Raw genomic sequence first — 288,358 nt, forward strand, 5'->3', positions numbered from 1 at the left:
GAATAAGGTAACTTCGTATACAATTTATTCTTTAAATTTAGATTATCCACTCCCGTAAACTCCTGTGCCCCCGGAGATGGAATGCAAAACCCCCACTGGAATCCCTCCCCTAATAACTGTGCCTTCATTCTTCATTGGGGTAGACTCTTAACCAAGGTTCCATCTTCTTCTGGTGTCCTCAATTTTTCCATAAGAGACCTCGTTGCTGTGTCCCCTGAACTAACCCCCAGGTTTCTTAAAGCAGCGAAAGGTCTCCTAAGTCCTGAGCATTCATGGGGAGCCCTGCAGGCATTCTGCCACTTGCAGAAGGTTTAATTTCAGTAAATACCTAATGGATCAGATGCAGCTGCTGGAAATACAGCCTTTCTTTTCCTTCAGGCATGGTGGATGTTGAAGGCCTTCTATCCCCTGCTCTCCCCTTTGCCCGTCTGTTGCTCTGCAGCAATTGAAGGTAAAGCAGCAGGGACCCCAACTGAAGGAGAACACATCTCTTGATCCACATCACTGGATGGGGTAGCAGCTAAGCACCCTATGCCGCATGGCCTGCAAAAGGTCTTCTATTTCAAGAATTGTAATTTCAGTAATGTGAGAGAGACTGCCCACTTCTTCATTTTTATTCCAGTTGACTGACCCCGTTCCACTTCTCGGTCCTTTAAATAACTATCCACATCCCTGTCACAGCACACAACAACTCGCACTCAACTTGAGCCACTATCTCCCAGCTCAGGAGGGGCCCAATCACTGCCAGCCCCCTATCCTCTACCCAGCAAACAACTCACAGGGCTGTAACAGGGCAATTAGTACATAAAGTAAATAATATATAATATATAAATATATATTGTCAAGCTTCATATACATACATGGAGGAAAACTGAGACCTAGAGATATACCCTCAGAATGGATATACATAAAAAATTGAACCGTGTGTGATATATGTGACATAACTTTACTATGATGTGTTATAACACATAAGGAGGGAAATATGTTCACACAAAGGCGGGATTTGTTCACAACTATACATTCATATTTGAAACAAGGCAAGTCTTGCTTAACTCTTTCTAAGATTTACAGGTAGCATGTTTATTTTCTTGCTCCAAAATGTTATTTTTAAGACCTATGACTTGTTCCTCCAGTTGTTTTAATTGATCAGCCTTGTCTTGGTTTATTTCATTTAGGTCGTCAATCTTCATTTCCAAATCTACAAACAGATAAATATTTTAGTGTGTTTACGTACAATTGTCCGCACATGAAAATAAATGTACACTATGCAACTACAGCACATCTGTAATGTGTACACCACGTAACTACTCCTATGAGAAAGCATAGTGCTTGGGTAAGGTGAATCAACAATGGAGTCATCAATCATCAAGTAATGTGTGCTGCACAGGTTTCATTGCAAACCATAATATAATACAATTATGCCACCCAATGTCAAGAAGAGAAAAATGAATGAGCTTTTGTGGCTTAGCGCTAGTCAGTTTATCAAGTGTTAAGCAAAAACCTATCCGTTTATTTTGTGATGTATTACAGTGCGTTGTGTCAGTTCTGTGGCTTTGAAATTTACAAAATAAGCGCAGAACGATGCATCACCTGGAATTCCTGTTGTTTACACTCTGGAAGAAGACACATTGTATCTCAGAACTTACATTTTCAAAAAGTAGTTTTCTTTTAGTATTTTTGGTTTTATCTCGACAATTTTTAAGACAAAAAATACAGGTGTGCAAAAAAAAGTGAATTTATAGTATTTACTGTAGTTCACAAATGTGAAGTGTTCTTGTGTGTAATGTACAAATTTAGTTACACCACAAAATAATTTGTTTCTTGAGTCAATTTATCATGACTCGTGACATCTTCTTATACGGATTTATTTTGCTTTTTCCCCCCATTTTTTTTGGTTGCAATTTTTCAACATTATAGTCAGGAGTCATCAAAACGCAATCCGCACTATCACGGCTTAATCGGTCATACCTGCCATTAAAGTCAATGGCAGATCTCACGGATTCGTGCTGGATAGTGCAGATCGCGTTTTGATGACACCCGGCCTATACATTAAAATAATATTTTCAACACTATTTTCGAAACATTTGGTTTTCCAGGAATGCCACCATGAAATAACAGTACAGTTTAGACCAGGTATTCACAACTCCAGTCCTCACCCCCCCCCCCCCCCAAACAGGCTAGGTATTAAGGATATCCCTGCTTCAGCACAGGTGGCTCAGTCACTTTGACAGTGCTGAAGCAGGGATATCCTTAAAACCTGACCTGTTGGAGGTACTGGAAGACTGGACAACCACTGGCTTAGACTACAGCTGATTTTTTGTGTGTTTATATATATATATATATATATATATATATATAATATATATATATATATATTTTAATTATTATTATTATTAAGCCACAACATAAATCATACTTGTATTTAATCACAAGCCTGCCATTCATCACAGAGTAGATGTTATATTTTTTCCATGCAAATTATTTTGTATTTTCATTAACCTCTTTGGAGGCCTTTTGCAGGAAGAGAGACCAGAAATGCATTGTTTCTGCAATACAAGTAATGTGATGACACACAGCCAACCTGCATGTTGTTCTTTTATTAAGCAGAGTACCATTAAAAAGAGCAGATGGTGAACTGATACCCATTACACAAGAGCTGGGCTGACCCAGGCAGCCATATTGTGCCCACCAGACATGTATTATTGTCCAGGACTCACAAGAACTGGGGAAATCTTAGGAACCAGGTACCACCCAGTTCATGTAATGTACTGTAAAAAAAAAAATATCGGTCAAAAATATTGAGCAACATGTATTGCTGCTTTAACTCTATTGGACACTCCATTAACACATAAAATATCTATATTTTCTATTTATTTATTTTATTAAAGGCATGCTTTTTTATGGCTTAATAAGCACACCTAGGACAAAGCACCGAGAAGCGGATTTATCAGACAAGGAGGGAATGAATGTGTAAGTAGTCTGAATTCCTTCCTTACATACAGTATGTCTGACTTTTCATCTCAACACATTCTTCAGCTTGTCAGATGAAAAGATGAGGAAAAAAAGCCAAATCATGGAAAGCATAACATAAGGGAGATTTATCAAACGTACACAGCAGATTAAAAAAATTGTAAAACCTCATGTGAAAAAATATATTTTGTTGGCTTGTGTTTAATTCTTCACCAGGTTTACACATTTTTGTCATAGGTAAAAAAAAATAATCATGATTGATCTGGGGTTGCCGGATGAAGTTGCAACTTCTCATTAGTGATCTGGCAGTGTTGCTACTGTAGATTCTATATTCTTCGGAATTGTAACTGTAAGTAAATCCAGATCAGCTGTATGAAACCATGAGGTTCAATTATCTATAATAATCTATAACTTATTCTTTCACGAAGAATGCAATTTTATTACTTGTATCAGATCATGGCAGTCACAAAAGTAGATTTGTTTGAACTGCACTAAGGTTGTGGATGTAAATGCCTAGTAGGCGTAACCCTAACTTTGAAAAAAGGGATACAGGGACACTTATAATTACTTATTGTGTTACCACAAAACAGCGTCTGGTCATTGCTGCATTCACCATTTTTAACCTTCATTTTTTACTATAGAACATGAGAACTTATAAAAGAAAAACGAATAATTTATATTAATATATTACATGAATTCCATGTACATAGAAACTTTATAGAACACACACACACACACACACACACACACACACACACACACACACACACACACACACACACACACACACACACACACACACACACACACACACACACACACACACACACACACACACACTCATAGAAAAAAAGCAATCCACCCCAGCAGGAGCGGACACAGGACAGCACTCAAAGGTAAGTAAGAAAACTTGTATTGCAAGTAAAACACAGCACAAACAAGACCAACGTTTCGGTCCTCGTGGGACCTTCCTCAGGGTGGTGCTTGAGACTACTGGCCAGTGGATCCCTTATATACCCCCACACCCACACCCAGTATTCTTCGATGGACCACGGCGTCGCGGTCTCCTAGCTGCACGGCACCATGGAAATGGAGAACGCTCTCTTCCCACGCAGTGGTGCTCTGGTGGTACTGCATGCATATCCTTGATTATTCTGAACTGAGCAGCTGTATTGATGACAGCCATAGTGCGACTTCAGCAACAATTGGGACTGATCATGGGACTGGGTGCACGACCAATCAGCTATCCTGGTTGAGTCATCTGGGTGTGGGGGTATATAAAGGATCCACTGGCCAGTAGTGCTGTGTTACTTGCACTACAAGTTTTCTTACTTACCTGTGAGTGCTGTCCTGTGTCCGCTCCTGTTGGGGTGGATTGCTTTTTTTCTGTCTATTGTTATAGGATATTCACCGCAATTTTTTTGGGTATTTGGAGTGCCAGCTGCCCTGTCTATTATATATATATATATATATATATATATATATATAAAAATATATATATATATACACACAAACACACATAGATATGCCTTATTACTTGATACAATTTACTCTACTTCCACTGTATAATACTATCAGTCATGACTATTTATTAGTGATGAGTTATTATTAAAATTAATCTGAAAATAACAAGGAAAATTGTCACAAATTCTTTATGGTGGAGCACTTAAATTGTTTGTTTCTGTAGTAGTCAGATATCCCACTATCTCTGCTTATGGACCGTGAAAACTCTGTCTCTAATCAATAACTCATTTAAAGCATACTTATTCAGTTAGATAAATAGGTGTCTTGCCAGTAGACTTACTTACTAGAGTTTCCCAGCTGCAAAATATGACCAAAAGTAGTTGCCTCAGTGTTGCACCTAAAAGATCTTAGTAAATAGATTCTAGTGACTTTTGATACCTTATAATGACTCAGATCACTCCAGACAGTGACTGTGGATAGGTCCATCCATCAACCACATCAAATTCCTTAGAGTGATGAATCAATTTTTAACAGAGCATGTGATTTTATAGATATGCTGTCTCTGCGTTGTTGAGTGGAAAGGCTTTCCTTGTAGATTGCAAGCTCACCAATTGTATAAGTATATGTTAACATTGTAATATTTATGGTATTATCTACCACTATTTTACACCTCAATTGTACTGCTCCATATAAATAATAATATTTAATGGAGAGCTAATGTGATCTGAATTCCCAACGCTAACACTACAAAATATCAAAAATGCTATGATTTTCACAAAATATAACCTATAATGAGAGATTGTTCTATTGGACCCTGCCAATTTTTTTTATTTGAAAAACAGTTGTTTATTTCCCTGAAGTGTGCCAGCTCACTGGATGATAAAATTACCTGATATGCGTTTAAATTTGCTATCGATTTCATTGGATAAATCTTTGGCGTCTTCCTTCAGCTTTTCCAATCTTTCCAATATTTCTGGGGGGATATCTTTTTTCTTAAGCTTTTCTTTGAGAAGGTCATATTTCTTCATAAGATTGTTGAGGCTCTGTTGGATGTGAAGAAGAAAAAAGCCCCAAAAGATTGAACAGGTTGTATTTATGTGTAGACTTAGGCCTCGGGCATGGTCAGCGCACGGGCTGAGTAGAATGAGCACAGTATATAACTCACGAATGCCTAATTGTCTCCCATCAAAAGTACATATCATTCTCAGCACAGCTGACAACTTAACGATATCATTTTCTGCAGAGGTCTCGGATAACGGGATACAGGATAACGGGGTTAGTAATTATTGATTGATCAGTGGTTGGACAAAAAGCACATAACTAGAAAGACAGATTAATCAGTGGCTAGCCACCAACGACCTAATGGATCAACGCGTACATACAATATGAGTCTGGAGCAATCGTGGAATTTCAGATTTCAATGTAATCTTACTCTTTTATAATAATATAAACAAGGCACTGTAAAAGATGTCGCTGAAGAATGGGACATTACGTGGCAATTGTTGCCCTGGCTGAAACAGTAAAAGTTCTGAGGTGTAAATGGCTTTCTGATTGTACTACATTTTTAGTCTGTGAATGCAATGTAGTCAAAGTCCTGGTATGTACGTTATGGCCACACAGATGGGGGGACAGTCAGCCTGCTCTGGTGGTCCCTCTGGCTTTTCCCTCTTTTTCCTGACTTCACCACACCCCCCCCCTCCTCATCCTTCCCTATTCAATAAACTCTGCCTGTTTCCCCCTGTACCCCCACCTGATGAAGGAGGACACCCCCTGAAATGTAATGCTTCTGTCTTTGTGTGATCTCCAAATAAAATGTAGCTTTTTGTTTTGATAACACACAGTGTGTGCAGTTAACCTTTGTCTGTCTTTTTGCCCTTTCTCAACCTACTTTCATTTGATATTTCATACTGTATATATGATCAAATGTAAAATAGATACAAATCTATACTTTTCAGACGCTACAAAGTTAAAATATTCTACCAGTTTGTATTTAGAATGTAGCCACTGTACATACAGTAAGTAACAAACATGTCATATAAAAAAAAATGCAGAAAAATGTCATACATTTTCACTTTCTGTAGCTTCCTTTAATGCAGATTCTGCCCCCTTCTGGGCATCAGTAGCCTGCTCCCTGTTCTGCAACATCTTATCTTGCAGTTCAGCAATCTTTGTCTCTAGTTGTGAATGAAGATCTTTAATGGCCTTCAGTTTATCATCAGTCATATCTGCCTTGGTTTTTGCCTGCACAAAAAGATATAAAAGCAGAACACGGTTTCAGCGAGGCATGCATTTTACAGACAAGATAGGTAGCAGAAGAACATGTTTGTGTTGCAGTGGCTTGAAACTCATGACTCTGCAATGAACTGCAGGCCCAGTCAAGAATGTACAGGCTCATTTACTGACATGGCTATTAATGAAGCTAAATCTCAGGATCCGGTTGTTAAATGCTATTTACTTGAGTAGTTAATGTTGGATCAGTGTGCCAAACCCTGTGTCGTGCTTAGTGAGTCCCGGCATTAATGTCAAAAACACAGCTTCTTACATTTCCCCCTAATTCTGGTCCAATTTCCCCTTTCTCCATCACAGTAAATGGAACCACCATCAATACAGTCAGCAAAACATGTTGCCTAGACGTGACATTTGACTTCTCCTTCTCCATTTACATTCATGCTCTGCCTAAAACTTGTCGCTCTGTCCTCCGTAATATTGCTAAGATGCTCCTTTTTTCTATCGCTCTTCTACTAAAACTCGTATTACATCCCCGTATTCCTATCATCCTAATGATTGCAATCTACTACCAACATACGGAACCAATCAGTTTGTCAATAGGCATGAAATGTCATTCTTAAACCTGGAACTATTTCACTGATATTATTTTTTAGCCCTCTTCTACGCCAAGGGATTTTTCCTTTTGGAAATCCCCTAAAACATGACACGTTGCATTCAACTGGATATTTACAATGAAAAAACTCGTGTCCGCGTCTTTACAATTACCTGGGAAAGCTTTTTCCTGATTTCCTGGATATCGTTATTTAATCGTTTGAGGGCGGCAGTGGTTCTTTTCTGAGTGTTTTCGGCATTGTTCAAATTATTTCGGATCTCATCCCCATTTGGTAGGTTTTCAGCATCTTTTCTGAAATAAAATGTAGAACATAGATACCATTTATTAAATCCTTAAAGTATTTTATTATTTCTTTTTAAATCGGAAACCGAAATTAAACCACACTTTTTTTTTTTTTCATTCTGGGCCTGGCTCCTGAGATATTAACCCTTTTATGTGCAGCGTGTCTAGTTCAAATCAGTACGGCTGCCATCCAAGCCTCATTCCCATGGGCCAGTAAGGAACCGCAATGTCATTGGAGTATTGAATTGTAGCAACTCCAGCAGCCATCTTTGATTTTAATTTCACTTTACTGTAAAATAAAAAGGTAAATATCTTTGGTGCACTGAAGAGCCCCCCAGTTCCAATTATGAAAAAGATATTCCAAAAATGGGGGATTGCTGATTTAAATCGCTTTTTTTTTTACAAATACCAATTTTTATACATAATTCCTGCATATGGTGATTATGAGAGGTGTTTTCTCATTTTAATTCACATCTAGAATGTAAGATTAATTAAGAAAATACTTACTTGGCTTCTTTAGCCTCCAAGGTAAGTTTTTTTACTTGATCCAGTTGTTCTCGTAAGCTGTTCTTATTATTTTTGTAGTCATCACAATATTTCTTGACTTTGTTTAGCATGTTAATTAGATCATAAGGAGCAGCCGGTAACTTAATGGCAAGAATTTGATTTGCTACATTCTCTATATCTTCAGGAGATACAAAGGCATCTAAAAATAAAATGAGATTGTATCAGCGCTTTCTATAAAGTCCAGTGGGTTTTATGCTCATACTCCACTTGTGCATCCTATGGATTAATACAACTAGTAGGACCACTTCTTTTCAAACTACTGTATATAAAATGAATATATTATTCAATGTATACATGGTCAGATTTTTCAGAAGGTTGTATTCTGAAAATAGCTGCTTCTTGTCTACATATACGATATTATAAGCTACATTTTTGGATTGTCTGATCCTAACATGTTATGTGTGTGGGAAAATGTACAGTAGCTCCCGTTACCACCAAATGTTCTACCAATTCGTTGTACAAAAATCAGTGTGTGATATAGGGCTTCGGGGTCCTAATTTCATATAGCACCTTTGCTGCCATAGAGTCTGAAAATAAGCCTTACCTACTTCCTGTGGCGTCTTAGGGATGCTTCCTCCCTGTAGACTCCTTCTTGGGCAAAGGTACACAGGGTTGCTGTCTACAGGCAAATAGTCAATGTAACACCAAACAATACTTACAGTTTAATGCACAGTATATTGTCTAATATAACTAAACAATGTTATTCTACAGACTGTACCCACTTGGGATCATTGCATTTGAATGAAAATGTTTTTACACAACCTTTACTCTTTTATCCTCCATTGTCATTTATGATTTATGCTACTGTAGGTTGAAAGGGACTTATGAAAATATTGTTGTCTGTGTTCACAATAAATGTATTTATTAGTTGTCAATAGTATAAATGCATTCCACTATTATCTGCCAGCTGCGCAATCTATTTATGCTATGGTGTGCAACACTATTGTGGAATACCCTGACAGAAGAATTACAAAATAGACTTCTTAGGCTTTGTTCTTGTGGTGTTCTCTTTAGTGCACAGAATTCTTCTTCTACCACTGCAGTCATACGAACCATAGCGGGGCAATTGAAAGAATTCTCACACAGGAGGTGGTTCCTTTGGGTGGACAACCACGTAGCTAGGGGAGGAGGCTGAAATACCACGAATGCCAAGGCACGACCACGTTCCTCCACCTCACCTTCTCTAAGATGCTCCTCGCTAAGTTCATCACCACCACCAATGTCACCCTCACCCTCTCCAACCTTAACTGATACACTCCCTGATCCAGACGGGCTTACACCAGTCACAGCCTCCTCACTGTTGGAAGTGCTCCCTATTGCTACCATACGCACTTCTCCTGCCTGCGGTTACTCCTCCTGAACGCCCACCTGCTGGTTCTTCCTGTGCCCCAGCTAAAGTAGAGCAGCAGTAGAGACACCAGGCATAGCAGACTCACATGGTGCAGCTAACACCAGATACAGGGACACCGATTCAAAACTAGTCGTGGTTGACCACAGACGGCTAGAACTGGGCCCTGCTCCAGCAACCCTGACACCGTGCTGACCTGCATGCACACACTCTGTGCTTCTGCATTTCCTGCTCACACACCTGTTCAAACAGATGGGCGCAGGAAGCATCAACAGTCTCTGTCACTACACAGAATCACCTGGGGTCAATGACACAGAGGAAATAGATGCTGACAAAGGTGGCCCTGAAAGAAACTCACTCTTCAACAAACAGGCAATAGCCTCCAAATCCTTGAGGTGGAATATTACATCCCCCAAGCTCAACTCATACAGGACGTATATTATAATACATATGTGTATGTGTTTAAGTCTGACTTTTTTCATCATTTTTATTGTTTTACTGATAGATAATTTTGATTCATGTGTCCTATTAGGGTTTGACATTATTTTATTGTTGGGGTGTTTAGGTGGTTGTGTATTTCTTTTATAATTGTGTATTTTTGGCTTTAATGATTTTTATTAGGTTGACCATTGACTGCTAGAGTGGCTTATCATGCCCATATTATATGGGTATGATATACCACTGTGCCAATCAATGGGTAGAGGGTGGGATGAGGTCTAGGCCTCCCGGGTGGGTAGCGGGGGATGGGGCTTAACCACTTAATTACTATAGCGGTTATTAATCGCTAAGGTGATTAAGGGTTTAGGGGCCATTAGATTGTATTTTTTTATTGTACTCTTGCTGGCTACAGAGGACACGGACCTGCAGGATGCCGATGAGGACGCCCTCCATGATGGCATGGGTAAGTAGAAAGTTTTATTTATTTTATTTATGCTGTCTACTCAATCTGATGCAGGAAAAAAGCATTTTTTGTTTCTAAGTCCTCTCTCGCCGCCTTCTCTGCAGGTTTTCCCTAGCCTCATGCCAACTTTTCCTGGCATGAGGATTTTGGGAGAAACATGCTATTCTAGAGCCACAATTAACCTTGATAAACTAATCGAGGCTACTAGAATTGCACGAGTTTCAGAACCTGCCGATAAGTGTCTTATCGCCGCCCACCTAGCGATGTGTTTTGGATGGCTGCAAAAACGGGCGATTTATGCCTTTATCGCCCATTTATCGAGGCTTACAGAATAGCAGTAGGCATTTTGGCCGAAAAAGCCTCAATAACTGGGTTATGAAGGCTTATAGAATAGGCCCCATTGTCTTTTTGAAAATGTGATTTACTAAGACCCCACACTCTTGGCTGAGGCCCCATTTCAAGGTTATTCCAAGTCAGTAAAAGGATTACACATTACTTAATAACCAGACAAATTATAACAGCAGCAAGTGTGCAGCCAGACCTTGCTTGAAGATATTTGACTACTGTATATCACCATTGCGCTCATCTGCATCTTTCTGCAAATGGAAGTGAATCTTCACTGGTCAGAGTGTATAACTTAGAGGAGGCTGGGGTACTCTTTCATCTTATTATTTTAGTTCATTGGACTGCAGTACCGAATAAAGAAGCTGGTGCATGATGAGGGAAACGCCTACTGATAAACATTAAAGATGTGAAAATCGTGAGAAATGAGACTGACACTTTAATTGTGATGGCGTTTATAAATCATGGGTTTGGGTTTAAGTAGTTTCATTCCTATTTTCTCCTTTTAGGCACCTTTACAAATATTACAATTTGTTGCAAAAAAAATCTGGATTACATCAGTGTGTGTGCAAATTTAATTACACATAAACCATCTTTCAAAAGTCTGCATCTCAGTGGAGCCAAATTAACAAGTTTCCTGCTGTTTTGGCTGTGAAAGGCCCACACTTTCTATTCTTTGATGGATCACTAGTTAGCTGCTGACTCTGGATGAAAGAAACTGCTATGAACTTGACCTGTCAATGCTAAATTACACAGCTCCATATTAGAATGAGTTCAGTTCTCTCATTTAGAGGAATATATGGCACCAAAAGTTGAAATAAAAAAACTCCTGAGGTCTAAACCCATAGGTTGTTTCAGGTTTGCTGGCAACATTGCTCTTAGGAGTGGAAAATGTCTTCTGCCAACTGTATTTTCCAAGAAATCATAATTTTCCGAGACTGCCATCTTCAAACACCAAGTTTTTTTTTTACATTTCCAAGTATATGCGTTCTGGACACTTGCAAAGTGCTTGTGCACTACAGTATATATTCCATACATTGCCACTTAGCTGATAAGCTCTTTGGGGGCTTATGTTGTCATTAGCTCCTTCTGTCTAATGTTGCACTTATTCCCACTCTTTGGAATGTAGTTATCTTGTAAAGCACTGCATACATTGTTGGCGCTATATAAATGAAATTATACATACATAGCATTCTAACAACATTGCAGATCCTACCATTTACACCATCAATTATCATCAGTTTACTTACTGGAGATATATATATATATGTTTTATAGAGGGAATGCAATTAAACATTTTGGATAAGGAGAAAAAATAGTCATATCGGTCCCTTAGTATAAATAGTATTAATAGTTATCAATAGTTTATAATATTATAGGTATCAATAGTTTAGTCTACAGGCTTCCCAAGAACTTCCTCAGATTGGAAAACGTGTACACTGTAAACTATTCTTGGCTCTATAAATGGAATCATACTACCTACATTTTTCCTTTGTCAATTACAGTTAAATAGTGTTACTGTAGAAGATTCACTTTGCGGTTTTCTTACTCCGTCAGTGCTAAAACCGCCAAAAGCACAGAAGTTTGCATGTTCAAAAAGTCCCTCTTCAATCTGCTGCGAAGTAACCTGCCACATGCTTAGGAAGGTTTCTGATCCATACAGACAGGGAAGTCGGCTCCACAGCATAATGAGTAGTAGACAAACAATGCGACTCTGGTCACAGATTTCAACTGCAAACTGTGGCCAAGAGTGTTCTAAAGTTGTTTTGTGTCTATTCCCAATTTTGCAGCCATAGCTACAAACGTGCAGCAATCCTAAAACAAGGTCTAATATTATTGCACAATATATAGAATGTAAATACAAATCTAAATGATCGAGTAATACTTACCCAACAGAAAGTCTTTAACATTTTTTATTAGTTCTTTTGTGCGGTTTTTATCTGCTTTCATTCGGTTCATGGCTGTGGTTAGCGTTTTATTCAATTTGGACGCTTTCAACATTGTGTCTTCTGCCACTTTTCTGATGTTGTCAATCTAAAATACAATTTTCTGTTTTGCTTAAAATTATCAACATTTTGACAAAATGTATGACAAGTTACTTGTTTATGGGGTCTGAAAACCTCTAAATAATAAGTGATAGAGATAAAGGCATTAAAGCAGCAAAACGTGAAATCTTATGTTTTAAAAAATAAATAAATACATTCTGCAGTATTAGATAATAGTGACTATTTTTTCTTTTTTTTATTCAACTCTTTGGACATGTTTAATCGGTGTTAACGCATCCTTTGATTTCTATAGCAGGTTTTAGCCCACTTCCCATGCAGTGCAAAACCTTTGCAACACTTTCCTGTTTGTGATCATTTGTTACCAAAGTTCCCTGCAGTTTGAGCTGTAACAATAGATAACGTTACCTTAGTAACATCAGGATACATTGTAGCTGCTGAGTTACACTGACTGAAGGATTTATTACAACTGAAAAGAATGTAAAATTATACGTTATCACATCCTTTGCATATAACTTAAAAAAAAGGGGAGAATGTAGTATTGCTGCTTTATGATCACACTTTCTTATATAATTTATAAGCCTTTTGCTACTTTGGCAGTGAAATTGTTTTTGCCCACATTTCCTAAGCAGCGCTACTCTACAAGACACATTCCAGTGCCATAAGATACCTTACTGGCCAGGTTTTCTAAGCAGTAGTGGAAGGTTTCTTATGGGAAAGGAATGTTAAGTAAATACAATATGTCCTACATTTCTTTTTTATTATTGGAAGCTCATTTTTACTTCCAATTTTGGCAAAGGAGCTTGTAAAAGCATTGAAGTCAATAATTTGCAGATTTGCACAATACAATAATAATGATTACAATAATTCATACATACATACAAAACAGCAATTCATTTTTGATAAGTGGTTGAGCAAGTAGCACCTAGAAACATTGAAACAGAGAATATGACGGCAGGTTATACCCCCTTGGCCACCTACTCTGTCCATTTTCCGATAGCCTTATGTCTATCCCAAGCATGTTTGAATTCCCTTACTCTATTAGCCCCTATCACCCCTTTGTTGGGAGGTTATTCCACAAACCACCACCCTTTCCATGAAGAAGTACTTCCTCACATTTTCCTTGAGCCGGCCACCCTCCAGCTTCAGAGAATGACCTCTTGTTCAAGCACTTCTCTTTCTCTGAAATATGCTTCATTCCTGTACTTTGTTGAAACCCCTTATGTATTGGAAAGTTTTGATCATATCCCCCTCTCCCTTCTATCCTCTAGGCCAGGGGTGCGCAAACTGGGGAGTCAAGATTTTCCAGGTGGGGGGGGGGGGGGGGCAGGAGGGGGGGCGGTTACAAAGGCTCTGTGCTCTTCCCCAAGGCATTTCAATGAAATGCCGGGGGATCGCGCGTTGGCCTCTGCAAGTTCTCTCAGCTTGTCTTCGGCGACACGTCGCCATGGCAACGTGACCCCGCTGCGTCGTTTGACGCCGGAGACAAGGTAAGGAGGGGGCTGCGAGAGGGGGTGGGGGGAGAGAGCAGGCAGGGAGGTGCAGACTGACAAGTTTGCGCACCCCTGCTCTAAGCCACGGGTTCCCAACCTTTTTTGAGCAGGGGGACCGATGGAGGATTTTTAAAATCTCTAGGCACCACTGCTCAACAGACCTCACTCAGCCCTTCTCTCCAACACGCACCGCACTCACACTCCTTACACGCACAAACCCTTTCTTAAACACTCCGCATGAATCCCCCTTCTTACACCTCATACTCACCATTTTTCTCTACACACTCTGAATTCAACCGCCCCCTCTTCTCACATGTCACACGCTCCACATTCACTCAACACCTCTCATACTCAATACACTCACACCCCACTCACTCAGACTCACACACAACACACTCACGACCTTGTCAAACACACACCCCTTATTTTGCATACCACGCTCAGCCCCTCCCCTCATGGACCCCACACCTCTTACCTCCCCTTCAGTTTTATTTTTTTGCAATCGGGCTTGTGGAGAATTTGTTGTTGTAGCTGGTCTTGTGATTTGTTAATTGTTTTTTTGGCCTTCAGTCCTTTGGATTTTTTTAATAGTTGGGCATCTGCTTTTTTAGTTGGATTGGTAGTGGGGGGGGGGGGGCGGGGCTCACGGCCCTGAAGATGGGGCCGTCAAGTAGGATGGGGTAGGTAAAATATTTATTTCAGATATCCATTGATGAGTGCATTTGTGTGTTCCTAGGCCCTCATTGAGCGACCCTAGTGTAACCCCTCTATGGGATTACCATGGCCTTTTAGGAGTTAATGGTATGGACCCACATAGAGATTGATACTTTTTCTATTAAATAGGATTCGGGTTGAACCAACAGGTGCTAAGCCCCTGCCCTGTGATACCTGGAGACAAGGACGTCAGAGGATGTATATATAGGAAGTAAAAGTTTCTAGAGGGAGGTCCTGGAGGCGTGAGAGTGGAGAAGCCTCAATGTATATAGTTACGAAGTATGTTCCTGAGTATATAGGACAAACCAGTCCCCGTTTAATATGTTCTAGGTAGGGACAGTGCCTCTTCAGATAGGGTCGCGAAACATGGCCAAGGAGAACCCCACATTTCACAGAAGAGGAAATATGCACGCTACAGGCTACAGAGGTCCCCATAAGGGGGATCCCCTGGGTGCCATAGGATCAGCTCTATAGGCAGTTCCACACATGCCTCAGTTGCAGTATGTCTAGAAGTGACAGTTCAGAGACAGGAGTGGGTTGTAGATACCCTATCGATATTGAGTCGGGCCAAGGCCCGAGAAGGGGTCCATATTAACAGGCCGTAACGGACATATTCAGAACAGGGACAGGTTAATTAAGTAGAAACCAGTCAAGTGTTTGCACCTCCTCAAGGTGTGAAGTGAGGGTGCCTGGAGATGAAACCGTCAAGAGTACAGACAAGCCATATGAAACTGATGACACCTACAGTATACTTATGTGTACTGTGAATGGATGAGAGGAGCATTAGTAAAAGGGGGCACAAAAAAAGAGGGTTGTTTGTACTACAAAGGTTCCTAGTGCCCATCATTTCTATCTTTGCTACCTCATCGCCCAGCCATACGAAGCACGCACCCTGATGAAGCCTTCTGAGTAGCCATTAATAGATACACTGGTGTAAACTCCCTAGGAGCTGGGCAGTGACACACATGTAATTGAATTGGTTATTTGTTATTTTCTTCTTGAACATTGTGTGTATGTTAGCCATTAGTTAACCACCTTTGGCTAGTAAGCTAATGGCCAGTACTGTAGTGGGAGGGGGGGGGGGGGGGGGTTAGGTTTGTTAAAGGGGTGGGGGTAGAGGTGGTGGTTTATGGGGGTAAGTGGCCCAGGGAGGGAGGTTATGCCACCATGGGGTCAAGTGGAGTGGTTAACCCTACATACAATGGGTAGTAAGGGTATTTTCTAATAACCACCTTGGTTACCTTAGTGACCATGAAGGTATACCTTCATGGTCACTATGGCTTCCATGGGGTTAATAGACGAGGCTTGACTACATTTTTTGGCCTAGTCCAGGCTATACATTTTGGCTTCCTGTATTGCTAAAGCAATACAGGAAGCAAAAATGGCCCACTTTAGAAACCTGGACAAGGCCAAAACATTTTCAGCTACCCGGCGTTAGATGCTAGAAGTACATTAATGACTGGGATAACCGTGACCTAAACTTTAACGGACTGCTGTGGTGGTACACACCTCTTTTGCATAATATTAGCACTATCGTCAGTTAAAGTTAACTACAGGCCATCGTAGCATAAAGACAGCACTTAACACCTCATTAGGGAGCTTTGAAGATCTCCGTTAGCACTTAAGTCACTAATAGAGCTTTGTGGTATAGTAGTCTTCTGCAGGGGTGCGCAAACTTTTGCTCCTGCGCCCCCCCTTTTGTTCAGTGCGGCGTCAAATGACACGGGGGGTTATGTGACGTCACGTGACCGGCGCCGTCATTTGACGTCGCGTTGCTATGGCAAGGCGCATGTGATGTCACATTGCATGACCCTGCAGCGTCATTTGCCATTTGCGTTGCCATGGCGACGCTTCCAGACGCCGGCTGAACCAAGGTAAGGTGAGGTTCCAGAGGCCTCACGCGATCCCCCGGCATTTAATTTTAATGCCTTGGGGAAGAGCGCGGGGCCTCTGCAACCGCCCGCGACCCCCCAGAAAAACTTTTCAGTCTGCACCCCCTGCCTGCTCGTCCCCTTGCTCGCGCCCCCTCCTTATTAGTCTCCGGCTTCAAATGGCGCTTCGGGGTCGCGTAACGTCACGTTGCAATGTGACGTCACGTGACCCCGCCGCAGGATTTTATGCAGCATTGCCCAAGACAAGGTAAGCTACAAAGGCCTCGCGCAATCCCCCGGCATTTAATTTAAATGCCTTGGGGAAGAGCACGGGGCTCTGTTACCACCATGCCCCCCTTGGAAAATCTTGCGCCCCCTGATCTACTTGACACTTCCTCTGTACACTGAGAGTAACTATAGCAATCTGCACACCTAAAGTATCCAGAGCAGTGTGTGCACCAGGAGCATCAAAAGCATTGTGCATACCGGGAATATCCAGAGCATTCTGTACACCTGGAGTATCCAGAGCAATCTGCGACCTGGAGTATTCAGAGCAATCTGTGCACCTGGAGTATCCAAAGCAATCTGTGCACCTGGAGTATCCAGAGCAATCTGTGCACCTGGAGTATCCAGAGCAATCTGTGCACCTGGAGTATCCAGAGCAATCTGTGCACCTGGAGTATCCAGAGCATTCTGTGCACATGGAGTATCCAGAGCAATCTGTGCACCTGTATATTGGTTACCCCAGGCTCCCAGTAGCGGAGGCTCAGATTCCTGTGAGCTGCCAGGTAACGCCAGCACTAGTAGACCCTTCACACTAGAGGGAAAGAGGCCTACACTAGTAATACAGTATAGCCTCAGTTGAATTAGCTATTAAGATTTATAGTTGTTCTTACATAGTGCTACATGAAATACCTGTAAATTTCATAACTTATGATTTGTGTGTTTAAAAGTGCAGTGTCACTTAGCCAGTGCTCGAACTGTGATGGCACTGGCGAGTGTGGTGGTGCTGGGGGTAGGGGTGGTGTTTGAGAGAGATTTATGGAGTACCACTACTTTTTTATAAGTCCACAGTACCACTACTTTTTTTAAAACCACCTTGGACCACAGCACTTAGCTGATCCTTATAACTGTACAAATTGTCTTTACCATTTCCCTTTTTTCTGAAATTCCCTACTAGCTTTCTATTGTACAGAAATACTGATTAAAATACATAGAATTAAGAAGAAAAGTATAACATTCCAGCAGTAGTACATGCATGGAAAGGCTGTTTATCATGTAGCAGGTAAAACACATAGTGTAAACATTTAAGAAAAAAATATATAAACATTTCCCAACATGTTAAACTGCAATCATTAGAGGAGAACAATGCATTATTGAAAAATAGTAAAGATCAATCATCATTCTTTTGTGTTATTATTCACTCAACATAATTTCTCACCATGTTCTGCCCCCCTCCCTCACCGTGCTCTCTCACCCCATGCTCTCACCCCCCCTCCCTCACCATTCTCTCACCCCATGCTCACACCCCCTCCCTCACCATGCTCACATCCCCTCCCTCACCATACACCATCAAATCCCGCATCTCACACTCCATTCTTCTCCTCACTTTTAAAGCTTTACACTCTTCTGCCCCTCCTTACATCTCAGCCCTAATTTCTCGTTATGCACCATCCAGAATCTTGTGTTCTTCTCAAGGATGTCTTCTTTCTACCCCCTTTGTATCTAAAGCCCTCTCCCGCCTTAAACCCCTTTCACTGACTGCCCCACACCTTTGGAATGCCCTTCCCCTCAGTACCCGACTAGCACCCTCTCTATCCATCTTTAAGACCCACCTTAAGACACACTTGCTTAAAGAAGCATATGAATAGCACTGTGGATATTCTGAACACATGATACATAAAGCTTGGCCCCCTGCAGACGCACTTACAATATCTCCCTCCTACTGTCTCTGTACGTTCTCCCTACCTACCAATTAGACTGTAAGCTCCTCGGGGCAGGGACTCCTCATCCTTAATGTTACTTTTATGTCTAAAGCGCTTATTCCCATGATCTGTTATTTATATTATCTGTTATTTATTTGATTACCACATGTATTACTACTGCGAAGCGCTATGTACATTAATGGCACTATATAAATAAAGACTTACAATACAATACACACCCCCTCTCTCACCATGCTCTCGCGCCCCCTCCCTCACCATGCTCTCACCCCTCCTCCCTCACCATTCTCTCACTCCCTCGCTCACACCATGCTCTCACCCCCTCCCTCACAATGCTCATACCCCCCTCTCTCACCATGCTCATACCCCCCACACTCACCATGCTCTCACTCCCTCCTCCCTCACAATGCTCTCACTCCCTCCCTCACATGCTCTCTCACCCCCTCACTCACATGCTCTCACCCCCTCCCTCACCATGCTCACCCCCCTCCCTCACCATGCTCACACCCCCTCCCTCACCATACACTCACACCCTCCCTCACCATGCTCTCACCCCCCTCCCTCACCATTCTCTCACCCCCTCGCTCAAACCATGCTTTCACCCCCTCCCTCCCCATGCTCTCACCCCATGCTCACACCCCCCTCCCTCACCATGCTTACACCCCCTCCCTCACCATACTCTCACCCCCTCGCTCACACCATGCTCTCACCCCCTCCCTCACCATACTCTCACACCCCCTCCCTCACCATTCTCTCTCACCCCCTCGCTCACACCATGCTCTCACCCCCTCCCTCACCATTCTCTCACCCCCTCGCTCACACCATGCTCTCACCCCCTCCCTCACCATTCTCTCACCCCCTCGCTCACACCATGCTCTCACCCCCTCCCTCACCATGCTCACCCCACCCTCCCTCACCATGCTCTCACCCCATGCTCACACCCCTCCCGCACCATGCTCTCACACCCCCTCCCTCACAATGCTCATACCCCCCTCCCTCACCATGCTCATACCCCCCTCCCTCACCATGCTCTCACTCCCTCCTCCCTCACAATGCTCTCACTCCCTCCCTCACATGCTCACCCCCTCGCTCACATGCTCTCACCCCCCTCCCTCACCGTGTTCTCACCCCATGCTCACACCCCCCTCCCTCACCATGCTCACACCCCCTCCCTCACCATACACTCACACCCCCTCCCTCACCTTGCTCTCGCTCCCCCTCCCTCACCATGCTCTCACACCCCCTCCATCACCATGCTCTCACACCCCCTCCCTCACAATGCTCATACCCCCTCCCTCACCTTGCTCTCATCCCCCCTCCCTCACCTTGCTCTCACCCCCCCTCCCTCACCTTGCTCTCACATCCCCTCCCTCACCTTGCTCTCACATCCCCTCCCTCACCATGCTCTCGCTCCCCGTCCCTCACCTTGCTCTCACACTCCCTCCCTCACCATGCTCACACCCCTCCACCCTCATAGGGTTGTCAGGTGGCTTGTCCAAAAATACTGGACACAATGGTGAAAGGTGCAACACAAGCGAGAATCGTTGGTTCTAAATTTCACTCCAAGTATTCACCAATTTGCACCAATTTATATTCTATTTTGTAAAAAATCTGGGGAGGAGTCTTGGGAGGGAGCGTCCTTCCGAGGATTGTTTTAGGAAATAAAATATGAAATAGTGCAAATTGGTGCATGCTTGGAGTGAAATTTAGAACAAATGACTGCAGGTCAGATCATTTATAAATAACTGACCTGCAGTCATACTGTACATGGCGAGCAATACTGATCTCAATGCTCCTCACACAAATTCCAAGATTGTTGCACCCCTCCTTATCCTCTCTCTCTCCCCCCTTGTCATCTCACCCTCCCATCCCCCTTTGTCCTCTCACCCCCCCTTGTCCTCTCACCACCTCCCTTCATCCTCTCTCATCCCCCCTCCCTTCATCCTCTCTCATCCCCCCATCCCCCCTCCCTTCATCCTCTCTCATCCCCCCATCCCCCCTTCCTTCATCCTCTCTCACCCCCTCCCTTCATCCTCTGTTACCCCCATCCCTTCATCCTGTCACCCCCCCCCCCTCCCTGTCATTATCAGTACAGTAGCTTTCAAATTTAGACTTCAAAATCCAGCTTTAAATTGCATATTGAATCATGCCATTGAATAAGTAACCTGCTCTGCCTTCTTGGGGGTGATCTGTAAGTAAGGGTGCTGCAGAGATTGCAATGCTGTTGTGATGAGAGCTGAGTTATGGAGCCTTTCTGAGAATTTACAATGGTGGTTATTTTTAATAGATCTTGAAAATGGGAAGACTGTTAGTATAGTAAAAGAAAAGAAAGGGTGATTGAGCAATTAAACAAAGTTGCCAGTACTGTATGTACTGTCTGACACACACACACACACACACACACACACACACACACACACACACACACACACACACAAAGACATACACACACAGAGATAGACACACATACATACACACACACACACACACACACACACACACACACACACACACACACACACACACGCACATATAGACACACACATACACTCACACACAGATAGATACACAGACAGACAGACACAGACATACACAGACAGGACACAGATAGACAGATACACACTGAGACACACAGACACAGCCTCACCGTCGACTCTGCTGCATGCTTTTCCTCTGCTCTTTGGCCCCACCCCCCAGGCTCCTGCCACCCCCTGATTGGCTGAATTACACAGCAGCAACCAATCAGAAGCTGCCCAGCCCCCTAGCAGCAGCAGCCCTGCTCTATCCCATATCCGGTATTATCGCTCATATTTTACGGGACAGGGTAACCAAATACCGGCCAACCCTACTCCCTCACCATGCTCACACCCCCACACTCACCATGCTCACACTCCCTCCCTCACCATGCTCTCACATACCACCCTCCCTCACCATGCCCTCAATCCCTCACCATGCTGTCATCCTCCCTCACTGTGTTCTCACACAACCCTCCCTCACCATAACCTCAATCCCCCATCCCTCACCATGCTGTCACCCTCCCTCACCATGTTCTCACACCCCCCCTCCCTCACCATACCCTCAATCCCCCATCCCTCACCATGCTGTCACCATCCCTCACCATGTTCTCACACCTCCACATGCACACACACTTGTACCTGTTTCCCAGCTTGCAGGAGTTGAATTGTTACATTGTTGAACATGACACCTGTTTCCTTTGCTTTTTTCAGTGCATCTTTGGCGAAGGGCAGGGCTCCATTACAGTTCGGACCACCACATTTTCTCTTTCCAAACTTATCTCGGCATAATGCACCTCCACAAGGAGCAACGTCACAGGCAAAGTTCCAAACCGTTCCACAAACCTGCCAAAAGCAAAGGTATAGAAACATTTGTTTGTTGTCATTGTTACTTTCTCAAACATTATGCATTGAACCAGTGGTGAATTTCACATTAGGCCCGATAGGCCGGGCCTAAGGCGGCCAAATTTTGGGGTGGCATGTGTGATTGCTGTTTGCCAGCCGCTCGTGTGCATGTGCGGCTTACGCTTATTGCCCCGTCACACGGCATCGAGTTGCCATGGCAATGGCGAGTTGCCATGGCAATGGAGCGCGTAGCGTGAAATGATGCTGGGGGAAGAGGGCGGCACCAGGTAAGTGCCTTAGGGCGTAATTTTTTAAAATCCGCTACTGCATTGAACATACATATGAAATCTCGGGTTCCGTCTCACCGTCCTGGTGGCTCCCGCACGAACCCCGTGCCCCCCCCCGACTTAAAGCGCGTGCGCGCGCTTCACCCGGCTTTTTAAAAGCAGTTGCGGGTGAATGCGCATTGTGGGGAGGCTCAAATTCCCCCGTGGGCAGCCAGCGGCCTGTCAACGGAGCGCCCCTGGAGAGCGGGTTGGAACCGGAGACTTCATCTGTATACAGTATGTTCATGCAGTGACAGAACTACCATATGTGCAGCCAGTTCAGCCTCCCGGCTGTTCTGCAGTATCAGCGGCACTTTGCCGCTCTGCCACTCGACACCTCTCTCAACGACTCCATGCTCTGATTCCCTGATGGGGGAGCCACCCTGTCCGTCCTACAAAGCAAGCTATCGGAAGTCGGGCCCAACTTCTGCTTCTCCATGCGGCCGCATGGGTGGGCACTCTCAGGCCTCGTTCAGGGTGCAGGCTTCGGAGGGAGGGCGAGCTGCCGTGGGACACAAAGTATTCAAATTGAATACTGGTTGTCAGGGTAGCAGCTGCCCTGTCTCCGAAGCCCGGAGTTGACGCTGGCTACAGTTTCAATAAACAAAAAATTCGTTTTTTGAAGCTGCAGCAGCGTCACTGGGACCTCGGCAGCCAATGAAATCATTCTTGAGAATGATTTCAAGACTGCAGCCTCGATCCCTAACCTGCCGTCTGTAGCCCCGCCCCCTCCTCAACTCCTGAAAACGTCTGCTGGGCATGAACACACATCGCCCAGCAGACTGCCGCCCTCCCTCCTGAACGCCCTCCCTCCAACTCCTGCCTCTGGCACCCTGAACGAGGCCTCAGTCACAGGCTGACTGACTGACTCAATAGATGCTAAGCCCCGCCCTCAATTGCCTGGAAACAATGATGTCAGACGGTGTGTATATATACGAAGGAAAAGTTTCTTGAGGGAGGTTCCTGGAGAGTGGAGGAGCCTCAATGTATATAGTTCTGAAGTATGTTCCTGAGTATATAGGACAAACCAGTTCCTGTTTATTATGTTATAGGTAGTGACAGTGCCCGTTCAGATAGGGTCCTGAGAGATGGCCAAGGAGAACCCTGCAGTTCACAGAAGAGGAGATATGCACGCTACAGAGTGAGAGCATGTGAGGGAGAGGGTGAGAGCATAGTGGTGAGCATAGAGCATAGAGGGTGAGCGAAAGGTGAAGGGGAGAGCATTGTGAGAGCATGGTGAAGGATAGAGTGTGCGAGTATGGTGAGGGATGAGGGGCAGGGCAGCCGACATGGGGACAGCCGTGACATGGCCAGGTTGTTGCGGGAGGGCTGGGACATGGCCAGGTGGTTGCAGGAGGGCCGCCCGGTACAGCCACCGGTCCTCTGCTTTCCCCAGCTGCAGGCCTCTCCCTCACTGTCCCACGACGAGCTTTCGAGACTGGCGCGTGACGGGCCTCCCGGACTTTAGCGCGCCGGCAGGCATCTTGGCCCAGCCACGTCAGAAGCTCGGCGTGGTACATAGTGAGGGGGAGGCCCGCAGCTGGGGGAGGGCCGGGGCCTGAGACCGCCCCCAAGCAATGTACGTCTGTTTTTCTTAATAGGAATTGGGTGGGAGGTGTATTTTTATTATGTATTGAGGGGTGGGTGTATTTTTTATATGTATTTGGGGGATGGGTGTATTTTTATATGTATTTGGGGGGTGGGTGTATTTTTTATATGTATTTGGGGGGTGGGTGTATTTTTTTATTATGTATTTGGTAGGGCAGGTGTATCTTTTATTATGTATTGAGGGGTGGTGTATTTTTTATATGTATTTGGGGGGGTGTATTTTTTATTATGTATTTGGTAGTGTGGATGTATCTTTTATTATGTATTGAGGGGTGGTGTATTTTTTATATGTATTTGGGGGGGTGTATTTTTTATTATGTATTTGGTAGTGTGGATGTATCTTTTATTATGTATTGGGGGGTGGTGTATTTTTTATTATGTATTGGGGGGGTGTATTTTTTATTATGTGTTGGGGGGTGGGTATGTTTTTTATTATGTGTTGGGGGGTGGGTATGTTTTTTATTATGTATTGCGGAGGGGGGGTGTATTTTTCATTATGTATTGTGGAGGTGGGGTGTATTTTTTATTATGTATTGCAGAGGGGGGGGGGTGTATTTTTTATTATGTATTGCGGGGTGGGGTGTATTTTTTATTATGTATTGCGGAGGTGGGGTGTATTTTTTATTATGTATAGCGGGGGTGGGGTGTATTTTTTATTATGTATTGCAGAGGGGGGGGTGCATTTTTTATTATGTATTGCGAAGGGGGGTGCATTTTTTATTATGTATTGCAGAGGGGGGGGGGGGTGTATTTTTTATTATGTATTGCGGAGGGGGGTGTATTTTTCATTATGTATTGCAGAGGGGGGGTGTATTTTTTATTATGTATTGCGGAGGGGGGGGTGTATTTTTTATTATGTATTGCAGAGGGGGGGGGGGGTGTATTTTTTATTATGTATTGCGGAGGTGGGGTGTATTTTTTATTATGTATTGCGGTGGTGGGGTGTATTTTTTATTATGTATTGCAGAGGGGGGGGGGGGGTGTATTTTTCATTATGTATTGCGGAGGTGGGGTGTATTTTTTATTATGTATTGCGGAGGTGGGGTGTATTTTTTATTATGTATTGCGGAGGGGGGGTGTATTTTTCATTATGTATTGCGGAGGTGGGGTGTATTTTTTATTATGTATTGGGGGTGTGAGACGCAGGGGAAAGAAATACATGCGCGGCGGGGGTGGATATATATTTTTTATATGTATTGGGTTGGGGGCGTTGTATGTATTTGGGATTGAGTGAGTGTAGTAATTGACGGAAGGTGGGGGCGAATGAGATGAGGAAGGGAGGGAGTGAGTGAGAAAAAGAGGGAGTTAGAGTGAGACGCAGGGGAGAGAAATACATGCGAAACGGGGGAGGGGATTGAGTGAAAGTTGGGTAATTGACGGAGGGGGAGAGAGTGAGAGGGGGTGAGTGAGGAAGAGGGTGTGAGATTGAGGGGGAGAAATAAATCGGAAAAGGTAGGGAAATAGAGGGGGCTCGTGAGGTGTGAAATAGGGAGGGGCGTCTCGCAAGACTGCCAACATGTGGGGAGGGGAAGGGATGCAGCACGGAGGGGGGCCCCGTATGCAACACTAGTTCTGGGCCTGGGAAATCTGTCTGCTGCCCTGATGGGTGCGAACATTCGGGGGATGGGTTCAAGCATTGGAAGAGAGGGGGTTGCGAACATGGTGAGGAAGGGGGTGAGAGCATGGTGAGGGAGGGTGCCCAGAACATGGTGAGGGAGGGGGCATGAGAACATGGTGGGAGCATGGTGAAGGAAGGGGTGAGAGCATGGTGAGTGAGGGGGTGTGAGAGCATGGTGAGTGAGGGGGTGAGAGCATGGTGAGGGAGGGGGGCATGAGCATGGTGAGGGAGGGGGGTGTGAGAGCATGGTGAGGGAGGGGGTGAGAGCATGGTGAGGGAGGGGGGTGTGAGAGCATGGTGAGGGAGGGGGTGAGAGCATGGTGAGGGAGGGGGGTATGAGCATAGTGAGGGAGGGGGGTGTGAGCATGGTGAGGGAGGGGGGTGTGAGAGCATGGTGAGGGAGGGGGGTATGAGCATGGTGAGAGAGGGGGTAACAGCAGGGTGAGGGAGGGGTGAGAGCATGGTGAGGGAGTGGGTAAGAGAGCATGGTGAGGGAGTGGGTAAGAGAGCATGGTGACGGAGTGGGTAAGAGAGCATGTGAGGGAGTGGGTAAGAGAGCATGGTGAGGGAGGGATAAAAGAGCATGGTGAGGGAGTGGGTAAGACAGCATGGTGAGGGAGTGGGTAAGAGAGCATGGTGAGGGAGTGGGTAAGAGAGCATGGTGAGGGAGTGGGTAAGAGAGCATGGTGAGGGAGTGGGTAAGACAGCATGGTGAGGGAGTGGGTAAGAGAGCATGGTGAGGGAGTGGGTAAGAGAGCATGGTGAGGGAGGGATAAAAGAGCATGATGAGGGAGTGGGTAAGACAGCATGGTGAGGGAGTGGGTAAGACAGCATGGTGAGGGAGTGGGTAAGAGAGCATGGTGAGGGAGTGGGTAAGAGAGCATGGTGAGGGAGTGGGTAAGAGAGCATGTGAGGGAGTGGGTAAGAGAGCATGGTGACGGAGTGGGTAAGAGAGCATGTGAGGGAGTGGGTAAGAGAGCATGGTGAGGGAGGGATAAAAGAGCATGGTGAGGGAGTGGGTAAGACAGCATGGTGAGGGAGTGGGTAAGAGAGCATGGTGAGGGAGTGGGTAAGAGAGCATGGTGAGGGAGTGGGTAAGACAGCATGGTGAGGGAGTGGGTAAGACAGCATGGTGAGGGAGTGGGTAAGACAGCATGGTGAGGGAGAGGGGAAGACAGCATGGTGAGGGAGTGGGTAAGAGAGCATGGTGAGGGAGTGGGTAAGACAGCATGGTGACCGAGTGGGTAAGAGAGCATGTTGAGGGAGTGGGTAAGAGAGCATGAGAGCGAGTGGGTAAGAGCATGGTGAGGGAGGGGGTAAGAGAGCATGGTGAGGGAGGGGGTTAGAGAGCATGGTGAGGGAGGGGGTTAGAGAGCATGGTGAGGTAGAGGGTACGAGAGCATGGTGATGGGGGTAAGAGCATGGTGAGGGAGTGGGTAAGAGAGCATGGTGAGGGAGTGGGAAAGAGAGCATGGTGAGGGAGCGGGTAAGAGAGCATGGTGAGGGAGGGGGTAAGAGAGCATGGTGAGGGAGTGGGTAAGACAGCATGGTGAGGGAGGGGGTAAGAGAGCATGGTGAGGGAGTGGGTAAGAGCATGGTGAGGGAGGGGGTAAGAGAGCATGGTGAGGGAGGGGGTAAGAGAGCATGGTGAGGGAGGTGGTAAGAGCATGGTGAGGGAGGGGGTAATAACACGGTGAGGGAGGGGTTAAAAGAGCATGGTGAGGGAGGGGGTGAGAGCATAGGGAGGGGGTGTGACAGTATAGTGAGGGAGGGGCAAGAGAGCATGGTTAGGGAGTGGGTAAGAGAGCATGGTGAGGGAGTGGGTAAGAGAGCATGGTGAGGGAGGGATAAAAGAGCATGGTGAGGGAGTGGGTAAGAGACCATGGTGAGGGAGTGGGAAAGAGAGCATGGTGAGGGAGGGGGTAAGAGAGCATGGTGAGGGAGGGGATAAGAGAGCATGGTGAGGGAGTGGGTAAGACAGCATGGTGAGGGAGGGGGTAAGAGAGCATGGTGAGGGAGTGGGTAAGAGCATGGTGAGGGAGGGGGTAAGAGAGCATGGTGAGGGAGGGGGTAAGCGAGCATGGTGAGGGAGGTGGTAAGAGCATGGTGAGGGAGGGGGTAAGAACACGGTGAGGGAGGGGTTAAGAGAGCATGGTGAGGGAGGGAGTGAGAGCATAGGGAGGGGGTGTGACAGCATAGTGAGGGAGGGGCAAGAGAGCATGGTTAGGGAGTGTGTAAGACAGCATGGTGAGGGAGTGGGTAAGACAGCATGTGAGGGAGAGGGGAAGACAGCATGGTGAGGGAGTGGGTAAGAGAGCATGGTGAGGGAGTGGGTAAGACAGCATGGTGAGGGAGTGGGTAAGAGAGCATGTTGAGGGAGTGGGTAAGAGAGCATGAGAGCGAGTGGGTAAGAGCATGGTGAGGGAGGGGGTAAGAGAGCATGGTGAGGGAGGGGGTTAGAGAGCATGGTGAGGGAGGGGGTTAGAGAGCATGGTGAGGTAGAGGGTACGAGAGCATGGTGATGGGGGTAAGAGCATGGTGAGGGAGTGGGTAAGAGAGCATGGTGAGGGAGTGGGAAAAAGAGCATGGTGAGGGAGTGGGTAAGAGAGCATGGTGAGGGAGTGGGAAAGAGAGCATGGTGAGGGAGTGGGTAAGACAGCATGGTGAGGGAGGGGGTAAGAGAGCATGGTGAGGGAGTGGGTAAGAGCATGGTGAGGGAGGGGGTAAGAGAGCATGGTGAGGGAGGGGGTAAGAGAGCATGGTGAGGGAGGTGGTAAGAGCATGGTGAGGGAGGGGGTAAGAACACGGTGAGGGAGGGGTTAAGAGAGCATGGTGAGGGAGGGGGTGAGAGCATAGGGAGGGGGTGTGACAGCATAGTGAGGGAGGGGCAAGAGAGCATGGTTAGGGAGTGGGTAAGAGAGCATGGTGAGGGAGTGGGTAAGAGAGCATGGTGAGGGAGTGGTAAGAGAGCATGGTGAGGGAGTGGGTAAGAGAGCATGGTGAGGGAGTGTGTAAGAGAGCATGGTGAGGGAGTGTGTAAGAGAGCATGGTGAGGGAGTGTGTAAGAGAGCATGGTGAGGGAGTGGGTAAGACAGCATGGCGAGGGAGTGGTAAGAGAGCATGGTGAGGGAGTGGGTAAGAGAGCATGTGAGGGAGTGGGTAAGAGAGCATGGTGAGGGAGTGGTTAAGAGAGCATGGTGAGGGAGTGGGTAAGAGAGCATGTGAGGGAGTGGGTAAGAGAGCATGTGAGGGAGTGGTTAAGAGAGCATGGTGAGGGAGTGGGTAAGAGAGCATGTGAGGGAGTGGGTAAGAGCATGGTGAGGGAGGGATAAAAGAGCATGGTGAGGGAGTGGGTAAGAGAGCATGGTGAGGGAGGGATAAAAGAGCATGGTGAGGGAGTGGGTAAGAGAGCATGGTGAGGGAGTGGGTAAGAGAGCATGGTGAGGGAGTGGGTAAGAGAGCATGGTGAGGGAGGGATAAAAGAGCATGGTAAGGGAGTGGGTAAGAGAGCATGGCGAGGGAGTGTGTAAGAGAGCATGGTGAGGGAGTGGGTAAGACAGCATGGTGAGGGAGTGGTAAGAGAGCATGGTGAGGGAGTGGGTAAGAGAGCATGGTGAGGGAGTGGTTAAGAGAGCATGGTGAGGGAGTGGGTAAGAGAGCATGTGAGGGAGTGGGTAAGAGAGCATGGTGAGGGAGGGATAAAAGAGCATGGTGAGGGAGTGGGTAAGAGAGCATGGTGAGGGAGTGGTTAAGAGAGCATGGTGAGGGAGTGGGTAAGAGAGCATGGCGAGGGAGTGGGTAAGAGAGCATGGTGAGGGAGTGGGTAAGAGAGCATGTGAGGGAGTGGGTAAGAAAGCAAGGTGAGGGAGGGGTAAGAGAGCAGGGTGAGGGAGTGGGAAATAGAGCATGGTGAGTTGTTATGCTCTAAACAAGGGGTACACAAACTTTTCCCCGTGCGCACCCCTGCCTGCTCTCCTTGGCGCACCCCCGCCTGCTCGGCCCCGGTGCCAAATGACGTGAGGAGTCATGTGACATCACGTTGCCATGGTCGTCATTAATGCCTGGGGGAGAGCACGGGACCTCTATAATTGGTGCGCCCCCCCCCCCCAGAAAATCCCGCGCACCCCAGTTTGCACAGCCCTGTTCTAAACAATGTACTAGTTATGCATATGTATTTAAAATAGTCTTATAAGTGTCGCTTGTAGATTTTCCAATACTGGGTTTCCAGAAATAAAAAAAATCAGTAGTACTGTAAGAAAAATATGATATACCTTCTTGCACCTTATTTCATTTTTTTTATGCAATCTGTTCCCCACCCCACCCCCCCTAACCCTGGAAGAGCCACAGGGGCTATGTATTGAAAGTTTTACAAACAGTGAATAGATTAAATACATTTTTTTTTTAATAGAAAAAACTAAACACATTTGCACTTTTTAGAATATGGAAATCAGAATAATGTATAGAAGCGATCTTACCATTTCATTCAATTTGTTTACATCCAGCAATTTCATTTTATCTAGTTTGTCGGAATTTAGTTTGTCTTTTACAGCTAGGTTGCTTAGCATAGTCAGGATGTTCTTCCCCTTTTTGGTTGCTGCCTGGATGACGGGAGTAGCATTGCGTGCTTTCTGTGCAGCAGATAAAGATGTTTTATAGTGCATGCTGATCTTGTCATAAGACGCTATAAAGACTGAAGGAATAGAAACATAAAGAAACATAAACATTGCACCATTGCTTTCACTGTACACTCAAATCACACATACAAACCTCCCACCCTAAACCAAGGACAGAATACTACAAGCCTCTTTTTCTACATGGGGGATTTTTTTTTACAGGAACCTCATATTTTTGTTCCATTGCTTGGGCCTTCATTAAGCGGTGGAACACTAATGGATTCCTAAAGTATAAACACCGTACCATTGATGTATCAGTATAACAGTACTAATATTCCTGTTTCTTATATAGTACTGTTGTTGTGCAGTATCTAGTGTTGTACATATGATTTTACAGGCATTAGGAAATACCTTTAGAACAAAAAAGCACAGGCGCACTGCCAGGGAGTCAGGTGGTGTAAAGGTTAAAATCCGTTTAATTCAGAACATATCTGATGACAAACATAGCCCCAGGGGGGGCCACAAACCAACGGACTGTCTTCACACACAGACACACACTGATACAGATACACACAGATACACACACACACAGACACTGATACACACACACACTCGCTCTCCCCTATACGCACACAGACACAAACAGTGAATTACAGGCAACGACGGATGTGAGTGATTGGAGGGGGGGCCAGGGACACTTGGGTGGGTGGGAGGGAGGGGGCCAGGGACACTTGGGTGGGCGGATGGGTGGGTGGTAGGGAGGGAGGGGGCCAGGGACACTTGGGTGGGTGGGTGGGAGGTCGGGGGCCAGGGACACTTAGGGGGCCAGGGACACTTGGGTGGGTGGGTGGGAGGGGGCCAGGGACACTTGGGTGGGTGGGAGGGAGGGGGCCAGGGACACTTGGGTGGGTGGGAGGGAGGGGGCCAGGGAGACTTCTGGGAGGGGGCCAGGGACACTTGGGTGGGTGGGAGGGGGCCAGGGACACTTTTGGGAGGGGGCCAGGGACACTTGGGTGGGAGGGAGGGGGCCAGGGACATTTGGGTGGGAGGGAGGGGGCCAGGGACACTTGGGTGGGTAGGTGGGTGGGTGGGTTTGGGAGGGGGCCAGGGACACGTGGGTGGGAGGGAGGGGACCAGGGACACTTGGGTGGGTGGGTGAGAGGGAGGGAGCCAGGGACACTTGGGTGGGTGGGTGGTAGGGAGGGGGCCAGGGACACTTAGGGAGGGGGCCAGGGACATTTGGGTGGGTGGGTGGGAGGGGGCCAGGGACATTAGGGGGCCAGGGACACTTGGGTGGGTGGGTGGGAGGGGGCCAGGGACACTTGGGTGGGTGGGAGGGAGGGGGCCAGGGACACTTGAGTGGGTGGGAGGGAGGGGGCCAGGGACACTTGGGTGGGTGAGAGGGAGGGGGCCAGGGACACTTGGGTGGGAGGGAGGGGGCCAGGGACACACTTAGGTTCGGGGGCCAGGGACACTTGGGTGGGAGGCAGTGTCTGGGTGGGGTGACTTACCTTGCCGCCGGACGCTTTCCCTTGCTGCCCCCGATAGCCCCTGCTGCCCGGGACGGGAGGTGGGCTTTGCGGCACGGGAGGTGGGCTCGGGAGGGGGTGCCACGGGAGGTGAGCTCGTGAATCTGGGCACGGGGGGAAGCGGGCCGCAGTAGGAGCTTGGACTTCCACCCTCCCCCATGTAACGTGCGGGCCGCAGAGGAGCTGGTACTTCCTCCTCCGTCCCACGTTGGGAGCGGGGGAGAGGAAGGGAGCGGGCCCTGCTTGCCCTGCGCAAGCGCGCGGGACCGCGGGGGGAATCGCCGCCATTTTTTTTTAACTTGAGCGGGGGGGGGGGGGGACAGGAGACACCGCGCGGCCAGCCTCGCTGCGACCCGGCAATTTTGGTGCCGTGGCCCGGTGCCGGGTCGCGACCCACCATTTGGGAAACGCTGCTTTAGGCTGTTATGAGTGACTCACAGGCCATTTTATGTTATACCCACACTGCTTTATTGGAGTCCATGAAGATTGTGAACTTTTTGATATAGTTGTCATAAGATTGGAGCACCCCATGACCCCCCCTTTATTAGGAAATACCTTCCCTGTTGAGATTACAATTTTAGGTGGGATTTGAGTCTCAAAGACATCAGATTGCTGCTTCTCATGAAAGGTTGCAACAATATGACCGCTATGGAATCAAACCATACCATAGTATCACCAATTGAGTCACCAGTTTAGCTGAAATGTGAGGCTCTACGTTTCTCTATTCCGTTAAAATATTTAACATGTTGTCATAGGGCTAGTAGTAGAGCATATCTTACAAATGCTTATCATGATTTTGTGCTAACTAGTACAATCAAATATAAATATTACAGTACTCTGTTAACGAATATTCAATCTCTACTAGCTCTTACCTTTACTGTTCAACTTATTATCTTCTACCTTTTTCTTTCTTATTTTATCCAACTCTTTGAATAAATCATTAATCTCTTTCTCCATATTCCATATGGTTTTATTCATTTTAGGAATCTCGCTGAATTGCCCCAAATTTGGAAAAGTAAACCGACTAACTTTGCGCCTACAAAAAAAAAAAAAAAGGTACATACATGAGGTTTATTTTTATTTTGATATATGAATCCATACAGTAATTGCAAATTGAAAATCCGATAAATAAAATCAGTGGGATTGCAGACTAGGTGGACTCATACAGATGAATAATTTCAGACATTTTATTATAATCTGTGTGCAATGAAATTACTTCCTAACTCCTTCAATTGATACTACCCCACCAAAAAAAACAATTTTTTTCTGCTTTGTTCAAGTGTGGGATATCAAGATTATGAATGTGAGTAATGCAAAGTTTAGCTATGACCTAATTAACATTGCCCCCGCATTACCCTTAACAGACATTTGTGGGTATGCGATGTTGAGATAATAAGCCATTTGCATATAGTTTGCATCTCATTATGAGTAATCCTGTTAGTGATAGCGCAATGATCTTTAAGGGAGAAAACACGATTTAACGTTACGTCATTGTCCCTTGAAGATATACCGTTAGTCTTAAGGTAATTTTATGTTGGTTACTGTAACTGCACATTAAGTAACTTCATGGAGCTTTGTAGATCTGGGCTTTGGAGTAGTTGCAGGAGGTCATTGACCCCGAAGACCTTGGAGGATGTAATCTCTTCTTGGGAGGGCCTAGGTAGACTCACTAGCACTCGAAGCGTTAATGCACACTTGATGTATATTGAAATGTGTGCCATAATAATTTGTGTTATGTTTTATTCATGTTTGCATAACGGCCTACAGACTGGTTAGCAATCCTGGGGGAAAGTAGCTGGTAGGCTCACCACTTAAGGGGTTAGTAAGGCATTCCCTGGCCTTAGCTCCTAAGCATGAGCAGAGTAGACTTTAACAGAGCTTAGTAAATCTAGACCTATGTATTAATACAAACGTTTTTTTTAAACACACTGAACCATTTTCTGCTCCGACCTGTGTGATGTGTAACACACTTGTTAATCAAATTTACGACAGCTTGTTTAGATTAATAGCTAAAAAAGGTGTATGCCACCTCACACCTGGCCAATTTTTTAGTTCAAAAATAAGGGATGAAAAATATTGATACAATGAATTAATTGTAATAGGTCAATCATGTACCACCTCCTCATTTTCTCCTATTGACACTGCACAAATTGAAATCTGACGCTCATTGCACGATATTGAAGCAAACTACCTTGATACAATGAGACAAGATGAAATCGCTACAAAAACTAGAATTATTCTGAAACAGAAATAGAATTACCGTAGATTGTCGTAATAACTCTTAATTTTCAGGAATTCTGCAGGTGAAAGAATAGGACTCTGAACGATTTTCTCTATGACAGAAAGTTTATCTTCAAGGATTTTCATTTGTACATCACAGCCCAGCTGTGTATCCCTGTTGGGGCCTATATTAGCTGTAAGCTTAACCAGCCCATCGACAGCTTCAGAGAGGGATAACATTTCATTGTCCCAAGGGTCAAAGCATAGGTGACACCGAGGGCATGCTGGAAACTCCTGCTTGAATCCAGGGGCACAGATTTCACAGTATCTTCCAGTGACTCCGACTCTGCAGTTGCAGGAACCTGTGTGGTTATCACAGACAGGACTCTGGGTACCCTCCAAGTTACACTTACAGGCTGCAGTAGAAGAAAATATTGATATCAAAAGAAAATCTTAAGACGTTATACTAACAAACGTAACAAATAGCCAAGAACATTTTGAGCTGTGTGAAGCAATGTCCTTCACTTAGGGTTTGATGATACGTAATTAGGAAAATCAAGCTGCCATACAAAATGTTTACATTTCTTTATTAGTTGTAATTCTGCTCTGGCTTTGCAACTATGATTGGTTTTCACCTCACTCTTATGTTGTAGTTATTCATTGCTTTTATTTAAACAATAGTTGCAACACTTTTTTGATCCCATTATTCAACCAATTGCATGTAGCTGTTGCAATTGCATTCATATTTATAAACCACAGTTTGTCATGGCAAAGAAATATACTGGCAACCTTAAGATAGTTTTCGCCACAGTGTAAGTTGAAGGGTACTGTGCCCTGCTGAAAGTGAGTGGCCCTGGAGCTTTGTGTTCTAGTATTAAATTAGCAAACTTGCATACAGTAGGTTACAAAATGTTTGTTTGTGTTCCAACAAATATTATGTGATAGTCTACTACAAATTATTTTCATATGACATTTCTACTAACTGAGTTCAGTTTTTTTTATTTGTACTCACATATGCATTGAACCTTTGGATCTCCATAGTAATTGTCATCACATTGGTCACACTTTCTTCCTTTGTATTTTGATTTGCAGAAGCACTGTCCGGTAAACTGCAAAGGCAATAGGAGGTATGCATTTTTTATGAAATAATTGTAAACACCATATAATATACATATTTTCCGCAAGAGACAGTACCACTAACTATTTATATGTGCACCCCTCCTTACCAGGCTCTAAAGAAAGTCACACCAGATTAACTACAGGTATAAACATTGGCAGTGCTCACGCTCTCAGGCACTTGCAGGGTGCTGGGTAGGTGCAGGCAGGAAGAGGAATTTGATCAAAGACAATCAAACAAAGTATCCCCATATACTTGCACTCAACCAAAATGATGAAAATGAGTTAATCAACAGATTGATAATTTAAATTGCTCACAATCAACATAAGGGCAAATGATAATATGTATATCCTATGAGAGACTGGTAAGAAACCTCCTCGAAAGATTAAAAAATAACATTTTATTTAATCAAACGTGTGTGTTTATATACAGTGAACAATCAAGAAAACAAGTGACGGCTACCTAGAGACACCCATCTCATTTGATTAAAAATATCCCGACAGGACAGTTCTTACGGTTAAGACGCAATTGTTCAACGACTGAGGAGTACATTGCACAATCAAAAGAGATGAGACAACACTTTCTTGAGAGAGGGCATAGCAAGGGCTTTATAGAAAAAGCATTCAAAAGAGCACTATAGACAACACGAACCAGCATAGTAGTTAATAACAGAAGAAGAATGGACCATGGACAGGAAGTAATATCATTTGTAGGCACCTTTAACAATCAATCAATATACGTAGAATCCTACAAAAACACTGGCACCTACTGACTGAAGATCTTGACCTTTCACAAGTTTTCAAATCGGTACCAAGTATCACTAGTAGAAGGCCCAAAAATATTAAGGACATGATTGTACACAGCCATTATCAAGGACCCCAAAAAAGAACCTGGTTAGGAGAAAAACCGTCAGGGTTTTACCCATGTGGCAGGTGTAGTGCTTATACCTATGTGGCCCCAACAAAGTCGTTTAGAAACTCAAAACATACGAGAACATTTCAAATAAAGGATTTTGTTAACTGTTTAATAATCTATATTGTAAGCTGCAAGTGTGGAAAGCTCTATGTGGGAAAGACGCATAGGGCTTTCAAGGTCAGAATACTTGAACACATTGAGTAAGTTTGAAATTCCTTGGACACACAAATAGCGAGACACACTATAGAAGCGCATAAAGGTGATTCAAAGGTCCTGCACTTTACTGGGATAGAGCATGTCTCTTTTGGACCCTGTAAAGGTGACTGGGACAAACACCTCCTACAACGAGAGTGCAGGCGAATTTTTGAATTACAAACACAATCCCCTTTTGGTCTTAACAAAGCGTTTATCTATTCATCATATCTATAGACTAGCCCTTTAACATCGTAGATACCTTACCTGTTTTGCTACAACTAAGTATTAACCTAACAAGGGGTACTTCTGGCCTTGGGGAACCTGGTATATAGTTTAAACTATGCCTGGGACCTTATTGACTTTAGAGGCGGTCCAAATAGAGTCGGTTCACTCTTACACATTAACATAATTGTCTGGATAGGTAACATACAGGTATGCTGTTTCTGTTACTTGTGTTGTGTCAGGCTGAAGCTTTTACCACGCTGCTGCACAATGTCCTAAAGCTGTGACTCAGCGGTGTGAAAACCTAATATACCAGCTTTAATTAACAGGCAGGTGTTATAACTATATCGGAATCATATGCTTCTATATGAGAACAGTGAATTGATAAGATCTATAGAATTAGAGATGTTACACAGTCCAGATGTTACACGTCTAAATGCAGCCTCTCTGCCTCCTGTCACTTAAGTCCTTAGTAGCTACAGGCTGTGGCAGGCTATCCTAGGGGCTTTGACCCTCCCCCCCTCATGCTGACTATCTTGCAGGAGTTGTAGTGACACAGGGTCTGTGTATAGCCAATTATGGTGCAGACCTTGTGCCCTCCCCTTCTGGTGTTTCAGAGAGGAAGTGCTAAATTATAGTGAGTTCAGCTCCCACCCTCCTGGGGTGAGGAAGCAAGGAGTGTGATCCTGCCCTTCTGGGATAAGGAGTAGAGGCAAGATAAAAGCTCAGCAATAGGCCTCAATATTACTCCAAGGCCAAGCATCATCCAGAGGTCTGGGACCCAGATCAATTCACTCTGCATCTGCTGTAATACCAACCACAGTGGATGTCTCAATAAAGCATCCCTTTTTATATACCCCTGTCTGAGTCTACGGTCTATTGTGTAGGAGTATGGAAGTAGTCTGCCTGTCAGGGACTGTCTCTGGAAATCCTGGAGCCTGCTAGAGCTGGAGGCGCTGACACCCTGAGACACAAGTAGAAGATCACCAAAAGCCTGTCCTGTTCCCCACACCATCGAGGACCAATCAGCTCTGTTGGACCCTCACAGGTATGCACGCACCCCAGACATCATTAGCCAGTAGTACATCTTCCAGAGAGGGGGGGAAGCAGGGCTACAATTATACAATATTAATGTACAGTATATGATACAGTTTAGTCATTCTGTCACATCATACAATAGTTAATGGTGACAGTTTCTTGCCTGATTGCATTGGTTTCCAAGGGAATTGTTTAAATTGCAGTCGCAAGGCTGACATCCTTTTCCACTGGCCATGTCCCAGTATCCAGGTGCACACGTGTCACAGCTTGTACCAATCACATTAGGTAAGCAAGGACACTGTCCAGTTGTTCTGTCGCATACACACTCGCCAACTTCATCATAAATTGAGCAGTTCTCTACATGCGTGCCCAACGGGTTACAGGCACATCCTTGAAGAAAAATGATAAATTGTTACAGTCTTTGATCTGATGTATGGTTTCTTGATTTCTTATTTTATATACGGTAAGTAAATGTTAAACCTATAAATCAGAACAATAGAGACACACTGGGGGTTACTCAAAGTCTGAAGTGGTAATTTCAACTATTATCGCCGCAAAATCCCATAGACTTCCCTAACCACTGAATTATTTGCCTGCACGTTTTCCAGGAATATATTCCAGAGGTGCAGTGCCGGTACTCGGGTGCAGAGGAACGTGTGGGGCTTCTTACCTTCTCCTGCTCCTCATGCTACGTCGCATTGTTGTGACGTTGCGGCATCATGTGATGTTGTGTCGTCATGGCAGCGTGGCACTGTGTGACACTGCGGCATCACATTGTCATGGCAACATGACACCGTGTGATGTCGCTGCGTCACGTCATTGCAACGCATCGCCATGTGACATGTGGCGTCATTTGACACTTTGAATTCATGGCGACGCGTCGTCAAGAGTAGCAGATGCCGGAGATGAGGATCAGGAGGACAAGGTAAGAAAAAAAAGGTGCTGTACACTGTACCTGTGCGTACCGTCACAAAAAAAAGCTATACAGTATATATAAAACCATCTTAGCCTGAACTCCTTTGGAGATTACATCGGTGTGTTATGTATGTGGTTACTCCGCATGGGTTGCCTTGACTGAGGGTGCTGGAAATCAGGCGGCTGGGCGATGAAGTAGCATGGTTGTATAATAATGGGTGCCAGGAAGCTTTATAATACGACTGTTATTTATTCGTGTCCCCAAGCATAGGGACCACTCATTCATATATTGGCAACTGTTGTACAGTAGTTTATACATAAACATACACGAATATCTTTCTTCCATCAGTGCCCACTCTTAACACTTGAACGGAGGTACATTTACTTAGTGGCTCTAAGTAGACGGACCCGGCCCCCCATTCTCTTTGGTTTGGGACATCTCTCCTATTTCTTAGTAATACTAGGCACATTTGGGGATCCTAGTGGGTCCTGTGTACATAACCCAATACCTTTGGACTTTATGGTAACTTCCACTTCAGCCTGAGAGGAGTGTGCATGCAGATCCACGGTTAGAGCCAATTCGCAGGCATCTGGGAATCCTCGTTACTGAGGCCCTCTGTCGCATGCCGTTTCATACTTAGTAACTCATACTGGGCTCCCTCAGTCTTCTCTAGGGATTCTAACTAATAAGGTTACTATCCATGTCAATAACATAATAAATTAGGGGGGCCTAGTCTATACTGATACTGTAAAAACATGGGTGTCTACTCTCCCCAAGGCTCCTCTCCCCTTGTCCTCCTGGAACCTAACCGTCTAGTACAGTCCCTATTCCTTAAATACCCCTGAGTGACGTCTGGATTCCAATAGCAGTGAAGAGAAGAGGGGAGTGTAAGAGAAAACAAGGATGGGTTCTCGCAAGGTCGCAGAGGCCCCGGTGGAAACTTTAGTCCTGGACCCCGAGAAAGCTATCTGCGCCCCTGCCTCAAGACTCCCCAACAGATCAGGTTTTCAGGATACCCCTGCTTTAGCACATGCAGCTCAACTAAAGACTGGGCCACTGATTGAGCCACCTGTGCTGAAGCACGGATATCCTGAAAATACTACATTTATTTTTATTGAGGACGAGTTGAGCACCGCACAATACTGTATGTATTTTATGCTTTGAGGTTGGTCTGAAGGAGTCACAAAACCAACTTTAGCAACTTCAATAATTAATTGCTGACTTCATTCCCTGGCTCATGGTTCCTGGCAGTTTACAGTTGTTAAATAAACTGTTTGGTACAAATTGCACATATTTAATTTTGACATTCGTGTGCTATTTTGGAGAAATACTGTTGCAAAATATTTTATTCAGGGATTCTTTCAAACGATCTCTATTGGGAATTTTGTAACAACTGCTTTATCAGTTTGCCCTGATTGCTGCGAGTTGAGAATGGCTGTAACATTCTTTGCTTGTGTAGCCGAGTCCCCTACCCTGCCTCCGGTGCGGGAATCTGCCCGGCTATCGCCGGAGCTCAGCGCGATCGGGAGTGTGGGGGCGGCCATGATGTTAGGCGCGCATGCGCAGTGTCAGAAGTGCGGTGGCCATCTTAGAATGGCTCCGCATATGCAGCAGCGGGACTACATATCCCAGAATCCTCAGGTGGAAGGGAAATACCACAGGGGACTGTCCCAGTCACTATGACTCTGGCAGGAGGAGGAACAGGATATCCTCCATGTCTAGGGTGCCAGCAGCCTCTGGACTAGGCCAGACTCCACCCCTAGGCCCTAGTCAGGCTCTGAGTCACCCGAAGAGCAGTATTGCAGGGAAGGCCCCAGATAGGGACCATTCCCCTTATTAGTATTGTTGCGCTGGTGGCGGACGACCAACCAGCAATCTGCGACCTGGGACCAAGCCGCAGTATCCCAGAACACTTGGGTTATACACTCCGGCTGGAGCTCACCCAAGAAGGAGGATCGGGACTCTTAGGAGAAAGGGGAATTGTGTCGAAGGCCCCGCTGTGTTGGAACCAATCCAACACACCGCGCCAAGCAGCACCTGGGTACTGAATTTCCCAGGCAGGAACCCAACGTGCACCAAAATTTACAGGGGGTAGCGCTACCTCACATTTGGGTGGGATTGCTGGGACGGACACCAGGGGTTATTGGTGCCATGGCACCGTCAGTACTTTGGGGGAACCACTCAGTGTTTGGGGTCACTGCATTATACTGTTGATACCTGATATTGTGTGATATCCTTGTGTAGTGTACAGTAAAGATTAGTTATATACATTGTGTGGTGTATTGCTTACTACTGTTTTATTGGTTCCTGTGAGGGGATATCCTGCCAATGCTGGGATCCCTCATAGGTGGAGGTGCTGTACGCAAGGAGATAGAGATCATCACAGGCTCCCAGAAGCAGAGGCTTAAGCCCCATGTGAGCATACAGGTACAGCAGCACGCTTAGTTGCCCACATAGTTCCCTTAGGGATAGGGCAAGGGGGCTACACTTGGTTATGCAAGATCCCCTATCTAGCCTTTAACAAAACTGTTATATATTATATATTTCTTTGATATTTCATGTGGCAGTTTTGTAGTTACAGAAGCTTGTCAAATTGAAACCTGAAATAGTTTTAAACATATAAATCAAAAAACATTTATGCGGTTCATTTACTTTCCTGCATCCCCCATGTCTGTTACTAAGTGATACGGCTTATGGCCACTAAAGACAGCTACTGTAAGAGTTTATTGAGCAATGATTCACAAAAACAAATTACTGTGCCTTTACAGCATGCCATTGATTTGAAGCTAGAAGCAGAATCCAGACCAGGAAAAGACAGCATGTCAACTTCTAGGCTGTAAACTGTGTTACATTGAACTGTCTGTGGTACTTCGTTTTTAATAACGTGCTAACTATAAATAACAGCCTCATTTAACCTGGCCCTCTGCCAGCAAAAGGGATTACGTACAAATCTTCACCCCACTTGATGGCATGCAGGAATTGGAATATTATTAATGTGTGCACATAGGCAGACAGTGAAGCAAGATTGTGTAATTTGTCCCTTCTTTCCCACTCTAGTAAATGCCGGGCTGTCTACATGCCGGCCTGTACCAAGGAGAGGAGGCGCCAGGCCAGATGGGGGGTGCTGGAAATTAAAATAGTCGCCCTATATACGTTCCACTAAATAGTAAATTGAATAGGCAGGTTTAGCTAACACTACTGTTGTGAAAAAAAATGCGTATTTGTAGTAATTCCCAGGTGGTTCTCCTGAGACACATTAGAGACTGATGAAAGGGTCAGTTCTGCTTTGATCATTATTTTTCTTTCCCATCAACATTCAAACCTTCTTTCTCCCCAAATGACATGGGATCTAAATTTATACATCTAAACACGCGGTATAGTAACTATTATGGTTTGGATTGATAATGATAGTCTAGACCAGGGGTGGCCATCTCCAGTCTTCAAGGGCCACCAACAGGTCAGGTTTTCAGGATATCAGTTCTTCAGCACAGATGGCTCAGTCATTATGACTGAGCCACCTGTGCTGAAGCAAGGAAATCCTGAAAACCTGACTTGTTGGTGGCCCTTGAAGACTGGCGTTAGCCACCCCATGTCTTGATATTAATATGCTTCTGAGCTGAGATAATGGGTCAAAGGCCTCAGGCATGGTGCCTCGGGCCGCACTCCTGCTCTGCTTCGCCTGCTCAAACTGGAGCTTTTTTGTGTCCTGGCAGGCGAGGCAGTGAGCGTGCCTTGGGGGCGGGGCGAAGGCGAGGCGGAACGGAGGTGTGGCGGGAGGCGGGGCTAGTCCCTCGCTCCCATTGGATGTGAGCGGACACGTGACCGCTCCTCCGCTCCCCTGAGCAGCAAATTTTACATTTGCCCGTCTCTCCAAAATATCTGAGCCTCCGCACACTGATGACAGATGCAGGGGGTAAGTGCATCTGCTCAACATGGCTCAGCGAGGTTCACTGTACTATGTCCCAGGCTTAAGAGTGAAATTCTGATTGAGCATTTATAAAGCATGGGTAAAAAATGAACTGCATATTTATGTAGAAATTTGGTGGGCAAGTCCAGCAAAAAAGGGAGGTGGGATTCCAATAGAAATTCTTTTGAAAAGAGAACTTATATTCCTTATGATGGTATGTATGCTTCATTAGGTAACGGCGGGAATTGATTTGTTTTGAGATGTGATTCAGTTTTAAAGAACAGGAAAAAAATGATGAACCTTGCTAAGAAAAATTAAAATCCATTATACAGCCGCGGCCCCTTTTATTCTCCAACATCTCCGAATTTTTTCGGGGATTTTTTCCGAATGCCACGCACTTCACCACATTCATGTTGCATTCATGCCGGCGTCACTCGCGGTTGATGTTTTTATTGATGTGTTTATTGATAATGGTTCGGATTTAATTGGTTGCAATTCTTCGTGTATCCGCCAGGTGGCAGATATTCATGAATTGTAATGCGCATGCGCTTCAGTAATATGTTGACTTGCAGGTGTTTAAAAAAATACCACAGTGGTACATTGTATATTGACCTTGGTACTGAAGAAGTTACAATAATGTATCAATTTAGGCTTTTCATATTAAAAACTAAATGCGTAGTGTCTGGTGTTCTATTGTCCTGAGAGTTCCGAGATGAGTGAACCGCTGCAGTCCGTGTACCAAAAACCCGATATAACGTACGCTTATTTAATATGGGCCGCGATTAATGCAACAAATGATAAGATGGCAACAGTTGGTCAAATTTATCAGTATTTTATTGAAAACTGACTTTTACAAATTTTCACCAGATGCTCATGTGTGGAAGCGTGCAATAAGGAAAAAGTTATGTATCGATCCGTGTTTTTTTCATATTGATCCCGGTGTTATTGGAGGGTATTGGTGTGTAGCACCAGATTTTTCCCGTACCTTTGATCATGTAGACTTCAAAAGGCGAAAGGTCATGTTAAAACCAACTAAGAAACGTCAGTCGCTGGCAAGCAATGCGCCAGCGATAGCGCCAGCTATCAATAACGGTCCGACCGTGAGTGAAAACCTGGTGACCGGCAACCCTTGCTGTCTGTCCCCGCCCGAATACCTGCAGCCTGAGCCGGATTTCGCGTACAGATTCCAGCAAGCTTGCATGTACCAAAGCGATTTCCAGCGTCATCAGCTGTCAACTACAGGTGTAGTAGTCCCGCTGTCACCTGTCAACTACGTGTATAATCGAGAATACGGGACTGGCAGTGGCTCGGCGCCAGTTGATTGGCAAAGTCTATGGTGAGTAATGTTGCCGTATTTTATTCTGTTTTTGAAATATCAATATCAATGCACAGTCAAGCGATTCTCCTGTAAGCAATATCATTGTCTGAGCAGCTTCTACAGTAGATACTGAACAATTGGTGGAAAGCTAGGCACATGCGCATTGGAACCTTCTTGAAACGCATATGCATGTCATCACATCGACAGTAGGCGCATGCGCATGTGAACAGGAGACGCCCCCCGAGAAAATTAGTGGGACTGACTGTGGGAACTTCTTTAGGGGACTGTCTGACCATTACAGTAAAACTTTTAATTTTGTTTTTCCTCAGAAAAGAAAACTTTGTCATCTCATGCGGAAAATGGCACATGGAGGGATTTCGATGGATAATATCGTTTTGTGTAACAATGCCTGCACATTGCTGAATCGGATTAAAAAAAACACGTACCGGAGTCAACAGTTTAGTTGCCGTTGCTATTGATTAGGATAGAATACTGTAACTGAGAGCTTCATAGAAAACCTGAAACAGAATGCTGTTGTTTTCAGACCGTATACAATACTTTTTTTTATATATATACTGTATAATAAACCCGAAAAAAAAAATGTATGCATTTATTCTACATGTATTCCAGTACATATGTGTATTCTACTACCCGTACAGCATGTATTGTTTTAATACTCTTGTGATGTACAGTACTGAGCATGCCTACAGTATACAGTACAGTATGCCTGGACAGTACTGTACATTCTAGAAACACTGTATTTTGTTACAGTATAAAAGAAGACAATGGAACAATTTAAAACAAATCAACATTTTCTTTTATTGGTGGAGTAAGTACAAAAAGTGTACAGCAATTCAAAACATTTACAGGTGTATGGTGTACTGCTAGTAAAAACATTTATGTACAGAAAGTCAAAACATTTACAGCACAACAGTATGGTGTTAGTAAAAAACATTTCTTTATTAATACAAGTTAAAACACGCAACATTTCCTTTATTAAAGTACAGAAAGTCAAAACATTTACAGTATGATGGTGTACAGTAAGTCAGGCCTGCACAACTCCAGTCCTCAAGGGCCGCAAACATTCCCGGTTTTCAGGATAAAACCGGGCCTGTTTGCGGCCCTCGAGGACTGGAGTTGTGCAGGTCTTGTGTAAGTAAAAACATTTCTTTATTAATAAAATTTAAAACACGCAACATCTCCTTTATTAAAGTACAGAAAGTCAAAACATTTACAGCACAACAGTATGGTGTTAGTAAAAAAACATTTCTTTATTAATACAAGTCAAAACAAGCAACAAGTCAAAAAATAAACATTTGAACAGTCACGCAAATTCGATCCCCACCAGATTGTCCTTGCAGGGCCGATGCCTTGTATGATGCAAAATGCCATTAATGGAGTCTCTCACAATTTTTATTACAGGATCTGTAATTGAAAAATAGCGCCGCAATTCCTCCACAATAGTCCTTCTTAAATTTTCAGGAAGCGCCCTTTTTTCGCGATTTCCTTCGTAGTTTACATTATTGGCCCACCCGCAGTACACCAAGTAGGACACGTGGTGCTTGAAAATTAACATGGTATACTTCTGGGGTAAACCAGCACTCATCACCCTATACTTCTCCCTGATTGGATTAGGCAGCTCGCGCAGGATGATGTCGGGCACCGTATCGATGCAAGCGTATGTGGGTTGGATTCTTGGAGCGGGTGTTCTTCTGGGAGCGAGAATGCTTGTGGCGGTGGGCGAGGGTAGGTTATCTGGGAGGATGCTTTACTCCTGTCTTTGTCGCCATGTTGACTCCTGGTGTGGTCTTGATGGGGTTGTCATGTCATCCTCGTCAATGGCATACATGTACACATATTTTTCTGGTGGAGGGGGTGCGCTTGGTGATGGAAGGTTGAAGGTCCCATTCATCCCATCCATGCCACCCTCCTGCTCCGGCGTCGGAGATACAGGGGCATGAACTCCGAGCAAATTATGTATCCCCGCTATGTCAGTCTCTATCTTCTCCATCCATTGATCCATCTTCTCCATCCGTTGATCCATCTTCTCCATCCGTTGATCCATCTTTTCAATCCGTTGATCTATCTTCTCCATCCGTTGATCCATATTTAGCATGGTCTCTAAAAGAAGATCTATCTTTACCAGCATAGTAAAGTTCCCGGGGATATCGACACTTAACCCATTCAGCATGCGGTCTAACGAGCTGGATCTTGTGTATGGGGTGCTGTGGACATCTGGGTGGATGGGTGCTACGGAGGATGAGATGGGGGTTCCTTGGAGAGAAGCGGCAGCGTCGTCGAAGAGGGATGGAGAAAGTGACCTGTGGATTTCCGGGAGAGCAGCGGCAGCGTCGTGGACAAGATGGGCTGTGGATTTCCGGGAGAGCAGCGGCAGAGTCGTCAACGCGTAATCGAGGAAGTGGCCTGCGGGTTCGATGGGTTAGCTGCCATTTGTTTTGCCGTGTGTACATCACCGAATTTCTTCTTGACATAATAAGGCATACATGTATTAAAATCCTTAGCCTTTGGGGTCAGCAGAAGGTTTTCTTTATTAGCCTTAGCCTTTCGCTTTGGCCTTGGCTTGGAAATGGCTCCTACCTTTTGCTTTTTCTGCGTGACAGGCACGGCAGAGGCGAGTGGGTTCCTGTGTCCGTAGAATCGGGGTTGATCCATGGAAGCAGATGGCACAATGCAGGATCTGGACAAGGTAAAGTTCAGATACAGATCATCGAGTGGTGGGCTCTGCAAATTGTGTAACCTTTTATGCATGGCGACGAGGTACAGGTGTTAAAAGTGGGCGTACTCTAATGTGAGTCATTAACGTATAAATACACCATCCATTTTGTGGATTCACTGCACATCGAATACACATCGACTAAACATCGAATATACATTCTTGTGCTTGTATTTCTTTCCACTCGCAGCAATGCCTGTTAAAAAGATTTCAAAGGATCTCAGCATGAGAATTAAGGAGATGTACACGAGTGGACAACGAATTGCAGATATCCAACACTGGTTAGCTGCTTCTGGCCTCGTTGTGCCATCAACCACCGTGTGCTATCATGCACACGGAAAGACCAAGCAACGCACGAGGACACCAACGGTAACTAACGCGTAAGTATATTTATATAACTATATAATACAGTATATCTATCTATTATTGTTTATATTGCTGCATATAAATATAACAATATAGTATAGATCTATCTAACATTATGGTTATTTCTGTTTATTTATATTACTATATAATATAGTATATCTTTCTATTACTGTTTATATTGCTGCATATAAATATAACTATATAGTATAGATCTATCTAACATTATGGTTATTTCTGTTTATATTACTATATAATATAGTATATCTATCTTATTGTTTATATTGCTGCATATAAACATAACTACAGGCATACCTCGTTTTACGTACACCCGCTTTACGTACACTCACAAGTACGTACATTTATTTTTAGTTGCACCATACCCCGTGTACATACGCATGCTTCGCGAGTACGGACACCAGGGGGCGGCGTGCGCACTTCAACACTCCTGCAACCTCCTTCATGCTTGTCTTCATTATGGTGCGATCGATCTCCCTGTTCCCTCTGCCCTCCCATCTGTCTCCGTTCCCCCTCCAATCTGTCTCCGTTCCCCCTCCCATCTCTCTCCGTTCCCCCTCCCATCTGTCTCTGTTCCCCCTGCACTCACGCTCCATAAAGCAGCAGCTAAACCAGTGATTCCGCCCGTGACTCTGCTTCCTCCGCTCTCCTCCTTCTCCCCCCTCCTCCCTCCCTCCCTCCCTCCTCCCTCCTCAGAGCTCTGCGAAGCTTTGCATGTGATGTGAATTACGGAGCAACAGTGAGGGGAAGGAGAAGATCTTCTGCTGCAATCTTTGCTTGTGTGTGTGACTGAGTGACTGTGTGTGTGTGTGTGTGTGTGTGTGTGTGTGACTGTGTGTGTGACTGAGTGACTGTGTGTGTGTGTGTGTGTGTGACTGAGTGACAATGTGTGTGTGTGTGTGTGTGTGTGTGTGTGTGTGTGTGTGTGTTTGTGTGTGTGTGTGTGTGACACTGAGTGAGTGACAGTGTGTGACTGAGTGACAGTGTGTGACTGAGTGACAGTGTGTGACTGAGTGACAGTGTGTGACTGAGTGACAGTGTGTGACTGAGTGACAGTGTGTGATTGAGTGACAGTGTGTGATTGAGTGACAGTGTGTGACTGTGACAGTGTGTGACTGAGTGACAGTGTGTGTGACTGAGTGCATGTGTGTGTGTGACTGAGTGTGTGTGTGTGTGTGTGTGACTGAGTGCGTGTGTGTGTGTGACTGACTTAGTGAGAGAGAGAGAGACTGACTGAGTGAGAGAGAGAGACTGAGTGAGATAGAGAGACTGAGTGAGAGAGAGAGACTGAGTGAGTGAGAGAGAGAGACTGAGTGAGAGAGAGAGACAGAGAGACTGACTGAGTGAGAGAGAGAGACTGCGAGAAGGAGAGAGCTGCTATACAGTACTGTCCTGCGTGCGCGCCTCTCACCTCCTTGCTTGCTCCCATTCATTTTATTTGAATAAAGCCTACTGTATTTATTTGTTACAAATGCATTATTTACATCAGTTATGCACATATATGATGTTTGCAGTACAGTACATGCATTGTAAAGTGGAAAAAAGGCAGTGCTTCACTTTAAGTACATTTTCACTTTACATTCATGCTCCGGTCCCATTGCGTATGTTAAAGCGGGGTATGCCTGTATATAGTATAGATCTATCTAACATTATGGTTATTTCTGTTTATTTATATTACTATATAATATAGTATATCTATTATTGTTTATATTGTTGCATCTATTATTGTTTACTGTAAATGATGTGCTGTACTTGTGGCCTACTGCACTGTAACTTACTGGATTGTTGTTTTTCTGTACACTGTAGGGAGACAACTCTTCTGGTCGACAAAATAAGTGAAGAGAATGATGAGAAGAGTGCCTTAAGGGTCAAATACACTCTGCTGCAAAATCACAATCTCACTGTATCCGAGACCAGCATAAAGAAGATGAGACGCAGAATTGGATGGAAATATGGACGTGTGAGGTTAGTACTGGACAGTACAGGAGGTTAAAGTGTTGTTTAAGAAACTGTACTGTACCTATAAAATTATTGCTTGTCATTAGAGCGTACCCTATGATAAGGGACGTTAACAAGATCAAGAGAGTGGTCCAGGCCCAGGCATGGATCGACAGTGGAGAAACTTTCCAAGATTGCATCTTCACTGACGAGTCTACTGTATCGCTGGAGAGATTTGCCACCTTTGCATTTCACAAAAAAGGTCGCATATCTATGAAGCCGCGTCCAAAACACCCAGTGAAGATGCATGTGTGGGGTGCCATCTCTAGGCATGGACCAGGATGCATTGTCATCTTTGATGGTAAAATAAGTCACACGCTTTTGCCTTATGCACTATACTGTACTAGTGTGCAGTTTTTTGAGCACTTTTCTTTTCTTGTTATAGGAATCATGAATAAAGCTTTTTTTCCAAGAGCAAATTGTGCCTGAGATTGGAATACATCACACGTGAGTTCCCAGATGGTCACCGTTTCTACCAGGACAACGATCCGAAGCACACCGCGTCAACAGCACATATTCTTGAGCGCGGTATCAACTGGGTGAAGACGCCAGCGGAGTAAGTGCGGTAACCGTGTCTCATTTTTTCCCACTGTTTTTACTGTGCATCTCTAACTAATTGTCCTTTTTTTCCCCCTCCAATGACAGATCGCCAGACTTCAATCCTATCGAAATGGTCTGGCATCAGCTGAAGGATCATATCCAAAAAGTCGTGAAACCCTCCAAAAAGGATGAGTTGGCGCAAGGCATAATGAGTTTTTGGAACGATGTACTCACCATGGAACGATGCAATAAATATATTGACCATATTGCGACTGTGTTGCTCATTGTGATCGAGCGTAATGGGCAAGCATCAGGAAGGTAGTATGGTATAGTACTGTACTGTAGAATGGTAAGTACAGGCACACAAAGTACAGTACTGTATGATATAGGTAAGTATGGCACAGATTTTTTCTTTCCTGAGGGAGCAGCACTAGCCATCTGGTTACAAAGTATTTAACAGTAGTTACAGTATACAGTAGTTACAGTATAGACTAGTTTGACAGTACTAACTGCATACTGTAGTCCAATATGGAGTAGCTATACAGTACACAATGCCATAATATGCACCTAACTGTACTAATTTTTTCTTTTCTTGTCTTTTCAGAGAAAAAAAGGATGGAAAGGGGGAGGGGTGGTATCATGTGTACATTGTGTGAACTGTGTGTACAGTAAAGTGTATCTAAAGTGCAGTCATGATTTACACAAAACCTCCCCTCTCTCAATGAACTACACAGAATGAGGAAGAAGATAAAGACGGAAAATGTTATATTATTATATATATTATTATATATATATATTATATATTATTAATTAATATTATTATCAATGTGCATTATTCATGATTATCCACTGGCCCTCAATTTTCAACTGACAGAAGAACTGAATAAATACTGCATTTTGTATTATTCATGATTATTTGTATATTTGTATTTTTTGTTCCTGATAAAATAAAATAAATATTTCTTTACATTCATGATAATCATAATCAGTGGTTGACAAATCACCAGAAAATCTACTCGCCACACAAAAAAATCTACTCGCCACCTAGTACCAAACGTGTGCTGCTTGGGCCAATATTTACTCGCCCGGGGGTTAAATCCACTCGCCCGGGGCGAGCAAATGTATAGGTTTGTCGAACACTGATCATAATCATTGACACCCCCCCTACACCAAAGAAAAAGAAAGAATTTCAAAAATTGGTAATTTACTGCATCAAAAACATGGATCAGATTATGGTTTTTTTAACTCAATTTCACAGTGCTGTGCAAATCAGATTTACATATCAAATTCGAGAAGGGATTATCACAAGCGTTACCGTATACAAAGCCTCAAAGGGTTGGGGGGGTGGATGGGTGAATCATGCGCAGTAATCATCAGCTAGCTCCCTTCCCAAAGAGGATTACAGAGAGGTGACTACAGCTCCCTTCCCAAAGAGGATTACACACATGCGCAGAGAGGTGACTCAAAGCCAACAATAGGAAAATGATTGAATGGTTTTGTAGAGGTGTCGATAAGAGGTTCAAATCCTTGAGCGAGCCTTGTGTGCGTGGGGGAGGGGGGTAAAGCTGCATGAAGGATTAGCTGTACTGTAGTTCAAAGACATGACATTTTCAACAGGCAGGTTATCATAATAATTTGATAGCCACACCCCCAAATACATAAAAATCACACAAATCAATCATGTGCAGTCAAACGCACAGTGTCGCAGTCAAAAGCTACAGCACAGATTGAATATAGTAATGTCAAGATGGTTGAGGCAGGAACATGTTCATTCATGTTGAGAAAATAATAATAAAAAATGACGAGAAAAAAAATATTTTTTTTTTGGGTAACTCTTGAACTTCGCAAGCAATTCACGCATGCGCAGTAATAATCAACTACAGCTCCCTTCCCAAAGAGGATTACATGCAGGCGCAGAGAGGTGATTCAAAGCCAACAATAGGAAAATTAAAATATTTTTATTATTTTTGGTCACTCTTGAACTTTTTTCCCCCCCAATGAGCATTAATAATCAACACAGAAGAATACAGTAAATCAAAACTGAACGTTATGCACGCAGGAATGTGATGACAGGAATGTGATTGAAACCAGAAAGCCATCCGTTCAAAGGAATGGCGTGGGAGAGGTGTACTGTAGATAAGAAGTTGAAATACTGCAGTGCAGTACATTATCCTGTGTGTGTGTGCGGGGGCGAGCGAGGGAAGAGCGCTATATACGCCAAAATGTGCTATTGTTACAGTACACGCCTATGCGTTTCAACAATGTTCAAATGAGACATACATGCATGTATAAATATGCAAATTTACAATTACTGCGCGCGCACACGCAGACTGTGTACTGACGTAGGTTGAACTGCTACAGTATTAGACTTTGAAGACAACAGCTCGCGAACGCCCACATGAGTTTTTAGACGGTATTGCAGTATTGCAGACAGCGCTAAGAATATGCTAATATTACGAGCGCTAAAATACCGGAACATATTCCAAAAAAATAAATATATACTGCATCTGCCCGCGGTTATCAGAGTTGCGCAGCTACGGCCGCATTACGATAAAGGTGGCCGCAGCTGTACATAGTGTGCTAGTTAAGAGAAACAGTAGTTAGGATTGTTTTACACAATCTCTTTAAGATTAAATAATTTTGCAATGTTACTGTATTTTAGATCACTTTATTTCCCTTTATACAATAATTTTTTTCTTTACAGGTAATTGTATTAACTCACTTAGATTTTAAAGTAATGTCACTCTATACATTAATCTAAACACTGCACTAACTGCATCATCTACAGATATTAATTGTGCCACCAGTACAACAACTATGTTTAGTAATTTATAATATTATTTATTTGCAAATTGATCTGAGTATTTAGAACCTAGTAGGGGACTCTAGGGAATCCTACTAATATATAAGATAAACAGTGAGTAATATAATATATACATGTGCGCCGATGAGTATTCTAAAACTTGCCCTGGGGCTATTACCAACAAGACCCAGGTACATGCTGTGTACATGCTGCAACATTTCAGTGACATTTCTGCAGAAAGACCAATGGCCCATCGAATTAACACAGCAGGGGTTCTTGGCAGTCCCATTCAAACTGAATGGGACAGCCAGGGACCCCTGCTGTGTTAATCCGATGGGCCATTAGTCTGTCTGTAGAAATGTCACTGAAATGTTGCAGCATGTACACAGCATGTACCTGGGTCTTGTTGGTGATAGCCCCAGATTTTCCAAGGCAAGCTTTAGAATACTCGTCGGCGCACATGTGTGTATATATGTATGTATGTATGTATGTATGTATGTATGTCTTACACAATGACCTAAAAGTGTCCAAACAACATAACAAGAACTTCAGAGAAACCTGTAGTATATTGGGATATATAAGGAAGGAGGGTTTGATGGCACTTTATAATTTCCTGGTAAGAGCTCACTTGCAATATTCTATCCTCTGCTGGATGGCGCATGTTGGACACAGACAAAAAACTGAGGAAATTAAAAGGCAATACAAATTCACCAGAAATCATACAAGAAAAGACTTAAACATGTCACCATAACACTCTGCAAGAGAGAGAGAGAGCAGCAGATGTGATTGAAACGTTTAAATATTCTGAGGGTATAAACGGGGATTGACGCAAACTAGGTGAGTCAAGTGAGTCAAGTGGCCGCTACCTTGAATGTTTAAGTGATGAAGTCCTAATGACAAGGTCATACGTGAAAACAAAAACAGTAGTTCAGTTATTATATTTATGCTTCAAGACAAACATCTTTCATAAATATATTTTGCAGATGTTAATACTTAACATAAACAGTATTGGTGTGAATTCATAAGAGGGGGTAATTCGTTAGAGGTTTCTACTATCTTACGTAAGAATGTTACAACTGTTTTAAAACGGGTTTGCATATTCTTGGTGCTTGTTTTGAATGAAAACGAAACAATTCCCCCTGGCTGAATGCTGTTTGTTTGCTGCAATTTCCTGAACCAAATGAAAAAAATAACTACTTATTTTTTATTTCCTATTATGAAAGTGCAATATGCGAAGACACTATCCCCACTATCATAACTAACTCAAAATGTATACCCCTGCGTGTGCATGTGTTGTCATTTTCCTGGCCCTGAGGTCATTCACATCTTGGTGCAATTCATCTTCGTAACTATTAGTTAATCAAGTTAGTGGTCTTTTAAAATCAAATAGGATTTTGCTCTTATTTATAGATAACATCTTTTCTTCTGTCCTTTCACGTTGTTCCCTCTCATGTACTGTGTTTGTCATTTGTAATTACTAATGGACAGCAGCATTTGTTGGTACTTACGTCTACAGCTCTGAAGAAGGGCAGACCCAAAGTAACCAGGTAAGCAGGAGTCACACTTTGTCCCATATGTGTTATACAAGCATTTTAAGCACGCTCCTGTGACCTTATCACAAGATTCAGCATCTGTTACATCAATGTTGTTATTGCATAGACAAGGTAGACAGCGGTCTTCACCTTCTTCTATATTTCCATAAAATCCAATAGGACACTCATTACAGTTGCTTCCTGATGAAGAAAAAAAGGATGTCATGAACCACACTCCAAATCCCAACTTTGGTCACACAATGAATAATATGAAAGAGTTTTATGGATTATACTCAGTTTTCAGAGTACAAATACATGGGAAAATGTATGATACTATAACATTTACATTGATAATAATTATTATGTTAATGCAGAAAGTAATGGTTGATGAAGTTCATATTTTTGAAGTTGTAAAGATAAATCGAGACAATTTAAAGACACATGTCAAGATGTTAAACCATAAAGTAGCATCCCTTCAATTAAACAGGCGACAACGTACCTTACACTTTAGTATAATTTAGTAAATATGATCCCCAATCTTTGGTCTGCATTTCTTCCTACCCTTTTTCATGAAAGTATGATTGTAGAGGCCATTTACAATGATTGGAAGGGTAAGACCTCAAATTGTTTTCGATGGGAACAAGAACATTTAGAAGGTGTAAACAATGTATTTTTTCAATGGTTGAAGATGCAGATCACACTGCTATATGATGTTAGTTTTAATATTTTTAACCTGTGCCTCCAACGGAATTGGTAATGCACTAGATTCTCTTGTTGGGAAGGGGCCTATACTGGAGAAGTTCCTTTGGAACTGCTATGGAGAACAGAAAAACCACAGGTAAAATTGTGGAGTGTGTAAGAGGTATCAGGCCAGTGTTTATATCTATGATACTCTTGGTGTGCACACTTGTAAGAAAAACAATATGTAGTGTTGAGTGTATATACTGTCAATCTTATTTGTTTATACCAAGTAAAATTATTTTTTAATAAGCATAATGCCCATTGTAACAGAAAACACGTGATACTACTTGGCATGGCCTTGGCAAGAGGTAATTGAAGAATCTGATAGTTATATTTTACTGCCAAGCACTTATTCAAACCCAGTTAAAATATCTGCTGCTAATGTATACCCAAGTAATAAGAGTGAGGAAGGCATATGTTTCATACCTGTGTAACCTTCAAGACAGCTGCAGACTAATTCCAAACTATCAGGATCTTGGTGACAGGAACGTGCAAAATATTGGTTGCTTGTAGGAGACTCTGGACACATGCAGGGGCGGCAGGGTTGACGCAAAATTGGGTTTCCAAAGTAATTATCAAGACACCTGTATGATTGCGATTTAAACAATAAACATTCAACTTTTAGAAACAAGTCTAAGGAGGTTAGTTACGAAAGTCTCACAGCTGCATAACGGGGAAAACCAGTGCAAAAGAATTGAACCAGATGCAGGGTTTCAGACCTGTCTTGAGAGGTGAATGTTCTTACAGGGGTATTTTCATTTGCTGTATACCAGATTTATCGAAGAAAAATTACAATGGACTCTATAAAAAAGACTCCCTGTGAAAATTCCATGTTTCAATTCCCCTTACTGCTGTAAGAAAGTCTTAATCTGGATGTAATATTTGCAAACACATTGGGTCTACATGTGACGTGATATTTGGGACCACTTTATTGTATATGGGTAACAGCTTGCATTGGCTAGCTGCATCAATTACTTCTTGCTACTGAGTAAAATGTAAGCAACGTTTTACCACCCAGCTGAAGAAAGTTAAAAACATTGGACAGATGTAGAATTTAATACATAATAATAATAATAGCATGTTCTTGTATAGCGCTTCTAGTTTTACGTAGCACTTTACAGAGACATTTTGCAGGCACAGGTCCCTGCCCTGTGGAGCTTACAATCTATTTTTTGGCGCCTGAGGAACAGGGAGATAAGTGACTTGCCCAAGGTCACAAGGAGCCGACACTGGGAATTGAACCAGGTTCCCCTGCTTCAAACTCAGTGCCAGTCAGTGTCTTTAACATCCAATAATTTTTATTATAAAGACTACAAGCCTATGATTCCGTACCGTTCACAGTTGGTTCCAGTTGTAAATCCCTTGCAATCCAGACAAGTTCCAGTGACTGGGTCACACGGCTCTGAATTGCTATTACATTGGCAAGGACGACAGTTGGGAAATCCGTAATACCCAGGTAGGCAGCTGTCACAGCGGCGACCATGTATTTCACTGCGGCAAGCACACTGACCGGTCACCTGATCACAGAACGTGCTCATGGAACCTTTACTGTGACAGTCACACTCTAGGCAAAAAAATAAATAAAAGCATAGAAACCTTTCAGGAAACATATTTCTTTCAATGTTTTTTTGTGCATGCTGATATCTTCTGTTTGTTATTAACCGTATTCTTCCAATATATTAATTTCACCGGCATAATAGCTCGTCATTTAGTTAAAAAGACCACCAATTAATGTATAAATTCTAGTATGCAACACAGCCAAGACTGTGTTCAGACAAAAAACACTATGCAAAACAAAAGAGAATATACTCGTCACCTAGTAATAAAACACAGTATTATTGGAACAAATGTACATGCCGGTAGAAAGGCAAACTGTTTTTGTAGCACTAAAAATAATTAATTGCTGCAGAAAAATATACTCTAAGCCACTCTAGTTCTCACTGGTTTATACCACATTCTGCTCCCTCACTGTCACACTCGTCTGGTTTCGTAGATCCTTCTGTGTCACTTTAATATGATGTCCGAATTGTCTCACCCTAGGTACCGTGTTTTACCCAGTTTATCAAGTTTAAAAGCTGTAATTAGTAAACGTTGTAGACCTGCATGATAGGAAACCCTTCTTTCTATGAACTCCTTCCCTGTGGATACTGGCTTTACCTTATGACTACTTCCTAGAGCTAGACCTAGACTTACAACATGATGTCAGGATAAGAAAGAAAAGAACTGTTGATAAGCCCAAAACAAAGCTGCACTGCCTAGTTGATGTTAGTGAAACATGCATTATAATTAGGTTAATGATTCCCAAACCACATAAGTCAAGTTTCTCATCTTGACAAATGACATTAGAGTACAGCTGTAAATAAAATAAATTGCAAGTGTATCTTACCTTGGCAACCATTAGGACCAAAACTGTAGCTGCCTACAGCACATCTGTCACAGCAACGTCCAACAACATTTAGTTTGCACTCACATCGACCCCCGAACTTACTGCAGCTGGTGCTTAGAGACCCATCTACATTGCATGTGCATTCTGAAACAGAAATGTTAATGTGATTTATGTAAGAAATTGGATAGCACATCATCATATTTCATCTGATCTTTTCTATGTATACATTGAACATTTTTTTTACACCACCACAAAAACAAATAGCACATTTAATGAACGTTGGATGTACAGTAAGTTAACTCATCCAGCAGAAATTGCTTTCTTTGTTCTCCAATTCCTGGTGCATCGGCTTTATTCTTACCACCAGTTTAACCACCTTTTTGACAGACCTGTAAGTCACTGCACTACCAGTGAGGGGGCTACCTTTCTGCAGGTCTCTTATTGTGGAAGAAATTGGATAAACTACCCTGAAGAAAATGTACCACTCACCTGGATAACCTCACTCGGACCCTTGTTCATCCAGATCCACATTTAAGTCTATTGAAACTTGCAAGATAGTCCTGGAAGTTTAGTGTAATGATTATGAGGGAGATGTTGAAGTACGCTAAAACCCCTAATAGCTGTAATGTGTTGCTTTCTAGAGCAATAAAAAAATAATTAAGATTCGGCATATGTACCCTTACTAGATGTAAAATGAAGTAAAAGTAATATTCTTTGGGTTCGCTTCATTTTAATTCATGCATTGATGGGGGTTTTGTCATGTCAAAAACCTTCTACAGAGACACTAAAATAATCAATATAACCATATACTAACATTCTGATGAAGTCTCTTTGAGACGAAACGCGTAGAGAGTGTTGTGTGGAGGTTTTACTGCCCAGTTTTATTATATTTCCACTCACTGGCTTGCTACAGCAATTTATTGCGTTTTTTGGAAGTATTGCTCTCAGCTGTCCACTCGTTGCATACATGGGAACTTTTTCCAGTTGAATCCACTGACGTCACTGAGTTTTCGCTGCTGCAGTGTACCTACACCGGACACTATACCAAAGTCATCTGCTACCGGGTTCCTGCGTCTGGCTGGCTGAGTTTTACTCAAAAATGCTTTTTATTAAGCTACGTTTGTGAGTGTGCATTTTTAAATCCTTGACTCCATAAATATATTGTTATACCTTTTACGCTATGAGTGCGCCTGTTTTTTCTGTGTTATATATATATATATAACACAGAAAAAACAGGCGCACTCATAGCGTAAAAGGTATAACAATATATTTATGGAGTCAAGGATTTAAAAATGCACACTCACAAACGTAGCTTAATAAAAAGCATTTTTGAGTAAAACTCAGCATATACATATATATACAGTTAGGTCCGGAAATAATTGGACACTGATACAAGTTTTGTTATTTTGTCTGTGTACGAAAAGAAATTCAAGTTACAGTTAAATAGTGAATATGGGCTTAAAGTGCAGTCTATCCGCTTTAATTTGAGGATATTCACATCCAAATTGGAGGAAGGGTTTAGGAATTACATCTCTTTAATATGTAGTCCCCCCTTTACAAGGGACCAAAAGTAATTGGACAATTGACTCAAAAGCTGTTTCATGGACATGTGTGGGCTATTCCTTCGTTATTTCATCACCAATTAAGCAGGTGAAAGGTCTGGAGTTGATTCCAGGTGTGGCATTTGCATTTGGAAGCTATTGCTGTGAACCCACAACATGCGGTCAAAGGAGCTCTCAATGCAAGTGAAACAGGGCATCCTTAGGCTGCAAAAAAAAAGAAAATCCATTAGCGAGATAGCAGGAACATTAGGAGTTGCCAAATCAACAGTTTGGTACATTCTGAGAAAAAGAACGCACTGGTGAGCTCTGCAACACAAATAGGCCTGGGCGTCCACAGAAGACAACAGTGGTGGATGATCGTAGGATCCTTTCCATGGTAAAGAAAAACCCCTTCACAACATCCAGCCAAGTGAAGAAGACACTCCAGGAGGTAGGCATATCATTATCCAAGTCTACCATAAATAGAAGACTTCACGAGAGCAAATACAGAGGGTTCACCACAAGGTGTAAACCATTCATAAGACTCAAGAATTGAAAGGCCAGATTAGACTTTGCCAAACAATATCTAAAAAAGCCAGACCAGTTCTGGAAGAGCATTCTTTGGACAGATGAAACTAAGATCAACCTGTACCAGAATGATGGGAAGAAAAAAGTATGGAGAAGGCTTGGAACGGCTCATGATCCGAAGCATACCACATCATCTGTAAAACATGGTGGAGGCAGTGTGATGGCATGGGCATGCATGGCTTACAATGGCACTGGGTCACTAGTGTTTATTGATGATGTGACAGAAGACAGAAGCAGCCGGATGAATTCTGAAGTGTATAGGGATATATTGTCTGCTCAGATTCAGCCAAATTCAGTGAAGTTGATTGGACGGCGCTTCACTTTACAGATGGACAATGACCCAAAACATACTGCAAAAGCAACCCAGGAGTTTTTTTTAAGTCAAAGAAGTGGAATATTCTGCAATGGCCGAGTCAGTCACCTGATCTCAACCCGATCGAGCATGCATTTCACTTGCTGAAGACAAAACTTAAGGCAGAAAGACCCACGAACAAACAACAACTGAAGACAGCTGCAGTAAAGGCCTGGCAAAGCATCACAAAGGAGGAAACCTAGAGTTTGGTGATGTCCATGCGTTTGCAGACTTAAAGCAGTCATTGCCTGCAAAGGATTCTCGACAAAGTATTAAAAATGAACATTTATGATTGTGTTAATTTGTCCAATTACATTTGAGCCCCTGAAATAAGGGGACTGTGTATGAAAATGGTTGCAATTCCTAAACTTTCATACGATATTTTTGTTCAACCCCTTGAATTAAAGCTGAAAGTCTGCACTTCTATTGCATTTTGGTTGTTTAATTTCAAATCCATTGTGGTGCGTACAGAGCCAAAATTATGAAAATTGTGTCAGTGTCCAATTATTTCCGGACCTGATTCAGGTCAAAGAGCCTTGTATGGTTACTTACCAATGGGTGCACAGTTAAGGGTGTTTTGTTGGTTTCCCACCACTAAATCAATTATTATATTCAAACACAATATAGAGCGCTGTATCAGTACAGGATTTAATCAAAGAATACACAACACATGCTTTTCCAATCAAGGTTATCCTTTGAATAATGCATTGCTTATAACATTTGGGCAGAGGGCGGTCCCAAAAAAGTCACAACACCCCAATGCATTTCATGCATGACTGCATGATGTCACAAACATCATTGGGTGGTAAGAGGGGAATAGATGTTTTGGCCTTTTTAAGACCGCCCTAAGTCTTGTAAATTACTCTCCTGGTACTTACAGGAGAATTGATTTATGATTTTGTTTTACCTTGACTTTATTCTGTTTATGTTGCTAAGAGGGATTGCATCTGTAAGTGGATATGTCTGATTTTCAGATCACATCAGTCAGTTGTCAGATGCATATATTTAGTTGCTCTGACTTTTACAACTGCAAGGGAAAATATTATTTAGGTGGGGTTGTTTGTTATGAAATCGGATACTTACTAACGGCCCCATTATGCATGCGTGCAGACATGCTTATAATAAGCCTCTCACACACATCAGGAAGTATTTCTGTCCCAACTTCAGAAGCAATTGCAATGCAGTTATAATACTGGTATTCTTCTAATTCTTGTTTACTGCATAGATTATTAACGGATCCAATCTTGGGAATCAGTCCGAGCTTTGGAGAGGATAAAGGGAAGTTACACACTTAATTATTAAAAAGAAGACATTCAGGAAAAAAAATGGAAAAGTCATAGGAAGGAAAATTATACTTCGATTTTTGCTTCCTACAATAAACATGATGGGAGCAATATGTTAAAAATAATCATCATGTATTAAAGCAGTCTCTCTCTTTCTTTTTTTGTTTCACACTTTTTTATTGAGATTTTACAGGGAAAAGCATACATAATAATATATCACAGATCTAGGTAGAGGGTGGAAGACCGCCACGGCACATGGCTATGTGCCGAGTGGAGGAGGCATAGCTCAAGTGATTTCAGATGAAGCGTTCTCTTCCCCAGATCTAACGGCCATGCCCCCTTGCCGCGCACCCCCCCAGTCGGGCGGGTGCGCACCCAAGGAGCCAGGTCTATGTTTCCCCTTTGGTACGAGAAAGAGGGGGATAGAACGTTGGACTAAAGGGGGGAAGAAACGGAAAAAGGAGGACAAGAAGAGAAGGGAAGGGGTCTGAAAAGAAGCCGCTGAGATTTGTAGTCATCAGCTACTGAAGTACAAAATGTGCACTCATCCTCAGACAATATACTGACCAGATATAGGACTGGGTAATGGGAGATCTCTGTGGTCCTCAGAGTTCTTACAAACCCAAAATGATAGTAATGTGCATGGTGATCTCCTTGCAGGATTGAGAGTGTTCAAACGGCTAAGCCAATTCTAAAGAACAGTACAAAATCCCTGCATGCCTTGTGTTTTATTTATGTATGTATATCTTTTTATTTATATACTGCCCAAAATGTACTCGTTGCTTTAAAAAAGACACAGTACAGTACAGGGAATTAGTGCATCAAACAAAGCCAGACAATGGGAAAGGAAATCCCTGCCCCAGAGAGCTTTCAATCTAAGTGGTATGTTGGGAGACTTACAGAGGCAGCAGATGAGGGAGTAAGTGCAGTAGGTGGCAGTGCTTGGTCGCAATGGTTGGTAGGAGTGAATGTGAGTGTGGGACAGTAGCCATGAGTCTAAGGCCGTGGCGATGGCGGCAGCGCTAAAGCAAGTACCTGAAGTCTGTTACGGGTGCCCACAGTGGGTGCGACCGCCACGGCGCTGCGGAGTGACGTGGAGACCAAAAGCACAGACGACAAAAGATTTTGTGATACACAGCGACAGCTGCATCATGTGACTGGCGACAAGCCAATCACATATCCATCTTGCCTTTTGTGCCTTCCCCCTTGCTGACGTCACCGCCCCTTGCCGCCATTGAAATCGCACGGCGGCATGTGACGTCACACGGTCTCTAGCAAGCAATGCAGTGCTCATTATATCGCAGCCTTAGCTGTTGAAATGCTCCTTTTAGCAGGTGAGTTTTAAGGTTTGACTTAAAGCTGGGGAGAGGAAGGGCTTGGCGTATACTGAGTCTGAGGGAGTTCCACAGGTATTGTGTATAGTGGACAGAAATGTTACTTACTGTAAAAGCTGGGTATCTCACTGCACTACCTGGTTGTATATAATGCCACATTTTGTATTCTAGAAGCATGACAAAGCACTCCTGCAATGTCAGACAGCATTGATCCAGGAAGCTGCTTCGCTTGCTTAGTTTTTTGATGACATTCCTGATGTACAGTACAATAAGTAAATGGAATGTTTGCAAACAAGACAGAGCCTGTACTGTGTAACATGCCCACATTACTGTACTGTGTAACATGCACACATTACTGTACTGTGTAACATGCACACATTACTGTACTGTGTAACATGCCCACATTACTGTACTGTGTAACATGCACACATTACTGTACTGTGTAACATGCCCACATTACTGGCTTCACTTTGAAACAATGACATACAGGTAAAGTAATTGTTGTCATCATTAGTTCTTTCTAACAACGCTTATTTTAGGCACCAGATGTTGTACTATCTTAATGGCATTAACACGTTATCTAGGACTTTGCTTAAAAATACATTTAGTATAAACGTGTCATCAAAAATAAGTCAATGTTAAAAAAAATAGAGGGTAGTTTGAAATATACCCCAAAAAGGCAAATTTTCAGAAAATATTTATAATATTTTGGTATTTTTTTTTAAATATGAGGAGACTTACTTTACAGCCCACAAAATGACTATTGAAAGTTTTGGAGTTCTATAAGTATAAAACAGGGAGTCTTTACAGGATCCATTTTAAATCATGTAATACTATACTGCAATGAATAATTGACATATTTTGGTTTGTTACTTACCGAATCAATTAATATGTAAAAATTGTTACTTGAGTCAACATTCGATAGTTGAGTAAAATAAACATCTATTAAATACTCAGTTTCTGGGTCCAAGCAGATGGAAGTATTCAACAGTGCCAACCTGTTAGAAAGAGATGCTGATGATATAGTGAGATCATATGAACAATATGCCTATATAGATTCCATTCTGTATTCAGAGCTGCAAGTAGCAATAGACATTCTTAATTTTAAAAGCTTCTTGTAACTTTGCATTGAATTCTTTGTTGTGATGTAATTTTAAATTACTGTAGTCTTTAGTGACATTATACCAAAAAGACAGGCAGAATTAGTAAATAAATATATGATTGAATGAAGAATGTAATGAAATGTATGTATAGAATGACGGTAGAGATGTATATATATATATATATATATATATACTGTACATATATGTGTATATATATATATATATGTTGTATACATACACACTTTATGTATATATTTATCACTTTTCAATGTTTACTCACCAATCTTGATGTTAAATAGGGAGCATTACTAACAAGCCCCCCATCTATATGAATGATTTACAGCTATGTAAGTCACAGCTGGGCTACAGGCCATTGAATGGTGGAAGGAGAAGGGGCCTATATGACTTATGAAGCATAAAAATTACTTTTTATTCAAAGTTACTGATGATTCAGATTAATTACACCTTCATCAGGACAATTATCGAAAAGTCGATAAATTTGAATAAGAAGTTATTTTTATGCTTCATAAGTCTGATGTGCCCTCCTTCCACTATATATATATATATACATACATACATACATACATACATACCAGCGGCTGCAGCCCCTGCTTGGACACAGCACCCTGCGACAAGAACCATGTCCATGTGTGCATCTCCATTTCTCTACTTAATATAGGCCATTGAGACAACAGAAACATAACATAATAAAATGACCAAAATATACATTGCAATATACATCAAGTAGTCGTTAATCCCCGGAGTGCCAGTGAGGCTACCTAGGCTCCCTCAATGAGTTAATAAATGTTAAAGGGTCCTACAAAGTGTCCAGGGTCAAAGATCAACCTGGAACAACTCAAATTATATAATCCAAATACTACATTATTGTTTTTTTCATAACCTAGTTCCTAGTATATTATTGCAGATTTAACAAAGTGTAGGGAGGATCGACCAAAAGGCCTGCAGACTAAATGTATACGCTGTAAAGGCGAATTATTTTCCTTACTATTTTGATTGTATCAACCAGAAGTAATGAGCAAAACAAAAAGCGTCAACGATGTTAAGCTGACTTCTTCCGCCTTCATACACTTTTGTTTCTTACCTGTATGTAGAATCCAGGTGTATTGAATTGGTGTTATTCAGAGGCAACTTATTTTTGCAGTGTTCACTTCTTGAGCCTTTAGGGGAGTTTACCACAATACTCGCTGTCCAGTCTTCCAACGTCTGTATATTTAGATGTGAGAAATGGAATAGGTTAAAAAAAATAGCATTTCTAAATATTTTTGGAGGAAATCCTTATTTTATTTTTTTTAATTAAGAGATATGGACCCATATTTACTAAGGGGTACACTATACGCCATGACACCTTCCAATTCTGGAAGATCCCTTATGGTCCAACCAGGTTAATGTGCCACAAGGAGACAAGGAGTCTTCAGGCACGCATCTTGTGGCATAGCACTGGTTAATGAATATGGGTCTTGCTGTTTAAACACCTTTTGGATAATAACTATTAGTGGATGTGATGGTCGTGAGGATTTGGCCTGGGATTAAAGGGGTTACACCCCAATTGGCCACCCTCTACTCTCACCTGGGAAGCAAGGGGTTAACTGGGCTGAGGTCCAGTAATGTGTTTTTACCTCACGTCAATATCCAAATGCTTATTCCCCTGTAAAAAATGTATTGTTTCTAGGCCAGTGTCTGCACCACACACACTGGGGCTTAAGGGGTTAATAAGCTACAGTTTAAGAAAATACAACTGTAGTGTGTCTTTTCATTAAATCTGGACTTCAAAAGACTTGATTGAAGTTGGGTGTGAAAAAGTACACATGGGGGTTTTGGTGCACAGTATGTTAATACCGAATTTGCAGGCCAAGGGAATATTGCTAGGAAACAGCCCTGATCAAAGGCGTCCTGTTTGCAGGAAGCTGGAGTGGGTTGTGAGCGTTAAAACTCACACTTACAAACCAAGGTATCCTGCAAGAATAAACATAACACAGGGGACAAATGTCCCCCACCCAGGGGTCCCTGCTTCAAAGGGTTTATTGATGGGGGCCAGGGGGCGGCTACCCAAGGAGATCTCAGAATGAGTGACCTTATTAAATATAAGAATATTATGAGATGTCCTCGGCTGAACATGCTAAGTGTTACATATGTGTAACCGGGGGACCGAGCCGCAAATAATGATTCTAAACACTTGATATCTAACAGATACTAAGAGCCAGATATTAATACCTCTCTTAATTTTAGTACTAAACAGTACTAATATGTAGTCTCTTTGGGAGCGTCAGGTGTGACGGAATGTATTAATATATCTTGCGTGCCAGTAAGTATTACTGAACTGAAGTTATTAAGTTATTTAGATAGGGAAAAGCAGTTTTTAAACGTCGTGGGGTGGGAGGAGTTTTACTCTGAGGGAAACTGTCAACTTCACCACTGATTTATGAGAGGGGCTGGGTTTAGGTTGTGTTCAAAGGGAAATAATTGTATAAGAACCAGGCTCAGCCTATGGCTATTGTCTTCATGCAAAGTCTTCATGAGCTGCTAGTCTTGCTGTGATGTCAGCTGAAATATGGAAGATTGCTGTATGAACTGCCAGTCCAGATGTGACTGTTTCATCATTTCCGTCTTTAAGCAAGTGTCTATATTTTGCCTGTTATTTGTATAATCTGTTGTGTTCACCTTTATCAAGGAATAAATTATATTTTATCATATCTAAGTCTCGTCCCAGTTTAAACCCAGGTATATATATATATATATATTTATATATATTTTTGGTGTAAATTACAGCCTGTCATAAGCTATCGTCACAGTGGACAAAAAATACAGAAAAAACTCCCTCTACCTCTAGGGTGCTACCTAAGGATATTCGCTTCCTGGGAAGCTTGCTGTATATATAGAGAGAAGGAGAAGAAAAGAGAGATATCCTTTTGAATGGTGCACTCCTAAGAAATCCCAAATATGAGCCGGTGTATATATTAAATTTTCACGTTGCTAGTGTTCGTACCGGCTGAGGTATCCCTTACCAAAATATCTTGTTCATCATATTTAGGGATGAATATTGCCTGACAGGTGGGTGCTATATTAAATGTGTAAGCACAAATACCTAAGCACCAATTAAAAGGATATCTCTCTTTTCTTTCCCTCTCTCTATAATAACTATTAGCCCATAATATATATTTTCTTTAACTGTGCATGCAATGTCTTGTATATAATGTATACCCTGTTCATTTATGAAACTGTATTTGTAACCATGTATTATTTGTCTTAACTCTGTGCCCAGGACATACTTGAAAACGAGAGGTAACTCTCAATGTATGACTTCCTGGTAAAATATTTTATAAATAAATAAATTAGCAGTAATAGTTTTGAGATCCGCGATTTACTAATACGTGTAGTTCCCTTTTATGGCCACAAGGTGGCAATATAGTAAAATTAAAACAGGTAGACAGAGGGTTGAGATGTGCAAAGCTTTTGCCCGCATTGGCAAATCATGCAAAATTGACCCTTTTTTTATTTGTGAAAAAATTTGCGGCTCAGTCAGAGTTTCAGAGGGATTCACCATACATTAGGTCAGGGGTGCGCAAAATATTCGTGCTGCTTCCCCCCTGCCTGATCCCCTGGTGCTCGCGCCCCCCTACCATGCTTCCCGGTGTGCGGAGGTCATGTGACGTCATGCCATGACCCCACGGCGTAATTTGACGGCACATTGCCATGGTGACAGGTCAGGTCACGCCGCCTTGCCATGGTGACGCAACACACTGCCGGCTGAATCAAGGTAAGTGGAGTGTTGCAGAGGCCTCACGCGATCCCCCGGCATTAAATGAAATGCCTTGGGGAAGAGCGCGGGACCTCTGCAACCGACCGCGCCCCCCCCCCCAGACAAATCTCCTGCCCCCCAATTTGCGCACTGCTGCATTAGGTCAATGTGAATTTCTCTCTCTTCCTTGCTCTCTAGCAAAAGCTCTATTTCAGTCTCTGGACGCCTGTTAACATAATTAAACAACCTGGACATGCTTGGTGAGTCATTTGCGAATTGTGACTTGGCTGCGATTCATTGGGGAAACAGCAAAAATGTAATGGTAATGTGACATTTCTGAGAAAATTTTACTCCTTAAAAGTTAAGCAAACTGGTTTGCCATAAATCAGTTTTGGTTAAAAAAAAACCAACAAAGTTTACGCAGTGGACACATTTACATATCTTTAGTAGCAGGAACACTAATAAATATAATAATAAAAAAAGATGATTTGAAAAACAAATGTCCAAATACAGACACATAGATACGTCTATGTCATGATCGGGGTATGAGGGGTTAATGGGATCTGTGTATATGTTGATCTGCATCCCCCTGCTTCAGCAGAATTGCCCCAGGTCTGAGATGTATTCCCCCAGCAGTCTGTGTTATGTTCCTGTATGTGTAGAAATCATGTCGGGAGGGAAAGGGTTAACCATATTGTGGAAACAAAAGAAACATTCTTTTGTTTCCATTTCTTAGAGTGTGGGGGGTGCTGAGCCACCCCCTGTGTTTATAGCAGCAGACGCCTCTACAAATACACGGTTATGTGATATAATTTCTTCATATATACACCCTCACTGTGGTTATTGTGATTTATTTCTTGTTCACTTATTTATGTGGTTTAGTCACTGCACTTTATTTATATCCCATATTCTGGGTTAGATAGTAGCGCACAGTATTTTCTCTGTTTTTTAACCATATTGTGTATATGTGGATCTGCATTTCCACGCTTCAGCAGAATTAATTGTTATGTTATGTATTAACATGGAGGAAGGGGGAGAATTGTATTGTATTGTAATCCTGACAATGGATAAAGTGGAAAATTATATATTCCATTGTATACATGCTATAACGGTGATATTTGGACACAAGTTAAATCCCACCTATAGCAGGCGGCCCATGGATTGTTAACCCCTTCTTACCAATAGAAAGTATGATTTCCCCATGTAATAGTTTATGCCATATTTTAATTCAGAAAGGCAGTGTGAGTTACATGAGTCCTCTGATGTGTTAATGAGGCCATATGCTGATCAAAGGGGTAAAGAGTCACCCCCTTGAAGGTGCAGACCAGGTCTCACAATTAGGTGATAACCATTTCACCTGTCAAAAGTGACACCCTACATGAAAGACCCCTTTGCCCAATAAGCATTCTTGCTAGACAGGATGGCAACGAAGGCATCAGGTCATAGTTTTTTATAAATGGGCTGGTAAAAGTAGCTACAGGGGAGGGTTGTATTAATGAGGGGCTGGGTAAACCCAGCTTTTTGCGTTACCTGGCAACCTTTGATTGGGAGAAGGTAATTGTTCACCAATAACTGAACTGCCATGGTAGGAATGGGGGTCTGCATCTATATAGTTGCTTGCACACTTTATTCCTGGGTTGGTTGCTGTTGCTGTCGTTTTGTCGTGCTTGTTGTGACCTATAACAACTAAGGAGCTGCTACTCCGCTGAATATCTCCTTGTCCAACCTCAGTAAGTGTACATATTTCTGTAATGTTATTTGCTTGATGTATTGTCTGTTCTGCTCATAGGAAATAAACTCATTTAGTTTACTATATCCTAGTCTTGTTCAATCTGGCCCGGTTATTGTATATATGTGCTGTTCTCTCGTGACAGTCTAACAAGTGATTGCATAGAAACGACACCTTTTATCTTAGTGCATTACCTCAGGTTCATAGCGAATTGCGATGATAAAGTCCATAGCGTATGGGATGTTTTTTGCAGTGAATCTCAGCCCAGCCCCATTCAGGACACGTGCAAACCCAGGTCCTGTCCACGTCACAGGATTACCGAGGGTGGGCTGCCGTAACACCAGCTCCACAGCGCCATTTGTACCAAAGGGAACTATCTCCTACATGGGAATATATGCAGGTATTAAACGTTGCCATATAAGTCAGTATTCAAGTCAGTATGAGGGTTTAGTGACTCTCCCTGATACATCACTGAGTAGTACAGGGTACATCTCACATACGTAGACCACTCAAGGCCTGAGCATTTTTAAGCATCACTCATATTTAATAATGATCTTTCTACCTTTAAATAATTAAGTCAACTTCCTGTCCTGTACATTATCTTTGGTAATATCCAATTTTGAGTTTCCATTGAAAGAAAAATCAGTTTGACATAATTATGACCAGAGACTGTTCTTGCATGTCACAACTCTAAGGGTGTATGGGTTCCAGACATAAATTAAAAAAATATATACATTTGCAGCCACTGAGGTTCACAGGAATGGGGGGAAATGGCACCACCATTAAGTCAGTCATTAATGTGGGTATTAGTGGTGCCCTGTGGTGGAAGACGTATGCATTCAAGCACCAGTGCATTCCAGTGGCGTATCCATTTTTTTTTACCTGCGCCTGCCTTTTTCTCCTTAAACTTCGTTTTTTCATTTTCTTAAGTATTATTCTGCCGTTCTCAAACCTGAAATCGATTCCTTGCTGGAGGAAATAATCTTTACATTTTGGCAGAGGTGATGGATTGACCTGAAAATGATAAAAGCAATTGTTTTTTTTAGCAGAACTTCTGAGAAAATCAATCTTCCCATTGTAGTTGAATATGTGTAGTATTTCACTAGCTGCTGGTGTGATGTGTTTTATGCCAGGAATGAAATCTCATGATCTGTGCAGGAGCTGTCATTCATTGGCATTGGGACATTATTACAGTGACTGGGTGGTCAATGCTTCCATAGAAATCATACAGAAAGCTGTGGGAGGAATATGAACAACATAGGAATTCTTCAATGGACTGGGAAGGGTTATAGGGACGCGGGATCCCTCTAACGGCTACAAATATGAAGATATATCAGTTGTACTTTCAAATACGTTTTTATATTTACTAAGGAATCTTTGTGAGCCCTCACACTTTGTGCATGTCTTTTCACCCGTTAAGTACCAGAAATATCAAGTGACCAATGGGGTTTTCCTATTTCCAGAGAGATGTGGCCTATATTACAGCAGTCACAAGACTAGAATGCCCTTTCAACCCAAATGGAAGAGGAAGTGATCTTTTATTCAAGGTTGCAATATGACCCATACAACCTTTGTGGTACTGTACATCAATTGACTAGCGTTGGGCCACTTTGGTTGCCATAATTTGAGTTCACCCCCAAAATGGCATTTCGGTAGAGTTAAAAAAAAAAGAAAATGCCCCTAGATTTAAAAAAATAATATAAAATTGAATACTCAAATGTGAAAATTTACTAAAATGTACACGTTCGCATATTATATTTAAAGTCAATTGGTACTGACCACTGAGAGTTAGCTTGAGGGACCATCTTATGGCCTGTAAATCAGATATCAGTCCCCCCCACCCCCCTCAATGAGAAGGACTGTTGATAATTGATAATTGTATGCTTTATATGCTTGAAATTACTTTTAGAAAGGCATGCAGCTTTTCAGGTTGTGTACTATTTTCTTTGACAGGACAAATGGGACCATATTTACTGACTTATTCTATATAAACTGAAGGTGCCGGTCATGCCGTTTTGGGCCTAAAATCCCAATTAAAGTCTGTGAGGATTTGGGGCCAAAATCGTCCCAAACAGCTACAGCGGCGCGTATAGAATGACCCCCTTAGAGTCATAATAAGACACAGCGTGCAACACACAATAGATGCAGATCTGGCCAGTGGCTGGGCATGTTCTGCTTCGTAGATGTAATAATCCAGAGGTATAAAGAAGTATCCAGGTGCTGGTTCATTACACTGAAGACCCATGATGTTTGGAAGGCATTCACAATGACCATTACTCGAGGAGCACCTGTAGCAAGAAATAAACAAACCACATTAATTAATATAATGAGGTGCGGTTGAGTGGTAAAGGAGGGAGGGGACGCATAAAGAGTCAAGGAGAACAAATTAGTAGAAAAGGGAGGAGTCCTAACAAGCAGATATCTCAAATGTGTCAAGTGCCTCAACAATCACATCTACTGAACAGTATATGGAGTTTGGATTAATACAGTGGGGATGATTGAGAAGCTATTGTACATGTCAGGTTTGTTGTAAGCGATTTGGTGCTAGCTATGCTATTCTGTATGATATACAAATGTTGTATGCAAATGGAAAACTCACAAAATGACATACATATGGACTATTTATTTAGCTGCCAGTTTGCAGATCACCCAGCCATGGCTTGAAATCTCATCTACCTCAGGCGGGCAAAACAGGAATTATTTTTCTGCAGGGGAGAGATACAGAGAGAAAGAGAGAGAGAAAGACACATGGGGGCCCGCCACACCTGAGATACCTGGGAAATAATCACTTCCCAGGTACCTTTCCTCTAGGTATATTGTGTCACCCCACGTGGAGTATATAGGTTACTTCCTTTGGAGGTATATACGTAAATGGGCCATCTCCTACATATTTCTCTCTATCCCTCACTCTGAAATGTATCAAATATGTACCTTTTAGTGTGTCAGTTTGTTAATGTCTGCATGGTATGTTGATGTGTCCTTTTTTTTAGCCAGAGAATTGCTCAAGCAAGTAGGAAAATGCTTATCTTGTAGCAGAAGCAAGAACATATATTCATCTGTAATGTCATGCAGCTGCGAAATTCCCACGTAAAAAATCCACAGGGCTATTCATTACATTGAAAAACAATGCACACAAGTGCACCACGGATTAGTATAAAAATAAATCAGTATTTAATATTTGGTCATACAGACCACAAAAGACAAAAAATTACTAAAGCAGCACAGTGCTACACATATAACACAATTACAAACCATAAAAAATACACATAAAATATATAAAATATGTATGGTTTCTCACAATACAAGGCTACTAACCCAATAATAGCTTCAATGAAGCACAATAACCAAAAATAAATACTGTATATATAAAATTATAAAAAAATAAAACTTTAAATCAAACAACCCACCAAATATACACTAGTGAAGGGTCAAATAGTAGGAAACTGATCAGAAACCACAGTGAGGGGAGCAAGTACTAACCACAAGCGGCAGTGGGTGCCATGTGTGAATGCGAAAATGTCCGGACTGCACAAAGGCACGGCAAATGGTTATCTTGCTCCAGCCAATGGGTGAATGCGCAGAGCTCCCCTTCATGACCTCTATGCGTTTCGCAACCACGTGCTTCATCAGGAGGTCACAGACGGGTTAACTCATGCGCATTAAGTACCAAATCAAATAGCCAATGAGATCACTCGCTAAAGATATGCTAAACGGAAACGTCATAAAGTGCAATGTGATACACTACTCAAGAAAAAACATGGGAGCTCTGTGCATTCACCCATTGGCTGGAGCAAGACAACCAGGAAGCGCCAGCGCAGTCTGTATGACAAAATATTAGATACTGATTTATTTTTATACTAATCCGTGGTGCGCTTGTGTGCATTGTTTTTCTTTGTTGTTTGGGGGGCTCTCTAGGTAACTCTCCTTATTAGGAGTAAGTGAGGAGTGGCTCCTAGCGCTGATAGCTACAAACGGATTACAAGTCATTTTAGAGGACAGCACGAGCGCAGAAACCTTATTTTTAACCCCCATTCATTACATTATTTAATTATTATACGTGCAAAAAATATTACTACAAACAACATTTTCACTTGCATGCTGTGCTTGTGTCAAACGTATTCTGTTTGGTGTGATATATGTCTTTGGACTGAGAGGAAGGTTGGATATAAGGTAGAAAGAGTGATAGGGCCTCCATATTAAATGAAGGGTTCCCTCTTTGAAATCATACAGTATCTTGAATACAACGTGAATACCTTATTTGTCAAGATTTACTCATTGATACACAAAATTCACACAGTTCACACAATAACGGTTTAATGATTCTGATTATAGGGAGATGTGTTCCATGCAATATTGTTTATTTATTTTTACCACAGAAACACCATTCTTGCAGTTTAATGAATGGGCAACTATATCTTTTCAACATCAATTACCAAGTCCTAACAAAACAAGGTTCTTAAAGAAGCAATCCAAGCAGCTTAAAAAAAACTTTTTTTCATTTTAATATATGCAGCCTTTGATTATCTTTATTGAAAACTAAGTACCTAAGCTGCCAATCGATTGCTTCTCCCGTGATCGATAAGCAAAATCCTGTTTCCCACTAAATGGCTGCATTTTAGTTTCAAATCAATCCTTCAGTCTGTGTAACTCAGCAGCTACAATGTATCCGTGTATTACTAAGGTAATATTATCTATTGTTACAGTTTACAACTCAAACTGCTGGAAATATTGGCAACAGATTATAACAAACAGGAAAGTGTTACAAAGATCTTGCACTGCTGGGGAGGTGGGTTTGCTATAAAAATCAAAGGATGCTGATTATATTAAAATTGTATTACGAGTTGTATTTTAAAATATAATTAAAAAATGTTAGTAGATATTATCTAATACCTCAGAACTGACTTATTTATAAAAAAAAAAAAACAACACATGTCGGATATTGCTCCTTTAATGTGAACAATCAAAAACAGCTTAAATTCTAGTGTACTGTACAGAGCTTTTGAGACATGGCAGGTCCCAGTGTGAGAACATAATTGGCAATTGACAGCACACAAAGAAAAGATTTGTGAGGTTTCAAAGGCTCTGTAAACCACTATATAGCTTAATCTATTAAGAACTCCCATGTTGATCCCCAATCTGCAGTGAATCTAGATCAGGGGCACACAAATTGGGGGGCGCAAGATTTTTCAGGGGATGTGCGGCGGTTACAGACGCCCCGCACTCTTCCCCAAGGCATTTAAACTAAATGCTGGAGGACCATGCGAGGCCTCTGCAACTACTCTTACATTGTCTGCGGCAATGTGTCACCATGGCAGTGTTGAGTCAAATGACACCGTGGGGGTCACATTATGTCACGTGACCCGCAGCGTCATTTGACATTGGAGACAAGGTAAGGAGGGTGGCGCAAGCGGGGGGATAGCAGACGGGGGCGCAGATCGAAAAGTTTGTGCACCCCTGATCTAGAGCATTACAACTACATCACAAGTAGCTTAATAGTTGAACATTTCAAGTTAAAATGCTATACTTACAAATGACTGCGTGCTCCTCCAATGTCACAATTACAGGGTGAACAGGAATACAGACTATTTCCAAGGCCCCAGTAACCAGACTGTAATGCAGAAAATTGACATTGATTTTAAGTTTGCATTAAATTGGCATTATGTAGTGACAAAAGCTACAGTACTCAAGAAGCAAAACAACCCTCATAATACATAAACGTACAATAAAATCAATGAAGCAGTAGAAAGAGATACACCAAGTTGACTAGGTAGAGTTTGTTTGGGATATCCTAATAATATTATTTTTTTCAGTATCAAGCTATTACATTTGTCATGACTTTACTTTAGTTTGTAAAGTATTTTTCTTCAAGTCACATAAATACTGAGTGAATCATAAATACTGTAGAAAGATTGTCTCTAATCTGTTTGTGGATATATTCTATAATGCTGCGTTGACATCTCTATTCTTACAAGGTTCTCTGGCCATAAATGTGTCTACAAGCTACTGTATAGGGCCATATTTACTAAGAAGTGGGCGCAAATGGAAGAATTGTGACTCGTAAAAATGAGGACTAAATTGAGATGCAAATAGCGTCTGCGCAGGGTCTGTAAAATTACAACCCGACAGGTGGGGTACAGGTATGTCCATTTCTAATTTAGTCAAATGTGTTCTACGTGAGCGTACACCCATTAAATAGCACCCATCTTGAATTTGCGCCCAATTTAGTAATTACCGTATAATGTCTGTTCTGTCTTAAGAAGGGTTCTTAATTGTGTGCCTCTGGGGACCAGATACGAATTTCACCATAGATTTTGATGAACCGTGGCTGCTTTTCCTGGTTACAAATGATTAGTACAGTAAATGTTCTACTTACAATGCATTCTTCACAATAACGACCTGTAGCAAACTGCTGGCACTGACATGCTCCAGTAACTGGGTCACAGATTGAGAAGGGCAAACTTCCGAATGGGTTACAGTTGCAGTCTGTAACAATTCAATAAGCAATTAGTGTAACATTGATGGGGGTTTTAGGCATACACTACGTATAGTGCATAAAGCAAATGCTTATAAACCCAAGCACTTAGGTGTTGTTATGATTATTCCATTCCAACCATGATTATCGGTTTTCCATTTCCTTATGCTATACCTGTACATTCATATCCCTAATTGTAAGTGACAGCTATACTCACACTGGCAGCCAATGGGATCAGTGGCACTTAGTCCAAAGAAGCCAGATTTGCATTGATCACAGCGGATTCCTTCTACATTTTCCTTGCATAAGCATGTGCCAGCAGTGGTCCCCAATGTATGATCTGTATGGCATTGACATATGCCGTTTTCCTGTGTTCCTTGTTGGTCACAATCACAGGCTATGAGGCAGAAACACAGGAACAAAGGTAACACAATCACAATGAGAACCACAATAATATGTTGCACACAAGCAAAATCCATTACATACATACAGTATGGGATCAAAAGGTATGTACTGTATACCCTGTATAGCCTGGCCTTCGGCAGCTATAGCTAATTCTGGGCCTTTCCTCTGTCAGTCCTGTTAGAACAGGCAGTGGAAAGGTTAATTCCTCCAGTTGGTCTGTTTTGCATTTCAGCTCTGAGTATGTAGCAATATTCAGGGGCAGACCTAAGCAACATTTGAATGTGTTAATCCAAAGGGTGGATATGGGTTGGAACACCCCCTGATGTGTGTGTGAGCCAATCGGTATCCAGCTTTGAGTTGTAATGATTCAAAGCTAGAAACACTCCCTGAGGATATTCAAATTGAGACATATTCCCAAATTTAGTTAGTGATCAGGAGTCTTCAGAGAGAGAGAGCAAGCCAAGAAGAGTTCTCTCCCTCCTGCCCCACCTGGGTGAGGAGGGAGGGGAAGTTAAGCTGCCATGAGCAGAAATGCAGAGAGCCAGATCAGGCCTATGATGTTCTGCTGTATGCTGTGTATGCTGCTCTGAATAAAGAACCACAGAAAGAAGCTGCTGTGTGTGTGTATCACTGTTCCTGGTGTGAGGAGAATGGAGTGTCAGTGGGGGTCTCTCCTCTGGAGACCCCAGGGGATCCCTACTGGCTGGAGGCACTGCACCACCCAGAGAGAGCAAGGTACCCTGTCCCACACCACCTCCTGTCCCTGTCCTGGTTCTCCCCACAACACCGCGGAGCCCTCAGCCCTCCTGTTTACCAGCAGGTCACAGCACCCAGACCACTCAGAGTGACCAGAAGGAGTGTACCCCCCAATCTCATGTCGGGTGGGGTACCATAGAAGGGTTACACCTGTATATAGGTATAGCCTGTTTCGTCTTCGCTCAAGGATCGATGCAGCAGTTGCATTCATCTTTCTCCTCTCATTAATAATTTATTAATAACTTTTTATATATTGATGTTATGTATACTTACAGTATGCACTGACTGAGTATGGTATGAAATCAATGGTATTTCTGCTAACTGGTAGCTATGCTCTTTACTACCATCTTGTGGCATTTTGCCTAAATACAGTAAGTGTATTTTTCCAAATATATCTATCTTTATACAATTCTGATAAACAATAATTTTTTTAATAGATTTTTCAATAGATTTTAATTTTATGTATAAATAAATGGTTATTGTTCATTCTGTTTTATATTTTAACTGTTACATACATTAATTGCATTGATTTCTGAATGTTGGGGACATGCTGGGACCAGGAGGGACCACAGCGTGAGACCCTTCCTAGGTTTTTAAGCCTTGAGGCAGTTTTAAAACTTTTGTTTGTGAGTTCGCATTTTATCGCCAATACATTTTGCATTGTTAGACTATAAGGTTCTGCTGATCAAGAGCCCATTTTTTCACCTGATGTAAGCCATTCATATCTTTCACATATATCACCTTTTATATTACACACTGACCTTTATACTAATTTTTGTTTGTGTTTGCATAATATATAATACTAGTTGCAGGATGTAATGGACTATCATTTATATGATTGTTCAAGCCTTGAAGGACTCAAAAGTCTCTTCATCAGGTAGACTAACGTACATAGGCTTCAGTTGTACAAATGGTGGTCCATTATAAAGAGTATACTTGTAACTTATGGAGGAATATTGCTTATATATTGTGAACTACAATATAAAATCGCAAATTAAAGAATGCTGCATTGTCTAATAATTGTAGTATTGTTATTAGTTCGGGATAAATGTAGATGTGTCAGCCTTTGTGATACGGGCTCCACCAAGAGAGTTCTACATAAATGTTCTAATGTGCTCAAGTCTTTAACACGTCTTTTTCTTATTTCTACTGTAGCAACAAAGTTTCGTACCTGCAGAAGGGAGTTTTTTGTGCCCTGAAATGTTGTGCACCACCATGTCCTGTTTATATATAAAATGCCCCTTTGGGACCCTTGGCACTAGATGTGTGCGTTTGGCTTCACTGGTGTATGTGATGTAAGAACAAAGACGGAAGGAAACATAGCAGATAAATGTTGCAGAGTCTTCAAGTTTAATGGTCTAAAGCAGGGGTGTGCAAACTGGGGGGCGTGACAGTTTGTTAGGGGGGAGCCACACTTACAAAGGCCCTCCGCTCTTCCCCACAACATTTCAATTGATTGTCGGGGAGAGTGTGCGGGACCTCTGCAGTTGTCTTTTACCCTTTTACCTCCTCTGGATTCTCGTGATGCGTCACCATGACAATGCCGTGTCAAATGATGCCGCAACGGCAAATGGCAACACGTTGCCATGACAATGTGGCATCACCAAGAGAAGGGGGAGAGTATTTGGAGGGGGGGGGTGAGACGGCAGTGTGAACGACTCAAAGCAGGAGCTTACTAAACAATGTGTGTTCATAGGAATAAATAAGTGTAGTGTGAAGATGTGTTGGACTAACAGATATATCTGAACTCACAGTTACCGGGAACACTTTCTATACATCACTCTAACTGAAGTCTCACTACAGAGCTTTTTCCTTCCCTTAAAAATCTTATTGCATGTATATTCTACCTTCTCACTGTGGTCCGTATTTATTAAGCAGTGCTATCCCACAAGACACCTTACAACACTTGGAGACACCTTTTTGGCCATGGGGTGTCTTCTGGAGTCATAAGGTGTCTTATTTATTGATAATATAAATAAAGGAGTGTGAGGTTTCAAAGCTCTCTACACGAGATTACATGAATAAATTATGGGCAAGATCCAAGCTCCATTAAGTGACTTAACATGATGTTCATCTAAGGCCGGGGTGTTCAAACTGGGGGGGGTGGGATTATTTTGGGGGGATGCGGCGGCTGCAGAGGCCACGTGCTCTTCACCAAAGCATTTAAGTTAAATGTCAGGGGACCCCACGAGGCCTCTGCAATCTCAACTTACAGGGATTCAGTAGGCTTCTGGACGCGTCACCATGGCAACATGACGTCACATGGGTCATGTTACATGCGCGTCGACATGGTAACGCACGTCAAATGACGCTGCAGGATCGCGTGACGTCACATGACCTGCGGAGTCATTTGACGCCGGGTGAAAGAAAAGGGGGGGGTGCGCGAGCGCTGGGCCTGGCACATGGGGAGCGCAGTTCAGAAACTTTGCGCAATCCCTGATCTAAGGTACTCTTACCGCATATCTTCAAAGGCTAATAATGGAATGTTAAGTCATGTTTTCTCCTTACTGTAACAACTATTAGTAATTATTAGATGCAAAAAAAGCGTTCACCTTTCAAACACATATCCACTAAAGGCCATGAAGGTTAACACATGGACTTAACGTTACACTAGTTAGGAAATAGGGCTCTTGTCCACATGGGTGTAATGCCACCGTTTGATTTAACTAACTAACTAACTAACTAACATAGCATATCATGGATTTAACCAATAGCATAGTGTTATTTCCAACATTATTTCCCTCTCCCATCCTCTATTGTTTAATTTTAGTTAAACATCTCTTTCAGTGTTTGTATGGGAGGTTGGCTAAGACACACGCAACATCACGTTATTGGAAGCGAACTCAATGTTACGCTACAACCACATGGCGTTAAGCTTATGCTAATGAGATAAACAATGGGCATTGGTTTTGCATGTAGTTTGCTTTGTGGGTGCCCGTTAACCTCAGGGAAAATAACACGTGTTCCTAATTTAGGTAACATCACAGTTTGAGCCCTGATTTAACAGAGCTTTGGGGTATCTTAACCTATTACAAATTAAATTATTATGAGATGCATAGTACCATCCACTTTCCAAAATAGACTTTCTTATATGTCGCATCTTTTTTATACAAATTTATATCTTGTTTCTTTTAGTTGTAGATAGGTACAAGCGGGGAAAAAAAGAGGAAAACCCACGTGTTCAAATGATTGGTGGGAAAACGAATCTACTAACACCAAAAGCAGGCATGTTGGAGAGGTGTCATAAACTATGGTCATCACATGCAGATGGTTCAACACACCATCAAAAATAGAAGCCTAATGAATTTGTTTTACATGGAGTAAGCATAAAAAAATGATACCCCAAGATACAGTAACTGCTATATTATAATCTAAGAAAATGTCGTCCTCCTGAACTCCTCCAGATTCTTTATATACCAAGGACATACTTGAAAAAAAGATTTATATCTCACTGTATGTATAAATTTTTATGAGCAAGCACATAAAGTACAAATTAATCGATATAACCAGTAAATTGTTCACGAATTCAAGTGAGATTCTGGTTCAAATGTCTCATCTTAATTACATTATTTAGCTTTTTAAGTGAGTTATAATGGTCCTGGGTCTTTCAAATAACTCCTCTAACTTACGTTATGTTAAGTTATATTGTTTTCTTTAGTTGGACTGATTATTTAAATTGGGTAGCAGTAAGGTATAGTATAGGATTTGTAGGGTGTAGTGTGGTTCAAAGATTGTGCTGCATCCTTTTAATGAGAAACAGTGATAATTTTCCATGTTTTTCATGATCTATACTCATTTACAGAGTCCAAAGTAGTTTTAGGTTAAGGGATTTCTCTTTTTCTTATTATCTTCATTTGTGTTGGGACTGTTGGGCATTACCTATTTTACATATAGGTTTTGAGCCTGTCAAAGTATCTACTGATTGTAACAGAAAGCGTAGGTACATGAAGTAACATCTCCACCATGTTTAATCAATGCAGAACCACAACTAGGTGGAAAAGGTACAGTAGTTTAAAACATACTGGTGATTATATACCCCCTGTGATACCATCACTGTTCTCTAGGTGCTGGAATAGGGCATCTATGGGACTTTCCAACGCACATAGTTAATCTCCCTAGTAAAGCTAGCAGCAGCTGCTGGCTAATTGAGCAGACTGAAATCCTGATTGCTCATAGAGTTTTAAAAGTCAGGAAGTGACTATACACAGAGAGCCTGACTGCTGTCTTAGAGAAGGGGACAGAGAAGAGTTTTCCCCAGCTGCAGAAGCTGGCACAGCCCCTAGGCCTGCTGGATAGTGGTCGCGGAGCCTGCTTGGTCTGCCTGGGTTGATTTTCCCAGGAAGAAGGAAGGACTAGAGACCGTGCTGAAGGGGGGGATGTCCTGTCCTTAACATTGGACTTACAGAGGAGAGATTCTCTGAGCTCTTGTGGTGCTGAGCTCCCCTAGGAAGGAAGGATGCTAGACTGCGCTGAGACAGGTACGTCTGCTCCAAACTCTGGAGTAACAGATAAGCGAAACCCTTTATTGCTGTGTTCCGAGACTTTATGTGTTCAGCTATAATAGTACCTGTTTGGGGTGATAACAAGCTTAGCTGCCCATCCAGTTAGTAAGGGTTGAAGTTGAATGTGTAGTTAGTCTCCTAAGAGGAGTAGGAGTTTGTTTTATGATTTAGTTTTGACTTAAAGGGACGGTTGGCCTGTTGGTATATTATTTATCCCTGTAAATAAACCCCATATAGAGAAATACTATGTTACCTGCCTTAATCTGGGACTAAAAGATGGTACAACGTGGTGTGGGCATCACACCTCATAAGACTTTGTAACTTATAGCATAGACCAAGAAGTAACAAAGATACAGCAGACCTTATTGCATCCATTGTTTCAATGGAGCAGCGGTAAATCCCACAATAAAAATCATGGCTGCAGTTACGCTTATTATCCGATAATGTGTGCAATAGCCTCTGCTATAACTGTAATTTAAAAATCAAGTGATTTATGAATTAACTAAAGTTTATTGTTTAGTTTTTTGTTTTTTGTTTTTTTTTTACTAGACACACTATAATTAAATGTCAAATTCCAGCTCAAATGTATTGAGGTAATATTCTACTATTATTGACTGAGAATTCATGTTCTGTAAAACCGGGTGTGAGAAGATGAGAAATGAATGCCATTTCTACATGAGTGTCTGTGTCATTTTGTCATGTCATTATTGCTACGGTTTGTTCGCAGGTGCCAATGCAGAATAACTAAAAAGGCAAATGGGGAGGCAAGGGTATAGGAAAGCAAGGTTTAACAGGAAAGGGAAAGGTGGTAAAGATGTGTTAGCACAGTGTAGTATGGTGGGGAAAGAAGCGACCATAGTTTATGGAGGACATACTGAACCATGCAGAGGAACGCGGGGGAATTCGGAGAGAAATAAGACATACTGTAGTTAAGGAATAAAAAAAGAAACTAATTGAGAAATTGTGGTATAGATAGAGACAAATATAAAGTGCAGCAGTGCACCAAATATAGAGGGTAGTAGCATACAAAGAAACAAGAGCGAATGGGATTGAGAGATGTAAAAAATGGGGGAAAGTGGCATAGCAAAAAGACATACGTGAACTTGAAATAACAATTTACAAACGGGTATAGGATATATTGTCAGGTGCAGGAAGGGACATGTGCGGCCGGTGGTGCAGAAATGAGACAATAAGCATGTATTGTTTAGTTCAACATGAGATGTTCTCCTCTGTGTTTCTATTACAATCAAATATTCTTCGTATACTGTACAAAATAGAAGTTTATTCATTATATTGTGGAGTGGAAGGGGTGAAAGAATTTTGATTCCCGCGGGCGGCACAGACTTGTGAATGGTTGATTCAAATGATCTACCATACATTTTGTTCAAGACAACAGGACTACTACTATACAAATGATGACTTGAAGCACTGGAACTTGATGCATTGTTGTGAGCAATATGGGCAAAATCATTGGAAAGAAAAAAAAAGTTGACTTACGAATGCAAGTGAAGGGGTCAGAAATATCTCTCAGAGGGTCATGATAAAAATAGGGTTTACATAGTTCGCACTGATTTCCCATCGTTTTGTGTTGGCAATTTTCACATACTCCTCCGCTGGTGCCATTATTGTCCATGAACACAACTGTGTCAAAATGGCAAGTTTCAGAATGCCGATTGCAATTGCACCCTAAAATAAAATAAAAAATGTTTACTTATTAAAAAATAACTGATATGTATAAAAAGATAACTTATGATAAACCGCTCACCAATTGGTTTATAATGAAAACAGCCGGTGCAAAGGAATGGTACTGGCAGAACAAGCAGACAAGAAGACACAAAAGGTCTCCCACAGATCCCTTTTAACACTGCACAACAAGGCTGTTAATTGTATTAGGGGTATAATACTCCCTGATGTATAATCTAATAAGCTGTATGGGGTACAGAAAGTAACCACTCCCAACACTGTGGGCGGACAGTTACCAATAAAAGCCTGATATAGGCAAAACAATAACATTTTATTAATTACACAAGACAACGACGCATACTCAAATAGCATAAAAACAGTTAAAACACAAGGTATTGGGTGGCACCAGAAGGGAATGGAATAAACAATCCAATAATGGATACATCAAATTAGCCCTCCTGGTGGTGACTGAAATTAGGACAGGGGGTAGGGTAGGAGGTACATGCAGATAGCAGGGGGGACAATTAATAGTATGTACTCTAAATGTCTCTATATAGGCTATAACACAACATATATGCCAGAGAAATATATACCATGGAGATTTAAGTCCCCCTAGATAGCCTCCTCCCTAAATAAATGACAGGGTGTGTATGTGGTATATAGTGGTAAACCACAACAAACTCAGCGCACTGCAAATGGTATTCCAGCAGCATAACACCAGTTAGATATCTCAAATGCAAGCGTAGCAGCTTGGGTTTACTCACAGTACTCAATACATAGTCTGGTAACCACTACATACACTGGCGACACACTTTATTCGAGCTCGGCTAGTCCCACGAATTCGGGTATACCCGGGTGTATTGAGGTTTGTGACTGTTTTCTACCCGGGTGCATTGAGGTATTTTCCAGGCAGGGATTGAAGCATTTTATTCCCGCTGGCTGCAATACTGCACAGTATATATATATATATATATATACTGCATTACAATTCATGAATTTATGCCATCTTGTAGACACGCGAAGCATTGCAGCCTATTAAATCCTAATCATTATCATTTAACAGATCAGCCGCCCGTCAGCCAGGCATGAACCCAGGCTGGGAAGGCAAACGCAACGGGGCTTGTCAGAGGTGAGGAGCGGCGCATTCCAGGTATCTGCCAGGTACATACTGGGTATTTGCTCGAATAAAGTGTGTCGGTGCAGTAGTCTGCTATTGCAGCAAACATGCACCCTTTCTCCCCCCGGTATACCGGAACAGTCTCACCCGTGACCGCCGACGTCAACGCGATGACGTCATCCCGACGTACGTTTCGCGCTCGGGGGCTGGCACTTTCTCAAGGTAGGAGGTGACATACTGAGTAGCGTTGTCACTCTATATACCCACAGAGCGGGGCGGTGCTCAAAGCTTCCCCCAATCAAACACTACATAGGGGAATGGCAGCTGAAAGAACTTAGATACGTATAATATATTCAAGGGGGTGGGAAGGTTGTGACGTAACCCTAAATGTGCCATGGTTACATTGTGTTATATCCTGTATATAGATATAATGTGAGTGTAAATGAAGTCTAAGGAACCACATATATAAATTATTTAGTAAATAAATAAATAAATGAGCAGATAAATGAGTGAATAGAGGTCAGGTATCACGGGCCTGAATGAGAGCCATCTACAGTCTAAATAATGCACATGGAGTGTAGGAATGAACTAACCTACAGTGTCCGCCCCGTAGGTCAAAATGGACTCTAGTAATTAGCTGTATACCTGGAAACTTACACTTACACGTGCGTTTCTCCTGACGAAGCACGTAGTGCGAAACGCATAGAGGTCACGACAGATCACTCTGCGCGTGTGCTGTTAGGCTGAGACGGCGCTTGCAGGAAATTCGTGCCGTGGTTACATCTCTGCGGTGGCGTGGTCCGGACCCTTGTACGCTTACCAGCGGGACCCGCTCGGCACTTCAGTTTAAGTTCCCGTCTCCCCCTTTCAGACTCAGGCAGTTGTTCAGCTCTATTATTAGCATATATCTGGGTCCATGTATCCTTAATTTTGAACATTCATGTCTATTTATTTATTTTTGTAATACTGTGTTTAGATCTAGTCTAAGTAGATACATCCTATTCGGTGTGTGCGTATTTCTGTTATATTTACCCGGATCTAGTGTGTAGGTGTACTTAGGTGGGGGTTGGATCCCCTCAGTTATCTTTGGTTTTAATAAATATTTTCTACCTATTTTAATCCCTGGTGCGCATTGTGTGCATTCTTTTCTTGTCATTACAAGGTGTCCCCCGTTCCGGAGGTCACCTTGCTCTAGGAGTCAGTTGGGGAGACGCTCCACATACATGCTGCAAGGGGATTAGTGCTTCCAGCAAACTTTACATCTGCAGCACGAGCGCTGAATTTCTTATTTCAACTGCTTTAAAGTAATGGTATGTTAACTGAACCAATGAAAGTCGATAGCAGAGTAATAACTGAAAGGGAATTGGGAATGTTTTATTATAATTTCGTTCATCCAATGGCTTGAAGGCATGCATTTATGTGCTGGTGAACAAGACATGTACGGCTGCAAAAAGATCCAAACAGCTGTGTTTTTGTCAGCTTTATGTTACTAGGTGTTAGGAAAGTCTTAATGAAGATAGTGTTGCAAGTTAATTGGCAACAGAAGAAAAAGAGGGCCAACGCAAGCCCCCGGGAACAACAGTTTGTACAGAATGTAATACTTACTCCTGCAGGTCTGATCGTCTAAGCCAACCGCCGGTCTCCATGGAGCATCGTAATAAAATTCCTGACATTTTTCACAGTTTAGACCATCCGTGTTATGCTGACAGACACATCTACCATGAACCTACAGGAAATTAAAGTAATACTTCATCATACGAGAACAGAATGTTCGATTTATACAAGGAATGCTAACTAACGTTCAGGGTCATTATGAGTTTTTCCCTTTTTATTTTAGTTTATAAACATGCAATATTTCCCCAAATAATTTGGGGGGAAGGTTAAATGAAACCAACGTATTCTTTAGCTTTACAATAAAGAAGGCTGAAAGTCAATGTACAAAGCATAAAGTGCTTACTAAGCATTGGTAAGACATTAAAGACAAAGACCCTTAGAGCTCGATTATTCACTTAATGAGGCGTTAACGTAAGTTAATGCATCGTTGAGTGCTAATGGGCATCTTTGAAGCTCACTAACACAGCGTTAATTGCTGTTTTTGGCGTAGAGTATAAAGGATGTCAGTGCTAATGATATGCAATAGAAGTGTTCCCTCTAACAACGCCTATTCACAGAGCCTTGTTATAGCTAACGCAGAGATGTAACAATACGTTACTTAGGTACAGTATGACCTTAAGGTGGCGGTAGATCCCTTTAGAACCTGTAATATGTATCATGCTCCTCTCTAGCAAAATCCATATTTCAGGGTCTTTAGTGAGCTACGCTAGCACCACCTTTGGGTAAAATGGATTTAACCCCTCTTCCCTTATCTCTATTGGCTCTGTGATAAGGACAAGGTGGAATAGGAGTAGAAAAAACACGTCCTAACAAACATTCCCCTAATCAGATGCCCCAAAGGAAAATTAATTGTGTTGCCTTTACAAAGAAATAAAACCAGACAAATGTTTGCTTTTAGCATGGTTAAATTGGTTTAACGAGGGCCAATTAGATACATTTTTTACAAAATGTGTTTTGGTCAGCTGTTGAGGGTTGGCTCTTTAAATGAGACACAGTTGTTGAAATGGTAAAAAAGTTATCACATTGTTAAATTCTTTCTGTTTATTATACAGCAAACCAAGATGGACTTCAGAAAAAAAAAAATATTTTTTTATATCAATGCAGCCTTTGATTGGGTTCACTAAATTGCCACTTTTCAGTTTCAATCAATCCTTCAGTAGTGCAACTCAGCAGCTACAATGTATTCTTATATTAGTAAGGTAACGTTATCTATTGTTACAGTTTGCAGCTCAAACTGCTGGGAACAAATTATCACAAAAAGGAAAATGTTGCAAAGATCTTGCACTGCTGGGGAAGTGTGTTTAAACCACCTATAGAAATCAAAGGATGCTCATTATATTACAACTCATTAAAAATGGCATTAAGAGCTGAATTAAAAAAAAGAAAAAAGGTAGTAAGTATTATCTAATACTACAGAACAGATGTATTTTAAAAAGACACAAGTAGAAGATGATATATTGATGCTCTATGGTCATCAAAGGTGTTAAGGTTTTAAAGTTTAACACATTTTCATTCATTCCAGAAAGCTGCTCTTGTGATACTGAAAGCGTTATCTCTTACCATTCCAGGCTGGTTGAAAGCATCGTTTCTCATGTTCTGCACAGGGACACACTGGCTGGCATGTCCATTGCAGAAGCAGTTTCCTCTCACAACCATTTCATAAACTGCATAGTAATATTTTTCAAGGGGCTCACTTTGCCATCTGTTACTCAACGTATCCCCGAGGGTGTGAAGTTTTGTAAAGTTTATTCTCAGGTTGGTTATAGTAATTAGGTCTAAAACATAAAAAGGGAGATAGCATTTAGTTCAGGTGAGGGAAAGACGTATAATCATGCCGTTAATTACAGTGGCAATGTAAAGACATACACAGGCACATCTACAATTCAGATTTACTAGTGGCATATTAAATTTTACTTCAATGCCAGAGGGTATACAGCACATTAAGTCCTCTGCAATGCATCACAGGTCCCTCTAGTAGCAAACCAATGAAACCTTTGGTGCCACAGCGCCTCTGGCACTCGCAATCATGTGACAGCTTCTCCGAAGCTGATCATTCCGTCACTGACAGAACAGAAGGGTCCTCTTCCTTGTGTTCCGCTTCCTCTTAGGAGGAGTGGAATGCGATCGCCCCTAAGAAAATGAGCAGGAACATTATAAAGTACAAGTTTGGACTGGTAGCTCTGGACACAGGTTTTAGAAATGTTTAAAATATATTTTATTTTTATATAAGTTTTTATCCCTGAACTATCACAGCTAAACTTCAAAGTTAATGTACTGTACTTGGAAACAGGGAACTTAGAATATATCATCCAAATGTGGACATTCGTGAAGTTAAACAATTCTTCACATAGTAATAGGGACGTAGGGAAGGGTTGCTAGAACTATGAGAAGACTAGAAAGAGCTCAAACATATTCTTCAGATGCCCTGCAGTAGTAACAGAAACTAAAAAAAAATAGAATGAACTAGCACTCACCCTGTCTCATATAATTCAAGTGGAGGTGCTATGATCCTGCATCTATAACACAAGATGCATACTACTATTCCAAAATCAAACTGGGCCAGCACTCAAAAAGTAAATCAAGGGAAATGAACAACTTATGTTTTCCTTTTGGTTTCACCAAGTTTCTTCTTTAATGTATCCACAAAAAAAAGCAGCAATACAGAAAAAATCAGCACACATAGAGAAAGGAAAAGTTAGCACACACACTGTTATACTGTATGGGCACAATAGAGCATTCGTCTGGCTGAAAGTTTTGTAAAACTCGTTTCTTTCTTCCTTATCCCTAAACTATCACAGCTAAACTTTAGCGTTAACGTATTTTGGTAGCAAGGAACTTAGACTACACTATATCATCCAATTATGGACCTTTCGTGAAGTTAAACAATTCTTCACACTATAATAGGGACATATGGACAATGAGAAGATTAGAAAAAGGTCAATCATATTCTTCAGATGCCCTGCAGTAGAAAGAGAAACTGTCATGGTTGCAATCTGATGTCGTAGCAAAGAATCAGATTACAGCATACTAATATCTTTAATGCACTAGACCCAATATGACTTGTAGAATTCAAGCATTTTCTTTTAATAAGGTAACTTTAAGATTGTGGTCCATATTTTCTAGGTGTGTTACTCCATAAGAAAACTTTAGACCCCGGAAGATGCCTGATGGCCTTTTCACTGGTGCATTTTCCCCACCATTTTTTTTCAGTTGTTTGTAGATGCCAGTTTATGAGGTTTATGACAAGCCATTAAAACTGTGCATGTAACCTTTTCAGTGCCCTTATGATGTACCTGGTATGTCCTGTACAATTCCAAAAGTACAAGGACACAGCCTCAGGTGAGGAGAAACCTGCTTGTGTGGCCAACACAACACAGACAAACAATTTCTTCAAAGTGCAGTTCTCCTCAAAGATAGAGATAGATATGACCTGTTCACTTTTGATATGCTGCTATGTATTCTTATGGTATACATGCTGGTGTTCTACACTTAATTGCATCCTCTGTTGTGGGAGGTTTTTGGTGCCAAAATATACTATTTAAATGTGCTTTGTGTGTTACTATGTACCCGATGAAAGGTCCATATGGAACCTGAAACGTGGTCTTTTCACTGTTCCTGGCTGTCACATTAATGGAGAATTGCATTATGAACTTGTGAGTAGAGCTCTACTTTGTATCTCTGTCTTTGAGAAGACCTGCACTTTGAGTACATTTTTGCCTGGTATGTCCTGGACACTTCCTGCATTTGAACTACGCTGGAAATTAGGTTATCATCCCACACTGCACATCTCAACACATTACTATTGCTGTGATGCCACCTTTACTTTTTATATTTACTGTAACCTCACTTATTTTCAAATTATGCACTTCCTTCCACCAGCCTCATCATGTCTCTAACTCTATTCATATTTCGCCATCTCTCCTTACTTCACCACTTCTCAGTTCACATGAACTCCTCTCTTACCTGCGCCCTCTGTCACCACATAGTTATGCCGCCTGCACTAAAACACACCCCTACAAATCATCCTCACACATTCTCTTTCTGTCAATGCTTCTCCTCCTTGCTTCTGGGGATATCTCTCCCAATCCTGGTCCCTGCCTTATTTCTACTTGCTCTCGTCCTCGCCTTCCACATGCAACTTCTACTCCTTCTGGTGTCAACCCCTCTAACCTCATACCCATCCCCTGCCACCCTCCCTCCTCTCTCCCTTTCTCCTGTGCCCGTTGGAATGCTCGCTCCCTCTCTAACAAGTTCCTCTCTGTGCATGACTTCTTTCTCTCTCACTCCCTGCTTCTCTTTGCTATAACTGAGACCTGGCTCACTCAGTCTGACTCTGCTCTGGAAGCTGCCCTCTCCTATGGTGGCCTTTCCTTCTCCCACACTCCACGCCCTGGTGGCAGGGGTGGAGGCGTGGGGCTCCTGCTCTCCTCTCTCTGCCGTTACAGAACAGTTTCTATTCTCCCCTCTCTTGCTTTTCCCTCCTTCAAGGCTCACACAGTCCAGATCTTCTCTCCTCTCCCGGTCCATGTGGCGGTCATCTATCGCCCACCTTCCTCTACTCATCCCCCTTCTGCCTTTCTCTCTCACTTTGAATCCTGGCTCTCTTTCTTTCTCTCCTCAGACTCCCCTGTTCTCTCCTTGGGGACTTCAACTGCCACATTGATGACCACTCTCTCCCTTGGGCTTCCCGCTTTCTTTCTCTAACCTCTTCTTTTGGCCTTCAACAGTGGACTGCAGCCAGCACCCACAAGGATGGCCACTACTTAGACCTGGTTTTCACTAAAAACTTCTCTCTCTCCGACTTCTCCATTTCCCCCTTTCCTCTCTCCGACCATCACCTCATCTCATTTTCTCTCTCTCGCTTCTCTCCATCTCCATCTCCATCTCGCCCTCATTTTTGCAGAAACCTGCGCTCTATTAACCTACCAGCTCTTGATTCCACTTTACGCTCCTCCCTCTCCTCTCTCAGTTCTGCTTCAGACCCTGACAACCTGGTCAGGAACTACAATTCTGCCTTATCTTCCTCTCTTGATCTTCATGCCCCACTTTCTCTCTGCCGTCCTCGCCCTTCTAACCCCAGACCCTGGCTAAACTCCCACACACGCATGCTGCGTTCCTCCACTCGTTCCTCTGAACGCCTCTGGAGGAAATTTCATACGCTCGCAGACTTCATTCACTACAAATTTATGCTATCCTGTTTCAACTCTGCCCTCTTTCAGGCTAAACAAACCTACTTTTCATCACTAATCAACACACACAAGTCTAACCCACGCCGTCTCTTTTCTGTCTTTGACTCTCTACTCAGACCACCCTCAGCTGCCTCCTCTTCTTCCTCCATCTCACCTCAGGACTTTGCTGACTTTTTCAAGAAAAAGGTGGAGTCCATACGGCAGAACATCCCATCTGTTGCCTCCTCCCATCCCACAATGCTTCCCAACTCTCACACTCAATTCTACTGCTCACTTTTAAAGCTTTACATTCTTCTGCCCCTCATTACATCTCAGCCCAAATTTCTCGCTATGCACCATCACGACTCTTGCGTTCTTCTCAAGGATGTCTTCTTTCTACCCCCTTTGTATCTAAAGCTCTCTCCCGCCTTAAACCTTTCTCACTTTCTGCCCCACACCTCTGGAATGCCCTTCCCCTCAATACCCGACTAGCCCCCTCGCTATCCACCTTTAAGACCCACCTTAAGACACATCTGCTTAAAGAAGCATATGAGTAGCACTGGATAATCATGGACACATGACACAAAGTTTGGCCCCCTGCAGACGCACTTACTAGTATTCCCTCCTACTGTCTCTGTACGTTCTCCCTACCTATCAATTAGATTGTAAGCTCCTCGGAGCAGGGACTCCTCTTCCTTAATGTTACTTTTACAGTATGTCTGAAGCACTTATTCCCATGATCTGTTATTTATATTTGTTATTTATATGACATGTATTACTACTGTGAAGCGCTATGTACATTTTATGGCGCTATACAAATAAAGACATACATACATACATACATACTTGCTCAGTTTTTTAGGGGGTGATCGGACTGACCACTCCTAAGGAGCGACTAGCCTGATCAAAATAGAAGAGAAGCTCCCTCCACTTTTGTTTCCGCCACCCGGCCCCACCAGCCCCATGATGGTATTTCCAGGAGCAAGCACATGATGCGGAAATGCCGGGGGTCCGGTTGTACTCTGGTACAGCTAAAAAGCAAGTAAAAACAAGACGGGATGTGTGACGAGCACGCGTGTTGTACAGTGCCGACACAGTTTATTCGAATGCGGCTAGAGCCGCAAGCCGCGAGGTTTCTCGGCTTTGATGCCGAATCCCCTCGGCGTGCCGCGCGTAACCGATGAGCAGTCACGCTTCATCGGGAGCGTGCGCGCATTGCGTGCGTGCCCAGGGCTCCCCGAAGGGAGCCCTGGTGTCCCGAGATGTGGGGGATGGCGGTGGGGGGCTCCGGGGGACCCGGTGGACCCGGAGAGGAGAGGGAGATGCCTCGATCGGTGGACCGATCCTCCGAGGCTCCTGGGCGCGCACGGGACACCACGGCGCGCGCCCGATATCTGTCGCGGCCGAGACCGGGTAAATGTTAGAATAAACTCGGCCGCGACAGTAAGTGAAACTCCTCTGCGTATGAGCGAACGGCGCTGGCCACTTCTGCGGAGGCGGAGCTGACCATTTTTGCATGGGCAGAGCAGCGCCAGCCGCTTCTGCGCATGCACGAGTGGCGTTGCCTGCTTCGGCACATGCGCAGGCGGCGCTGGCCACATTGGCACATGCGCAGGCGGTGCTGGCCGCTTTGGTGCAGGCGGCGCTGGCCACTTCGGTGCATGTGCAAGCATCAGGTAAGGGGCTAGCGCGCTCTCGTGAACGCGCCTCATCACTTTTTCTGTTCCAGCAACAATTTTTAGTGCTGTGAGATTAGCCAGCGGGGACACGTGCAGACTTCCGATACACATTTGCATCTCCATGAAGGAGTCTTGTCCTATGAAAATTGAATATTTGCCAGCAAAGAAGTTTCACTTCAAAAATTGTAACAATGATTTGTTGTGGATATTTCTAAACTCTCATGGCTGCAAAACTGGGCACACATGGTGTAAAAACGGAACCGGGGTTATCAAACGAATCAATTGCACTGAATTTGAAGAAGCTACAAATAGTTACTTATATCTTCATTTAAACATTGGCAGATGATCTGTACTACTAGAGATGTGTGAATTTACCTAAATTTGCTTTGCCTGTATTTTGCTGAAACGTTAAAAAATGTTTGCCAAAAAGTTTGCTAGGACAGGGTAACCCACAAAGTTTTGGCGTCAACACAGCTACGATACCTCGGAAATATGGTCATTTAAATCACGTCAATGTTCTTTACATATTCAAATTATGTTATTTCCCAGATATGTCAGGAGTGTTCTCAAGCATCTCCCCACGTGTTGCATAGATGAATGCTGTGGGAGGTATTCATAATATGTCCCTCTTATTACTGGATACATTTTTATATATTAGGGAAGTATGTAAATAAAATCCACATTTTTAATAAGAAATGGTCCATTTATGTACAGTACATTAGGAAGAAGTAAGGAATGTTAAAATAGAATAAAATCAGAAACCACCACGAAAAATCTTGCATCAATCGCTTGCTTTAACACCTCTACTTCTAGGGCACTTCATTGGTTTGCAATGTGTTACTGGCCCCCAGACAGTGGAGGGTTAAGGACATCTCCTTGAGATCACTTTTAAATTAGGTCACACTTTGTACAGTACAACGTAGGTCACATTGTTGGGCTCTGCACTTTTCCTTCAGTGCTGGAGGGACCTGCAATACATTGGAAAGCAATGTGCAACATGCCGCAGGACCTTCTAGCACTGAAGGGGTTTGTAAACACTTTATAAGGGACTCATCTTCTGAAGGTACCAGACTGAAAAAGAATATGTAACCTTTCCACTTCCTGTGGGAGAAGCAGAAACAGACAGCAACATATGTTGATAAGACAGGAGTCTTGCAGAAGAAGTGGCGAGGTCACAATACAGTACATCTTATGGCAGCGTATATTCATTTCCATGACTTACCAACGCCTCGAATTCGAGGGTGGGGGTTCTGGTCCCACACAAGCAACATGTAAATAACACACGTACAATGACTTGGAAGACATTGGTCGCAGCTTTATTTATAAATACTAAATCTATAAAAAAAACTATGGGTATCCATCTAAGGCCATGCCTATAGTGCCGTCGATGGCGACGGCGACACGGTGGGTGACGTCACCCGTCGCCATCGCCACCGGCGGAAGTTATATTTCGCCGGGCAGCGGGGTCCCGGCAATTTGATTTGTTCAAGGGCCGTCACGTGACGCGACAGCCCTTGAAAAATCAAATTTTGCCGGCTTCCAGTTTCCGCTTTGTCGCCGTCGCGCATACTATAAGCGCACGCGGCAATGTATTTGTTTTTGGTCACGTCGCCAGCACTATAAGCGCGGCCTAAGTTGCCTCACCCATCAAAACATAAAGCCGGAGATACCCACATTGTGTTCCTGTATATGCTAACAGCCACCCAGGCCACATGGTCCAAACACACACAACAACTGGAAGGTCATCTCCATACCTGCTTCTAAAGCCAAGTATGACACCTCCTACCCCAAACCCAACTATTTGGAGGTACTGTACCTTACACCTCCCCACAAAGAGCTAACATTAACACGGTCCCCAAACCATCTAACACGTTACTGCAATGCTGCAACAAATGAAACCTTGAATCAAGCATCCCACAATACCCCAATACCGTCAAAACCTAAAAAACGGGTGGAGGTGGGGCATAACACTGGTAAGAACAAACTCAGACCCCCACCTATATAAGCTTCTGGCCCCTTTTAACTCCTTGCACACCCCCACATCCACATGCCAACCATCCTATTGCCCCCAAACCCACTAGGCGGCAGTCATGCCGTCCCTTCCACCAAAGCTTCAGGCCCTCTCAACACATTGTTTGGTTAGTAAATACAGCCAATGTGGCACCTGCTTTAACACACCAGCAGACCACCCTTAGCAAGTGACCCCTCATTCGTATTTAAAAACTAGTTTAATATTACAGTCATTCTAAATCTAGCTCCCCCTGATTCGTTATGTGGCGCAGAACCTCTTCTCCTTGAGGATCTGGATTTGTAACATGAAACACATTAGCACTAGCTATCTTATTTAGGATTGCAGATCTATTAAACTAGTTAGAGTTGCTTACTTTATTCATATCAAGAATATATAGATTTAGAGACATTGGTTCTGCAGTGCTAAGCAGTGAGGCACCTTACAACCCATTAATGGAAACTGGCTGTAATGTGTCGTGAGGTTTAGCACCGTTTATTAAACATAGGCCTTAAAATGTTAACAAGTTTGCAAGACCAGTCTATTCCCTGTTCTTAAAGCAGCAATTCCGCCTCCTTGTTGTTATTATTACAGCGTTGGAATTGGGGGCCCTCCACAATTAAACTGTCTTATTCTTAGCCCCTGGGGGCCACGTGGTTTCCAAGATACTTGCTGGTGTAGTTATCAGTGTTTCAGCTCACTGAATTGAGCTCAATATGGCCGCCAAAAACATGCGTGTCCCGTGGTGCTTTCTATTGGCCATTTAAATGTCTAGCTGGAACACTGATAACTACACAGGAAAGAATCTGATCAACCAGTTCCAATGCTATGAAAAAAAACTGTACCATTCTTGGAGGATTGCTTCCTGAGAACATAAAGCACAAGCGCTAGACAAGAGTTAAAGGGGCCTTGTCTTCATGAGCCAATCATTCATAGCAATGTTCCCTTCACGCCATTTTCAGTTTGATTTTGCAGGGACACAGGAATATGAAACGTTGAGCGTTTTTTATCATAGTTTCCCGGCTGCAAAACAGGGGCAAAAATACAGTACAACATTTATAAAAGAGAAAAATGTAATCTTTTGCTTTTATTAGGAATATCATATTGCTGCTTTCAACACGCGGGGGGCTGATGTATGAAGACACATTTGGAGCACAAGTGACGCAAACTACATCTTCATTTTCGCGTCTCTCTGCGTTAATGTATCAGAGTCTTTGCTCCAAGTATTGCACCATGTGTATCCCCTTGAGATTTTGGGAGTGTCTGTAATTTAGGGAACAGTGACAGGAAGTACAGATTATAATGAGATGTTTCAATCTCTGCTTCTCCATGTGTCACTTTTTTATCTTGTATTTGTGTCAAAATAATCCGCCAGGCCTGAGGTGGCGTTAACTTTTCTGCTGAACAATTGGCGTCACATGTAAAAAAACAGCTTCATTAAAAGCAGAAAAATAAGCAATGTGTCAAAACAAACTTCTGCGTGCACTTTATGTGATACATCTCCCTCACTGAGGACTATTGGCTCTATAGGAAGAAATTTACCTGCGCCACGCAGCTTCTATGTTATTAATCTTAATTTACATCATTTTCGGGGACGTCTCTGTCTGTCTGTGACGAGAGGAAGGCTTTATGGAGAAAGTGGGAGGAGTAAGGCCTCGGCCAGGGTGGCGCTGAGCGGGCGGGCGCACTCACGCTGGCCGCTATGAAACACATTGAGGCAACGTGTGTGGCCTGCGTGAGCGAGCGCCTGCGCATGCCCGGCGCTTAGCTGTTTGCAGAGAAAGCAAATTTGATTATGCCGCACGCACGCGCGTTACGTGAGCGGTTCGCCCAATGAGGGCGAACCAGTTCCGTGACGTTGTGGCCGCGCCCCCAGATGAGCGCCCACCTAGTCGGCCACGAATCACTCGGCCGAGCAGGGCGCAGCGCGCCAGCGCACCCGCTCCCTGCCTGGCCGCAGCCTTAGAGTTTGGTTACATGTGCATATTGGTGCAAGTCTATGTACTGAGAAATGTGAGGCATGTGTTATTTTTCTTGCCGGTTTTCTGCGTTGGTCTTCTCTGTCACCTTAAGGTGTTGTAAGTCTTAGTTTTAGCACAGAATACTATAATCGCATGTGCCAAATTCTTTTTTGGCGTAAATGAGTCTGTGCTGACCACTTTCTTGGTACATAGATCCTTATGTTTCATGCAATAGTGGTGGAATTCTGGGGCAAACATAATTGCTCTACATGTATCAAAGAAAAAGTCAAGATTTGTGCCTTTGGTACATCTGATTTTCCCAGAAGTGCACTGTTTTTGTCTTGATACAAATGCCCGAATGTTCTGTGACCTGGTGAGCTTGGTATTTCACAGATTTAAAATAATACATTTTGCTCAAAATTAGATACTGGATAATATTATTTCTTGTCAATGCTTAATCTTAACTGTTGTGACAGGGCTGGGAAAATCTTCTGTTGTCTTTACAGATGTGTACTGCTGCCCTAAAGTAGTACCCACGTGGAAATAACAAAATATACACGTTGAGCAGTTTGAATTACCTCTTTAATTTACACCGATGCAAAGTGACGTACAGAATGGTTAAAGTGATGCAATTTGAGTAAATTTTGAGCCAACTTTGGCTTCACAATTACTTCTATTGTGCCTGTAAAATTGTAAGTACAGGGCTGTGTCAAAGCTACAGTGTATAGAACAAAATATTATTATAATCTTCCCAAACGTTTCCTTTGCTTAATTTAATTAACTTGATATATGACAAGATGTTTTTCTGGATGTATTAGATTACATATCTAAAAACTATTCATACCTTGGATGTATGGATCGTAAGGATTTTCAATGTCAAAGCTGGGATCCAACGCCTTTAAAACCACCTACAAAATAAAACAAGTATACTGGTAATGTATCCAAGTATCTGTGTTTCTATGCTAGTGACGAGCAAAACAAGCACCACATTTAGCAAGCACAGCAGGGCTTTCAGTGAGAGTGTTTTTATTTTTGTTACAAATGTGATTGTGATTTAATAGCAGATTTGTAGCATGAAGACATTAGACCCACTTTAATGTTATTACAACACGTGACACGAATATCACATTACCTGTTGTTAACGTGTGTTATTTATACATTCTCTTCTAATATCTCAAATATATTAATATATTCAAATTAACATTAATATAAAAGTATAACAACATATAAAAAAGAATTGTACCTCTCCTTCTGTGGACGGCTCTATGTCAGAGTATTTTGAATCGCACACAATGTCCCCTACTTCTTCTGCGTGATTGTGAGTTACGTCAGGGAAAGAGGAAGCACAGTTTTGGGCAAAATATCTAAAAACTTTCCATGTTTTCCCAAAGTCTCTTGATCGCTCAACCAACATGGCAGCAGGCCGAAATGTCTGCAAAGACAACACATTGCACATACTGTATGTCATGCTGTACAGTAAAAGAGCTTTTTATAGTCCTTCCTGAAAATGCAAGGGGTGTAAGTTTCAAACGTTGCCAATTTGTTAAACTTATGATACACTGTATATATAAATATATGTATGCATATAATGTGTGGCCCTTTTGAGGGCATGCACATGCGGCCCTCGAAGTATATCATGTGGACTAGCTCTGGGTTAAAGGAACTATTGAGGGGCTGCTTGCTGCAGTATTATAAAGAGGGTGGCATCTCTATTAACTGTTCTATCCTTTTCTTTTCAATGATTAAAGGCAGTTCCTTGTAGGACCAAAATGAGCAATTTGGCAGTGATCTGTTAGGTAATCATACGTATAAGTACAGTATTTTCAGTTTGATTTCCTCTAGCTTCTCCTTTTTGTGTGATATCACTTTTTGCTGAACGGGAGTTTGCACAGACAGAGCCCCCTCTTTATGAACTTCATGTTCTAGACTCTATCAGGGACAGTGTGGGCTTGAGGTTGCGTAAACACTAGATGAAAAAGCACTCCCCCATTCTAAGACACCAATGAAAAAAAAATGTAAGCAGCCAATATAAGGAACGATTAGACACGATTGCAATTGTTAAGGAAGACCATTATAACTGTTCCCAATAAAAAAAACAGATTGCACCTTTAAATTCTCTAGATTAACATTGGTCTCAGAGATCTGCTTCAAAGGTCAGAGCTTATCTTAACTTTTTACATTTTACATTGGTGAAATTGGCACAAGAGAAAATGATTGCACCATGTCATGGTGGCAGTATCTGGATACCTAGTTCACTGTGACTAAAACAAAATTCAAATATCATAGTTATACTATTGTCATTTTCTTTAGTTTTTTATTTTTACTTTGTTGCTGGGGAAGACCCCAACACCTTATTGTAGAAAAATAGGTGATGCTCAAGTGCCTGGTTCGGTCTCCATAATTATATGATCAGCAATCAGCTGTGTTTAAATAGAATGTTTGTTTCACTGTGTGGAACTTCTTGATAAAGTGCCCAACCTGCACGAAACACGTAGAATTGTTGCACTCTCTGCTTTTTATGCTTTTTCAATAAAGTAGTCATTTTTACTAGACCTGTCTCTCTGTTTTGCTGTGCGCTGCACACACATTTATTTTTGCACAACACCTTATTGGCCATGCTTTCAATTCTTTTCCCAGGGCTAAAAAGAATGATTTAAATTGTATAGAAAAATGCACTGTGCAAATTTCTACGCACAACATGCTATATGCAATAATTTTTTAAGACTGATTATTTTAAAAACATTTTTTAAGTATCCAAACGCAAATGAGATGCACTGATTGAAAGTAAAATGTTTAGCCCACCATAACCTAGAAAAGGCAAAACACAACTTCACATTTAAAAATCATCCATTAATCGATGATAAAACAGGTGAGAATCTCACCCCATCACATTCCTTCTTCATGGTAACATGCGCATGGAGAGCTATGCATAGGATAATATTATTCATTAGCTTTGATTTTAAAATTCCATCTACCAAGCACGATTTCACAGTAATGTATGTACAGTATGTATATGTTTATTTATATAGCTAAAAATAACAAAGTATTGGGGCACTCAAAAACAATTCACAACTTTCATATATATAAAAAGCAGTCGCTACTTAACTTATCTTCATGGGGAGTCGACAGCCGGACCAGGAAAATCACATCAGTAAAAAAATAGTACACTAAAAATAAACATCCACCACACTCTTGAGGTATAAACTAAAACCAGTTTATTGAATCCGTCAAGACACAGAACCAGTGGGGTTTGAAACATTGCACTATTTTTTATTTATATACTGTAGCTGCCACAGCTGTAATCAGCACTTTACAAAAGAGACAATACAGTACAGGAAATTAAAGTACTTAAAGTGCAACAAGCAAAATCAGATAATAAGAAAGGAAATCCCTGCCCCAGAGAGCTTACAATGTAAGTGGTATGTTGAGAGACTTAGGCTGCGTCCATAGAACGTGGAGCAGCGCTGAGCCGTGCGGACGCTGATGCTCACTTGATCAAGCATGAGCTATTTCATGCACCAGCATCCGCGATCGGGAGGAGGGGGGAGGTGGTGGGAGGCGGGGCAGTGATGTCGCTGGGCCAATCGCCCGCAACGCACCGACGGCCGACGTTACGGCGCTGTGACGTTGATGCTGCTTCGCACTGATTGGATATTTTCAGCCGAAAGCGTGCTGAAAAACAGCTTTGGCTGTCGGCTGAAAAATCCAACTCCTGAGCACACCTGCGGACGCTCGGGTGAGCCCCCTCTAAAAACATCCTCATTGAGGATGCCGGGGCTCAGCGCGGAGTGTCCGCGAGGCTCAGCGCTGCTTGACCTTCTATGGACGCAGCCTTAGAGACAGCAGGTGAGGAAGTAAGTGCAGTAGGTGGCAGTGCTTGCCACAATGGTTTGTAAGAGCGACTGTGGGTGTGAGAAAGAAGCCATGAATCTAGGCTAATGAAATGCTTCATTTATGCGGTGAGTTTTAAGGTTTTACCTAAACGTGGGGAGAGACGGTGCTTAGCGTATACTGAATGTGAGCTAGTTCCACAGGTAAAGGGAAGTACGGGAAATGGTTTAAGGCAAGAGAGAGCAGTAGAAGGGAAAGGGGTGGAAAGGAGACAGTTATGGGTAGAGTGCAGGAGACGAGCAGGGGCATTGTGAGAGATCATATTGCCATACAATACCTTAAAAGTCAATATGAGGTGGCTAAACTGAAATAATGTTTCTAGGTCCAATCTGATGCAGACATGGTCCATACCTGGAGAAACAGGAGTTAAAAATAACATCATTCACAACAAAAATGAAAGTTATTCTTATGAGATAAAGGTCTTAGTAATACACTGAAACGTGCTGTTAGACTTATCTGGTTAAATACATATTTTGACTGCACAGATTGCCTTTCTTTTTTTGTGTCATCCTAATCACAGTCTTCAGTGTTAAATCCCGCAGTAATCTTCTGTTTTGGACAAATAATGAAATTTCTTTTTGCAGGGACTAAAACATGGATGGCAATAATGATTTTTGAAAAATTGCTTCACAACTTAGCTCAGTTCTTTGCAATTTTGGAAATTGTTCTTCACTTTTTGGCCAGGATTCCCTAATCTCTGAGTAGGGTATTGCACTGTGATCCCATGTTTACTGCCTTTGACATGCTTGGAAGTTAAAGTGTGGTTGCAGTGCAATATCCGGTATCAAAGCTTACATAATCTCCACCTTTACTAATGTATTAGTTCCTATCTGTACCTAATAAAAACAATACGCATTTTAGTGTTAGAGTCTGTGTCCAAAATGTTAAACTGTAGTATAATTTTTTTTATATAAACCAGTATTACAAATAGTAGAGAATAATGTACAAGGCTGAGGGCTTTCATCATTTTATACGTTGTTCGGTTTAAATGGAAATGTTTATACATTAATTGGTTACCAAGAGTAATACGTTTCTTCTATACTACTTCCAGAATTATTTCATTATGTATTTTCCAAATATCTTTACATACGGTAAGTGACAATCATAAGACATAGGGGCGGGCCTATGCTATAAGCGCCGATAAGCCACTTATTGAGACCTTTTTCGCCAAAAACGCCTACAGCTATTCAGTAATCCCCCATAAATCGCTGATAAAACTACTTTTCTGCATTTTTTTGGAGAGAAAAAAAAATCGCCAAACGAGTGGCGAGTAGCCACTTATGGGCAGTTTTTCACATTTGTGCAATTCTGTTACCTCAAGTAGGTTATCGGGGCTAATCGAGGCTCTAGAATGGCGATTTCCTCTCAAAATCCTCCCGCTAGAAAAAGTTGCCGTGAGGGTGGTGAGAAGCTGCCGATAAGTGCTGAGAGAAGACTTAGAAAAAAAATGCATTTCTCCTGCCTCAGATTGATGCCCGGAGTCTCCGGAGCTAATACACATTAATATCAGCACCAGAGGTCCCCGGCATGAATCAGAAGCATGAAAAATGCATTTACAGGCAACTTCATTACCTTAGCGGCTAACTGCGAAGGCAATGAAGGGGTTAAGGAACAACAGCAGGTTTATTGGGGGCAGAGGGGGTGAGTGAAGGGGGTACTTGGCCCTTCACTCACTCACTCTACCCCCAATAAACATTACAATATGTACTAGCCATCAATACACAACCCACCCACCCACTGTGCCCCAACATAAAAGCAATTTTTATGCACAGGATTGATCCCAGAGGCTGGCGGGGGTCCTCAGGTGGTACCCAGTGGGTGCCTGGGGGTGTCCGTGGGTCTGCAGTACCAATCATATATATCATGTACCAATCATGTTCCCAAAAAATTAAAAGTGCAATACATAGATCTAAATACACCCATCCTCAATGCATACAGTACAGTAATGGGCAAAATTACTATTATCCACATATAGTAATTAAGTGGTTAACCCACCCTTCCCCGCAACCCACCCGAGAGACCTAACCACCCACCCGGGCCCACTATACCCACCCTGTAGCCATTGATAGCCAGCATTTAAATAATCTGCTTTAAAAACAAATATACAATATATTCATCTATCTATTAATATTATGCAATCTCATATTATTTATCAATTACAACAAGTATATGGTTCACTATTAGGCGCTGTCCTACATTTCTTCTTTTTTGTTATATATATTTATTAATATATATTATAATATATATATATATATTATATATATAATTAGGACATTAACACCTGTTACTCTCCCTCTGCACCCCACTGCCATTAAAATTCCCTCCCCAGTGTTTCCTGGGTACGTGAGATGCTGCTCTGTCTAAGGCAGACAGGGAGACATGTGCAGTCTTATTGGCTGTCTCTTAATTAGTGACAGACCGCTTAGCCTATCACAGAGAGGGAGGGATGTGTGCTTTTTTCATTTCCACAATGAATCTCTTGGACATAACACCCGAGTCGCCGCTAAGGCATACGCCTTTGTCTACAGCCAAAGGGTCTCGCTGTTTTCTGCCATTCGCTGCTGTTTGGTAATGTTGCCTCTGAAACTCACCAACCCTCTCATCCCCTGTACCCAATGTCAACTTACCCTGCCTATAGATTGTAAGCTCCTTGAAACAGCACATTAAGGCATCACACAGCCTCTTCTAGCACATTGAAGGTATATCCTACCTTTTCTAACACAATTTGAATCCTATCTGTAAATGTTACTTATGCCCATAATCATATTTCTTACTGTCCAAGGAATATCTGTAAACTGAATGTGTATAAACTTTGTTCATTTAATGCAACCATTTATTATTATAACTCTGATTCTTCTTGTCTGTCTCATATGTAAGAAAAATAACTGTATTTAATTGTAGTTCTCAAACTGACCTAGCCTGTATTTACGTAAAATTAATGATGATGATGATGATGATGATGATGACTATGACTGTGGTGAGCAGAGATAAGTGTAAGCGATATAGAAATGTTTGAGAACCTCTGGCATGTAATGTTAGAATAAACAATTGCCAGATGACGTTTAGACAACATTATTTTTTCTTTCCAATTAACCGTAGTATCATACTTTGCTAAAAGATTCGACTAATTCAAAATTAGACATTGTGACTGCAAGAGAAGTTACATTCTAGTTTTAAGTTCTGGGACTTTCTGATTCTTTAAAAAGTAGAAATAAATCACTCTGCAAGTCAACAGAAAAACATTCTTACCATTTTCTGATTGCCACCACTTCTTTTTCCAGTCTGGTTCAAACGTTGTTATAATATTTTCAACCAGATGGCTATTGGGTTGGGTATAAGGATTATAAGGGTTTCTGGAATCACAGTTAAAGCATTTTTGTTCATCCTAAATGAAAAGGACAATTAAGAAAGTATTAACATTTTTATTAGCCAGAAAAATCATACAGTACATGCAACACAGCATTGATTAGGAATACATTCCGAAAGGAGAAAGCGGATCACTGCTGCAATTCAAAACTGGGGCTCAACACAGGATAATTCAAATAAAAACACCTTTATTGCATGGTGTACAACGTGGAGTGCAGGTAGAAAAACTCTAAGACCTGCGAATTGGTCATGGCTTGAAGTGGCTCGCAGGCTTAGGCCGAGTCCATAGAAGGACAGGCCGCGCTGAGCCGTGCAGACGCTCAGTGCTGAGCCCCTACATCCTCAATGAGGATGCCTTGAGAGGGGGCTCACGCGAGCGTGCGGAGGCTTTGGAATTTTCAGCCGAGCGCCAAGCTGTTTTTCAGCGCGCTGTCGGCTGAAAACATCCAATCAGCCTGAAGCAGCGTCAACGTCACGGCGCCTTGACGTTGACATCAGTGCGTCGCGGGCGATTGGCTCAGCGACGTCACTGCCCCGCCTCCAACTACCTCCCCCCGGCTTCCTTCGCGCCCGCTGGCTCGCCTGCAAGTCCGTGGAATCGCGCTGACTTAAGCAGGCGAGCCTCAGAGTTAGCGCGCCTCCGCTCTCCTGAAGCCTCTATGGCCCCGGCCTTATACGCTTTGGCCAAAGAGTTAACTAAATGACCCTTTTTCAAGAGATATTAAGGTTTTTCACTGTGTATTTTTGTCACATTGAATGTTGCTCTGGACTTCTTTGTTTCTTGTTGTATACATTTAGCCACGCCCAGTAGCACTCCTTTTGACACATATACGTATATATATATTGTGGTAATTGTGCGGGGTTTCTGAGAGCTTGTTGGATATCTGTGTGTTTGTTAACTATGTCCAGCTAGTCTCAGCTTTTTTGGAGGCCAGTGGCTCCTCCTTCCCAGGGTTTAAGCTCGCCCCTCCCCACTTTCCAAGTAAGCAGGTTTTCTTTTCATGCATCTGGTTGTGACAGGTTCAGTGCTAGGACCATTCCTCCTCTAATTATAGAGGTAAATAAGAATTTTAATCAGTTAGTGTTAGGACCTGTGAATTGGTCATGCCTTGAAGTGGCTCGCTGGCTTATACACTTTGGCCAAAGGATTAACTAAATTACCTTTTTTTCAATAGATATATAGTATTTCACTGTGTATTTTTGTCACATTGGATGTTGCTCTGGACTTCTTTGTTTCTTGTTGCATACATTTAGTCACACCAGTAGCACTGCTTTTGACACTTATATACATATATATATATTTTGGGTTAATTTTTTTGGAGGGGTTCTTAGAGATTGCTGGGTATCTGTGTGTTTGTTAACTATGTCCAGCTGGTCTCAGCTGTTTTGGAAGCCAGTGGCTCCTCCTTCCCAGTGTTTAAGCTCGCCCCTCCCCACTTTCCAAGTAAGCAGGTTTTCTTTTCATGAAGCTGGTTGTGACAGGTTCAATGCTAGAACCATTCTTCCTCTAATTATAGAGGTAAATACGAATTTTAATCAGTTAGTGTTAGGACCTGCAAATTTGTCATGCCTTGAAATGGCTCGCAGGTTTATACGCTTTATGATACGTTAACTAAATGACCCTTTTTGAAGAGATATATAAGAGATGGGTATTTCACTGTGTATTTTTGTCACATTGGATGTTGCTCTGGACTTCTTTGTTTCTTGTTGTATACATTTAGCCATGCCCATTAGCACTCCTTTTGACACTTATATACATATATATATATATATATATATATTTTATTTATTTTTGTGGTAATTTTGGGGGGTTTCTGAGAGCTTGCTGGGTATCTGTGTGTTTGTTAATTTAATCTTAACTTCATGGGGATTAGCATAAATTATACTATGTCATCTAAGTGGTTTTATTTCTAAAAAGATGCTAATATTCTCTGTCCAACCCAGATTCTTATTAAAATTCAATGTACTGCCTGGTTTATTTATGGTAGGATGGTTATGGATTTGCTGATTCCTTAGCCCACGTTGCCTTCTTTTTAGTACATAATACTTGTTTCTCACACATTCATCTAGCTTCTTACTTTCTTCAAAAAATCTCCTGGATGCCTGTGTGTCAATGCACAGAAAAGTTTGTTTTGATGCATGTAATAATATATTGTTTGGGTGTCATAAATTGTAAGATTGTGACACTTCTTCATTAAGAGATTTGCTGTGTGAAACAATTGATTAGGTCATATTGTTTCCAAACCACCCCAAAGTAAGGCTGGCGCGGCAATAGATTTGTAAGTTAGGAAGATTTTTAGGGGAGAAGGTTCCTTGCTTATATTATATTAAACACAATCTCAAAGCCAAAGCAGCTCCAGCATTGACCATTTGGGCGCCCTCTAGATGCAGCTACTACATCAATCATGGAGTCTGGCACTCCATGTGCCCCATGATGTAGTATTTACTTTGTAATGTTCCTGTTTGTGTTTGTACGGGAGATTTATGTGCAAGTGGAACAGAAGGAGTACTCCTCCCCTTCCATCATCAGTGACGGAGCAATCAAAGAAATAAACAAGACTTTTTGGCCACTTTGGCTGTGTGTTTTATTTTGTCTGTTTTTTCATTCGTGTGTTCCCTCTCCGCAGGCCATCTAGGTGTTAGTGATAATTATTTACATTACAATTGTTTTTTGATGGGTTTTCCATGGTATCCACAATGTCAGTAAAACTGTTTAAAAATATAAAAAGAGACACTCCACTGGTCTTCCAAATATGATCAAATGTATTGCACAACATGATTAGATGCTTGTGCAATAAATGTTATAATCTTTGCAAGACCAGTGGCGTGCCTCTTTTTCTATTGTTGATCTACCTGTGTCTCCACATCCAGCGGGATCATTGTTGCTGTGCACACTTGGCGATTTGTTTCCTGGTATTGTGAGTGCACCTATTTTGGACTATAGTATAACTGTTTATACATAACGGCCTTTTTGAGAATAATGAGTTTTGTGTGTTGTTTTTCAACTTTTGCACAGTTTGTTGCAAATGAGATTGCTATTGTTACATGGAAGTGTTTTGCAGTTTGTGATATTATATTAAACGTATTTATTTTCAACTCTCAATAATGTGAGACTTAAAGTGGTATTCAGTATTTACATTTTTGTTTGTCTTCAAGACAATACTTGATCGTCATGACAGACAATAGCCACATTTCTGGATAACTTTGTTGCCGGTGCCTTAACTGTAAGTGGAAACTATGCTTATTTATAGGCTCGTATAAGACTACACAATAGTGTGAGAATTAAATTGGCCAGATATTACCGTTTTTTAATTGAAGTTTGACAATACTAGGACAATTTGATCAATAAATCTACAAATTGATGGTATTTGAACATTTGTTTTGCCCGTGTTTCATTCTGTGTTATGAATCTCTGTCCTGTTAGGTTTACTCGCTCATCCCAGAATGCGGTATAAAATATTGTATTTTCCTAGTATACTTTTATCATGTATGTCTATCTGTGGGTTTCTTCGCCACACCTTCAGTAGAATCTAAAGAAATATTTATAAAATATTATTATTTCTTAGATATTGGTGAGCCAATTAATAAAGAAAGAAGAAAATGATCCATCCTCGGCTGCACTCAAAACCAATGTGTGAATAGAATATATTGGTAAAATATAAAACTTAACCTTTACGCTATTATATATTAAAAAAATTGGGAAGTAAACCTAATAAAATCAACACGAACAAAAAACACTAAAACTCTAAAATACACACAGTAGCCTTTGAGTTGGCATCCAGTCTTGATTACTGCAAGCCTAATCTTTACAGAACAATATGCTGATGGCAACAAAATTAATTTATAGGCTGTGTTGTCCTTAGTAGATAGCAGAATAGTTCACTACATGCAACAAATTTCTGTTAATTAGCTGCATTAGGGAAAGAGCTTTATGCAAATTAAAAAGTCTGTATATGGAGTATTAATCCAAATACTTACTGATAAAAGGATATTAAATCAGAGTCTGTTGCATATTGAGGCTTAACAGAGAACCTGCTGGGAAGGGGCACACATCAGGTGTTCCATGCACCTTTTAACTTCCAATAAATTGTGCCTTGCTCCCAGGAGATATGAATCAAAGGACTGGTGACATTAGGCAGGGAACGATATGTACACATGGGGATAGAACAAGATCGAGGCTAGTACTATATTCACACCATTAAGTAGCCACAAAATGCCCCACGAACTGAGTATTGAGTATCCCACCTCCCTTAGAGAGAGAAACGCACTAGAAAATCCAAGCGCGTCTCTACAACATCTGTAATGTAACTGACGGCCAACACGGACCGACATACGTTTCACATTTTGGCCATAGTGTTCTTGTGTTATTCGCTTACCGACAACAATAAACCTATGTTACTGAATATCAACTCATTATATTAGATACATAGGTCATATGGTGAGACCAAGATATACTTTTTTTATATTATGCTATTTGTGTGTATTTTAGTTTATTAGTGTTTTTGGTTGTGTTGATTGGATTAGGTTTACTTCCCAATAATTTCTTAATATATAATAGAGTAAAGGTTACATTTTATATTCTACCAATATATCCTATTCACATATTGGTTTTGAGAACAGCCAAGGAAGGATCCTTTCCTTCTTTCCGTATTAATATTACCATTCATCCCTTCATTGAAACGCCAAAATTATTATTAGGCAGATGCAAGAGTTCTTTTCCTACCACTTCCTACCTCCCATCCCAAATTCAAGCTACACTCGTACAAACAAGAGTGCTATATTTATTGATAATTTGGGATGTCTATTAAAAGTTTTATTGTCAACTCATAATACAAATTGTGTATTTGGGAGTCTAGAACAGACCGCATGTCTAAGGCACAGTCATACCCTTTCCCTACGTCACATAGCTCTACTACAATTAATATAGGTGGTACCCATACTGTAACAGCAGTAGAACACAGCAGTTGTCCACTAGGCCACCTGTAGTTGTCAGCAAACCAGGACCCTGTAGCCAAAAGCCGGTGAAAGCAACATAATGAGAGTGATCGTGACATGGATAATAAAGAAGATGACTATGATGAACTAAAAGGAGTAGGCCCTCCATGTTGCTATCTGGCACCAGGGGAGTTTCAAATGTTAGGTCTTTCTAGGCATATGTTTTTTTAAATTATTATTTAATGATGGAATAATCATTAATTATGCTTTTCAGTTTTATTATTCTAGTTTCCTAATTATTTTTATGATTTTATAATTTATACATTTGGAGGATAAAAAAAGCAATTCTGCACCTATGGTATGGAAAGTGGAATACATTTAGAGGGTAAATCTATACAGTCTGGATGACTTCAATGGAGATTTTTGGTAGAAAATGTCCCGACTGACTGCTTTGGACAATATCAAATAAGTAGAAGAACATCCTCTCAATGAAGAGAGTAATCAGCGGGCACTGCTTAGAAAAACGGCTGAAGGCTGGACTGTGCAAAAAAATATCCTTTATTGAATCATGGCAAATACAGATTAAAAAGGGGAGAAAGGGTCCCCCCTCAGCGCTGTAAGGCTGTAAGACTGGTGCAGATTGTGAGTACGATTAACGTTAACCTGTTGACTATCGTAGATTACATTATTTTACCCCTGCCTATGCACAGTTTATCAGTGAGACCCCTACTCTTCCACCCTGTGTCCATTTCTTCTCCACTTGGACATATTTAATGAATTCTGGAGTATTTTAGAGATTATTAGTGTTTTTTTGTTGTTGATTGAATTAGGTTTACCTTCCCAATATTTAAAAAATATATATAATAGTGTAAGGGTTACGTTTTATAATCTACCAATATGTCCTATTCACACATTGGTTTTGAGAGCACATTGGTTTAGACTACAGCCTAAATCCTAGTACAAGTTTTCTGCACTGGCAGGAACTGGCAGTATACATAGCTTGTTGTTCTTATAGAATAATTTTAGACTACTGATTATCATCTACCATTTCATACAGTGAGGCACATAACTCATTTTTCTTACAAAGCAGAAGTATTAATTTTACTGAAGTTATTGTGCAATAACTGTTTCAAAAAGAGTCTTGCTGCTGGTTTCTACTAAGTATAAGCACATTTATACCTTGCAGCGTAACAGGCAGCAGTAAATATGGTGACAAGCAGCATCAAGATCTACTGTAAATCTCTCCAACATCAAAAGCTAACTTTCCAAGTTAGTAAAAAGCTTTTTTGTTTTCTTACACAACACCACATTACACACTCTTTCACTCTCCAATCTCAATCTTTATTGGACCACCATCCACTCTGTCACTCCTCAATAGGGAACCTTATCAGATCACCCCATGTGTTGTACATGCACAACCACCCATGCACTCTTGCATGTCACTATTATCTTTGTATACGAGCATATAGCTAGATGTTTAGCTGTGGTATTTACTGAACACCCAGACTCACACACAAAAAGAACCAAAACACACCCTTTTGAACTTTTGGAAAATACTAGATGAGCTGTATTTTTTGGGCTAGTAGAATCCTTTTGATATATCCTACAGTGCCTGCTACAAGGGTTCCACAATACACATTCAATCTTCCAAAAGTGGGTAGCAGCCGTACTAAAACAATTTTTGAAGTAAGGAAGGAATAACACCTGATCTTGTTTTCAAATGCTGGTCTCAATGTAAATCCCAAATATTCCATCTTACACAAAAATATGTTCCGGGTATCAACATTACACTACAGAGAAAACTGTCTGATAATCATAAGTGGATATTATACAAGATTGCATGTCTTGTCCAATTTTAAAAAGACTTGATATCATACTTTGTTGACAAGACCAGACTTCTTTATATTTTACAAAAAGTGTTACAAGAAGATGACTTCCAGCTAGAATGATGAGAGACAAACAGAAGCTTCACTTGCACTAAAAAGACTGTAATAGGAGCAAAAGCTCTGCTTCCACCAGTCCCCAATAAAAGGTAGATCCTCAGAAGTTTGTTAAATACTTAATGATATATTAACTTCAGTTAACATATCGTTAAGTGCTAACAAGTATCTTCGAAGCTCATTAAAACGAAGAGTTAAGTGCCGTGTTAAAGTTTCGACGGCCTTCAGTTAAACCTTAATGGATGTTTGTGCTAATGATATGCAAAGGAGGTGGGGACCACCTCAACACATATCCTCAGCAGTCTGTTAAAGTTACCATGGGAATTAATGCTTTTTTAATGCTTTTTGTTAGATTGTGGCTATACAGTACCTGCCATTAAGTGCTGGAAGCCAGGTATCTTAAAAGGATTTGGCCTTGTCCAGGGTGCTGGAGTGAGCCACTTTGTCTTCCTATATTGCCTTAGCGATACCCTGAACTACCAAATACTTTAGCTATGACCTGTGTATTGACCCCTTGGAAGCCATATTGGCAATGAAGGCATGCATTATGCATCTCTACATGGCCACTAAAGTAGCCAAGGGGTTAATACAAACACCCTAACTACCCTACTACTCTTTGTATGTCCTAGAAGTATAGCCACAGTTTGAGCGCATTTTGAGAAGGGGTGTGCTCTATTGAGAGGAGACTTCCTGGTCCTACTCTAAACAAATTATAATTAAAGTGATCTCAATTGGAACACCGAACTCAGGAAAAATCCAGGAACCAAAACCAGGAGATGGTAAATATTCTTCAAGCAGCTTCCGGAAGGAATAAAGGTAGCCACATTGACTAAAGAAATCCACAAGGCATTCCATGTCTAGGGTGCAAAGTTACAGCTCTTAAGGATGGATTTGACAGATTGAATCAGAAAGGCACCAGACAGGGGAGAGATACCGGTACACAGGTTTTCCCCCAGTACGTAATCTAATATTGATTGAATCCAAAGGCTAATGAATGTAAGGTTCAACTAATATCGTCAAAAGGTGCAGGGTGTGTGAATATATGGCGTTCCTTATGGAAACAGGTTATGTGTGTATTTAAGGAAATTGATGGGAAGAAGTTTAGTACACATACAGATAAAACAAAGTTTGAGGTTGTGAACAAGCTGGTCTTGATCTATGAGCAAGAAATGGTATGATCTAAATGTGAAGCTAGCTGTCTAAACCATCTAAAACAGACTCGGAGTGTGAACAATGTGCTTTATTATGATTACAAAACCAATATTTTAAGGATTAGGCACACATTTTCTCGAAAATCCCTAGAGCTATAGAAAAAATACCATGCAAATATTATGCTTTGTGGAAGTAGAAGCATCAGAATGGATTAGCAATGATATGAAAGAATTGCGTGGAAAATGAGGGTTGGAATACATTTTGAGTTTATGCTGAACTAGAAGCAATTCACAGCTCTTTCACATGTAAAGCCCACAACTGCAGCACCTAACCCTCTTTCCTCTTAGAATGGTATGCACGCAGCTGTACACTTCATAGCCATGAATTGCAAATTAACCAATAATCCAGAAAAAAATAGCTGAAATTAAATAAAGTAGTGTTAAATCAATTGTTATGATATTTAATGCATCATAAAAGTAATAAGAGTGGTTCCAATTATATGAATTAAAAAAAGGAACTGTTATGCAGTTATTGTTTGTTTGTTTTTGCAGGAATGTGAATCATAAACTGTCTTGTTTTTTCACCGAGTGTAAATAAACACTACTGTAGTGTAGATGTTGGTATCAATTACAAAGAAGGTATTTTGTTGGCACCAAGAAAGGTATGGACCTCAAGAAATATATACACACACATGTTCAGTTTTTCAATGGATAGATAAAGGATTGTGTTGTATGTTAAATGAAACTATCATGATGAAAGGAAGTTATGGGATTATGTGGCCCCAATAATACAGAAAAAAACATAGACAACAAACAATTTTGAATACTATAAACTGCAAAGAAATTATCAAAAAGGGTGATAAAGAATTAGGAGAGGCAAGGGCAGTTCTAGAACACAACACTAAAGTATTGTTACACATCGGAAAGTTATATGATGGAAAAAATATATCTTGGTTGTCTTCGTTGTTTGAATACGGAAAGGAGTAGGAGCTGGATTTTTACATTTTAAATTCCACTCATTTGTGTTATTATTAATATTTATGTTATTAATCTTTTTTTTGTATTACTCTATTTGTATTGTAAGTAGAAGTCTGATTGCAGAGGCACATACATCTTCTGCTAAAGCTTTGCTAATAGTACCAAAAGGCAATGAGGGGGAGAGAGGTGGAGGGGGGTTGTAGATAAGATTATATGTGAGTCAGGCTTCATCTTGTTTTATTTATTTCAATTTTGTATAAAACTTAGTACTTCTAAGATTTGCTGATTTGAATAGGGTTTGAAATGTAAGAGAGTTAAAAAAAAAGTTAATTAGCAACAAAATTTGTATAGCATAATAAAGATCAATTTTAGAGATTATGAACACCATTTATCCTATAGATTAGAAGGTAGTTCATTAGTAACAGAGTTTTGCAATTCAGATCAAAGATTGATACAAATGCGAAAAAACATTGTTCTAACATTAATGATTGACTTAAGGAAGGTAAAGGAATTATATTTTGCGAGCAGTCAGAAAAATGCTATAGTAGCATCTTGAATGTGTATATTTCAGAACCAACCAAGCCACTATGATGTATGCTGTAAATTCTTTGATCCATAACCACATTCTATATGCCTGTACTGTATGAAGCTTTTGCCTCAGAAGAATTAACTTTGAAACTGCTAATATAAGAAAGACATTTGCCTCCAGGATACTTCATTTGAACCAGAAAGGATCTCATAATTGATATGCGTTTTTTTTATCTGAGACGTTGTGGATTCGTGTCTCAGCTGGACATACAGATGAACATCTGATGGGAATCCCCTGGCATCCAGCCATAACTTGCGTTTGCTTTTAGTATCATTTCTTATTTTGATACTTTCTAATATCACTTGCACTTTTCATTCATTGAATTGTACACATTTGCATTCTTTTGCGCTCCCCTCATTTTCACTGAGATTTTTGACCCTGAAGTAATGATGATAGTGGAGACTGTAAACAGGACAGTGTTCTTTGGACATAGACACAATGCTGGGTTTTGCAAAACTGATCATGGGTGGTCACATACCAGCATCGTTAGAGGGTCTAAAAAGCCTGTAGCTCTCAGTGCTCTGGGGTCCTGTCTGAATCAGAGAAAGACATGCTGAAGCTCTGGAGGGAGAAAAGCCTGCAACAAGGACTGTTTATATTGGAACTCGTACTATTGTGTATCATGGACTTGACTTACCCTTGCTGGGAAAAGGGTTAAGCCCTTATCAAGGACTTATGTTTTGTTAACCGTTGATGATAAGCTCTGTTTTTTTTCACCTTTTTTGGGGCTAAATAAAAAAAATCTATAGTCAGACAAACGCACGAGTCATTGCGATGTCCCTGCAACATATGGTGCTAGAAGTGGGATACTGAGCGTCCCCTGTATTCGAAGTGCCAAAAAAAAAGGAACATTTTTTAAAATCATTTCTGTGCGAACAGGCCAGGAAAAACAAACTGCTACTACAGCAGCAAGCCCAGCTCGTATCCCAGCAGCAGGGATTGCAGGATGAAAAACAGGCCAGGCAAAACAGCGAACAGGTCAGGCAAAATGGACTGCTGCCGCAGCAAGCCCAGCACCTATCCCAACAGCATGCAGTGCAGGATGATAGGCTGGCCAAGCACAATTAAGTACTACTGCAGCAGCACGCAGCACAGGATGAAGGGCTGGCCAAAATACTGGCTCGTTCCCCTTTGTCTGCTGGACCAGAACTTCCTAACAGCCCCTTGGTTCTTGCTCTTGTGTACCATGGCGAAACAGGACACAGAGCACAAATAGATCCAAGGATATATGCAAAGAACAAAGTGAAAATATGGTGTGATATTTCATGGACAACTAGTAAAGAAGAAATGGATGGTAGGTATCTCACTCACGTATTACGTGAGGGATTCAAGCGATGTGGTTATCAGGAGTGACCAACTCATATGACCATCTTGGCACCCTCGTAAGTTATCCAACGGAGTATGAAGATGATGGAGGGATTCCACATAAAACAAAAAGGCAATAATAGTGCACATTGCTTCATAGTGTTATAGCCTTTTTGCTTTATGTGGGAATCCCCACCTCCACCCCCATCATCTTCATGCCCCGTTGGGTGACTGACAAAGGTGCCAAGATGGATTTCTTTTTATATATCATTGGATCTATTTGCTCTCTGAATCCTTGGATGGAGTGTAATTAAGGAGCAGCACTGTTTCCAGGTACTGTATATTCATTTTGATTTCCCATCACTTTTAACATTGGTTTTGAATTACTCAAAATATAAGTGATATTTGCGCTTGTTTTTCTCTGTCTGTGTTGTGTACCATGGACTTGACTTACCCTGGCTAGGAAAAGGGCAAAGCCCTTATAAAGGACGTATGTTTTTGTTAACCATTTATATGCTGAAGATAAGCTCTGTTTTGTTCCACCTTTTTTTAGGCTTAAAAAAAAAGCCTATATTCAGACAAACTCACGTGTCATTGCGTTGCCCCTGCAACACTAATCCTAATATTTCTACTTTGAAGATCCAGCAGCATATATCCTGACAAAAGGATACAAAATAAAAACTCTGAGCAGAACATACAGGAACGAATAACACAGGACTAAGCAGCTTGAATCCAGGAACAATAAACTGTAAATTCAAATATAGGATAAGTATCTGTTGTCTAAACATAGGTTAACTCAATATTTTATATTAACTCAAAAACTGCCACGGAACAGTTGCTAGTGGTTGCTTTTTCTCTCCAAACCTGCCCAGCCCGTGCGCCATAAACGTCCATATTTTCGTCTGACTAGTATATTTAACCCAATTTGGTAGGAGTGCAGGATCTGTTCTTTTGTTTTCCATACATGTAAGGCCATCCTTTTACAAGCAAAACACTATATATGTGCTGTACAGTCTTCTTATTTAAGATAGCAGTTCTTTGTACTAATGGTAATCTATATGTAAAATACTGTATTTAAGTAATAATCCCCGAAGAACAGGGCATTACTGGCCAATAATGATCTGGCTGGAAGAGTTGAAGGCCTGAGGCGAAGCCGAGGGACTTTAACCTAGTCAGGACATTATTGGCCAGTAATTCCCTGTTCTGAGGGGATTATTACTATTATAGGCTAAATGTAGGCTTATTTCATTAATAAGACACTTTTGTATAGTTAAATAGATTTTTTTATTCAAATAAAATGGTAAATACATGAAACCACCTCTATATACAGTACGCTTACATTGCAGCTATCTATATCCACACACTGCCGCCCCCTCTGTGTACACACACACACAGCAGCTCACACACAAACTGCTGCTACACACACACACACAAAACAGCACACCACACACAACACAGTGCCTCTACACACACACACACACACACACACACACACACACACACACACACACACACACACACACACACACACACTGGAGCTCTAGACACACAACACAGCACCTCCGCTACACTCACTACACAGCACCTCTACACACACAGCAGCAGCTCTACACATACAAACTCTGCTGCTACACACACATGCTACACCCATAAACACTGCTACTGAGACTGACACACACACACACTGGAGCTCTATACACCCACACACACACATACACACACACACACACACACACACACATCAGCTCTACATTCACACAAACTGCTGCTACACATACAACAGCACAACACACATATACACACACACACTGCAGCCACAATAAAAAATGCAGCCACTTACTAAACTTTGCACTCTCCCCCCCAGCTCTACACATAACACAGCACAACACAGCACCTCTACCCTCCCCCCCACACACACACACAACACTGCACCTCTATACACAACACACTTACTTCTTTGCAGTCCCCCCCCCCCCCCAATTCAACTGAATCTGCTCAGAAAACCAATCCCCTGCCCTGTCTCAGCTGTTCTGGAAGCTGATTGGCTGGAAATAAACAGATTGAAAACTGCATTTTGCAAGCTGCTGAAATTCAGGGCATTACTGTGGATAATGCCCGGAATTTTAACCAATCAGAGAGCAGGGTTTTCAATAATGCCATGAATTTTACTGCTTTAGCCTATAATAATTGATAACTATTTCAGAAAGCCCTAGGTGTTGTTATTAAACTTTTTCCCTGCCACGGTAAATATATTACTGATATTTATATTGCTTTGACATTGATTATAGGGAGGACTGACCAGTATAAAGTGGTGTTTTTTTTCCATGTGTGGCTTTCTGGTTGATAATCACTTTTGATGAATTATTGACAACTTTGTGAATTCCAGAGTGAGCTTACAATTTACACCAAAATCTACATTTCTTTAGGACAAATGCATCTAGTGTAACTGTGCAAATTTGTCACCCCAGTGTGCCCAGTGATCACGAACGTAGAACGCCAATACAGATTTCGACCCCACTGCTTTCTCTTTGAGGTGAGGTGCAGGCCCAGCAGACTACTGAGCACTGGAAGGAGAAAAAGGACACTGTAATTTGGAAGAACCTATAATTGTGAGAAAAGGCTATTGTGCCTTAGTATATCTACTCCAAAGTATAATGGTAATAGAAAGAAAAGAATACTTGTCACAGAAGACCAGTACTTTTAACACCAAAAATCTTCCAGGATCACTATCACTAACCACATGACAAAGTAATTGAATAAACAGGGTTTATTCTGGCAGAACCAGCAAATACAAAAAAAACACAGTTATGACATACACACCAACTGGAGACCTGGGGGAAGACGCTAGCTTCACTAGGTGCAGGGTGCCTGCTTCAGTAGGCTTACCCTGTCCGCTTTTTCTCCAGGTATCCAACTTTGAATTTGCTGCCAATTGTAGCAATGTCAAGTCCATAGATTCTCTCTCAGAATCTCACTGAACTCAAAGGCTGATTCACACGATCACACGGAGCTCCTCGCAAAGTCTGCAATGCTATCTCCGTAAGGCCTGTAGAACTCTCATCTAGATCTGTACTGTCGAAATTGTCCTCAGCCTGGCCGGGCTTCTCTGGCACCTCAATGCCGAGTGCTTTGCTATTCCAAGCAAAACACTTTTCAAAAGCCCACCACAGCCTCACCGGACCAAGTCCCAAGTTGCTCTCAACTAGACTCTCAATGCTGTCGCCGCTGGGCTGAGGTTTGGATTTAAGCGCCAACGGAATCTCCGTAAGACTCCACAAGTCTCTCTGATCTGCCTGCGCTGTGACAAGCTGGCTAATTACATAGCTGCAGTGAGCTATCTTTTACATTAAGAGGAGCCTACAGCCAATCACAGTGCGAACTGGCTAGCAACAGCAAATCCCAAGTGAGGGCTTGACGGAGGCTCGCCCAGCTGTGCGAATCAAAGGAGGGGGCTGGCTTTGAGGACGAGACTGCTTGGGGAGCAGGGAATTTGAAACTGGCTCACAGAAACATTGCCTGCGGGGCTCAGACACCGCAACTGATTCTATTAGCCTGTCCTCTACCCCCCACTGGGTAGGCACTTCAAAGTCTGGAATACAATGGGCTCTACTCTGCTGAGAGCCCTATTCCCAGATCTCATCGGCTGCCTTTCACCGCTCACCCTGAATCCCGGCACCTAGCTGCCCCCAACCTTTGTCCTAATCCTATCATTTCTATGGAACATCTCAGCTAAGTGAGTTACTGAGACTGCTTCCATAGAAAGGATAACACAGAAGTACTTTACAGTTCCAAAGCACCATTTGCTTTTACAGGGCTGACACACAGCACATTACAGTGATAACACACAGATCACAAATCACTTCACATTATATTGTTAGTACACTAAACTGGGGGAATTGCTATCACAGGGAATAAAGTGCTTTTACTAATATTTACAAAAATAGGAAATTTTATGTCATACATTGGTTATATTCCCTATTTCTGTCCCAGACATAAAGTACATTTGGCTGAAATCAACCTTACATAGGCGGCCAAGTTTCCTGGTTTTAGGGATAGCTAGCTGGGCTTCAACTTTATTTTGTGATACCAGCTACCCCTACTGTCACAATACTAATGCTTGTTCTAATATCCAAAGATACAGTTTGGGGTTTTGGAAATATAATATAAATATATTTTTATTATATCATTGGAACAATGTAATCTCCAACAATATGGCCGGGCCTTAACCTCTGTCTAAATGGGGCTCCCAATAGAAAGCCTGTATCTGGCTGATGAATCCAGCAGAGAGCTGGTTAATTGCAGCTACAGACAATTAGCCAGTCTCCACCTGGCTCTCAGACAGACAGACAGACAGACATATATCTCCCAGGGAACAGCAGACCCAAGAACCTGTCAGAGGAATCACCCTGGAACACCAACTCAGACCCTGGACTGCAGGCTAGAGCATCCTGATACAGGTATCTCTTTGGACTTTGGGGTCAGAAGCTTGTAAGAGGCCTGTCCTCGAGCTCTGCAGATAGAGAATAGGAAGTATGAGTCAGCCATAGACCTGTTTTGTTTATTTGTATGCTGCCTTAAAGCAGTGTTGTGTTTGAAGCTATGGGCTAAATAGAAGACAATGTTTACTTCCCCCAAATCTATGTCTCCCTGGTTATACCTCTGCACTCGTCTCCTACAGTGACCATTGCAGTAAAATATGTGAAGATAAGGATGTTTAAAGCATTCCCATAAAAATAAAAACAGCTCAGCTTGATGAGCTAATTGGTCACTAAAGTGATTGAAGTGCATTGGTATTTAGAACACAGTTTTTCCACTTCTGCATTTCAGTAAAAAATTGTTAATTATTGGCTTACTGGTGATCATTCACTCTGACAGGTAAAATCTCCTCAACCATATTTAAAAAAAGCAGACAGAATTAGTACTTCAAACGTAGAAGCATTTTCTGCTAATACACCTTCAAACAAGCTTTTTCACACTTTATGTAGTCAATGTCTGTGTTTTGGAGTGTTTGGGGCCGGGTTAATAAAAAATGGCTATTGAAAAGTTTTTGTTGTCCAATAGCTACATTTGTATTGAACACATTATTAAATCATGGATGAAAAAACATTTATGAGCTATAAAGTGATGCCAAAGAGAAGCCCAAGAAGTGCTGAATGATCTAATGAAGAGACAGCTATGTGCAGAGTGCATTCAGATCCAGCATCCGAGGATAACATCAAGAATCAACATTCTCACAAATCAGTTCTGGATGTCAATAAGAGGAATGTGTATCTAGTGAGCAGCTGCAAACGGTGGCCACAATCAGTCAAGAGGTGGAGCCTGTAAGAAACAGCAAAAAGTTCAAAAACAGCAGATCGTTGTAATCTATTTGAAATGTTCCATTTAGTTCGTGTTTTTTTTCTGAGTTAGAGAATGTATGATCATTTGGTGCATATGTACTAAGAATATATTTTAAATGTATTTGTTTCAAAATGTAATTACAATCACAACTGCACTTAAAGCCCCACGAGAACACCTGCTCCAATACAAGAAGAAGAAAAAAACAACCACACACACACTAGTAGCCCTACCCTACTGGGAATACAAAAAACATTCAGATCTGCAACTTATGCTGACAGAGGATGAAACATTAAAAGACATCTTCCCCAAACCTCCCATCCTTGCAAGCCTCAGACAGAAGTTAGTCAATAGAAAACTTCATAACGAACTCAAGCAAGACCATGCAACACATGCTGCAGAATTTGCAAACATAGATGCCAAGATGCCAGTCACAAATGTAGAACATTCAATGTTAAAGGAACATTCTGCTACACATCCAGGAATGTGACATATATGATTCCATGCAGCAAATGTGACCTAGGACGCTACATTGCTGAATCCAGTCAATAACTTCTCAAATCAGTGTAGCCACCTTTCCCCCGTGACTAAGGGAAACTACCCGTGCTGCCGTTACCTGCGTGGCTAACAGGAGGCCTAATCCTCTGCTGCTGGGAGCCTGAGGTGATCATGTTCTTTGGTACACAACGCCTCCACCTGAGAGAGATCCTAACGTAGTAGGATGACACCTCACAGGACCCAATTGTCGATAAACACACACCGAGTATATAACAACATATTTACTGACATATAAACAGCCAACACTATAATAACAAGGCCATGCAAGGCCGTACCCACACAGTACTTCCACAGTGTAAGCCCACCACCTTCTGCACACCCAAGTGAGGTTTCCCCAGTGTTGTGAGGGTGCCATGGGCACCTAACCACCCGGTGTCCACAAGACAGGCCCATCCCAAAGTGTGTGAGGAGTAGCGCTACCTCTGTGTATGGACGTTGATGCACATACAGTAGATGAGATACCTTCCTGGTCTTAGGCCAGACCAGACCAAACTGTAGCGTGGATCCATCGGACTGCAGAGTGATCCCATGATGCGATCTAACCACTCCTTCCATGAAGGCGTCCTCCTCTGAGGGAGCTCCCATTGGAGTGTGTCCTTTTTAATTGTCTCTTAGCAATGCCTGTGGCCTGGTCCCAGACTGCAGGCCATCGATCGCTGCGTAGCTCTATCACTGCTGTAGCAGCTCTAACAGCACACTAAAGGAGGTGTCCTTAACTGAAAGGGCCTTCCCTATACATGCACTGGCACCTACTGTGAGTCGGGGATTAGCTGGTGCCTACAGGGGAAAGCTGGCCTAGTCCCAGGGCTACTGGCACCTGGGACACTACCTCTCTCCTCTGCGTCCTGCTCCCGAATGAAGCATGGTCCCAACCGCGCCAAATGTATCTCCTTACCGGCTCTCCAGCATGCGCCCCTAAGGCTCATGGAACTTGTAGTACCCTTGCGGAGCCATGGACACGATGGCCACCACAACTATTGGGCTCCTGCGCATGCGCACTGCAGTACCATGAAATTGGAGGATGATGTTGATTCTCTTTGTCCTTTTTATTGGTGCAAGGAAACTTTTATTACTACATTCTATTAATACCTGTATGCTAAGTGCAGTCCATTTCGATGCACCCAAAAAAACGGAACTATTTAAAAAAATAAAAAATAATGGCGCAGATTGAGAAATTTCAGGTTACTCACCGAGTAGCCAAACTGTAGGTGGCAGAACTGGAAGGGGTTCTTGGACCCACACAAGTCTTGGAGACCTATCCCAGGGCTCTTTGGAACTTAGAGACATACAGTATAATCTCTTTCAAAGTCCTGTTGCCCTAGTTTACTTTCAGCAATGTCTAGACTGAGATAAAGGCAGATAAGTAGGAAGAAGATGCAAGACTAAAGACCACAGGGACACTGGGGACTTGAGCAGCTGCGGAAGCTAGGGTGTTACTGGAGCAGGGGAAGGTTTGAGAAGAACCAATATAGTAACATTGTAACATAGTAGATGAGGTTGAAAAAAGACACGTGTCCATCAAGTTCAACCTATGCTAAGTTTAGACAACAGATACTTTGTCCTATATCTATACTTACAGTATATTGATCCAGAGGAAGACAAACAAAAAATAAACCCAGTGACATATCATCCAATGATATCTCATAAAGGGGAAAATATAAATTCTTTCCCGACTACAAGAATTGGCAATCAGATTACTCCCTGGGTCATTATCCTTCTCATGTTAACTTATTTGGGATATCCTTGTATACCTTTCCTTTCTAAAAAGATTTCCAACCTTTTTTAGATTGGTCCTCAGTTTATTAAAATCTGCCATTCTAAAGTTTAAGGTTTTTGTTGAACCCAAGAAATCTGTTTTTTTTTTGATAATTTATTTCAAAAGTTACCATGTTATGATCACTGTTACCCAAATGTTCCAGGACTTGAATATTTGCTATTACTTCTACATTGTTTGATATTACCAAATCCAGTATTGTCCCTCTCCTTGTTGATTCCGCAATAATTTGGGTCTTTTAAACACCCCCAAAAAACTGTTTCCTTTTGTTGTAATGCTAATCTCATTTCCCCAGTCTGTGTCTGGATAATTAAAATCACCCATTATGCAAACATGGCCTAGTTTTGATGCCTTCTCCATTTGCAAAAGTATTTTATCTTCCTCAATCTCACAGATATTTGGTGGTTTATAGCATATTCCCACTAACATTTTCTTTATACTTTTACCTCCACTGCTAATTTCTATCCACAAGGTCTCTACATTTTCATCATTCCCTCTCATCAACATCTTAAAATATATAACGTATACTTGTAAATTAAGTCAGGCAAGCACAGGAGCAAGCTTACTGCTGAACTGCATGGCTGCTAGGGCTGCTGCTAAGCTTTTAAACAGGAGACCACACTCCCTGACCAATCATAATCTCGATATACAGTAGCAGCAAATAGGTGCTAAGCATAGGGTTCTGTTCAACTGTCAGTGCTGCATTCTGACTGCTGTCCAGGGTGCTGCAAGAATTTATTAGTGCAGATTATTTACAGCGTTTCCTAGATTTCAATTAAGTTTAACTGATAAATCAACAATTTACCATTAAAATGCAAGTTTCTAGTTCACAACCCCTAATCATTTTACATTGACTTCTCTGAATACATGATCCATTATTGAACAGCAAATGACTTGTCATAACCAGTATCCCACAGTTGCCAGCACTAGATCATTTTTGCGAAAATTATTATTATTATTAATATTATCATTTCTTTGTAAAGCATCAACTTATTCCACAGCACGGTACAATGGGGGTACAGAGTTATGTATAAAACAAACAGAAGGACATACCAAATAAGGCCAAACAAGCGCAACCAGATACAGAAAGATAATGTGCTGCTCGCGAGAGTTTACAATCTAGAGGGAATAAGGGCAATGTTGGACCAAAAGGTGAAGTGGCTGCTCATTGTGGGACAGTATGCCTCAGGCTAGAGCATGGTCCAGTCACACAGCTGATCTCATTTAGGTTTGGGGAGTTAATCTTAGGGTGTGTTAGTGTGGAGTTTGGAAAAGCCACACAGCAGGTCCCCAATAGGGTTGGAGGGGTGTGGGTTAATGTTAGGGGTATGTCAGATAGGCACCCTTCAAACAGTGAGTTTTTCAGGGAGTTTTTAAATATCTGATATCTGAGGTAGAGTTTGATGGTGCGCTGTATGGATTTCTATAGGGAGGGTGCAGCATGGGAGAAGACTTGTAGGTGAACGTGAGGTGATAAGGCAAGAGGAAAGGCGAATGTCATTGGCAGAATGTAAGTGGCATTTATGGATATATTGGGGGATGGTGGCCTGAATATAGAAATAGGACCTTTATTAGACAATATGCCACTGCTTACCACTTCTTGTTTAGGAGGCATACTTATATTAGCAATGTACTGTATGGACTTGTCCTCCATAAATATATTTCCATTAATATTTCTTATCCTCTTTTAATTCCTATTGCAAAAAAAGCATTTCCTGCTTCTATTTTATGTATATTTTTCCATTCCTGAACAAAGGGGTCCCCTGGAGCTGACCTACCATTTCTATCTACTGGAAAGAGAACATTTGTTTGGTAAACACAATATGTACGTCGGACTAGCCTTGCCCAATCAACAACCAGATTGTCATGGAAAGATGATGTTACAGCTTTCTCTTTGAGACCCCAATAGCAACATTGTTTCTTTTTTTAATTTTGCTCCAGAACATTAACCCACTGATATCTCTGAAGGAACTTGTGGTTACTGGAACTTAGAATAGCATGGACCATTTGAGGTAAATGATACAAAAATAATGATGCTGATTTTTTAGGGATTGCTGCTTGATACTCATTGATACATTGCTACTCTCTGCAGCTACAACATTCAGTAGTAATGAGTTCCTTGGGTCTAAGTGACAATTGGTTCTCTATTATTCTTTCAGATATTCATTAATGTTTTACATATTGCATTTTATCATGGCGATTAATCATTGGCGGATCCTTTTCCCTTGCTCTATGCCATTTCTAATTTCATATAACTCAATATTTTGCCATGTTTCTCTTTTGTGGGGAAGAAAAAGCCCATCCCCTTTCAGTCTTTCCGCATAGGCTAAACATTTAATAACATTTGTGGTGCTTGTTAAAACTCTGTGACCAATTTCATGCCTGGAGTTCTTCATGTTAATGAAATGGGTGTATATTTGTATGTATTTATTATAAATAAAAAGATGTATTATGCATTCATAATTCATCTTTTCATGTGATCGGTATAAGAATTGGTTTAATATGGCATTCCAGAGGCAAAAAGGAGCAGATCATTCTATCAGATCTCTATACAGTACTGTATATGCATTGCCTATCTAAGGCTGCAGTCCCAGTGCGTTCTACAGCACATGTCTCGGCGTGTGCTGTGCGCACAAGCACCGCCCCCCAATATATCCGGGCCCAGTACAAGTGTCGGCGCACATTTAGCAGCCGCGCTGTACTGCAAGTTTTCACACATACAATTTTTTTGTATGTGGAACTTGCGACGGAGGCGTGGCCACGCCCCCTCTGGCGGTTAAGCCACGCCCTGCAATCCCCCCCACCACGCCCCGTCCCGTCGCAAACTCTCCCTCTCTCCCAGGACCGCGATCCGCGGTGAAGTGCTGTGCACGTGCAGCTCCCCAGCCGGGCGCGTATGCTACAGAATGCACTGGGACCGCAGCCTAAAGAAGAAATGCAGATAATGGTAGCACTATAGAAGGTGCAATCTCGTAGGAAAGACGAAAAATTAAGCAATTATGGTATGCCAATCCCATAAGTAATGTATCCAGACTCAAAATAAACATGACAACATTCAGTACTTTAGTCAAGTTCACAGCCTATTGCAAGACAGATAGGCACTGTGCATTTTAAGTAAAAAAAAGCGCAGGGAGAGGCACTCATGTATAAAATAGAATACAAACATATTTTGTCATTCTTTATCACTCAGAAATATGGAATTTGATGTCAGAAAAGAACCGCTTGGCATACCTGGACTGCTCATTTTAGCTTCAGTGCGTGAGCTCTTGTACTAACACTTCACTTAAATATGCTTCCTACGTGCACATTTTTAAATCCTTCCTATACAGATGTCAATGTCTTTGGTGTCCCGCAGCTGCTCGCGGCACTGAAGAACTAACACTGTGAGGCAGCCCATTCAGAATCATGGACCCCTCCAGAACTCCCCTCCCCCCTACCCCCCCCCCCCCCCCCCCCCCACAGCACAATCGCAACAGACCAAGACTTTGGCTTGTTCGATCATGGCACTGGGGAACTTGAAAGATTCATCCTATTTCCCCTCTCTCCAAGATGTACATATTATGCTTTCTCTCATCTATAAGTAGTATGATGCAGGTCATAAATCATTTTAGTATCTTATCTTTATATAATTTCTAATGAATTCATGGTTCTCTACTTTATTTATATCCTTCTGGAACTCTGGTCTCCAGAACTGAATACAGTACTCTATATGAGGTCTTACCAATGATCTATAAAGTGGTATCACTACCCCTGTCTAATACCTCTCTTTATACAATTTAGCATCCTGCTGGTTTTACTCATTGCTTTGTTAGATTATAATCTGATGGTGGACCATGGGTTGGAAAACTCGTTTACACTTTCTATAAATATCAGTTGTGCATGAAAATATCAAAGCATTAAAGTTGGACATATTGTTAGCAGACTAGTTAACTATACAATTCAGTAACCCTGCAATAAAATACTCTTGAGACCTTTCTAGAACTAAGATAAAGTAATAATATTTATAATAATAACAAGTAACCATAATAATAAATGCAGTATTTAAGATAAAGTATTACACTAACCTCAAGGTAGCCAATAATGCAGTACTTCTGAGGCCCATCCTGCCCACAAGTTGAAGAAGATATGAGTTGCTCACTGCGTCCCACTAAGAGATCTCCAATTGTCGGATGACATGAGCCACTTTCACAGTCTTTCTGAACTTCCACAAGACTTATCAGCACTCAACAAAGGAAAAACACACAAATAAAACTCAGGTTATTTTAAAAGTATTTTAATATACAGTATGCAGCCTTTGATTACCTTTTATTCAAAATGAATTACCTAAGCTGCCGATTGGTCATGGGAGAATGAATCGATCAGCAAAGATCCTGATTCCCAGGGTTCACTAAATGGCTGCCTTTCAGTTTCAATCAATCAATCAACCAATCCTTCGGTCAGTACGTATATTACTAGGATAACATTATCTATTGTTACAGTTTGCAGCTCAAACTGCTGGGATATTGGCAACAAATGATCACAAACAGGAAAGTTGGGCAAGATTTTGCATTGCTGGGGAGGTGTGCTAAAACCTGCTATACAAATCAAAAGATGCTCAGTATATTAAAAAATTAAAAAGTTATTAAGTATTATCTAATGCTACCGAACTGATTTGTTTAAAAAAAAAAAACAAACAAAAAAAAAACACATGTAGGATATTGCATGGATTGCTCCTTTAAAACATTAATAGAACGCACTGTATAAAAAACTGCATGGTTTTAAAATTAGGTAAAAATGTAAAATCAGGTTTACGTAATGCTTTTTTCAGTGAACGGTTTGGTAAATGGATAAGTAGATTAATTTAAGCAACGAATTCCATTATAATCAGATATTTTTGGAAGGTTTGGTGAAAAATAAAACGAATGTAAAAAATCAGCCTGAACATGCTCTTTGCTGGACAGAAACAACATTGAATTTTTGTAACAATACCTAATTTCTGTCAAGAATGGGTGCAGCACATTGCTAATAAAGGGTGATGGGGTTAAAAGGTTAATGTTAGCCCAGAGCTTTAAACTGCCACAGTATTACTTTGATAAAAAAATAATGTAGTTTGATTTTGCTAAATATGGGAAAATAATCAGCAACAATTTTATAGGGAAAAAAGTTGCTGAAACCCTTAACTAAAAAATAATAATAATTTATATCTAAACTACAATTAACAGTTCAGTTTAAAATAAAGATATATTTCAGACGAACCATGCAGCACCTCCTAATAAATATTCTATCATATTCTTAATGATTTTCTAATCACTACTTTGAGTTTTTGTGGTCTATATAAAGAAGTGCTGAAACTCAATTGAGATCACCCACCAAAAATAGTCCTGGTTTAAATAAAGCAGTATTACAAGCTTTACAATATAATGAGAAAAAAAAACATTCTAAGTAAAATAACTTTAATAAAAATATTAAATTAGATGCCTTAAGTGTTTTTTGTTTGTTTGTCATATTGTACATTTATATTAAAATGTATGTTCTTCATTCAAATGTAATAATGTTTTAAAAGACAATCTTTTCATGTAACGGCCGTCTGTAAAGTACAATATCCTCATTATATTTTACAAGGTAAAGTATTTGATTCAATATTTTAGAAAAACGAGGCCCACTTTACACCTGGAGTCACATACTTTTAGGTTCACCATGACTAACCCTGCAGGCTACAGCTTTTTTGAACAGGTTCTGTCTTGAAAGTTGAACATAAATTGAAGCCTTCTAGGCTTCACATGCTATTTGAGTCTGTGCTTGACGGAACTTGTTTTATTCAATTGCATGCTATAAAAGAGGCTACCAGAAAATGGTGAAAACATCAGTCATTTCATTGTCATACACTTGCAGGGAGACTTTCACTGTTCATACAGTATGTCTTAACTAAATTAATTAGTGTAAGGATTTCAGGAACATGTTGATCCCCACCGAGTAATTTTCAGAGCTACTGTACATGACTCATTAGACAAGCAAAGGACTTGAGCATGTCTCACTGTCGTGCCTTTGTCTGTGTGGGCTGTCTTTCATAAAGGTATTATTAGGAATAGAGATGCTGTGAAACCTTTGCCCACAGTCCCGAACCAGGCAACGTTTGCCCCTCTTCGGCCATAATAAAAGATTTACCAAGCATTAAGTCAATGTGCATTGCAACTTTGTTTAATATGCACATTTTCAAAAATTCTCCAAAATTCCTAGATTCTGAAGTTCTTTACAATCGCTAGATTAGCTTAATGCTGAGACAATGTACAGTATATAGGGCAAAATTATCATATTTCTCTCACTGGCAATAGTTTGCTGCAACTCAATAATTTGGCAACATTATTAGCCATTTAGGAATGGGTGAACCATTTTGCAAGGAATTGAATTTGAGGAGAAAAATTGCCAACAATTCAGTGACTACATTTGGGATAGTTTTGCACATCTCTATTTACGAGCCACATATAGACGGACCTTCACCCGGGAAGGAAGGGTGATTAGCAAAACAACTGAGAGCTGAACCATTTAGGAATACCCCCATTCACGAGCAAGAGTCCTTGCATTCTGGCTCTTCACTCTCATTGATGCAGAGAAATAAGGACATAAGGAGATCCAGAAATATCCTCAATAACGATATGGTATGAATGGAAAACAAGTCATTTCAAAACCTTTGAGATATACGAGGAAAGAGTTGAGGGGAGTTAGACGGAGGGAGATACTGATATGATTGATGAAGAAAAAGAGATTCAATCCTTACAGTATAGGCTACAGGGATAGAAAAAGGAAGAGATGGAAAGTATTTTTGGCCCCCATTCAATATGTGGTGAAGCTGCTTCCATTTGGCAGAGCAGCTTTTAGTACCATTTGTTGTAATGGAGATTAACTCTTATCCATCATGGGGAGGCAGCTTCACAGCATATTGAAGAAAGGCCTAAGGCAGAAGATGTGGTAGAAAAACATAAGAGAAAGTGTATGTGAAAGAATTTGATTTGAACTGGTCAGACGATAAGGATGTTTGAAAGAAATGGGATTGAGATGTGAGAGAAAAGATTTTGAACATGATTAGTAGAATTAATGATAGAAACAAATGAGGTTCATAGCTTAAAATAACTATGATTTATTGTGAGAGTTGTAAGTCCTTTTAACTTCTGACTTTCCGAATAACTGTTATAGAGGCTGCCCCGTGGGATGGTAAGCCATGGGATAAGGGGGTCAGCTGTGGCCAAGTTAATATTCACCTTTCCCTTTACTTCATTGATACAGGTGGGAATTGTGTTGTATTCATATAGGAGATGCAGGCTTCTCCTACTGTAAATATGCTACATATAAAGGTGTGATGATTTGAGATCTACTGTAGGTTAGAGATTAGTTATTGTTACACCTATTGGAAGTGAATCCTTGGCTTTTTTATATTATGTGCCCTCTGCCTATGAATTTAAGTAACTTTGGAAGTAGATTGAGACATTTTGGAACATTTTTCAAACCTAGTTTTAAAACAAATTAAGTATATTTAGGAGTGTTTTGCCTTTTTAATATTTGCAAAAGAACTACTGTAGAGTCTTAGTACCAACAGAAAAACAAGAATTTCATGTAAAGAAGGCAAAAGTCATACAGGGGATTTCAGTGTATACATGATCTGTACTTACCTGATAAAAAAACTATTATTTGTAGGAGAATCATTGTTTTTACCTAGAAAATATATCAATTAAATAAATAAGTTGCTTTATAAAATATCAGAAGTACCAAACAAATAATAGTTACTGTTTCAAAACCATTTCAAAGGAGCTTTGATAGGAAACCCTTTTGTAAAGATTTTGAAAGGTCTGTTTTGGGGTGGGCTGTGAAAGGTAAATAGGTTCATACTTGCTGTCATTTGGACCTGGATTAAACTGGATATATTTTTTATCTGTTTTACCTAAACAAGAACAGCCACCAAAATAAACTTTGTCATGCATTAACCCGGGACACAGCATTTAAAAAGAATTCAGGTTGAAAATATTGCTGGAGGGCACAAACATTTTTCTTCTTTAGGTTTTGAAAAGTGATATTATCTCTGAAATATGCTTCCTTTTTAGACATAAGAAAATATATAGACACTCGTGGGCTTGTTTAGGAAGGTGCATTCACACAGAGGAAAAAATATATTTTCAAGCAAAGATACAGTACTACATTCTTGTCCCTGCACTGTAGAACTAAAGAGAGTCTCCATACTGGACTTTCCAATACGACCCATTGTGGCCAAGCACTGCCAAATTTAGCACTTATTCCCTCACCTGCTATCTCTGTAAGTTTCCCCTCAAACCTCTTAGATTGTAAGCTCTTCGGGGCAGGGATTTCCTTTCCTATTGTCTGATTTTGCTGCCCTTATTGGATTATTATAATTCCCTTTACTGTATTCTTTGTGAAGCGCTGAGTACACTTTTGGCGCTATATAAATAAAGACATACAATACAATACATGATTGTTAATGTAGTGCATAAAAGTACCGTAAGCCAGTTAAGACCATTTCTAGCATGTTAACCTTTGTTTATTAATGCAAGATATGTTCATTTTCTCTGAGCAACACAATGACAAAAAAACTCACAAAATATATAAAACAATACCTGCTGTCTTATTTTGTTATGGTTATTGTTTTATAAAAAGTTGAGGTAAGAATCCTGTTGAGGTCACAGCATTGCTGCTTGCACTGAGGATATTTGGATACAATGTCCTACAAATGTAAGAAAAGACAAAAAAGAGCAAATGCAAAGGGAACTTTGTATCAAAATCTCCTGGCTGAAAAAACTGGAGCACTAAACTACACCTAAAGAGCTACGCCCTGCTGTCTGCGCTGCACGCTCGCCTGCCAGGCTGGCGGTGCTTACAGCCGAGTTCCCCGGTCTGCAGTGAGCTGCAGGGCGAAAGACAGGAGGGGGTCATGATGGGGGAGTGATGGGGGCACGGCCATGATGTCACCCGGCAGGTTCACCCTCATTGGCTGAATCGCAGGGGGGGCGTGGCCTAGTGCTCCCTCGCTAGTATTGATCGCAATTTTGCCCCTTGCAGAGGCAGCCCCATGGAGGGCTCTTGTCCCTGCAGCGCCTGCCACAGCGGGCGCTGCAGCAGGAAGCGGGGACCTGGCCATATATATCAAAGCAAAGGCTCCCATTGATTTCTTTTGATAAATCTGGTTCAATGCTTTTTCCCTGTTCCCATCCACCCCCTAGTTTTTCTGTATATTTAAAAGACAATAACATACATCTACGCCATGTTTTATACCGTAAAGAGCAGAGCATTATCTATTATGGATAATAACATGCAAATGATATGTAAATGAGGCCTTATCACATCACAGGTTCTCTACAGTCTGTGATTAATGTGGGACTTCATGTTACATTAGTTAGGTTATACCTAAACTTGGCAGTACTCCATTCCAGACCCTCGACGGGTGGAACACCCCAGTTAGGTATGATTTAATTAACATAGCATTTTTTCCATGCATTATTTCCTCTCTTTTCCAACTTGAGCTGAAGACCCTTTTTAAGTGTGTGAATCGGAGTACCGCTAAGGCATACTTACTGTTACATTACTGAAATATACTGTAACACAATGTTATGTTATAATAACATGTTATGCTAATGAGATGTAGTTTGGGTGTTTTTTTCTCCATGTAATTAGCTTTGAGCATACCATGTTAACTCAGGGAACATAAGATGTGTTCCTGTTTTGGGTAACGTCACATTATGAGCCCCGTTTAGTTGGTGGAGCTGAGCCAAAGAGTCTCACATAAGTTCAGACATCATACACTGTATGATGATCCTAATGCATTTCCTAACTCATCTCAGCAGCCCATGCCAAAGGCATTTAAAAAAAAGGCTATAAACCAGTTTGAATCTTGAGCACTCCTCTTTTCTGAATTTAAATGTAATACATTAGATGTATTTTTTTTATATGTTATATATGATGGTACAATAATAGACTAAGAAAGCTGAAAATGCCATGTCAGATGTGAATTTAAATAATATCTATATGAAAACGCTGGGTGTAATTATGTAAATGAGTATGTCAGATGTGTCCCTTTAGAGGTATAAAGCCACCAATTCATAAAGCGATTACTGTTTTATTATTTTGCCGTCTCAGCCAGGACTACATCATGTTTAAGAGACTGGTACAGTCTTGCTTAGCCCATGTGAGTGGTATGGATGCACTCATGTTAATTAACACTGACCACTTAAAATGTTTACAGGTGAGTGTTGTGATGCAATAGTTTGACAACTTTTATGGAGGTTATTGTGGGTTTGTAATGACTATAGCATGCATTGAAATCAATGGGCAATTTCGGTTGAAAACGACCTGTCAGACGCTTCCGCACATAGAGAATCAGCCTCAAAGTCCATCACAGACAATCATTCCGTTTACCTTTTTGTATAATATTTGTCTGTGATCTAAAGCAAGGGTGGCGCAACATTTTCCTGCCTACAATCATTCAAAATACAATTACTTAAAGTACTGTATGTATAAAATATACAATGTACTCCTAAAAATATATGGCATGGCAACATTTTACATTTTTATGCTTTCTTCAACATTTGTATTTATTTATTTATATTGAATACATTATTTGTGCTAATATCATTACTTTTAACCAAAAACAAACATTAACTACAGTAATAATATAACTTTACAGTTTGTTGCATTAGAATGGTATCAAATGTTTACTGATACACTTGGCCACATAACAAAAAACAAAAGAATATAATTGGAACATATTTATCGAAGCATTCAAGTAACATGTATTATGCATTTCCATTGCAATTCTAACTAAAACAAATTAGCCATTTGTTCCATGCTCTTTTCAGACATTGTTCCATATTGAATTTATGGATTTAAGTAGGTTGCAGACTTATTTGTTATGCTTTCTTCTAATAGGCATTTCAAGTAAATGTGTATATGGTTGTGGGTATTGTCCTTTCATGAACACGTTCTTGATTATACCATAATGCATAATGATAGACTTAGTTAACTTTAGAATTTACTTAATACAACTAAATGAGAAATAAGAAAAATATATATAGATAGTTTTCTACAACTAGAAAAGCAATTTTGTTTAAAATTGTTTAAAAACAAACATCTTACCTAGATTTTGAAGGACAAGTTATTTCTGGAGGTTAGCTGAACGAAATCAACACAGCAAGTAAAGACATACCTGAGAAAGCTCCCATTAAAAAGGAAAGGGTTCCCCCTCAGGCACTTGGTAATAGAAACAGACAGTAAGGTTTCTGAAAGATGCAAAAAAAAAAGTTAGTTATGAAATCTACAACATCAACAGTGTACTATGGGTTTAAAAAAGGCATTAAAGATGATTTTATTTACGGTACTAAATATTTTTTTGTTTACACACAACAAATATTTTTTCAAACATCCTAGTGATAACTTGTGCATATGCAGTACAGTAGAGCAGTACCAATATACACAGCACTCTACACTGGATAATCTACAGCAACTATAAATTCCATACCCATATGATTACAATGTAATATGTGGTTCAGGGAGATAAATAAACTTGATGAGATCACAAGCATAGATATGGGAATTTGTTGTGCGTTGGAGAAACTTTGCAAAGTTCAACCATTTCGATTCGGTGAAATAGTTTGCAACAAGTTTTGTTAAAAACTAATGGGTATGGCATATTCGCTACATTTTCATTACTTTTGTTTTCAAAATTAGATTCAACTTTAAAAATGTTAAAGACATGGGGCTGCTATTTCAACACACAAAAAAAGTGAAATAGCTTATTTTGGATCATTTCGCTTGTACTTTTGGCACCAAAATGTGGTCTAAATTTTTTCTGTTTTTTTTCCAAACTTTATGGAATGGTCGAACAAAACAGTGTCAGCAAATATTGGCGGGTTCACCGATGTCTAATCACAAGGAGCTTATAGTTCTATTCTAGCGGACTCCCACGGTTATACATTGTAAAAAAAAGATCCCCCTTTAATTTGCTCTTATTTGTTTATAACAAAATGTATATAGCAGCGCTGTACATTAGTTAGTAAAACAAAGCTGGGGTTACATATGGAACATTTCATGTGATGGTCATAGCGTAATTAAGATGTCATTGTGGTGGGTAGGGGTGGGAACATTATTGTCAGGCTATGGGTTAGGTGCATTGAGAGCTTGCATGGTTGGTGTGCAGGGGTTGGGGTCAGGTCTCTGTATTTAGTCTTGTTGGTAGCATGGTGATACTGTACTGTAGGTCTGACCGTGGAGGTTATTGGATTGGGTGACTTTGGAGGGTTTTGGACAACTCTTAAAACAATATTCACACTGTAATGCAGCCTTATTGCTTTACTGTAACCTAATTTTCAAGAAGGTAGGAAAATAAAGAAGTTAATACTGATATTTTCTTTTTGATTTGACTGGATTCATTTTCTTAGCAATCCAAGTCTTAAGAGAATACAAGAGAGAAACCTGTGAGGATTCTTAATTTATACCTAAAGAAGCTTAGTGGTTGGCCCTGCTACCAGTTTCAAGTGAAATAGTTACATAAAATCAAATCAAGTGAACATTAAATCTTAGTTATTCGTTCATCAAAATGGGGTTCAGAATCTATTCCAAATTCTGGATTTAAATTGTGCGCATTCCTACTTGTCAAAATGTTTCATAAAGATATGAAATGTGTATGTAACCCTGGTTCCCCCACAACTAAAGGGCTACCGGTACTGCAGTTACCTGTAGGCTCACAGAAGGCCTGAACCTCGCCACTGGGAGCCTGGGGTGATTGTGTGTCTGTCTCGGTGCAGCGCCTACACCTGAAAGGGATCCTAGCGTAGCAGGTTAAGCCCCTCCCAGTAACATTCCCAGTAATACACACACTCAGGTATATCAACCTTTATTATACACAATAATATCGGTACCAGGCACCGATACCCTGACGTCCCTTTTTCCCAATGTCAAGGCCCATCCAAAGTGTTGGAGATAGTGCTATCCCTTGTAGTGCTGGTGCATTTAGTTGAGGTACCTACCGGATATTTCAGTACCCAAGTGCGGCCGACTTAGCAGCAGGGATCCGCTTGATCCAGTGACGTCATCATCCACGAAGGCGTCCGCCTCTGCGTGGGGTGAATTCCGACATGGATAATATCACCTTTGAGAGTCTCGGTAGTAGTGGTGATCTGGTCCCAGACCATAGGCCGCAACCACTGTGCGGTGTCTTCACTGTGTCTCTGACACTAGACAGTAAAATGGGGAAGCGTCCCTAGCTAAGAGGGTGTTCTCTGAAGCAACCACAAGCTACTGTGAGTCGGGGCCTAGCTGGGACCTAAGGGGGGAGATCTGGCCTAGTCCAGAGAAGCACTGCTCCCTGGACACTACCTGCTCCTCTGAGGTCCCTCTTCTAACTGGTGTGGACCCATGAGCGTGCCAAATGTAACAGTCTGTGGCAGGGAGATCCCTGGAGCCCTATTGGCTGTGCTTTTCCATGCGTGGTGCAGCCCCTGGGGCTGCTGGGAAGTGTGGTGCCCCGATGGAGCTTTTGGGTGTAATGGCCGCCATTCCTAATATACTGCGCATGCGTGGGGGTGTACCAGGATGGCCACCGCAACTATTGGGGCCATTGTGCATGCGCAAACTGTACTGCGCATGCGCGGGTATTAACAAACATGGCGGCGCCCTCTGCAGAGCACCGGTGACTCGCTCACCCACTCCCAGTCCACACTGGAACCTCCCTGTAGCCGCCCCCCTCCCGCAGCCCAGAGGTAAGAGGGGGACCTGGCTACATGTATATATAAACAGGTGCAGACAAACTCCTTTGTTCAAACCTTCAAAGCAAGGAACTGTCTCCAAAGTTCATTCAGGTATATGTTTTCTCTTCAGGGCCAAGGGGAGCATAGAAGGCACCAAAGAGGAAGAGAAGAAAAATAAACACAAAAATAGTGCAATAGCATTTTACAAATTTGTGTAAATGATGAGATCTTGGCTCATTTGAAATGTCTACACACAGTGTTTCCAAATAAAGAATCATATATTCAAATGTTGGCTACTTTCTTTCCTTCTATGTGTAGTTTGTTCAGTGCAGCTAATTTCAAACGATAAATATACAAAAAGTGTAGATTGTGCCACAAAGAACATTTATAAAACTTAAAAACTGTAGAATGTGCACTCACAATTTGTACATTCTTTTCAGCCGTTAAAACATATTAGAACAGTAACTCCTGTACCGCAGGCAAGCTGAAGTCTCACCACCTCTGTAGGTGATGGTGCCTCCATCAGTGCTGGTGTCTCGCGTGCTGATCAGGTCTACTTTTCCGGTTTTGTCTTTCTGGGGGATGAAACACATCCTACTTCGGCAGTCTGGAATTTACGCATTTCGCTACACGTCAGCTTAGTCAGGATTCAATCTCTGAACAAACTACACATGCAAGGAAAGAAAGTAGCCACAGTTTTGATAGGATGTGATTACTGTAGCTTCCTCATCACAGTGGAGGACTCTTCACTCAAGCTCCTCTTTCCACTTTACCAAGTCTTCTTTTAACCGCTTGGCTATGAGTTTTTCCATGCGTCTGGTGACCTTTTCTTTCTTGAGACTAGGGTGACCACCTGCATCGGGTTCAGTATCAATGATTGTGGGTGGTTCAAACTGGGCAGATTTTTTATCCACTTTAATTGACCCCCCTGCCATCTCTGTTTGGTAGTCAGTGGATTTATCATCTTGGGCCTCTCTTTCTTGTCATATTACTTTTTCGATGCTGACCAATTCTTCAATGTGTGGGCAAATCCCAAGTGATGTCTGGCAGGGTATCTCTGCTATAGTAGCCCCGTTTTTGGAGCTTCTTCAGTACCAGAGAACCCCGGTCTACAGCTTTCTTATCCATCACTAGTTTATCCGCAACAAACACGAGCTCCTTATCAGTAGAGAGGTGATTTGCGTGTGGTTTAGGATACTTAAATTCCAGTACATCAATTTGGTTGTAGTTCTCCTCACACCTAATTCTTACCCATGGCCTCTCTTTTTGTAATTGGAAAACATGTAGTCATGTGCCTTTTTCTCTTGCAAAGAAGAGTAGATAACTAGTGTTGCATCATTAAGGGCATGATCACAGATACAGTTCTATCTCGGTGTAATCTGGAGTCCAAGATTCTTTCCACTATGAATTCCTCTTTGTTATCCACCAGAACAGGGTCAAGAGGAGGAAGGCTCCATCCAGGAAATGGATTCTCCTGGAATGGTTTCAACAGGGAAATGTGAAAACATGGTGTATTTTCATGGCCTCTGGAAGTTCTAATCTAAAGGACACTGGATTTATCAGTGCTGAAATGCTAAATGGCCATGTAGGAGGACATGTGCAGAGGTACACAATGGAGACTGTTGTAAGGTGAAATTATAACAAGGCTTTATTGTGCCTGTCGCTTTAAACAGCAAAAAAATCAACATAAGTGAAATAGTGAGCCAACCAAAAACCCCTATCTCTGCTTTGGAGACTATCTATACATGTAGCTCAGCCCTCTCTGACTGGGTTGGTTAGCTAAGCTATTTACAAGCCCCAAATCATGGAGACATTTATCAATACACAGACATAGATAATAGTCTTATACGAAAAAGTCTTATCTGTTAGCTGGGCTGCTGTAGGGGAAGCTTCTCTGCTTTCCTGGAACCGCACCCTTGTGTGCACAGAAAATGTCAGGCTCCAAGTTTAGAATCTTGTCCCCTTTGTCTTGTGGTCAGCTTGTCGCTCAAGACATCTGCCCTTCCTTGGTTCAGCCCCATTGTGGACTAAGGAATCTCTGCTCTGTCTCCAAAGTTCAGCTCAGGTGTGAGCTAAGGAGTCTCACTTCCTGTCTCAAAAGACAGGCAATCAGGCAGGTGGTGTTTGTTAATTGACTACCAGCAGTTAACCACCACACTGCTGGATTAGAGGCACATTACCTGAACAGGGATAACTCCCCTGTTACATACCTCCCCTGTTTGTGGGAAGCTCAGGCTTGCCACGCCAAAGCCCATCCTTCCACTCTCATGCTAGATATCTCTGTGACTTGAATGAGAGTGGATGGAGGAAGAGGACCCTCTGTCCCACTGGGATTGGAGCCCTTTCTCCAGTTTATTTTTGTCTCCTCCCGAAGGGGCTTGAGATCAGCAATCCTCAATCGCTCGAGGAGGACTTTTTCCAAGTAAAGTCTTTTCACCGAGTGCGCGGTCATGAGATTTCCATTGCGTCGGGCACTCCTCTTTTTGTAGACAAACTGTATGGCAACAGTTGTAGAGCAGTTAGGACTAGCCCTTAGAGTTTTCCGCTCTTGAAGCGGTCTTTCTGCACCTCTTCCACAAAATGGCGTCGCCAGATCAGCTTCTTTGGGACTGAGTTGCACCTCTACCTCCCTTTCCAGAGAACGTCCTATATTTTGAGCTTCCTCAGCTAAGGATTCTTCTGGCTTTGATTCTGCACTCCTACCTCTGTTTGTTGCCTGTTGGGCAGCTGTAGGTTTGGCTAGTGCTTTCTTAGGTGGCTCAAACGTCGTAATCTTGTTTTGAAGGTGCGTGGAGTCCCCAACTCTCACTGTACCCTTGTCCTCATGGGCATTAGTTACTGTGGGATACCGGTGCTTGGGCAGAGCCAATACATTTTTCCGTATTGGAGGAATCTGTAAGTTACTGGTCTGCAGAGTCTCAATCTGTTTGAGTGCGTCTTGCAAGTCTCTTCTCAGGGAATTTATCTGCGCACTTTGCTTTCTCTGAGTCTGTATCAGAGTCTCCTTCATATTCTGGAGCTCTGTAATTTTTGTCGTCAAGGTTGCCGCTGTGTCTGTTTACTCCTTGGTGTACTGACTCAAGGGAATGGAACAGTCTCTCTGTCTCTCCAGCTCTTGCTCCAGTTTCTGAGCCTTCTCACGCTCCCTCTCATACAGAGTCACCTGGTATCGAAGCTCCGCCTCCAATGATGCTCTGAAGACATGCAGCGTGGCCTTTAGCTCCTCATACTGCTCTGTGGGGACGTACTGGGTATTCAGACGTTCCTGCATCGCTTGTACCTCTTTAGCAGCCTGCAGCTTTTCTTCCTGTAGTGTTTGCTGCTTCTCCTCAGCATACTGGAGGTGCGTACGCAGACCTTGCAGTTGGTTCTGCAGTCGGTGCTCTGCTTCAAACATTTCCTTGACGTGTTCTGTCAACTCAGAATTTTCTTTTTTTAATCTTACATTTTCTCTTTTTCCAGTCTCTGTACTATTCAGGGCCTCCTTGCAGTCCACCTTCCATTTTTGCACATCTGCTTGGAGGCGGGCTGTCTCCTGGCGTGAGACTTCCATCTCCAGGTTTAGGTTCTGAAGCTCCTTCTGAGAGACTTTGAGATCTAAGTTAAGATGTAGGATAGTTTTCTTTGAAATGTCCAGCTCCTCAGTGAGACTGTGAAGTTCCTTTCTGGAGACTTCCAGTTCTGTGCGGCCGCTGTTTATCTCATGATGTGAGGCATCCAGTGCTCTGCGGAGTGTATGAACCTCCTTCTGAGATACGTCTACCTCTGTCCGGACAGTGTTGACCTCCTGTTGTGAGGCATTCAGCTCTAGGCGAAGAGTGTGCATCTCTTGCTGGAAGACTGTCATCTTCTTCAGTGCCTCCTCATACTTCCGCTTCAGCTTAGCCATCATTTTATCAGATTGGCTCTGCTTTTCATCCATGGCGGTAATAGTAGAGTTTGCAGTGTCTAGCTCAGTCTTGAGATCGTCCAATTCTGTCCTGGCCAAAGAGTACATTGTGAGCACATTTTTCTGTAGCTTCACGTTATTTTCCCGTAGCCGATCACAGTCACGCCTGGCAACCTTCAGGGCATCCCCAGGGTTGGTCAAGGGATCGTCACTCACCGGTTCTGGCTCCGCTTCCCTGGGATGGTTGGTTGAAGTTTTTTTACTTTTAGCACTGGACAAACACTTCTTTGGGGTACACGACTTCTGCCTTGGGCCCTCTGGATATTCGGTCATCCGCGGGACGACCTCTCCATTTTCTCTAGGCTGAAGGGCATTTCGGACCCCCCTTTCCTCCGCAAGATCTGCAGATGTGTCTGTTCCTTCCACGGTAAGTGAAGAACCGCTTTTCTTTTTCTTTTTTCACCTTTTTGTTTTGGATGACACCGTCCCCTCAGGGATACTGGGGTCTCCATCTTCATTTGAAATTTTAACAGCATCACTGGATTCACCTGGCTTTTCTTGCAACTGTAATAGCTGACGGAAATTTTCGGTGATCCACTGCTCCCGCTCTTTCTCCCGCCGATCATATTTGTCATCATAGGGAGCGGTCTTTATGGTTCGTACCGAGTTCAGGCACCCCCACCATTCTTGGGGTGTTTTGTGGGTGTGACTCCGTTTGGGTTCCCCATAAGAGATGTCTTCCTCCTCATTGGACTGGAAGGGCCACTCTTCCGTGGGGTAGGGTTCATTACAGGAACGCTGTATTTTGTCCTCCATTTTGGGGCCATCAGGTATATTTTTCTTCCTGACCTCAGGAGGCGCTATTGCAGCTGTTGTCACTGTATTTGCTAGAACCCCAAATAGTTGTAGTCCTACAGGTGGGCATATTTTGCTTGTAGAGGTGGTAGCTCTCGCAGGCCTCTCTGTAGACTTTTCCTTCCCTTTGGTAAGTTTTACAACATTGTGATAACGTGATTGGTGAAAAAAACTGGCGCTAATTAAGTGCTAGTGATCACTTAAATTACAGTGAATATATATAACTCATAAATAGTGATATCAAAGAAAATCGTGACTCAAATAGTGCAAAGGTGAAAGTATAATATAAGTTGCAACCCCCTGCTCAGACCCTCTGGAAGGGACTGTCTTGACTGGTCCCAGAAGATCAAACGATATTTTCTCAACCCAGGGGGAGCATGTGGGAGAAAACACAACAAAAAAACACACTAAGTGCAGACTGGAATGTACAGGTGTGAGATGATTGTGATGCTTGGCCTCTAAGTGCTGCCTACTCACAGGATGTAGGTAGGATGTGTATAGTGGCGTGATCAGTAGAATCTGGTGGGTCCCTCTGAGTAAACACAGGAGGTGGCTGGAACTGGGGTATCATTAGCAGGTGTACATGGAAAGATAAAAACAGACCTCCATGGTGCAGATCAATGGTATACAAAAAACTTTATGAAAGGATATAAAATGTGCACTCACAATATTTAAAAGCAAAATAAGCGTTTTTCACTATATAAGTGATGGGAGGGTAGGGATGGTTGCCTCAGCTCACCGCACCGCCGATATCCTGGATAGTTCTCCTCCGCAGGCTCCCTGCTACACCCAGGCAGTGTGGGGATCTCCAGCTGCGGTCTCTCCGGTGCGTCGCGTCACTTCCGGTCTGCACGATCAGCTCCGTCGCGTCACTTCCGGTTCGGCGGTTGATTGGCAGTTCGCGGGCACCAATCCTCTCACCTCCTGGGCGGGTCCACTCTACGCGTTTCGCCAATGGAATGGCTGGCTTCGTCAGGAGTATCCTTTATATCCTTTCATAAAGTTTTTTGTATACCATTGATCTGCACCATGGAGGTCTGTTTTTATCTTTCCATGTACACCTGCTAATGATACCCCAGTTCCAGCCACCTCCTGTGTTTACTCAGAGGGACCCACCAGATTCTACTGATCACGCCACTATACACATCCTACCTACATCCTGTGAGTAGGCAGCACTTAGAGGCCAAGCATCACAATCATCTCACACCTGTACATTCAAGTTTTACAACATTAGCATTACTGTGCATGCATTCATTCTCAACGTCTGAATAAGGCCTGAAGGGACACTGCTCCGTGTGGTGGGGTTCTTTACAGCAGGAACAAATTTTCTTCCCTATTTTTACAGAGTCTGTATTTGACTTCAGCTGGGTGGCCATTTTAAATTCCCAGGGTTATATTTCTTTAAATACAATGCTTGCTAGCTGCCCATTTTCTGGCTTCAGCAAAGGCATGTGCTTTACACTATTTACTTGCTATGTCCAATCCCTCCGCTTCAGCAACAGAATTTGGTTTTCTGCTTGAGTTCAGTAATTTTCAGTCTCATCTTTGGGTATTAATGGCATTCACTCTCCCAAGATACACAGGCAGACTTTTTTTTTTTTTTTGTTTACTTGCAGAAAAAAAAAACCACATTCTTTGCAGTGGAATATTTCTTTCACTCCCGGCAGGGTAACTCAACACTCAGCAATTGGCTTTGAATACCTTTTACACAGTTCAGCAATCCCCTTTTCCCCTGTAGGGCAATTTTACACTCAGCATTTGTTTGCTGAAAATTCCCCTGCTTCAGCACAGTCTTACATCAATTTTCACACTTTTCTGCATATACTCCATTCACAGCTGGTAGTCCTATGCGGTGTGGCAGTCTTTACTTCCAGAATCAGTACCGCTCGTGGGTCACTGTCTGTATTCACTGCTTCAGCGCAAATTTTTTTTTTTTAACGAAAACATTGAAGCCTAGCTCCTCTGGAGCGCTAACTCACTTCTTGAACCCTGACTACTGCTGGAAGGCAAAGCCCCTTTAATTCTGATCTCTGCTGCAGGTGAATCTTTGTTTTTGTTGCTCAGGTTTGTTTGCAAGACTGTATGCAGGCAAAAGCACAAAAAAAAATTCCACAGGCAATCTCCGGCCCTTTAAACTTCAAAGGCCACCTCTCATCCCAAATTTCTGACACCATATGTAGGAGGACATGTGCAGAGTACACAATGGAGACTGTTGTAAGGTGAAATTATAACAAGGCTTTATTGCGCCTGTCGCTTTAAACAGCAAAAAAAAAAAATCAACATAAGTGAAATAGTGAGCCAACCAAAAACCCCTATCTCTGCTTTGGAGACTATCTATACATGTAGCTCAGCCCTCTCTGACTGGGTTGGTTAGCTAAGCCAGCGGTGCGCAAACTGGGGGGCACGCCCCCGTGGGGGGGCGCAAGATTGTTTAGGGGGGGCGCAGGAAGCAGCGGCGATTTTGCCAGGAGCAGAGGGAAAAAAGACGTCTGCAGCTGCAATTTTTCTTTTGGCCATTAGGTGGCGCTGTGCTGCGCTGTGCTACAGTACACAGCAGCATCTCGTTGCTTCCTGCATCAGCGTGTGTGACATGGGGAGAGGGGGTGAGTGAGACTGGCACATGGGGGAGTGAGACTGGCACATGGGGGAGTGAGACTGGCACATGGGGGAGTGAGACTGGGACATGGGGGAGTGAGACTGGGACATGGGGGAGTGAGACTGGGACATGGGGGGGAGTGAGACTGGGACATGGGGGGGAGTGAGACTGGCACATGGGGGAGTGAGACTGGCACATGGGGGAGTGAGACTGGCACATGGGGGAGTGAGACTGGCACATGGGGGAGTGAGACTGGGACATGGGGGGGAGTGAGACTGGGACATGGGGGGGAGTGAGACTGGGACATGGGGGGGAGTGAGACTGGCACATGGGGGAGTGAGACTGGCACATGGGGGAGTGAGATTGGGACATGGGGGAGTGAGACTGGGACATGGGAGGGAGTGAGACTGGGACATGGGGGGTGAGACTGGGACATGGGGGAGTGAGACTGGGACATGGGGGAGTGAGACTGGGACATGGGGGAGTGAGACTGGGACATGGGGGAGTGAGACTGGGACATGGGGGAGTGAGACTGGGACATGGTGGGGAGTGAGACTGGGACATGGGGGGGAGTGAGACTGGGACATGGGGGGTGAGACTGGGACATGGGGGGGTGAGACTGGGACATGGGGGGGTGAGACGGACATGGGGGAGTGAGACTGGGACATGGGGGAGTGAGACTGGGACATGGGGGGGTGAGACTGGGACATTGGGGGGGGTGAGACTGGGACATGGGGGAGTGAGACTGGGACATGGGGGAGTGAGACTGGGACATGGGGGAGTGAGACTGGGACATGGGGGGGTGAGACTGGGACATGGGGGGGTGAGACTGGGACATGGGGGAGTGAGACTGGGACATGGGGGAGTGAGACTGGGACATCGGGGAGTGAGACTGGGACATGGGGGAGTGAGACTGGGACATGGGGGAGTGAGACTGGGACATGGGGGGGTGAGACTGGGACATGGGGGAGTGAGACTGGGACATGGGGGAGTGAGACTGGGACATGGGGGGTGAGACTGGGACATGGGGGGGTGAGACTGGGACATGGGGGAGTGAGACTGGGACATGGGGGAGTGAGACTGGGACATGGGGGAGTGAGACTGGGACATGGGGGAGTGAGACTGGGACATGGGGGAGTGAGACTGGGACATCGGGGAGTGAGACTGGGACATGGGGGAGTGAGACTGGCACATGGGGGAGTGAGACTGGGACATGGGGGGGGAGTGAGACTGGGACATGGGGGAGTGAGAGTGGGACATGGGGGAGTGAGACTGGGACATGGGGGGAAGTGAGACTGGGACATGGGGGGAGTGAGACTGGGACATGGGGGAGTGGGACTTGGACATGGGGGAGTGAGACTGGGACATGAGGGGGTGAGACTGGGACATGGGGGGGGTGAGACTGGGACATGGGGGGGAGTGAGACTGGGACATGGGGGTGGTGAGACTGGGACATGGGGGGGAGTGAGACTGGGACATGGGGGGGAGTGAGACTGGGACATGGGGGAGTGAGACTGGCACATGGGGGGGTGAGACTGGGACATGGGGGGGAGTGAGACTGGGACATGGGGGGGAGTGAGACTGGGACATGGGGGGGAGTGAGACTGGGACATGGGGGAGTGAGACTGGCACATGGGGAGTGAGACTGGCACATGGGGGGGAGTGAGACTGGGACATGGGGGGGGGAGTGAGACTGGGACATGGGGGGGGGAGTGAGACTGGCACATGGGGGGGAGTGAGACTGGGACATGGGGGGGAGTGAGACTGGGACATGGGGGGGGAGTGAGACTGGGACATGGGGGGAGTGAGACTGGGACATGGGGGGGGAGTGAGACTGGGACATGGTGGGGAGTGAGACTGGGACATGGGGGGGGAGTGAGACTGGGACATGGGGGGGAGTGAGACTAGGACATGGGGCGGGAGTGAGACTGGGACATGGGGCGGGAGTGAGACTGGGACATGGGGGGGAACTGGGACATGTGGGGGGAGTGAGACTGGGACATGGGGGGGGAGTGAGACTGGGACATGGGGGGGGAGTGAGACTGGGACATGGGGGGGAGTGAGACTGGGACATGGGGGGGGGAGTGAGACTGGGACATGGGGGGGTGGGAGAGTGAGACTGGGACATGGGGGAGTGAGTGTGAGACTGGGACATGGGGGAGTGAGTGTGAGACTGAGGCATGGGGAGGGTGTGAGTGACATGAGGGGGGTGAGAGTGTGAGATGGGGAGGGGGGTGAGAGTGAGTGTGACATGGGGAGGGGGGGGTGAAAGAGCTACATGGGGATGGGGATGAGAGAGACATTGGTGGGAGGGAGGGAGACACTGGCAGGAGGGAGAGAGACACACAATGGCTGGAGGGAGAGTGTGAGAGAGACACCGGGTGGAGGGAGAAACAATAGCTGGTTGGAGAGTGCAAGAGAGACACTGGGGGGAGGGAGAGGCAATGGCTGGAAGGAGAGTGAGAGACAATGGAGGGAGGGAGACACTAGGGGGAGGGAGAAAGAGAGAGAGACACACAGGGGGAGGGAAAGAGAGTGGGGGGAGACACTGAGGGGAGGGATAGAGAGGGACTGGAGGGGGAGTGAGAAATACAGGGAGTTGGAGAGACTAGAAGAGGAGTGTGAGACTGGAAGAGGGGAGAGAGTGAGAGACAATGGGGGGAGGGAGAAAGAGACACACACTGGGGGGAGGGAAAAAGAGGGGGGGGGAGGGGGAGACACTGAGGGGAGGAATAGAGAGGGACTGGAGGGGGAGTGAGAAATACAGGGAGAGACTGGAAGAGGTTAGAGAGGTCCTGAGGTGTTCTAATGTGGCGGGAAGAGAGAGATTAATAATACAGCAGAAATGGGAACGCTATTAGACAAATATTATAATATTTATTTTTAAGTTATGTAATTTGTGCTATAAATACTTTTTTTGTAGACGTGTGGCGGGGGCGTTACAAAGCTGGTTCGCCCTCAATGGCTGAACCAGCTCACGTGCGCTGACGTCATGTGATTTTGATTACATCAGGCAGGGGGGGCCCGAGAAATTTCATGGATGAAAAGGGGGGTTCGGCATAAAAAGTTTGCTCACCCCTGAGCTAAGCTATTTACCAGCCCCAAATCATGGAGACATTTATCACTACACAGACATAGATAATTGTCTTATACGAAAAAGTCTTATCTGTTAGCTGGGCTGCTGTAGGCGAAGCTTCTCTGCTTTCCTGGAACCGCACCCTTGTGTGCACAGAAAATGTCAGGCTCCAAGTTTAGAATCTTGTCCCCTTTGTCTTGTGGTCAGCTTGTCGCTCAAGACATCTGCCCTTCCTTGGTTCAGCCCCATTGTGGACTAAGGAATCTCTGCTGTGTCTCCAAATTTCTGCTTAGGTGTGAGCTAAGGAGTCTCACTTCCTGACTCAAAAGACAGGCTTTTCTAAGCAATCAGGCAGGTGGTGTTTGTTAATTGACTACCAGCAGTTAACCACCACACTGCTGGATTAGAGGCACATTACCTGAACAGGGATAACTCCCCTGTTACAGGCCCAATGTATTTTTGTCCCAATTTAATGGTTGGAACCTTTAATCGTAGATTTCTGATTGACAGCCAGACTTTATCCCCATTGTGAAATTTTGGGGAGGGTCTGCTGCTTTTTTGTATCGTACTTGAGTCTCACAAAGTGTCTCTTTGATGGTCTCCTGGACGGCTCGCAGCATCTCACGTTTGTCTGTAACTGCCGGAATGGGACCCAAAGATGGAAGACGTGAAATAAATGTTGGATGAAATCCAAAATTTGAGAAGAAAAATGTGAGTTATTGTACGAAAACTCAGCTAGAGGTAGAAAATCAATCCAGTCATCCTGCAAACAGAATCGGTATTGTTCCATGGTGTGATTGGTCCTTTCGGTCTGGCCATTGGATTGTGGATGATAACAAGATGATAAATGTAAACGAATTCCTAGAGAGGAACAAAAGGTCCTCCAAAATCTTGAAGTGAATTGCACCCCTTTAGCAGATATGATTTCATCTGGAGCCCTGTGATGACTGAATACCTCTTTCAAGATCAACTTGGCTGACTGGTCTGCTGAAAGGAGATTCTGTGCAGCAATGAAGTGAGCCATTTTTGTAAGACGATCCACTACTACAAGGATGGTATCATGTCCACTTGATCTGGCTAGGTCAACAATAAAATCCATTGATATGGACCCCCATGGATGAGTAGGAATCGGAAGAGGCTGCAGCAAACTCACAGGGGATGGGAGTTATGGTCCTAGCACAGGTCTCACAGGAGAGGACATAGTAGTCTTTAACATTTTGTGATAATTTGGGCCAACAAAAAGAGTGTGACAACAGTTCCTGTGTCTTGAGGACACCTGGGTGACCAGCGGGTCGGGAGTCACGCATTAATTGCAGCACTTCTAATCTTATCTCCTTAGGGATGAACAGATGGTCCTTACAGTTACACAGACCATCACATAGAAATAGTTCAGCTTCCGGTGGAGGTTTATTAAGAAAAGAGTCGTTTGAGTAGGCTCCTTTAATTCGTGTGAGGAGATCGGCGGGAAACTAAATACCCCCAAAAAAATTATTTGGTAGAATAGTTTTTTCCTGCTCTTTTTCTGAAAAAGGATTAGGCAATAACAGTGACAAGGTGTCAGCCTTCCCATTCTTGGAGCCGGGGCGGTATGAGATGTCGAACTGAGATCTTGCGAAGAATAGAGCCCACCTGGCTTGTCGCACAGACAGTCTCTTTGCGGATCGAATGAATTCTAAGTTCCTGTGATCCATAAAGACGGTAACCGGTGATTGGCCCCATCAAGTAAATGTCTCCACTCTGATAATGCAGCATTTATTGCAAAAAGTTCCTTGTTTCCGATATCATCATTTCTTTCAGCTGTTGACATTTGGTACAAATAGAAAGCTCATGGATGAAGGAGCATCTTTGGTCCAATTCTTTGTGAAAGAATGGCACCAACAGCGGAGTCGGATGCGTCCACTCCCATGACAAATGGTAGTTCTGGATTTGGATGAATGAGGATAGGGACAGATGTGTAAAGTGACTTCAACTATTGAAATGCCGCATCCGCCTCAGGAGACCATTTGAAGAGGAATTCTTTCCATGTGAGTCGGGTGATTGGGGCAATAATGCCAGAGACATTTTCAATAAAACGTCTATAGAAGTTAGCAAAGCCCACAAATATCTGAATGTCCTTCTCATTTTGAGGAATTGGCCATTCCACCACGGCTTGAATTTTGCCTGGGTCCATACTCAAACCTTCAGGGGAGATGACATAACTGAGAATTTGCATGCTGGCCTTTTCAAAATCACACTTTTCTATTTTGATGTACATTGTGTGCTTTCGGAGATGCTCTTGGACAATCCAGACATGTTTCTGGTGATCCATGATGTTATATGAGAACACTAGGATATCATCCAGGTATGCCACTAATCATTGGTCCAGTATCTCTCGGAGAACATAATCGATTAAATGCTGGAAAGTAGCAGGAGTATTACAGAGTCCAAAATCCATCACCAGGTATTCATAGTGCCCATAACGGGTTCGGAAAGCTGTCTTCCACTCACCACCTTTTCGGATGCAGACCAAATTATACGCCCCTAGGTGATCTAATTTGGTGAAGATCTTGGCTGGCCGAATTATTTCCAAAAGTTTGGGAATCAGAGGTAACAGATACCTGTTCTTCACTGTGATCTTATTTAGTTCCCAATTGCCAATACAGGGACGTAGAGAACTGTCTTTCTATCCCACGAAGAAGAGAGCAGCACCTGACGATGAAGTAGATGGTCGGATGAACCCCTTCAACAGGTTCTCCTGCAGGTAGTCATTGAGATTCTTCAATTCTGGTTCTGAGAGGGAATAGATTCTCCGGAAAGGAATGGCAGCACCCGGTTGGAGTCTTAGGTAGGCAGGCTAGCTGGCAATACTCTGAGGGAAAAGTAAGTATCTTGGTATTCCAGTCAATTGGTGGGTTGTGGATCATGAGCCATGGAATTCCTAGAATGACGGAAACGTAGGTGAAGGAATAAGGCTAACTGAAATCTCCTGATGATTGGGATCCACGATTACTGTTAAATTACTTGTTTCATGGGTAACAGGTCCAGATGTCAAAGGAGAACTGTCAACGACTTCCATCCTTTCTGACAATTCCTTGGCAATAAAGGGTACCGAAAGTCTCTTGGCAAATTCAATGTCCATGAAATGCTCTGCCGCCCTTGAGTCGACCATAACTGTGGTTGAAAAATGATGTGTTCCCTCCTTGATTATAATAGGGACCAGGAGGTGTGGATGAAGAGAAGGGGGGTTACTTTTACTTTGAGTGGCAGAGAGAACAATCTTGGAAATTGCATGCAGCTGATTTCTCCTAGGGCTCTGAAAAGAGTACCAACTGGACTTATTTGGGCAAACAGCGAGATAGTGTCCCTCATTCCCGCAATACAAACAGAGGTCTTCTGAATTACGTCTGTTCCTTTCTCCAGGAGAGATACTATAGGCCCTCACAATGTGTTTACTTGCACCGGTTCGACCTCAGTTTCCCTGGGACATCTTGGGGTGCTAGCATCTCTAACCCCGCAGTTATTTGGCATGATCCCCTGCCTCTCCAATCTCATCTCAGTAAGTCTTTGATCAATTTGAATGCACAAATGGACAAATTCCTCAAACTCCTCTGGCTGCGGCACCTGGGCCAGTTCGTCTTTAATTTGCTCAGAGAGACCCTGACGAAAGTGATATCTCTGAGCAGCCTCATCCCACTCGGTATCAGTAACCTATCTGTGGAGCTCAGCGGTGTACTCAGCGGTCGCTCCACAGTTTGGGTCATCAAAAATCAGGCTCATGTCTTCGATGAATCCTTCCAGATTCCTTAGTAGTGGGCTATCCTTTTCTAACATAGGGGAGACCCAAGCAAGAGCCTCAGCTTTGAGCAGGGTGATGATCAGTCCAACATTGGCTTCGTTGCTAGATGGTAGGCTGTAGCTTAAACAGAAGTCTGCATTGATTGCGGAAACCCAGTAATGATTATTTTTTCACGTGAATCTGGGTGCGGTTTGTAAAGGCACAGTGTTTGGAACAGGCACAGCAATTATAGCTGCACGTAGTTCACATACTTCAGCTTCTGCGGAGGCAGCACATTCTTCCAAATGGACAGCACGTTCTTCCACGTGACCAAGATGGTTTTAAACATGTGCTTGTTGTACTTGGAAGCCAACCATGGCACGTTAAAAGTCAATAATCAGCTGAGCATGGATCAGGTCTGTTCCGGTGGAATCCATGGTAGGGCCTGTTTATTCTGTCAAGGGTTGATCTTTGGCTAGAGTGGATCCCAGTGGCATGAACAGCAGGGAGTGTGGTCGGGGTCACAAGCAGTGGTCGGAGACAGGCGGCCGATAGCATGGTCAGGTGTACAAGCAAAGGTCGGCAACGAGAAGACAGGAACAGGGCTGGGACTCAGAAACAGGGCTGGGACTTGGGGACAGGGCAACAGCAATAGCAACAGCAGCAAAGGCAGCAGCAGCAAATACAGGAACCTAGCAGGTGCTGGAGGAACCAGTATTAACAGGCAAGGGAGGAACAGGAAAGGGAGGTTTATATAGGTCTGGCTGCAGGCAAGGGACAGGGGGAAAGGTGTCAGGTATCAGAGTCTAGAAGGTTCTTTGAGAGAGCTAGCAAGAGCAGCAGAAGTCCCGGTGGATGTGCATGGGTACTGCAGACTAGCATCTGACACGGTGATAGTGTACTGTATTTAGATTAAAGATCCACTTGACTTCCTGTTGAAGCAGCATTTTATCCCAGTTGCCCCTTCTTATACTGGGCATGAGATGATCAATGCCTTGGAATGACAATACCTTAGTATTTCCTGACTGTTGTTCCCATACATGTTTGGATATTGGTGTATCTAGTGCATTTTTAATTGATCCCACATGCTCCAGGACTCATCGTCTCAGTTGTTTTTGGGTCTTGCCTACATATTTGAAGCTTATGAATTGATCTTGGAAAAAGCTTTTTGAATTGTTCCAGTTCCTAAATTTCTTGCTTGTTGACATGTATTCACAGGCTTTACATGATCTGCATCTAAATGATCCTTTTTAATTGTTTATGAGCCAATTATTTGTGTTCTGTTGTATTTTGCAAAAATGGCTATGTACCACATGATTTTTTTATTACTAGCTCGTTTCCACACCATAGACGGATGTGCTTTATGGATGTCTGTTAGATCCTGATCATTGAGCAGGATGTAGGATACAAATAACAGGAGTGGCGCTCTCAAACAGTCATACTGTAGTACTTAATAGTACAGTGATGTGCACTTAGATCAAACAATCATCAGTGTAAATGATGTATTGTATGTCTTTATTTATATAGCGCCATTAATGTACATAGCGCTTCACAGTAGTAATACACGTGACAATCATAAAGATAACAAATAATACTAATAACAGATCATGGGAATATGTGCTTCAGACATAAAAGTAAAATTTTGGAAGAGGAGTCCCTTCTCCGAAGAGCTTACAATCTAATTGGTAGGTAGGAAAAACATACAGAGACAGTAGGAGGGCATTCTGGTAAGTGCATCTGCAGGGGGTCAAGCTTTATGTATCATGTGTATAGTGTTAGCCACGGTGCTACTCATATGCTTCTTTAAGCAAGTGTGTCTTAAGGTGGGTTTTAAAGGTGGATAGAGAGGGTGCTAGTCGGGTATTGAGGGGAAAGACATTCCAGAGGTGTGGGGCAGTCAGTGAGAAAGGTTTAAGGCGGGAGAGGGCTTTAGATACAAACTGGGTAGAGAGAAGGCATCCTTGAGCAGAATGCAAGAGTCGGGATGGTGCATGGCGATTAGTTAGGGCTGAGATGAAAGGAGGGGCAGAAGAGTGTTAAGCTTTAAAAGTGAGGAGGAGAATTGAGTGCGAGATGCGGGATTTGATAGGAAGCCAGGAGAGTGATTTAAGCAGGGGAGACGCTGAGACAGATTTAGGAAAAAATAGATTCTGGCAGCAGCGTTTAGGATAGATTGTAGGGGAGACAGGTTAGAGGCAGGAAGGCTGGACAGCAGGAGGTTACAGTAATCGAGATGGGAGAGAACGAGGGCTTGAGTCAGAGTTTCAGCAGTCGAGCAACAGAGGAAAGGGCGTATCTTTGTAATATTGCGGAGGAAAAAGCGACAGGGATTAGAAACGTTTTGAATGTGAGAGAGGAGTCGAGTGTGACCCATAGGCAGCGGACTTGGGCTACTGGGTGAATGATAGTATTTCCAACAGTAATGTGGAAAGAGGTAGTAGGGCCAGGTTTGGGAAGGAGTATGAGGAGCTCTGTTTTTGCATGTTAAGTTTAAGTCTGAGGAGGGCCATCCAGCATGATATCGCAGAGAGACATTCAGAAACTTTGGTCTGTACAGCAGGAGTAAGGTCAGGGGTTAAAAAGTAAATTTGAGGGTCGTGAGCATAGAGGTGATATTTAAACCCAAAAGATGTGATTAGGTCACCTAGAGATAGTGTGTACAGAGAAAAATGAAGAGGTCCAAAGACAGAGCCCTGGGTTACACCCACAGAGAGATCGATAGAGGAGTTGTTAGCAGAAGAGACACTGAAAGTACGATGGGAGAGGTAAGTGGAGATCCAGGATTGAGCTTTGTTACGAATTCCAAGAGTATGGAGAATGTGAAGTAGAAGAGGGTGGTCCACGGTGTCAAATGCTGCAGAGAGGTCAAGAAGTATGAGCAGAGTGTAATGACCTTTGTCTTTGGCAGCATGGAGGTCATTAGTTATTTTAGTAACGGCTGATTCAGTCGAGTGAGCAGTGCGGAAGCCAGATTGTGGAGGGTCTAAGAGAGAATAGGTGTTGAGAAAGTGGAACAAGCGAAAGAATACAAGACATTCAAGGAGTTTAGAAGCAAAATACAGGAGGGAGACAGGTTGATAGTTAGAAAGACAGGTAGGGTCATGCTTGCTGTTTTTGAGTAATGGTATAACTCAGTGGTTCCCAAACTTTTTCAGTTCAAGGCTCCCTAAGGCGATCATGATTTTTTCAAGGCTCCCCAAGGCGATCAGGATTTTTCCACGGTGCCCAAAGTGAAAACAAAGTTGTATATACATACCTAACAGTTGCAGTGCGCAGTTGTTGTCTCTCTCAGACACACACACTCTCTCAGACAAACACTATCAGACACCCTCTCTCACTCTCTCAGACACTTACTCTCAGACACCCACACTCTCAGACACCCTCTCTCACTCTCAGACATCCACTCTCACTCTCTCAGACACCCACTCTCACTCTCTCAGACACCCACTCTCACTCTCTCAGACACACACTCTCACACTCTCAGACACCCACTCTCACTCTCTCAGACACACACTCACTCTCTCAGACACCCACTCTCACTCTCTCAGACACCTACTCTCACTCTCTCAGACATCCACTCTCACTCTCTCAGACACACACTCTCACTCTTTCAAACACACATTCTCACTCTCTCAGACACACACTCTCACTCTCTCAGACACACACCCTCACTCTCTCAGACACACACCCTCACTTTCTCAGACACACACCCTCACTTTCTCAGACACACACCCTCACTCTCTCAGACACACACCCTCACTCTCTCAGACACACCCTCACTCTCTCAGACACACACCCACTCTCTCAGACACACACCCTCACTCTCTCAGACACACACCCTCACTCTCTCAGACACACACTCTCACTCTCTCAGACACATACTCTCACTCTCTCAGACACACACTCTCACTCTGTCAGACACACAGACACACACCACACAGACACACACACACACACACAGACACACACACACACACTCAGACACACACACACACACACACACATACACTCAGACACACACACACACACACACACACACACTCAGATGCACAAACACTCAGAGACACACACACACTCTCAGACACACACACTCAGACACACACACACACACTCAGACACACACATACACACTCTAACATACAGCAAGGGGGGTGAATCTGAGCCAGGGGTGGAAATCGGAACGAAGGGGGGGGGGAAATCAGAACGGGCAGAGGGGGGGGGGGGGGAAATCGGAGATGGGGGTGGGGAAATCGGAGCAGGGGGGAGGAAATCAGAGCAGGGGGGAAGTCGGAGCAGGGGGGGAATTGGAGCAGGGGGCAAGGGGGAAGCAAGAAAGGCATGGAGCAGTACTCACCACGTGCTCAATGCTGGAAGAGGCGGGCCTCGCTTTGCAAGTTCGTATAGAGCTTGCTGCGGGCCAAAAAAAAATCCTGGCAGTGTGCCAACACGCGCCAGCCAATCAGGAGAGGGGGGAGGTTTTTTTTTCTTTTGCAGAGACACACGCGCTGCATGGCGCATCGCATGTGCGCTAAATCCTGTCACCCTGTGGTGACCGGGTGACGGGATTTATTGAGGGGCACGGCCGGACCCCCTAACTCACAGGGCCCGGGACGCCAGTACCATCTGGCAGGGCCGCCAACAGAAATCGTGGGGCCCGGGACAAACATTTTAAGCAGGGCCGCCCCCCCCTTGTCAGCGGTATTGCCCGCCACCCCCCCCCCCCCATTTCACACCTCACAAGCCCCCATCTCTTTCCTCCCCCCTTCCCATGTATTTCTCTCCTTTCTGTCTCACCCTCCTGCCTTGCATGTATTTCTCTCCCCTGCTTCTCACTAACCCCCTCTCTCCTCTCCCTCAGTCAATTACCCCACGCTCACTCATTCCGTCCTCCCCTCACACAATTCCCCCCACAAGATATATACCAAAAAACTTCCCACCCCCGAATACATACAAAAAATCCCCACCCCCCAAATACTGCTGCGGCACAGTTTATTCGAGCATTTGCCCGTTCTGTGCCGCAGCAGTAGCCTGGCGCGCGCCCGAGTGTGACGGGCGCACGCCGAAGCAGCGGAAGAGCGCCCTCCGATCGGGGCGCTCTCCCTACCGCTGCCGGGTCCGCCGGGTCCCCCGGAACCCCCTGCCGCTGTCCCGCGATCGCGGGACACCAGGGCTCCCTCGGGGAGCCCCTGGACACGCGTGCAGCGGGTGCACGCTCCCGATGACGCGTGACCGCGCGTCTATGACGCGCGGCACGCCGAGGGGCGGCCACTAGCAAGCCGGGAGATTTCCCGGCTTGCGGTACCGACCACACTTCAATAAAGTGTGTCGGTAGTGTATATACAACCCCCCCCAAATGCATACAAAAAAACCCACCTACTATATATATATATATACAGCTCAACCCCGTTATAACGCGATGCAAGTGTGGCTCCCAATTTTCGGATTTATGAATACTTTACAACACGATTATTGGTATCTTAATTACTTTATTGTACAATGCATACAATTGTACATTATTTGTAACGCGATCCGCTTATAGCGCAATGTGATTCTTTGGACCCCAAGCACAGCGTTATAAGGGGGTTGAGCTGTATATACTGTGACAGAAACCAGGGGTTGGTAATAAACTCCATATACAGGGCTCCCAGGATACTGAACAGTTTCTGTCCTGTCTAAGCTGAACAGGGCAGCCTCGTGGTACAGGCACTCCATTCCACAGTTTGTCTGCTGCCTGTTTTCTGTCACCTGTCATGCTGATTAGAGTTCAGGTATATAAGACCTGTTTCCTGTTTCCTCTGAGCCCCGCCCAAGAGCCTGGAAGGCTGCTGAACTGCAGAGGGGTGAGAAAGCCTCTTTCCCAAATCGCTTCATTCATTCTGTTAGTTTGTCTAAAGACTGCAAAGGTACTTATTTTGTTGGTGGAAGTGGACAAGCCACTTCCAACTCTGAGTCAGGGACATCTAAGTTTAAGTTATCGCTCAGACGAGCAGCTTTTTTGTTTGGCTTTGTTTTCTGTTTAAACTGTGGCAGTCTCAGTGCCTGGGACTGAATAAACCAGGCATAGCCTGTTTAAAGGAACAGTACGTGACGTCTCATCATTTAACCTACCCTAAAAGACCGTGTTCTAACAGTCCCGGACAGACGGCGGAGCCCCGGAGTAAGCCGTTTGTCACATATGGTGGAGAATGCGGGCAGAACACTGAAAGGTCTGGGGGTTAAAGAACTTTAAAAAAAAAAAAAAAAAGAAGGTTTTTTTTTTCTCTCTCTCCAAACAAGATGGAAGATGTGGTGAGTGCGCTGGTACGCAATGTCGCTGTCCAGAAAGACGCGAATGAAGCCCAGCAACAGGCGAGTGAAACCCAGCGACAGCTGTTAATAGCCCAGCAAGAGACTAATGCAAACCAGCAAGAGACAAACCGCCTGCTGAGAGAGGAGCAAAAGCGGTTCGCTCAGGGCTTACAGCAGGAACTCGAGATCCTGAGGGGGACTATCAGTAACCTTCCACTGGCAGAGGCAGCCCCAGTTCCGAAAATGACCAGGGCAAGCCACTACCTTCAGAAGATGGGACCCTCGGATGATGTGGAAGCCTATCTTCTCACGTTTGAACGCACGGCACAGAGAGAGGGATGGCCAGAAGCTGAGTGGGCTGGTCTAATCGCACCCTTCCTAAGCGGCGAACCCCAGAAGGCTTACTTTGATCTAGAGCCCGCCGAAGCTAACGTCTATGCAAAATTGAAGTTCGAGATCCTCGCCCGCCTCGGCGTAACCACGGCTGTTCGTGCCCAAAGGTTTCACGCATGGTCCTTCACGATGGATAAAGCCACCCGAAGCCAGATGTATGACCTCATCCACCTCGCCCGGAAGTGGCTACAACCCGAGATCAACTCAGCAAGCCACATCGTGGAACGGTTGGTCATGGACCAGTTCTTGAGGAAACTTCCCTCTGCCTTACGCCGTTGGGTCAGTCGGAGTGACCCCCACAATGCGGATGAGCTTGTGGCCCTTGTAGAAAGGTACAGTGCAGCAGAAGAGCACCCGCAACCCACAGTCGTGGAGCAACCCCACTATCCAAGGTTCCAGGACTCTTCCAGAGACGGTAAAAGGGTACCGGGGTTAAGGGGCGCTGAAGAGCGGCGACCACCTTCACGCCGCTCCAGCAACAGTGGTTCGCACACTAAGGGCAATAGCCAACATGGGGAGCCGGGAAAAGGCTCTAAGTGGGACACAGACTATGTACCTAAATGTGTAAATTGTCATGAGAGGGGCCACACAGCAAAAATCTGCCCACTAAATGATGAGCCCATGCAATGCAACAGCGTGGAACCTTATTCGCTGTTGTCCCAATGTATGGGCCCTAGCCCAGAGGACCCCTTGAATAACCATCTGTGGGCATTTGTAAAGGTTAATGGTAAGAGGGTTCGGGCACTTCTTGACTCTGGGAGTATGGTCACACTAGTGTCCGAATACCTATTGCCCATTAAGAAGAAACAGGTAAACAGTTCACAAAGAGTGGCAATTTGTTGTATACATGGGGATAATCATGAATATTCCACTGTTGATGTTTTTTTTGAAACAGAATTTGGTTCTTTAGATTTCAAGGTGGGTGTTGTACCCAAACTGGCACATGATGTGTTAATAGGGACCGACTTTCCCCATTTTCTAAAAATGTGGTCCCCAGCTCAGAATAGCGCCCAGAGTTCAATAGCAGACCATAACGAAGTGTTAGAAGAAACAAATCCTTTCCCTTTTTCAGAAATGGAGGTTGACGAGGGCCCAAATAAGAAGGGGGAAAAGGAGGAGTGCTGTGAAATTCCCTTCCCCATCACTACTTTGGTAGGGAATACCCCAAATCAAGATGTTGATCAGGCACTTACCACCCCAGTACAGGATAAGACCCTCGCTGACCTAGAGGTCAGTCCTGGGAGTTTTAAGAAGGCCCAGTGGGAGGACCCCACATTAGCGGTAGCAAGGGGAAATATACGGGACCAGAATAGTACTCATGGCCAACCAGATAGGTCACTTGCTTACCCCTACTTCGAGGTAGAGAACGACCTAGTATATCGGGTTGATAAAAGAAAATCAGTTACAACTAAACAATTGTTGGTACCACGGACATTCCGTAACGTAGTATTACACCTCGCACATAGTCATCCATTGGGGGGACACCTAGGGGTGGAAAAGACAAAAGAAAAGGTTCTCCGAAGCTTTTATTGGCCTGGGGTTCTGGCAGAAATTACAAACTATTGTTCCTCATGCCCAGAATGTCAGATCACCGCCCCGTTCAAAGCATACCGCAGCCCATTGGTACCCCTTCCCATAATAGAGGTACCATTTGACCGGATTGCTATGGATCTAGTAGGACCCCTAATAAAGTCTGCTAGGGGACATCAGCATATATTGGTAATATTAGATTATGCTACCCGATATCCGGAGGCAGTTCCCCTACGTAGCACCTCTGCTAAAAACATAGCAAAAGAGTTAGTACTTCTGTTTTCCCGGGTCGGAATTCCTAAAGAGATCTTATCTGACCAGGGAACACCATTTATGTCCCAAGTAACAAAAGAGCTATGTAAACTCCTAAAAATCAAGCATCTCAGAACCTCAGTCTATCATCCACAAACAGATGGTTTAGTGGAAAGGTTCAATAAAACCTTAAAGAGCATGTTACGCCGGGCGGTCGATAAGGATGGGAAAAACTGGGACTGTTTGTTACCATACCTGTTATTTGCCATTAGGGAAGTTCCCCAGTCATCCACAGGCTTCTCCCCGTTTGAACTATTGTATGGCCGACATCCAAGGGGCTTACTGGATATAGCCAAAGAAACTTGGGAACACGAGGTTACCCCTTACAGAAGTGTAATAGAGCATGTTGCCCAAATGCAGGACCGCATTGCTGCAGTCCTACCCATAGTGAGGGAACACATGGAGAAAGCTCAAGAAGCACAAAGGAATACGTATAATAAGGGTGCTAGGGTCAGAATTTTTTTTCCAGGTGATAGGGTACTAGTTCTGGTTCCCACCGTGGAGAGTAAATTCCTTGCTAAATGGCATGGGCCATATGAGGTCTTGGAAAGAGTGGGAGAAGTAAATTATAGGGTAAGGCAGCCAGGTAGGAGGAAACCTGAGCAAATTTACCATATAAACCTACTCAAGCCCTGGAAAGATAGAGAGGTCTTGTTAACCCTAGTACCCCCAGGTCCGTCAGAGAATCAAGAAACTGACCCAGAGGTTAGCATAGCTGAAACACTGTCCGTGCATCAGAAACGAGAGGTCCAGAGTTTAGTGAGAAGGAACAAAGAAATCTTCTCTACACAGCCAGGTAAAACTAACGTAATTAAACATGACATAGTCTCTGAACCGGGGGTCCGAGTTAACCTTAAACCGTACCGAATCCCAGAGGCCAAGAGAGAGGCTATAAGTTTAGAGGTTAAAAAAAGGCTAAAACTAGGCGTAATTGAGGAATCCCAAAGTGGGTGGAACAGCCCTATAGTTTTAGTCCCAAAGCCAGACGGTACAACAAGGTTTTGTAATGACTACCGGAAACTAAACGCGGTGTCAAAATTTGATACTTATCCTATGCCCAGGGTGGATGAACTTGTAGAGAGACTGGGCAAAGCCCGATATCTCACAACCCTAGACCTAACAAAAGGGTACTGGCAGGTTCCCCTCACAGAAAGGGCAAAAGAAAAAACAGCCTTCTCAACCCCAGACGGCCTCTTTCAATATAAGGTGCTGCCTTTTGGCTTACATGGAGCTCCCGCCACATTCCAAAGAATGATGGATAAAATTTTAAAACCACATGTTCGGTACGCTGCCGCCTACCTGGATGATGTGGTAATCCATAGTGAAGATTGGCAGTCCCACCTTCCAAACCTCCAAGCTGTGCTCGACGCAGTTCGGTCTGCTGGACTAACTGCTAACCCCGCTAAATGCACTATTGGTCTGGAGGAGGCCAAGTATCTGGGGTATTCTATTGGTAGAGGGTTACTCAAACCACAAACACTCAAAGTAGAGGCGATACAAAATTGGCCAAGGCCAGTCACAAAAAAACAAGTAAGGACCTTTTTGGGGTTAATTGGCTACTATAGGAGGTTTATTCCCAATTTTGCAACTAAGGCAACCCCACTAACCGACCTCACAAAAGCAAGAGGACCGCTAATGGTAAAGTGGTCCCCCGAAGCCGAACAGGCCTTTAGAAGCCTGAAAGAAGCTCTCTGTGCCCAACCAGTGTTGGTCACACCTGACTTCTCCAAAGAGTTCGTAGTCCAAACCGACGCATCTGAGGTAGGGCTGGGGGCGGTACTCTCCCAGGAGTCTCAAGGGGAGGAGCACCCCATCCTTTATTTAAGTAGGAAACTAAATCCCCAGGAGAAAAATTACTCCATAGTCGAGAAAGAGTGTCTCGCAATAAAGTGGGCTGTAGAGACACTCAAGTATTATCTGTTGGGGAGAAAGTTCCGATTGGTCACAGATCATGCACCCCTTACCTGGATGTGTCAAAATAGGGAGAAGAACGCTAGGGTGACCAGGTGGTTCCTAAGCCTACAGCCCTTTAAATTTTCTGTGGAACACAGGTCGGGGCACAAACATGGCAATGCCGACGGGTTGTCAAGGATGCACTCCCTAATATCCATGGTCGCTCACCCCTCGAGGTCTGAGCTGGGGGGGAGGATATGTGACAGAAACCAGGGGTTGGTAATAAACTCCATATACAGGGCTCCCAGGATACTGAACAGTTTCTGTCCTGTCTAAGCTGAACAGGGCAGCCTCGTGGTACAGGCACTCCATTCCACAGTTTGTCTGCTGCCTGTTTTCTGTCACCTGTCATGCTGATTAGAGTTCAGGTATATAAGACCTGTTTCCTGTTTCCTCTGAGCCCCGCCCAAGAGCCTGGAAGGCTGCTGAACTGCAGAGGGGTGAGAAAGCCTCTTTCCCAAATCGCTTCATTCATTCTGTTAGTTTGTCTAAAGACTGCAAAGGTACTTATTTTGTTGGTGGAAGTGGACAAGCCACTTCCAACTCTGAGTCAGGGACATCTAAGTTTAAGTTATCGCTCAGACGAGCAGCTTTTTTGTTTGGCTTTGTTTTCTGTTTAAACTGTGGCAGTCTCAGTGCCTGGGACTGAATAAACCAGGCATAGCCTGTTTAAAGGAACAGTACGTGACGTCTCATCATTTAACCTACCCTAAAAGACCGTGTTCTAACAGTCCCGGACAGACGGCGGAGCCCCGGAGTAAGCCGTTTGTCACAATACACATACACATATATACACACACACACATTTAAAAATTACCCCAACACCCCCAATACATTTAAAAATTACCCCCACACCCCCAATACATATAACAATTACCCCAATGCCCCCAATACATTTAAAAATTACCCCAACACCCCCAATACATTTAAAAATTACCCCAACACCCCCAATACATTTAAAAATTGCCCAACACCCCCAATACATATAAAAATTACCCCAACACCCCCAATACATTTAAAAATTGCCCAACAGCCCCAATACATATAAAAATTACCCCAACACCCCCAATACATATAAAAATTACCCCAACATCCCCAATATATATATATATGTACCTTGGGGATGATGGTCAGGCCGGTGGCTTGCGGGGGGAGGAGGGCGGCGTGCCGGTGATGCGGGGGGGCGATGCTGGGGGGGGGGTGTGGCGGGACGGCCCAGTGCTGCATGGGACGGCGGCTGCGTGGGGTGGCTGAATGGCTTGGTTCCTGTCTGGGGGGCGGAGGGCTGCGGGGGACTGTGCCACATGGGGGGGAGGGCCGGTGTGCTGTGGGGGGGGGGGGGGAAGGCCGGTGTGCTGCGGGGGGAGGGGGGAGAGGGCCGATGCTGCGGGTGCGGTGGTGCTAGCCTGATGTAAGGGAAGGGTGGGGGTGGCGGGATGGCCGGTTGGCTGCGGGGAAAAGGGGGGTGATGGTGCACCGATGCTGCCGGGGTGTGGCGGTTTTGGCCCGGGGGAGGGGGGGTGTCAGTGCTGCTGGGAGACATCTGTCTCCCGGTGCTGCTCCAGCGCGTGCTGGGCCTCCCTCTCACGCCGGGAAGCTAACCCAACCTATTTCCGGCGCTGCCAACAGGGAGACCTGGTGCCGGGTGCAGCTTTTTTTTTTTTTAACTGGCCCTTGTTCCCCGCTGCCGGCGGCCCTGATCGCGGTGCCCCTGTAGCCAAGCCACGGCACACCAGGGCGCTGCGGCGCACAGTTTGGGAACCACTGGTATAACTGTTGCATGTTTGAAGGAGGATGGAAAGGTTCCAGAGTAGAGGGAGGAGTTACAAATGTGTGTGAGTGTAAGGATTATAGTAGGAGCAAGGGGTTTTAGGAGATGGGAGGGACTATTCCCTCAAGAATCAAGTCAAGAAGGTCAAGAGGGCAAGTAGTAGAGGGAGAAGAGGCGATCAGCAGTGACACATCCTCCTCTGAGACAGCAGAAAAAGAGTCAAGGACGGCAGGAGGATAGTTAGGAAGAGGTGTAGGATTGGAGGAGAAAACAGAGGGGATGTTCTGACATATGGATTCCACCTTTTCCTTAAAATAGTCAGCAAAGTCCTGAGGTAGGATGGAGGAAGAAGAAGAGGCAGCTGAGGGTGGTTTGAGTAGAGAGTCAAAGACAGAGGAGAATCAGCGTGGGTTAGACTTGTGCATGTTGATTAATGAAGAAAAGTAGGTTTGTTTAGCCTGAGAGAGGGCAGAGTTGAAACAGGATTGCATAAATTTGTAGTAAAGGAAGTCTGCGAGTGTGTGAGATTTCCTCCAGAGGCATTCAGAGGAATGAGTGCAGGAATGCAGCATGCACGTGTGGGAATTAAGAAAGGGTCTGGGGTTAGAAGGGCGAGGACAGCAGAGAGAAAGCGGGGCATGTAGATCAAGAGAGGAGGATAAGGCAGAGTTGTAGTTCCTGACCAGGCAGAGGAGTTCCAAAACGTCCGTGTAGGTAAGGAACCAGGAAAGCACAGCCAAATTACAAAAGCGGGGACCAGGCAAAGCTAAAGCTATAGAATTGAGTTTTATTCATACAAAAATGGCAGCAACATGCACAGGAGCACATATATGCTCCTGTGTATGTTGCTGCCATTTTTGTATGAATAAAACCTCAATTCTATATCTTTAGCTTTGCTGGTCCCCGCTTTTGTATCTTGGCTGTGCTTTCCTGGTTCCTTACCTACATGGACGTTTTGGAACTCCTCTGCCTATGCTGACACGTGGAGATGCACGATACATGGAAGACCTGATTTGCCACAGACAGTGAGTTCTTCAATCAATTCCAGGTTTGATGCTTGCTTATGTAACGGGTATTCCCTCTGAATACAGACGCTACTACCTGCTGTGTAACCTGTGTGGCTCTCAGGAGCCTAAGCCTCCGCTTAGGGAGGCTTGGGTACATACATATAATATGATCTCGTGGTGCAACGCCTCCACCTGGGAGGGATCCCAACGGAGTGGGAGGGTGCCCTCACAGGAAACAATCACGTTAAGCAAACAGTTGTAAAACAGAACAGGCTTTACTGCATATATATAAGCATAACATTCCCTAAACACATTAACGGTTAGCACTGCATAAGGATATTGCATAATCCCCATACCCAGCACTGTGTACCCCCACACCGTGTCCACAGAATAACCCCCCTTGTCCCGTGGTCAGCGCTGTGAGAGTACTCTTGTGTGTGCACGTGCGTAACATTACCTGCCCAGTGCGACGGCACCTGGGCGTTAAAGACTCTTCACAAAGGATCAGACGAGCTTTATAGTGATGTCCGGTTCCTCCGGTGAGAAGATCTGTGAGGGCGGTCCACCCTTGGTGCGGTTCCGCTCTCTCTGCTGAGCAGGCTTGATCCCAAGCCTCTGGATGGAAGCGCAGAGTCCGCTGTGTCCCTAACTGGCTCTGGATAGTAAGGGGCAGGGTCCCTAACCTGGGGCCTGTCCCTACAACACTTAATACTACTTGGGCTCAGGGCTATCTGGGGCCTAGGGGGCTGCTGGCCTAGTGCAGGGAGTCACTGACTCCTGCACCCTACCTCCTTCCCCTAGCTGCTCCCGACGCCGACTGCCTAGCTGCAAAACCCCGCGAAATGTATCTATCTGTGAGCAGGGAGATACTGTAGCCCTATTGGCTCCCTGGTGTCACGTGGGGTCCCCTAAGGCTCATGGGATCTGTAGTCCCTGCTGTGAGCCCTCCCGTGATTTGCTGCATCTCGCGCGCTTGTTCTGCGCATGTGCGAGCTGAGTCTGTGCCTCCCATCGCCTCGGTCTTACTGTGCATGCGCGAGGCAATGAGCAATGGCGGCGCCCTGCATCGGGAGCCGCCGGGAGCCTCGCAACGCGACCGCTTCCCCGGCAACCATCCGCACGCATCCCCGGCAACCGGCCGCATCTGAGGAGAGTGCGCTGAGCGCGCACATGCCCCCACACCTCCCCGCGAACGGCTGCAGTGAGTACTCGGAGGGGGGGTCCGCAACTGAAGGGGGGAGCTGGCTACTCTTATATTGAACTTTATTCTGTTGTTCATTTGCTTGATTATTGGGACACAGTGCCATCTGTGTTTACCTTCAAGACTTTTTGAACCTTTCAATTGCTGAGTCTGCTTGTTGTGGCTATTGGTGCCCTCAGGAAATATTCTATCTATTGATTCCTTTATATGGGCTGATATAGAGGTTAGAGCCATGGGATGGACTTTTTTAGTCTCTTTTCATATGGATAGTTCCTGACCAGGTTTTCAGGGTCTGGAGCAGAACTGAGAGAGGAGAGGGAGGGGCGTAAAGTGGAATCAAAAGCTGGTAGGTTAATAGAGCGCAGGTTTCTGCAGAAACGAGGGGGAGATGGAGAAGGGGAAAAGTGAGAGACAGAAAATGAGATGAGGTGATGGTCAGAGAGAGGAAAGGGGGAAATGGGGAAATCAGAGACAGAAAAGTGTATAAAACAAAACCGTACCTAACAGTGTGGTCAATGACTGACATTTCAAGTTCAGTTTTTTCCGAGGCCTTTTCTAACTTGTCATGGTGTGCGTCAACGTCAGCTTCATATTTCTCATGGGCCTTTCGTGTAAGAGTAACTGTCTGCTTAGGCCTGGTGCCTTCTTGCATCTGTTGCAATAGTATAGCGGCCTCAACATCTTTCTCTCCTCTCTCTTCCCCCAGCATGTCTCTCCCCTCTCCCCCCAGCATGTCTCTCTCAACTCCCTCCAGCATGTCTCTCTCTTCTCCCCCCCAGCATTTCTCTCTCCTCTTCAGCATGTCTCTCTCCCCTTTCCCCAGCATCTCTCCTCTCCTCCAGCATGTCTATCTCCTACCCCCCCCCCAGCATGTCTCTCTCCTTTCCCCTCGAGCATGCCTTTCTCTCTCCTCCCTCCATAGAATCTCTCTCTCCTCCCCCACATCATGCTTCTCTCTCTCCACTCCCCCAAGCATGTCTCAATCCACCCCTGCATTACTTTCTATCCCCCACTATGTTTTTCTCTTCTACACCGCTCATCTAATTATTTCTCTGTTCTCCCCTCATGTAACATTTTGCAGAGCCCCATTAATATGAATTCTGACTGCAATTTTTTCTCCCTCCCCCATCCTCTCCCTTATCCTCTCTCTCATCATCCCTCCACATCCTCATCATCTCTCCCCTCCTCCTCTTCCTCATCATCTCTCCCCCTCCTCCTCCTAATATCTTCCCCTCCTCCTCCTCATCATCATCTCTCCCCTCATCATCATCTCTCCCCCTCCTCCTCATTATCTCTACCCCTCCTCATCATCATCATCTCTCTCCTTCCTCATCCCTCCGCCTCCTTATCATCATCTCTCCCCTTCCTAATCATCTGTACCCTTCCTCCTCATCATCATCTCTCCCCTCATCATCATCTGTACCCTTCCTCCTCATCATCATCTCTCCCCTCATCATCTCACCCCTCATCATCATCTCTCCCCCTGCTCCTCATCATCTCTACCCCTCCTCATCATCATCTCTCCCCCTCCTCATCTCTCCACCTCCTCATCATCTCTCCCCTTCCTAATCATCTGTACCCTTTCTCCTCATCATCATCTCTCCCCCTCCTCCTCATTATCTCTACCCCTCCTCATCATCATCATCTCTCCCCTTCCTCATCCCTCCGCCTCCTCATCATCATCTCTCCCCTTCCTAATCATCTGTACCCTTCCTCCTCATCATCATCTCTCCCCTCATCATCATCTCTCCCCCTCCTCCTCATCATCTCTACCCCTCCTCATCATCATCTCTCCCCCTCCTCATCTCTCCACCTCCTCATCATCTCTCCCCTTCCTAATCATCTGTACCCTTTCTCCTCATCATCATCTCTCACCTCATCATCATCTCTCCCCCTCCTCCTCATTATCTCTACCCCTCCTCATCATCATCATCTCTCCCCATCCCCCTTCTCTCTGCCTCCTCATCATCATCTGTTCCCTTCCTCCTCCTCATCATCTCTCCCCTCATCATCATCTCTCCCCCTCCTCCTCATCATCTCTCCCCTTCCTCATCATCTGTTCCCTTCCTACACATCATCTCTCCTCCTCATCATCCCTGCCCCTTCTCCCCCACATCTTTCTCTCCTCACCCTTCCCCCAGCATGTCTCTCTCCTCTCCCCAGCATGCCTTTCTCTCTCCTCCACACACAGAATGTCTCTTTCCTCCCCCCAAGCATGTCTCTCTCCACCCCCAGGATTACTTTATCTCCCCCCGCCATGTCTTTCTCTTCACACACTGCTCATCTCATTCTTTCTCTGTTCTCCCCTCTTGTATTTATCTTATTTCCCCCCTCGTGTCTTTTATCCTCCCTCTTCTCTTTTCTCACACATGCCATTCTCTTTATTTAATCCCCCACATATTTTCCCCTTCATGTCATCCTCTCTAACAACCTGAGGTTTCTTTTCCCAGTATATTTTTCTCTTTTCCTTCCCCTTTCCCCCTCGTGTCCCTCTCTCTTTTTTCTCTTCTTCATGTCTCTTTTCTCCCACTCATGTCTGTATCTCTTTACTCCACATGATATCTGTTTCTGTTTTCTACCCCTCATGTCTATCTCTGTCTTCTCTCCCCCTCATGTCTCTCTCTCTTTTCTCCCCATCATGTCTCTCTCTTTACTTCTCACATGCTTGTCTCTCTTTTCTACCCACATCTCTCTCTCTCTTTTCTCCCACTCATGTCTCTCTCTCTCTCTCTTTTCCCCTCATGTCTGTCTCTCTTTTCTCCCCCTCATATCTTTCTCTCTTTTCTCATCTCTCCCCTTCCTAATCATCTGTACCCTTTCTCCTCATCATCATCTCTCCCCTCATCATCTCTCCCCCTCCTCCTCATTATCTCTACCCCTCCTCATCATCATCATCTCTCCCCTTCCTCATCCCTCCGCCTCCTCCTCATCATCTCTCCCCTTCCTAAACATCTGTACCCTTCCTCCTAATCATCATCTCTCCCCTCATCATCATCTGTACCCTTCCTCCTCATCATCATCTCTCCCCTCATCATCATCTCTCCCCCTCCTCCTCATCATCTCTACCCCTCCTCATCATCATCTCTCCCCCTCCTCATCTCTCCACCTCCTCATCATCTCTCCCCTTCCAAATCATCTGTACCCTTTCTCCTCATCATCTCTCCCCTCATCATCATCTCTCCCCCTCCTCCTCATTATCTCTACCCCTCCTCATCATCATCATCTCTCCCCATCCCCCTTCTCTCTGCCTCATCATCATCATCTCTCCCCCTCCTCATCATCTGTTCCCTTCCTCATCATCATCTCTCCCCTCATCATCATCTCTCTCCCTCCTCCTCATCATCTCTCCCACTCCTCCTCATCATCTCTCCCCTTCCTCATCTTCTGTCCCCCTCCTCCTCATCATCTCTCCCCTCCTCCTCATCATCTCTCCCCTTCCTCATCATCTGTTCCCTTCCTCCTCATCATCATCTCTCCCATCATCATCATCTCTCTCCCTCCTCCTCATCATCTCTCCCACTCCTCCTCATCATCTCTCCTCTTCCTCATCTTCTGTCCCCCTCCTCCTCATCATCTCTCCTCCTCATCATCTCTGCCCCTTCTCCCCCACATCTTTCTCTCCTCTCCCTTCCCCCAGCATGTCTCTCTCCTCTCCCCAGCATGCCTTTCTCTCTCCTCCACACACAGAATGTCTCTTTCCTCCCCCCAAGCATGTCTCTCTCCACCCCCAGCATTACTTTATCTCCCCCCGCCATGTCTTTCTCTTCACACACTGCTCATCTCATTCTTTCTCTGTTCTCCCCTCATGTATTTATCTTATTTCCCCCCTCATGTCTTTTATCCTCCCTCTTCTCTTTTCTCACACATGCCATTCTCTTTATTTAATCCCCCACATATTTTCCCCTTCATGTCATCCTCTCTAACAACCTGAGGTTTCTTTTCCCAGTATATTTTTCTCTTTTCCTTCCCCTTTCCCCCTCGTGTCCCTCTCTCTTTTTTCTCTTCTTCATGTCTCTTTTCTCCCACTCATGTCTGTATCTCTTTACTCCACATGATATCTGTTTCTGTTTTCTACCCCTCATGTCTATCTCTGTCTTCTCTCCCCCTCATGTCTCTCTCTCTTTTATCCCCATCATGTCTCTCTCTTTACTTCTCACATGCTTGTCTCTCTTTTCTACCCACATCTCTCTCTCTCTTTTCTCCCACTCATGTCTCTCTCTCTCTCTCTTTTCCCCTCATGTCTGTCTCTCTTTTCTCCCCCTCATATCTTTCTCTCTTTTCTCATCTCTCCCCTTCCTAATCATCTGTACCCTTTCTCCTCATCATCATCTCTCCCCTCATCATCTCTCCCCCTCCTCCTCATTATCTCTACCCCTCCTCATCATCATCATCTCTCCCCTTCCTCATCCCTCCGCCTCCTCCTCATCATCTCTCCCCTTCCTAAACATCTGTACCCTTCCTCCTAATCATCATCTCTCCCCTCATCATCATCTGTACCCTTCCTCCTCATCATCATCTCTCCCCTCATCATCATCTCTCCCCCTCCTCCTCATCATCTCTACCCCTCCTCATCATCATCTCTCCCCCTCCTCATCTCTCCACCTCCTCATCATCTCTCCCCTTCCAAATCATCTGTACCCTTTCTCCTCATCATCTCTCCCCTCATCATCATCTCTCCCCCTCCTCCTCATTATCTCTACCCCTCCTCATCATCATCATCTCTCCCCATCCCCCTTCTCTCTGCCTCCTCATCATCATCTCTCCCCCTCCTCATCATCTGTTCCCTTCCTCATCATCATCTCTCCCCTCATCATCATCTCTCTCCCTCCTCCTCATCATCTCTCCCACTCCTCCTCATCATCTCTCCCCTTCCTCATCTTCTGTCCCCCTCCTCCTCATCATCTCTCCCCTCCTCCTCATCATCTCTCCCCTTCCTCATCATCTGTTCCCTTCCTCCTCATCATCATCTCTCCCCTCATCATCATCTCTCTCCCTCCTCCTCATCATCTCTCCCACTCCTCCTCATCATCTCTCCTCTTCCTCATCTTCTGTCCCCCTCCTCCTCATCATCTCTCCTCCTCATCATCTCTGCCCCTTCTCCCCCACATCTTTCTCTCCTCTCCCTTCCCCCAGCATGTCTCTCTCCTCTCCCCAGCATGCCTTTCTCTCTCCTCCACACACAGTATGTCTCTTTCCTCCCCCCAAGCATGTCTCTCTCCACCCCCAGCATTACTTTATCTCCCCCCGCCATGTCTTTCTCTTCACACACTGCTCATCTCATTCTTTCTCTGTTCTCCCCTCATGTATTTATCTTATTTCCCCCCTCATGTCTTTTATCCTCCCTCCCTGAATGGCTCCTGAGGAAGTTGTCTAGTACGACGAAACGCGTAGAGCCACTTTCATTGCTGCAGCTGCTCTTTCTACTGAAGGCTTCAGAGTTGCTGAGTTCCCCCACCGTTTGCCTCCAAGACCGGATGCCGTCACCCCAACAGCGGATGTGACGTCAGACGCCATCTCCCACCCGGTCTGTTGTGAGTCTAAGGAGAAGATCCCCGGGTGAGCTGCTCCACACTGAACCAGCACTCCATTTGCCTCAAGTCTCTGATCCACTCACATCTACTGACGTCTGAGCTGAGGTGCTGATTTCTTATGCTGTAAACCTGGGCTGTTGTTCCTGAAGATCCTGACACCTTTCTACCTGCTGTGTAGATCAATGCTTTTTACCTTTTGACCTGCTGTAAGTAGGCATTGCTATAGAGCCAAGACATACATGTTTTATCCAGATTGAAAAGAACTTATTACACTATTGTATGCATTTATTTTTTATTTTTCATGGTGTATCCCTGCTATCTTCGCTCCCTTCCCATCCCGGACAAGTCTCTCTTTACTTCTCACATGCTTGTCTCTCTTTTTTACCCACATCTCTCTCTCTCTTTTCTCCCACTCATGTCTCTCTCTCTCTCTCTTTTCCCCTCATGTCTGTCTCTCTTTTCTCCCCCTCATATCTTTCTCTCTTTTCTCTCTCTTCTCCCCTTATGTCTCTTTTCCCCTCATGTTTCTCTCTCTCTTTTCTGCTTTTCATGCCTCTCTCTCTCTCTTTCTCTCTCTATCTTCTCCCATTCCCATCTGTCTCTCTTTTCCCCTCGTGTCTCCCTCTTTTCTCCCATCCTTCTCTTTTCTCCCCCTCGTGTCTCTCTCTCTCTGCTCTGCCTTATGTCTCTCTCTCCTTTCTCCCCCTCATGTCTTTCTCTCTTTTCTCCCCTCATGCCTCTCTCTCTCTTTTCTCCCCTCATGTCTCTCTCTTTTCTCCCCCTCATGTCTCTCTCACTGTTTTCTCCCCTCATGTCTCTCTCTCTTTACTTCCCTCATTTCTGTCTCTCTTTCCCCTTCATTTCTTTCTTTATTTTTTCCCACTCATGTCTCACTCTCTTCTGCCATTCATATCTGTCTCTCTTTCCACTTTGTTTCTCACTCTTTTCTCCTCCTCTGCGTCTCCCTCTTTGCTCCCCATCATGTCTCTCTCTCTCTCTATGTTTGCCCCCCCTCATGTCTGTCTCTATTTGCTCCCCCTCATGTCTCTCTCTCTTTTCTCCTCCTCATGTCTCTCTATCTCTCTCTCTTTGCCCCACTCACACCTCTCTGTCTTTTCTCCCCCTCATATCTTTCTTTTCCCTCTTATGTATTTCTCTCTTGTACTCTTTGTATCACTTCTTTTCTGTCTTTTTCCTTTTCATGTCTGTTTTTACCCCTGTGATTTAACCCTTCCCCTCCCTTTCCCAGCCTTTCTCTCAGGCTACAGCTCCATCCCCACACTGCTCTACTTGAGGCCCTGTTCCCTGACCTAAGCCCCACCCACCTACAGAGGCTCTGCAGAGGAAGGGATTTCCCCTCTATCCTTCCTGCTGTAACACAAAGCCCCGCCCCCTGACCCAGGCCCCACCCACCTGCAGAGGAAGGGATTTCCCTATGTGCTTTCTTCCTACTGCATCTCAGGCCCAGCAATGTGCCACCGACAGGGGGAGGGAGATCGGGCCCCCCAAGAGCGTGGGCCCCGGGCTTTGCCCGAGCTACTCGGGCTATAGTTATGCCCTTGGTCATCAGCGAGCATTCGAGACTGCAATTCCACCGTTTGGAGCGGTTGTGGCCAGCCTCAGAGCGCGCTAATGTTCTGGTTCCTTTTGTTATGGCTTATCAAGAATGGTGATGGGGCACCTTCGTCCTCTCCATCCTCATCCTCATCCTAAACGCAAGTCCCAATGTAGAATGTAAAAATAAATTCCTCAGGCCTACTTTGTCTTTCTATCGCTCCTTTATCTCATCCTTTTCTGTCAGGAGTCTGTTACTACAGAACAATAAATTATTTTGACTGTCAATACACTGATGTGATGTGTATTGTGTACTACTGTAGCTTCTGACACTGCTTGCACCAGACCTTTTTTTAAGTTTGGGGTTGTATTGTGGTGCACCATCATTGATTGTTCATGATGGAGTTGCATGTTATATAATCCCTTACTATCGGAATGGAGTAATCTTAAAACAGTGTTTTTCAACCTTTTTATTTTGGTTAATGAAGTCTCTAATGATATTGTGAGATTCTGAGGAACCCCAACCCTCTCCAATAGCACCTCTGAGATAAGATGCATTGTAAGGATCCCCAACCCTCTCTAATAGCGAGTGTGAGATAAGATGCATTGTAAGGAACCCCAAACCCTCTCTAATTGCATATCTGAGATCAGATGCAGTGTAACGAACCCCAAACCTCTCTAATAGCGCCTGAGATCAGGTGCATTAGAAATTCCTCTGTATTTGGTAATATTTTCAAATACCTGAAAATTGCAGGGAACCCTTTATGAACGCCTTGAAAACCCAAAGGTTCTGAGGAAATGGAACCTCATTTCAAAACCACTGTCTTACGATATCTCCTTTTTCAAACACCCAAATCCACATGTTATTTATTTCCGCTGCTTGTTACATGGCCTTGTTCCTCTGACATATTTTGAACAATGCTGCTTTGGTTCTTCTGCAAGTTTATTGTTACTGATCCTATCCTTCTCAGTCATTTTTTGTTTTTGTTTCTTTGTTAGTCTTATGTCTAATTTTAATTTATTAAATTATATTAAGAACGTTTTTTTATTTCAAGGTTGTGTTATTGACCTTTGTTTCAAATTCACATGCAATATGCCATATTACATTGCATGGCAATACTTTGCTAGCCACTCAGGTGACCAACAGGGTTAGATAGTGTCTTTTCTTTTATGTTTTAACTCATCTGATGCCTGTGGAATACCTTGGTAACCATAGGCATCCAACGGGTTACTGTTATTTCGTTCATAGACTTCTGTAATAATAGTTATTATAGAAGCCTATGATAAAAATACTATTACAATGATCATGATGTGGTAATTAACTCCTAATTAATTGGGCCCAAATATCGCATCTGGTATTAATTGTTGATGTATCCCATCTTAAAATTGAGTTAATAAAACCCGTTTTTTTTGGGGGGGGGGTTTTAACCTAGAGTGATACTAACTCCACTTTAACGGAGTGTCCTTGTCAAAAAATGTATATTGGTATGAACTCTGGAGAATGGAGATATCTCGTGTTGGAGCATACTAGGAATATAAAAAATGCTGCTCTGGATAGGCAACACTGTAAGAAATTGGCCTCAGTCCTTAGACATAGTTGGGAATTCCATGATTCTGATGTGGGAGGTCTCTCAGTTATAGAACGGATCTGACTAGGTATCCAGGGCAGCGATTTAGATGGGAAAAAAGTCTGTTAGCAAAAGAGTGCCAGTGGATTGCTAGACTTGGTTCACTTACAGTATGGCTGCTGGTCTTAATGAAACACATCAGTTTTCAATGTTTCTATGATAGGTTTACTCTGCATTGTATTGTATGGTTTTAATCATTCTTTTTGTTTTCTTTTGTGGTATATTTTGTGACGTCAAGCAGAATGGCCTACAAAAATTTGTTACGCAGCTAAATGCACCAGTCTCGAGAAGAAGCTTGGGCAAAATGCACATTGAGGCTGTTTGGCGGCTTCGTTCCTCTCGATCCCCGACATCAACAGAAGTAGTTTCCTACTATGGAATGTCTATCGGTTTGTGGTCTGGTTGCATGGACTTAAGAGTTCCCTTTTACCCTCATTCTATGAACTCGATATCTGTCTTGGTATTATTTTATATTTATTATCACTCCAAAAATTGTTGTGAACATAGTTTTTTTTTTTTTCATGTATCTGTGGGTATGTCTTATTCCGCGTGACATTTTGGGTGCTCTGCACAAAGATTCAATGTTGTCAGCATGTACACATTAACTTAATATGCGACCGGTCAGTCTAGCTTATATGGTTTATATACACTCAGACCACAAAGGTTGTGTCTTGACATTTCAGTTCTCATTACGGTATCTGCGATCGTATAAGTTGGTTTATTATGGGGTCACTGAAGTAATAACAAGTAATATAAAGTCGGAAGCTTTTATATGTTTTAATAATTGTGCTGCATATTGTACATTTGAATTGTGCGTTTCTCTATTCTAACTTTTGGAACAAATGAATAATTTTTCTTGTAGGTCTAATAGCCCCTGAATGAGGAAGCGGCTTCTGTTCATTTTTATTTGCTATGCGCTGCTTTTGGGGGCTTGGTTATACTGAGCCTGATAGTGCCATATTTTAGGGATTGGCACATTTCTCTTTTTTTTCTGTTGAGCAGTGCTTTCAGATTTCCCTCCTTTTCCCTGTTGGCCGGTATCAAGAGATAGCTGCTCTTCATACATGAAGATTAAATAAATAATTATAACTAAGATGATTTTGGAAAGTAGTTGATTCCTTCCATTTTTTATGTCTTCCCATAGATAATTAGTTGGGGACTTATTCAAATGTCCCTCTATGACTAGCCCATCATGTTGTAGTATTTGTACTTACTAACAATGTTTTGTTTACGTATTTTGATTTAAATTGATTTATATTAATGCTCTCTATTTTTGTCATAGGTGTGCAAATGTCTGGCTTTGTAAACAGTTTTGCAAAAGTTCACTATTATTGCCAAACATACATGAATATAAATATATATATATATATATATATAAGTGCTGCTAGAGCCAGGTCAGCATTCATTCCTTTTTGCGCTTGTATCTTTCCACACTCAGAGGTTGAGGAAGGTTGTTCATGATTCTCCTCCTCACTGTCACTGTGTAAAGTCTGCCAGTAATTATCATCAGCCGGCCTCCTGATAATTGGTGTGGAGGGAACTGTGTAGACATTACTTCTGCTCCATGCTGTGCTCTTCCTTGCGCATTATATAGATGTTATAGGATTATAGACAGATGACAGTCACATTAGGGACAATTGAGGCTCAGCAACACTAGGTGCCTGCTAACCATTTGCCTCAGGCAGCCCACTAGACTCCAGTTCTCCTTCAGAGACACCACACCACACCACACCACATGACAGTAACACTCACTAACAACGCAAACTCCATTAGGCTAAAGGTGTATTTCTGTGTGTCTGTTCACTATGTCTGGTATTTTCACATATATTTGTCTCCACCTCACTTTTTCTCTCTTTAATTTTCCTGTTTTCATATTTTATGTCTTGCCTGCCACCTCATGTCTTCCTCTTTTCTTATTCTTTGCTGATGTTACAGCTGCTCTGTTATTGGTCTTGGATACAGTATTTGAGATGTATAGTGAAGCATTTCCATCTTCACATGTTACCCAGTAATTACAGCTCTTCTTCTGCACAATCCCACTTATTTCTTCCCAATGTCAACTTCTTCAAACAACAAGCAGCTACCCGAAACCCACCAACCTTCTTACCCCCTGTATCTTATGTTTCCACTTACCCTTCCTTATAGATTATAAGCTAATTGGGACAGAGTCTACCTCACGTACTGTAACAATGTATGTTAATGTTTGATATTATATTGTTTTCGTCCTACAACCCCATTGTACTGCGCTACAGAACACGTTATAAATAAATGATAATAGCCAGTGTTCGACAAACCTATACATTTGCTCGCCCCGGGCGAGTGGATTTAACATCGTGGCGAGCTCCTATTGGCCCAAGCAGCACACGTTTAATACTAGGCGGCGAGTAGATTTTTTTGTGATTTGTCGACCACTGATAATAGCAATTCCCTCACATAGGATTTCTGTCTTCATTTCTGTTTTTTTCTCTCATTTTCCTCCTCTATCTTTCTATTTCCCCTTTACTTTTAATAATATTTTTATTACCTGCTCTCAATAGGGCTCAAAATGCTGTTGAATTATGTTAGATCTGTATATATATATATGTGTGTGTGTGTGTGTGTGTGTGTTTGTGTGTGTGTGTGTATATATATATATGTATATATATATATATATATATATATATATATATATATATATATATATATATATATATATATATATATATATGTGTGTGTGTTTGTAATTAATATGCACATAACATACAAAGCAGAAAACGTTGTAGAATATATTTATTCATTTTTCATTGGTAAGCCGAAAGAAATCTAAAACATTCATTTTAAAACTAAATATATGCTCAATACATGCAATAATTGTGTAAGCAAAGACTTTCACTGTTTCTATAAGATAGCTGATTTTCATCATTTCATAGCATGCATAAAATAAAGTTGACTTGTTTTTCCGTTTTAGCAAACATGTATACTGAGTCCTATTCAATGCTGGGCAGTGGAATAACAAGGAAAGCATGTGCAAGTTGTTGTATATTGAAACGTATATTTCTTTTTCTCTCCATTTTCACAAGAGAGCTCAGCTGTTCTCGTTTCAAACTTATCTTCTTTGCAGCAGGAAAATTCATGTACCACCCGATGAATACCATAATCATATCTGTAAAGCAAATAAAAAGCAGTTAATGCTAAAGACAATAACAAATTCTGTACAGCACCATCTATTTCCCAGCTGCATTTGTAATCTCAAACCAAGAGAGTGTGTGAATCAATGTTTAAAGAGGAAACTCTCCAAGGACCAAAGTGACCTAATTCCAGTGACATGTTTAATGGGTATTATCTGGGTAATTGATACATTTCTTATCCAAATTTGGCAAGTATTTTTCATCTATTTGTAAAAATTGGACTTGGGAGGGATTTGATTTTTTGATTTCCTCTTGCTGCTCCCGTTTGTGTCCTGTCACTGTGTGTTCAGCAGGTGCTTGTAAATCCAGAGTCCCCCCCCCCCCTTGTCTTGTCTTTATTTTTCTCTGATAAGTACAGGGTGGGATAAGAGCAAAGAAGATACTTGATTGACAAACACTTCCGATTTAGAGCCCCTAACAAATTCAACTGGTGATTTAAACCTTTAACAAAGATGATAGTTAAGCGGGCAGTCCCCCGTAGGACCAGTGGAATGTTCAATAGGATAAATGTAGGCAATTGACACCATTTTAAAACAAGTTAGGTAGGTGTTTTAAAACAAAATAGTTTAATAGTTGTTAAATCCCTTCACTATCCCCACCTGCTGAATCTGTGCCTAAGAACTCCCAGGGAATCTAGAGGAGCAATAAGACATCAGATGACTAAAAGTGATCACCAAGTGATTACTTAAAAAAATGTGGATACCAGCTCCTCTCCCGCTACACTTCAAACCCCTCCCCCCCCCCGCCTCTGACTGGTGGAGCGATGAATGAAATTAGAGGTCATTGGTATTCAGAGACGAGGAGGGATCCTTCCTAATGCTGCTGCCTCCCACTGATCACCCTCTACACATCCCCTACCTTCTCTAATGATATCTGGAGTCCGGTGGGGGTGATCCACTTGGCAGCCTCCTGCCATTCTGCTATAGCAGAGAAAGGTCCCAGCGGGGACCAAAACGTTGAGTCAATAAATTTCACTTTCTTGCATATATTAGTGCCTGTCCCTTTTTTCATTTTTCTGTACCTTTTTGGACAGTATGCACCCTCCCTTTACCTTTATTTATTTTGTACATGCCCTGTTTCTGAATATATATATATATATACACACATATATATATATATATATATATATTATATAAACAATCAGGCTCAGGCTCTCCCACAGAGAAGCTTCAAAGTATAAGGATCCCCTTGCTACTGGTAGTTTAGGAGCACTCCATAAACCTCCTATGAGAGATCTTCAGAGGGAAAGAGGGACGTCGCTCAACAACAAAATTGACAATAAACAAATCAGCGCACTGGGAATCAATGAATTATAACAATAAGCGGTTAGCCCCTAAGGTAATGAAACTGGCTGCAATTTTATTTTTAGTGCATAGGTCTCCGGGTGTCCTCGCGAGTCTACGGCGGGTACCCTACGGCCTCCGGTACCAATCCTATGCAGTAAAACTAAAAGAAACTGCTTTTATGCATCTTGCAATATCTTTATCACCAGCCTTTAGCTGGCACCAAAATATTGCAAAAATTTTAAGTACTGTACAATATGCTAATCACTACCTAGTGACTAGCAGTTTCTGGCAAAAAAAAAGTGATTTGGGGCTTTTTTGGCTTGTCGTATAGTAATTCTTTGCCAGGGTGTTAAATCTTGATAAAAAGCTGTTAGTGTGCGATACTGCCCTGTTATCAAAGTGAATTGCAAAATAGGCAATATCATGCTTTATGGGCATTTAACGTGCATTAAGTCGCTTATTGTAGTTTAGTGAATGAGTCCCTTAAAGTCAGAAGGAATGGAGGCATCTTATCCGAATTATAAGGAATGTAACAAAAGTTGCAAAAGAGCAATCAAATGAGCAAAAATGGATAATGAAAAAAGGATTGCAAGTGAAAGTAAAACCCACCCTAAAAAGTTCTTTAAGTACCTTAATAATAATAAAAAATTAGAAAAGAAAATATAGGACGCGTTCGGTGTGAGATGGGCAGGTAGATTATTGGAGGTAAGGAAAAGTAGTGGTATTAATCAAATACTTTGCGCCTCTGTTTACCAGGGAAGTATCAATTTCAATAGTAGTGCCGCATGAGGAAGCCATAACCTCTATATTAACAAACAATTGGTTAACTTAGGAAGAAGTTCATAGGTGGCTTGAAAAAAATTAAAGTAGCATATGAAAACAGGGGGTGAGTCTAGAGTGCATGCTATTGGAACCTTTTTGTTCCTGCCTCTTTGACAGGTTCATTTGCAAGCGATATAAAATTAAAGTAAATAATACACCTGGCCCCGATGGCATACATCAAGAGTTCTTAAGGAGTTAAGTTCAGTAATAGCCAAACCATTACATTTAATATTCAAGGACTCCATTTCCACAAGCTCAGTACCACAAGATTGGTGTAAAGCACACGTGATGCCTTTATTTAAAAGGGGAGCTAGATCACAACCAGGGAATTACAGACCTGTAAGCTTGACATCAATAGTGGGGAAGCTACTTGAAGGTTTAGTACAGGATAATATTCAGGAATATCTCATGGAAAACAACATTATTAGTAACAGTCAGCATGGATTTATGAAGGATAGATCATGCCAAACTAACCTTAATAGTTTCTTTGAGAAGGTAAGTACTAATTTAGACCTAGGTAATGCAGTCTACTTAGATTTTGCAAAGGCTTTTGATATGGTTGCACACAAGGTTAGTATAAAAATAAAGCAAATTGGACTTGGTGAAAAAATTTGCACCTGGATTGAAAACTGGTTGAAGGATGAACAGAGAGTTGTCATAAATTAAATTTTTTCAGGTGGGGCTAAAGTTGTGATTGGAATACCTCAGGGATCTGTACTGGCACCCCATTTTGTAACTTGTTTATTAATGATCTTGAGGTTGACATAGAGAGCCGAGTCTCCATCTTTGCTGATGACACTAAATTGTGTAAGGTAGTAGAATCAGAGCAGGATGTAATTTCTCTCAAGAAGGACTTGGGTAGACTGGTAACTTGAGCAGGTAAAGGGTAGATGAGGTTTAATACAGATAAATGTAAGGCTATGTATTTGGGAAACAAGAATAAACAGGCGACTTACAAATTAAATTGGGATACATTACGGGAATTATTGATGGAGAAGGATTTAGGAGTGCTTGTAGACAGCAGGCTTAGCAATAGGGCCCAAAATTATGCAGTAGCTACAAAGGTAAACAAGATCTTATCTTGCATTAAACGGGCAATGGATGGAAGGGAAGTAAACAAAATTATGCCCCTTTACAAAGCATTAGTAAGACCACACCTTGAATATGGAGTACAATTGTGGGCACCACTCCTTAGAAAAGACATTATGGATCTAGAGGAAGTGCAGGGAAGAGCCACCAAATTAATAAAGCAGATGTATAATCTGATTTATGAGGAGAGGCAAGAGAAATTAGATTTGTTTACATTAGAAAAGAGGCATCTGAGAGGGGATATGATAACTATATACAAATATATTCAGGGACAGTACAAGGAGCTTTCAAAAGAATTATTCATTCCAAGGGCAGTACAAAGGACACAGGGTCATCCCTTAAGGTTGGAGGAATGGGGATTTCACCTGCAGCAAAGGAAAGGTTCTCTACAGTAAGGGCAGTTAAAATGTGGAATTCATTACCCATGGAGATTGTGATGGCAGATACAATAGATATCTTCAAAAAAAGGTCGGTCATCTTTTTAGAAAGAAAAGGTATACAGGGATATACCTAATAATTAAAAATGGGAAGGATGTTGATCCAGGGAGTAATCTGATTGCCAATTCTTGGAGTCAGGAAGAATCTATATTTCCCATTATGAGATATCATTGGATGATATGTCACTGAGGTTTTTTGTTTGCCTTCCTCTGGATCAATATATTGTAAGTACAGATATAGGATAAAGTATCTGTTGTCTAAATTAAGCATAGGTTGAACTTGATGAACGCATGTCTTTTTTCAACCTCATCTACTATGTAACAATATAACTTCAGCTCTAGCCTGTCCATCTGAAGGTATTTTAGCGGATGAAGAGATTTGATAAAATATTCTTAATGTATTTATACTGTATTAAGTTGCAAAATCAATATTAAACTTGATTATACATACTGTAGGTTTCTTGCCTATTTAGATTTGACAATGTGAATGATCATAGACATTTACACAATGTACATACAGTACAGCTGCCGCTCCCAAAATCTCCTTTACCATAAGATTCCAGCACTAAAAATACTAATACAACACAGACTAGAGCACACTAGAAAGAACAGTATACTTCAATGTACAGTACATGAAATTAATTATTATCATGATTCCAAATCACAATGCATACTGTATAGTACATGGCAATTTAAAAACAATTACAGTGTTGAAATAAAAACATTTAAAAAATAAATTACCTTAATGAATTTTTGCATTCTCCAATGCATTTTGCCATTGGCACCTTAGCTTTACAGTTTGTGGTTTTTTTCTGCTGCAATGAAGTAGCGTAAGTAACTTCGATTTCTACTACCACAGGGTTTGGTTTACATGTTGTGTCACCTACACAAAAGAAAACCATATGAATCATATTGCTATTCAGACAACAACTTTTATACTGTATGTGTGAACACAAATGCAACGTTTATAGCATATCTTATAGCCGTATTTTTCAACCAGAATGGTGGGAAACCCTTGTGTGTCCCGCAATCCTCTGATAAGGGTGCTACAGCCCTGGGGGGAAATCTCTACTGAATGCTCAGAAGGCACGTCCCACACTATAAAGAGATAGATCAGCCTCTCCTCAGCCAGGCACCCGATGAGCAGCTGACATGTTTTAGGCATTTGAGATGGAAGGAATGTGGGCTATGTGTGGTAAGGAGAGTGTGATGGCTTTGTGTGAGGAGGGAGAGGGAGATGTATGCTTTGCGTGGAGTACAGAAGACGTGTGGTGTAAGTAAGAGAAGGGTGAGGGTGAATGTGCTGTTTATGATAAGTGCGCTGTGTGGGAAGAGAGGATAAATATAAAGTGGATGTTGAGTAAAACTGAGTATGATGTGTGAGGGTAAATGTGGAGTGTGTAGGAAGAGATTGGGTGATTGCCGTGGGTGTGTGAAAAGGAGGGTGAGTGTGTTGCATGTAAGAGAGAATGAGTGAGGTATGAACCGCATGGGTGTCCTGAGTTTTTCTAAATCCTTCAGGGTGCTACTGCTGAAAAAATGTTAGGAACCACTGTCTTAAAGCTTTACAATTAGCATGACATATTATGGCCCATGTTTATTAAGCTGTGCTATTCCATAAGACACTTTACTGCACATTCTCTTGAAAAATGTCACTTCAATTGGTTGTAAGTTGTCTTCCAGTATTGGAATAGCACTACTTAGCAAATGTGTTCCTTGAAGCAGAAATCCTCCCTACTTGTTTTTTTACCCCCCATTTTTTATTGTTGTGGCTTTTTATTGGATGGCCTTTTAAATCCAATTAAAAACCAGGAAGTAATACTGGTAAGTTCACTGGTACGGATCTTGGGAACCAGGGAGTCTGGATCTGAAAATAGCATTGTTCAGCTTTAGGGGTTCAATAGGATTGAAGCAGGGGGTCTCTGGAGCTGCACCATGTTCATTTCAGCTCCGGGGACCCCCTGCTTCGTGAGATACTTACCTCCGTATGGGGTGCTGGTATTAGCTCTAGCTAGGCTAGCTGGGTTTCTTGTAATGGCGGCTTTAAATACCCCTCTTCATGCGGGCCAATAGGAAGCTGTGATGTCATCTAGTGCGGCTTCGTATTGGCCCGCTTTACTGTGACATTAAAATTGAATAGAGATACCGGCACTCCATATGGAGGTATCTCTTGAAACTGGGTACTGAGTTGAAATTCATGCGGTTCAGCCCCTGCTTCAATCCTATTAACACAAAATGTTTAAAAAAAACATACTTGGGCTGAACATTTAAAAAAACGGGACTTAGTTAGTTGGAAGGGATTACTGCTTCAACATGTGGGGTATTACCTACAGTACATCTCACATTTCCGTAAAGAGGAAAGCATTGCAACCTAATCTCTCTATAGTAGCACTGTGACTACATGGAATTGTGTGAAATGTGGCCCAGTTTAAAATTATTCAAAAATAATAATGCACTGTTTATTTTTCAGCTCTTAACCTGCTTCTTCTGTCTTATATCCTATGTGATATGTTGCTACTTGTCAGGTATCTTGGCAGACTCTTGTTGGAGAATTAAATAACCTGATAACAGTGTGACTTCTCCTAAGGCCCGCTGTGGCGGATGCTGCACGCACGAGAGCCCTCCCCTCAATGGCGCTGGGCCCGCTGCGAGGGGGGGCCGCAGCGCTCGGGCGAGAGCTGCTCCTGCTCTCAATAGAATTGAGAGCAGGACTCGCGTCGAGCGATTAGGCACGCCCCCCGGCGGTTCAGCCAATGAGGGCGAACCTGCCGGGTGACGTCATGGCCGCGCCCCCGTCACTCCCCCGCCACGCCCCCCCAGTCTCTCCTCCTGCAGTGAGCTGCAGACCGGGGAATCGGCTGAACGCGCCGCCAATATCGCGGGCTCGCGTTACAGCGGCGTGACCGGGGCCTTAGCCTAATTCTGTTTTTAATGCTATAGGGTCAAGTTAAGATAATGGTCACATTACCTGAGGGTAAGAAGAAATACTAACTGAACGGAAAGTGTATCAACAAGTAACAAGTTGTTTCAATGTGTTACCAAGAGGCAACTGCAGTCTAAGAAACCAATAGACTTCTATTGCCCAAGTAGCAACTTCACAATCAAAAATGAACTTCAGATTTCTTTACAACAGTATATAATTCTTATCTCTTACTAGCCTTCTAAGCTATTTCGTTTCCCTGAATCTATGAGGGGTTATGCATTAAACTGTGATAGTGCTGACTGGGGCACTATCACACTGAAATTCCCACTGATGTCAATGTGCATTTCAGTGCAATAGTTCCCCGATCAGCACTGTTGCAGTTTAATTAACCTCCCCTTTCTGTATATATCATATTTCAAGATCTGAATGGACAATGTGAGCTGCTCTTGTGCACTTCTCAGTCTTTGTGCCACCTTACAATATTGTTTTGCATATCCCAGGTGTTGCAGACCTGCTAGTACCCTGATGTATGTATTCCTTAAGCCTTAACCTTATTTTGTAGACCTTGTGTCTCTGGCGAAGACTGCATCTGTGAACAGGAATGCATATTTTATCATTTCTCATAGGAAAACAAAACTTCACTTACAAGTGTAACAGCACCCAACTGCATCATATTTTCTACTAGCCTAAAAAGACAAAGAAAATAGAAAATTATTTATGCCTTCTGTAACCAGCCTTTGTTTTTTATGCTTTTGTCCCTCACACACGCACAACATTGTAATAAGTGGTGTGTACAGAACATTTAGTGTTTTAAAGAGTTGTCTATTAAAATGAAAGAAAGAATGCCAGGAAATGTACCTCATAACAAATGGTAAACATAAAAATGCATATGGGGCTCCATGTAACTGTGTCCATGTTGAGAAACTGGTGTAATAAATAGCATTAGATTTACTAAAGAAAAAATCATAGATGTTTAGATGTACATTAACTAAACAGTGCTATGCCATAAGACAGTGTCTGCCGCCCATTAAAGTTTAGAAAACATGGTGCATGATGCTTACTTTGATAAATCTGCAGTTATTATTTGCAATATATTACACGCAACATTTCACTTAACCAAAGATTTGCCCAAACCACCTCTTTTCTTCGGTGAATTAAAAAAAATGTTTAATCATAAAACGACATTAGGGATTAGGCATTGTATTGTTACAGGAAAGTTGTATGTAATATAAGTTAAAGTATGTACGACTAAACGTGACAATGTATCATAAATATACATTTTGTTATTGGTTTTTTTAAAAAGCGGTTAAACAGAGACCGTTAAACACAGATACTTTAATAACAACATTTCTTTGTATTTTTCAGCTATTTTGTTCTACTTGTGTCAGTAAACAATGTGGGAAGTGTTTATATGGGAACAAAATGGGTAATAAATGAAAGGTAACTTAATTTTATAGTGCAAGTTTTTAAATGAATGTTCTCCCTTTTCCTTACCATAGCTTTAATCTCACTGGTTTACAGGCTCTTGTGCTGTGTTTTTTTTTTCCCGTCGTGTTTTTCACCATGAAACCTAACTCATTGGCTAATGGGGTTGAGAAGCTGCACCACCAAAAAATGTTGTTCCTCAAATTTCTCATTTAACCTCAAAGACAGATTTTCTGATTGAACTGTATGGTGATAAAGGGTAAATACAGTACTGTACCTTTTTGCAGTATGTTTGAGTTGGGCATTGGTCAACTATCACTGCAAGACCTGACGTCTTACATGTGTACATCACACAGGGATTAGCTGGATCTCTAAAGGAATGTCCAATCTAGAACAATAAAATAGCAGATATATGTCATGGCATAAAATGATAAAATCCCAAATTTCAAATACCTATGAATGAAATAGTAAAAATAAAAAAAAATTCTAAACATTCCCAACTGTAAAAATGAACTGTAACCTATGGTACGGAAATATGCATGTTACTATTTTGGTTTATATAAAATATGTTTATTAAAGTGTCTTACCTATACATACACTGTTTTTTATTATATACAACATATGTATTTTTTTATAATCAAACAATTGCAAATTGCCTCGATTGTTAATGACAAATCCCATTTTAAAAAAAATACTCAAGGGGGATTGTATTTGAGTGTTATTCCTTATGTGTATTAGTATTGATTTGGCAATAAACATATCCAGTTCAGTGAGATAAATATTGGGGGGGGGGGGGGAGTTGAGGGGGAACGCAGAGATGCATAGATATGCTAATAGGGGCGCTCAAGTGGTAAATTAAAAACCCCAAAGTATCTTGGCTACAAAACTGGTACATGAGCATTATAGGTTTTTATGAGAGATTCTAATGTAACTGTATGCATCTGCTGTACCTGTTTACAGTACAACATATTTAACCCAATTTTGTAGCTGAGAGACTGCTAAAAAAGAGACCTCCAATTTAAGGGCTTATTCTATATCAACCGATTAAAGTCAATATGGAATTTCAGCTGAAAACGCCTCGGTCGGTCTCTTCAGCAGATATAGACTAAGCACTTTAGTCAGGACTGACAGCCTTAGCATGTAAACCAACAGTAGTCCCCACTTACACAACAACTAAAACTGTTGAATAATTAGAATTTAGAGGAAAGAACTGCCATAAATTACTACTTTCTGACAATCCATATTGTAAACATGTAAGAATTGTAATTAATGTGATATTTACATTTAGAGTTCATATGTTAGACTAGTGTATATAGCCCTCCAGCTTCTCAGAGTATGCAAAATCAGCTACATACTGTACTAACATTACACATCAACATGTTTAACTTTTTTTACATTTTATTTTAAATATTCACCATCAAATATGTTATTATAATCAAACAGACTTTTCAATTGTCCTGTATAACACAGGGAGACAGTAATTGTACTAGACATAATAATATACAGTATGTTTTAATAATCCTACTTACAGCATATTCAGTTCCGTTATGTCGACAGGTCAGTGGTTCTGTTAAAAGAGAGATTGCCTGTTATAGTAATATCTGATTGGCTGGCCTAATTGGACTGAAAAAACTTCACAATTACAATATAGTGCACAACAAGCAGCATTGTACATTCTGTAGAACTTTTATTTTTACAGACACAGTCCCTGCCTAGGTGAGTTTACAATTTACATTATTTTGGTGCCTGAAACACAGGGAGATAAAGTAACTTAGTCAGGGTTGCAAGGAGCTGAACCAGGCTTCTCTGCTCCAAACTCGTTGTTCTTTTCTGAGCCAGTGCCTTTACTCACTGAGCCACTCCTTGAGCCCATACCTCAATTTATGTTCCCCATGGTTAGGGCTTGCTGGGGAAAACGGACAGCAGCAATCTCCAGCTGCAGGCAAAGCATCCATGAGCAGCAGGTTCCATAACATACAGCAGCTGTAGCTGCCCGCAACAGTCACCTTTCTAAAGCTGTGGGAAAATGCCTTCTTTCCCCCAGCTCTGGAAAAAGGGAGACGGGCTACATCTTTATATTTGCAAAAGGGTCACACATGCTACAAAAAATATAAATGTTGATGCAATCTAACATGTGGTGTAATAGATTGATGGAGGTGCAACAATGCATTTCAAACCAAGGATTTAAGATCAATTTATACAACCTATTGGATCAAACTCCTGTGCATCAGTGCACATGTAATTTCTATTTGTGATCGTGATCATAATTATAGTATCAGCTTACCAAGGAAAGAAAAACGTATGGCAAGAATTGGTCACAATATGACACGTACCACAATATCCACAGCAGGAGCCTCCTGGTTGCAAAAGGACCCTTTTCTCATCTTCTTCACAAATTATCTCTTTTTCACACTGACGGGGTGCACACTCGCTCATTCCAGACACTGAATTACATATGCACGCTTCACAACTTGAATTCCAGGTGTCACCAGGCTGTAAAATTATATAGTACAGTGCTTAGGGATGTGTAGTTTAAAACAGAAAGGTGCATCTGTGCAAACATACAAATAGAAAATAGAAACAATGACAATTTCTGCACTGTAGCCTAAACTGTCCCATGTTACCTGGCCCATGCTACCTGGCCCTAAGTGTTACTATTATACACCCTATCACAAATGGGTTAAACTTCTGGTTTTAGTTGCATATTTTGGCCAAAGCATGATAAGTTTACCCGCCACCTTCATTGCAACCTCAGATTGAGTAAATCCGAAGCAGGTAATAGAAAAAATCAGCAGCGCACAGCCAAGGGAGCCAGGTTGTAGTTGTAATAATTAAAAAATACTTTATTTAACAATAAGACATCACCAAGGAGTTGTAGCAAAACCTTCTACATGTTTCGCACCACTTGAAAAAGCACTGCTACTGTAGGTGCTCCATGTAGGTTTTCTTACACCTCCTTGGTGATGTCTGATTGGTAAATAAAGTATTTTTTTTATTACAACCTGGCTCCCTTAGCTGTGCGCTGCTGATTTTTTTCAATTACCTGCTTGGATCCATCTACCTGTGGCTGGTCACGCCACACAAGGACATTAAGAAAACTCTAGGAGTGGGTAAGGACTTATAGCTCATTTACTTCTAAGGACTTACTCAAGAAGGAAACATGAGTTATTTTGTCTTATTCAAAACTATTATTGTTATACCACCAATGAGGCTGCAACAGTGTGGGATCACATTACTGACTGCTACCTTCAGGATGGAATATTATAGCTATTAACAGTGTTCGACAAACCTATACATTTGCACGCCCCGGGCGAGTGGATTTAACATTGTGGCGAGCTCCTATTGGCCCAAGCAGCACACGTGTGGTACTAGGTGGCGAGTAGATTTTTTTGTCCGGCGAGTAGATTTTTGGGTGATTTGTCGACCACTGGCTATTAAGACTTCTCACTTACAGTATCTTCACTTTATTACTCACTCCATTATTAAGAGTTCTTTCTTTTTTTGTCTGTCCTATATTGGACATTAATATTCAATTATCATATCCTGTCACTTTTGGACGACCCATTATCTCCTCTTTGAGTAAATCCTTAACCTGAAAACCCCAACCTTTACAAGTCAACAATAAATATATAAAAACTTACATTTAGTCTCTCTCCGTATTGTCCATAACAGGCTGTTGATATTATAAAAAATACAGTTAAAATAAACTAATCTTAAGATTTATGTCTAAAAATAGTTTTGGTAATAAATACACTGGGGGAGGGAACCCCTGCTCAGCTAAGATATGTATGGAAGGGGTGGAGGTGTACCTCTTGGTGAAAGGGTTGAATACAACTAAACTAAAGAAAGTTAAAATCGAAAAAACGTTGCAGAACAAATTCTAGTGTCAGCACTATGGTAAATGCTGGGATCTGTTGAATAGGAGGGGAATATGGGCTACAATAAGGTCCAGAAACCCTTTATCAAATGTGCAAAAACCAATAATGTCCCTAATACTATGTATAGGGGAGGATGGGGGGAAGATAATAACTGGATGCAAGTGCACCTAAGTGTCTATACCCTTCAGGACATCCCCTATGCCTTGAGAAAGCGTTCGCATGCACGAAACGTGTGAGTCGGCAGATCCACATACACGAGCAGGGTTTCCCACATGCCGCATTTGGGAGTTCTTGATCTGCCAGTGGTTCCCTGCTTTGTTCAATTCTCGGCGCTCATGCCCGTAGGGAGAGCCAAGTGTTAGGGGGAATTTAGACACTGTTAGATACTGTCAGATACTGTTAGCAGGGAACAAGCTCAAGTATTTTGCAACTAAGTCTGCGATTATAGTACGCGCGATGCAAACAAAATACAGCAGCTCTATCGGGCCGGTCATAGTGTGCGCAACCAAGAGCGACTGCACTATAAATGAAGCCTTAGGCCGAGTCCATAGAAGGAGCCGTGCGGACGCTCCGCGCTGAGCCCCTGCATCCTCAATGAGGATGCCTTGAGAGGGGGCTCACACGAGCGTCCGCAGGCGTGCTGAGGCGCTGGATTTTTCAGCCGACAACCAAGCTGTTTTTCAGAGCGCTGTCGGCTGAAAACATCCAATCAGCGCGGAGCAGCGTCAACGTCACGGCGCCGTGACGTTGACGTCGGTGAGTTGCGGGCGATTGGCCCAGGGACGTCACTGCCCCACCTCCCTCAGTCTCCCCCCGCCTTCGATCACGCCTGCATGGGCATGAAATCGCGCCGATTTCAGCAGGCGAGCCTCAGCATGGTCCAGCACTGACAACCCCTCTATGGCCCCAGCCTAAGGCCTCGGGCATGGTCAGTGCCCGTGCTGAGGCGCTCTCTTGTTTACCAGTGAGCACCTGCAGCCGCAATGAGAGCGGCTTTAGCAGGGGCTCACGCACGCTTCCGCAAGCGTGCGGAAGCGTAGGTCTTAGGAAAATTTTAGATTCAAGCGCTCACGGGAGTGCAGGGCCGGTGATGTGAGTGGTTCGCCCAATGAGGGCGAACCAGCTCCGTGACGTCACTGGCCCGCCCCCCGACACGCCCCCAGAAGGCGTGCTAACCAGGGCCAGGGAAAGCACCCGCTTTCCCTCAGCCTCAGCGCGCCTCCGCACAGCTGCTGCAACCCTGGGCGCAGCCTTAGAGAGATTGATCCAAGAACTGATACAAACATTGCAAATACATAATTTGTTTCTTTACAAATTGGTTATTCATTAATTTCATAAGGCAAGAGCTATTATTAAAAACATAGAGGGTACTGACCGATATCTATCTCATTCTGATACTATGAGATATTTGTAACAGTTAGAGTGACAGGTTATATAAACATCTAATGACCACTAACAACTATTCCATTCCATACTACTTAACTAATCAACTGATCTAAGTCTACTATCTATTATTTCTACTGCTACAACCTCTCTCTACTCACCCTATATTAACACTACTGAAGGGATTAATCCCATTTACTTTGTGTTTTTGTGAATAGAGGGGTTGTCCCTATGATTTACATATTTTTTAATAACCACCTGTATTCTACAGTCCAAGTGTTTACTCACCTATCTTGTTCGATTACTCTGGGTATTATAAGCTAATATTCATTAAAGGGTACAGATCCCTAATTATATACAATATTTTATCAAACCAGCTACATTTATATTGTACCTGTTATCCCTCCTTCACTGTTTATCATCCACAGTGATTCCATATACTGTACCTTAACAAGGTTTAAGAGGATACCTAGTATAGTACATTCAGACTACGCTGTTGATCAGACATCGACCACACCTATGACTACAACACATTTAGAATGTTAACAGTTCCAGCATAGTCTCTACTGGTTTAACTATATGGTTATGATATCTATAAGCTAATTAGCCTGTTCCTAGGGAGTACATTACGTACTAAATGCTTATTCTTAGGGGTGATTACAACCGTGAAGGGTATAGACACTTAGGTGCACTTGCATCCAGTTATTACCTTCCCCCTCCTCCCCTATACATGGTACAGTTCAACCCCCTTATAATGCTGTGCTTGGGGTCCAAAGAATCACATAGTGCTATAAGCGGATCGCGTTAGAAATAATGTACAATTGTATGGATTGTACAATAAAGTATTTATGATACTAATAATCGTGTTGTAAAATATTCATAAATATGAAAATTGGGAGCCATGCTTGCATCGCGTTATAAGTGGATTCGCATTATAACAGATCGCGTTATAACAGGGTTGAGCTGTATTAAGGACATTATTGGTTTATGCACATTTGATATATGTGTTCTGGACCTTATTGTAGTCCAGATTCCCCTCCTATTCAATAGATCCTAGCATTTACCATAGTGCTGACACTAGGATTTATTCTTCATCGGTTTTTTTAATTTTAACCCCATTTATTTTAATGATTGTGTAAATAAAGATTGTTTTTAATGAATATCAATAATCATTCAGTAGGGAGGCACAGTGCCCACAACTGGGTTTACTTTCTTTAGTTTAGTGGTATAAAATTGTACTGCCCAGATTTAATTAGCAATGCTAAACTGTAAGGCACCTTATGGTCCATTGAAATGCACTTTACATAGATAAGGTAAATTTGAATGCACAGAGGAAAAGTTGGGGCTGTACACCAGGAGATGTTTGACTTAGGTAATGTTAAAAAAAAATTAAAAAGTGTACAAAAAGCAATCACAGGTGGTTCCTGCTTTAACAATATTTGGAGGTTTTTTATTAACCATTAGCCATAGCTACTATGTCATGGGGTCTTACTATGTCATTATCTTCGTGCTCGATTTTCTACGGGAGATCTCATTCTGAGCTCGACAAGCAATCTATAGTGGAATAGAAGGAAGACTCTTCCCCTTCTGTTCCATCTTCAAGGGTGGGACAATCACGGGACTACTTCGGTGTATTGTTAACTTGTTTGTGAGTGGGGGGGGGGGGGGAGGGGCTGTGCCACTGTCATAAATCTGTCTGGTTTGGGTGGGGTTAGCCTCTGCTTCTAGAAGATCTGTACCAAATGTTTTACGCAAAATAAATGCGGTTCATTCATATACCGCTAGCGCAAATGGTTCAGATTAAAAATGTTGCCATATTGTTTTGGAGCAGATTGCTCTTCCTGATACATATTCCATTATGAATGGTAATATTCAGCAGCTTTCAGCTATTGGGGTTTACTTACCAGGTGGGGCAGTTGTAATAGGTTCGGTAATTTCAGCTGACAAGAAAAGACAGGTTTTATACGTTAATATAGTCATTTATGTTTGTGACTATTCTTAAAAAATGAACATGTTTCACCATAAAGAAACACCAGCTGCGATTCTTTACATCTAGCACCCATAAGCTTCTCCTCTAACTTAAAAATGAGAAGTCCCAAGTTATTTCTGTAATTGCTCTGGAACTTTAGAGTTTGATGACTGTGGTAATACCCGGGGAATACTCAGGGTAACTCAATATCGGAACACTATTTCCCCATTCCTGGAACATTATTTAGGAATCAACAAGACCATCCATAAAGTGATTATAAAGTAATTAGGAATTTGAATGAAATACAGTTCATAGGGGGTTATGCACTAAGCAGTGATAAGTGTTTTTAAGTAAGATAAAAAGCCATTATAGCGTTATACTGCCTGCTGTGGGATTCACAAAGCATTGATAAGTCTTTTAAGTGAGATAAATGCCTTTATAGCGTGCTACTGTTTGCTAAGAGATTCACAAAGCAGTGATAAGTGCTTTTAAGTGGGATAAAAAGCCATTATAGCACGATACTGCAGTGTTATCACTGCTTTGTGAATCTCACAACAGGCAGTATCACGCTATAAAGGCATGTATCTCACTTAAAAGCACTTATCATTGCTTTGTGCATAGCACCCAGAAACCCCACTTAGCACGGCTTAGTGCATAACCCCCTAAGTGTGAATAGAGGCATGTTTTTTATATCACATTTCTTACTTTTATTTATTATTGTTTAGATATCAAATATTTTTTCTTTTCTTTAGGGTTTTGGACTTCTTGCACCTTTTTCTTTATATACTGACTAATAGAATAAGTAATACTAATATACTATTATCTTTATCAGCTAACGAGAAACAATCTGTAGCTGAACATGTTTTTTCTGCTGGTTTTTGTTTAAGCCATAAGGGGTTATGCACAAAGCCGTGATAAGTGTTTTTAAGTGAGATAAATGCCTTTATTTCTCAATATTGCGTGCAGCGCGATTCACAAAGCAGTGATAACAGTGCAGTATCGCGCTTAAAAGTCTTTTCATCATCAAAACACAGTCATTGCTAAAAAATTTGCGCCATAATTTGCGCCAAAAAGCATGTATCTCACTTAAAAACACTTATCACTGCTTTGTGCATAACCCCCTTGGTCTCGATAAATATTGGAAATGAAAGTAGTATCTCATCCAAAGATAAATAATCTGTGCAAGGAAAGGTTGGCTTTTTGGTCATTATGGCAGCATGGATTTGGCTATACACGTAGTCATAATGTCACTATAACCAGCGAGCTGTAATGTTCAGGCAGAATTCCAGCCCTGCTTACGCACTCACTCATCTCAGTGTTGCTCATTAGTTACTGCTGCAGTGAATTCCCTTCCCATGGTCATGCAAATAAATCAAATAAGATAAAGTTGTGGACTTTATACTAAATATGTGTTGCTGGGGACCTATGGACATTTAATACCATTTTAAAGCTTTTGAAACTGAATATACACCATTACAAAAAACAATCATGGTCGAAATATACACGTCTACTTACATTCTGTTGTCTCAGTGGTGTACGTAACTGAAATAAATAATGGAAATTTGATACATTTAAAAGTCACAACCTGCAGATTGTTATTTAATCATATCATATGGATCACGTTTGCAGTATTTTATAAAGTCATTAACATATAAAGGGTTACTTTGGTGACAAATTATTTAGAGCAGGCTGGCAGGAGCAAACTTATTTATGCAGTGAATTCCCTTTGCATGGTCATGCAAATAAATAGAATAAGATAAAGTTGTGGACTTTATATTAAATATTTCTTGCTGGCCACTTTCAACATTTAACACCATTTCAAAGCTTTTTAAAAACTCAACATACTGTACACCCATATACAAAAAAAGCAATCATAGATATATATATGTCATACAGACCTATTATTCCAGTGGTGCCCGAAACTGAAATAAATAATGGAAATATTATACATTAAAAAATCACAACCTGCAGATTATTGTTTCATTATATCATGCTGACCTCGTAAGCAGAGTTTTATAAGAGCAATTCAAACAATATTCTACATGTATGTGTTTTTAAATTAATCAGTGCTATAGTATTAGATAATACTTCTTACATTTTTTTTTAAATTCAACTCTTAATGCCATTTTTAATTAGTTTAAATATGCTGAGCATCCTTTGATTTTTATAGCAGGGTTTGACACACTTCTCTAGCAGTGCAAAATATTTGCAACACTTTCCTGTTTGTGATAATTTGGTCCCAATGTTCCCAGCAGTTTGAGCCGCAAACTGTAACAATAGATAATGTTACCTTAGTAATATAAGAATACATTGTAGCTGTGGAGTTTCAATGACTGAAGGATTGATTGAAACGGAAAGGCAGCCATTTAGGGAACCCTGGGAAGCAGGATCTTTGCTGATTGATCATGGGAGAACTAATCGATCATCAGCTTAGGTAATTAGTTTTCAATAAAGGTAAACAAGGGCTGTATATATTAATATACAAATATATATACTGTATATATTTTTAAAGTGTCTCTTGGATTGCCTCTATAACATGAAAAGTTGTTTTTAGTGAGAGATTATTTACAACAGGCTTGTAGGAGAAAACTTGTGTGTGGAGTGAAGGAAATAATCGAAAAAAAGTGTATTAATAATGTCTATGATTACTGTGTACCAGCGATAAAAGTAATGTGCAATATAATCAAGTTCTTGTATATGGGTTTAAGTCGAGCAAGGCTGATACAGTTGAACTGAAAGTGGTAATGCTATTCGTATGGCTTTTTTACTGTAACACTAAAGTTTTGACTCTTGCGCCCATATTTAAGAGAAGCTAGAACAGCGGTGTGCAAACTGGGGGGCGCGAGACTGCCTGCGGGGGGCGCGCATTATACAGAGGCCCCGCGCGCTTCCCGAAGGCGCTTAAATTAAGTGCTGGGGGAGCTGCAGGGCCTCTGTAAACCTTTACTTACCTTGGCGCCACACGCGTCACCATGGCAACGCGGTGTCAAATGACAACGCGAGGTCATGTGATGTCACGTTGCCGACGCCAGTGGTGGGGGGGGGGTGTTGTGTGGTGCGGGGGGTGAAGTGACCGCCGGCAGGGGGCGCAGGGAAAAAAGTTTGCACCCCTCTAAGCTAGAAATTGATGTTTACTGTGTATAAATATGGACAAAAAAAAACTTTGCCCTATTTAATACGCACATTCATTATAGAGAAGTCTCAGCGACATGGCTTAGTAAACAATTGTGAAAACTCTTTAGATAGATGCAAATATTGATGCGAATACATTTTTGTTTCTCATTAGCGGATAAGTATGCACTGTATTTAGCAAAGATCTGTAGTTGAACAAGTTTTATCACTGGTTTTCATTTAATCTTTGGTATCGTTAAATATTGTAAATGAAAGAAGTATATTTTCCAAAAATACATAATCTGTGAAAGGAAGTGTTGGCTTTTCACTCATTATGGCAGCAGGGACTTGGCTGTACATGTAGTCACAATGTCACTATTACCGGTGGGGTGTAATGTTCAGGCAGAATTCTAGCACTGCTTTACGTACTCATCATCTCAGTGTTGCTCATTGGTTACTGCTGCTGTGAATTCCCTTCACATGGTCATGCAAACAAATCAAATTAAGATAAAGTTGTGGACTTTATACTAAATATGTGTTGCTGGGCACTTTGGACATTTAATACCATGTAAAGCTTTTGAAACCAAACATACACCCATTTAAAAAAAACAAACAAAAAAAACAATCTCGGTAGAAATGTACGTGTTTACATACCTTCTATTTTCCCAGTAGTGCTCTGAACTGAAATAAATAATGGAAATATTATACATTAAAAAGTTATTTCATCGTATCATACGGATCACGCTTGCAGTATTTCATAAAGTCATTAACATACAAAGCGGGTTTGGTGCGAAATTATTTAGAACAGGCTTGCTGGAGCAAACTTATTTATGGAGTGATGTAAATAATAAAAAAAGAATGAAAAAGAATATTAATAATGTCTATGATAATGCCAGTGATAAAAGTAATGTGCAATATAATCAAGAGCGGGAGTTACGTCGAGCAAGGTTGATACAGTTGAACTGGAAGTGGCAATGCTATTTATATGGCTTTTTTAATTGTAACACTTATGTTTTGACTCTTATGTCCATTAAAAAAAATGTCAGAAATCAATAATTATATAAATTTGGACAAAAAAAGATTTGCCGTATTTAATAGGCACATTCGTTACTGAGAAGTCTCAACAACATGGCTTAGTCAATGATATTGAAAAAAAAAACCCTTTAGATAGATGCAAATATTGATCAAAATAAATGTGTTACTAGTATTGTTAAATTACGTGAAAAATAAATAGCTATTTTTTGCATGCGTCAAAGGGGCCTATGCAGAGAGCAGCAGTAGAAATAATTGGAGAGTTTAAGAAAAACTAGATTTAATGGAGAGTTTTTATCTCCATATGCAGAAATGGGCGAAATTCGCAATTTCTGGCATGAATGCGTGTGGCGAGTTGAAAAGTGAGAGATGCGCGCTGCTGAAAGGGGAAAAAAAAAAACGCGCATTTTTTTTTTTCCCCCTATGGCTGGCGTGCTCCTGCTTCTTGTCAACTTTAGTTGGCGGAGCAAATTGAAGAAAACAGCCGCTAGATGGCGTTCGCGCCTTTCTGAATTTGGAAATTTTTAAAGCTGGCGAGATGTAGGTTCTCGCCAGCCGCGCGGCGAGATTTATAAATAGAAAAAAAAATGGCGCGTTTTTCGTACCTCGCCATTTTCAGCTGTTTTTTGCGCGATTTTCTCCGAAAAATGGCGAGATTTTAAATAGCGTTGCTCTCTGCATGAGGCCCTTAGTGTGTTGAAATCTCTTGCAAAGTTGTCTAACTATAAACCCCACAGTGCCTTTTAACACATACTTTCATTTCTGTAGCGTTCTTGCGAGCATTGGAGAGATTGGAAGATAGTGAAATTACATTAGAGAAAAGGTGAGAAAGAAAATGATAGAGACAAAGAAAGGGAAAAGAGATTTCAATTGGCACTTAAACAAACAGAGAAAGAAGAGATAATGCATGCCAGAGAAAGAGAGGAGAAGTAGCTAGAGGAAGGAAAGAAGGCAAGAATGATTTACATCTCCAGACTAACTCTTCATGGTCTTTCTGAAGAGGATTTAATAATAAGGTAGAGTACACAGTATCATTGCCCTAGTGCCTTGAGCAGATACCGTAGGAATGATTGCATTTCAATGCTTGTTTAACTACTGAGACTGCTCAGTTATTCATTGTTTGGGTCTTTTTAGCGTAATATTGCTATCGTGGAGGGAATTTCACAACTTTTTGAAGTTTCTCGCAAGTAACAACCATGAAAGAATGTGAATATTAAACACTTTCTCAGCAACAGGGCCGCCTATTATGACCTCACATTAACTACTAAATAGCTTGGCTGCACAATGAAATGGGTGCAATAGATTCACACATGTAGCATTTGTGCTACCTCATGAACAGGAGGAACTGGTTCAAAACTGCAAACATTTCCACTACATACATGTACATTTGGTGTGTGAGGCTAACATTCAACTTTTGAATATATTAGCGACATTTTAAGGGCCCTGGAATAATTCCCATACTCAGAATTATTGGAAAGTTTTTTGACAGTATGAGGCATGAACAATCTGGCCCAAAAGGCTGGTGAGTAAGTCTGAGGGAAATTGTAATGACTACTTCTGTCGAAGCCGTCATCTCAAATATGTTCTATTCTTAAGAGGGTACAAATGCACACCCAAATTTCTTTCTCATTATGTGTGTACTGACCTGGCACTGTTGTAAAGCTATAAACGTTCCTTTAAATCAGTGAAGTTACAGTATGTTAACCTAGTATGGTGTATTTAAATTTTTGATGATGCAGTGTATGGGAAGTGGGCTTGGCTTATCCCATGAGTCTAGCAGAGTGAGGATAAATGAGGTACACTGCTCCACTTGCTCTCTACTTTGAGCAAACATTTACAGCAGAGATGGGTGTGTTCAGAAAAGGGCAACATTCCAGCCCCCCTAAACTCACATGGCATGGAACAATCAGTTCTATGACTCGGCCCAATGTGCAAAACCTAATTTCTGCTTCCGACATGTCCAGGGGGAAAATGCATGTGGTATTTCCCTCTTTAGGTGAGCAGAGTTCCAAGCTCATTATCATTTGGTTGGGGGTGTTGACTGGGCTAAACAACATGGAATGGTTGTCGGGGGAAGGGGAGGCAGGGGGGAGATAAGATAGCTGGGTTTAAAATAAATAGTTCAAGTATATTGAAAACATAGACTTTATACACACCACCAAACACAAGGCTATATGCTATATACAGTACATGTGGATATATATAGTGAAAACATTTAGTTACATAAAATTTCACTTTATTAATGTATATCCAAGATCCAATACCAAAACCAACAGTTTGTAAACAAGATTTATTTACTTCTACAATATAAGGAAGTCCCCATGTATGTGGTGTTTTTTATTTTACTCAGTCACATCGTATGTTAATTAAATGTTTTCCAGAAAAAATATCAGACCAGCCACAAATTGCGGCAAAGCAACATTTTTGGACAATACTGAATACAGGCTATAAAGTGAATGAATCCTCAGTAAATTCCTGAGATATGATTTAAGATGGACGTGACACCTAAGTTACCATGGACAAAGGCTATAGTTAGGCTACACTATAACTCTTCCTGTCATTGAATGCAAATCAGGTAAGTAAAACAGTTTTTATTATAAACATTTTTGGGAAAAACAACTGCAAAAGTGACAAATCCCATTAAAATATGTACATCTACAGTACTTCATCTTAACTCCCCATTTTGCTATGTTTAAACACTCCTCAAATCACAGACACAAATATTTGAGCAAAGCAGCTTGATACGGTAACCATAAAAAAAAAACATATCTTCAATTTCAATTAGAGATGTGCACTTACACCAGCGATTTTTATTTTATTTTTTACTTTTTTCATGTTTTGGTTCTGCTTTTGCCTAAAATCTTTGGCTTTGTTTTTGGATTACAGGAAAAATGTGAATTTAATGTAAAAAAAATTTTTTTAATTCAAATCTAGCAGAAAACAATTGCAACATTGATACATTCCATTATGACATACACAGCCACTATCTCCTCATAAAGTCTTATTGCTGCATTTAACCCTGAATGGCTCAATGAGCAACTCCCATGAATTTAACAACAAACAATTCCTTTTTGGAGCTACAGACATAGCCCAAATAACAAAGCACATGTTCACTGTTCACCAGGTTGCATACAGTAGGTTAGGTAAATTTGGAAATATCTTATAGACAAACAAAAAAAAAAGTTTGCCATTTGGGGTTAAGCTTTACATGTCTTTCTACACTTCCATGCAGTAAGTTATGCATGGGGTCATTAACCTGGGGCATACAACTTCTCAAATCCAGCAGCTATACGTGTTCACTTACCAGGTAGAGTGGTAAATTTTGATAAATCTGAATGCCAAGAAAAACAAAACAAAAAAACAATCATTTTTTTAAAATGTGTGATTAGGTTTTATGCATCTCTTTATTCTTCAAAGCAGTCACTTATATTTTGCAATGTCCTCAAAAAATGAACCAGAAGCATCATAAAGCATCCCCAACTGTGATTTATTCCATCTAGCACCTATAGTATAAGCTTCTCTGCCTTAAATAACAGAGCTCCAAATATACTGTATTACTTCTGGAAATGTACAGTTAGGAGACAGGTATGCCCACATATACTGTAGCATGATATACAATGATCTTTATCAGGTTTAGGAAAAGTATTAAGGCACGTACATCATTGGTAGGCTGGCATGTTTCTTCAATAGCTAACAGTTGGGATTTTTCTTCTTGTTAAAAACTATACGTGAGTGAAATAGACTTTATCTGCCAATAAAGTCAATATATGTTATATGGTCAATTTGATGACTGAAATGCTTTGGCTGCATATTTAGATTCCTTTTAGTGGCCCCTATGTAATATGTTGGGAAGCTGCTTTCCCATGCCTGTAAAAACTATGAGCCTGAATCATTTGGAACAGCTCAGACTTCACTTACACGGAGAGAGGTGGCTTCCCAGACTATTCAACAAGCACCAATGTAAAGGATTTTAGTTTTAATAATCATGCCTGTTAAAATGTATTGTTAGTTAAGCGTTCTGCAAACTATATTCTAATTTGTTGCTGGGAATTAAGGACTTTTTAAAATAAACAACTTATATTCTTATATATATATATATATGTATATGTGTGATTTGTAAGTGCTACATTTTAATATAGTTAAGCGATAAACAATACATGATGAGAACAAATACAATAAAAGGAAAAGTATTTGGATAATTTAGTGTGCAAATAAGGAATAAGAAAAGGTATAGTATGTTAGAAAAGTTGCCAAACAGACCATAACTGAAATTCATTGTAAAACAACAAGGAAGAGAGAAACAAAGTATTTCTGTTGAGAAAATATCCATCGGTTATTACCCAGAGTAGGCAATGCTGGCATAACTGGACCAGGCCCTAGAGAATAATGATAATATCACATTGTCATTAGTAGAGAATCTGTGCGGATCTTGTATATTTTACAGCTTACAAAAAGTAATTCATCTGCCAATATTTGGCAAAAAAAAACCATAAACTCTTAGCAACTCATTCTGCACTAAACATTTGCATAAAAAGTGGATGCTCTCTACAAAGACTACTAATAGAGTCCGAACACACAGGAACACATCATTTGACTATTGGTAATCAAACTGTATTGGTGTGGGTAGGAAGTAAGAGCGCTCTATGGCCAAACTGTTTGCAGTGAGCAACTGGTTGCTGGTCATAATTCAAGTCAAATACTATTATAATGTAAACATAATATTATATTTTTATTCCTACCCTATGGGTGCTGTTATGTTTCACAAAGTAAGTGAAACTGTCCTGGCCTATTTGCTTGCTCCTTGATGCCGCTGCCTGAGATGGGGGGCAGCCTACAACTGCAAATTGGGTGGAATCAATTGTGCATATGGTGGGTGAGCTCTGTGTATGTACTTTATGTACTGTACACAGTATGGCACAAAATATGTATAATTGCCTTTGCAAAGAAGGAGAGTGGAACAAGCAAGTAGGTGGTATTGGTGGTGGCAGAAAGTGGCTAGGGAGAAGATCAGGAAAGTGTGCTACTACCGTCAGTGCTATTGTAAACAGTACATACAGTAGCAGATCAAACAACATAAGGGTAGGTACTGGGCCACAAAGGAATCATTATCATTCAACATTTTAAGCAGCACGAGCCCCAGCCTAAATGGGATGATCATGTGATTGATATGGGGTACATTGTACGTAGTCCAAAGCGACCATTTGGGATGTTTTCTGGTAAATATCCCTACAGACTTTGAGGATTTTGTGGAAGAAAACAGCCCAAACGCCAGCTTCGGATTATATAGAATGTACAATATGCAGTAGAATATATGTATAACATACATACTGTACGTACATGGGAGTTGACTGTGACTGAGAAAAAGGATCAGGACTTAGAGCTCAGGGCCTCTGTTCTACCACTAGTACAAGTACCTGTGCCAATTGTGACTATGATGTGAATGTTGAGATTTATGGAATATACAGTATGTATAACATAAATACTGTATTCATTTGACTTGACTGGGAATGAGAAAGAGAATCAAAGACTTAGAGCTTAGTGCCACCTTTCTACACACCAACACCATTATCTGACATGTAAATTAGGACCACGATATGAATACTAAGAATACAGGTATATGTATAAATAACATACATGCAACAGACTAAGAGTCATAGCCTGAGATTTTGCGTTAACTAGTGCTACCGTACAACTGGTACCAACACCATCTTCCAATACCACTTAGCATTATTATGTCTATGACAAAATGGATTTCTTTATAATGGCCCATATGCATATTTTGTGACTGAGAATGAATGAGAGCCTAAAACTGACAGATACCATTAACTAAACGTGCAATATAGGGTCAGAGGTGAGATGGGTACTATAGATGGAGAATCAGTAGCAACTGCAGGAAAATAGTTGAGCCACTTCTTTATACCCTGTCAGTGTCAGAGCCGTGTCGAGGTGTTAGATATTGAAATAAATGATAAGATCATTATTATCTTGTTAACTACACATACTGTAACATTGCAGGTACAAAATACACCATATCAATGTGTCTCATTTCTCTGTGTCAGTGTCATCTGATAGTTAAAAGGATTCCAATTAACCCAACTAAATATCTGTCTGTAATAGACTCATTTAAAGTAGAGTGGCAAGAGGAGTCCATGATCACAAGAATGATGACGACGGATGCTGTTGCTGCTGCTGCTGATTCTCTGTGTGTCCCTCTCCAATATGTCCCTCTATTGTTCATATTCTGTGGGACGATGTCAAATTATCTGAATTCTGGGATGAATCCCCTTGCCTCTACCATGCATTCAGAATCATTAGCAATATTCCCACAGAATACATAGTAAAACATGATCTGAAGTATTAAATCAATAAATGATGTCGTCCACGCTCAGTCCAAGCTACTACAGACAGTCCATGTCATAATAATCTCTGGCCTTCTTGCTGCTGTGTTGGTGGTGGTGCTGGTGAATGTGATGATGACATGGATGCGGCTGTTCAAGGAGGAAGACTGTTAATCTTATCTAACGCCCTAAAATGTGACCATACCAAAGGGGTTGTTCAGTGGGGGACGTAACTGACAGTACTGCTGCTTCTTGCCTCTTCTACCATTGCTCACTATCAGGATCTTCACCAAACTCAGTACCATCACCTACTCCACCACGCCACCTTCCCAACTCTCCTCTTTTGAAAGTGTGTTTGTGTGTGTGTGTGTGTCTAGAAATATGATGGGCGGATTAAACAAAATGTATAGAAATTGTGATGAATTTGCAGAAGACATTTACTTTTTAACGTTTGAAAAGTTTGCTGTTTTTAAAACCAAAATAAGCTAATCCTGCCTGGTTCATGAACTTCCACAGAAAATTCTCACATCCCTACCACTCTGCCATTAACACAATATAATATATCACATGTTCGTGGGAACGATACAATTAAAAATGAAACAATTGCGCTGCTTGAAAAATCAGGATCCTCAGGAGTATATGTGCAAAAATACTGATTTCAACTCTATAGTGATTTTTTTCTGCACGTTTGCCAACAGGGAGACTCTGAAAATGGGCTGTAATATGCAATTGCAAAACTTTCTGACTCTTTATAATCATTTATTGCAGAACTCCTCATTTTTAATGTTCAAAAACAACTTTTTTGTGGGTAAAAATTGCATTTCACAGCAATATTTTTTTGTGGAAAAAAAATGTTTCCTGCTAATTCTAATAACACTTATTTAAAGTGTTATTAAATTTAAGGCAGAATTCTAATAATGAATACCATCTTAACTTAATATTATTTTTATAAATAATAATAATGATAATAATAATAGCAATATCTTACCAGGAGATACATATTCCGTAGTTGTGGCTGCAGCAAAATGAGAAATATTTATTTAGAAACTGTAACAAGTTTATCAAAGTATGCCGACGGATAGATTGGTGCCATACTGGTGCAAAAGGAAAATAAAATCCTTATCTTTGATTACAAATGCCTTAAAATTAATGGGTAGAGACTGAGACGGTTTTTTGTCCTCACAATATGGTTCACGCAGGGAAAAATTGGAGCGTGGAACCAAGAAAAAGTACCTGTATGCAAAGTTATTTAAGACAAAATAACTCTTGGCCCCAGTTTTACGCTATAAAATTGTTTTGGTACATGGACGCCAGTGCCTTGTTAGAACGGGGGAACATCAAAGTGTCAAAGTCTTTATCTCCCATGTGCAACACAGTGTGTATTGAGGGTGGTTACAGCACAAATTAGGAAGTACGAAAAGTACATGCTGTGTTGTGGATTTGTGATCATAGTTGATCCATTTTGTGTGCATCAGACATCTCTGTGAAGTCTGACTTGGTGTAATTTACTCTGAGTAATCATCTTTCTTAAATATTTAAAAAAACCTTGTACAATAATGATACATTTTTAGCAGACATCAGCAAAAAGAAGAAAAAAGACATATTACTAAAGAGACCACGTATTTGTTGAAATGTAAAGTTGTATTCACATGGATAGCTCACTGGTATAATTTAGTAAATGTTTCTATGATCTCTTTAATAGTTTTATTCAATTAATTTTTAAATTATTTTATTTTACTTTCTTGAAAATATCCTACAACTAGAAATGCATGAACAATTCACTCAATATGGAAACAAATACCTCAAAAAAGGCATGTAAATGCTAAAATAAAATCATAAAACATAGGCCGGGAGCAGGCACCTCCGACGTCTCGCAAAAATCCTTCACACGGCCCCTTTCCCCTGGTGGATCCAGAAGTACAGGCACAAAGAACATGGGCGCGACTTCAGTTTTTGCACTGAACAAAGAACATTTCAGGGCACGACTTTGCTTCGCGCCATGCCCTGCACAATTTTGCAACAGAAAAGCTTGCATCTTGCAAACTTCGACACGCAGCCCTCCCATTATTGTCGGGAACTGCTCTTTCACGTGCTGTAGCTACTCTGGTGAGGAAGGTTGTCCCTTGCTGGGCAAGTGTCCCCTAGGACACTACATACGTGGACAGTCCAGATATAGCACACTGCGGCTCCCTGCGCTGGGGACCACTTTAGTATTCAATGTAGTTACTCAAACGGAGGTCTAGGCTGCCTGAGGTCAAGCGCCCTTCCTCGGACACTACCCAACATACTTTGAACAACCTCCATTTGGACGTGATGCTATAGTCCCCTTCCGAAGTTTCTTGGTCCACAGGATCCCAAAACACCACCTCCAGGGACCCTACACATCAGTCCTTAGGATGGCATGGTGCAGGCTGCAGTACCCTTGGTTGTAGCCCTTGGGACACTACCCCCATACCACTTATTAGTACTTAGAACCGCACAGTAGCCCCTCTGTGGAGGCTGCCATAGTATAGCTGCAGCTCCTCAAATGGAAGTCTTGGTCTCTTGACCATCAGGAGCCCCTCCTTGGATGCCTGCCTACTTACTTAGAGAAGGGGTCCCTCTGCACAAGACCAGCATGTAAGTGTTAACATGTGCTTGTACTTTGTGGAACATCAAACCCACCCACTGGAATGTTAATGAGCCAAGAGGAAACAAAAAACTTTTTGTTCACAGCTGCAATAGATTCAATCTCAACCACCCCAGTGTACATCTGCGTTGCCCCAAAGGCAGACAGCCTGATGAGGCTCCCAAGAACTGTTCCCCTCTGCACAGGACCAGTGTCCTAAGGGTTAACATGTGCTTGTACTTTGTGGAACGTCAACCCCACCCACTGGAATGTTAATGAGCCAAGAGGACACAAATAACTTTTTGTTCACAGCTGGAACAGATTCAATCTCAACCACCCCAGTGTACATCTGCATTGCCGCAAAGGCGGACAGACTTTGGGGCAGCCAAAGAGCAGCCAAAGGGTATGAGCCGTTTGCTGCCATTCAATGCCGTTCACTGATGTTTGGTGATGTTAAAGCTGCTCTATTTTAATATGAAACTCACAAGCCCTTTATCCCCTGTACCCAATTTTCCAACTGTATCTGTCCATGAAATGTCTGTGAATTCACTGTATAACCCTGTTCTTTTACTGTAACCATGTATTTTTTTTATAACTCTGTGCCCAGGACATACTTGAAAATGAGAGATAACTGTCAATGTATTACTTCCTGGTAAAACATTTTTTATAAATAAATCAATATACATTGTAGCTCCATCTAGCAGGAAATCCGGTCCTCAAGATCCCAAAAGGTCCCCTATGGAAACTACAACCATGGGCCCTCTAATTTGCCATAACAGGAGAGTAGCTCCTTTCTCTTACTGCAAAAGCCTGTCCTGATTATAATCTCAGCTGCGCCTCCAAATGTAACAGGTGCTCCCCCACTTTCTGGGAAATTTCACTGCTACCTGTACTCTCATTGTGCTGTACCCCATGAGGCTTACAGGATTACTGAGTGTACACCAATGGTAGTGGGGAAGACAGGACAAGCTTTTGGATATAGAGCACTCATCTCGTTCTGGGTTCAGAGCCTCCATTCCCAGCAGGCCCCATCAGTGCTGGGTGCAGTCCCTGCAGAAAAACTATCTTGCACTTCCCCGATAAACTGCAGTCATTCATAGGCAGGAGTATAAACGCAGCAAATGTTTTTTTATTGAGGACAGCCGTAGACATCAAAAATGCCTTTCTTCTGGTCATTTGACTCAAACCGCAGGGCTTGAAGCACCAAAAGTCTATCCCTGACTCCCATGCTCCCTGGTGGAGTATTGGGTAGGTGTTCCAACTCCGCTGCGGGAGGGATCTCTCTCTTCCCTGAGGATGGAGAACTCTCTAAAATTGGATCTGCAGCCCTTTTTACCCAGTGGAGGGTCCTGGTCTGAGCCCCTGATGGAGCAGTACACAGGCCTTAGACCCACCCCCCTGTCACTCAAGGGATTTGTTTACTGCTGCAGCTGCAAGGGCATAGATATGAACCTACCACTGCCTGCACTGGTACTAGGGTTTAGGTGTTAGGTAGGGTAGATTAGTAGCCAGGGGGATACATGGCTACACATACAAAATGCTTTAAATAAGTGTTAAAAAAGTGTAAGTAAAATAATAAATGAAAAACTTAAAATAATTAAAACGACATCTCTATGCAAACTGGAATTGATTGAGTGGTATGCTTGAAGAGAATAGACATAAATCAGATGGTGGTATACTGTATATGACTAGAATTTAAAACAACAGATAACCTATTGGTGTTAACCCAACTGGAAGAGAATGGCTGGTATTCAATCAAAGATAATATGACGAGTTTGAGGTTGTCCCTTCTTATATTATTCCTATCACTATTACTATGTTTATTTAAAAAATTACCTTGTCCAAGTTTTGTTGGCAGATTTTAATAAATAGGAAATCTTTTAGAATCAATGGGATATATTAAATAATTTAAGATGTAAACTGTATGTTATTAATTTAAGAAATTAAGGTTATCCTTGCATAAACTGTAATTTACAAAGAAAAACTTGTGTGTAATACCATACATATTACAACTCTCAAGCCCACCTTTTACAAGTAAGAAACATTGAGATGGGCTAATACTATATGTGTTTTGACAATCTCATTCGCTAATTATTAGATATTATGGATATAATAAATAGGCCACTCAAGGTTAAGGTTAATAAATAATCTTACCTTCACCAGGTGCTGTTGTTCCTGTTGAAAAAAATAAGAACATTTGTATATTTAGAACATTTTAGAATCAATAGGAAACATTACATTATTTCATAACAAAACAGGACTTTATTAATTTGACAATGTTAGATTAATATACATATATAATATTAATAAACAGTAGTTTACAAAATAAAAACTTCTGTTTTACTACTACATTTTTTATCGCAACTATTCCCAACTTTAAAAAAATAAGAAACCTTTGGATAAGCTAATTTTTCATTTCAACAATCTCATCCACTTATTTATACATATTCAGGGGATAGTCCACAAGCTTTGCTATACTATAGCCCATTATTTAATGCATCTCAAAGAGAACGTACTTTTAGGGGGCTACTTTGTCAATTTGGAAAATACATGACTTTAGTGGTTCTGAAAGTATACTATTCTCTTGTAACCACTTTTAACCATTAAAGGGTGTATTACTTACTGACATTACCAATTATTATTAAGAGAAATATATTATTATTATTTTAGACAACTCACAATGCAAATATTTTCCCTGTAACTCCAGGGGATCGATCAGTCAAAGCTAAGTGGGTTCAGATCCAGAGATCTGAAACCACCCATCTTTCATTTACACTATTTGCATAAATTACTCTGAATAGTGTAACCATATTGCTACCTAAGGACAGTACTTCACACAGTCAATAAGTACATAATCATGTAATTTGTTATTTTTTAACTTATTCTACACATGAAGGCGACTCAGTTTAAATACTGGAACTATTTAGACTATTGTTGCCTTAATAAACATCTCAAAATGTGTTATCATTAAAAACAAAGGAGGAAAAAACTTTCTTATCAGGATAAAGTTCTGAAGCTATTTGGCTCCACCACTTAGCAAACAAGTGTTTCAGACATTTTTTAGATTACCCTTTCCTATATAACTCTAATTTTCATACTTAAAAATAAAAAAATATATAACTAATATTACCTTTACCAGGTGCTGCTGTTACTACTGAAAAAATAGGAACATTTTTTATATTTAGGACATTTTAGAATCAATAGGAAACATGACATTATTTCATAACTATACAGGACCCTATTAATTTGCGAATGTTAGATTAATATACATATATAATATACATAAACAGTAGTTTACAAAAGAAAAACTTTTGTTTTACGACTACATTTTTGATTGCAACAATTCCCATCTTTTAAAAGCAAAGAAACTTTTGTGTGGGCTGATTTTTAATTTCAACAATCTCGTCCACCTATTTATAGATATTCTGGGGATGTCCACAAACCGCATTGTACTATAGCCAAGTATTTAATGCATCTCAAATAGAACTTGCTTTTATGGGGCTACTTTGTCAATTTGGCAAATACATTACTTTAGTGGTTCTGAAAGTTTGCTATTTTCTTGTAACCACTTTTAACCATTAAAGGGTGTATTCCTTACTTACATTTGCTATTATTCTTAGGAGAAATATATTATTATTATTATTATTATTATTATTTTAATTTTAGACAACTCACAATGAAAATATTTTCCCTGTAACTTCAGGATGTCAATTGGTCAAAGCTAAGGTGATTCAGATCCAGAGATCTGAAACCACCCATCTTTCATTTACACTATTTGCATAAATAACTCTGAATAGCGTAACAATATTGCTACCTAAGAACAGTACTTCACACAGTCAATAAGTTCATGATGGTGTAATTTGTTATTTTTGAACTTATTCTACACATGAAGGCGACTCAGTTTAAATACTGGAAAAATGTAGACAATTGTTGCATTAATAAACGTCTCAAAATGTGTTGTCATTTAAAAGAAAGGAGAAAAAAAATCTTTTCAATATAACTTTCTGAAGATATTTGGCACCACCACTCAGCGAACAAGTGTTTCAGACATTTTTTAGATTACCCTTTCTTATATCTCCTAATTTTCAAACTTAAAAATAAAAAATATATATCACTAATATTACCTTCAACAGGTGCTACTGTTGTTACTCCTGAAAAAATGGGAACATTTGTATATTTAGGACATTTTTTAATCAATAGGAAACATTACATTATTTCATAACTATACAGGACCCTATTAATATGAGAATGTTAGATTAATATACATATATTATATACATAAACAGTAGTTTACAAAAGAAAAACGTTTGTTTTACGACTGCATTTTTAATTGCAACAATTCCCATCTTTTAAAAGGGAAGAAACTTTTGTGTGGGCTTATTTTTAATTTCAACAATCTCGTCCACCTATTTATAGATATTCTTGGGATAGTCCACAAACCGCACTATACTATAGCCAAGTATTTAATGCATCTCAAATAGAACTTGCTTTATGGGGCTACTTTGTCAATTTGGCAAATAAATTACTTTAGTGGCTCTGAAAGTGTGCTATTCTTTTGTAACCACATTTAACCATGAAAGGTTGTTTTCCTTACTTACATTTGCTATTATTCTTAGGAGAAATATATTATTATTATTATTATTATTTTAATTTTAGACAACTCACAATGAAAATATTTTCCCTGTAACTTCAGGATGTCAATCGGTCAAAGCTAAGGTGATTCAGATCCAGAGATCTGAAACCACCCATCTTTCATTTACACTATTTGCATAAATTACTCTGAATAGTGTAACAATATTGCTACCTAAGAACAGTACTTCACACAGTCAATAAGTACATAATCATGTAATCTGTGATTTTTTAACTTATTCTACACATGAAGGCGACTCAGTTTAAATACTGGAAAAATGTAGACAATTGTTGCATTAATAAACATCTCAAAATGTGTTGTCATTTAAAAGAAAGGAGAAAAAAAATCTTTTCAATATAACTTTCTGAAGATATTTGGCACCACCACTCAGCGAACAAGTGTTTCAGACATTTTTTAGATTACCCTTTCTTATATCTCCTAATTTTCAAACTTAAAAATAAAAAATATATATTACTAATATTACCTTCAGCAGGTGCTGCTGTTGTTACTCCTGAAAAAATGGGAACATTTGTATATTTAGGACATTTTTTAATCAATAGGAAACATGACATTATTTCATAACTATACAGGACCCTATTAATTTGAGAATGTTAGATTAATATACATATATTATATACATAAACAGTAGTTTACAAAAGAAAAACTTTTGTTTTACGACTACATTTTTAATTGCAACAATTCCCATCTTTTAAAAGGGAAGAAACGTTTGTGTGGGCTGATTTTTAATTTCAACAATCTCATCCACCTATTTAAACTGTTTTTAAACACTGACAAGACTGTAACAATGGTATTTGGGACCAAGACTAAATTTGTAAAGCTTCCAGTGACTGAGCTCCTGATTAGAACCAACGCTAAAACCACCCTAACACCTGTCACTAGTTTTAAATACCTGGGCTTATGGTTTGACTCCCACTTAACATTCGGGATGCACATTGATACCCTGACAACCAAGACCTATGCCAAACTAGGGGTACTTTACAGGAACAAATCCTCCCTAAGTCTCCTGGTCAGAAAGCGTATTGCACAGCAGATGCTAATGCCAATTATTGACTATGGAGACATAGTATATGGCTCGGCTCCTCAAACCCACCTTAGCAAACTTGACACCCTCTACAATTCAATTTGTCGTTTTGTTCTCCAATGCAACTACAACACACATCACTGCGAAATGCTCAAAGAACTAGATTGGTCATCACTAGAGTCTAGGCGCAAAGTTCACCTTTCCTGTCTCACCCTCAAATACTTTCTGGGCAAGCTACCCAGCTACCTGAACAAGCTCCTCACCCCTACCACATGCAGTACCTATCACCTGAGATCAGACTCCAAAAGACTATTCATGGTCCCAAGACTCAACAAAGTATCCGGACGTTCCTCCTTCTCCTTCCGTGCACCCCAAAACTGGAACAACCTACCAGAGACTCTCATATCCACCACCAGCTTAAGTTCTTTCAAATCTAGGGCTGTCTCACACTTTAATCTGGTCTGTAACTGTTTCATACGCTCATAATATATATTTTCTTTAACTGTGCATGCAATGTCTTGTATATAAATGTATACCTTGTTCATTTATGTAACTGTATTTGTAACCATGTATTATTTGTTTTACTCTGTGCCCAGGACATGCTTGAAAACGAGAGGTAACTCTCAATGTATTACTTCCTGGTAAAATATTTTATAAATAAATAAATAAATAAATAAATAGATATTCTTGGGATTGTCCACAAACCGAACTATACTATAGCCAAGTATTTAATGCATCTCAAATAGAACTTGCTTTATGGGGCTACTTTGTCAATTTGGCAAATAAATTACTTTAGTGGCTCTGAAAGTGTGCTATTCTTTTGTAACCACATTTAACCATGAAAGGGTGTATTCATTACTTACATTTGCTATTATTCTTAGGAGAAATATATTATTATTATTATTTTAATTTTAGACAACTCACAATGAACATATTTTCCCTGTAACTTCAGCATGTCAATCGGTCAAAGCTAAGGTGATTCAGATCCAGAGATCTGAAACCACCCATCTTTCATTTACACTATTTGCATAAATTACTCTGAATAGTGTAACAATATTGCTACCTAAGAACAGTACTTCACACAGTCAATAAGTTCATGATCGTGTAATTTGTTATTTTTGAACTTATTCTACACATGAAGGCGACTCAGTTTAAATACTGGAAAAATGTAGACAATTGTTGCATTAATAAACATCTCAAAATGTGTTGTCATTTAAAACAAACGAGAAAAAAAATCTTTTCAATATAACTTTCTGAAGATATTTGGCACCACCACTCAGCGAACAAGTGATTCAGACATTTTTTAGATTACCCTTTCTTATATCTCCTAATTTTCAAACTTAAAAATAAAAAATATATATCACTAATATTACCTTCAACAGGTGCTACTGTTGTTACTCCTGAAAAAATGGGAACATTTGTATATTTAGGACATTTTTTAATCAATAGGAAACATTACATTATTTCATAACTATACAGGACCCTATTAATATGAGAATGTTAGATTAATATACATATATTATATACATAAACAGTAGTTTACAAAAGAAAAACTTTTGTTTTACGACTGCATTTTTAATTGCAACAATTCCCATCTTTTAAAAGGGAAGAAACTTTTGTGTGGGCTTATTTTTAATTTCAACAATCTCGTCCACCTATTTATAGATATTCTTGGGATAGTCCACAAACCGCACTATACTATAGCCAAGTATTTAATGCATCTGAAATAGAACTTGCTTTATGGGGCTACTTTGTCAATTTGGCAAATAAATTACATTAGTGGCTCTGAAAGTGTGCTATTCTTTTGTAACCACATTTAGCATGAAAGGGTGTATTCCTTACTTACATTTGCTATTATTCTTAGGAGAAATATATTATTATTATTATTTTAATTTTAGACAACTCACAATGAAAATATTTTCCCTGTAACTCCAGCATGTCAATCGGTCAAAGCTAAGGTGGTTCAGATCCAGAGATCTGAAACCACCCATCTTTCATTTACACTATTTGCATAAATTACTCTGAATAGTGTAACAATATTGCTACCTAAGAACAGTACTTCACACAGTCAATAAGTACATAATCATGTAATCTGTGATTTTTTAACTTATTCTACACATGAAGGCGACTCAGTTTAAATACTGGAAAAATGTAGACAATTGTTGCATTAATAAACGTCTCAAAATGTGTTGTCATTTAAAAGAAAGGAGAAAAAAAATCTTTTCAATATAACTTTCTGAAGATATTTGGCACCACCACTCAGCGAACAAGTGTTTCAGACATTTTTTAGATTACCCTTTCTTATATCTCCTAATTTTCAAACTTAAAAATAAAAAATATATATCACTAATATTACCTTCAACAGGTGCTACTGTTGTTACTCCTGAAAAAATGGGAACATTTGTATATTTAGGACATTTTTTAATCAATAGGAAACATTACATTATTTCATAACTATACAGGACCCTATTAATATGAGAATGTTAGATTAATATACATATATTATATACATAAACAGTAGTTTACAAAAGAAAAACGTTTGTTTTACGACTGCATTTTTAATTGCAACAATTCCCATCTTTTAAAAGGGAAGAAACTTTTGTGTGGGCTTATTTTTAATTTCAACAATCTCGTCCACCTATTTATAGATATTCTTGGGATAGTCCACAAACCGCACTATACTATAGCCAAGTATTTAATGCATCTCAAATAGAACTTGCTTTATGGGGCTACTTTGTCAATTTGGCAAATAAATTACTTTAGTGGCTCTGAAAGTGTGCTATTCTTTTGTAACCACATTTAGCATGAAAGGGTGTATTCCTTACTTACATTTGCTATTATTCTTAGGAGAAATATATTATTATTATTATTTTCATTTTAGACAACTCACAATGAAAATATTTTCCCTGTAACTCCAGCATGTCAATCGGTCAAAGCTAAGGTGGTTCAGATCCAGAGATCTGAAACCACCCATCTTTCATTTACACTATTTGCATAAATTACTCTGAATAGTGTAACAATATTGCTACCTAAGAACAGTACTTCACACAGTCAATAAGTACATAATCATGTAATCTGTGATTTTTTAACTTATTCTACACATGAAGGCGACTCAGTTTAAATACTGGAAAAATGTAGACAATTGTTGCATTAATAAACATCTCAAAATGTGTTGTCATTTAAAAGAAAGGAGAAAAAAAATCTTTTCAATATAACTTTCTGAAGATATTTGGCACCACCACTCAGCGAACAAGTGTTTCAGACATTTTTTAGATTACCCTTTCTTATATCTCCTAATTTTCAAACTTAAAAATAAAAAATATATATTACTAATATTACCTTCAACAGGTGCTGCTGTTGTTACTCCTGAAAAAATGGGAACATTTGTATATTTAGGACATTTTTTAATCAATAGGAAACATGACATTATTTCATAACTATACAGGACCCTATTAATTTGAGAATGTTAGATTAATATACATATATTATATACATAAACAGTAGTTTACAAAAGAAAAACTTTTGTTTTACGACTACATTTTTAATTGCAACAATTCCCATCTTTTAAAAGGGAAGAAACGTTTGTGTGGGCTGATTTTTAATTTCAACAATCTCATCCACCTATTTATAGATATTCTTGGGATTGTCCACAAACCGCACTATACTATAGCCAAGTATTTAATGCATCTCAAATAGAACTTGCTTTATGGGGCTACTTTGTCAATTTGGCAAATAAATTACTTTAGTGGCTCTGAAAGAGTGCTATTCTTTTGTAACCACATTTAACCATGAAAGGGTGTATTCATTACTTACATTTGCTATTATTCTTAGGAGAAATATATTATTATTATTATTATTTTAATTTTAGACAACTCACAATGAAAATATTTTTCCTGTAACTTCAGGATGTCAATCGGTCAAAGCTAAGGTGGTTCAGATCCAGAGATCTGAAACCACCCATCTTTCATTTACACTATTTGCATAAATTACTCTGAATAGTGTAACAATATTGCTACCTAAGAACAGTACTTCACACAGTCAATAAGTTCATGATCGTGTAATTTGTTATTTTTGAACTTATTCTACACATGAAGGCGACTCAGTTTAAATACTGGAAAAATGTAGACAATTGTTGCATTAATAAACATCTCAAAATGTGTTGTCATTTAAAACAAAGGAGGAAACAAAATCTTATCAATATAACTTTCTGAAAATATTTGGCACCACCACTCAGCGTACAAGTATTTCAGACATTTTTTAGATTACCCTTTCTTATATCTCCTAATTTTCAAACTTAAAAATAAAAAATATATATTACTAATATTACCTTCAACAGGTGCTACTGTTGTTACTCCTGAAAAAATGGGAACATTTGTATATTTAGGACATTTTTTAATCAATAGGAAACATGACATTATTTCATAACTATACAGGACCCTATTAATTTGAGAATGTTAGATTAATATACATATATTATATACATAAACAGTAGTTTACAAAAGAAAAACTTTTGTTTTACGACTACATTTTTAATTGCAACAATTCCCATCTTTTAAAAGGGAAGAAATGTTTGTGTGGGCTGATTTTTAATTTCAACAATCTCATTCACCTATTTATAGATATTCTTGGGATAGTCCACAAACCGCACTATACTATAGCCAAGTATTTAATGCATCTCAAATAGAACTTGCTTTATGGGGCTACTTTGTCAATTTGGCAAATAAATTACTTTAGTGGCTCTGAAAGTGTGCTATTCTTTTGTAACCACATTTAACCATGAAAGGGTGTATTCATTACTTACATTTGCTATTATTCTTAGGAGAAATATATTATTATTATTATTATTTTAATTTTAGACAACTCACAATGAAAATATTTTCCGTGTAACTTCAGGATGTCAATCGGTCAAAGCTAAGGTGATTCAGATCCAGAGATCTGAAACCACCCATCTTTCATTTACACTATTTGCATAAATTACTCTGAATAGTGTAACAATATTGCTACCTAAGAACAGTACTTCACACAGTCAATAAGTACATAATCATGTAATCTGTGATTTTTTAACTTATTCTACACATGAAGGCGACTCAGTTTAAATACTGGAAAAATGTAGACAATTGTTGCATTAATAAACATCTCAAAATGTGTTGTCATTTAAAAGAAAGGAGAAAAAAAATCTTTTCAATATAACTTTCTGAAGATATTTGGCACCACCACTCAGCGAACAAGTGTTTCAGACATTTTTTAGATTACCCTTTCTTATATCTCCTAATTTTCAAACTTAAAAATAAAAAATATATATTACTAATATTACCTTCAACAGGTGCTACTGTTGTTACTCCTGAAAAAATGGGAACATTTGTATATTTAGGACATTTTTTAATCAATAGGAAACATGACATTATTTCATAACTATACAGGACCCTATTAATTTGAGAATGTTAGATTAATATACATATATTATATACATAAACAGTAGTTTACAAAAGAAAAACTTTTGTTTTACGACTACATTTTTATTTGCAACAATTCCCACCTTTTAAAATGAAGAAACGTTTGTGTGGGCTGATTTTTAATTTCAACAATCTCGTCCACCTATTTATAGATATTCTTGGGATAGTCCACAAACCGCACTATACTATAGCCAAGTATTTAATGCATCTGAAATAGAACTTGCTTTATGGGGCTACTTTGTCAATTTGGCAAATAAATTACATTAGTGGCTCTGAAAGTGTGCTATTCTTTTGTAACCACATTTAGCATGAAAGGGTGTATTCCTTACTTACATTTGCTATTATTCTTAGGAGAAATATATTATTATTATTATTTTAATTTTAGACAACTCACAATGAAAATATTTTCCCTGTAACTTCAGGATGTCAATCGGTCAAAGCTAAGGTGGTTCAGATCCAGAGATCTGAAACCACCCATCTTTCATTTACACTATTTGCATAAATTACTCTGAATAGTGTAACAATATTGCTACCTAAGAACAGTACTTCACACAGTCAATAAGTTCATGATCGTGTAATCTGTGATTTTTTAACTTATTCTACACATGAAGGCGACTCAGTTTAAATACTGGAAAAATGTAGACAATTGTTGCATTAATAAACATCTCAAAATGTGTTGTCATTTAAAACAAACGAGAAAAAAAATCTTATCAATATAACTTTCTGAAAATATTTGGCACCACCACTCAGCGAACAAGTGTTTCAGACATTTTTTAGATTACCCTTTCTTATATCTCCTAATTTTCAAACTTAAAAATAAAAAATATATATTACTAATATTACCTTCAACAGGTGCTGCTGTTGTTACTCCTGAAAAAATGGGAACATTTGTATATTTAGGACATTTTTTAATCAATAGGAAACATGACATTATTTCATAACTATACAGGACCCCATTAATTTGAGAATGTTAGATTAATATACATATATTATATACATAAACAGTAGTTTACAAAAGAAAAACTTTTGTTTTACGACTACATTTTTAATTGCAACAATTCCCATCTTTTAAAAGGGAAGAAACATTTGTGTGGGCTGATTTTTAATTTCAACAATCTCATCCACCTATTTATAGATATTCTTGGGATAGTCCACAAACCGCACTATACTATAGCCAAGTATTTAATGCATCTCAAATAGAACTTGCTTTATGGGGCTACTTTGTCAATTTGGCAAATAAATTACTTTAGTGGCTCTGAAAGTGTGCTATTCTTTTGTAACCACATTTAACCATGAAAGGGTGTATTCATTACTTACATTTGCTATTATTCTTAGGAGAAATATATTATTATTATTATTATTTTAATTTTAGACAACTCACAATGAAAATATTTTCCCTGTAACTTCAGGATGTCAATCGGTCAAAGCTAAGGTGATTCAGATCCAGAGATCTGAAACCACCCATCTTTCATTTACACTATTTGCATAAATTACTCTGAATAGTGTAACAATATTGCTACCTAAGAACAGTACTTCACACAGTCAATAAGTTCATGATCGTGTAATTTGTTATTTTTGAACTTATTCTACACATGAAGGCGACTCAGTTTAAATACTGGAAAAATGTAGACAATTGTTGCATTAATAAACATCTCAAAATGTGTTGTCATTTAAAACAAACGAGAAAAAAAATCTTTTCAATATAACTTTCTGAAGATATTTGGCACCACCACTCAGCGAACAAGTGATTCAGACATTTTTTAGATTACCCTTTCTTATATCTCCTAATTTTCAAACTTAAAAATAAAAAATATATATCACTAATATTACCTTCAACAGGTGCTACTGTTGTTACTCCTGAAAAAATGGGAACATTTGTATATTTAGGACATTTTTTCATCAATAGGAAACATTACATTATTTCATAACTATACAGGACCCTATTAATATGAGAATGTTAGATTAATATACATATATTATATACATAAACAGTAGTTTACAAAAGAAAAACTTTTGTTTTACGACTGCATTTTTAATTGCAACAATTCCCATCTTTTAAAAGGGAAGAAACTTTTGTGTGGGCTTATTTTTAATTTCAACAATCTCGTCCACCTATTTATAGATATTCTTGGGATAGTCCACAAACCGCACTATACTATAGCCAAGTATTTAATGCATCTGAAATAGAACTTGCTTTATGGGGCTACTTTGTCAATTTGGCAAATAAATTACATTAGTGGCTCTGAAAGTGTGCTATTCTTTTGTAACCACATTTAGCATGAAAGGGTGTATTCCTTACTTACATTTGCTATTATTCTTAGGAGAAATATATTATTATTATTATTTTAATTTTAGACAACTCACAATGAAAATATTTTCCCTGTAACTCCAGCATGTCAATCGGTCAAAGCTAAGGTGGTTCAGATCCAGAGATCTGAAACCACCCATCTTTCATTTACACTATTTGCATAAATTACTCTGAATAGTGTAACAATATTGCTACCTAAGAACAGTACTTCACACAGTCAATAAGTACATAATCATGTAATCTGTGATTTTTTAACTTATTCTACACATGAAGGCGACTCAGTTTAAATACTGGAAAAATGTAGACAATTGTTGCATTAATAAACATCTCAAAATGTGTTGTCATTTAAAACAAACGAGAAAATAATCTTTTCAATATAACTTTCTGAAGATATTTGGCACCACCACTCAGCGAACAAGTGTTTCAGACATTTTTTAGATTACCCTTTCTTATATCTCCTAATTTTCAAACTTAAAAATTAAAAATATATATTACTAATATTACCTTCAACAGGTGCTACTGTTGTAACTCCTGAAAAAAATGGGAACATTTGTATATTTAGGACATTTTTTAATCAATAGGAAACATGACATTATTTCATAACTATACAGGACCCTATTAATTTGAGAATGTTAGATTAATATACATATATTATATACATAAACAGTAGTTTACAAAAGAAAAACTTTTGTTTTACGACTACATTTTTAATTGCAACAATTCCCATCTTTTAAAAGGGAAGAAACGTTTGTGTGGGCTGATTTTTAATTTCAACAATCTCATCCACCTATTTATAGATATTCTTGGGATAGTCCACAAACCGCACTATACTATAGCCAAGTATTTAATGTATCTCAAATAGAACTTGCTTTATGGGGCTACTTTGTCAATTTGGCAAATAAATTACTTTAGTGGCTCTGAAAGTGTGCTATTCTTTTGTAACCACATTTATCCATGAAAGGTTGTATTCCTTACTTACATTTGCTATTATTCTTAGGAGAAATATATTATTATTATTTTAATTTTAGACAACTCACAATGAAAATATTTTCCCTGTAACTTCAGGATGTCAATTGGTCAAAGCTAAGGTGATTCAGATCCAGAGATCTGAAACCACCCATCTTTCATTTACACTATTTGCATAAATTACTCTGAATAGTGTAACAATATTGCTACCTAAGAACAGTACTTCACACATTCAATAAGTTCATGATCGTGTAATTTGTTATTTTTGAACTTATTCTACACATGAAGGCGACTCAGTTTAAATACTGGAAAAATGTAGACAATTGTTGCATTAATAAACATCTCAAAATGTGTTGTCATTTAAAAGAAAGGAGAAAAAAAATCTTTTCAATATAACTTTCTGAAGATATTTGGCACCACCACTCAGCGAACAAGTGTTTCAGACATTTTTTAGATTACCCTTTCTTATATCTCCTAATTTTCAAACTTAAAAATAAAAAATATATATTACTAATATTACCTTCAACAGGTGCTGCTGTTGTTACTCCTGAAAAAATGGGAACATTTGTATATTTAGGACATTTTTTAATCAATAGGAAACATGACATTATTTCATAACTATACAGGACCCTATTAATTTGAGAATGTTAGATTAATATACATATATTATATACATAAACAGTAGTTTACAAAAGAAAAACTTTTGTTTTACGACTGCATTTTTAATTGCAACAATTCCCATCTTTTAAAAGGGAAGAAACTTTTGTGTGGGCTTATTTTTAATTTCAACAATCTCGTCCACCTATTTATAGATATTCTTGGGATAGTCCACAAACCGCACTATACTATAGCCAAGTATTTAATGCATCTGAAATAGAACTTGCTTTATGGGGCTACTTTGTCAATTTGGCAAATAAATTACATTAGTGGCTCTGAAAGTGTGCTATTCTTTTGTAACCACATTTAGCATGAAAGGGTGTATTCCTTACTTACATTTGCTATTATTCTTAGGAGAAATATATTATTATTATTATTTTAATTTTAGACAACTCACAATGAAAATATTTTCCCTGTAACTCCAGCATGTCAATCGGTCAAAGCTAAGGTGGTTCAGATCCAGAGATCTGAAACCACCCATCTTTCATTTACACTATTTGCATAAATTACTCTGAATAGTGTAACAATATTGCTACCTAAGAACAGTACTTCACACAGTCAATAAGTACATAATCATGTAATCTGTGATTTTTTAACTTATTCTACACATGAAGGCGACTCAGTTTAAATACTGGAAAAATGTAGACAATTGTTGCATTAATAAACATCTCAAAATGTGTTGTCATTTAAAACAAACGAGAAAATAATCTTTTCAATATAACTTTCTGAAGATATTTGGCACCACCACTCAGCGAACAAGTGTTTCAGACATTTTTTAGATTACCCTTTCTTATATCTCCTAATTTTCAAACTTAAAAATTAAAAATATATATTACTAATATTACCTTCAACAGGTGCTACTGTTGTAACTCCTGAAAAAAATGGGAACATTTGTATATTTAGGACATTTTTTAATCAATAGGAAACATGACATTATTTCATAACTATACAGGACCCTATTAATTTGAGAATGTTAGATTAATATACATATATTATATACATAAACAGTAGTTTACAAAAGAAAAACTTTTGTTTTACGACTACATTTTTAATTGCAACAATTCCCATCTTTTAAAAGGGAAGAAACGTTTGTGTGGGCTGATTTTTAATTTCAACAATCTCATCCACCTATTTATAGATATTCTTGGGATAGTCCACAAACCGCACTATACTATAGCCAAGTATTTAATGTATCTCAAATAGAACTTGCTTTATGGGGCTACTTTGTCAATTTGGCAAATAAATTACTTTAGTGGCTCTGAAAGTGTGCTATTCTTTTGTAACCACATTTATCCATGAAAGGTTGTATTCCTTACTTACATTTGCTATTATTCTTAGGAGAAATATATTATTATTATTTTAATTTTAGACAACTCACAATGAAAATATTTTCCCTGTAACTTCAGGATGTCAATTGGTCAAAGCTAAGGTGATTCAGATCCAGAGATCTGAAACCACCCATCTTTCATTTACACTATTTGCATAAATTACTCTGAATAGTGTAACAATATTGCTACCTAAGAACAGTACTTCACACATTCAATAAGTTCATGATCGTGTAATTTGTTATTTTTGAACTTATTCTACACATGAAGGCGACTCAGTTTAAATACTGGAAAAATGTAGACAATTGTTGCATTAATAAACATCTCAAAATGTGTTGTCATTTAAAAGAAAGGAGAAAAAAAATCTTTTCAATATAACTTTCTGAAGATATTTGGCACCACCACTCAGCGAACAAGTGTTTCAGACATTTTTTAAATTACCCTTTCTTATATCTCCTAATTTTCAAACTTAAAAATAAAAAATATATATTACTAATATTACCTTCAACAGGTGCTGCTGTTGTTACTCCTGAAAAAATGGGAACATTTGTATATTTAGGACATTTTTTAATCAATAGGAAACATGACATTATTTCATAACTATACAGGACCCTATTAATTTGAGAATGTTAGATTAATATACATATATTATATACATAAACAGTAGTTTACAAAAGAAAAACTTTTGTTTTACGACTACATTTTTTATTGCAACAATTCCCATCTTTTAAAAGGGAAGAAACATTTGTGTGGGCTGATTTTTAATTTCAACAATCTCATCCACCTATTTATAGATATTCTTGGGATAGTCCACAAACCGCACTATACTATAGCCAAGTATTTAATGCATCTCAAATAGAACTTGCTTTATGGGGCTACTTTGTCAATTTGGCAAATAAATTACTTTAGTGGCTCTGAAAGTGTGCTATTCTTTTGTAACCACATTTAACCATGAAAGGGTGTATTCCTTACTTACATTTGCTATTATTCTTAGGAGAAATATATTATTATTATTATTATTTTAATTTTAGACAACTCACAATGAAAATATTTTCCCTGTAACTTCAGGATGTCAATTGGTCAAAGCTAAGGTGATTCAGATCCAGAGATCTGAAACCAACCATCTTTCATTTACACTATTTGCATAAATAACTCTGAATAGCGTAACAATATTGCTACCTAAGAACAGTACTTCACACAGTCAATAAGTTCATGATCGTGTAATTTGTTATTTTTGAACTTATTCTACACATGAAGGCGACTCAGTTTAAATACTGGAAAAATGTAGACAATTGTTGCATTAATAAACATCTCAAAATGTGTTGTCATTTAAAACAAACGAGAAAATAATCTTTTCAATATAACTTTCTGAAGATATTTGGCACCACCACTCAGCGAACAAGTGTTTCAGACATTTTTTAGATTACCCTTTCTTATATCTCCTAATTTTCAAACTTAAAAATTAAAAATATATATTACTAATATTACCTTCAACAGGTGCTACTGTTGTAACTCCTGAAAAAAATGGGAACATTTGTATATTTAGGACATTTTTTAATCAATAGGAAACATGACATTATTTCATAACTATACAGGACCCTATTAATTTGAGAATGTTAGATTAATATACATATATTATATACATAAACAGTAGTTTACAAAAGAAAAACTTTTGTTTTACGACTACATTTTTAATTGCAACAATTCCCATCTTTTAAAAGGGAAGAAACGTTTGTGTGGGCTGATTTTTAATTTCAACAATCTCATCCACCTATTTATAGATATTCTTGGGATAGTCCACAAACCGCACTATACTATAGCCAAGTATTTAATGTATCTCAAATAGAACTTGCTTTATGGGGCTACTTTGTCAATTTGGCAAATAAATTACTTTAGTGGCTCTGAAAGTGTGCTATTCTTTTGTAACCACATTTATCCATGAAAGGTTGTATTCCTTACTTACATTTGCTATTATTCTTAGGAGAAATATATTATTATTATTTTAATTTTAGACAACTCACAATGAAAATATTTTCCCTGTAACTTCAGGATGTCAATTGGTCAAAGCTAAGGTGATTCAGATCCAGAGATCTGAAACCACCCATCTTTCATTTACACTATTTGCATAAATTACTCTGAATAGTGTAACAATATTGCTACCTAAGAACAGTACTTCACACATTCAATAAGTTCATGATCGTGTAATTTGTTATTTTTGAACTTATTCTACACATGAAGGCGACTCAGTTTAAATACTGGAAAAATGTAGACAATTGTTGCATTAATAAACATCTCAAAATGTGTTGTCATTTAAAAGAAAGGAGAAAAAAAATCTTTTCAATATAACTTTCTGAAGATATTTGGCACCACCACTCAGCGAACAAGTGTTTCAGACATTTTTTAAATTACCCTTTCTTATATCTCCTAATTTTCAAACTTAAAAATAAAAAATATATATTACTAATATTACCTTCAACAGGTGCTGCTGTTGTTACTCCTGAAAAAATGGGAACATTTGTATATTTAGGACATTTTTTAATCAATAGGAAACATGACATTATTTCATAACTATACAGGACCCTATTAATTTGAGAATGTTAGATTAATATACATATATTATATACATAAACAGTAGTTTACAAAAGAAAAACTTTTGTTTTACGACTACATTTTTTATTGCAACAATTCCCATCTTTTAAAAGGGAAGAAACATTTGTGTGGGCTGATTTTTAATTTCAACAATCTCATCCACCTATTTATAGATATTCTTGGGATAGTCCACAAACCGCACTATACTATAGCCAAGTATTTAATGCATCTCAAATAGAACTTGCTTTATGGGGCTACTTTGTCAATTTGGCAAATAAATTACTTTAGTGGCTCTGAAAGTGTGCTATTCTTTTGTAACCACATTTAACCATGAAAGGGTGTATTCCTTACTTACATTTGCTATTATTCTTAGGAGAAATATATTATTATTATTATTATTTTAATTTTAGACAACTCACAATGAAAATATTTTCCCTGTAACTTCAGGATGTCAATTGGTCAAAGCTAAGGTGATTCAGATCCAGAGATCTGAAACCAACCATCTTTCATTTACACTATTTGCATAAATAACTCTGAATAGCGTAACAATATTGCTACCTAAGAACAGTACTTCACACAGTCAATAAGTTCATGATCGTGTAATTTGTTATTTTTGAACTTATTCTACACATGAAGGCGACTCAGTTTAAATACTGGAAAAATGTAGACAATTGTTGCATTAATAAACATCTCAAAATGTGTTGTCATTTAAAACAAACGAGAAAAAAAATCTTTTCAATATAACTTTCTGAAGATATTTGGCACCACCACTCAGCGAACAAGTGATTCAGACATTTTTTAGATTACCCTTTCTTATATCTCCTAATTTTCAAACTTAAAAATTAAAAATATATATCACTAATATTACCTTCAACAGGTGCTACTGTTGTAACTCCTGAAAAAAATGGGAACATTTGTATATTTAGGACATTTTTTAATCAATAGGAAACATGACATTATTTCATAACTATACAGGACCCTATTAATTTGAGAATGTTAGATTAATATACATATATTATATACATAAACAGTAGTTTACAAAAGAAAAACTTTTGTTTTACGACTACATTTTTAATTGCAACAATTCCCATCTTTTAAAAGGGAAGAAACGTTTGTGTGGGCTGATTTTTAATTTCAACAATCTCATCCACCTATTTATAGATATTCTTGGGATAGTCCACAAACCGCACTATACTATAGCCAAGTATTTAATGTATCTCAAATAGAACTTGCTTTATGGGGCTACTTTGTCAATTTGGCAAATAAATTACTTTAGTGGCTCTGAAAGTGTGCTATTCTTTTGTAACCACATTTATCCATGAAAGGTTGTATTCCTTACTTACATTTGCTATTATTCTTAGGAGAAATATATTATTATTATTTTAATTTTAGACAACTCACAATGAAAATATTTTCCCTGTAACTTCAGGATGTCAATTGGTCAAAGCTAAGGTGATTCAGATCCAGAGATCTGAAACCACCCATCTTTCATTTACACTATTTGCATAAATTACTCTGAATAGTGTAACAATATTGCTACCTAAGAACAGTACTTCACACATTCAATAAGTTCATGATCGTGTAATTTGTTATTTTTGAACTTATTCTACACATGAAGGCGACTCAGTTTAAATACTGGAAAAATGTAGACAATTGTTGCATTAATAAACATCTCAAAATGTGTTGTCATTTAAAAGAAAGGAGAAAAAAAATCTTTTCAATATAACTTTCTGAAGATATTTGGCACCACCACTCAGCGAACAAGTGTTTCAGACATTTTTTAGATTACCCTTTCTTATATCTCCTAATTTTCAAACTTAAAAATAAAAAATATATATTACTAATATTACCTTCAACAGGTGCTGCTGTTGTTACTCCTGAAAAAATGGGAACATTTGTATATTTAGGACATTTTTTAATCAATAGGAAACATGACATTATTTCATAACTATACAGGACCCTATTAATTTGAGAATGTTAGATTAATATACATATATTATATGCATAAACAGTAGTTTACAAAAGAAAAACTTTTGTTTTACGACTACATTTTTAATTGCAACAATTCCCATCTTTTAAAAGGGAAGAAACATTTGTGTGGGCTGATTTTTAATTTCAACAATCTCATCCACCTATTTATAGATATTCTTGGGATAGTCCACAAACCGCACTATACTATAGCCAAGTATTTAATGCATCTCAAATAGAACTTGCTTTATGGGGCTACTTTGTCAATTTGGCAAATAAATTACATTAGTGGCTCTGAAAGTGTGCTATTCTTTTGTAACCACATTTAGCATGAAAGGGTGTATTCCTTACTTACATTTGCTATTATTCTTAGGAGAAATATATTATTATTATTATTTTAATTTTAGACAACTCACAATGAAAATATTTTCCCTGTAACTCCAGCATGTCAATCGGTCAAAGCTAAGGTGGTTCAGATCCAGAGATCTGAAACCACCCATCTTTCATTTACACTATTTGCATAAATTACTCTGAATAGTGTAACAATATTGCTACCTAAGAACAGTACTTCACACAGTCAATAAGTACATAATCATGTAATCTGTGATTTTTTAACTTATTCTACACATGAAGGCGACTCAGTTTAAATACTGGAAAAATGTAGACAATTGTTGCATTAATAAACATCTCAAAATGTGTTGTCATTTAAAACAAACGAGAAAATAATCTTTTCAATATAACTTTCTGAAGATATTTGGCACCACCACTCAGCGAACAAGTGTTTCAGACATTTTTTAGATTACCCTTTCTTATATCTCCTAATTTTCAAACTTAAAAATAAAAAATATATATTACTAATATTACCTTCAACAGGTGCTGCTGTTGTTACTCCTGAAAAAATGGGAACATTTGTATATTTAGGACATTTTTTAATCAATAGGAAACATGACATTATTTCATAACTATACAGGACCCTATTAATTTGAGAATGTTAGATTAATATACATATATTATATACATAAACAGTAGTTTACAAAAGAAAAACTTTTGTTTTACGACTACATTTTTAATTGCAACAATTCCCATCTTTTAAAAGGGAAGAAACATTTGTGTGGGCTGATTTTTAATTTCAACAATCTCATCCACCTATTTATAGATATTCTTGGGATAGTCCACAAACCGCACTATACTATAGCCAAGTATTTAATGCATCTCAAATAGAACTTGCTTTATGGGGCTACTTTGTCAATTTGGCAAATAAATTACTTTAGTGGCTCTGAAAGTGTGCTATTCTTTTGTAACCACATTTAACCATGAAAGGGTGTATTCCTTACTTACATTTGCTATTATTCTTAGGAGAAATATATTATTATTATTATTATTATTATTTTAATTTTAGACAACTCACAATGAAAATATTTTCCCTGTAACTTCAGGATGTCAATTGGTCAAAGCTAAGGTGATTCAGATCCAGAGATCTGAAACCAACCATCTTTCATTTACACTATTTGCATAAATAACTCTGAATAGCGTAACAATATTGCTACCTAAGAACAGTACTTCACACAGTCAATAAGTTCATGATCGTGTAATTTGTTATTTTTGAACTTATTCTACACATGAAGGCGACTCAGTTTAAATACTGGAAAAATGTAGACAATTGTTGCATTAATAAACATCTCAAAATGTGTTGTCATTTAAAACAAACGAGAAAAAAAATCTTTTCAATATAACTTTCTGAAGATATTTGGCACCACCACTCAGCGAACAAGTGATTCAGACATTTTTTAGATTACCCTTTCTTATATCTCCTAATTTTCAAACTTAAAAATTAAAAATATATATCACTAATATTATATTCAACAGGTGCTACTGTTGTAACTCCTGAAAAAAATGGGAACATTTGTATATTTAGGACATTTTTTAATCAATAGGAAACATGACATTATTTCATAACTATACAGGACCCTATTAATTTGAGAATGTTAGATTAATATACATATATTATATACATAAACAGTAGTTTACAAAAGAAAAACTTTTGTTTTACGACTACATTTTTAATTGCAACAATTCCCATCTTTTAAAAGGGAAGAAACGTTTGTGTGGGCTGATTTTTAATTTCAACAATCTCATCCACCTATTTATAGATATTCTTGGGATAGTCCACAAACCGCACTATACTATAGCCAAGTATTTAATGTATCTCAAATAGAACTTGCTTTATGGGGCTACTTTGTCAATTTGGCAAATAAATTACTTTAGTGGCTCTGAAAGTGTGCTATTCTTTTGTAACCACATTTATCCATGAAAGGTTGTATTCCTTACTTACATTTGCTATTATTCTTAGGAGAAATATATTATTATTATTTTAATTTTAGACAACTCACAATGAAAATATTTTCCCTGTAACTTCAGGATGTCAATTGGTCAAAGCTAAGGTGATTCAGATCCAGAGATCTGAAACCACCCATCTTTCATTTACACTATTTGCATAAATTATTCTGAATAGTGTAACAATATTGCTACCTAAGAACAGTACTTCACACATTCAATAAGTTCATGATCGTGTAATTTGTTATTTTTGAACTTATTCTACACATGAAGGCGACTCAGTTTAAATACTGGAAAAATGTAGACAATTGTTGCATTAATAAACATCTCAAAATGTGTTGTCATTTAAAAGAAAGGAGAAAAAAAATCTTTTCAATATAACTTTCTGAAGATATTTGGCACCACCACTCAGCGAACAAGTGTTTCAGACATTTTTTAGATTACCCTTTCTTATATCTCCTAATTTTCAAACTTAAAAATAAAAAATATATATTACTAATATTACCTTCAACAGGTGCTGCTGTTGTTACTCCTGAAAAAATGGGAACATTTGTATATTTAGGACATTTTTTAATCAATAGGAAACATGACATTATTTCATAACTATACAGGACCCTATTAATTTGAGAATGTTAGATTAATATACATATATTATATACATAAACAGTAGTTTACAAAAGAAAAACTTTTGTTTTACGACTACATTTTTAATTGCAACAATTCCCATCTTTTAAAAGGGAAGAAACGTCTGTGTGGGCTGATTTTTAATTTCAACAATCTCATCCACCTATTTATAGATATTCTTGGGATAGTCCACAAACCGCACTATACTATAGCCAAGTATTTAATGCATCTCAAATAGAACTTGCTTTATGGGGCTACTTTGTCAATTTGGCAAATAAATTACTTTAGTGGCTCTGAAAGTGTGCTATTCTTTTGTAACCACATTTAACCATGAAAGGGTGTATTCATTACTTACATTTGCTATTATTCTTAGGAGAAATATATTATTATTATTTTAATTTTAGACAACTCACAATGAAAATATTTTCCCTGTAACTTCAGGATGTCAATTGGTCAAAGCTAAGGTGATTCAGATCCAGAGATCTGAAACCACCCATCTTTCATTTACACTATTTGCATAAATTACTCTGAATAGTGTAACAATATTGCTACCTAAGAACAGTACTTCACACAGTCAATAAGTTCATGATCGTGTAATTTGTTATTTTTGAACTTATTCTACACATGAAGGCGACTCAGTTTAAATACTGGAAAAATGTAGACAATTGTTGCATTAATAAACATCTCAAAATGTGTTGTCATTTAAAACAAACGAGAAAAAAAATCTTTTCAATATAACTTTCCGAAGATATTTGGCACCACCACTCAGCGAACAAGTGATTCAGACATTTTTTAGATTACCCTTTCTTATATCTCCTAATTTTCAAACTTAAAAATAAAATATATATATCACTAATATTACCTTCAACAGGTGCTACTGTTGTTACTCCTGAAAAAATGGGAACATTTGTATATTTAGGACATTTTAGAATCAATAGGAAACATTACATTATTTCATAACTATACAGGACCCTATTAATTTGAGAATGTTAGATTAATATACATATATTATATACATAAACAGTAGTTTACAAAAGAAAAACTTTTGTTTTACGACTACATTTTTAATTGCAACAATTCCCATCTTTTAAAAGGGAAGATACTTTTGTGTGGGCTGATTTTTAATTTCAACAAACTCGTCCACCTATTTATAGATATTCTTGGGATAGTCCACAAACCGCACCATACTATAGCCAAGTATTTAATGCATCTAAAATAGAACTTGCTTTATGGGGCTACTTTGTCAATTTGGCAAATATATTACTTTGGTGGCTCTGAAAGTGTGCTATTCTTTTGTAACCACATTTAACCATGAAAGGGTGTATTCCTTACTTACATTTGCTATTATTCTTAGGACAAAAATATTATTATTATTATTTTAATTTTAGACAACTCACAATGAAAATATTTTCCCTGTAACTCCAGGATGTCAATCGGTCAAAGCTAAGGTGGTTCAGATCCAGAGATCTGAAACCACCCATCTTTCATTTACACTATTTGCATAAATTACTCTGAATAGTGTAACAATATTGCTACCTAAGAACAGTACTTCACACAGTCAATAAGTTCATGATCGTGTAATTTGTTATTTTTGAACTTATTCTACACATGAAGGCGACTCAGTGTAAATACTGGAAAAATGTAGACAATTGTTGCATTAATAAACATCTCAAAATGTGTTGTCATTTAAAACAAAGGAGGAAACAAAATCTTATCAATATAACTTTCTGAAAATATTTGGCACCACCACTCAGCGAACAAGTGTTTCAGACATTTTTTAGATTACCCTTTCTTATATCTCCTAATTTTCAAACTTAAAAATAAAAAATATATATTACTAATATTACCTTCAACAGGTGGTGCTGTTGTTACTCCTGAAAAAATGGGAACATTTGTATATTTAGGACATTTTAGAATCAATAGGAAACATTACATTATTTCATAACTATACAGGACCCTATTAATTTGAGAATGTTAGATTAATATACATATATTATATACATAAACAGTAGTTTACAAAAGAAAAACTTTTGTTTTACGACTACATTTTTAATTGCAACAATTCCCATCTTTTAAAAGGGAAGAAACTTTTGTGTGGGCTGATTTTTAATTTCAACAATATCGTCCACCTATTTATAGATATTCTGGGGATAGTCCACAAACCGCACAATACTATAGCCAAGTATTTAATGCATCTCAAATAGAACTTGCTTTATGGGGCTACTTTGTCAATTTGGCAAATAAATTACTTTAGTGGCTCTGAAAGTGGGCTATTCTTTTGTAACCACATTTAACCATGAAAGGGTGTATTCCTTACTTACATTTGCTATTATTCTTAGGAGAAATATATTATTATTATTATTATTTTAATTTTAGACAACTCACAATGAAAATATTTTCCCTGTAACTTTAGTATGTCAATCGGTAAAACCTAAGGTGGTTCAGATCCAGAGATCTGAAACCACCCATCTTTCATTTACACTATTTGCATAAATTACTCTGAATAGTGTAACAATATTGCTACCTAAGAACAGTACTTCACACAGTCAATAAGTACATAATCATGTAATCTGTGATTTTTTAACTTATTCTACACATGAAGGCGACTCAGTTTAAATAATGGAAAAATTTAGACAATTGTTGCACTAATAAACATCTCAAAATGTGTTGTCATTTAAAACAAAGGAGGAAACAAAATCTTATCAATATAACTTTCTGAAGATATTTGGAACAACCACTCAGCGAACAAGTGTTTCAAACATTTTTTAGATTACCCTTTCTTAAATCTCCTAATTTTCAAACTTAAAAATAAAAAATATATATTAATAATATTACCTTCAACAGGTGGTGCTGTTGTTACTCCTGAAAAAATGGGAACATTTGTATATTTAGGACATGTTTTAATCAATAGGAAACATGACATTATTTCATAACTATACAGGACCCTATTAATTTGAGAATGTTAGATTAATATACATATATTATATACATAAACAGTAGTTTACAAAAGAAAAACTTTTGTTTTACGACTACATTTTTAATTGCAACAATTCCCAAGTTTTAAAAGGGAAGAAACGTTTGTGTGGGCTGATTTTTAATTTCAACAATCTCATCCACCTATTTATAGATATTCTTGGGATAGTCCACAAACCGCACTATAATATAGCCAAGTATTTAATGCATCTCAAATAGAACTTGCTTTATGGGGCTACTTTGTCAATTTGGCAAATAAATTACTTTAGTGGCTCTGAAAGTGTGCTATTCTTTTGTAACCACATTTAACCATGAAAGGTTGTATTCCTTACTTACATTTGCTATTATTCTTAGGAGAAATATATTATTATTATTATTATTTTAATTTTAGACAACTCACAATGAAAATATTTTCACTGTAACTTCAGGATGTCAATTGGTCAAAGCTAAGGTGATTCAGATCCAGAGATCTGAAACCACCCATCTTTCATTTACACTATTTGCATAAATTACTCTGAATAGTGTAACAATATTGCTACCTAAGAACAGTACTTCACACAGTCAATAAGTTCATGATCGTGTAATTTGTTATTTTTGAACTTATTCTACACATGAAGGCGACTCAGTTTAAATACTGGAAAAATGTAGACAATTGTTGCATTAATAAACATCTCAAAATGTGTTGTCATTTAAAACAAACGAGAAAAAAAATCTTTTCAATATAACTTTCTGAAGATATTTGGCACCACCACTCAGCGAACAAGTGATTCGGACATTTTTTAGATTACCCATTCTTATATCTCCTAATTTTCAAATTTAAAAATAAAAAATATATATCACTAATATTACCTTCAACAGGTGCTACTGTTGTTACTCCTGAAAAAATGGGAACATTTGTATATTTAGGACATTTTTTAATCAATAGGAAACATTACATTATTTCATAACTATACAGGACCCTATTAATATGAGAATGTTAGATTAATATACATATATTATATACATAAACAGTAGTTTACAAAAGAAAAACTTTTGTTTTACGACTGCATTTTTAATTGCAACAATTCCCATCTTTTAAAAGGGAAGAAACTTTTGTGTGGGCTTATTTTTAATTTCAACAATCTCGTCCACCTATTTATAGATATTCTTGGGATAGTCCACAAACCGCACTATACTATAGCCAAGTATTTAATGCATCTCAAATAGAACTTGCTTTATGGGGCTACTTTGTCAATTTGGCGAATAAATTACTTTAGTGGCTCTGAAAGTGTGCTATTCTTTTGTAACCACATTTAGCATGAAAGGGTGTATTCCTTACTTACATTTGCTATTATTCTTAGGAGAAATATATTATTATTATTATTTTAATTTTAGACAACTCACAATGAAAATATTTTCCCTGTAACTTCATGATGCCAATTTGTCAAAGCTAAGGTGATTCAGATCCAGAGATCTGAAACCACCCATCTTTCATTTACACTATTTGCATAAATTACTCTGAATAGTGTAACAATATTGCTACCTAAGAACCGTACTTCACACAGTCAATAAGTACATAATCATGTAATCTGGGATTTTTTAACTTATTCTACACATGAAGGCGACTCAGTTTAAATACTGGAAAAATGTAGACAATTGTTGCATTAATAAACATCTCAAAATGTGTTGTCATTTAAAACAGAGGAGAAAAAAAATCTTATCAATATAACTTTCTGAAGATATTTGGCACCACCACTCAGCGAACAAGTGTTTCAGACATTTTTTAGTTTACCCTTTCTTATATCTCCAAATTTTCAAACTTAAAAATAAAAAATATATATAACTAATATTACCTTCAACAGGTGGTGCTGTTGTTACTCCTGAAACAATGGGAACATTTGTATATTTAGGACATTTTAGAACCAATAGGAAACATGACTTTATTTCATAACTATACAGGAACCTATTAATTTGAGAATGTTAGATTAATATACATATATAATATACATAAACAGTAGTTTACAAAAGAAAAACTTTTGTTTTACGGCTTATTTTTGATTACAACAATTCTTATGTTTTAAAAGGGAAGAAACTTTTGTGTGGGCAGATTTTTAATTTCAACAATCTCGTCCACCTATTTATATATATTCTGGGGATAGTCCACAAACCGAACTATACTATAGCCAAGTATTTAATGCATCTCAAATAGAACTTGCTTATTATGGGGCTACTTTGTCAATTTGGCAAATATATTTCTTTAGTGGCTCTGAAAGTGTGCTATTCTTTTGTAACCACATTTAACCATGAAAGGGTGTATTCCTTACTTACATTTGCTATTATTCTTAGGACAAATATATTATTATTATTATTTTAATTTTAGACAACTCACAATGAAAATATTTTCCCTGTAACTCCAGGGGCTCAATCAGTCAAAGCTGAGGTGGTTCAGATCCAGAGATCTGAAACCACCCATCTTTCATTTACATTATTTGCATAAATTACCCTGAATAGTGTAACAATATTGCTATCTAAGAACAGAACTTCACGCTGTCAATAAGTACATAATAATGTAATTTGTGATTTTTTAACTTATTCTACACATGAAGGCGACTCAGTTTAAATACTGGAAAAATGTAGACAATTGTTGCATTAATAAACATCTCAAAATGTGTTGTCATTTAAAACAAACAAGAAAAAAAATCTTTTCAATATAACTTTCTGAAGATATTTGGCACCACCACTCAGCGAACAAGTGATTCAGACATTTTTTAGATTACCCTTTCTTATATCTCCTAATTTTCAAACTTAAAAATAAAAAATATGTATCACTAATATTACCTTCAACAGGTGCTACTGTTGTTACTCCTGAAAAAATGGGAACATTTGTATATTTAGGACATTTTTTAATCAATAGGAAACTTTACATTATTTCATAACTATACAGGACCCTATTAATATGAGAATGTTAGATTAATATACATATATTATATACATAAACAGTAGTTTACAAAAGAAAAACTTTTGTATTACGACTGCATTTTTAATTGCAACAATTCCCATCTTTTAAAAGGGAAGAAACTTTTGTGTGGGCTTATTTTTAATTTCAACAATCTCGTCCACCTATTTATAGATATTCTTGGGATAGTCCACAAACCGCACTATACTATAGCCAAGTATTTAATGCATCTCAAATAGAACTTGCTTTATGGGGCTACTTTGTCAATTTGGCAAATAAATTACTTTAGTGGCTCTGAAAGTGTGCTATTCTTTTGTAACCACATTTAACCATGAAAGGTTGTATTCCTTACTTACATTTGCTATTATTCTTAGGAGAAATATATTATTATTATTATTATTATTTTAATTTTAGACAACTCACAATGAAAATATTTTCCCTGTAACTTCAGGATGTCAGTTGGTCAAAGCTAAGGTGATTCAGATCCAGAGATCTGAAACCACCCATCTTTCATTTACACTATTTGCATAAATTACTCTGAATAGTGTAACAATATTGCTACCTAAGAACAGTACTACACACAGTCAATAAGTTCATGATCGTGTAATTTGTTATTTTTGAACTTATTCTACACATGAAGGCGACTCAGTTTAAATACTGGAAAAATGTAGACAATTGTTGCATTAATAAACATCTCAAAATGTGTTGTCATTTAAAACAAACGAGAAAAAAAATCTTTTCAATATAACTTTCTGAAGATATTTGGCACCACCACTCAGCGAACAAGTGATTCAGACATTTTTTAGATTACCCATTCTTATATCTCCTAATTTTCAAACTTAAAAATAAAAAATATATATCACTAATATTACCTTCAACAGGTGCTACTGTTGTTACTCCTGAAAAAATGGGAACATTTGTATATTTAGGACATTTTTTAATCAATAGGAAACATTACATTATTTCATAACTATACAGGACCCTATTAATATGAGAATGTTAGATTAATATACATATATTATATACATAAACAGTAGTTTACAAAAGAAAAACTTTTGTTTTACGACTACATTTTTAATTGCAACAATTCCCATCTTTTAAAAGGGAAGAAACGTTTGTGTGGGCTGATTTTTAATTTCAACAATCTCATCCACCTATTTATAGATATTCTTGGGATAGTCCACAAACCGCACTATACTATAGCCAAGTATTTAATGCATCTCAAATAGAACTTGCTTTATGGGGCTACTTTGTCAATTTGGCGAATAAATTACTTTAGTGGCTCTGAAAGTGTGCTATTCTTTTGTAACCACATTTAGCATGAAAGGGTGTATTCCTTACTTACATTTGCTATTATTCTTAGGAGAAATATATTATTATTATTATTTTAATTTTATACAACTCACAATGAAAATATTTTCCCTGTAACTCCAGCATGTCAATCGGTCAAAGCTAAGGTGGTTCAGATCCAGAGATCTGAAACCACCCATCTTTCATTTACACTATTTGCATAAATTACTCTGAATAGTGTAACAATATTGCTACCTAATAACAGTACTTCACACAGTCAATAAGTTCATGATCGTGTAATTTGTTATTTTTGAACTTATTCTACACGTGAAGGCGACTCAGTTTAAATACTGGAAAAATGTAGACAATTGTTGCATTAATAAACATCTCAAAATGTGTTGTCATTTAAAACAAACGAGAAAAAAAATCTTTTCAATATAACTTTCTGAAGATATTTGGCACCACCACTCAGCGAACAAGTGATTCAGACATTTTTTAGATTACCCTTTCTTATATCTCCTAATTTTCAAACTTAAAAATAAAAAATATATATCACTAATATTACCTTCAACAGGTGCTACTGTTGTTACTCCTGAAAAAATGGGAACATTTGTATATTTAGGACATTTTTTCATCAATAGGAAACATTACATTATTTCATAACTATACAGGACCCTATTAATATGAGAATGTTAGATTAATATACATATATTATATACATAAACAGTAGTTTACAAAAGAAAAACTTTTGTTTTACGACTGCATTTTTAATTGCAACAATTCCCATCTTTTAAAAGGGAAGAAACTTTTGTGTGGGCTTATTTTTAATTTCAACAATCTCGTCCACCTATTTATAGATATTCTTGGGATAGTCCACAAACCGCACTATACTATAGCCAAGTATTTAATGCATCTCAAATAGAACTTGCTTTATGGGGCTACTTTGTCAATTTGGCAAATAAATTACTTTAGTGGCTCTGAAAGTGTGGTATTCTTTTGTAACCACATTTAACCATGAAAGGGTGTATTCATTACTTACATTTGCTATTATTCTTAGGAGAAATATATTATTATTATTATTTTAATTTTAGACAACTCACAATGAAAATATTTTCCCTGTAACTTCAGGATGTCAATTGGTCAAAGCTAAGGTGATTCAGATCCAGAGATCTGAAACCACCCATCTTTCATTTACACTATTTGCATAAATTACTCTGAATAGTGTAACAATATTGCTACCTAAGAACAGTACTTCACACAGTCAATAAGTTCATGATCGTGTAATTTGTTATTTTTGAACTTATTCTACACATGAAGGCGACTCAGTTTAAATACTGGAAAAATGTAGACAATTGTTGCATTAATAAACATCTCAAATTGTGTTGTCATTTAAAACAAACGAGAAAAAAAATCTTTTCAATATAACTTTCTGAAGATATTTGGCACCACCACTCAGCTAACAAGTGATTCAGACATTTTTTAGATTACCCATTCTTATATATCCTAATTTTCAAACTTAAAAATAAAAAATATATATTACTAATATTACCTTCAACAGGTGCTACTGTTGATAGTCCTGAAAAAATGGGAACATTTGTATATTTAGGACATTTTTTAATCAATAGGAAACATTACATTATTTCATAACTATACAGGACCCTATTAATATGAGAATGTTAGATTAATATACATATATTATATACATAAACAGTAGTTTACAAAAGAAAAACTTTTGTTTTACGACTGCATTTTTTATTGCAACAATTCCCATCTTTTAAAAGGGAAGAAACTTTTGTGTGGGCTTATTTTTAATTTCAACAATCTCGTCCACCTATTTATAGATATTCTTGGGATAGTCCACAAACCGCACTATACTATAGCCAAGTATTTAATGCATCTCAAATAGAACTTGCTTTATGGGGCTACTTTGTCAATTTGGCAAATAAATTACTTTAGTGGCTTTGAAAGTGTGCTATTCTTTTGTAACCACATTTAGCATGAAAGGGTGTATTCCTTACTTACATTTGCTATTATTCTTAGGAGAAATATATTATTATTATTATTTTAATTTTAGACAACTCACAATGAAAATATTTTCCCTGTAACTCCAGCATGTCAATCGGTCAAAGCTAAGGTGGTTCAGATCCAGAGATCTGAAACCACCCATCTTTCATTTACACTATTTGCATAAATTACTCTGAATATTGTAACAATATTGCTACCTAAGAACAGTACTTCACGCAATCAATAAGTACATAATCATGTAATTTGTGATTTTTGAACTTATTCTACACATGAAGGCGACTCAGTTTAAATACTGGAAAAATGTAGACAATTGTTGCATTAATAAACATCTCAAAATGTGTTGTCATTTAAAACAAAGGAGGAAACAAAATCTTATCAATATAACTTTCTGAAAATATTTGGCACCACCACTCAGCGAACAAGTGTTTCAGACATTTTTTAGATTACCCTTTCTTATATCTCCTAATTTTCAAACTTAAAAATAAAAAATATATATCACTAATATTACATTCAACAGGTGCTGCTGTTGTTACTCCTGAAAAAATGGGAACATTTGTATATTTAGGACATTTTAGAATCAATAGGAAACATTACATTATTTCATAACTATACAGGACCCTATTAATTTGAGAATGTTAGATTAATATACATATATTATATACATAAACAGTAGTTTACAAAAGAAAAACTTTTGTTTTACGACTACATTTTTAATTGCAACAATTCCCATCTTTTAAAAGGGAAGAAACTTTTGTGTGGGCTGATTTTTAATTTCAACAATATCGTCCACCTATTTATAGATATTCTGGGGATAGTCCACAAACCGCACTATACTATAGCCAAGTATTTAATGCATCTCAAATAGAACTTGCTTTATGGGGCTACTTTGTCAATTTGGCAAATAAATTACTTTAGTGGCTCTGAAAGTGGGCTATTCTTTTGTAACCACATTTAACCATGAAAGGGTGTATTCCTTACTTACATTTGCTATTATTCTTAGGAGAAATATATTATTATTATTATTATTTTAATTTTAGACAACTCACAATGAAAATATTTTCCCTGTAACTTCAGTATGTCAATCGGTAAAACCTAAGGTGGTTCAGATCTAGAGATCTGAAACCACCCATCTTTCATTTACACTATTTGCATAAATTACTCTGAATAGTGTAACAATATTGCTACCTAAGAACAGTACTTCACACAGTCAATAAGTACATAATCATGTAATCTGTGATTTTTTTAACTTATTCTACACATGAAGGCGACTCAGTTTAAATACTGGAAAAATTTAGACAATTGTTGCATTAATAAACATCTCAAAATGTGTTGTCATTTAAAACAAAGGAGGAAACAAAATCTTATCATTATAACTTTCTGAAGATATTTGGCACCACCACTCAGCGAACAAGTGTTTCAAACATTTTTTAGATTACCCTTTCTTATATCTCTGTCAGGAATCCGCTCCGCGGGTTACTGGTTACCTTACCTTGCAGACCGGTGCAGTTCTGGAACAGCTCTCCTGATGTTTGCTGCAGCCTGGATTCACTCACCAAAGCTATACACACTCCCTCTGGTATCTACTGCAGCTGTGCAGCCTATTATGCAACCTAGACTTGCATTCATTCATTGGAGCAATATCTTCACACCCCCGCTGGGGATTGGCCTGCTGGCCTTTAAGTATTGCCTTTCCATAATGCTCCTTGCCGAGCATAGTCCTTACCGGATGTCACCAACTGTTCTGCCACAAGCTCTTGCTTGTTCTCTTGTGCTGAAGCGGAGGTTTCCCTTGCGTCCTTCAGCTTCCTGTTCTCCTGTGCTGAAGCAGTGGTTTCGTCCCTGCGTCTGTCAGCTTCCTGTTCTCCTGTGCTGAAGCAGAGGTTTCGTCCCTGCGTCCTTCAGCCTCCTGGATTCCTGCACTGAAGCGGAGGTTTCGCCCCTGCGTCCTTCAGTCTCCTGGATTCCTACACTGAAGAGGAGGTCTTCCTGTGTATCTACAGCTTCCTGGTTCCTGGGGCCTACTCTTTCCCTAATCTAGAGAGGCCGTGTCCTGGTTCCTGCGCTGCTACAGAGGATTCCCTAACCCGCTCAGGACTCTTGCGCTGTAGCGCTGGTTTAACCGTGCAGCTAGGCGGTGTGTAAATCTGGTCTGTCTTCCACCTCCTGAGACCAGTACCATGGGCCATGGTCGCCGCACGCGCAGAGAACCCCCCGCACTCATAAGCCGAAGCGGGGTTCTCCTGACTCCCTGTTGCCGAACTCTTGCTTGGACAATGTTTATTCTGACGTCTCCTATTCTGACCCTGGCTTGTACAACGACGATGCTGTCTTCTCCAATCCAGACCCTGCTACGTACGACTATGAACTGCGCAATCCGGATCAGCCTGCGAGGTTTAAGGTCGGTGCTTTTACAACCCTACCTCAGCCACGCGGTCCGACCCGAGTTTGTGGCGAGCACAACCGTGACAGTATGCTCGGCCCCACAAACTCGGACCGTCCTGTGGTGAGGGTTGGTAAGTTTCTGTCTGAACTCCTGTCCCGGCCCGTAGGCCAGTCCCAGTACCTATGCGAAATACTACCTCAAATGGGAGATCCGTTTATGTTTGAAGGTTTAACCCCTTTGCAAAAAAAATGCCGTAAAGATCTCTTTTTGAAGGCTTATCGCCTCAAGTACTTAAAACAGCTTCTGGCCGCTAGTATTCTCTTCCCTGATTCCCCTTTGTCCTGGGATAATGTGAATCCTGGGAAACTGGCCACCGCCTGTAATACACTCCATGCCCTGGCCTTATCATTGGACATTTACGTAGTACCAGAGGATCCTCTCCTCATGTTTGCTCACGTACAAAAGATACTCTGCCTACTTTCCAAAACATTGGACATTTGCATAATAGAACAGGATTCCCTCCTCGCCAGCTGCGCTGACGCTTGGCGGTCCCGCTCTGCTGCCAGTCCTGTTGCTAAACCTGGGAGCATACCTTCCTCTCCAGGAGATGACAAAACTGTCCCACTAGCATTGCTCTCCAACATAGTTACTACCACGGTCCCTAGCCCTGATTATTTGCCCGGGTGCCCTGATTCCAATGATATGTCTACTGTAACCCCAACCAAACAGTCCTGTGCGCTTTCCCCGTCTGAGAAAGAATCCCTAAGTTCTGTTCCCAGGGTCAGTTCTGTATTAACCCTTGGGGGGCAGTTCTCTGAGTTTCCTTTTGCTATTCCCTGTTCTCTGCCAGTTAGGTCACGCCCCTAGCACCAGAAGAGAGATCCCTAGTCTTCCCCAATTCAGAGAGAGGTCTAGCTATGTTTTACTCTCAGGTATGGTCTGAATTAACCCCTGTAAATTCTTGCTGCCTCCAAGTTAATGCCTTTGTTTTAGCCTCAGAGAATGAGTCCACAAGTCAGACAGCAGAGGTTGCATTGAAGGAGTCCCCTAACCTTAAGGATTCCTTAGAAATTCTTTGCTATAAATCCCCTGCTTCAGCTCAAGTTTCCGCAGTTTCACCTCCGGAGACTTCAGCTAAAGTTCTGGTTCCTGTAAAATGTATTCAGGAGTCAGGGTTTCCCCTAAACTTAGCCACAGAGTTCCTCCTCCCGGGTATTTCACTGAACCAGTCTGTCGCCCAGAGAGCGGTGATCCCTGCTTCAGTGCATAGTTCCCACATTGTGGAATCTGCAGTCATTTTTGGTTTCCCAGACATTCCTTACCAAATACCTACTTCAGAGACCAGTACAGTTAGGTTTAAACCCCGTGTACTGTCTGGGTGCTCCTCTTCACTAAGCTTAGGATTAAACGCATACAGTAGTCTATATGTCTCTCCTGGGGTTCATGTTGTGTTCCCAGGAGAGTTTGCTGACACACGGCTTTCTCTCAAAAGTGACGCTTTTTCATATATACTAGTAAGAAGCCTGCACACTGTTTCCCCTCTCCCTGAATTGTGTCTTACTGGCCCTGAGACTCTGAGAGGTAATGATTTTCCTTCTGATTCTGAATCTCTTCCTACAATGGTTAGCCTGACTGGGGGCCCCCCTGATTTCTCTGTCCAGGCTAATCCTTCAGGGTTCAGCATATCTGTAGTCACTCCCTTAGTACTGTCTGAGGTCACCATGCATATATTACAAGTCTTAGGGTTTAAATCTGAGCTATTTAGCTGTCCTGCCTTTGCTGAGACCCAGTCCCTCAGTGCCGTGTCTAAAAATGCCCCAGCAAACATGGGCTTACTCTGGGAGGAGATTATAGCTCCTGTCTTAAAGGGTATTTTTTCTCACATGTCCAGCAAATCTAGAACCTCTGTAATTGTTTCTAAGTCACTTATCAATACATTTGATTTTTTCTCTAATCAAACCCAGACACCCTTACTATCTGTTAGGAGTCCTGGGATCAGAGATTTTGCACTAGAAAACACACCTATTCCTGTTTGTGTCAGGTTAGGCACCCCTGTGGTTAGGGCCATTGCAGTTTCAGAGAAAACTCCTTGTACTCCTAAGGTGCCTGTCATTAAGAGTTTTCATAGTTCATACTTGCTGCTTGTTGATTCTCAGGTCTCTGTCACTGAGGTACATATTTCAGCTTCTGATGTTAGCTTCCCTCCCGCCACTACCCTGGCTCTGCCTTTTTCTCAAGTTCCTGATAGGAAAATTCCAAGGTCTATTCCTGATTCACTGACAATACTATCTTCCAATGAAGATTTCCCAGTATTGGAGAGCTCTACTGTTGTTTGCTTATCTGCTCCTGCTAAACCATGGTTTGGGGCCTCGGATTTTTCAGTTGCCCCTGTTATTTCCTCTCAGTTGGAAATACTCTGTACGTATCCCAAGATTTCGGTCCCTATGCCTGGTTTACTGCATGCCTTGTCACCTTCCATACCAATACCGGGAGAAGCTTCCAACCAGCCTATACCCTTACTAACCATTACCTGGGAGCCTTCTAGAGGAAAAATTCCTCGCAAATTCCAACATACAGTGGTCAGCCAAGACTTTTTCTGTTACAAAGTCCCTCCTGGTATATTCGATCAACTAGCAGGGCCGCTGATCCTAGATTCCGATTCCTCTATTAAGGACTGGGCTTTCAGTGGGGGTCCTTCTTCCGTTTCTGCTCTGGAGCCCTCTGGTTCTTCACAGCCCTGGATTTCCAAGACATTTTGCGAGGCGAGCCATGTACCAAGGATGTTTCTTCCATCTATCTCATATCCTAGAATTGTACTCACCAAAGAACTGCTCGTTTACGGATATCCTTTCCACCTAAGGAATTTTAGGAACAACTCAATGTCCCCAAGACCCATGGATGACCCTGTCTGGCCGCAGTTCTCACCGGGGGGTGGGAGTACACTAAGGGTTAACCACGAGTCCCTGGACCACGATTCTAACCCCAATCCTAGACGGTTCAGCAACAATTCCCAGTCCTCCAACTCTATGAGTGTTCATGTTCGCCCGGAGGTCTCACGTGAAGGGGGGGATACTGTCAGGAATCCGTTCCACGGGTTACTGGTTACCTTACCTTGCAGACCGGTGCAGTTCTGGAACAGCTCTCCTGATGTTTGCTGCAGCCTGGATTCACTCACCAAAGCTATACACACTCCCTCTGGTATCTACTGCAGCTGTGCAGCCTATTATGCAACCTAGACTTGCATTCATTCATTGGAGCAATATCTTCACACCCCCGCTGGGGATTGGCCTGCTGGCCTTTAAGTATTGCCTTCCCATAATGCTCCTTGCCGAGCATAGTCCTTACCGGATGTCACCAACTGTTCTGCCACAAGCTCTTGCTTGTTCTCTTGTGCTGAAGCGGAGGTTTCCCTTGCGTCCTTCAGCTTCCTGTTCTCCTGTGCTGAAGCAGTGGTTTCGTCCCTGCGTCTGTCAGCTTCCTGTTCTCCTGTGCTGAAGCAGAGGTTTCGTCCCTGCGTCCTTCAGCCTCCTGGATTCCTGCACTGAAGCGGAGGTTTCGCCCCTGCGTCCTTCAGTCTCCTGGATTCCTACACTGAAGAGGAGGTCTTCCTGTGTATCTACAGCTTCCTGGTTCCTGGGGCCTACTCTTTCCCTAATCTAGAGAGGCCGTGTCCTGGTTCCTGCGCTGCTACAGAGGATTCCCTAACCCGCTCAGGACTCTTGCGCTGTAGCGCTGGTTTAACCGTGCAGCTAGGCGGTGTGTAAATCTGGTCTGTCTTCCACCTCCTGAGACCAGTACCATGGGCCATGGTCGCCGCACGCGCAGAGAACCCCCCCGCGCTCATAAGCCGAAGCGGGGTTCTCCTGACTCCCTGTTGCCGAACTCTTGCTTGGACAATGTTTATTCTGACGTCTCCTATCCTGACCCTGGCTTGTACAACGACGATGCTGTCTTCTCCAATCCAGACCCTGCTACGTACGACTATGAACTGCGCAATCCGGATCAGCCTGCGAGGTTTAAGGTCGGTGCTTTTACAACCCTACCTCAGCCACGCGGTCCGACCCGAGTTTGTGGCGAACACAACCGTGACAATCTCCTAATTTTCAAACTTAAAAATAAAAAATATATATTAATAATATTACCTTCAACAGGTGGTGCTGTTGTTATTCCTGAAAAAATGGGAACATTTGTATATTTAGTACATTTTAGAACCAATAGGAAACATGACTTTATTTCATAACTATACAGGAACCTATTAATTTGAGAATGTTAGATTAATATACATATATAATATACATAAAAAATAGTTTACAAAAGAAAAACTTTTGTTTTACGACTTATTTTTGATTACAACAATTCTTATGTTTTAAAGGGAAGAAACTTTTGTGTGGGCAGATTTTTAATTTAAACAATCTCGTCCACCTATTTATATATATTCTGGGGATAGTCCACAAACCGAACTATACTATAGCCAAGTATTTAATGCATCTGAAATAGAACTTGCTTATTATGGGGCTACTTTGTCAATTTGGCAAATATATTTCTTTAGTGGCTCTGAAAGTGTGCTATTCTTTTGTAACCACATTTAACCATGAAAGGGTGTATTCCTTACTTACATTTGCCATTATTATTAGGAGAAATATATTATTATTATTATTTTAATTTTAGAAAACTCCCAATGAAAATATTTTCCCTGTAACTCCAGGGGCTCAATCAGTCAAAGCTGAGGTGGTTCAGATCCAGAGATCTGAAACCACCCATCTTTCATTTACATTATTTGCATAAATTACCCTGAATAGTGTAACAATATTGCTATCTAAGAACAGAACTTCACGCTGTCAATAAGTACATAATAATGTAATTTGTGATTTTTTAACTTATTCTACACATGAAGGCGACTCAGTTTAAATACAGGAAAAATGTAGACAATTTTTGCCTTAATAAACATCTCAAAATGTGTTGTCATTTAAAACAAAGGAGGAAAAAAAATCTTATCAATATAACTTTCTGAAGATATTTGGTACCACCACTCAGCGAAGAAGTGTTTCAGACATTTTTTAGATTACCCTTTCTTATATCTCCTAATATTCAAACTTAAAAATAAAAAATATATATAACTAATATTACCTTCAACAGGTGCTGCTGTTGTTACTCCTGAAAAAGGGAACATTTGTATATTTAGGACATTTTTTAATCAATAGGAAACATGACATTATTTCATAACTATACAGGACCCTATTAATTTGAGAATGTTAGATTAATATACATATATTATATACATAAACAGTAGTTTACAAAAGAAAAACTTTTGTTTTACGACTACATTTTTAATTGCAACAATTCCCATCTTTTAAAAGGGAAGAAACGTTTGTGTGGGCTGATTTTTAATTTCAACAATCTCATCCACCTATTTATAGATATTCTTGGGATAGTCCACAAACCGCACTATACTATAGCCAAGTATTTAATGCATCTCAAATAGAACTTGCTTTATGGGGCTACTTTGTCAATTTGGCAAATAAATTACTTTAGTGGCTCTGAAAGTGTGCTATTCTTTTGTAACCACATTTAACCATGAAAGGGTGTATTCCTTACTTACATTTGCTATTATTCTTAGGAGAAATATATTATTATTATTATTATTTTAATTTTAGACAACTCACAATGAAAATATTTTCCCTGTAACTTCAGGATGTCAATTGGTCAAAGCTAAGGTGATTCAGATCCAGAGATCTGAAACCACCCATCTTTCATTTACACTATTTGCATAAATTACTCTGAATAGTGTAACAATATTGCTACCTAAGAACAGTACTTCACACAGTCAATAAGTTCATGATCGTGTAATTTGTTATTTTTTAACTTATTCTACACATGAAGGCGACTCAGTTTAAATACTGGAAAAATGTAGACAATTGTTGCATTAATAAACATCTCAAAATGTGTTGTCATTTAAAACAAACGAGAAAAAAAATCTTTTCAATATAACTTTCTGAAGATATTTGGCACCACCACTCAGCAAACAAGTGATTCAGACATTTTTTAGATTACCCTTTCTTATATCTCCTAATTTTCAAACTTAAAAATAAAAAATATATATCACTAATATTACCTTCAACAGGTGCTACTGTTGTTACTCCTGAAAAAATGGGAACATTTGTATATTTAGGACATTTTTTAATCAATAGGAAACATGACATTATTTCATAACTATACAGGAACCTATTAATTTGAGAATGTTAGATTAATATACATATATAATATACATAAACAGTAGTTTACAAAAGAAAAACTTTTGTTTTACGACTACATTTTTAATTGCAACAATTCCCATCTTTTAAAAGGGAAGAAACGTTTGTGTGTGCTGATTTTTAATTTCAACAATCTCATCCACCTATTTATAGATATTCTTGGGATAGTCCACAAACCACACTATACTATAGCCAAGTATTTAATGCATCTCAAATAGAACTTGCTTTATGGGGCTACTTTGTCAATTTGGCAAATAAATTACTTTAGTGGCTCTGAAAGTGTGCTATTCTTTTGTAACCACATTTAACCATGAAAGGGTGTATTCCTTACTTACATTTGCTATTATTCTTAGGAGAAATATATTATTATTATTATTATTTTAATTTTAGACAACTCACAATGATAATATTTTCCCTGTAACTTCAGGATGTCAATCGGTCAAAGCTAAGGTGATTCAGATCCAGAGATCTGAAACCACCCATCTTTCATTTACACTATTTGCATAAATTACTCTGAATAGTGTAACAATATTGCTACCTAAGAACAGTACTTTACACAGTCAATAAGTACATAATCATGTAATCTGGGATTTTTTAACATATTCTACACATGAAGGCGACTCAGTTTAAATACTGGAAAAATGTAGACAATTGTTGCATTAATAAACATCTCAATATGTGTTGTCATTTAAAAGAAAGGAGAAAAAAAATCTTTTCAATATAACTTTCTGAAGATATTTGGCACCACCACTCAGCGAACAAGTGTTTCAGACATTTTTTGATATTACCCTTTCTTATATCTCCTAATTTTCAAACTTAAAAATCAAAAATATATATTACTAATATTACCTTCAACAGGTGCTGCTGTTGTTACTCCTGAAAAAATGGGAACATTTGTATATTTAGGACATTTTTTAATCAATAGGAAACATGACATTATTTCATAACTATACAGGACCCTATTAATTTGAGAATGTTAGATTAATATACATATATTATATACATAAACAGTAGTTTACAAAAGAAAAACTTTTGTTTTACGACTACATTTTTAATTGCAACAATTCCCATCTTTTAAAAGGGAAGAAACGTTTGTGTGGGCTGATTTTTAATTTCAACAATCTCATCCACCTATTTATAGATATTCTTGGGATAGTCCACAAACCGCACTATACTATAGCCAAGTATTTAATGCATCTCAAATAGAACTTGCTTTATGGGGCTACTTTGTCAATTTGGCAAATAAATTACTTTAGTGGCTCTGAAAGTGTGCTATTCTTTTGTAACCACATTTAACCATGAAAGGGTGTATTCCTTACTTACATTTGCTATTATTCTTAGGAGAAATATATTATTATTATTATTATTTTAATTTTAGACAACTCACAATGATAATATTTTCCCTGTAACTTCAGGATGTCAATCAGTCAAAGCTAAGGTGATTCAGATCCAGAGATCTGAAACCACCCATCTTTCATTTACACTATTTGCATAAATTACTCTGAATAGTGTAACAATATTGCTACCTAAGAACAGTACTTTACACAGTCAATAAGTACATAATCATGTAATCTGGGATTTTTTAACATATTCTACACATGAAGGCGACTCAGTTTAAATACTGGAAAAATGTAGACAATTGTTGCATTAATAAACATCTCAATATGTGTTGTCATTTAAAAGAAAGGAGAAAAAAAATCTTTTCAATATAACTTTCTGAAGATATTTGGCACCACCACTCAGCGAACAAGTGTTTCAGACATTTTTTGATATTACCCTTTCTTATATCTCCTAATTTTCAAACTTAAAAATCAAAAATATATATTACTAATATTACCTTCAACAGGTGCTGCTGTTGTTACTCCTGAAAAAATGGGAACATTTGTATATTTAGGACATTTTTTAATCAATAGGAAACATGACATTATTTCATAACTATACAGGACCCTATTAATTTGAGAATGTTAGATTAATATACATATATTATATACATAAACAGTAGTTTACAAAAGAAAAACTTTTGTTTTACGACTACATTTTTAATTGCAACAATTCCCATCTTTTAAAAGGGAAGAAACGTTTGTGTGGGCTGATTTTTAATTTCAACAATCTCATCCACCTATTTATAGATATTCTTGGGATAGTCCACAAACCGCACTATACTATAGCCAAGTATTTAATGCATCTCAAATAGAACTTGCTTTATGGGGCTACTTTGTCAATTTGGCAAATAAATTACTTTAGTGGCTCTGAAAGTGTGCTATTCTTTTGTAACCACATTTAACCATGAAAGGGTGTATTCATTACTTACATTTGCTATTATTCTTAGGAGAAATATATTATTATTATTTTAATTTTAGACAACTCACAATGAAAATATTTTCCCTGTAACTTCAGGATGTCAATCGGTCAAAGCTAAGGTGGTTCAGATCCAGAGATCTGAAACCACCCATCTTTCATTTACACTATTTGCATAAATTACTCTGAATAGTGTAACAATATTGCTACCTAAGAACAGTACTTCACACAGTCAATAAGTACATGATCGTGTCATTTGTTATTTTTTAACTTATTCTACACATGAAGGTGACTCAGTTTAAATACTGGAAAAATGTAGACAATTGTTGCATTAATAAACATCTCAAAATGTGTTGTCATTTAAAACAGAGGAGAAAAAAAATCTTATCAATATAACTTTCTGAAGATATTTGGCACCACCACTCAGCGAACAAGTGTTTCAGACATTTTTTAGTTTACCCTTTCTTATATCTCCTAATTTTCAAACTTAAAAATAAAAAATATATATAACTAATATTACCTTCAACAGGTGGTGCTGTTGTTACTCCTGAAACAATGGGAACATTTGTATATTTAGGACATTTTAGAACCAATAGGAAACATTACATTATTCCATAACTATACAGGAACCTATTAATTTGAGAATGTTAGATTAATATACATATATAATATACATAAACAGTAGTTTACAAAATAAATTTTTTTGTTTTACGACTTATTTTTGATTGCAACAATTCTTATGTTTTAAAAGGGAAGAAACTTTTGTGTGGGCAGATTTTTAATTTCAACAATCTCGTCCACCTATTTATATATATTCTGGGGATAGTCCACAAACCGAACTATACTATAGCCAAGTATATAATGCATCTCAAATAGAACTTGCTTATTATGGGGCTACTTTGTCAATTTGGCAAATATATTTCTTTAGTGGCTCTGAAAGTGTGCTATTCTTTTGTAACCACATTTAACCATGAAAGGGTGTATTCCTTACTTACATTTGCCATTATTATTAGGAGAAATATATTATTATTATTTTAATTTTAGACAACTCCCAATGAAAATATTTTCACCTGTAACTCCAGGGGCTCAATCAGTCAAAGCTGAGGTGGTTCAGATCCAGAGATCTGAAAGCACCCATCTTTCATTTACATTATTTGCATAAATTACCCTGAATAGTGTAACAATATTGCTATCTAAGAACAGAACTTCACGCTGTCAATAAGTATATAATAATGTAATTTGTGATTTTTTAACTTATTCTACACATGAAGGCGACTCAGTTTAAATACAGGAAAAATGTAGACAATTTTTGCCTTAATAAACATCTCAAAATGTGTTGTCATTTAAAACAAAGGAGGAAAAAAAATCTTATCAATATAACTTTCTGAAGATATTTGGCACCACCACTCAGCGAACAAGTGTTTCAGACATTTTTTAGATTACCCTTTCTTATATCTCCTAATATTCAAACTTAAAAATAAAAAATATATATAACTAATATTACCTTCAACAGGTGCTGCTGTTGTTACTCCTGAAAAAATGGGAACATTTGTATATTTAGGACATTTTTTAATCAATAGGAAACATGACATTATTTCATAACTATACAGGACCCTATTAATTTGAGAATGTTAGATTAATATACATATATTATATACATAAACAGTAGTTTACAAAAGAAAAACTTTTGTTTTACGACTACATTTTTAATTGCAACAATTCCCATCTTTTAAAAGGGAAGAAACGTTTGTGTGTGCTGATTTTTAATTTCAACAATCTCATCCACCTATTTATAGATATTCTTGGGATAGTCCACAAACCACACTATACTATAGCCAAGTATTTAATGCATCTCAAATAGAACTTGCTTTATGGGGCTACTTTGTCAATTTGGCAAATAAATTACTTTAGTGGCTCTGAAAGTGTGCTATTCTTTTGTAACCACATTTAACCATGAAAGGGTGTATTCCTTACTTACATTTGCTATTATTCTTAGGACAAATATATTATTATTATTATTATTTTAATTTTAGACAACTCACAATGAAAATATTTTCCCTGTAACTTCAGGATGTCAATCGGTCAAAGCTAAGGTGATTCAGATCCAGAGATCTGAAACCACCCATCTTTCATTTACACTATTTGCATAAATTACTCTGAATAGTGTAACAATATTGCTACCTAAGAACAGTACTTCACACAGTCAATAAGTTCATGATCGTTTAATTTGTTATTTTTGAACTTATTCTACACATGAAGGCGACTCAGTTTAAATACTGGAAAAATGTAGACAATTGTTGCATTAATAAACATCTCAAAATGTGTTGTCATTTAAAACAAACGAGAAAAAAAATCTTTTCAATATAACTTTCTGAAGATATTTGGCACCACCACTTAGCGAACAAGTGATTTAGACATTTTTTAGATTACCCTTTCTTATATCTCCTAATTTTCAAACTTAAAAATAAAAAATATATATCACTAATATTACCTTCAACAGGTGCTACTGTTGTTACTCCTGAAAAAATGGGAACATTTGTATATTTAGGACATTTTTTAATCAATAGGAAACATGACATTATTTCATAACTATACAGGACCCTATTAATTTGAGAATGTTAGATTAATATACATATATTATATACATAAACAGTAGTTTACAAAAGAAAAACTTTTGTTTTACGACTACATTTTTAATTGCAACAATTCCCATCTTTTAAAAGGGAAGAAACGTTTGTGTGGGCTGATTTTTAATTTCAACAATCTCATCCACCTATTTATAGATATTCTTGGGATAGTCCACAAACCGCACTATACTATAGCCACGTATTTAATGCATCTCAAATAGAACTTGCTTTATGGGGCTACTTTGTCAATTTGGCAAATAAATTACTTTAGTGGCTCTGAAAGTGTGCTATTCTTTTGTAACCACATTTAACCATGAAAGGGTGTATTCATTACTTACATTTGCTATTATTCTTAGGAGAAATATATTATTATTATTATTATTTTAATTTTAGACAACTCACAATGAAAATATTTTCCCTGTAACTTCAGGATGTCAATCGGTCAAAGCTAAAGTGGTTCAGATCCAGAGATCTGAAACCACCCATCTTTCATTTACACTATTTGCATAAATTACTCTGAATAGTGTAACAATATTGCTACCTAAGAACAGTACTTCACACAGTCAATAAGTACATAATCATGTAATCTGGGATTTTTTAACTTATTCTACACATGAAGGCGACTCAGTTTAAATACTGGAAAAATGTAGACAATTGTTGCATTAATAAACATCTCAAAATGTGTTGTCATTTAAAAGAAAGGAGAAAAAAAATCTTTTCAATATAACTTTCTGAAGATATTTGGCACCACCACTCAGCGAACAAGGGTTTCAGACATTTTATAGATTACCCTTTCTTATATCTCCTAATTTTCAAACTTAAAAATAAAAAATATATATTACTAATATTACCTTCAACAGGTGCTGCTGTTGTTACTCCTGAAAAAATGGGAACATTTGTATATTTAGGACATTTTTTAATCAATAGGAAACATGACATTATTTCATAACTATACAGGACCCTATTAATTTGAGAATGTTAGATTAATATACATATATTATATACATAAACAGTAGTTTACAAAAGAAAAACTTTTGTTTTACGACTACATTTTTAATTGCAACAATTCCCATCTTTTAAAAGGGAAGAAACGTTTGTGTGGGCTGATTTTTAATTTCAACAATCTCATCCACCTATTTATAGATATTCTTGGGATAGTCCACAAACCGCACTATACTATAGCCAAGTATTTAATGCATCTCAAATAGAACTTGCTTTATGGGGCTACTTTGTCAATTTGGCAAATAAATTACTTTAGTGGCTCTGAAAGTGTGCTATTCTTTTGTAACCACATTTAACCATGAAAGGGTGTATTCATTACTTACATTTGCTATTATTCTTAGGAGAAATATATTATTATTATTTTAATTTTAGACAACTCACAATGAAAATATTTTCCCTGTAACTTCAGGATGTCAATCGGTCAAAGCTAAGGTGGTTCAGATCCAGAGATCTGAAACCACCCATCTTTCATTTACACTATTTGCATAAATTACTCTGAATAGTGTAACAATATTGCTACCTAAGAACAGTACTTCACACAGTCAATAAGTACATGATCGTGTCATTTGTTATTTTTTAACTTATTCTACACATGAAGGTGACTCAGTTTAAATACTGGAAAAATGTAGACAATTGTTGCATTAATAAACATCTCAAAATGTGTTGTCATTTAAAACAGAGGAGAAAAAAAATCTTATCAATATAACTTTCTGAAGATATTTGGCACCACCACTCAGCGAACAAGTGTTTCAGACATTTTTTAGTTTACCCTTTCTTATATCTCCTAATTTTCAAACTTAAAAATAAAAAATATATATAACTAATATTACCTTCAACAGGTGGTGCTGTTGTTACTCCTGAAACAATGGGAACATTTGTATATTTAGGACATTTTAGAACCAATAGGAAACATTACATTATTCCATAACTATACAGGAACCTATTAATTTGAGAATGTTAGATTAATATACATATATAATATACATAAACAGTAGTTTACAAAATAAATTTTTTTGTTTTACGACTTATTTTTGATTGCAACAATTCTTATGTTTTAAAAGGGAAGAAACTTTTGTGTGGGCAGATTTTTAATTTCAACAATCTCGTCCACCTATTTATATATATTCTGGGGATAGTCCACAAACCGAACTATACTATAGCCAAGTATATAATGCATCTCAAATAGAACTTGCTTATTATGGGGCTACTTTGTCAATTTGGCAAATATATTTCTTTAGTGGCTCTGAAAGTGTGCTATTCTTTTGTAACCACATTTAACCATGAAAGGGTGTATTCCTTACTTACATTTGCCATTATTATTAGGAGAAATATATTATTATTATTTTAATTTTAGACAACTCCCAATGAAAATATTTTCACCTGTAACTCCAGGGGCTCAATCAGTCAAAGCTGAGGTGGTTCAGATCCAGAGATCTGAAAGCACCCATCTTTCATTTACATTATTTGCATAAATTACCCTGAATAGTGTAACAATATTGCTATCTAAGAACAGAACTTCACGCTGTCAATAAGTATATAATAATGTAATTTGTGATTTTTTAACTTATTCTACACATGAAGGCGACTCAGTTTAAATACAGGAAAAATGTAGACAATTTTTGCCTTAATAAACATCTCAAAATGTGTTGTCATTTAAAACAAAGGAGGAAAAAAAATCTTATCAATATAACTTTCTGAAGATATTTGGCACCACCACTCAGCGAACAAGTGTTTCAGACATTTTTTAGATTACCCTTTCTTATATCTCCTAATATTCAAACTTAAAAATAAAAAATATATATAACTAATATTACCTTCAACAGGTGCTGCTGTTGTTACTCCTGAAAAAATGGGAACATTTGTATATTTAGGACATTTTTTAATCAATAGGAAACATGACATTATTTCATAACTATACAGGACCCTATTAATTTGAGAATGTTAGATTAATATACATATATTATATACATAAACAGTAGTTTACAAAAGAAAAACTTTTGTTTTACGACTACATTTTTAATTGCAACAATTCCCATCTTTTAAAAGGGAAGAAACGTTTGTGTGTGCTGATTTTTAATTTCAACAATCTCATCCACCTATTTATAGATATTCTTGGGATAGTCCACAAACCACACTATACTATAGCCAAGTATTTAATGCATCTCAAATAGAACTTGCTTTATGGGGCTACTTTGTCAATTTGGCAAATAAATTACTTTAGTGGCTCTGAAAGTGTGCTATTCTTTTGTAACCACATTTAACCATGAAAGGGTGTATTCCTTACTTACATTTGCTATTATTCTTAGGAGAAATATATTATTATTATTATTATTTTAATTTTAGACAACTCACAATGAAAATATTTTCCCTGTAACTTCAGGATGTCAATCGGTCAAAGCTAAGGTGATTCAGATCCAGAGATCTGAAACCACCCATCTTTCATTTACACTATTTGCATAAATTACTCTGAATAGTGTAACAATATTGCTACCTAAGAACAGTACTTCACACAGTCAATAAGTTCATGATCGTTTAATTTGTTATTTTTGAACTTATTCTACACATGAAGGCGACTCAGTTTAAATACTGGAAAAATGTAGACAATTGTTGCATTAATAAACATCTCAAAATGTGTTGTCATTTAAAACAAACGAGAAAAAAAATCTTTTCAATATAACTTTCTGAAGATATTTGGCACCACCACTCAGCGAACAAGTGATTTAGACATTTTTTAGATTACCCTTTCTTATATCTCCTAATTTTCAAACTTAAAAATAAAAAATATATATCACTAATATTACCTTCAACAGGTGCTACTGTTGTTACTCCTGAAAAAATGGGAACATTTGTATATTTAGGACATTTTTTAATCAATAGGAAACATGACATTATTTCATAACTATACAGGACCCTATTAATTTGAGAATGTTAGATTAATATACATATATTATATACATAAACAGTAGTTTACAAAAGAAAAACTTTTGTTTTACGACTACATTTTTAATTGCAACAATTCCCATCTTTTAAAAGGGAAGAAACGTTTGTGTGGGCTGATTTTTAATTTCAACAATCTCATCCACCTATTTATAGATATTCTTGGGATAGTCCACAAACCGCACTATACTATAGCCACGTATTTAATGCATCTCAAATAGAACTTGCTTTATGGGGCTACTTTGTCAATTTGGCAAATAAATTACTTTAGTGGCTCTGAAAGTGTGCTATTCTTTTGTAACCACATTTAACCATGAAAGGGTGTATTCATTACTTACATTTGCTATTATTCTTAGGAGAAATATATTATTATTATTATTATTTTAATTTTAGACAACTCACAATGAAAATATTTTCCCTGTAACTTCAGGATGTCAATCGGTCAAAGCTAAGGTGGTTCAGATCCAGAGATCTGAAACCACCCATCTTTCATTTACACTATTTGCATAAATTACTCTGAATAGTGTAACAATATTGCTACCTAAGAACAGTACTTCACACAGTCAATAAGTACATAATCATGTAATCTGTGATTTTTTAACTTATTCTACACATGAAGGCGACTCAGTTTAAATACTGGAAAAATGTAGACAATTGTTGCATTAATAAACATCTCAAAATGTGTTGTCATTTAAAAGAAAGGAGAAAAAAAATCTTTTCAATATAACTTTCTGAAGATATTTGGCACCACCACCACTCAGCGAACAAGTGTTTCAGACATTTTATAGATTACCCTTTCTTATATCTCCTAATTTTCAAACTTAAAAATCAAAAATATATATTACTAATATTACCTTCAACAGGTGCTGCTGTTGTTACTCCTGAAACAATGGGAACATTTGTATATTTAGGACATTTTAGAACCAATAGGAAACATTACATTATTCCATAACTATACAGGAACCTATTAATTTGAGAATGTTAGATTAATATACATATATAATATACATAAACAGTAGTTTACAAAAGAAATTTTTTTATTTTACGACTTATTTTTGATTGCAACAATTCTTATGTTTTAAAAGGGAAGAAACTTTTGTGTGGGCAGATTTTTAATTTCAACAATCTCGTCCACCTATTTATATATATTCTGGGGATAGTCCACAAACCGCACTATACTATAGCCAAGTATATAATGCATCTCAAATAGAACTTGCTTATTATGGGGCTACTTTGTCAATTTGGCAAATATATTTCTTTAGTGGCTCTGAAAGTGTGCTATTCTTTTGTAACCACATTTAACCATGAAAGGGTGTATTCCTTACTTACATTTGCCATTATTATTAGGAGAAATATATTATTATTATTTTAATTTTAGACAACTCCCAATGAAAATATTTTCACCTGTAACTCCAGGGGCTCAATCAGTCAAAGCTGAGGTGGTTCAGATCCAGAGATCTGAAAGCACCCATCTTTCATTTACATTATTTGCATAAATTACCCTGAATAGTGTAACAATATTGCTATCTAAGAACAGAACTTCACGCTGTCAATAAGTATATAATAATGTAATTTGTGATTTTTTAACTTATTCTACACATGAAGGCGACTCAGTTTAAATACAGGAAAAATGTAGACAATTTTTGCCTTAATAAACATCTCAAAATGTGTTGTCATTTAAAACAAAGGAGGAAAAAAAATCTTATCAATATAACTTTCTGAAGATATTTGGCACCACCACTCAGCGAACAAGTGTTTCAGACATTTTTTAGATTACCCTTTCTTATATCTCCTAATATTCAAACTTAAAAATAAAATATATATATAACTAATATTACCTTCAACAGGTGCTGCTGTTGTTACTCCTGAAAAAATGGGAACATTTGTATATTTAGGACATTTTTTAATCAATAGGAAACATGACATTATTTCATAACTATACAGGACCCTATTAATTTGAGAATGTTAGATTAATATACATATATTATATACATAAACAGTAGTTTACAAAAGAAAAACTTTTGTTTTACGACTACATTTTTAATTGCAACAATTCCCATCTTTTAAAAGGGAAGAAACTTTTGTGTGGGCTTATTTTTAATTTCAACAATCTCATCCACCTATTTATAGATATTCTTGGGATAGTCCACAAACCGCACTATACTATAGCCAAGTATTTAATGCATCTCAAATAGAACTTGCTTTATGGGGCTACTTTGTCAATTTGGCAAATAAATTACTTTAGTGGCTCTGAAAGTGTGCTATTCTTTTGTAACCACATTTAACCATGAAAGGGTGTATTCCTTACTTACATTTGCTATTATTCTTAGGAGAAATATATTATTATTATTATTATTTTAATTTTAGACAACTCACAATGAAAATATTTTCCCTGTAACTTCAGGATGTCAATTGGTCAAAGCTAAGGTGATTCAGATCCAGAGATCTGAAACCAACCATCTTTCATTTACACTATTTGCATAAATTACTCTGAATAGTGTAACAATATTGCTACCTAAGAACAGTACTTCACACAGTCAATAAGTACATAATCATGTAATCTGTGATTTTTTAACTTATTCTACACATGAAGGCGACTCAGTTTAAATACTGGAAAAATGTAGACAATTGTTGCATTAATAAACATCTCAAAATGTGTTGTCATTTAAAACAAACGAGAAAAAAAATCTTTTCAATATAACTTTCTGAAGATATTTGGCACCACCACTCAGCGAACAAGTGATTCAGACATTTTTTAGATTACCCATTCTTATATCTCCTAATTTTCAAACTTAAAAATAAAAAATATATATCACTAATATTACCTTCAACAGGTGCTACTGTTGTTACTCCTGAAAAAATGGGAACATTTCTATATTTAGGACATTTTTTAATCAATAGGAAACATTACATTATTTCATAACTATACAGGACCCTATTAATATGAGAATGTTAGATTAATATACATATTATATACATAAACAGTAGTTTACAAAAGAAAAACTTTTGTTTTACAGTAGAGGCAACTCTTATTCGAACAAAAACCAGTGGCAATTCCCCAAAAAACCCAGGAAACACCCAGGTACATGCTGGGTACATGTCTTAAACTTTCCTGAAACTAGCCCCAGCATTTCTGCATTGATTAATGGCCTATCAGATTAACAGCGGGGGTCCCTGGCAGTCCCATTGAAACTGAATGGGACTGCCAGGAATCCCTGCTGTGTTAATCCTATGGGTCGTTAGTCAATGCAGAAATGCATTAAACGTGCCTCAAACTAGCCCAGAACATACCCAGCACATACCCAGCACATACCCAGAATGTAACCCAGCTAGTTTACGGCAAATGTTCGAATAAACGTTGCCTCTACTGTACGACTGCATTTTTAATTGCAACAATTCCCATCTTTTAAAAGGGAAGAAACTTTTGTGTGGGCTTATTTTTAATTTCAACAATCTCGTCCACCTATTTATAGATATTCTTGGGATAGTCCACAAACCGCACTAAACTATAGCCAAGTATTTAATGCATCTCAAATAGAACTTGCTTTATGGGGCTACTTTGTCAATTTGGCAAATAAATTACTTTAGTGGCTCTGAAAGTGTGCTTTTCTTTTGTAACCACATTTAGCTTGAAAGGGTGTATTCCTTACTTACATTTGCTATTATTCTTAGGAGAAATATATTATTATTATTATTTTCATTTTAGACAACTCACAATGAAAATATTTTCCCTGTAACTCCAGCATGTCAATCGGTCAAAGCTAAGGTGGTTCAGATCCAGAGATCTGAAACCACCCATCTTTCATTTACACTATTTGCATAAATTACTCTGAATAGTGTAACAATATTGCTACCTAAGAACAGTACTTCACGCAATCAATAAGTACATAATCATGTAATTTGTAATTTTTGAACTTATTCTACACATGAAGGCGACTCAGTTTAAATACTGGAAAAATGTAGACAATTGTTGCATTAATAAACATCTCAAAATGTGTTGTCATTTAAAACAAAGGAGGAAAGAAAATCTTATCAATATAACTTTCTGAAGATATTTGGCACCACCACTCAGCGAACAAGTGTTTCAGACATTTTTTAGATTACCCTTTCTTATATCTCCTAATTTTCAAACTTAAAAATAAAAAATATATATTACTAATATTACCTTCAACAGGTGCTGCTGTTGTTACTCCTGAAAAAATGGGAACATTTGTATATTTAGGACATTTTTTAATCAATAGGAAACATGACATTATTTCATAACTATACAGGACCCTATTAATTTGAGAATGTTAGATTAATATACATATATTATATACATAAACAGTAGTTTACAAAAGAAAAACTTTTGTTTTACGACTACATTTTTAATTGCAACAATTCCCATCTTTTAAAAGGGAAGAAACGTTTGTGTGGGCTTATTTTTAATTTCAACAATCTCATCTACCTATTTATAGATATTCTTGGGATAGTCCACAAACCACACTATACTATAGCCAAGTATTTAATGCATCTAAAATAGAACTTGCTTTATGGGGCTACTTTGTCAATTTGGCAATTAAATTACTTTAGTGGCTCTGAAAGTGTGCTATTCTTTTGTAACCACATTTAACCATGAAAGGGTGTATTCATTACTTACATTTGCTATTATTCTTAGGAGAAATATATTATTATTATTATTATTATTTTAATTTTAGACAACTCACAATGAAAATATTTTCCCTGTAACTTCAGGATGTCAATCGGTCAAAGCTAAGGTGGTTCAGATCCAGAGATCTGAAACCACCCATCTTTCATTTACACTATTTGCATAAATTACTCTGAATAGTGTAACAATATTGCTACCTAAGAACAGTACTTCACGCAATCAATAAGTACATAATCATGTAATTTGTGATTTTTTAACTTATTTTACACATGAAGGCGACTCAGTTTAAATACTGGAAAAATGTAGACAATTGTTGCATTAATAAACATCTCAAAATGTGTTGTCATTTAAAACAAACGAGAAAAAAAATCTTTTCAATATAACTTTCTGAAGATATTTGGCACCACCACTCAGCAAACAAGTGATTCAGACATTTTTTAGATTACCCTTTCTTATATCTCCTAATTTTCAAACTTAAAAATAAAAAATATATATCACTAATATTACCTTCAACAGGTGCTACTGTTGTTACTCCTGAAAAAATGGGAACATTTGTATATTTAGGACATTTTAGAATCAATAGGAAACATTACATTATTTCATAACTATACAGGACCCTATTAATTTGAGAATGTTAGATTAATATACATATATTATATACATAAACAGTAGTTTACAAAAGAAAAACTTTTGTTTTACGACTACATTTTTAATTGCAACAATTCCCATCTTTTAAAAGGGAAGAAACTTTTGTGTGGGCTGATTTTTAATTTCAACAAACTCGTCCACCTATTTATAGATATTCTTGGGATAGTCCACAAACCGCACCATACTATAGCCAAGTATTTAATGCATCTAAAATAGAACTTGCTTTATGGGGCTACTTTGTCAATTTGGCAAATATATTACTTTAGTGGCTCTGAAAGTGTGCTATTCTTTTGTAACCACATTTAACCATGAAAGGGTGTATTCCTTACTTACATTTGCTATTATTCTTAGGACAAATATATTATTATTATTATTTAAATTTTAGACAACTCACAATGAAAATATTTTCCCTGTAACTCCAGGATGTCAATCGGTCAAAGCTAAGGTGGTTCAGATACAGAGATCTGAAACCACCCATCTTTCATTTACACTATTTGCATAAATTACTCTGAATAGTGTAACAATATTGCTACCTAAGAACAGTACTTCACACAGTCAATAAGTTCATGATCGTGTAATTTGTTATTTTTGAACTTATTCTACACATGATGGCGACTCAGTTTAAATACTGGAAAAATGTAGACAATTGTTGCATTAATAAACATCTCAAAATGTGTTGTCATTTAAAAGAAAGGAGAAAAAAAATCTTTTCAATATAACTTTCTGAAGATATTTGGCACCACCACTCAGCGAACAAGTGTTTCAGACATTTTTTAGATTACCCTTTCTTATATCTCCTAATTTTCAAACTTAAAAATAAAAAATATATATTACTAATATTACCTTCAACAGGTGCTGCTGTTGTTACTCCTGAAAAAATGGGAACATTTGTATATTTAGGACATTTTTTAATCAATAGGAAACATGACATTATTTCATAACTATACAGGACCCTATTAATTTGAGAATGTTAGATTAATATACATATATTATATACATAAACAGTAGTTTACAAAAGAAAAACTTTTGTTTTACGACTACATTTTTAATTGCAACAATTCCCATCTTTTAAAAGGGAAGAAACGTTTGTGTGGGCTTATTTTTAATTTCAACAATCTCATCCACCTATTTATAGATATTCTTGGGATAGTCCACAAACCGCACTATACTATAGCCAAGTATTTAATGCATCTCAAATAGAACTTGCTTTATGGGGCTACTTTGTCAATTTGGCAAATAAATTACTTTAGTGGCTCTGAAAGTGTGCTATTCTTTTGTAACCACATTTAACCATGAAAGGGTGTATTCCTTACTTACATTTGCTATTATTCTTAGGAGAAATATATTATTATTATTATTATTTTAATTTTAGACAACTCACAATGAAAATATTTTCCCTGTAACTTCAGGATGTCAATTGGTCAAAGCTAAGGTGATTCAGATCCAGAGATCTGAAACCACCCATCTTTCATTTACACTATTTGCATAAATTACTCTGAATAGTGTAACAATATTGCTACCTAAGAACAGTACTTCACACAGTCAATAAGTACATAATCATGTAATCTGGGATTTTTTAACTTATTCTACACATGAAGGCGACTCAGTTTAAATACTGGAAAAATGTAGACAATTGTTGCATTAATAAACATCTCAAAATGTGTTGTCATTTAAAAGAAAGGAGAAAAAAAATCTTTTCAATATAACTTTCTGAAGATATTTGGCACCAAAACTCAGCGAACAAGTGTTTCAGACATTTTATAGATTACCCTTTCTTATATCTCCTAATTTTCAAACTTAAAAATAAAAAATATATATTACTAATATTACCTTCAACAGGTGCTGCTGTTGTTACTCCTGAAAAAATGGGAACATTTGTATATTTAGGACATTTTTTAATCAATAGGAAACATGACATTATTTCATAACTATACAGGACCCTATTAATTTGAGAATGTTAGATTAATATACATATATTATATACATAAACAGTAGTTTACAAAAGAAAAACTTTTGTTTTACGACTACATTTTTAATTGCAACAATTCCCATCTTTTAAAAGGGAAGAAACGTTTGTGTGGGCTTATTTTTAATTTCAACAATCTCATCCACCTATTTATAGATATTCTTGGGATAGTCCACAAACCGCACTATACTATAGCCAAGTATTTAATGCATCTCAAATAGAACTTGCTTTATGGGGCTACTTTGTCAATTTGGCAAATAAATTACTTTAGTGGCTCTGAAAGTGTGCTATTCTTTTGTAACCACATTTAACCATGAAAGGGTGTATTCCTTACTTACATTTGCTATTATTCTTAGGAGAAATATATTATTATTATTATTATTTTAATTTTAGACAACTCACAATGAAAATATTTTCCCTGTAACTTCAGGATGTCAATTGGTCAAAGCTAAGGTGATTCAGATCCAGAGATCTGAAACCAACCATCTTTCATTTACACTATTTGCATAAATTACTCTGAATAGTGTAACAATATTGCTACCTAAGAACAGTACTTCACACAGTCAATAAGTACATAATCATGTAATCTGTGATTTTTTAACTTATTCTACACATGAAGGCGACTCAGTTTAAATACTGGAAAAATGTAGACAATTGTTGCATTAATAAACATCTCAAAATGTGTTGTCATTTAAAACAAACGAGAAAAAAAATCTTTTCAATATAACTTTCTGAAGATATTTGGCACCACCACTCAGCGAACAAGTGATTCAGACATTTTTTAGATTACCCATTCTTATATCTCCTAATTTTCAAACTTAAAAATAAAAAATATATATCACTAATATTACCTTCAACAGGTGCTACTGTTGTTACTCCTGAAAAAATGGGAACATTTCTATATTTAGGACATTTTTTAATCAATAGGAAACATTACATTATTTCATAACTATACAGGACCCTATTAATATGAGAATGTTAGATTAATATACATATTATATACATAAACAGTAGTTTACAAAAGAAAAACTTTTGTTTTACAGTAGAGGCAACTCTTATTCGAACAAAAACCAGTGGCAATTCCCCAAAAAACCCAGGAAACACCCAGGTACATGCTGGGTACATGTTTTAAACTTTCCTGAAACTAGCCCCAGCATTTCTGCATTGATTAATGGCCTATCAGATTAACAGCGGGGGTCCCTGGCAGTCCCATTGAAACTGAATGGGACTGCCAGGAATCCCTGCTGTGTTAATCCTATGGGTCGTTAGTCAATGCAGAAATGCATTAAACGTGCCTCAAACTAGCCCAGAACATACCCAGCACATACCCAGCACATACCCAGAATGTAACCCAGCTAGTTTACGGCAAATGTTCGAATAAACGTTGCCTCTACTGTACGACTGCATTTTTAATTGCAACAATTCCCATCTTTTAAAAGGGAAGAAACTTTTGTGTGGGCTTATTTTTAATTTCAACAATCTCGTCCACCTATTTATAGATATTCTTGGGATAGTCCACAAACCGCACTATACTATAGCCAAGTATTTAATGCATCTCAAATAGAACTTGCTTTATGGGGCTACTTTGTCAATTTGGCAAATAAATTACTTTAGTGGCTCTGAAAGTGTGCTTTTCTTTTTTAACCACATTTAGCTTGAAAGGGTGTATTCCTTACTTACATTTGCTATTATTCTTAGGAGAAATATATTATTATTATTATTTTCATTTTAGACAACTCACAATGAAAATATTTTCCCTGTAACTCCAGCATGTCAATCGGTCAAAGCTAAGGTGGTTCAGATCCAGAGATCTGAAACCACCCATCTTTCATTTACACTATTTGCATAAATTACTCTGAATAGTGTAACAATATTGCTACCTAAGAACAGTAATTCACGCAATCAATAAGTACATAATCATGTAATTTGTAATTTTTGAACTTATTCTACACATGAAGGCGACTCAGTTTAAATACTGGAAAAATGTAGACAATTGTTGCATTAATAAACATCTCAAAATGTGTTGTCATTTAAAACAAAGGAGGAAACAAAATCTTATCAATATAACTTTCTGAAGATATTTGGCACCACCACTCAGCGAACAAGTGTTTCAGACATTTTTTAGATTACCCTTTCTTATATCTCCTAATTTTCAAACTTAAAAATAAAAAATATATATTACTAATATTACCTTCAACAGGTGCTGCTGTTGTTACTCCTGAAAAAATGGGAACATTTGTATATTTAGGACATTTTTTAATCAATAGGAAACATGACATTATTTCATAACTATACAGGACCCTATTAATTTGAGAATGTTAGATTAATATACATATATTATATACATAAACAGTAGTTTACAAAAGAAAAACTTTTGTTTTACGACTACATTTTTAATTGCAACAATTCCCATCTTTTAAAATGGAAGAAACTTTTGTGTGGGCTGATTTTTAATTTCAACAAACTCGTCCACCTATTTATAGATATTCTTGGGATAGTCCACAAACCGCACCATACTATAGCCAAGTATTTAATGCATCTAAAATAGAACTTGCTTTATGGGGCTACTTTGTCAATTTGGCAAATATATTACTTTAGTGGCTCTGAAAGTGTGCTATTCTTTTGTAACCACATTTAACCATGAAAGGGTGTATTCCTTACTTACATTTGCTATTATTCTTAGGACAAATATATTATTATTATTATTTAAATTTTAGACAACTCACAATGAAAATATTTTCCCTGTAACTCCAGGATGTCAATCGGTCAAAGCTAAGGTGGTTCAGATCCAGAGATCTGAAACCACCCATCTTTCATTTACACTATTTGCATAAATTACTCTGAATAGTGTAACAATATTGCTACCTAAGAACAGTACTTCACACAGTCAATAAGTTCATGATCATGTAATTTGTTATTTTTGAACTGATTCTACACATGATGGCGACTCAGTTTAAATACTGGAAAAATGTAGACAATTGTTGCATTAATAAACATCTCAAAATGTGTTGTCATTTAAAAGAAAGGAGAAAAAAAATCTTTTCAATATAACTTTCTGAAGATATTTGGCACCACCACTCAGCGAACAAGTGTTTCAGACATTTTTTAGTTTACGCTTTCTTATATCTCCTAATTTTCAAACTTAAAAATAAAAAATATATATTACTAATATTACCTTCAACAGGTGCTGCTGTTGTTACTCCTGAAAAAATGGGAACATTTGTATATTTAGGACATTTTTTAATCAATAGGAAACATGACATTATTTCATAACTATACAGGACCCTATTAATTTGAGAATGTTAGATTAATATACATATATTATATACATAAACAGTAGTTTACAAAAGAAAAACTTTTGTTTTACGACTACATTTTTAATTGCAACAATTCCCATCTTTTAAAAGGGAAGAAACATTTGTGTGGGCTGATTTTTAATTTCAACAATCTCATCCACCTATTTATAGATATTCTTGGGATAGTCCACAAACCGCACTATACTATAGCCAAGTATTTAATGCATCTCAAATAGAACTTGCTTTATGGGGCTACTTTGTCAATTTGGCAAATAAATTACTTTAGTGGCTCTGAAAGTGTGCTATTCTTTTGTAACCACATTTAACCATGAAAGGGTGTATTCCTTACTTACATTTGCTATTATTCTTAGGAGAAATATATTATTATTGTTATTATTTTAATTTTAGACAACTCACAATGAAAATATTTTCCCTGTAACTTCATGATGCCAATTGGTCAAAGCTAAGGTGATTCAGATCCAGAGATCTGAAACCACCCATCTTTCATTTACACTATTTGCATAAATTACTCTGAATAGTGTAACAATATTGCTACCTAAGAACAGTACTTCACACAGTCAATAAGTTCATGATCGTGTAATTTGTTATTTTTGAACTTATTCTACACATGAAGGCGACTCAGTTGAAATACTGGTATAATGTAGACAATTGTTGAATTAATAAACATCTCAAAATGTGTTGTCATTTAAAACAAACGAGAAAAAAAATCTTTTCAATATAACTTTCTGAAGATATTTGGCACCACCACTCAGCGAACAAGTGTTTCAGACATTTTATAGATTACCCTTTCTTATATCTCCTAATTTTCAAACTTAAAAATAAAAAATATATATTACTAATATTACCTTCAACAGGTGCTGCTGTTGTTACTCCTGAAAAAATGGGAACATTTGTATATTTAGGACATTTTTTAATCAATAGGAAACTTTACATTATTTCATAACTATATAGGACCCTATTAATATGAGAATGTTAGATTAATATACATATATTATATACATAAACAGTAGTTTACAAAAGAAAAACTTTTGTTTTACGACTGCATTTTTAATTGCAACAATTCCCATCTTTTAAAAGGGAAGAAACTTTTGTGTGGGCTTATTTTTAATTTCAACAATCTCGTCCACCTATTTATAGATATTCTTGGGATAGTCCACAAACCGCACTATACTATAGCCAAGTATTTAATGCATCTCAAATAGAACTTGCTTTATGGGGCTACTTTGTCAATTTGGCAAATATATTACTGTAGTGGCTCTGAAAGTGTGCTATTCTTTTGTAACCACATTTAACCATGAAAGGGTGTATTCCTTACTTACATTTGCTATTAATCTTAGGACAAATATATTATTATTATTATTTAAATTTTAGACAACTCACAATGAAAATATTTTCCCTGTAACTCCAGGATGTCAATCGGTCAAAGCTAAGGTGATTCAGATCCAGAGATCTGAAACCACCCATCTTTCATTTACACTATTTGCATAAATTACTCTGAATAGTGTAACAATATTGCTATCTAAGAACAGAACTTCACGCTGTCAATAAGTACATAATAATGTAATTTGTGATTTTTTAACTTATTCTACACATGAAGGCGACTCAGTTTAAATACAGGAAAAATGTAGACAATTTTTGCCTTAATAAACATCTCAAAATGTGTTGTCATTTAAAACAAAGGAGGAAAAAAAATCTTATCAATATAACTTTCTGAAGATATTTGGCACCACCACTCAGCGAACAAGTGTTTCAGACATTTTTTAGATTACCCTTTCTTATATCTCCTAATATTCAAACTTAAAAATAAAAAAAATATATAACTAATATTACCTTCAACAGGTGCTGCTGTTGTTACTCCTGAAAAAATGGGAACATTTGTATATTTAGGACATTTTAGAATCAATAGGAAACATGACATTATTTCATAACTATACAGGACCCTATTAATTTTAGAATGTTAGATTAATATACATATATTATATACATAAACAGTAGTTTACAAAAGAAAAACTTTTGTTTTACGACTACATTTTTAATTGCAACAATTCCCATGTTTTAAAAGGGAAGAAACTTTTGTGTGGGCTGATTTTTAATTTCAACAATCTCGTCCACCTATTTTTAGATATTCTGGGGATAGTCCACAAACCGCACAATACTATAGCCAAGTATTTAATGCATCTCAAATAGAACTTGCTTTATGGGGCTACTTTGTCAATTTGGCAAATAAATTACTTTAGTGGCTCTGAAAGTGTGCTATTCTTTTGTAACCACATTTAACCATGAAAGGGTGTATTCATTACTTACATTTGCTATTATTCTTAGGACAAATATATTATTATTATTATTTAAATTTTAGACAACTCACAATGAAAATATTTTCCCTGTAACTCCAGGATGTCAATCGGTCAAAGCTAAGGTGGTTCAGATCCAGAGATCTGAAACCACCCATCTTTCATTTACACTATTTGCATAAATTACTCTGAATAGTGTAACAATATTGCTACCTAAGAACAGTACTTCACACAGTCAATAAGTTCATGATCGTGTAATTTGTTATTTTTGAACTTATTCTACACATGATGGCGACTCAGTTTAAATACTGGAAAAATGTAGACAATTGTTGCATTAATAAACATCTCAAAATGTGTTGTCATTTAAAAGAAAGGAGAAAAAAAATCTTTTCAATATAACTTTCTGAAGATATTTGGCACCACCACTCAGCGAACAAGTGTTTCAGACATTTTTTAGATTACCCTTTCTTATATCTCCTAATTTTCAAACTTAAAAATAAAAAATATATATTACTAATATTACCTTCAACAGGTGCTGCTGTTGTTACTCCTGAAAAAATGGGAACATTTGTATATTTAGGACATTTTTGAATCACTAGGAAACATGACATTATTTCATAACTATACAGGACCCTATTAATTTGAGAATGTTAGATTAATATACATATATTATATACATAAACAGTAGTTTACAAAAGAAAAACTTTTGTTTTACGACTACATTTTTAATTGCAACAATTCCCATCTTTTAAAAGGGAAGAAACATTTGTGTGGGCTGATTTTTAATTTCAACAATCTCATCCACCTATTTATAGATATTCTTGGGATAGTCCACAAACCGCACTATACTATAGCCAAGTATTTAATGCATCTCAAATAGAACTTGCTTTATGGGGCTACTTTGTCAATTTGGCAAATAAATTACTTTAGTGGCTCTGAAAGTGTGCTATTCTTTTGTAACCACATTTAACCATGAAAGGGTGTATTCCTTACTTACATTTGCTATTATTCTTAGGAGAAATATATTATTATTGTTATTATTTTAATTTTAGACAACTCACAATGAAAATATTTTCCCTGTAACTTCATGATGCCAATTGGTCAAAGCTAAGGTGATTCAGATCCAGAGATCTGAAACCACCCATCTTTCATTTACACTATTTGCATAAATTACTCTGAATAGTGTAACAATATTGCTACCTAAGAACAGTACTTCACACAGTCAATAAGTTCATGATCGTGTAATTTGTTATTTTTTAACTTATTCTACACATGAAGGCGACTCAGTTGAAATACTGGTATAATGTAGACAATTGTTGAATTAATAAACATCTCAAAATGTGTTGTCATTTAAAACAAACGAGAAAAAAAATCTTTTCAATATAACTTTCTGAAGATATTTGGCACCACCACTCAGCGAACAAGTGTTTCAGACATTTTATAGATTACCCTTTCTTATATCTCCTAATTTTCAAACTTAAAAATAAAAAATATATATTACTAATATTACCTTCAACAGGTGCTGCTGTTGTTACTCCTGAAAAAATGGGAACATTTGTATATTTAGGACATTTTAGAATCAATAGGAAACATGACATTATTTCATAACTATACAGGACCCTATTAATTTTAGAATGTTAGATTAATATACATATATTATATACATAAACAGTAGTTTACAAAAGAAAAACTTTTGTTTTACGACTACATTTTTAATTGCAACAATTCCCATGTTTTAAAAGGGAAGAAACTTTTGTGTGGGCTGATTTTTAATTTCAACAATCTCGTCCACCTATTTATAGATATTCTGGGGATAGTCCACAAACCGCACAATACTATAGCCAAGTATTTAATGCATCTCAAATAGAACTTGCTTTATGGGGCTACTTTGTCAATTTGGCAAATAAATTACTTTAGTGGCTCTGAAAGTGTGCTATTCTTTTGTAACCACATTTACCCATGAAAGGGTGTATTCATTACTTACATTTGCTATTATTCTTAGGAGAAATATATTATTATTATTATTATTTTAATTTTAGACAACTCACAATGAAAATATTTTCCCTGTAACTTCAGGATGTCAATCGGTCAAAGCTAAGGTGATTCAGATCCAGAGATCTGAAACCACCCATCTTTCATTTACACTATTTGCATAAATTACTCTGAATAGTGTAACAATATTGCTACCTAAGAACAGTACTTCACACAGTCAATAAGTTCATGATCGTGTAATTTGTTATTTTTGAACTTATTCTACACATGAAGGCGACTCAGTTTAAATACTTTCTTATATCTCCTAATTTTCAAACTTAAAAATAAAAAATATATATCACTAATATTACCTTCAACAGGTGCTACTGTTGTTACTCCTGAAAAAAAGGGAACATTTGTATATTTAGGACATTTTTTAATCAATAGGAAACATTACATTATTTCATAACTATACAGGACCCTATTAATATGAGAATGTTAGATTAATATACATATATTATATACATAAACAGTAGTTTACAAAAGAAAAACTTTTGTTTTACGACTGCATTTTTAATTGCAACAATTCCCATCTTTTAAAAGGGAAGAAACTTTTGTGTGGGCTTATTTTTAATTTCAACAATCTCGTCCACCTATTTATAGATATTCTTGGGATAGTCCACAAACCGCACCATACTATAGCCAAGTATTTAATGCATCTAAAATAGAACTTGCTTTATGGGGCTACTTTGTCAATTTGGCAAATATATTACTTTAGTGGCTCTGAAAGTGTGCTATTCTTTTGTAACCACATTTAACCATGAAAGGGTGTATTCCTTACTTACATTTGCTTTTATTCTTAGGACAAATATATTATTATTATTTAAATTTTAGACAACTCACAATGAAAATATTTTCCCTGTAACTCCAGGATGTCAATCGGTCAAAGCTAAGGTGGATCAGATCCAGAGATCTGAAACCACCCATCTTTCATTTACACTATTTGCATAAATTACTCTGAATAGTGTAACAATATTGCTACCTAAGAACAGTACTTCACACAGTCAATAAGTACATGATCGTGTAATTTGTTAATTTTTAACATATTCTACAAATGAAGGTGACTCAGTTTAAACACTGGAAAAATGTAGACAATTGTTGCATTAATAAACATCTCAAAATGTGTTGTCATTTAAAACAGAGGAGAAAAAAAATCTTATCAATATAACTTTCTGAAGATATTTGGCACCACCACTCAGCGAACAAGTGTTTCAGACATTTTTAGTTTACCCTTTCTTATATCTCCTAATTTTCAAACTTAAAAATAAAAAATATATATAACTAATATTACCTTCAACAGGTGGTGCTGTTGTTACTCCTGAAAAAATGGGAACATTTGTATATTTAGGACATTTTAGAATCAATAGGAAACATGACATTATTTCATAACTATACAGGACCCTATTAATTTTAGAATGTTAGATTAATATACATATATTATATACATAAACAGTAGTTTACAAAAGAAAAACTTTTGTTTTACGACTACATTTTTAATTGCAACAATTCCCATGTTTTAAAAGGGAAGAAACTTTTGTGTGGGCTGATTTTTAATTTCAACAATCTCATCCACCTATTTATAGATATTCTTGGGATAGTCCACAAACCGAACTATACTATAGCCAAGTATTTAATGCATCTCAAATAGAACTTGCTTATTATGGGGCTACTTTGTCAATTTGGCAAATATATTTCTTTAGTGGCTCTGAAAGTGTGCTATTCTTTTGTAACCACATTTAACCATGAAAGGGTGTATTCCTTACTTACATTTGCCATTATTATTAGGAGAAATATATTATTATTATTAATTTAATTTTAGACAACTCCCAATGAAAATATTTTTCCTGTAACTCCAGGGGCTCAATCAGTCAAAGCTGAGGTGGTTCAGATCCAGAGATCTGAAACCACCCATCTTTCATTTACATTATTTGCATAAATTACCCTGAATAGTGTAACAATATTGCTATCTAAGAACAGAAATTCACGCTGTCAATAAGTACATAATAATGTAATTTGTGATTTTTTAACTTATTCTACACATGAAGGCGACTCAGTTTAAATACAGGAAAAATGTAGAAATTTTTTGCCTTAATAAACATCTCAAAATGTGTTGTCATTTAAAACAAAGGAGGAAAAAAAATCTTATCAATATAACTTTCTGAAGATATTTGGCACCACCACTCAGCGAACAAGTGTTTCAGACATTTTTTAGATTACCCTTTCTTATATCTCCTAATATTCAAACTTAAAAATAAAAAATAAATATATAACTAATATTACCTTCAACAGGTGCTGCTGTTGTTACTCCTGAAAAAATGGGAACATTTGTATTTTTAGGACATTTTAGAATCAATAGGAAACATGACATTATTTCATAACTATACAGGACCCTATTAATTTTAGAATGTTAGATTAATATACATATATTATATACATAAACAGTAGTTTACAAAAGAAAAACTTTTGTTTTACGACTACATTTTTAATTGCAACAATTCCCATGTTTTAAAAGGGAAGAAACTTTTGTGTGGGCTTATTTTTAATTTCAACAATCTCGTCCACCTATTTATAGATATTCTTGGGATAGTCCACAAACCGCACTATACTATAGCCAAGTATTTAATGCATCTCAAATAGAACTTGCTTTATGGGGCTACTTTGTCAATTTGGCAAATAAATTACTTTAGTGGCTCTGAAAGTGTGCTATTCTTTTGTAACCACATTTAGCATGAAAGGGTGTATTCCTTACTTACATTTGCTATTATTCTTAGGAGAAATATATTATTATTATTATTTTAATTTTAGACAACTCACAATGAAAATATTTTCCCTGTAACTCCAGCATGTCAATCGGTCAAAGCTAAGGTGGTTCAGATCCAGAGATCTGAAACCACCCATCTTTCATTTACACTATTTGCATAAATTACTCTGAATAGTGTAACAATATTGCTACCTAAGAACAGTACTTCACGCAATCAATAAGTACATAATCATGTAATTTGTGATTTTTGAACTTATTCTACACATGAAGGCGACTCAGTTTAAATACTGGAAAAATGTAGACAATTGTTGCATTAATAAACATCTCAAAATGTGTTGTCATTTAAAACAAACGAGAAAATAAATCTTTTCAATATAACTTTCTGAAGATATTTGGCACCACCACTCAGCGAACAAGTGATTCAGACATTTTTTAGATTACCCTTTCTTATATCTCCTAATTTTCAAACTTAAAAATAAAAAATATATATCACTAATATTACCTTCGACAGGTGCTACTGTTGTTACTCCTGAAAAAATGGGAACATTTGTATATTTAGGACATTTTAGGATCAATAGGAAACATTACATTATTTCATAACTATACAGGACCCTATTAATTTGAGAATGTTAGATTAATATACATATATTATATACATAAACAGTAGTTTACAAAAGAAAAACTTTTGTTTTACGACTACATTTTTAATTGCAACAATTCCCATCTTTTAAAAGGGAAGAAACTTTTGTGTGGGCTGATTTTTAATTTCAACAAACTCGTCCACCTATTTATAGATATTCTTGGGATAGTCCACAAACCGCACCATACTATAGCCAAGTATTTAATGCATCTAAAATAGAACTTGCTTTATGGGGCTATTTTGTCAATTTGGCAAATATATTACTTTAGTGGCTCTGAAAGTGTGCTATTCTTTTGTAACCACATTTAACCATGAAAGGGTGTATTCCTTACTTATATTTGCTATTATTCTTAGGACAAATATATTATTATTATTATTATTATTTAAATTTTAGACAACTCACAATGAAAATATTTTCCCTGTAACTCCAGGATGTCAATCGGTCAAAGCTAAGGTGGTTCAGATCCAGAGATCTGAAACCACCCATCTTTCATTTACACTATTTGCATAAATTACTCTGAATAGTGTAACAATATTGCTACCTAAGAACAGTACTTCACACAGTCAATAAGTACATGATCTTGTAATTTGTTTTTTTTTAACTTATTCTACACATGAAGGTGACTCAGTTTAAATACTGGAAAAATGTAGACAATTGTTGCATTAATAAACATCTCAAAATGTGTTGTCTTTTAAAACAGAGGAGAAAAAAAATCTTATCAATATAACTTTCTGAAGATATTTGGCACCACCACTCAGCGAACAAGTGTTTCAGACATTTTTTAGTTTACCCTTTCTTATATCTCCTAATTTTCAAACTTAAAAATAAAAAATATATATAACTAATAGTACCTTCAACAGGTGCTGCTGTTGTTACTCCTGAAAAAATGGGAACATTTGTATATTTAGGACATTTTAGAACCAATAAGAAACATGACATTATTTCATAACTATACAGGAACCTATTAATTTGAGAATGTTAGATTAATATACATATATAATATACATAAACAGTAGTTTACAAAAGAAAAACTTTTGTTTTACGACTACATTTTTAATTGCAACAATTCCCATCTTTTAAAAGGGAAGAAACTTTTGTGTGGGCTGATTTTTAATTTCAACAAACTCGTCCACCCATTTATAAATATTCTTGGGATAGTCCACAAACCGCACCATACTATAGCCAAGTATTTAATGCATCTAAAATAGAACTTGCTTTATGGGGCTACTTTGTCAATTTGGCAAATATATTACTTTAGTGGCTCTGAAAGTGTGCTATTCTTTTGTAACCACATTTAACCATGAAAGGGTGTATTCCTTACTTACATTTGCTATTATTCTTAGGACAAATATATTATTATTATTATTATTTAAATTTTAGACAACTCACAATGAAAATATTTTCCCTGTAACTCCAGGATGTCAATCGGTCAAAGCTAAGGTGGTTCAGATCCAGAGATCTGAAACCACCCATCTTTCATTTACACTATTTGCATAAATTACTCTGAATAGTGTAACAATATTGCTACCTAAGAACAGTACTTCACGCAATCAATAAGTACATAATCATGTAATTTGTGATTTTTTAACTTATTCTACACATGAAGGCGACTCAGTTTAAATACTGGAAAAATGTAGACAATTGTTGCATTAATAAACATCTCAAAATGTGTTGTCATTTAAAACAGAGGAGAAAAAAAATCTTTTCAATATAACTTTCTGAAGATATTTGGCACCACCACTCAGCAAACAAGTGATTCAGACATTTTTTAGATTACCCTTTCTTATATCTCCTAATTTTCAAACTTAAAAATAAAAAATATATATAACTAATATTACCTTCAACAGGTGCTGCTGTTGTTACTCCTGAAAAAATGGGAACATTTGTATATTTAGGACATTTTAGAACCAATAAGAAACATGACATTATTTCATAACTATACAGGAACCTATTAATTTGAGAATGTTAGATTAATATACATATATAATATACATAAACAGTAGTTTACAAAAGAAAAACTTTTGTTTTACGACTACATTTTTAATTGCAACAATTCCCATCTTTTAAAAGGGAAGAAACTTTTGTGTGGGCTGATTTTTAATTTCAACAAACTCGTCCACCCATTTATAGATATTCTTGGGATAGTCCACAAACCGCACCATACTATAGCCAAGTATTTAATGCATCTAAAATAGAACTTGCTTTATGGGGCTACTTTGTCAATTTGGCAAATATATTACTTTAGTGGCTCTGAAAGTGTGCTATTCTTTTGTAACCACATTTAACCATGAAAGGGTGTATTCCTTACTTACATTTGCTATTATTCTTAGGACAAATATATTATTATTATTTAAATTTTAGACAACTCACAATGAAAATATTTTCCCTGTAACTCCAGGATGTCAATCGGTCAAAGCTAAGGTGGTTCAGATCCAGAGATCTGAAACCACCCATCTTTCATTTACACTATTTGCATAAATTACTCTGAATAGTGTAACAATATTGCTACCTAAGAACAGTACTTCACGCAATCAATAAGTACATAATCATGTAATTTGTGATTTTTTAACTTATTCTACACATGAAGGCGACTCAGTTTAAATACTGGAAAAATGTAGACAATTGTTGCATTAATAAACATCTCAAAATGTGTTGTCATTTAAAACAAACGAGAAAAAAAATATTTTCAATATAACTTTCTGAAGATATTTGGCACCACCACTCAGCGAACAAGTGATTCAGACATTTTTTAGATTACCCTTTCTTATATCTCCTAATTTTCAAACTTAAAAATAAAAAATATATATAACTAATATTACCTTCAACAGGTGCTGCTGTTGTTACTCCTGAAAAAATGGGAACATTTGTATATTTAGGACATTTTAGAACCAATAAGAAACATGACATTATTTCATAACTATACAGGAACCTATTAATTTGAGAATGTTAGATTAATATACATATATAATATACATAAACAGTAGTTTACAAAAGAAAAACTTTTGTTTTACGACTACATTTTTAATTGCAACAATTCCCATCTTTTAAAAGGGAAGAAACTTTTGTGTGGGCTGATTTTTAATTTCAACAAACTCGTCCACCCATTTATAGATATTCTTGGGATAGTCCACAAACCGCACCATACTATAGCCAAGTATTTAATGCATCTAAAATAGAACTTGCTTTATGGGGCTACATTGTCAATTTGGCAAATATATTACTTTAGTGGCTCTGAAAGTGTGCTATTCTTTTGTAACCACATTTAACCATGAAAGGGTGTATTCCTTACTTACATTTGCTATTATTCTTAGGACAAATATATTATTATTATTTAAATTTTAGACAACTCACAATGAAAATATTTTCCCTGTAACTCCAGGATGTCAATCGGTCAAAGCTAAGGTGGTTCAGATCCAGAGATCTGAAACCACCCATCTTTCATTTACACTATTTGCATAAATTACTCTGAATAGTGTAACAATATTGCTACCTAAGAACAGTACTTCACACAGTCAATAAGTACATGATCGTGTAATTTGTTATTTTTTAACTTATTCTACACATGAAGGTGACTCAGTTTAAATACTGGAAAAATGTAGACAATTGTTGCATTAATAAACATCTCAAAATGTGTTGTCATTTAAAACAGAGGAGAAAAAAAATCTTATCAATATAACTTTCTGAAGATATTTGGCACCACCACTCAGCGAACAAGTGTTTCAGACATTTTTTAGTTTACCCTTTCTTATATCTCCTAATTTTCAAACTTAAAAATAAAAAATATATATAACTAATATTACCTTCAACAGGTGGTGCTGTTGTTACTCCTGAAAAAATGGGAACATTTGTATATTTAGGACATTTTAGAACCAATAGGAAACATGACATTATTTCATAACTATACAGGAACCTATTAATTTGAGAATGTTAGATTAATATACATATATAATATACATAAACAGTAGTTTACAAAAGAAAAACTTTTGTTTTACGACTTATTTTTGATTGCAACAATTCTTATGTTTTAAAAGGGAAGAAACTTTTGTGTGGGCAGATTTTTAATTTCAACAATCTCGTCCACCTATTTATATATATTCTGGGGATAGTCCACAAACCGAACTATACTATAGCCAAGTATTTAATGCATCTCAAATAGAACTTGCTTATTATGGGGCTACTTTGTCAATTTGGCAAATATATTTCTTTAGTGGCTCTGAAAGTGTGCTATTCTTTTGTAACCACATTTAACCATGAAAGGGTGTATTCCTTACTTACATTTGCCATTATTATTAGGAGAAATATATTATTATTATTATTTTAATTTTAGACAACTCCCAATGAAAATATTTTCCCTGTAACTCCAGGGGCTCAATCAGTCAAACCTGAGGTGGTTCAGATCCAGAGATCTAAAACCACCCATCTTTCATTTACATTATTTGCATAAATTACCCTGAATAGTGTAACAATATTGCTATCTAAGAACAGAACTTCACGCTGTCAATAAGTACATAATAATGTAATTTGTGATTTTTGAACTTATTCTACACATGAAGGTGACTCAGTTTAAATACTGGAAAAATGTAGACAATTTTTGCCTTAATAAACATCTCAAAATGTGTTGTCATTTAAAACAAAGGAGGAAAAAAAATCTTATCAATATAACTTTCTGAAGATATTTGGCACCACCACTCAGCGAACAAGTGTTTCAGACATTTTTTAGATTACCCTTTCTTATATCTCCTAATATTCAAACTTAAAAATAAAAAATATATATAACTAATATTACCTTCAACAGGTGCTGCTGTTGTTACTCCTGAAGAAATGGGAACATTTGTATATTTAGGACATTTTTTAATCAATAGGAAACATGACATTATTTCATAACTATACAGGACCCTATTAATATGAGAATGTTAGATTAATATACATATATTATATACATAAACAGTAGTTTACAAAAGAAAAACTTTTGTTTTACGACTGCATTTTTAATTGCAACAATTCCCATCTTTTAAAAGGGAAGAAACTTTTGTGTGGGCTTATTTTTAATTTCAACAATCTCGTCCACCTATTTATAGATATTCTTGGGATAGTCCACAAACCGCACTATACTATAGCCAAGTATTTAATGCATCTCAAATAGAACTTGCTTTATGGGGCTACTTTGTCAATTTGGCAAATAAATTACTTTAGTGGCTCTGAAAGTGTGCTATTCTTTTGTAACCACATTTAGCATGAAAGGGTATATTCCTTACTTACATTTGCTATTATTCTTAGGAGAAATATATTATTATTATTATTTTAATTTTAGACAACTCACAATGAAAATATTTTCCCTGTAACTCCAGCATGTCAATCGGTCAAAGCTAAGGTGGTTCAGATCCAGAGATCTGAAACCACCCATCTTTCATTTACACTATTTGCATAAATTACTCTGAATAGTGTAACAATATTGCTACCTAAGAACAGTACTTCACGCAATCAATAAGTACATAATCATGTAATTTGTGATTTTTTAACTTATTCTACACATGAAGGCGACTCAGTTTAAATACTGGAAAAATGTAGACAATTGTTGCAGTAATAAACATCTCAAAATGTGTTGTCATTTAAAACAAACGAGAAAAAAAATCTTTTCAATATAACTTTCTGAAGATATTTGGCACCACCACTCAGCGAACAAGTGTTTCAGACATTTTTTAGATTACCCTTTCTTATATCTCCTAATATTCAAACTTAAAAATAAAAAAAATATATAACTAATATTACCTTCAACAGGTGCTGCTGTTGTTACTCCTGAAAAAATGGGAACATTTGTATATTTAGGACATTTTAGAATCAATAGGAAACATGACATTATTTCATAACTATACAAGACCCTATTAATTTTAGAATGTTAGATTAATATACATATATTATATACATAAACAGTAGTTTACAAAAGAAAAACTTTTGTTTTACGACTACATTTTTAATTGCAACAATTCCCATGTTTTAAAAGGGAAGAAACTTTTGTGTGGGCTGATTTTTAATTTCAACAATCTCGTCCACCTATTTATAGATATTCTGGGGATAGTCCACAAACCGCACCATACTATAGCCAAGTATTTAATGCATCTCAAATAGAACTTGCTTTATGGGGCTACTTTGTCAATTTGGCAAATAAATTACTTTAGTGGCTCTGAAAGTGTGCTATTCTTTTGTAACCACATTTAACCATGAAAGGGTGTATTCATTACTTACATTTGCTATTATTCTTAGGAGAAATATATTATTATTATTATTATTATTTTAATTTTAGACAACTCACAATGAAAATATTTTCCCTGTAACTTCAGGATGCCAATTGGTCAAAGCTAAGGTGATTCAGATCCAGAGATCTGAAACCACCCATCTTTCATTTACACTATTTGCATAAATTACTCTGAATAGTGTAACAATATTGCTACCTAAGAACAGTACTTCACACAGTCAATAAGTTCATGATCGTGTAATTTGTTATTTTTGAACTTATTCTACACATGAAGGCGACTCAGTTTAAATACTGGAAAAATGTAGACAATTGTTGCATTAATAAACATCTCAAAATGTGTTGTCATTTAAAACAAACGAGAAAAAAAATCTTTTCAATATAACTTTCTGAAGATATTTGGCACCACCACTCAGCGAACAAGTGATTCAGACATTTTTTAGATTACCCTTTCTTATATCTCCTAATTTTTAAACTTAAAAATAAAAAATATATATCACTAATATTACCTTCAACAGGTGCTACTGTTGTTACTCCTGAAAAAATGGGAACATTTGTATATTTAGGACATTTTTTAATCAATAGGAAACATGACATTATTTCATAACTATACAGGACCCTATTAATTTGAGAATGTTAGATTAATATACATATATTATATACATAAACAGTAGTTTACAAAAGAAAAACTTTTGTTTTACGACTACATTTTTAATTGCAACAATTCCCATGTTTTAAAAGGGAAGAAACTTTTGTGTGGGCTTATTTTTAATTTCAACAATCTCGTCCACCTATTTATAGATATTCTTGGGATAGTCCACAAACCGCACTATACTATAGCCAAGTATTTAATGCATCTCAAATAGAACTTGCTTTATGGGGCTACTTTGTGAATTTGGCAAATAAATTACTTTAGTGGCTCTGAAAGTGTGCTATTCTTTTGTAACCACATTTAGCATGAAAGGGTGTATTCCTTACTTACATTTGCTATTATTCTTAGGAGAAATATATTATTATTATTATTTTAATTTTAGACAACTCACAATGAAAATATTTTCCCTGTAACTCCAGCATGTCAATCGGTCAAAGCTAAGGTGGTTCAGATCCAGAGATCTGAAACCACCCATCTTTCATTTACACTATTTGCATAAATTACTCTGAATAGTGTAACAATATTGCTACCTAAGAACAGTACTTCACGCAATCAATAAGTACATAATCATGTAATTTGTGATTTTTGAACTTTTTCTACACATGAAGGCGACTCAGTTTAAATACTGGAAAAATGTAGACAATTGTTGCATTAATAAACATCTCAAAATGTGTTGTCATTTAAAACAAACGAGAAAAAAAATCTTTTCAATATAACTTTCTGAAGATATTTGGCACCACCACTCAGCGCACAAGTGATTCAGACATTTTTTAGATTACCCTTTCTTATATCTCCTAATTTTCAAACTTAAAAATAAAAAATATATATCACTAATATTACCTTCGACAGGTACTACTGTTGTTACTCCTGAAAAAATGGGAACATTTGTATATTTAGGACATTTTAGAATCAATAGGAAACATGACATTATTTCATAACTATACAGGACCCTATTAATTTGAGAATGTTAGATTAATATACATATATTATATACATAAACAGTAGTTTACAAAAGAAAAACTTTTGTTTTACGACTACATTTTTAATTGCAACAATTCCCATCTTTTAAAAGGGAAGAAACTTTTGTGTGGGCTGATTTTTAATTTCAACAATCTCGTCCACCTATTTATAGATATTCTTGGGATAGTCCACAAACCGCACTATACTATAGCCAAGTATTTAATGCATCTCAAATAGAACTTGCTTTATGGGGCTACTTTGTCAATTTGGCAAATAAATTACTTTAGTGGCTCTGAAAGTGTGCTATTCTTTTGTAACCACATTTAGCATGAAAGGGTGTATTCCTTACTTACATTTGCTATTATTCTTAGGAGAAATATATTATTATTATTATTTTAATTTTAGACAACTCACAATGAAAATATTTTCCCTGTAACTCCAGCATGTCAATCGGTCAAAGCTAAGGTGGTTCAGATCCAGAGATCTGAAACCACCCATCTTTCATTTACACTATTTGCATAAATTACTCTGAATAGTGTAACAATATTGCTACCTAAGAACAGTACTTCACGCAATCAATAAGTACATAATCATGTAATTTGTGATTTTTGAACTTATTCTACACATGAAGGCGACTCAGTTTAAATACTGGAAAAATGTAGACAATTGTTGCATTAATAAACATCTCAAAATGTGTTGTCATTTAAAACAAACGAGAAAAAAAATCTTTTCAATATAACTTTCTGAAGATATTTGGCACCACCACTCAGCGAACAAGTGATTCAGACATTTTTTAGATTACCCTTTCTTATATCTCCTAATTTTCAAACTTAAAAATAAAAAATATATATCACTAATATTACCTTCGACAGGTGCTACTGTTGTTACTCCTGAAAAAATGGGAACATTTGTATATTTAGGACATTTTAGAATCAATAGGAAACATTACATTATTTCATAACTATACAGGACCCTATTAATTTGAGAATGTTAGATTAATATACATATATTATATACATAAACAGTAGTTTACAAAAGAAAAACTTTTGTTTTACGACTACATTTTTAATTGCAACAATTCCCATCTTTTAAAAGGGAAGAAACTTTTGTGTGGGCTGATTTTTAATTTCAACAAACTCGTCCACCTATTTATAGATATTCTTGGGATAGTCCACAAACCGCACCATACTATAGCCAAGTATTTAATGCATCTAAAATAGAACTTGCTTTATGGAGCTATTTTGTCAATTTGGCAAATATATTACTTTAGTGGCTCTGAAAGTGTGCTATTCTTTTGTAACCACATTTAACCATGAAAGGGTGTATTCCTTACTTATATTTGCTATTATTCTTAGGACAAATATATTATTATTATTATTATTATTATTTAAATTTTAGACAACTCACAATGAAAATATTTTCCCTGTAACTCCAGGATGTCAATCGGTCAAAGCTAAGGTGGTTCAGATCCAGAGATCTGAAACCACCCATCTTTCATTTACACTATTTGCATAAATTACTCTGAATAGTGTAACAATATTGCTACCTAAGAACAGTACTTCACACAGTCAATAAGTACATGATCTTGTAATTTGTTTTTTTTTAACTTATTCTACACATGAAGGTGACTCAGTTTAAATACTGGAAAAATGTAGACAATTGTTGCATTAATAAACATCTCAAAATGTGTTGTCTTTTAAAACAGAGGAGAAAAAAAATCTTATCACTATAACTTTCTGAAGATATTTGGCACCACCACTCAGCGAACAAGTGTTTCAGACATTTTTTAGTTTACCCTTTCTTATATCTCCTAATTTTCAAACTTAAAAATAAAAAATATATATAACTAATATTACCTTCAACAGGTGCTGCTGTTGTTACTCCTGAAAAAATGGGAACATTTGTATATTTAGGACATTTTAGAACCAATAAGAAACATGACATTATTTCATAACTATACAGGAACCTATTAATTTGAGAATGTTAGATTAATATACATATATAATATACATAAACAGTAGTTTACAAAAGAAAAACTTTTGTTTTACGACTACATTTTTAATTGCAACAATTCCCATCTTTTAAAAGGGAAGAAACTTTTGTGTGGGCTGATTTTTAATTTCAACAAACTCGTCCACCCATTTATAGATATTCTTGGGATAGTCCACAAACCGCACCATACTATAGCCAAGTATTTAATGCATCTAAAATAGAACTTGCTTTATGGGGCTACTTTGTCAATTTGGCAAATATATTACTTTAGTGGCTCTGAAAGTGTGCTATTCTTTTGTAACCACATTTAACCATGAAAGGGTGTATTCCTTACTTACATTTGCTATTATTCTTAGGACAAATATATTATTATTATTATTATTTAAATTTTAGACAACTCACAATGAAAATATTTTCCCTGTAACTCCAGGATGTCAATCGGTCAAAGCTAAGGTGGTTCAGATCCAGAGATCTGAAACCACCCATCTTTCATTTACACTATTTGCATAAATTACTCTGAATAGTGTAACAATATTGCTACCTAAGAACAGTACTTCACGCAATCAATAAGTACATAATCATGTAATTTGTGATTTTTTAACTTATTCTACACATGAAGGCGACTCAGTTTAAATACTGGAAAAATGTAGACAATTGTTGCATTAATAAACATCTCAAAATGTGTTGTCATTTAAAACAGAGGAGAAAAAAAATCTTTTCAATATAACTTTCTGAAGATATTTGGCACCACCACTCAGCGAACAAGTGATTCAGACATTTTTTAGATTACCCTTTCTTATATCTCCTAATTTTCAAACTTAAAAATAAAAAATATATATAACTAATATTACCTTCAACAGGTGCTGCTGTTGTTACTCCTGAAAAAATGGGAACATTTGTATATTTAGGACATTTTAGAACCAATAAGAAACATGACATTATTTCATAACTATACAGGAACCTATTAATTTGAGAATGTTAGATTAATATACATATATAATATACATAAACAGTAGTTTACAAAAGAAAAACTTTTGTTTTACGACTACATTTTTAATTGCAACAATTCCCATCTTTTAAAAGGGAAGAAACTTTTGTGTGGGCTGATTTTTAATTTCAACAAACTCGTCCACCCATTTATAGATATTCTTGGGATAGTCCACAAACCGCACCATACTATAGCCAAGTATTTAATGCATCTAAAATAGAACTTGCTTTATGGGGCTACTTTGTCAATTTGGCAAATATATTACTTTAGTGGCTCTGAAAGTGTGCTATTCTTTTGTAACCACATTTAACCATGAAAGGGTGTATTCCTTACTTACATTTGCTATTATTCTTAGGACAAATATATTATTATTATTATTATTTAAATTTTAGACAACTCACAATGAAAATATTTTCCCTGTAACTCCAGGATGTCAATCGGTCAAAGCTAAGGTGGTTCAGATCCAGAGATCTGAAACCACCCATCTTTCATTTACACTATTTGCATAAATTACTCTGAATAGTGTAACAATATTGCTACCTAAGAACAGTACTTCACGCTATCAATAAGTACATAATCATGTAATTTGTGATTTTTTAACTTATTCTACACATGAAGGCGACTCAGTTTAAATACTGGAAAAATGTAGACAATTGTTGCATTAATAAACATCTCAAAATGTGTTGTCATTTAAAACAAACGAGAAAAAAAATATTTTCAATATAACTTTCTGAAGATATTTGGCACCACCACTCAGCGAACAAGTGATTCAGACATTTTTTAGATTACCCTTTCTTATATCTCCTAATTTTCAAACTTAAAAATAAAAAATATATATAACTAATATTACCTTCAACAGGTGCTGCTGTTGTTACTCCTGAAAAAATGGGAACATTTGTATATTTAGGACATTTTAGAACCAATAAGAAACATGACATTATTTCATAACTATACAGGAACCTATTAATTTGAGAATGTTAGATTAATATACATATATAATATACATAAACAGTAGTTTACAAAAGAAAAACTTTTGTTTTACGACTACATTTTTAATTGCAACAATTCCCATCTTTTAAAAGGGAAGAAACTTTTGTGTGGGCTGATTTTTAATTTCAACAAACTCGTCCACCCATTTATAGATATTCTTGGGATAGTCCACAAACCGCACCATACTATAGCCAAGTATTTAATGCATCTAAAATAGAACTTGCTTTATGGGGCTACATTGTCAATTTGGCAAATATATTACTTTAGTGGCTCTGAAAGTGTGCTATTCTTTTGTAACCACATTTAACCATGAAAGGGTGTATTCCTTACTTACATTTGCTATTATTCTTAGGACAAATATATTATTATTATTTAAATTTTAGACAACTCACAATGAAAATATTTTCCCTGTAACTCCAGGATGTCAATCGGTCAAAGCTAAGGTGGTTCAGATCCAGAGATCTGAAACCACCCATCTTTCATTTACACTATTTGCATAAATTACTCTGAATAGTGTAACAATATTGCTACCTAAGAACAGTACTTCACACAGTCAATAAGTACATGATCGTGTAATTTGTTATTTTTTAACTTATTCTACACATGAAGGTGACTCAGTTTAAATACTGGAAAAATGTAGACAATTGTTGCATTAATAAACATCTCAAAATGTGTTGTCATTTAAAACAGAGGAGAAAAAAAATCTTATCAATATAACTTTCTGAAGATATTTGGCACCACCACTCAGCGAACAAGTGTTTCAGACATTTTTTAGTTTACCCTTTCTTATATCTCCTAATTTTCAAACTTAAAAATAAAAAATATATATCACTAATATTACCTTCAACAGGTGCTACTGTTGTTACTCCTGAAAAAATGGGAACATTTGTATATTTAGGACATTTTTTAATCAATTGGAAACATGACATTATTTCATAACTATACAGGACCCTATTAATTTGAGAATGTTAGATTAATATACATATATTATATACATAAACAGTAGTTTACAAAAGAAAAACTTTTGTTTTACGACTACATTTTTAATTGCAACAATTCCCATGTTTTAAAAGGGAAGAAACTTTTGTGTGGGCTTATTTTTAATTTCAACAATCTCGTCCACCTATTTATAGATATTCTTGGGATAGTCCACAAACCGCACTATACTATAGCCAAGTATTTAATGCATCTCAAATAGAACTTGCTTTATGGGGCTACTTTGTGAATTTGGCAAATAAATTACTTTAGTGGCTCTGAAAGTGTGCTATTCTTTTGTAACCACATTTAGCATGAAAGGGTGTATTCCTTACTTACATTTGCTATTATTCTTAGGAGAAATATATTATTATTATTATTTTAATTTTAGACAACTCACAATGAAAATATTTTCCCTGTAACTCCAGCATGTCAATCGGTCAAAGCTAAGGTGGTTCAGATCCAGAGATCTGAAACCACCCATCTTTCATTTACACTATTTGCATAAATTACTCTGAATAGTGTAACAATATTGCTACCTAAGAACAGTACTTCACGCAATCAATAAGTACATAATCATGTAATTTGTGATTTTTGAACTTTTTCTACACATGAAGGCGACTCAGTTTAAATACTGGAAAAATGTAGACAATTGTTGCATTAATAAACATCTCAAAATGTGTTGTCATTTAAAACAAACGAGAAAAAAAATCTTTTCAATATAACTTTCTGAAGATATTTGGCACCACCACTCAGCGCACAAGTGATTCAGACATTTTTTAGATTACCCTTTCTTATATCTCCTAATTTTCAAACTTAAAAATAAAAAATATATATCACTAATATTACCTTCGACAGGTACTACTGTTGTTACTCCTGAAAAAATGGGAACATTTGTATATTTAGGACATTTTAGAATCAATAGGAAACATGACATTATTTCATAACTATACAGGACCCTATTAATTTGAGAATGTTAGATTAATATACATATATTATATACATAAACAGTAGTTTACAAAAGAAAAACTTTTGTTTTACGACTACATTTTTAATTGCAACAATTCCCATCTTTTAAAAGGGAAGAAACTTTTGTGTGGGCTGATTTTTAATTTCAACAATCTCGTCCACCTATTTATAGATATTCTTGGGATAGTCCACAAACCGCACTATACTATAGCCAAGTATTTAATGCATCTCAAATAGAACTTGCTTTATGGGGCTACTTTGTCAATTTGGCAAATAAATTACTTTAGTGGCTCTGAAAGTGTGCTATTCTTTTGTAACCACATTTAGCATGAAAGGGTGTATTCCTTACTTACATTTGCTATTATTCTTAGGAGAAATATATTATTATTATTATTTTAATTTTAGACAACTCACAATGAAAATATTTTCCCTGTAACTCCAGCATGTCAATCGGTCAAAGCTAAGGTGGTTCAGATCCAGAGATCTGAAACCACCCATCTTTCATTTACACTATTTGCATAAATTACTCTGAATAGTGTAACAATATTGCTACCTAAGAACAGTACTTCACGCAATCAATAAGTACATAATCATGTAATTTGTGATTTTTGAACTTATTCTACACATGAAGGCGACTCAGTTTAAATACTGGAAAAATGTAGACAATTGTTGCATTAATAAACATCTCAAAATGTGTTGTCATTTAAAACAAACGAGAAAAAAAATCTTTTCAATATAACTTTCTGAAGATATTTGGCACCACCACTCAGCGAACAAGTGATTCAGACATTTTTTAGATTACCCTTTCTTATATCTCCTAATTTTCAAACTTAAAAATAAAAAATATATATCACTAATATTACCTTCGACAGGTGCTACTGTTGTTACTCCTGAAAAAATGGGAACATTTGTATATTTAGGACATTTTAGAATCAATAGGAAACATTACATTATTTCATAACTATACAGGACCCTATTAATTTGAGAATGTTAGATTAATATACATATATTATATACATAAACAGTAGTTTACAAAAGAAAAACTTTTGTTTTACGACTACATTTTTAATTGCAACAATTCCCATCTTTTAAAAGGGAAGAAACTTTTGTGTGGGCTGATTTTTAATTTCAACAAACTCGTCCACCTATTTATAGATATTCTTGGGATAGTCCACAAACCGCACCATACTATAGCCAAGTATTTAATGCATCTAAAATAGAACTTGCTTTATGGAGCTATTTTGTCAATTTGGCAAATATATTACTTTAGTGGCTCTGAAAGTGTGCTATTCTTTTGTAACCACATTTAACCATGAAAGGGTGTATTCCTTACTTATATTTGCTATTATTCTTAGGACAAATATATTATTATTATTATTATTATTATTTAAATTTTAGACAACTCACAATGAAAATATTTTCCCTGTAACTCCAGGATGTCAATCGGTCAAAGCTAAGGTGGTTCAGATCCAGAGATCTGAAACCACCCATCTTTCATTTACA

General features: G+C 39.2%; 2 protein-coding genes and 1 long non-coding RNA gene across 8 annotated transcripts; 1 reads left to right on the top strand and 2 right to left on the bottom strand.

The window, feature by feature from the left end:
• Positions 1-927: 927 nt before the first annotated feature.
• LAMB4 (laminin subunit beta 4) lies at positions 928-132,835 on the bottom strand. Of its 6 annotated transcripts, none has more exons than XM_075599737.1 (38): positions 132,745-132,808; positions 130,233-130,339; positions 129,903-130,056; positions 129,276-129,318; positions 125,697-125,854; positions 102,949-103,084; positions 99,977-100,050; positions 97,052-97,240; positions 96,653-96,716; positions 86,553-86,767; positions 84,984-85,104; positions 82,076-82,264; positions 75,133-75,312; positions 74,817-74,926; positions 73,972-74,051; positions 70,581-70,731; positions 69,326-69,457; positions 68,638-68,823; positions 64,060-64,181; positions 62,732-62,852; positions 60,321-60,498; positions 56,757-56,900; positions 55,703-55,934; positions 54,797-54,954; positions 53,606-53,830; positions 37,664-37,890; positions 35,026-35,122; positions 34,054-34,429; positions 32,666-32,829; positions 30,127-30,341; positions 21,896-22,099; positions 12,606-12,750; positions 8,670-8,744; positions 8,066-8,264; positions 7,429-7,567; positions 6,499-6,675; positions 5,324-5,477; positions 928-1,198 (listed from the first exon to the last, which is right to left on the bottom strand). In XM_075599737.1, exons 4-38 carry the CDS (start codon positions 129,307-129,309, stop codon positions 1,059-1,061), a joined length of 5,511 nt encoding a protein of 1,836 aa, XP_075455852.1. In that variant the 5' UTR covers positions 129,310-129,318; positions 129,903-130,056; positions 130,233-130,339; positions 132,745-132,808; the 3' UTR covers positions 928-1,058. The 6 variants fall into 6 exon arrangements, with proteins under 6 accessions (XP_075455852.1, XP_075455851.1, XP_075455849.1 ...); XM_075599736.1 differs by lacking the exon at positions 129,903-130,056 and adding an exon at positions 132,028-132,084 and having other exon boundaries at positions 132,745-132,771; XM_075599734.1 differs by lacking the exon at positions 129,903-130,056.
• LOC142494969 (uncharacterized) lies at positions 32,753-37,569 on the top strand. Its single transcript, XR_012801631.1, has 3 exons — positions 32,753-32,849; positions 35,106-35,140; positions 37,350-37,569. It is a non-coding gene; the product is annotated as an uncharacterized LOC142494969 (long non-coding RNA).
• A 42,608-nt stretch (positions 132,836-175,443) lies between the features above and the next one.
• LOC142494637 (integumentary mucin B.1-like) lies at positions 175,444-240,305 on the bottom strand. Its single transcript, XM_075599070.1, has 21 exons — positions 240,254-240,305; positions 223,998-224,024; positions 222,029-222,055; positions 220,061-220,087; positions 218,097-218,123; positions 207,290-207,313; positions 206,314-206,334; positions 202,540-202,566; positions 199,554-199,589; positions 198,518-198,544; positions 194,836-194,862; positions 192,969-192,992; positions 192,586-192,612; positions 191,006-191,041; positions 187,482-187,513; positions 186,174-186,333; positions 185,370-185,407; positions 184,118-184,228; positions 183,062-183,101; positions 180,234-180,375; positions 175,444-175,833 (listed from the first exon to the last, which is right to left on the bottom strand). Exons 1-21 carry the CDS (start codon positions 240,303-240,305, stop codon positions 175,662-175,664), a joined length of 1,104 nt encoding a protein of 367 aa, XP_075455185.1. The 3' UTR covers positions 175,444-175,661.
• Positions 240,306-288,358: the final 48,053 nt, after the last annotated feature.

The sequence above is a fragment of the Ascaphus truei genome, chromosome 5 (genome assembly GCF_040206685.1).
Source record: "Ascaphus truei isolate aAscTru1 chromosome 5, aAscTru1.hap1, whole genome shotgun sequence".
Classification (NCBI taxonomy): domain Eukaryota; kingdom Metazoa; phylum Chordata; class Amphibia; order Anura; family Ascaphidae; genus Ascaphus; species Ascaphus truei.

What these genes read in the sequence shown, in the direction of transcription:
- LOC142494637 (XM_075599070.1), bottom strand. Translation starts at nt 240,305, where the DNA reads ATGTTGGAGAGCAATGCTAGTGGGACAGTTTTGTCATCTCCTGGAGAG. An exon ending in TACGGAATATGTATCTCCTG is followed by an intron (nt 199,590 to 202,539) that starts GTAAGATATTGC and finishes ATTATTCTCTAG; the next exon opens with GGCCTGGTCCAGTTATGCCA. An exon ending in GGGCACCACTGGAATAATAG is followed by an intron (nt 192,613 to 192,968) that starts GTCTGTATGACA and finishes TATTTATTTCAG; the next exon opens with TTACGTACACCACTGAGACA.
- LAMB4 (XM_075599735.1), bottom strand. Translation starts at nt 129,309, where the DNA reads ATGATTCTCCTACAAATAATAGTTTTTTTATCAG. An exon ending in TAAACAAATTGAATGAAATG is followed by an intron (nt 22,100 to 30,126) that starts GTAAGATCGCTT and finishes TGCTTTTGGCAG; the next exon opens with GTTTGTGGAACGGTTTGGAA. An exon ending in AAGCTACAGAAAGTGAAAAT is followed by an intron (nt 5,478 to 6,498) that starts GTATGACATTTT and finishes CACATCCAACAG; the next exon opens with AGCCTCAACAATCTTATGAA.